At 46.4% G+C, this 288,358-nt stretch overlaps 1 protein-coding gene across 1 annotated transcript; it reads right to left on the reverse strand.

Moving 5' to 3' along the window:
• Positions 1–68,552: 68,552 nt before the first annotated feature.
• On the reverse strand, positions 68,553–179,713 carry TMUB2 (transmembrane and ubiquitin like domain containing 2). Its single transcript, XM_086923923.1, has 3 exons — positions 179,527–179,713; positions 105,647–106,246; positions 68,553–72,585 (listed from the first exon to the last, which is right to left on the reverse strand). The coding sequence occupies exons 2-3, from the start codon at positions 106,219–106,221 to the stop codon at positions 72,231–72,233; spliced, it is 930 nt and encodes a 309-aa protein (XP_086780049.1). The 5' UTR covers positions 106,222–106,246; positions 179,527–179,713; the 3' UTR covers positions 68,553–72,230.
• Between the last annotated feature and the right edge of the window lie 108,645 nt (positions 179,714–288,358).

The raw sequence follows: 288,358 nt of genomic DNA on the forward strand, positions 1-288,358 counted from the left end.
CAGACACATGCCACTTCAGATGAAATAAAGAAATGGACTGAACAAGGAGGGGTCCAGACTGACCAAGGTTGGATGACTAAGGGCAGAGCAACATGGTTTCTTCCTGATTCAATGGTACAAGTGATCATAAACACAGCACATAGTCCAGCACACTTGGGAGAGAAGGCAATGATAGACAGCTTACAGAATATCTGGTTTAACAAGCACCTGCGTGCAGCAGCGAAACAAAAAGTAAGAACATGCATGATCTGTTGTCAGTACAATCCAGGTAAAGGCATCCCGGTGGAACAAGGCGGATTTCATCCTCCTGACCACCCTTTTGAGGTCCTCCAGATGGATTATATCCAAATGGACAGATGTGGAGGTTACAAGTATATCCTGGTAGTTGTGTGTGCACTAACTAGATGGACAGAAGCGTATCCAGTCCCAGATTATACTGCTGTGACAACGGCCAGGCAATTGGTGCGCAAATTCTTTCCTAGATACGGATTGCCCCGTGTCGTTTACTCAGACAATGGTCAGCCTTTTTCTTCTGAATTAATTAAACAAGTGTCTCTTCTGTTAGGATATAACTGGAAGTTCCATTGTGTGCGACACCCTGAAGCAGCAGGCCTTGTAGAAAGACATAATCAGACAATAAAGACGAAACTAGCAAAGATCTGTGCAGAAAAAGGCGTGGATTGGATGGTAGCCTTGCCGGTTGCCATCTTTTACATGCGTATGGTAGCTCATTCCAGAACAGGCCTTTTTCTGCACAGATCTTTGCTAGTTTTGTCTTTATTACCAAGAGGGGTAGACAGCTGACACAAGAACGTATTCAGTTAATTTCTAACCTTTCACAGCCCAAGACACAAAAGGAAGTGCGGGCCTTCATTGGCCTCACTTCATACTGCAGGCAGTGGATTCCCCAGTATGCCTATCTAGCCAAACCACTCATACAGTTGACAACACAGGAGGCAGCGTCTTCGACTGTCCTCCCTTGGACACAAGAACACACCTTGGCATTTGAGGAATTAAAAAGAGCCTTATGTCAAGCGCCAGTTTTAGCGACTCCTAGTTACAGCAAACCCTTTATGCTTTTCGTAACTGAACGAGGATGGAACAGCATTATCTGTCCTCACACAAGATCAAGCAGGAAAACACAAGCCTTGTGCTTATTTTTCTAGTACACTGGACCCAGTGGCCCAGGCTCTGCCTGCGTGCCTGAAATCGGTTGCGGCAACAGCCCTAGCCATAAGACAAAGTGACTCAATAGTGCTGGGACACCCCCTGACAGTACAGGTACCGCATGCAGTGGAAGTTCTCTTGAACAGGACACAGACACAATACTTGACCGTAGCGAGACTGACAGGATATGAACTGACGTTATTTCAACCACACATAGAGATCAGACGATGTAACATACTAAATCCTGCTACACTTTTGCCCTCAAGTACAGTAGACACCGCACCACATGACTGTGCGGATATAATGAATATAGTGACGAAACCAAGACAAGACCTGACAGATGTTGCACTCCCAGACCCTGACCTAACACTCTATGTAGATGGATCATGCATGAGGACGAGGGCGGGAGAATTAGTGGCAGCATATGCCGTGACCACTGCTACTGAAGTCATAGAGACACAAAGAATAGACATACTGTCAGCACAAGCAGCAGAGCTTATCGCTCTGACACAAGCCTGCATAAGAGCTAAGCACTTGAAAGTGAACATTTATACAGATTCACAATATGCTTTTGGCGTAGTTCATGATTTTGGAGTACTATGGAGGGAGAGAGCTTTCTTGACCTCTCATGGGGCCAAAATTCACCACCTCGAGGAATGATACTGCTTATGATATTCGGCTGCTGTCTCTGTCTACAGTGTGGCCCGGCCATTTGCGGCCTGTGTGCGACTGCCTGTGTTCCACATCAACGTATACAAAGGATCAAAGATGAACAAATGATGCTGTATGAACAAATATACGGTCTCATGAAAATAGATGTGTCCTGAAGGGTACCGTAGGGGACAAGGAGGGAATGAGAAAAAAAGAAATTTTACATGGCCAATATGTCCCCTTCGTGTACCCCAACGTTTAGTGTACGTGCATGTCACCCATGCATTTTCCCTTTATGGCCGCAATAATGATGCCTCTGCATTTACGTCCCACATCACGAAGTCTCCCATAAAAGAAACGTTAATTTTGCACTGAGGCCCATGTGGCCCATGTGTTTGCATTGTGCACTTTTAATATATCGTGAAGAACCCATTTCTCCATTTTGTGGCTCAGCCAGTCCCCGAATTGAGGTTTCATGCCTCCAGACACTCTGAGGGCTGCAGCTACGTATCCCTACCCTCGCATACTTTTGGCTAAGCCGAGAGGGGCCCAGCACGGGTTGCCAAGACAGTATTGTGCACAACAGTTATCTGCTTGCTCTACAGAATCACATTCCTGCCTGGTGAAGGAGGTAAACAGAACCCGTCTGCAGAGATAGGGCCTAGCCTTTCTGTCTCCGTTTAAGTGATTTGCAGAGCTCGCGTCCGTAGAAAGCTCAAGGCCCCCACACAATGAACGAAGAAATAGATCCCCACACTGGCTCTTGGTGATGAGCGACCTTTGCTTCAGATAATACATCCCCGGACTTAAGATATCAGATAATACCAGACGTGCTGGTCGCCCTGACACTGAAGGCCTCCCTACCAGACCGAAAGTCAGCTTCCCCCAGTTACACGTCAGTTGCACGTCATGATCATGTTGCGCACACAAGTAGGGCAAAGTTCTAGCTGGCCATGCAACCCCCCTCCATGTATCCACCCACCTATGACTCACCTATGACTCCTCAAGTGAACGCCCACATGTACGCCCTCATGCACGCCCACATGTTCTTATCTCTCTTTCTCTTGCTCTGCCTGGAGCGCTCCTCCCTATGTGCGAAATTGAATGTATAAATATTGTACTCTGTGAATACAAGTTTAGAAGACCCTTCCTGAACCTTAGTGGTGATGGAACCGATTCTTCCCTAACTCGAGTTATTGAAATAAAGCCCTTTTGAATCGGACATCACGGACTCTGCCTCTCACTTTATGCATGACCCTTTGTTTATTTATAGAAATTATGACAGGGTAATACTTTATTTACCACACCCTCCCTCGCAATCCATCGGCACCGAGGCCCTTTCCCCTTGTGCTCCTCCTTCCTATTTCTCCCTGCTGCTCTCCTCTGGCTCGTGCACCTGCCCTATTTATCAGCCTTCCACTCTTCCTCCACCGCATTTCCCTTTTCTTCTGTGCTTCTAGGTCGTTGTTTGTCCTGTTCGTGTCTCTTACTCCCTTTTCCTGTAGTTCCTCTGTTCCCTTTACTCAGTGATGCTCTCCCTCCAAATAACCCTGCTCCGTTGTCTTCTCTCTTACTTCCCTACCTCTTCCACCCTATCCCATTGCCAGGTCCCCCACCCAGCGCCTGTCCCTAGCAGTCTTTCTTCTCTCCTCTCTCGCTGTATGTCCCCTCCCTCTTCTTGCCTCCTCTCTCTATGTTCCCTCTCCCTTTCAGTCTTTCTGCTTGCCTCCTCTCTCTGTATGTTCCCTCTTTGTTGCATCCTCTCTCTCTCTGTATGTTCCCGCTCCCTCTTTGTTGCCTCCTCTCTCTCTGTATATTCCCTCTCTCTCTTTTTTTGCCTCCTCTCTCTGTCTTTCTCTGTATGTTCCCACTCCCTCTGTCTTTCTTGTTGCCTCCTCTCTCTCTGTTTCCCTCTCCCTCTTTCTTCTTGCCTCCTCTCACTCTGTTCCCTCTCCCTCTGTCTTTCTTCTTGCCTCCTCTCTCTCTCTGTTTGTCCCCTCTCCCTCTTCTTGCCTCCTCACTCTATATGTTTCCTCTCCCTCTCAGTCTTTCTTCTTGCCTCCTCTCTCTCTTTCTTGCCCCCCTCTCTCTCTCTCTGTTTGTTCCCTCTCTCTCCTCTGCTGGCTCAGCAGTCGCCTCTTCTCGCCCTGCTCCTCCACACCCCCCTCCCAGTTCCTACTCATCCCACGTTCTCTTGCCATCTCAGCTCCTTCACCCCTCTCTCGCCGCTTGCCCCCTCTTGCTCCCGCTCTCTCTTCTATCCCTCTCTTCCCTTTCTCTATCTCCCTTCCATCTCCCTGGCATCCCTCCTTTCTCTCACCAGGTGTTGCATCTCATGTATTTAATTGCCAGTGGCAGCTGGATGCTGAGCTCCGTTCAGCTGGCGCTGGGCTTGCTTAATTCTCCCCCCCCCCCCCCCCACCCACCAGCACAAACAGTAATACATTCGTACTGTATACACCGACACATGGGCGCACACACAGGGCTGACACTCAACGCACATGTCCCCATCTGTGAAGCTGTACAGCTCTTGCCTCCAGCTCCGCACCCGGACACAGCAGGAAGAGGGAATAGTGCAAAGACAGAGGAGGAAAAGCAGAGAGAGAACTGAAAATGGAGATGCCATGGAAAAGCAAAGCCTTTGGAGAGAGGGAAGGGGATGTACAAGGAGGATAGTGATGGGTGAAGGCAAGAGGGTAGCAGTGAGAATGGGCGAAGAATAGAGGGTAGGAAGGAAAGGAGTAGAGGGAAAGGAGGAAAGGGATACTAAAGAGGGCTAGGAGAAGCGAGGGCAAGGAAAAAATAAGAAACATCATAGCTGTAACTCTACATTTGTCTAAGATATATCCTCCTCCACCCCTCATGAATCGCTACAAGATTGGTGGTGATAATTTGAGGGATTGAAGGACATCCTTTTTGCTGTGACCCAGAGGCAATGTACCCTTTGAGAAAGAGACTGCGGAAATGTTTTAGGAAATGTGAACATCGCCCAAATCACTTCCATGTTTTGGGCTACAGAACCACTCCGTCAATTGCAGATCAATTTATGACTGTTCTGATATATGGTGCCAGGATGCTATGAACGTTTAAAAATGCAATAGGTCTCGCCTTTTATTAAGTTAAAGCCATTTTGTTTGCTATACAATACCACTAGCAAAGCAAATGGCTTTAATTTAATCAAAGGCGTGATCTATTGCATTTTCAATGCTTTTCTTTGAAAACACATGGGCCTCTCTTCGTAACTCTTATTCTTTGAAGGGATCCTTTCTTAGATGTTCTTGCTGCTGATGTTTACAAATTATTATTGTTACTGTTGGATGAAAAGGCTTGAGTCTTCGAGCGAAGACATTCTTCACAACAGAGCGCATCCAGTTGTCGTCTGTGATGTTTTGCCACTCTTCCATGTGCTTGGATATGCTACCCCCTAACAATGATGGTGAAGAGGGGTAGTGATGGCTTATTGGCTTTTTCCAGCTGTAGCAGAAGATAGTGCCCTCTTTCCCCTTGTAGGGCTTCACTGTCTATACAAGATGTTTCCTGGTACCAGTATTCCTTTTTAGGTCGAGCCTAGCGCACCTGAAACAATGCATTCCCCTTGTCCCTATGTTTTCTCAGTCTCCACGGGTTTCCCACACACCTCCAGTCTATTCACACACCTCTTCCTGCCCATGTGACGTGCACTGGGCGGTACTGGCCGGTGTGAAGTACAGAGTGGGTGGACTGATCTCTAGTGAAAGGGTAAGTTCCCAAAAGCCCAGTTGCTCCTGCCCGCAGAAGCAGTGTCTTTCACAAATCAATGAAATTCCAGATGGGAATGACTGCTCCAGGCCAGCCAGGATTTCAGAGGATCGACAGGTCACTAAATTCTGGAGAATGAACGACGAAAAACAGCACCACATTCACAGATAAGTATGCATTAAAGGCAGTAAATGCTTTTATGTGAGAATAAACGGGCAACTGACTGACTCTGCCCCAGCCCCTCCTTACAATGCAAGTGGCATCCACAGTGGCTTATCTTCTACAAAACTCATCCAGTACCATTCCAGTGGACAAGCATCGAAGCCAGGACCGCGGTATCCTGGCAGAGAACACATCTACTCCTCCCTCTGGCTGGTTCTAAGATTTCTAAGATTGCAAAAGGTAAGTATAGAAAGAATCTGCCCATGTCCATACCCGCATCACCCACCCTGCTCCTCACTCGCACCATCCTTCTTACCCAACCATCCTTTCACATGCCACATGCTTGCCTATCCGTGCCCATAACCCCTCCCCCCTCTGACCTAATGTCATTATTACTGTCGGTACTTACATCTACTGCAGTCCCTTAGCACCTCCCTTCCTCTCTACACATTACCACTATGGCTCTCTTCACTCTACCCCCTCACCCAGGACCATCTCACTTTGGTCGTCCTCCCGCCCCCCTCCTGCACACATTTAAATCTCCCGACACCCTTGGAGAGAAGCCCGCATCCTGCTCGGCTCCGAGCTGGCATGCGGCCTTAAGCTAATATGAGACATGTACTAAAAGTTAAACTTTTACTTTTAACTCAGGAAAACCAAAAGAGCTTCCCTGGGATGTGCTGTGTTTTGAAACATCTTGGCCCTTACGCCTGGCATGCACAAATAACTGGGCCCCACAGATAGTACGCTGACGGCACTATTGTAATGTGGGCTGGGCCTTGTTATTCACACTGCTAAGTAAGCATAGGCTTATTAGAAGTTTAAACGCCATTTTTCCTCTTTGCTACTTTTGCACACAACACTGCATATAACTGTTGTTGTAAGTTAGGCTGCGTGAAATGCTTCACATGAGAATGGCTTGTTTTCGGCATCCCTAGACTTACATTGTTACTCACTGAGTGCTAAAGCCTCCAAGGTTATCATAACAAGGTAGCTGTTGTTCGAGCTGATTGGCTCACGTTCTAGCCATAACATATATGCAGCTGCAAGCCAACGTGATTCTGGCGCCTTTTATATCACACTGTAAGCATAATTTCAGGCACTTGGAAGAAGCCCGTTTTTCTAGAGAGACAGAGAGCTTTTGCAGATCCTGATGTGATTCACACCTGCTGATCTTGGAGGTATGGGGTCCCCCAAACAAGCCTCAGAGACCGTCTATATTTTATAAAACATAGTTCCTAGCGAGGGAGGGTGATATACTAGGCGCTAAAGTTCCTATTTTCACCATCATTGTAATATGATTTCTCCTTTTGTGTTTTATGGAACTGTAACAATGCTGATCATATTATTCCTAATCATATGTCTGCTTATGTTAGCAAAGATACTGCATCTTAGAGCACGTCGTTAAAATACATATTTTAACCTTTCTGTATCTCTGTTTACTCCTGTTGTGGACTGGTATGAGAGTATAACGAAAGAGTGTTCTTGCTTCCCACCATTCCTGAGTATAACCTAAGTCGCATGTGCTGGGTTGTCTAATCATTGGTTGCTTTGCTATAGGCTGAAGAGCTAATGTGACGCTGGTTAGGGTTTCCAGGCACTAAGGTGAGTTTTTTGGTACACCTCAATTCACTGAGGTCCTGGGTCTCTGTGTACAGTTCTGTGTAGGAGCATGATCCCTGGGACATGGCGCACCTAACGTTGTGGACTTATTTTGAGACTCTCGAGTAGTGCTTATATCAGTCCAAGACCCGCTCACTATTGTTTCCAGTTGACAGTGGTGACGGATAAACCTACCTATAGTTAAATAGGTCTTTTCAAGCTTGATAATTTAAAAACGATTTTCTATTGGATTACTACCCAGTAGTGCTATTTTCTTTGCATTGTTATTTATTCTTCCTGTGTCATAATGGCGCCCGTAGATGTCCCGCAGCATAGTAGGATGGCGGTCCGCAATCATTTGCAAGGCTATAACGTCGCCTTGGAAGGCATGGCAGTCCTTTTTAGGTCTCGCAGAGAGACCTATTGCAGTCAAACCACAAAGCTGACTTCACGATGCGGATTTGTAGAAGTGCACGTGCTCGTGAACGCGCTTCCATCCCCCTGCCTTGCTCTTCAAAGGCTCCCCTTACCATTTGCTCCTACCTTCCCGCCCACTGCTTCATACTTCACGGCCGCCAGGCCGTGACCCGCATTTCTGCCCAGCCCCCCTCCCAGCGCTGTGCTGATTTTCTTTTAGACAAACTCTGCCATTCTGGCGCAATCTGTCAACCCCCACCCCCTCCACCCTGACCCCCATACTCGATCTACAAGTTGCTTCACGCTCGCTCAAAATTAATTACCCTGTCCCAGAAAGTATTGCTGGTCACGGACCACTGTTTTCTACCACAGTCTCATCCGACCTACAACAGCAGCACTATCGCTATGGTAGGTTAAAATACAAATCTTTCTAAGTCATGTTTCTGGCCTCCGCTCAGGCATGAATCGTGATTCTTTTCTGCTGCAATGAGGAGGCCGTAGCGTATAGTACAGTACATACAAATATATCTAAAAATGAAATAGTAAAAACAACAGTGCAACCGTCATGATAAAAATAAATATCTTTACTACGGCCCCTCCCTTAACTCTAGCACAACTGGCAATACAGGGGGCATCATAGTGCTCAAAAGCGGCACCTCTAAATACGCAGATCATGATGGCAAAAGTTAAAACCTAGCTCGGGTCACCCCTCTCCAACTTCAGTCTGCAGTGGCAGCTGGGACACGCACACAAGCTGCCAACGCTTGATATGTCTGTTTCATAGACTGAGTAGCTCCCCCTCCGCTTTTCACAACTGGCCTCCAGTTATGCCTGGCAGCCTCACCTTAATTGCCAAATATGGCGACCAGCAACATTTGCTTTGAACATTTGGCCCGAGAATCATGAAACATTTAATTCTGCTGCAATGGGAAGGCCGCAGCGCAGCAACAGATATAATACGGACATTTGCTCCTGCCTCCCCGCCCACTGCTTCACACTTCACGGCCGCTAGGCCGTGACTCGCATTTCTGCCCAGCCCCCCTCCCAGCGCTGCCAATACAGTAAGCGGACTCGTACCAGGTTCGCGGATTTCCTTTTAGATAAACTCTGCCATTCTGGCGCAATCTGTCAACCCTCACCCCCTCCACTCTGACCCCCATACTCGATCTACAAGTTACTTCACGCTCGCTCAAAATTAATTACCCTGTCCCAGAAAGTATTGCTGGTCACGGACCACTGTTTTCTACCACAGTCACATCCGACCTACAACAGCAGCACTATCGCTATGCTAGGTTAAAATACAAATCTTTCTAAGTCATGTTTCTGGCCTCAGCTCAGGCATGAATCGTGATTCTTTTCTGCCGCAACGAGGAGGCCGTAGCGTAGAGTACAGTACATACAAATATATCTAAAAATGAAATAGTAAAAACAACAGTGCACACGTCATGATAAAAATAAATATCTTTACTACAGCCCCTCCCTTAACTCTAGCACAACTGGCAATACATGGGGCATCATAGTGCTCAAAAGCGGCACCTCTAAATACGCAGATCATGATGGCAAAAGTTAAATCCTAGCTTCAGTGGCAGCTGGGACACGCACACAAGCTGCCAACGCTTGATATGTCTGTTTCAAAGACTGAGTAGCTCCCCCTCCGCTTTTCGCAACTGGCCTCCAGTTATGCCTGGCAGCCTAACCTTAATTGCCAAATATGGCGACCAGCAACATTTGCTTTGAACATTTGGCCCGAGAATCATGAAACATTTCATTCTGCTGCAATGGGAAGGCCGCAGCGCTGCCACAGATATAATACGGACATGGCTGCCCAGTGCTTCCATGTTACTTGTGACACCTTTCTCCAGTCCTTACTTTTTACCTAACTGCACTTTCCATGCGGCACCTCCATTTTTGAATGGGAAAAGCAAAACTAAAAGTTCCAGAATGAAAAGTGCTGTATGTACAAAACAAAAAAAAACACAGGTCGGGCTAAAGGTGTTGTGCGTGACAGGCTGCCACTGTGGAGGTTTGCAGAATATGACATGCTTTTCCTAAACAAACATATTCCGGAGTCAGTGGGCTGTAACGCATTAAAGGAGATCACTCTATTGCTTGTTTATTTTCCTTTCTCTTTCCCTAATGTCTTAATTCTCTCTTCATTCTCTCGTGTACCTCCCTTTACTGCTCTCCTTTGCTCCTGTCCCTAGATCCTTATTCTCACTCTCCAGTTCTCTTTTTGCCTATCTCTCACTGTTCCTCTTTCTCCCTTCCCTTTCTCCCCGTCTCCTTTCTTTTGTTGTTTTCACTTCCTTGCATTGCTTTCTTCCCCGCTCTCCAAGCTTCTTTTGCAGTCTTTCTTTCTGCTGCTTCATGCCTCTTTCTGCATTGATGTCAAGTGCTCCCTGACAGGTGAGACACATGCAGACAGTCCTATTTTCTTTCACCCAATAGAACATGTGTTTAAAGGCCTATTCCTGCAGGGGAAAATACAAAACTACAGAGTGCTATAATGAGTCTGAAGGTGTCAGATAGCACTCCTTTGTTTTGTGAGTTATTATACAATTTACAAGCATGCCTAATACAGATGTTAGTTGTGTTTTTATAGCGCCATCAGTGGATATATGGCACTAGGCAGGTCTATTGTATGCCCCTCTTTTGTTGAAATAATGCTCGAGTTTAGTTTGATTTACATTGAAGCATGTCTTTCTGAAAGATTGCGCACACTATTGCAGTGCCAGAATAAAATGTATCAATTATGGAGCTTTACCGCTCACATCTTCTCTACTCCTACCCCCTAACCCCCCCTCCAAGAGAGCCTCCCTTCAGATACAACCCCGTTGCGTATTGCGAGTGCCTATCTCGTTCTTTGACCTGGATTTTTTTTAAAGGCGTTGACCATCTGCCAAGAGCCTTCATTTCATGTCAACACTGAGTCCGTCTGCCCTTCTTGCTTTATTATGGAAGTAATCCTTCCTGTTCCTCTGATTATTATACTGTATCTAACTATGGAATCCTACCATTTATCAACCCCACACACACACACACACACACACACACACCCACAACCACACACACACAACCACACACACAACCACACACAACCCAAAACACAACACACACAACCCTAAACACAGCACACACAACCACACACAAACACAACCACACACACACAACCACACACACACACAACCCCACACACACAACCCCAAACACAACACACACAACCACAATCACACACACAACCACACACACACACACAACCACACACACACAACCACACACACACACACACAACCCCACAAACACAACCCCACACACACACAACCACACACACAACCACAACTGCACACAGAACCACAACCACACACAATCATCTATCTATCTATCTATCTATCTATCTCACTCTATCTATCTATCTGTCTATCACCCTTACTCTATCTATCTATCGCCCCTCACTCTAACAATGTATCTATCTATCGCACTCACTCTATCGCTATCTATCTATCTATCTATCTATCTGTCTATCTGTCTGTCTGTCTGTGTCTGTCTGTCTGTCTGTCTATCTATCTATCTATCTATCTATCTATCTACCTATCACCCTCATTCTATTTTGCGCTGTATCTATCTATCTATCTATCTATCTATCTATCTATCTATCTATCTATCTATCTATCGCCCTCACTTTATCTATCGCCCTCACTCTATCTATCTATCGCCCTCACTCTATCTATCTATCGCCCTCACTCTATCTATCTATCACCCTCCCTCTATCTATCTATCACCCTCACTCTATCTATCTATTGCACCACCACAGAATCACTCAGGGGCACCACAACATCACTATGCGCTACCACAGCATTACTGAACGCCACAGCATCACTCGTCGCCACCACAACATCAGTCAGCGCCACCACAGCACAGCATCAATCTGTGCTACCATTCAACAAGAACTGGTTCAAATATGTTCTCTCAATGTTTCAAGCTTTATTATAAATGTCACAAAAAGATGTTAATATTTCACTTCTGTTCTTGGATTTTCGTCACAATAAAATACACTGAACATAATCTAGACAAAAGTTAAAGCTATTGCCATTATAAATTACAATAACTTTTATTTAAGTATTAATTATTTAAAAAAATTAAAAGCCATTGTTATTTGTAATATCAATACATCTAAGTCACGTAAATACAACACATATTGCATTACAAATGCTATAGTTTTCTCATTTGCGAAAGTAAAAACTATTGGCATTGTAAATGACAAAGCTATTAATTTTGATATTTTCAAAAACAACACATGAATAAAATATTTGTCATTTACAATACCAATAGCTCAAACTTTCCTAATGCGAGACCTATTGCATTGCAAATGCTTGTTTGTTATAAGTGCTGACGCAGCTTACCCGTATGAGCTTTTCTACTCATGGGTTACATTTCCTGCGGTCAATGCAGATACCAATATGTTTCATACTTACACTCCCACTGCAGTGCCTGCGGAGTATACTCCTTATAGGACACAGGAGGTTCCGATTTCTGCTTGGCAGCACTGTGTTTGGTTTGATGGCGCCCGTCCCCACCCTCTAATAGCAATTAGATTGGGTCCTTTGTCCATTTCAGGCGCTTCTTGGCCTGTTTTGGCTGGATTTACCTCACACCTGCGTGCAGGGGAATGTCCCTTACTTGAATTGAGGCCCCTTTATACCTCTGTAGTAGCGCTTATTAGGGCTTTGGTTCATTACATTTCCCGCAACATGCCAGGCGGGGGCCCTGGTGTTGTGACGCATCCAGTTGGGCCGAACGGGTTGAAGCTTAGTCCCGCTTTTGTTAATGTGGTTATGGGCAAGCGTCCCCAGGATAAGGATTAAATGCCTTTTTGGCTTGCCGAGAAATTTGACCAACTGGAGGCAGTATTTCCTAATACGACTCCTGTGGAGAAGCACAGGATTCCTACAATTAGTTTTCAGAAAGACTTAGTACCTGAAGTGACTGACTGTACCACATGGGGTATGATTTTTGCAGCAGTCTATACAAGATGCTTCGGCACCCCGTCAATGTCTGTCCTACCCTAGGTCATTAAGCGTATTCAAGATGAGCACGGACCGGAGGCGGCTGTTGAATTGGGAATGAGACTCAGGAGTGTTAGACGTAGTTTCTGATCTCGTCCTTGCTAACGTTAAGGGAGATGCAGTAAGCTTCCAGGTGTTTAATGCTTTATGCGAAGTCCCTGATGCAGAGAAACCCCGCCAGTTACCGAGAATTATCATGGCGGCTTTTAGAACCGTTGACCGTAATAGTTTAGGTGTTAAGCCTTTTGCCAAGGCAGCGCAAAAGCAAACACAGGCGGCGAAGTCTGACAAAGATGATCGCCCCTCAGGTCCAAAACAGACTTGGACTAAAGATAAAAAACAGGGGAAAAAGCAACTAAAACCGGAGTCCTGTTCCGCCTCGCCAATACCTGTGTCTACTGAGCGCACTTATGAATTGAGCGACCGTGCTACGATTAAGTCACCTGATCGCTTTCAGGTTCCTGAACAACGTTCTCCTCACTCTTTGCAGGATTAATCGTTGTCACCCACCGGTGGAGGAGACGGCGGCCGGGGGAGGGGTGCGAAGCAAGACCCACCCCCAAGACTGACGGTAAAGGCAAGCAGGATGACTCTTCACGTCAGAGTCCCCAGTTTCAGAAGAAGAAAGTTGCTGCTGTAACAGCGAGATATGCCACAGATAGTGAGACCGCAGCTTCAGAATCTGACATGGGCGCTGACGCTGTTGGACAGCACGGCGGAGATTACCATAGTGGGAGAGGCCCTGCGTCCACTACTGAAGGTGACTGCGATTTGTTGTAGTTGAGACAGCCGACACTAGAGTGGCTCCCCCTGAAAGACTTTTTGAGATTGTCCTTTTAATTGAAGAGGACATACAACTTACCATAAAAGGGGTATTTTGGGAAAATCTAACTACTACCTGTGACATTTTGTTGGCGGAGGTCGACTGGCCCCCACCTTTTATTTTAGCAGATCCTCAAGGGGAGGAGGTAATCCTCTCTAGTTTCACGCACACAGTGCCGAAGGAGCAGGCCATGCCTTTTGCAGAAGATTGGGCTAAGATGCTTGCGCCGGCTTTCTACCGTACTCACTGTGGGTGGGACAAATTTTCCCCCAGACCTGAGATTCCCTTACGATCTATGACACAGCCTCAACCCCAATATCCCATGCAGCGTGAAGCGAAAGCTCCCGTGGCTGAGATCCTTGAACAATTGGAATATCAAGGTGTAACTGAAACGTGTGTGTCTCAGATGAATAACCCTCTTTTTACTGTGATTAAGCCTGATGGCTCGTACCATTTGGTATTGGATTACCGCCACCTGAACTCCCACTGTCGTACGTGTGCGGTACAGAACACTCACAGTTCTGCTCTTGTGGATAGTCTTGTACGCAAAAGGTTTAAAACCACACTTGACATATCCAATGGCTTCTTTGTCCACAATTTGTTCCCTATTAGTAGTCAATGGACAGCTTTTACCAGTGGTGGCAAACATCGCTAATTTCGACGTTTAGCTATGGGCTATAAAAACAGTCCAGGCATCTTTGCCGCCCGCATAGTCTCTCTTTAGAGTGGCTCGACGCAGATGCATGTTCACATGTGGATGACATTTATCTCACAGACGACTAATTATGGCTGCATCTGTGTCATGTAGACCACTTTATTTGCCGTTTTGCGGACTTTGGCTATAAATTCAACTTTGCGAAATCTCACATTGCAGAGTACAACGTGTTGTTCCTACTCTATGAGCTCAACAGTGAGGTTTGGCTCCTCACTTCCTGGAGAAATGCGCACAGCTGCGCGCTCCTACAACACTTAAAAAACTACAATCTTTACTGGGCTTTTTGAATTTCGGGCGTACTTACATTCCCGATTATGCCCAGCGTATCAAGCCTCTTTACGCTTTGGTACAACCTACTTTCTTCAAATCGTGCTGGCTGCCTGAACATTCAGCCATATTGCAATCTTTGCAGGCTGATCTTCTAGAATCTAAATTCTTGTTGACTCATGATAACCGCACCAACCTGGTGATAAGAATCATACCAGGGGCGGTGGGTTTCAAGTAACTGACTTTTAATTAGGGTGACACAGTCCCTATCACTTACAAGTCACACTTGTACACTTCGGCTGAGTTGCGACTTTCCACTGTGGAAAAAGTTTTGACAGCAGTGCAAATAGCGATTCTTAAGGAACGTGCACTGTCGCAGGGAAAACGCATTTTGGTTGTTACTCCGTATCCTGCCTTGGAGGCAGTGACGAAAGCCAGTGTACCAAATTCAAAGGCTTTTCACCCACGGTGGATACAATGGGCCACGTCCTTGACATCTCCTGATGTCACGTTCATTTTTGGTTCCTCTCTGCAGACTCAGGAGTTTTTGCAGTATGAATTTGTTCATCCCGCTCCTCTGACCATGCGGCCATTAGAGAATTTCCATTGTATCATTTACTCTGACGGTTCAACGCAGGCGGCTACCGGTTCAAAGCACGCATATTCTTCGGCCTGCGCAATAGTGGTTGGTACTATGGTGGATGGTGAATTCAAGTCCGATGTCGTGCATACACAAACATTAGGGGACTGTACCGCCCAATTGGCAGAGCTTTGTGCTCTGATGCTTGCATTGGAGTACACAGATCCCAGTGTGACTACTCTTATCGTAAGTGACTCTTACTACTGTGTTCGATCATACAATGACAATTTATCCTTTTGGACTCAAAATGACTATCGTGACTCCAAAGGTCTCACAATAAAACATAAAATGATCTGGGTTCGAGTGGCTGAGCTTAAAGAGAAGCTGCTGCTTGTCTTTGTAATTCATACTCTGGGTCACCAGCGTGTTGGAGTTCACGCTGTTGGCAAGTCTTGCCAATGAAGCGGCCAAGACAGCAGTTGCAGCATATTCAGTAGCAACAGTTACACGTTCCAAAAGTAAGATTGAGGATGACATCTTGGCAGCTATTGCCGCAACAGAGATGGGAAGTAATTACCCTAGAGGTTTCCCTTCCAGATACTCTTATCATTTAAGTCCTGATAAAGTTCCTTATGTGAGAATTAACAACGTTGGTGACAGGTTGATTCCCAACGCGGACCACAGGCAGACTTTGATTACAGCGGCTCACAAGGGAGTTGCCTCAGCACATGCCGCGTGTCTGCTAACTCCTGGGCGAAAGAGAGCAAACCATCATTTTCAGGAAATGTGACCATGGACAACCAAAATTATGAGTGTTGGATGAGAGCAATAGGGGAAAGGATTAAATCTCGGGGGACAAAGCCTAAATCTAGACAAGGGAAAATATCTGCTCCTTGGTTTACAACCCTACTAAAAGAAACTCTAGGAGAAGTGAGAGGATTAGAGCGGAAATGGCACCGACACTATAATAGCAATGATCAAGAGGCCTATAAAATAGCCAGGAGGGCCTACCATGCATCTATTAAACGTACTAAAATGACTTATTATACCAATCGGATTGAAACTACAAAAAACAAGCAAAAGGAAATTTTTCAAATAGTTAATAACTTTAGGAATGCTAAAATACTAGCTCAAGAAATCCCGCCATCACAGACCCTTTGCAATGAAATAGCAACTTTCTTTGAGCAGAAAATAACCAACCTTACACGAGATTTCCCTCAGGTCATCCTGGAAGATTTAGAAACATCATGTAATGCTCTAAATAAAAAGCCCCATTCATTAGGTTGGGAAACCTTTGCCCCGATTAGTCTGGAGGAATCTCTTCAGGCCATATCCACTATTAAGTCAGGATCACCATTTGATCTATGCCCCCCGCATTGCTAAAAGCCATAAAAGAGGAGGTCAACCTGTGATCAATTTAATTCTTAATTCATCTTTTCAATCAGGGGAAATTCCAGCATGCTGGAAAGTCGCAGCTGTCAGACCCCTGCAGAAAAAAGCTTTGCGTGATCCTGCGGTTCTATCCAACTTACGGCCTATTTCGCTCCTTCCAGCCGTATGCAAATTAGCAGAAGCCTGCGTCAATAAGCAGCTAATGGCGTATGTGGAAGAGAATAATATTCTTCATCCTAACCAAGCTGGGTTCAGAGCCCACCACTCTACAGAATCTGCATTACTGTCCACTACAGAGACCATAAGAGCTGCACTGGATCAGGGCAAAAGGGCAGTCCTGATCCTATTGGATCTATCTGCAGCGTCTGACACGGTGTCCCATGCTATTCTATCACATCGCCTGACAAGTGCAGGCATAATGGGCACCGTGTTAAAGTGGTTTAAAAACTTTCTGGTGCAACAACGGCAGGTCACCATGCTGGGCCAGTTCTGTTCTGTTGAGAATGTGGTTCGGTCAGGAGTACCCCAGGGCTCTAGTTTGAGCCCTACTTTATTTAACCTATATATGGTCCCCCTGATTGAACTCATCTCCTCCTTCAACAACAGCACTATAGTGTATGCAGATGACACCCAATTAGACTTAGTTCTAGATGAAGATTCGGTAGATGCAGAAAGGACCCTGAAAGAGTGTCTAACTGCAACCTTCACTTGGATGAAGAATAACCATCTTAAATGTAATTCTGCCAAAACGGAAATCTTACCGTTTGGTCAAAACAATTTTTTTTCCCCCTCAGACGTGCGGCCAAAAGAGGAACAAGCCCTGCCCAACACTATCGTGGCAGCACGTAATTTAGGAGTTAAATTTGACGAGACCCTATCCTTCACACAGCAGGTAAGGGAAGTTGCGGGCTCATGTTTTAACATCATAAAGGGCCTCAGGAAATATTTTGATCTCCTGCCCTTATCAGCCAGACACATGGTCGCAGTGGCCTTGATCACATCTAGACTGCATTATTGTAACAGTCTCTATGCAGGGGCAAATAGATCTGCCCTGCATAGACTGCAGATGGTCCAGCACGCGGCAGCAAGACTGGTTCTCAGATGGCCAAGGAAATCTTCGGCCTCTGCGTTGGGTGCGCTTCATTGGCTTCCCATACAGAAGCGCATCCTGTTCAAGGTCATCGATTGCCTTTAGGGCATTTCATAAATATGGTCCACTGTACCTATATAAACACTTTAATCGATATCATCCTACCCGAGAACTCAGATCGGCTACTGCTAACCTAATGATTGTCCCAAAATTTAAACTGGCCACAAAAGGAGAAAAATCCTTGGCAGTTATTGGTGCAAAGGCATGGTATAAACTGCCCCACCAACTTCGTATTATTACGCCTGAATAGAAGTTCAGGAAATCCCTTAAAACATGGATTTATAGTTTGGCGGACTCTATATGCAAAACATTGGTATACCCCTTGTTATCTGCTGACAACAGTAAACTAGAGCATCTTTGCCTTTGAGTCGAAGCGCCAAGATGCTCCTTGGAGTGGTAGTGCGCTATACAAATCGTTTTCACTTCACTTCACTGCTACTGTTTCTCTCCTACAACATACTGGTGTCGCGGATTGTACTAACAGACGCGTGATTATGTCCTTCATTGTGACATTTGCTAGCAGATAAAACCTTCTACTGCTGCACACCCGCCCCAGACACAGTTGTACATATCTAATAAACCACTTGCGTGTGTTTATTTAGATCACTGTGGTCCTTTCTCCTCTGATACTGCGTAAAAGTACATCTTAATTGCAGTTGATTCACACGCTTTGTGTGGTTGTACCCGCAACGGAGTGCTGATTCTCGAACTGTCGAAAGGGATTTGCGTGTCATTGTGGGAATTTTTGCTTGTGGTACCTTCCATTCGGACCAGGGTCCAGCGTTTGCCTCTAAGGCATACAAGGATGCCATGCGTTCATTGTGGGTCCAAGTCAAATTTTCGTCTCCATATTGGCCTGAGTGCAATAGTGTTGTGGAGCGGATAAACCGGGACTTAAAGCAATCCTTGACAGCAAGGGTATTAGGTACAGGCCGGAACTGGCTCACCCACCTCAATAGCGTTCAGCTTGCACTTAATAATCTCCCTAGAAGGTCTCTGGGTGGGCGGGCCCCATACTAAATGCTCTTTGGCATCAAAATGTTTGTTCGGGACCTTGAGGGTCTAGACATGGCGGCGTCGGCCGCAACCTTTGACGTGGATGTACATTCTAATGTTTTACAGAACCTACAAAAGACCAGAGACAGTCTTGCAAAGGAACATTTGCCCTCCACATCTGATGCTGCGTTGCAGATTCCGGTAGTTGGCTGGCTACCCCGAGTTGAACTGGTCCGAGAAAAGGTCGCAAACAAGAAGGAGTTTGGTCCCTCATATCGTGCTCCAGTTCCTGTGTTTGGCGTGCAGGGTACAAGAAAAATCATTTTACCTCCACTTCCTGGCCGAAAGGAAAACAGGTACAGCTCTATTGACAATGTCAAACTACACAGAGTGGCCGATTCTTCTTAGTATGACACCTGCGGTCCCTTGTCCGGGTATGATGCAAAACTCTGTTTTGGCACCGACACCTGCTGCCGGACCTGATGTTGCCATCGAGATGACTACAGTTACAAATCCTGGTGATCCTCTTGATGTTACGGAGTACATTTATCCCACAGACGTATCTATGCCCGATTTAAAGACTTGTGTGGCTAATCAATCACGTTTTTCATTTGACACTAACTCTACCACATCAAAGTCCCCTTCAAAAGTTTTGATTTTTGCTGTTTGGTTTAAAATACATTTTTTAATTCCCCCCTGGACATTTGGCTGGTGCTTTTAAAAAATGTTTTATTCATGTCCATTGGATATGTGGTGTATTTTTTCCGTTTTGTGAATGGACACTATGTTAAAGAAAGAACTACAATTAGACTAATTGATGGAACTTTGGCACCCCACTCCTCATCGCACAGAATGAAGAGGGACCAGACTTTTGTGAATATCACTGCTTGGCCTGTCTTAGATGGGATAGTATGGGAAGCTGTAAAATTTTAAATCCACGGACCCACAGAGGTTATTAATGTCCCTAATGTATTTTGTGTTTCAATGGGGGATGTGGGTAAAAAAAATATTCGCTCTGATGATTGAGACGTCCAAGCCATAGAGGCTCTGTTTTCTGATTTGAAATATTATGCTGCCTTTGATACGGAAGATTTGTACTTAGATTCTGCTAATTATGCTGATTTGTACTGTTACCAACACTATGACAATCACTTTCTGCACAAAGCAAACACATTTAGAAATGTGGTTAATTACACACAATGGGAACATTGTCCCGCTCCTGTTGAAGGCAGCTCCAAAACTCTTTTGAAAAAGTTTTCTTACTTTACTGATTTTAATCAATCATATCCTGATGCGTTTTATTTTAAGATGACTGAGAAATCCTCTTCCAAGGTTAGACTCACCCACACAAAACTATTGTATTCAAAGTCCTTTATCGAGCAATTGGCTGTAGGGGGCTATGAGCTGTGGAGAGATACTATTGATCTTAAATCAGTTTGAGGTTCTGAAAGTTGGCAAGTGCAAGGCACTGAGGCTTTGCATCGTGCATGTCTCATCCCGAACGATATGTTGTTTCTGAACTCGACTATTTCACAAACCACCTGCTTTGGATTGGCTACATCTAAAAATTAAGTGCTCCCTCTATTCCTGATTTGGGAGAATACTTCAATTGGAATAATCAGACCAGTAGGTCCCTTAGTGATTTACAGACTCTGTTACATAATTCACCCTTTAACATTTCCAGTTTGGATCCCAAAGGCTGGCTAATATGGCAAAAAAGTGCAGATTCATGCCAGCATCGTTTTCTGGGTTTGATCCCTCGTTATATAATATAGTTTAAAGGGTACACAAGCTCCAGCAATTACACCGACTTTCACGTTACTAGCAAACAATAGTTATTTATTATTAAACAATGAAGATTGCTGTGGTATGCTGGCAGGAATTCTGTACATTGTGACTGTTGCCCAACGTGTAGTCTGTTGTAAGAATGTACTGTTTCCTCCTCCACATGGGAAGCTCGATGTATCCATCTGGCCTTCTATTCCGACCTTGAAAGCAGAGTTCAACAAGATGAGTCGAATAAGAGCGCTTTTGTCTCAAAAGGAAGTCGCCCTTACATCTGCTCGTGAAACATTTGTCCTTCACGTGGCTAATACTCGTACTGAGGTACACACTTTATTAAACACAGATCTCCCCCTGCATTTTGGGGCATTGATTCACACAATCTTTAATACCTCTTTGACTGAAGGCTTGGCACACTTTTTTAAAGTAGTAAGTTCTGGCCTTGTCACTTCATTCCAGACTATATTTGGTGTCATGCTGGCATTTTTTCATTCAATTTTTTTCAGCGTCTTTGGCGGTTTACCGCTAATTCTTGCCTTACCTGCGGCGTACCGCTGTTAATTTGCTTTCTGGAAAATTGTAGCACATTCTGTGCCCCACGATGGTCTGCCCTGGCTGCTCCTGCTTTGTAATCGGATGCTTGAATACTATGGATCGCTACCTCTGGCGACTCTGAGTGTGGCATATGGTCTATCTTTCCGGTTTTCATATCTTACATGCATGCAGCCAGTTTTCCACTGCCTGGTGTAGTGTAGTTCCTATATTCCCAATAGGCTCTGTGCATTGGAATAATATATCCTATAGATTAGGAGTAGGACTGAGGTCAACTAGGTCTCTATCGAATATACTAAACTTAATTGTGTGTGTGCCAGCTAACTCAGAGGTCACTAGAAACTTTCTCAAATACACAAAAAAAGATTATTTCCTGACAACCGCATAAACATGACAACTTTGTTTCCCAAGTATAAGAATATATCTCTCAGAGTTGCAGAAACAATAGATAAGTATTTCACTCAGTCAATCGTGCATGCTTCGTTTCAACAGAGTTGCAGAGAAATAGAGAGGCAGGCGTTTTCAATAAAAGGGTTTATTGAACAGACTTCTTTCTCATGCAAGAGAAGTGAACTGCTACAATCGTTATACAGACTGCAAAGTATAATGTGTACAGCGAGAATAGTATTATAAAATAATAATTTAAGAGCATTGTATGGTTTCCAAGTTATATAAAAATACATACATAAATAGCATAGAGTAAAATACTAGACTGGTGCTTCTAAAATACGCATACCCCAATGTACCTAACCTAAGTCTAGTACAAGGGAAGAAGTATTGTGTAGCATAGGTTTAGTTTTTGCCAAGAATCTACCGAAGATTTCTCTAGGTTCTAATCCGCTCCATACCTTGTTAGAATGAAGGAGGGCAGGTATCTCTGTCTCGGGACTTGATTTCTCAACACCCCGCAAGGGACACCGAAAACACTGGAGCTGGATTCTCGGCAGGAGAAAGGCAGCTTCCTGATCAGTCCGTCAGCTGGAGAGTCGGCTTCCTTCAGCACTTGCTGTAGCGAGCTGCGTCTGGCAAGTAGGTCTTCTAACTGTTCCGAACCACCGGATCTTGCTAGAGCAAATGAAGGTATATTTATACCTTGAAGGTGTTTAGGAATGCCATAGTTTGATGTAAAGTTGGGCATGTGAACTTCAGGAAAGAACCCCTAGGACCTAGTTGTTCTTTGTAAAGTAACTGAGTTTTTGAACAAATCAATATTCAAGCAAGGAAAAGTTCCCTAACTGCTTTAGCTGGTTTTCCAAGAAATCGTTGTGACATTTGGTACAGGTGGAAGTAGCCATGCCTGTATTTGGGTAGCATTGGCTATGCCTAAATAAGGGCTTGATTTCTATGCCTATATAAGGGTAATGTGAATTGTACCTATATAAGGGCATGAATCGGGAAAATTTACTCGGAGCTTAAAACGCCACACAACACCCATCCACTTTCTTATGTACGACATTACTAAGTTCTAAACACATAAAAACATATCTAAACATGATGTGTTAAAAACCCACCCAAAGTACATAAAAATGCATTGGTACTGGTTGTACACGAAAAGCATATGTGCATTTAAAGCAATGTTTCATTCAAAGCATATAGATGACATTTGAAAATGCTATCCGAATGAATCATGAAAATACATTTATGAAATGGCTCCTAATTACAGAAGAAAAAGTCAAGACCATTCCATAGTAGATTATATAAACTGTTTGAATGTGGACAAAGTCAAATATTGTCTCTTGGTAGTTTTCAAAGAATTCTATTTCTCTATGAATAGTTCTACTTTAAGCAGATTACTTTGTGCCAAAAAACTAAAAAATACAAATTTGGAAAAACAAAAGTTTGATCATAGAAAAAATAGAGTTCCAAAGTTAGAAACTTGTTTTGAAAAAATGAAGGTCGAATTCAGAGTCTCTCAGGACACTGTGTGCCAAATCAAAAGTCAGTGTTATTGAGGAGCCAAGCTAGCGACCGAGATGGCCGCAAAGACGCTCGGCTCCGTGAGCCCTCTCACCCCGCGCATACATCCTGGCAACTATCCTGAGCCGTAACGGCATATTTAAGTAGGCGAAGGAAAACTTTCACTGACCGTTTGCTCCTGAGGCTTCTACGTGCGGCAGGCCCGAAGAAATGTCCCCGACTGTTTTGCGGCCCTCACGGAGCTGGGACCAGGGTGTCGAGTGAGAAGAGCAGCCGGCCGCGACTGTGACAACAGCGGCCATTGGTGGAGGTGAGGAGTCGGCCGGAGGGCACCGGAGATTTGATGGGCCGATGGCGACAGTGACGAACCAGTCCATCTAGCGGAGTGCCTCGTGGGGATGCGTGGCAAAGCAGGGTCGAGGGGAATGCACGATATTTGGCCCCCTTTCCAGTGTTGTTTCCGGGCATAACTAAGGACTTCCCCCGGAATCGGCGGGCGGCTCCCGGGGAGCGGCAGAGATTTTGTTTAGCCCTTTAGTGGCTCTTCCCTGGTAAGCCTGCCTTGACTTTCTGGGTCCTCGCTGTGAATCCTGTTGCGCCCTGGTGTGGGGCCCGGTCCCGAGGTGAGGTGAAGAGGGACGAGGCCGAATCAGCTAAGATGGCGGCTGGCACCCTCTTACGCAGACCACATCTGGGTAGAAAAGCTGCCGTGCGGGAGAGTTCAGGGGTCTGGCGGCACGAGAAAGAGCCCACGTCCAAAGATATATTGGCTGCTCTAACGACCCTGCATGCGACCCTGATCCGTAACGTCCGGGATCTGGGAAGAAGGATGGCCGCCATTGTCGCCCCGCTGTTCCACACGGGCACAGTTCGATCTCAAGGAAGTGCCGACGTGCCCGCCTCTATGTCAGTGAAGAGTGCTCCAGCTACGCCTAGGTTCGTGGAGACGCTGGAAGAACCGGTTCATGAGATCGCCTTGGACAGATCTGTAGTACATGTGAGTGACTCGTCGGGGCACATATCTAATCAGCGCTGGGGAAACAACACCGATCTATGTTTTGGGCTGCCCCTGCGACGTCTCGGCGATTGCCGGATGGTGTGACTCTCTCTCCCTGGATGGTGAGACTGTGTTCGGACTTGAGGATGTTTTCGGGGTCGAAACAGACGGATTTCCGCCATACATATTCGGCTGGGTTTTGGTTGCTGCAGTCCCATGGAGTAATAACACGGCCCGGTCCGCCCGGATCACTTGGACCCTCCACGCCGCTCTGTATGCCGATTGATAAGTGGACGTATGTTGGTACTACTGATAGAAAAGGCCAGGGGTGATACCGTCTAGGATCCAGTGGACTTATTGTTGGCTGACGGTGATTTGGGGGACACTCGGCGGGGATTTTATTGACGGTGCTATTGGTGATTAATGTTTTCCATGGCTATTCTGATTTTGCTTTCAGGATGTTTACTGGGCGCGGGGGTGGGGGTGGGGGGGGCCGGGTGGCAAGATCGAGGGCCCTTCTCCAAATTTTTTTTTCTTTCTTCTCTTTTTCTATATTTCAGGTCTTTTATTTAGGGCGACAGGCACGCTGCTGGGGGGTGGGGGTAGACCGTGGCCTTCTGCAGGGGTGCAGGGTAGGGGGGTAGGGGGGTGGGGTTTGTTAATTTGTCCGTTATTTGTTTCTATGGCCCTTTTGTCTTTCTTCCTTTTTGATGTCGTCGTTTTTCATGTTTCCTACAGTATGTTTCGTTTTGAGGGGTGGGGTGCAGCTTTGCTACGGAACGGGTTTGTGTTTACATTTATCCTGACTCGTATACCTTACCCCCAATACTTCAACTGTATTTGCACTATTTGCGGATTTCCTGATTTATGCTTGTTATTGTAGGACCATGTATGACCGTATGGCATTGATTCTTAGTTTTTCTGTATTGTAAAATGAACCTTCATGAATCCTGAATTTCAGCCAGTACGCTTGAATACAAGTCATATCCTGGACACTTGTTAGACCCTGGTTTTCGGGCTGCTATATTTTCCCACATTGATTTGCTGTACTTACGGCTTGACTAGCGGCCGGCCGGGGTGGTTGTAGGCCCATGCTTGTATTTGCTTGAAGTAATAATAAAGGTTCCCCAAAAATAAAAAAAATAAAAAAGTCAGTGTTATTGTTTGGAGAAAACATCAAATCTTCTAAGTCTGAAAAGAATGTGTCTACCATTGTAGATGAAAGTTGGATTACCTCATTAAGAAGATTAATCGCACATAGATATAAACATCGCCGTCAGCGTTGGTTGCATTAGCAATGTTCGAATTGGAAGGTACCTGTGTGCCGCTTTCCTCTCGTACCTCACGTCTGCATTTTGCGCCTGTGAGTTCTCAATGAATGCCGTCATCAGAATTGGTAGCCGCTGGGGACAACACAATGCATGATGAGCCGTCACTGGTCCAAGCAAAGTATCAACATCCGTTGGCATGACTGATGGGAGTGTGAGACAGATGTCTAACACGCATTCTTATCCACATAGCAGGCATCGTAGAACAGGTAAGATGCAATCTTGTCCAACTGGTCTGAATGACATAAACCATGTGGTATTCCAATTCTCTTAAACGAGTTAATCCCACAATTTGGACTATGCGATTACGACGCTTCCTCGCCAGTAGAGAATTTTCCGAGGTGATCTGGGTGTCTGCTGTGGATTGGCTTGCCATATCGAAGCAGTAGGAGCAAAAATAGTATCCCTGCAGCGAGTCCCACAATGAGAGGTTGTCCGCCAAACACAGAGTGTAAGAAGTTTGGAAATATTCCTAGGACTGCTTCAAAGGGTGCTAACAGTCCCAAAAAAATTGTCTTAAATACATGTACAATACCACTTGTATCAGACATGTTTAAGATACGACCTAACATTTCTGAGAAATGTACAGGGCAATTTGTAGTTAACTGGTGTATATCTCTGCAGACGTTCTTGCGACTTGCTGATCATAGGTCTCTTTGGCCGAGGTCAATGGCAGTTTTCTGTAAAAGAATGCCTTTCATTCTGCTTAAAGTATCAATTCGCATAGAAGAGATGTTCAGTGAAGGCCATAACGGCGACTCGCGGTCTGTCTTAGTTTTTGAAAACAATACTTGCATACAGCAAGTGACCCTGGCTGACACAGTTACAAGATAGGCTAAACCTGGCAACATGCCACAGCAGCTGTGATCATTCAACATAATGTAACTTTCATTAGAAAGTTGCCTAAAAAATTGGATCAATCACTGCAGCTGGTGAACCTTGCAGGTGGCAGGATAAACTGTTAGAGGAACAATCGCAGGCCCTGTGTAAATTAATACCCTGACAAACGAGAGAGACGCTTAGTGCGTTTTCACAATTATTACCACTAAGAAACACTTCTTTCCCCCTACTCCAACATCTGTGTGTGTGTAAGGTAATTCCCAGGATGTCTTGATGCATTCTTCACCCAACCTTTCATATAGGCCTGCTGGTATACGTTTTAAGCAATACTGAAAATGGAAAATTGTAACAGGCAGAGTGATTGTGCCGTGTATTATCCATTCAATGGCTGGTTTTTCAGCGACTGTAAATGGCAATCTTTCTAGTTTTTCAATGCTCAGGACCGTATAGTCTGCTCCTCTCTATGCCAGTTTGATCTGTTTATCAGTGAGATTTAATTCTGAAACAGTGACATGGTGTTGATTGAACGCCAAGGCACATAGCCTGAACTAAGGTTTGTAACGTCCAGACTATTAGCATTATAGAACGTAATTGCGACTGACCATGTTCCAACATGACCAAGTCCTGTTCCATTATGTCTATTGCAGACGATACTATGTTGTCCAAAGAATATATCCTGGATGACAGTCGTTAACCCATTGTCAACTACAGAGAGAGATTTCTCTAAATAAAAACAATCAATTTCTCGTATTTGTTCTGCAATCTCTGCTTGCATAATCTTCCATGCTTCATTATATAGAGCATAGATACCGGCGTATAAAAAACGTTTATGACGCGGTTTAGTAGATTCTTGTAAGAAGTCCCTCAGGTCGGTGCCATCTTTAAGTAAAGATAAGTGTTGGTTTACTTCCTTTAGTGTAGATTCGTGTAGCCATTCAAGGCAAACTTTCCCTACACTGTATGTAGTCACTATTCTTGGATGCTGTCTCTGAACATATCTTGGATCTGGCCAAGTGAATGTGAACTCTTGTGTCTTTTTCAGGAATCTATCTTGACAGTTGTTTGTGTCTGTTGGCCAGATTAACAATTTTTTCCAATCTGGATCTGTTCTGTTGTGAAGCAAAATAGTATGTACGTCGACCACCCCCCTCTGAAGTGTTATTACTATCAGGTGTAGGGATGGACGGTTTGTTTAACTCCTTGATCTTGGCTAACCCAAGACAAGATGTCTGTTGGACAGTGTCATTCGGAAACATTATTTGCTCGGGATGATGCAGTCTCTAAATAAATCTTCTTAATCCTGCACCTGCCAGTCTTTTGTGCCCCAGACAGTTTTTGTCTCAATGTTGTCTTTCCAGAAGTCGAAACCTAACGAAGACAGCTGAGCATAAAAGGCCGCAAAATACATTTGCTTGGTATTTGTCAACATACTTTTTATTCCTCTCCTATAACATTTTTAAAGTAAAATGATTGTGGATTTGAAATATTAAAACCTGAAAAGTATGGAAATTTGCCATAAAATGCCTTTTAGCTACCCTTTGGTGGCATAGGACAATGTTCCCATTGGTTATAAGTTAATACTTTTCTAGGATTTGCGGATTCATGCAAGAAATGGTGACCATAGTGATTATAACAATACATTTGTTCATAATCTGATGAACCCTCTAAGTATTCATGATTAGTAAATTTTGCAGACATTTCTAAGTCTGACATCATATCATCAGAACGCTGCTGCACGTTTTGTCCTGGATCTTCCCAGGTCTTCCTCTGCCACTGCTGCGAGGAGAGACCTTCACTGGCTGCCTATCCAGCACAGAATTTATTTTAAAATTCTGTGTCTGACCTACAGAGCTCTCGAGGACGGACCTAAAGGCGCTATCAGCTCCCTGCTTACTCGCTATCACCCTCCAAGGTGTTTGCGCTCCTCGGGACAACTCCAACTCGCCGTCCCTCGCTTTAAGCTCACCAGATGGGGAGCTAGGGCCTTCTCCGTCGTTGCCCCACAGCTTTGGAACATCCTGCCGATGGAGATGAAGACGCTACCTTCTCTGGTGCTGTTTAAAAAGGCCCTAAAAACATGGTGCTTCTCTAGAGCCTATACAGGTTGAGCTGCAGAGTTCTTTGTTATGAGCTGGATTTGGAATTAGGCGCCTTGATGCCCACTGGGCTAAGTTTGCGCACGATAAGATCCCTTTATTATTATTATTATTATTATTATTATTATTATTAACAGTCTCGAAGTCCCAATGATCAGAAAAGGTACTAGATGAAACAAAGTCATTCAAGGAAATCTTGAACTGGTGTGGAATCTTCAACAGCTCGCCGGACCAAGAATGTCATATTCAGTTCTGTCCCACGCTATAATACCAGGTATAGGAACGCCTGTGATGTTCACTGATGACAAGTTTCTTTGTTCACAATGAGATGATTTGTGTGGCTTGAGGAGTAAGTTGAAGTTCTTACTTGCTGTGTCCTTTTTAACATATCTTCCATTTATGAGCATTCCCAAAGTAAATACAGGAGTCAACCAAAGTAGAAGAAAAAGTACACCCAACACAATCCAAAGTTCAATCCATGGTGAAACCAGATAAGTCTGTTCCAGTTGATGAAAAAGTTTTGTTGCTTGTTCTTTAAAAGTTCTTTTTTACTGGCGTCATTTCAGGTTCACTGGGATCCTTGGAAAACGTATCAAAGTTAATGAAATAGCCAGAGGCAGTTCTGTCAATTGTAGGGATTACTTTAGGATTCGTTGAAATCACTGGAACCACTTGATCACTTGTTACATTTGTATAGTCAGATGCTATTTCATTGTAGACAGGCGTTTCTTGACAAACTGTTATTTGGGTCTCAAGAGGTACAAGTTCCATGGCTTTGTTGCATAGTCCTTCTTTTCGCACTGCAGATTCTTCAAAGGTGATGAGTCTCTCAGTTTGAACCTCTAGGATAGTAGCCAGATTTGGGCGTCTGCTACATCTTTGGAGCCCACTTGGCCTACTGCTTATGATCGGCCACATGTTGTGGTTTTACCAGGTCGATGGACACAAACCTGTTCTCCTTTTTACCAGCAAGGGGTGGCAGTAATACTGTTCTTGATCCGTGGATTACTATGACAGGTACTGGTTGTCTGTAAGAAGGCCCAAATTCCTTCTTGTCCGCGATCTTTTCTCTGACTAGATCCCCAATCTTTGGAATCCAGACAGTTCTTGCTGGGATGGATGGTTGTTCTTCAGTGGTCGTTGGCTTCAGGAACACGTTACTTTGGCTTTACCCTACTTTATTTAAGTCCTGTAAAACAGCCAAATGGTCTTTGATATCAAAGGGTTTTTGTTCTACCACTGAAGTATGACAATCGATATCCGAAAAAATCATTCTTGTTCCAAAAAGGATTTCATATGGAGCGATACCCCCTCGAGAACTTCTTGGCAGATTAAGACTGCGTTGAACACTTATTAGATGTTTGACCCACCCGTCACCTGAGCCTAATACCCTAGCTGTTATAGATTGCTTTATGTCCCGTTTTTTACTCTCCACTACCGAATTTCCCTCAGGATGGAATGGACTAGAGTACCGCAATGCAACGCCCAATTTGGCCATGGCTTCCTTGTAAGCTTGTGAGCTAAACGCAGGACCCTGGTCAGAATGTAGCGTGCCGACTGCGTATGTGCCAATAAAGACTCACAAATCTTTTATAACAGTTAGAGCGTCAGCCGAGCGCTGAGGCCACATCCAAATAAATCTTGAACACGAATCCACTGCGACCATGATATATTTATAGGTACCATCCCTCTGTAAGGGACCGCAGTGGTCCAGGTAAAAGCAAGCTAATGGTTTGTCTGAGATTAACAGGGGCGGCTGCGCAGGACGTTTCACTGTAGACACTTTAATCTTTTGGCAGATTTCACATTCCAAAACATAGTTTCTGGTCTGTTTCCTCATGCACGACCACCAGTATCTCTGTTTTAATAATGACACTGTGGTGGAAACACCTGCGTGTGCAGAAGCGAGCCCTTCATGTGCTGCTAAGATTAGTCCTAATCTATGTTCCATGTTTGGAATTTCTCTATTCCCCACTCTAGGGATTCGAGCAAATGGAACATTATTCGCATCAGTTATGTATGAGTATTTGAGTGGAAAGCCTTTTGGTAATGTTTTACCAGTTGCTTGAAGCAGTGACAGCTTGCATTATTTCGCTGTCTATTTTCGTTTTTGAATGAGTGATTGCAGCTACGGAAGCCGTTTGCACAGCTGCCTTTGCGGTTTTATCAGCCAATGAATTCCCTGCAACGTGAACGCCATCACGTTGATGACTCAGTGTATGTATCACGTGAGCCTTTTGTAGTTCTTATCGTAACTGAACTACTTGTTCCCATAGCAAGTTATGCTTGATTGTGCCACCTTTTGCATCTTTATAACCGTTTTGAATCCAGTTTTGCAAGTATTCATTGTAAGATTAAACACAATAATACGAATAGCACACTATGAGTGTGGGGAATTTGCGATCAGTATTTTCAAGCGCCATCTTGAATGCTTGTAGTTCAGCTCGCTGAGCTGTACAAGCTCCTAGAGATTGCGTTTTAGTGACCATAGGTTGGAATTTGCCATCTCGCCAGCGACCTTTAACAATCGTGCATGCAGCACTATAAGCTTGTTTACCCTCCGTAGTGGGTTGGGCTGATCTATCAGTATAAATTATACATTCATACTGCTCTAGAGGCAGAATCTCAGTACGCAGAGGACATTCTTGTTCATATTGTAGAAATGCTTGTGTTTTCAAATAAGGGTAAAAAACGTATTCAACGTCTGTTGCAGCAAGAGAATTAACACATTGTATCCATCTTGGATGTAAAGCTTTAGCATTCGGAATGCTCGCTTTTGCCACTGACTCTAAGGCAGGTACAGGAGTAACAACCATTATGCGCTTACCCTGTGCGAGGGCTCTATCTTTTGCTACTGCAGTTTGAACCGCTGTCAGAATTTTTTCTGTTGAAGTGAATTTCATTTCTGCTTGTGTGTACAAGTGTGATTTGTAAGCAATTGGTACTTTTTCTCCTTCATTAAAGGTTAAGTATGTGAATCCGCATTGTCCTGGAATGATTCGGATCACTGAGTTGCGTACGATTAAGTGTGTTTGCAAATATTTTGTTGCTAACATGTCTGTTTGCAATGAACGCAAAATTTCTGTGTCTTTTTGAGTCCAATTAACTGTTTTAAAAGTAGGTTTGATTAATTCGTAGAGAGGATTAACCCTTTCTGCATAGTTTAGAATGTAAGTTCTTCTGAAATTCAGGAAACCTAGAATCAACTGTAAGTTTTTCAGAGTTTTTGGAGGTTGGAGCAGCGCACATTTCTTTAGAAAGTTTGCTGCCAGGCTTTTGCCTTCACTTGATAACTCGTATCCTAGAAAAAGGATGTTGAGGTGGGCAATTCTCGATTTCTTGATATTGAATTTGTACCCTTCAGAGGCGAAGCCCAATATTATGGTATTCACCCTGTTCAAGTGCCTATCCAAGTCATCGTCTGTTAGCTAGATGTCATCTACATATGACAGTGCCTCATCATCATAGGTTTGTAGTAACTCTGTTACTCTGGCTGAAAATAACCCTGGACTATTCTTGAAACCCTGGGGGAGACGACAGAATTGACGCTGTGTCCCCATAATTGAGAAAGCGGTCAAATACCTACTTTCATGTGCAATGTTTTGACAGAAGAAATTAGAAATATCTAATGTGGTTTTATATTTTTTACGCACGTTATTCATTAGTGCTGCACTGTGTGCATTTTGTACTGCAAAAAGTTTTGCAACAAGAGTTTAGAGGTCTGTAATCCAAAACTAGACGATATGTATTGTCTGGTTTGAAGACAGGAAACAAAGGATTGTTCATGGACGAGGTGCATGCTTCAATCACCCCTTGGTATTCAAGTTGATCGAATATCTCCCTGACTTGTTTTTTAGCTTCTTGCTTAACTGGGTACTGCCTGGATTTCATGGTGAGGAGAATCCTCATCCCATCCTACATGATTTTTATATAATGCAGGAGCCTGGGCCACTGCCCATTTCCTGGCATAGGTATATTTTAAATGAATGTGGTTGGAGAAAGCTGGCATAATGATGTCTTCGCCATGTGGGTACTCCCTGACAAATTCAGGTGGCCAGTCTTGTTCAGCTAGAAGAATGTCATAACCCTGAGAGAGAAAATCCCAAAAGAGTGCTCTTATTTTTCTAGTTATGTCTCCCTCCATCCGGAGTGTTACTTCATATAACTTATGTGGGACACTAACCCTGGTATCTGCAGTTTCAACTTGGATGTACTCTTTCAAGTCCACTGTCTCCAGATGATCCTTAAAGTTCTTGTGAGCTATGGTGACTTCTTCTGTGCTATCCAACATCGTTTGAGCCCATTCCCCGTTCTTGAGTTGTGCCCTCAAGATCCTCGGCATGTCTGATTTTTAGACCTGCTACCTTCTTTTTGGTGAATTGAGGTTTATTATTTTTTGGAACGTGTTGATCGTCTTTGGACTTCACGTGTTCTTCCGTTTGTTCTGACCGTCCTCTTCTTTCGAATTTCTGTGAGGAAGTCTGAAAGGTACGAGAGGAACATGTATCAGTATTTTGATATCTATCAGGTTTTCTCAAATTATCCCTATTCCTGAGGCTATACCTCCTTTCAGAGGGCTCCTTTTGAGGAGACCTACCTCGGGATTGAGTATGCTTCTCTTTCGAAGTTTGTATAGTGTTCTCCCACTTCTTTTTAGGATAAGTAGGAGTGTTTTTTATTAAAGACCTTTTCAGGACTTTCTGACAGTTGAGATTTAACTGGTTTCCCACCCAATCTGTCTCTACCTAATTCTTCATAGGAGTTTTCAATTATTCTGGCCTGTTCATGTGGTTGCTCAGTTACATCAAATTCTCTTTGCTTTTGGCAGATCGCCACGGATGCTGCTTCACCTTTAATATTAGCTAATATTATTGTTGAGACCTGTTTGAAATATTTCAGTAAGTTCATACCCAGATTTAAAGCAGGCTCTGCCCCGTATTCATTTTGAATCTGTTTTAGGATGTCTGGTATTACCGCCATAGACGGACCACCATGTGTTTTGGTGTAGATTGCAGCAAAGACTGTACCCCAAGTGTCGCAGTCCTCCAGATGTGGTGCTATCCCCATAGGTAAAGATTGTTAGAATTCTGTGTTTCTCATGAGGGGTAGTATCAGGGAATACTGCCTCGATTTGAGTCATTATTTGAGCTATCCAGAATAGAATTTGTTCCTGTTTTGCGGGTAATTTACCAACAACTGAATGTAGAGTATGTGGTGTAATTTTATTGTATTCCCCTGGTAAGGGGTGTGTTGTGGAATCCTTATTGCCGTTTGGACAGTAAAGGTGCTCATGGCATATTGAACTAATTGTCTGTAAATTTTGATTAGTTCTTTTAATTGAACTAATAGTTCTTCAATGGCAGGATGTGGTGTATAACTGGCTAATATCGGCCATGTTGCTCCTGGTCTACCTAGTGGACGAGACTGGTAATGGGATGTATATGTTTTAGGGCACCTTTAAACCAGAGCACATGCTCTTGGTATGTTAGTGGAATTTCAATATCCTCGAAAGGAATGTATTCCTCAGGTGGTTCATCTTCTTTGTAGAAGTGAAACACTTTTGTTCCTGGATTTGCTTCAGGGAAGACTATCCATGAATAGAATACCTCTGTCTTTTGATATTCATGTGACTATCACAAAAACTACCCTACCGCCCCTAGATGATAGTCCATTTCTTATAAGTTTTATAGTGATGGCTTTCCTTAAAGTTTCTGGAATGCTTATAGCATCCTCGTCGTTCTCTTGGAAACCTGTAAAGTTTAAACTTGTACGGTGTTGTCGCCTGTAGCTCCAACGGTTGCGGTGTTGTCGCCCTTATTCGACATTGTTTAATGAAAAATTGCAGAGAAAGTTTCAAGGAAAAAAAGATAAGGTGCACAATATTTTGGAACACTGTATCCTTCAACGTTGGAAAACCAAAAAGTAATACATAGGATTTTCAGCTATGGTGGATATTATCCCTTTACCCACTCCAGACGTCTATTGGAGTATAACGGAAAAAGAGGTCTCTGAGAAAAGCACAACTGAGTTACTTAAGTATCTAGCGTTAAATTAGTACCTTACCAAACGGTGGGTACCATATAGTGTAGTTCCTATATTTCCAATAGGCTCTGCGCATTGGAATAATATATCCTACAGATTAGACGTAGGACTGAGGTCAACTAGGTCTCTATCGAATATACTAAACTTAATTGTGTGTGTGCCAGCAAACTCAGAGGTCACTAGAAACTTTCTCGAATACACAAGAAGGGATTAGTTTCTGACAACCGCATAAACATGACATCTTTGTTTCCCCAAGAATAAGAATATATCTCTCAGAGTAGAGGAAACAATAGATAAGTATTTCACTCAGTCAATCGTGCATGCTTCGTTTCAACAGAGTTGCAGAGAAATAGATAGGCAGGCGTTTTCAATCAAAGGGTTTATTGAACAGTCTTCTTTCTCATGCAAGAGAAGTGAACTGCTACAATCGTTATGCAGACTGCAAAGTATAATGCGTACAGCGAGAATAGTATTATAAAATAATAATTTAAGAGCATTGTCTGGTTTCCAAGCCATATAAAAATACATACATAAATAACAGACTAAAATACTCAACTGGTGCTTCTAAAAAACGTCTACCCCAATGTACCTAACCTAAGTCTAGTACGAGGGAAGAAGCAAGTATTGTGTAGCATAGGTTTAGTTTTTGCCAAGAATCAACCAAAGGTTTCTCTAGGTTCTAATCAGCTCCATACGTTGGTAGAATGAAGGAGGTCTGGCATCTCTGTCTCAGGACTCGATTTCCCAACACCCCGCAAGGGGAGCCGGAAACACTGGAGCTGGATTCTCGGCAGGAGAAAGGGAGCTTCCTGAACAGTGCGTCAGCTGGAGAGTCGGCTTCTTTCGGCACTTGATGTAGCGAGCTGCGTCAGGGAAGTTGGTCTTCGAACTGCTCCGAACCACCGGATCTTGCTAGAGCAAGTGAAGGTATATTTATACCTTGAAGGTGTTTAGGAATGCCATAGTTTTACGTAAAGTCGGGCATATGAAAGTCAGGAATGAACCTCTAGTCTAGGGACTAGTTTTTCTTTGTAAAGTAACTGAGTTCTTGGACAAATCAATATTTAAGCAAAGGGAAGTTCCCCAACTGCTTAAACTGGTTTTCCGGGAAATCCTTGTGACGTTTGGTACGGGTGGAAGTAGCCATGCCTGTATTTGGGTATCATGGGCTATGCCTAAATAAGGGCTTGATTTCTTTGCCTATATAAGGGCAATGTGAATTCTACCTATATAAGGGCATGAATCAGAAAATTCACTCGGAGCTTAAAACGCCACACAATACTGGATTGCAGATTTGAATGGGCTCTGGATTTGCATCACTGCAACACGGTGTCTCCTAGCCCGGATTATGATCTACTAATGAGTCCCTTAGTTGCTCATGAACTAGATTGTTCTGGAGTCGGGATTTTGGTATGCGGAGCGGGTCATGGGGTCCTGGGCAATTGGAACATATGGACTGCAGCCCATGACTTTCTGGCACGCAGTTATCTCGAAGAACACCAGAGTTGTCCTCTGATGGTGCTAGAGGCTCCGGCTGTTGAGGAACATGGGTGTTCTTTTCCATTGTTAAATTGGATGGCTGAAATGTTCACTGACGAAAACAACGACTGCCTGTTGGAGGCGGTTGCAACGTACTGTGCCTATTCACATTTGGATTGAAGTTGCAGCTTTTTTAAGCTTCATAGACACGTATTGGTATGATGACCTATTTTCCCTTCAATTTTTAACTTTCATAAACTCTACAAGTTATATGTGTTTTGACAATGTACATCCCTGTTGCGTTTTAGAAAAATGTTTTTGATTACTAATTCGGATTTTACTCCCAATTATCCAGTTTGGCAAACTTTTGAACTGGGTTCTGTCTCATTCGAACTTGAACTCTGCGTTCTAAAAATTGCCCCCGTTATTGTGCGTTCTCCGATCAATGAAGGGTGTAGTGTGGGCTGCTAAGTTAGCATAGGCTTATTAGAAGTTTAAACACCATTTTTCCTCTTTGCTGCTTTTGCACACGACACTGCATATAACTGTTGTTGTAAGCTAGGCTGCGTGAAATGCTTCACATGAGAATGGCTTGTTTTCAGCATCCCTAGACGTACATCGTGACTCTAGTCTGCACACTGAGTGCTAAAGCCTCCAAGGTTATCATAACAAGGTAGCTATTGCTCGAGCTGATTGGCTCACATTCTAGCCATAACATATATGCAGCTGCAAGCCAACGTGATTCTGGCGCCTTTAATATCACACTGGAAGCATGATTTCAGGCACTTGGAAGAAGCCAGTTTTTCCAGAGAGACAAAGAGCTTTTGCAGATTCTGATATGATTCACACCTGCTGATCTTGGAGGTAAGGGGACCCCCCAAACAATCTTAAGAGACCTTCTACATTTTATAAAACCTAGTTCCTAGCTAGGGAGGGTGATATACTAGGCGTTATAGTACCCATTTTCACCATCATTGTAATATGATTTCTCCTTTTGTGTTTCATGGAATTGTAACAATGCTCATCATATTATTTCTAATCATATGTCTGCTTATGTTAGCAAAGATACTGTATCTTGGAGTACGTCGTTAAGATAAATATTTTAATCTTTCTGTGTCTCTGTTTACTCCTGTTGTGGACTGGTATGAGAGTATAATGAAAGAGTGTTCTTGCTTCCCACCATTCCTGAGTATAACCGAAGTCGAATGTTCTGGGTTGTCTAATCATTGGTTGCTTTGCCTTAGGACGAAGAGCTAATGTGACACTGATACTAGCTGGTTAGGGTTTCTAGGCAATAAGGTGAGTTTTTTGGTACACCACAATTCACGGAGGTCCTGGGACTCTGTGCAGTTCTGTGTAGGAGCAGAATCCCTGTGACACTATGTGTTTAATCCTTTCTCACAACCCCTCTCCCCCCGTGCAAGGGCACTCAAAATATTCTAACTTCTCAACAGCCCTGCTCCCACCTCACCTCAGTGTCTGCCTGCCTTGCCATTCTACGAGAGATCTCCCCAGCCCGATGAAATTCCACCCTAGCCCGACTAATCACCGCAGTTCTGATTGGTAGCATGCAGCACCGCCATCACAGGGAACGACAGGCTGCTGCCAAGGCCCCTCCGCTTTGGACTGCAGTGTTCGCAGACGGATACAACTGAGACCTCACACAGCTCCGTTATTGTACATGGATGGGTAATGGATGCTTAGGTGGATAAACTTGTGAACATGCTGGTGCAGGGGTGGTTAAATAAATGCACAAATGATTAAATAAGTGATTAACAGGATGGTTTAATGAATACATGGGTGTTGGTGCACGGACAGATACCTGGATTGTTCAAAGGATGCACACGGGTCTACCTAAGTGTCTCAATAGTCAGCTGCAATCGCCCCTCCCCCCCTCCAAAAGATATCAGACTAGACACCGATTCCAAAGCAGCAGTGCAGACAGGTAAACCTGTAGACAGTGTTGTTGTTGTCTGGAGGGCTGGGCGAGGGGCGATCCTATGTCAGGCCTGCCTTACAGAGGCACCAGCCAGTCACCTCTTGCCAAACACTTATAAGGTCCCAAAGGCAAGACCTATTGGCTATGCCAATGCTTGTTTGCTGTAGGAGTCCTGCTCCTGACTGGACTGATGTACACACTGTTGGTATCTTCTGTCAGAGTGCCTCAAGTAAGTATTGAGAAAACTCCATGGGTTTTTCAAGATTTGCAGACGTTTCACAGCGGGACAAACACTGACACACTCTTGATGCCGGTGTTTGCCCTGTGGTGATTCCGTTTTTTTTTCCTTTACAGAGGGGTTGTTTCACCTTGTGCCCCCTCTGTTACCCCACTGACTCTCCACTCCGCCCACAGGCATTTTGGTACCTACAATTGCATCGCTGCAGTTCACACAGCAAAATGTCAGTTGGTATATTTAACGATGGGCCATAGTCCGCATACCGTTTTTCATGATTTTCTACCTTTTGCGGTATTTGTTTCAGTCTTCATCTTGTGTATTTTCGCATCTACGTGGAAAGCAAACAGTGCAAACCCAATCATGGACAGTCTTTGACAATAATCTTATGCTACAAGATTAGCTTATTATTTGATTTGAAACTATCTTCTCTTAAATGACCACTTCCAATAAATAATTTCTTTCCTGACTAGAAAGATGATCTGCGAACCGGTTTAATATGCCCCATAGCAACTGAATGCACCCACCTAGCAGTGCTATTGAGCTAGCTGCTTTGATGTTCGGCACATCTTTTCACCTAATCATTTATTCTATGACCTTCCTTGTCAGTGGCGGAAGTAGCAGACCGCATGTGACAAGACCGGCCCGCCCTGAGAAAAATGTTTTGAGTAAGTCCAGGGTCATGTGGGGCAACTAGTAACTATGAAAGTTCTCACACAAAGTCTTCAGAGGTGGCACAACTCCAAATTGTGTTCTGCTGAGTGTCGGCTCATTCACCATTTGGGTACCGGTGCATGCATGTGAGCCACCTAAAATTGCTGACACAAATAAAACCAAACGTTTTAAAAGTGAAGGGGATAATGGGGTTGAGTTGGGGTGTCAGCTTGAGTACAGGTGCATAAAAACACATGCTTTAACAGTCTCCAAACAACTAGACCGGGAGTCTCTTTTTCATTGCTGTCAAAATGACCAGTTCCAGAGAGTATCACCTCTCACAAATGCATGCTTTTTCTGGTGGTAGGTATTTAATAACAAGCCTTTGTGTCACTGCCTTGGCAATAGGGCAAGAGAGGATAACCAATATCTGCACCATTGGTTCAGACAGGTCTGTCATGAGTGGCCTTACTGGTACACTAAGTTCAGTATTTTGAAGATCACCAAGGATCTCATCTTAGGTATTTCAAATGATACACAGAGTTTTGTACCTCCACTTACTAGAAGGTCGTGACAGGTGACTATACCACAGACAAAATCCTTGTGCAAAACATGAGAGAAGATGATGACCTGAAGTCTCATTCCGAACAGGGCTGATACGTGTCCTGGTCTTGTCTGTTTATGAGCAATGAAATCATTTTGGAATTATGGACGTTTGTAGCTTTCTCATACTGTCCCATTGATGAGGAAGTAGGATGTGATGTCTTGTTTGTGAAGAAGTATGAGGCATTATAAATGGGACAGGGTGCACTAATGCTGACTGTGTGTCACTAGCACCACCTGTAAAGCAAACTTAGGGGTGGTTACCAGAATCATTCCCCATGCTGACCCTTCTGGAACTATATACGGAATATCATGTGGAGCTGCTTGTAGGTCACAAAGCAGCGATGCTGCATTAACTTGTTGAATAACAGTCGATGAGTGTACAGTATACCTAGAGTCCCCTCTCTTTGTTGGTGGACTCAATTTGGAAAGGCTTGCTTGGTATATCACATTGGGTCATAAGAAGACCGAACTTCTCTGTCACAAGAATATTTTCCAAAAGGATCTTCCGTTTTTGAGGCAGGAACAATGACCAGTTACTCAACAACATGGGTCTTGACTTGGATGCAGATCTGGGACACAATGTCATACATTACAACACTGAACAATTCAAGGTATGGATCTCAACAAGCATTTTGTGCTTAAACATCAATCTTTTGCCATTAATATGGTGTGATGTTGAATATTTGGACTGTGATACTCAGTAACACTGCATTCTTCTCAACGTCTAGAACCTCACTGACAACCCTCTTGATTGCAAGCATCTTCACACAAGTATTCATGGTGGGGATTATGATGGCTTATTGGCATCTATTTTCTCAATGACGTATGAGAACATCATTTGCTACTAAACGTATGATCTTTCTTTTTCAAAAGCCATTTGAGAGGATTTGGTGGCACCAGGAAGAGTGCTGAGTTGGATGTAGTATTACTCTAGACTATTCTAGCAGTTGAGAGGGATAAGTTGCAGTCTCAGACAGCAGCGTGGAGTGCTTCCTACCTCCAAACTGGATTCCCTCACTATCCTTTGGGGCACGTTTAGACCTTTATAATGGGCATTACTTGACACCATAACTATCCAACTGGAATAGGATACAGAGATCCTGTGGGTCCAGCTCCGACATGTTCTGCCACATCTATTTTTCAAAAAGGAAAAAAGCTGCCAAGTATCAGGCAAAGCCCAGTGTTCATAAATTCTCAGAGGAGTGTGGAAAGATGAACTGGAATTCAGCTGTCTGGAGCTGTGTTATAGGAGACAGCTAAGCCAGCTGGTGCCTTATTGGGACACTGCATTTTTTTTCTTTTTATCATTATGATGGCTATGTAGGCTTATCCAACCATTTATCTTTCAATTTTCTGTTTAGAAGAACAAGGGGCAGATGTATTAAAGCAATTTTTAGTCGCAAACGCTATTTGCAAAAAAGCAGCGTTTGCGACTAAAAATTAGCTAAACGGTATGTATGAAGGAAATTGTATAGCAAAATTAAGGAATCGCAAAATTTAGGATTCCTTAATTTTGCGTAAGCATTTAAGGAATCGCAAATTGCGATTCCTTAAATGCTATGCTTCAAGCATTCAATTATTGCGATTTCTCCTTAAGAAATCGCAAATTACCACCAACTTCAAGTTGGTGGTAATTTGCGATTTCTTTCACAAATGCACTTTTTGGCATTTGTGAAGGTGCCATATGGTGCACATACATCCCCTTAGGGCATGTATGTGTGCCATATGCGTGCACATTTAAATTTCAGGGGTGCATCAGGGTGTCCTTATGACACCCTTGAAATTATTTTCAATTTGAGATTCTCAAATTGAGAATCGCAAATTGAGAATAACTTCACATTCATTCCTATGGGCCTCCTGCCCCTTAGAAATGAATGGGAAATTATTCCTTAATTGTGATAGCAATTTGCTAATTGCAATTAAGGAATTTTAAGAAATCGCAAAAAAATTGTGATTTTTTTATATACATACTGTTGGACTTGGCCTTTTTTGCAGGGTCATCCCTGAAATTTTTACCTTCCTCCTATATTTTTTCTGACCTGTTAGCTATTTTATGACTCTGGGAATTTTACCACTGCTGATCAGTGCTAAAGTGCATATGCTCTTCCTACTGTAAATGAATGTATTAATTAGTGATTCCATGATTGACTGGTTTACTGTCAGACCCTAGTACAGTGCACTGAGTATGCCGAGGGCAAGTGATCCAAATGCTGCTAGTGGGCTTGCTGCACTGGTTGTGCCACCCACAGAAGCAGCCTTGTAAAATGTGTCTAAGGTCTGCCATTGCAGAACCTGTGTGCAGTCTAGTACTGTCATGCTGACTGGGCAAGTGCACCCACTTGCCAGTCCCTAAACCTTCCCTTGACTTCATATTAATAATACAGATGCTTGTAGAGCGCGAACAGCTACCTCAGGTGAGGTGTCCCGGCGCTAGTGAGTCCTGCAGAAAAAGCGAATAGTCAGGAGGAAGATCAGGATTATTGCACAAAGAGCCAAGTTTTTAAGAGCTTCCTAAAGCTAGCTTCCGTCGTGGCAGATTGGATGGCTGGGGGCAAGGTATTCCAAAGTTTCGCCGTACCGGCCGAAAAGGACCTGCCTCTAAGTCTAGCTTTCCTCACGCGTGGGACAGTTAGCTTGAGCAATGAGTTTGAGCGCAGCTCTCGATTTTGGTTGTAGCGGGGAAGTCGAAGTTTTAGATAATTGGTACACATGCCTTTTAGCGCTCTGAAAGCCAAGGTAAGCACCTTGAACTTAATTCGGCTTGCCACTGGCAACTAATGTAGCTCGTGCAGATGCGGAGAGATATGCTGCCTGAAAGGGACATTTTTTAATCAATCTCGCAGCCGCGTTCTGCACGATTTGTAAGCGTTGCACCGCATATTTGGGCAGACCAAGAAAGAGGCCATTTGAATAATCAAGTCGGGATGTGATTGTTGCGTGAACAATCGTTTTTCGACATTCGACTGGTAGCAGGGGCAGAAATTTACGCAAATTTCTGAGTTTGTGCAGGCAGCCAGCAGTGAGCTGTTGTATATGCGGCAGGAAGGACAGATTCTCATCCCATCTTACTCCTAGATTTTTTGCATGGGTTCCGGGAGATGGGGCAGGGCCCATTTCCGTTGGCCACCATAGGTCCGGCGGGGGGTGTTTGTGATTTCCAAAGAATAACACCTCTGTTTTACTCGCATTAATTTTGAGTTTATTAGTGTTCATCCATTTGGCCACATCTCGAAGACAGCCCCTGATTTTACTGAAAGCTGCCTCTGACGTGTCTGTATAGGAGAAGACCAATTGAGTGTCATCCGCATATGATATTGCTTTGACCCCCCATTTAGCAATCAAGGTGAAAAGCGGGGCCAGATAGACATTGAACAGCAGAGGGCTGAGTGCCGACCCCTGCGGGACACCACACCAGAGGCCTTTAGGTCCAGAAGAAAAGGGGCCCAGGGCCACTTTCTGGGACCGATCTGAGAGGTAGGAGTGTAGCCATTTGAGTGCTTTGTCTCCCAGGCCGATGTCCTTAAGCCGAATCAACAGTCTGCTATGATCCACTGTATCAAAGGCAGCGGATAGATCCAGGAGCACCAGCATAGCTGATGTCCCTGAATCTAAAGACCACCTGATTGACTCGGCCACCTCAATAAGGGCCGTCTCGGTGCTAAACGATTTACAAAAAGGGGGGGGTGGTGATGAACAGAGTGTCTGAGTTAAATAGACCACTCTTACCCAGTCCAAAGATCAGGGCTTGATCCATCACCGTTATTTATCTCACTGCCCCATCCCAGCTCAGAACCTGGCTATATGCAAATCAGTCTGTCCCTGGCCCAGTGCATCATGGGAACAGGGCAGACTAAACTACCAAGCCAATTCTTCACCAGAAAGGAGACAAGCTACCGGGCCTTCTTCGGCCCGGCTTGCTTGAATCCTGATGGAGCAGTGAGAAAGGGACTCATGTCTGAGTATACCCTGCCACACCTATAGTGGCCAAAAACTATTTACAAAAAGGGGGTGGTGATGAACAGAGTGTCTGAGTTAAACAGACCACTCGTACCCAGTCCAAAGATCAGGGCTTGATCCATCACCGTTATTTATCTCACTGCCCCATCCCAGCTCAGAACCTGGCTATATGCAAATCAGTCTGTCCCTGGCCCAGTGCATCATGGGAACAGGGCAGACTAAACTACCAAGCCAATTCTTCACCAGAAAGGAGACAAGCTACCGGGCCTTCTTCGGCCCGGCTTGCTTGAATCCTGATGGAGCAGTGAGAAAGGGACTCATGTCTGAGTATACCCTGCCACACCTATAGTGGCCAAAACCGATTTACAAAAAGGGGGTGGTGATGAACAGAGTGTCTGAGTTAAACAGACCACTCTTACCCAGTCCAAAGATCAGGGCTTGATCCATCACCGTTATTTATTTTACTGCCCCATCCCAGCTCAGAACCTGGCTATATGCAAATCAGTCTGTCCCTGGCCCAGTGCATCATGGGAACAGGGCAGACTAAACTACCAAGCCAATTCTTCACCAGAAAGGAGATATGCTACCGGGCCTTCTTCGGCCTGGCTTGTTTGAATCCTGATGGAGCAGTGAGAAAGGGACTCATGTCTGAGTATACCCTGCCACATCTATAGTGGCCAAAAACGATTTACAAAAAGGGGGTGGTGATGAACAGAGTGTCTGAGTTAAACAGACCACTCTTACCCAGTCCAAAGATCAGGGCTTGATCCATCACCGTTATTTATCTCACTGCCCCATCCCAGCTCAGAACCTGGCTATATGCAAATCAGTCTGTCCCTGGCCCAGTGCATCATGGGAACAGGGCAGACTAAACTACCAAGCAAATTCTTCACCAGAAAGGAGACAAGCTACCGGGCCTTCTTCGGCCCGGCTTGCTTGAATCCTGATGGAGCAGTGAGAAAGGGACTCATGTCTGAGTATACCCTGCCACACCTATAGTGGCCAAAAACGATTTACAAAAAGGGGGTGGTGATGAACAGAGTGTCTGAGTTAAACAGACCACTCTTACCCAGTCCAAAGATCAGGGCTTGATCCATCACCGTTATTTATCTCACTGCCCCATCCCAGCTCAGAACCTGGCTATATGCAAATCAGTCTGTCCCTGGCCCAGTGCATCATGGGAACAGGGCAGACTAAACTACCAAGCCAATTCTCAGAGGGTATTCTCAGATGTGAGACCCTTGCTCATTGCACCATCAGGATTCAAGCAAACCGGGCCGAAGACGGCTGTAATGCCAGAAACCGGTCCCCGGGAGCTTGTTTCCTTCCCAGTGTAAGAATTGGCTTTTGTAGTTTGGTTTGCCCTGTTCCCATCATGCACTGGGACAGGAACAGACTAATTTGCATACAGCCAGGTTCTGAAACTGGGATGGTGCAGTGAGCTAAAAAACGGTGTTGGATCTAGCCCTGATCTCTTGACTGGGTGAGAGCTTTCTGCTTAATTCAGAGACTCTGTCCCTCACCACCCCTTGTTGTAAATATTTTTGTCCACCCTAAGCGTGGAAGGGTATTCTCAGATGTGAGACCCTTGCTCATTGCACCATCAGGATTCAAGCAAACCGGGCCGAAGACGGCTGTAATGCCAGAAAGCGGTCCCCGGGAGCTTGTTTCCTTCCCAGTGTAAGAATTGGCTTTTGTAGTTTGGTTTGCCCTGTTCCCATCATGCACTGGGACAGGAACAGACTAATTTGCATACAGCCAGGTTCTGAAACTGGGATGGTGCAGTGAGCTAAAAAACGGTGTTGGATCTAGCCCTGATCTCTTGACTGGGTGAGAGCTTTCTGCTTAATTCAGAGACTCTGTCCCTCACCACCCCTTGTTGTAAATATGTCTCGGTGCTAAAGCCGGCCCTAAAGCCAGACTGAGTTTCATGTAGGGCATTGCTTTCTTCAATAAAGCTGTTAAGCTGCCGTTGAATCAGTTTTTCTAGCATTTTAGTCACCCCTATGGTAGGCCCACTGGCAGGGTGCATTGTAAGTATAAGGTAGGACAAGCCCTGATGTGTGCGGCATGTCCTAATAGTGAATACAGACATTTTCATTTTTCACTATTGCAAGGCTACCTGTTCCCCATAGGATAGAATTTGCTGCTGGATTGTTACATGTTTATAATCCTAGCAGACCCAGATAACATGGTACAAATTCGAGTTTAGTATGCCTGGACTCAGAATAATATAATACATCTTTTAGTGAAGTTTATTTTAATATTCTGTGTTTGCAAATACCACTTTTAGAAAGTAGGTATTTGCTTGCCTAACCATTTGAGCCTGCCTCTGGGAGGTTGTGTATTCTTTGTCTGGGTTTGTGTGTGACAGGGCTGGGCGATTCCAGGAGACAGGCTGGGGCAGCCCGGTGGTGAATAGAGAGATCTGCATCTAGATGGGAGGGAGGGGTTGCACCTAGGACCTGAATAGGACTGTGCCTGCACCCCACAGTGCTGGCTCCACCCCCTGTGGTGCGCCTGATGTCTCTGCCCTGCACACTGAAAGAAGAGAAGGAAACTGTCAACAAAGTGCTCCAGGACTGTACTTGCCTTCCATAATGCTGACTCCACCTCCTTTGGGGGGGTCTGATGCTCCTGCCCTGCACTGCGAAAGGAAAGGAGAAGTCTGGTAAACAGAGTGCTTCAGAACTGGCTTGAACTGGGCACTGGCCCCTCTCCTCTCAGAGAATAAAGGATTTTGGGGTATAAGTATTGGGACCCTGAGCCCATGAAATTAGATCACTCCTGGAACTGACAAGAAGAAACCTCTGCTGTGGAGAAGGAACCTGAAGAAACTGAGGAGACTATTCCCAAGCTCAAGTGCTGCTTGGGGGATTGGCCTGCAGTGGTTGCCTGGCTGCTTAGAGAGGAGAAAGGCCTTTGTGGATTTTACCTTTGCTTTTCAAGATCTCCAAGGGCATGGAAGAAAGCTTGCCCCCTGACCGAAGTCCCCAGACCAATGGACTTCACCAGCCTTTGTGAATTGCTACTGTTCCAGTGGCTACAGAGGCAGGGAGCGGTGACCTACTCTCACGACCGGCCCAGTGTCCTGTTGGCACTGCACTGAGCAACACCCGCCTCGAACAACACAAGTTCTATGCACACCGACTCTTTCTCGACACCGTCAACGAGCCATAGCCTGCACCGCGACTGGAAGGACACCGCAACGTGCAACGCCTCACTACACCGAATCGAACTGGCCTGACCGCCCGACTCGCACCGCTGCCCGGACTGACCGACGCCAGCTCCCGAACTCCGGCTCGAATGCCGCACCGTAAAGCTGGAAGCACCGCAACGAGCAACGTCCGCCCCGAACAACGCAAGCTCTGAGCTCACCGACGCGGTCAACAAGCGGTAGCCTGCACCGCTACGGAAGGGACACCGTGACCTGCAACGCTTTCTTTTCCTGCACCGCGACGATCACCGGAACCGGCTCACACATCTGTGCCGGCCGCCCCAAGGAAAAGGATCTGTGTTTGAGTCTGTCGACATTTGAGTGGGCCCGGACCGCCGCGGTCTGCTGGATTTGTTTGACTCTGTTCTTTCAGCACGCCGTAGCCGGACAAGGCTACCGACTCGCACAGAACTTTGATTTACCCCTTTTTAACCAGAACTCTTGAAATTTAATAGTACTGTGGATTCTTTTTGTCGTTCATTAGTCTTGTGATAATTCTATATAAAGTATACTTAATTTTGATCTAAAACCTTGTGTGGTGTCCATTTGTAGAGTTGTCACTGGGTTGATGTATGTGGTCACAAATGCTTAACTTACACTGCCTCTGAACTAGCCTGGACTGCTCGCGCCACGCTGCTTAGAGGGTGGGCAGGGGTTATTTTAAGAGGGTAATTCCCTTGCCCTGACAAGATGAGAGGGTCCCTGCTTGTCACAAGAACCTACCTGTGCCAACCAGAGACCCCCAGTTCTAACACATACCATTTTGCAATTCTCAAATAGTGATTCTCAAAAAATCGTTCTTTGAGAATCGCAAATAGGTATTTTGATAAATCTGCCCCCAAGTTACTTACCTTTGGTAACTCCTTATCTGATAGAAATGGTATCAAGCAGCATATTCCTTACCTTTAATTTCCCAGATGTCCAACTGGAGCCAAAGTTTTTTGTGAGCAGTACCACCTGCGCGCCGGTATGTGGCGTCATTCGGCTCCGCATGTGACATCCGCTGAACTTCTATAGGTGCAACCTAGGTACGCTGAAGTCAGTTTCTTTTCACAACTTTCAAGCCAGAAGCACGGAGCCATGAAGAACACAGACCACTAGTGTGGAAAAGTAGGGTCCCGAAAAGAATCAGCCTTGTTCCTAGAAATCCGCTTGCAGGATAGGGGGGAGGAGGATTGGGGGTTTGTATCTGCGGCTATAGTCTCTACCAGAAAATGGTTACTGAAGGTAAGTAACTTGTTCATTAGATAGAGACTTCTAGCTTCAGATTCCTTACCTTTGAATAGATACCCAAGCAACATCATCCCAGGGGTGGGTCTGCAGACCAATTTCAAACAAGGAAGTCTTGCACAACTGAATGGGCAATGTGCCCATCCCTATTGACCTGGCTGCCTAGACACAGTTTGGCGAACGTGTGCAGGGAAGCCCACGTTGCTGCCTGGCAGATGTCCAGGACCGAAACTCCGCGAGCTAACAATTTAGCGCTGGTGGAATGAGCTTGCAAATCCTCTGGAGATTGCTTCTTAGCCAGTGCATAGCAGATTTTAATGCTGAGCACAACCAATCTGGAGACTGTCAGCTTCTCCACAGCCTGACCTTCTTGTTTGCACCAAAATACCCCACAAACAGTTGGTCATCTTCCCGGAACTCTCGAGTGCGGTCAAAGTCAAAAATCAATGATCTTTTTGGGTCTAGACGGTGGAGTTGCTCCTCTTCTTCAGAGAGATGTGGAGGAGCCTAAAAAGTAGGCAGTGTGATGGATTGGCCTACATGAAATGGAGTAAGCCCTTTCGGAATAAAGGAGGCTCTTGAGCGAGCACCAGTTTATCAAGAAAGATTGAGAGGTAAGGCGGCTTAGATGACAGGGCCTGCAGCTCATTCACTCTTCGTGCAGATTTAATAGCCACAAGGAAGGCTGTTTTCATCATAGGAAGACTGTGGGGACAGTTATGGAGAGTTTTGAAAGGAGCACACATCAAGAAGGCTAAGACCAGATTAAGGTCTCATGGAGGCATGATAAACTGTGAAGGAGGGGAAGATGAACAAGGCCTTTTAAAAAACCGCCCAAGAAAACTGTTTGAGCTAATCAGAACACAAGCCAAGGAACAACCCCAACCTCTAAGTACTTTATGCGAAGCTCCCTCCTGTGAAGACTTCGCCGCTTTCTTTACCCAAAAAACTGACAACATAATGAGTGATCTCCGCACTGACGCAAACCTCTTCGTCACACCCAATTGCATATCACCCTCCGAACTAAAAAACAATGCTACATGGTCCTCCTTCGACACCTACTCCGAAGAAGAAATAGGCAAACTGCTCAGCACCTTGAAACCCTCCAATCACCTCACGGATCCCCTCCCTGCTAATGCTGTCAAAGATTTCACCCCATTGCTCCTACCACTCTGGACTAAAATTATCAACAGCTCGCTCCAACAAGGAACCTTCCCAGACTCCCTCAAAGTTGGACAAGTCACACCTTTACTAAAGAAACCTACCGCCGACCCATCCGACCTGAACAACTACCGCCCCATTACCAATATTCCCACCCTCGCCAAACTACTGGAAAAATGCGCACAATTGCAACTGACTAAACACATTGATCAGTTTGATCTCCTCAACCCACATCAATCAGGATTCCGAACAGGACACAGTACGGAAACTGCTATGAACCACATAATTGACGACGCCCTTCAAATCCTAGATCAAAATGATACCTGCCTCCTCATCCTTCGTGATCTCTCTTCAGCATTCGACACTGTTAAACATGACAATCTACTCAATCTCTTGAACTCAAGAATGGGTATATCTGGGACTGTTCTCAAGTGGTTCTCCTCCTTTCTGCATAACAGGACGCAGAAATTCAAGAGTAACAACCTGATGTCCTCGCCAATACCTGTTTCGTTAGGCGTCCCCCAAGGATCTTCCCTATCACCAACTCTGTTCAACCTAGTTATGGAGCCTCTCACCACCTTACTACAAGCATCCAATGTACTCTTTCACATGTACGCAGATGACACCCAACTATATCTCAAATTACAATCCCCCAATGACATTTCACTCCTGAACTCAACGATCAGAAACACCCAATCATGGCTTGCCAATAATCATCTCAAACTCAATGCTCAGAAAACAGAGTTCCTCCTGATCTCACCTCCCGTGAAGATCTCTACCACTCAAACTTGGCTTAAACAGCTAACTGCACTCAATGTCCAGCCCACCTTAGTGGATTCAGCAAAATCTCTAGGCATAACTCTCGACTCCAATCTCAACATGCAGCAACATATCAGCAAGGCTACTAAAGGAGCGAACTTCCAAATCAACACCCTGAGGAAACTTAAACCCTTCCTGCCAGCCAAAGACTTCCAAACTGCAGTACAAGCACTAGTAATCCCGCGAATTGAATACCGCAGCATCGCCCTCTGCGGTCTCCCGCTAACGACTACTGCACCCTTAAGAGCTTCTCTAAACGCTGCAGCGAGACTCATCACGGGGTCAAAAAAACACTCACATATCTCCCCTGACTTGAAATCCTTGAACTGGCTGCCGTTTGAAGCCAGAATACATCTGAAAATAGCCTGCATGACACACAAGGCTGTACACCTGAGCTCCCCTGGATACCTCACTCAGAAGCTGTCTATCTCGGGCGGCTCTAGAAACACTAGAGGCTCAAACAATCTTCTGCTAAAACCTCGAAGATTCCGGAAGGAAAATCCTATAAACGCTCTTTCTCAGGAATGGCACCCAGGATCTGGAACTCACTCCCTCCTGAAACCAGGCTCATCTCCTCCTTCACACTTTTTAAGAAAGAAGTAAAAGCTATCCTCATGGCCAAATACACTTGACCTATTAATGTTGAGCTGTAAAGATTCTGCACCGATTTTTATTATTCTGTTCGATTCCTATGACTATGTGTTTTACCTGTACTATTGGCTTACCTGACTATCTGTGCACACATTTATCTGTAATATTTGCTTTATTGTTGTATCGCTGCTACTTTACTCCTTAATGACCTGTTTTTCATTCTCTTGTTGGTATCCCCTGCATTGTAAAGCGCTCTGATATCTGCAAATATCTTGTTCGCGCTATAGAAAACTTTCAAATAAAAAAATAAATAAATTATTTCCAATGGCAAGCATATACTGCCTTGGTGCAGGGATACCAAGATGACATTACAGACTTCGGGAGGAAAGTCGAAGGCTCCCAACTAATGTTCACAATCACCACAAAAGAAGCTGGAAACTGGACAGGTTCAGTTGGAGGACCCTCTCCTGCTGCTGTGACTGAAGATCCACTTAACAGGGCAGCCTGATCAGAGGATCGATGGCCATCCTCAATAGCTCAAGATTCCAGACTCTCCGTACCTAATTCGGAGCCACAAGGATGACTTGGGGCCCAGCCATTCTTGATCTTCTTGAGAACTCCGGGCAAGTATGGTATGGGCAGAAAGACGTGTAGGAGGCCTGTGGCCACTCAAGACGAAAAGCTGCTCCAAGCGAGAGCCACTTTGGGAACTCCAACAAGCAAAACTGCTGACATTGCACATTCTCAGAGGAGGTGAGCAGATCTAACCAAGGCTCTCCCAACTGTTGAAAGAGACCTTGTGCCACCTCTGGTTGGAGATGCCAATTGTGTTCCGCTAGGTATAAACAGCTGAGCTCATCTACTCTGGTGCTCAGAGAGCTCGCCAGGTGTTGAAACAGTAGGGATTTGCCCTGCTGTTCCAGCCATGTCCATAGACACAGGGCCTCCTGACAAAGGGTCCACAACTTCACCCTGCCCTGTTTGTTGCAGTACCACATGGAGGTGGGGTTGTCTGTGAACACCTGTAATAGCCTTCCCTTGATGGAGGGTAGGAAGGCTTTTAATGCCAGTTGGATTGCACAGAGCTCCAGCAGGTTGATGGCTTCACCTAGTTCCCCTCACCAGTCCATGTTGGAGTTTTCTTTATAGGGCTGATATTCTTCAGGCCCCTCCCATTCCTCCAGAGTTCTAACCCTATGGAATTTTAGTTAAGCTTCGATCTAGGAGGCAAGGCCCCCATCGGAGCTGGATAAAGTGTTGGGGATCAGAATGAGGATTGGCGGCGCCGGAGCACCGGCAGTGGAACGGGCACCAGAAAGGTCAAAATGGCACAACCGGCACCGGTCCGGATTCAAGATCCTTGTGGAGCCGGGCCAGAGCCACTGGTGCAGAACAAGATCGGGTCCCTTCTGACCCCTCAGGGCCTGCAGGTGTGCGGTGGTATCGGGGTGCCCAAATATCAGGCACCTAGTCTCATAAAACTCTAAGATGGGTGGGGGTTACTCAGGCGCCCAAAAAATTAGGAAGGCGCAAAGTCGGCCCAGGAGCAGGCTCTACAGCTGACCCAGGCCTCGAATGACGATGCTCCATGAAAGGAGGCCGACAAACGAGAAGTCGGAGACCTCTTTGACTTCTTCTTATAGGATTTACTTGAGCGTCTTGAGGAATTGGAACAGGACGAAGACCTCAGACTACGCCACTGCTTCTGGGACCTTCCCTCAACTGGGACCGCAAGTGTTGCAGCGTCAGCTGTCGACCCTCCAAGAGTTGAGGGGTTGCTCCCGCAAGCCCTTAGGATTCATGGCGCGGCAGTCAGAGCACAACTTCAGGTTGTGGTCGCACTAGAGACACCACAGCATACAAGCTGCAGATTCGTCACCGACATCAGTTGGTGACAGGCTCCACAGGGCTTGAAGCCGGTATTCTTGGAGGGCATTCCCACAACATCAGGAGGACAAAAGATTTGACAAAAAGTAAAAATTCTCCATTCAAACAGTGACTAAGGAGTAGCTCTTCTCTAGATCAGCACTGGCTTGCGCGGAATGAAAAGAATTAACATCAGCGCACTACTGGAGCGCAGGGGTACTGCTCATGAAAAATCTTCAGAATCCAATCTGATGGCTAGAAAATTTAAAGGTAAGGAATCTGCGGCTAGAAGTCGCGATCAGATATAGAACATGTTCAGAGCTTGAAGGATATATAACTGCCGGACAAGCGCAAACCTTTCCTTAATTTCCTCTGATGAAGAGATGTTCTCGAAACGCGTAAGGAGCAGGAGAGGCTGCTGATTGCACGGACTGCTGCTTCTTGCCATACCAATTATTAAAGGCTGGTAACCTTCTCTCCGACTCGTGTGAGGCTCATTGGGCTACCATGTGTTTGAATATATATATATATATATATATATATATATATATACACAATTAAAAAACCATAGGTTATAGGTATATAGTTCGGGATTAGCATTTACAAAACCTTATTTTACTCACACAAAACCATTGAAATTCGCATATATAGTTAGTTGCACTAACTATATATCGCGCACCCGCAATCCACTGCTGATGATGTCACATATTACATCATTCATGACATGGTCAGTGACATCACTGATGACACCTCAAATGACATCACTGACAACATCACAGATGACATCATTCATGTGTTAATACGATGAACCTCTACAGACTCTGATATAACCTTAGATACACTCAGTGAAAACAGACACTCACAGATTGTCACTCATCCATGGAGTTACTCATACACCTAGACAGTCATGCAAAGAATCAATCACACCTCCATTTCCTCAACTATACAGTTATACACACCTTACTTATTGAAACATATTCTAACACATATTTACTCTCTTATACAATCACTGATACAAGTTTTCAATGATCCATGCAGCCACTCACACATTCACTGGCTCTTAAACACAGTAATTTATATATGTCAACTCTCACATGTACTGTGTTTTACATATGTACTTACTTTGACATGTAGCATTGAGATATCCATTCACTCACCAATACACTCATGCACACAGTCAACCACCCATACAGCTGTTTCCACATGCAGTTTTGAACGCATACATCTAGTGAATCAACTGTTCACACATCTATGCACAGAGTCACACACCTCCCAGCCACCCCCACACACACACTCACTCTCCCATACAAATACTTGGGCAACCAATCAATAACCCATATAGTTACTCATATAGCTACTGATCAACACATGCAGCAGTTTTGCAGAACAACAGATATAATAATGCACAAATTAAGACAGTTTAATCACTAACACATGCACTCAGTGAGACACATTTAATCACTCTCTCATACAATCAGTCATGCATCTACTAAATCCTTCATCCACACATTTATACATCCACTCATTCTTCAATATGTAAGACATATTTTAACTTTACAGAAACATACAGTCACTGGATGTTGTCATCAGTGATGTCATTTGAGTTGTCATCAGTGATGTCAACAGTGATGTCACTGACCATGTCATGAATGATGTAATATGTGACATCATCAGCAGTGGATTGCGGGTGCGCGATATATAGTTAGTGCAACTAACTATATATGCGAATTTCAATGGTTTTGTGCGAGTATAATAAGGTTTTGTAAATGCTAATCCCTAACTATATATGGTCTATAACCTATGGTTTTTTAATTGAATTTTCAAGGTTTTGTAAATGCTAATTCCTAACTATATATGGTCTATAACCTATGGTTTTTTCAGTGAATTTCAATGGTTTTTTAATAGCAACTATCAAAATCTGTAAAATGTATTATTCTTTTAAATGAAAAATATATTTTATATGTTTTTAATAAAAAAATGTATGCATCTGCCAAACCCTGACCTGTTAATAGTGCACTGTGGTGGAAATGATTTGGGCACTATGACTGGGGTTGGTCTGGAAATGCTTTTAAAGAACACCTTTCATCAATTGATGACACTTTTTCCCCAAACTGCCTTGGTATTTATTTTTTTTATTTTTGATATTTAATAAAGCGCGAACAATTGCCCGCAGGCGTCTCGGCGCTGTACTGTTGCAAACATCTCCTATGCTAGGCTTCATGCTCTTAGAAGTTAAACAACCAGGTTTTCAGTTGCTTTCTGAATGAGAAGAGGTTTGGGCTAGATCTGATGGATTGGGGGAGAGTATTCCATAATTTCGGGGCAGCAACCAGAAAACGTCGATCTCCCCAAGTGACCAATTTAGTACGGGGTACCACCAGATCGTTCAGTTTAGCTGAACGGAGAGGTCGGGAAGGATTGTATGGAGTGAGGTGGTCTCTCAGGAATTGAGGGGCTTGTTGGTGCAGCGATTTATAAACTATGCACAAGGTCTTAAATTTAATTCTGTTCTTGATGATGAGCCAATGATAACTTCCTAAGGTGTAAGCTATGGGTTTGAATCTAGGAATTCCTGAGAGAAGTCTGGCAGCTGCGTTCTGTACTGTCTGCATTTTCTTGATGACCCTGATTTGAGCATTGGCTAACAAGCCATTGCAGTAATCTAACGCAGACAGGACTAGCGCGCTTACCAGTGTCTTGCCTGCGCTCTTTGGGAGAAAAGGAAGGACCTTTTTTACCAGTCGTAGTTTGTAAAAAGCCGTGGCGGCTGTCTGGTTAGCATGCGCCATGAAATTCAGGTTGTTATCAAAGATAACACCTAAGTTCCTCACCTTGGGGGTTGGTTTAGGCAAGGCTCCAAAGGATGGTGGCCACCAAACTGAGGACCAATTGGGACTAAGATGGCCAAAGATAACCACCTCAGTTTTTTTGGAGTTCAATTTTAAACAGTTTGCCGACATCCATTGTCCGATGGCCAGCATACCCGTTTTAAAACTCTCCGCTACAGTTTCTCCATCATTTTTGATGGTTAGAATCAGCTGAGTGTCATCCGCATATGAGGTAAGGTTCATCCCATGGGCTTTAATGGGTTTAGCAAGGTCCAACACATAGATGTTAAATAGTGTCGGACTTAGGGATGAACCTTGAGGTACCCCACATGGCAAGGACAACTCTGCTGATTCGAATGGTCCTAGCGTCACTGCTTGTGATCTATCCGTCAGGAATGATGCCAGTAGATCTTTGGCTAGGCCCAGCACGCCCATCTTTTCAACACGGTCGACCAGGATCTGATGGTCGACCGTGTCGAAAGCTGCCGATAGATCTAAAAGCACCAGCAGTGCTGAGCCTCCTTGATCTCAGATTACTCTAATGTCATCCGCAGCCTTGATTAGAGCCGTTTCTGTTCCATGAAACTTGCGAAACCTAAATTGGGTTTCGTCGAGAAGATGGTATTGCTCGATAAAAGCTGCAAGTTGGATGTTCATGACCTTTTCTGCCACTTTGGCCAGAAAAGGGAGGTTGGCAATAGGTCTGTAATTTTTTAGCTCTGTTTTATCTAGGCCAGATTTTTTCAGAAGGGGCTTCAGTAGGGTTTTTTTTAAAGGGCTCGGGTAGGTTCCTGTACAGAACATCAGGTTGCAAATTTGAGTTATAACTGGAATCAAGGTGTCCATTATTGGACGTAGGGTTTTCAAGGGGCATGGTATATTCCAATATATGCCAAAGACAGAAATGGAACTGGTCCAACCAATTTTGTCCACAATTTGAGAAAGCACGGAAACATGTGAATAAATCTTTTTCTGCTTACATGAGAGACTTTAGAATGGGTTCAATATACAACAATAACTTGCATTACAACATGCAAGACATCTACAGAGGAGATGGTGTGCACTTCTCAGATGAGGGGAATAGAATATTCCTCCTGAATTTAAAACTGTGCATTGGAACCTACTTGTAGGTACCTAAATCAGCCACAGAACCCAATAGCTCTTTTCAGAGCTACCCTACCTCTGATCATTCTAAACGTTAATCTTTTTCTAACTTTTTTCACTATTTTTCATCAAAGTACGCTCCCCGGTTCGCTTACCGGTGCACGTACCGGGCGCTCCCCTGCGAAATTTTTCAATTCTTTTTTTTTTTGCCTATAAGAGCGTCCTAAGCCCCCCTCAGAAAACCTAGAGGGTCACAAAGTGTCTACCGTGCCCCCTTCTACCCATTCCGAACATTGTTTCCCCTCCATCTTGTGTCTCAATTCTACCGATACACAAAAAGGAGGACTCCCGTAACGCTGCCGGTTCGCGTACCGGTGCGCGCACCGGTGAGCGCTCGCTAAAAAAAGGTGGGAAAGTAATTTACAGAAAAACCACTGGAGACACTTTCATCAAATATAGAATAGGCCCTACTATATAGCAGTCCCTACCATTTACCCAAATTTGATGGAATTCCATTGAGAAAATTATGCTGTAGGACTGACTAAATATCCTGAGGTAAATTACATGACAGAAACACATATGAAGTGTTAGAATTGAAAACATATTAAAATGTTACTTTCATTTTCTACTATTATTTCATGACATTTGATTGGTTATGTACCTGAATATATATAAAGAAAAAGAGAGAAACACAGCCATTTTGACTACTACTTCCTGAAGTACATTTCAAGAGCATTTTGACTGTGAACTTTAACTTCTTTTTCAAAGGTAAGATATAATTTTGAAAATTTGAAAGGAGAACTATGTTATGCACTTTAAATTAAATAAGGAAAACGTTTTCAGATAGTTACATACTGTCCCTCTATAAGAGTTAGTCATTGAGAAAGACTTAATTATTTAAATTATTGATTGAGTTAGGCTTCTGTGGTATAATTATGAATTTACTTAAGCTTCATCACAGGCACTTTTTAATAGTTTTACTTCCTGCCTGAAACCATGCACTGCCCAAAGATTACTTCACTGTTAAAAACTCACAAGCACCTGTGTGAACTTAAACCCAACAGTGCCCTATCTCCAATGATATATTTTTTTAATGCAATTTACAGCAAGAAAATGGAAGCACAGCAGAAAGAAAATAATATTTCCTTTCAAATTAAGATTGAAAACAATCCAAAGGAAGAAAATGAAGAAATTGACTTTTTGGATGACACATTAGACGAAGAATTAATTAAATGTGCTGAAGAATGTGAATGTGATTCTTGGAATGAAAAGGAGGACATTCCTGATGATTTAATGCTACAAATTCTCTTAGATTATGAAAAATCAGAACAATAAATGTAAATTTTAAAAGTTAAAATTGTTTGAGACGTTATTCTTTTTAATATGAAAATTATAAAATAGTACCCAAAAAGATAAAATATAAACTGAGACTTAAAATATACTGTGCAACTTTTTTTGTGTTACATAGTAAGTTTGCTCATAGTTACTTCCTTTCTCCCACTATATTATCTCCAATGTGTATTTAACATCTCTTTATCATCTCCTGCCTCCATGTTCTTTCTGCTTTCCTCACAGACTATGCTATGAATTCCATATACCACAATAACTTCTGAAACAACATGCAAGATATCTCCAAAGAAAACGGTGTATATTTATTTTTAGACTCTGCATTGGTACCTACATGTTGGTACTTAAATAAAAATTAAAAAAAAAAAATACAACAAAAAGAACAATCAATAAACATACAATATTTAAACATTCTTTCATTCTTTTTTCCGTATATTACGCTCCCCGGACCGCTTCCCGGTGCGCGTACCGGGCGCTCCCCCCGCAAAAAAAACGATAATAAAATTATTTTTTTTTGCCCCGCGGGGCCCTTTTAAAGCCCCCTCATCAAACCTAGGGGGTCAGGGAGGATGTACTCTGCCCCCTTATGCTCATTTCCCACTTTGTTTTTTCCACCTCTTGTGTCTCGATCCTACCGAGACACAAGATGGCGGCCGCTCCGGACTGTTTAGAATGTTGACAGTCACCGGGGAGCCAATCCGCTTCTCCTCGCGAAGTTCCGTTACGCGTCTGGTACGCGAACCGGGGCGCTAACCGGGACGCTGTCACAGATATATCTGTTTTTTCAAATGTTAATTTCTCAAAATCCACTTGAGCACATATATTGAGACATAGCAAAGGCACGTCGGGCAAACCAAATCTACAATTTTGCCAAGTTTTGTATAAATCCATTCAGCCGTTCGAGCTAAAAGTGATTCCAACCGCCCTATGGAAAAATGAATGGGAAAAACGCGTTTTGGGACCCCCCTGTTTTCTCGGCCCCCCCTTGACGAAACCCCCCCAAATTTTCAGGGGCTGCTCAGAAACAAAATGTACAATTTTCCTGAAAACTTCAGCCAATTCCGTACACAAACGCCAAAGTTATTCGACATAGAATTTTCAGAAATTCCATAGGAAAAAAATCCTAACTATATATACCTACTGGCGACCGCCAGTAGGTAATATATATATATATACACACACACACATACATATATTAGTCGGCGTTCACGAATAACAGCAAAGATCCTATGAGGGATAAAAGAGGATCTTGCACATCCATTCAACCCAGCCAAGATATTTCATATAGGTGACTTTAAACAAGCTCACAACTGTACACATAACATTAAAAAACACTTGCAACAGCACACACAGGACGAGACCCCCATATGAGAGCAGAAATCTGATATCACTGTGCACACAACAGATCAACAGTAGCCCGAATACTGGTCTTCCATGATATTCCATACAGTTAGGTATCCCTAAGCTCATAGTAGTAACAACCATAAGAACAAAAATACAATCATAACCCCCAACAGAACCCATTACTTTGTAACATAAAATTGCAATTGCAGAGATTTGGGAAATCCAATCTCAGGTCTGGATTGGGTGAGTGCATCAGGCCTGGTGCGTACCATGTCTTTTAATAACAAATACAAGCTACTACACTTTAATTTTCTGCAACGTACCTATCTCACTCCCTACTGCATAAATAAAATAGATCTCACTACAGAAGCGAAGTGTGAGTGTTGTGGTGAGATAGAGGCCACTTTCTTACACCTAAATTTAGGAATGCGTAAAGGTCCAGGCTTATTGGGGACAAGTAGTGCTACGCATTGAGATGCCCGCCGGATTAGAATACACTTGATGTCACTTAGCCTGCTTGTTGGGAGTGGTGGCACGACCCAAGAGGCAAGAAATCCCATCAGAGGTCACCTAAACATGTAACTTCTTCCTGTTTCTGCACTCACCGCGTCACTTTTAAAACGTGTTCATTTAACAATTCTGTTATTTGTGGAAACAGCTTTAAGGGCGGGATACATGTACGGTTATGCTGTTTTTTCTTTTTTTTTTTAAAGTTTAGAGGTTTATCCAGCTTCTGGCGCTTATTATCAGACAGTCTTCATGCAATAATCTAGTTGTACGGAGACTATTCAGCATGTGCAAGGTGATTAGCCCTTGCATCTGTAAACTCTACCTAGATCAGCACTTTAAAAAATTCCTTAAACTCACTTTTATAACTAGGTTTTATCATTGTGCTTTTATTTGTGTCAACAGTTTTGGAGTGGGGCACTTTACTTTATATGGGAACTTGCAAACCGGTGAAACATCGTTTTGTGTTAGCTCTTTAGTGGCTGATCCCAAGTTCTGTGGTTCCATTTAGAACTTGTGTTTGGTATGAGGAACACGGCAAGGGTGTATTTAATGCGATACCCTGACCCAACCCGTTGACTTTCCTCACTTAAAAATGTTTGTTCTATTGGTGCCAATGGTTTTGGGGTTGGGGCACGAGTACACTCATACTCAACTGGTGAATGAGTCCACACACTCGGCAGGATACAGTTTGGACTTACGGAAGCTCTAAAGACTTTGTGTTATAACTTTCACATTTACCAGTCACCAACATGACCGTGGTCTTCTCCTGAACTTACTCGAAACATTTTCTCAGGGTGGACAGTATTCTCACATCAGACTGCATACATTTGCCAATATTAACGCAAAAAAACAGAATGCCATTTTGTTTACCTCGCTTTGTGTCCTGCAAGGTAACAACGTTAAAGTGAACAATGATAATTTTAATTTGTGGCTCCTCACAACCCTCAACACTATTGCTTCTTTGCAAGTGGTTACATTTTATGGAAAATCTCTGGAACAACATGGTGTGATAGCTATCTACCATTGGCAAAAGAGTAGCATACAACTACCCTAGAGTCTAAAAAAGTGGAATAAACATTGGATCATCGTATGATTATAGGAGGAGTCAAGTTTACTTATGTGGTCTTCTGCTGGTCTTTCATCAAATTAACTTTACATGCAGTGCTGAATCATATTCTTTTTAGTTTTGAAATAGGCAACAAAAAAAACAACTTTGTCTTATGTATGGGGATGGTTTTGTGCACACGTATAAGGCCTTATATAATCCTCTCATTACCTGTGAATACTAAGATAATTGGCGGCTGATTGCTAGCGCCTCTGCCACCAGATTGTGAGTTATTTGTTGTGTCGTGTCAGGCCTTTGCCGGCAGTATCTGTCATGATATTAGCAGGGAACGAAAAGATGGGAGAGTGGAATTATTAGAGGACTTATTCTCTACACAGACTAAAAATATGGTAAGAAATGAGACGGCGCAAAAGAAAACAGTAGGATTAAAAGGAAAATCCATTAAACGGGAGAGGTTGAAGAAAAAAGAGCTACCTAAATGATCGGATGGTGCCATACTAGGGAAATACATTGAAAAAAGAGGATTCCAAGGGTTATGAGAATTTTAATTTATCTGAACTTTAAGGATTTAGATTGTGATCTTCTTGAGGAATGGGAGACTGGTCTCCATTTTACATTGTGCACCATGATAAAGATTTAATCAAGAACAGTGACAGAAAAAATTTAAAGAGATAATTAAATTGGAAAGAAAAATGAATTAAATGAATCTCCAGGAAGTCACAGTTAAAAACGATGAGATTCGTAAAATAGAAATCGCTAACCATCAGGAGCTAGGAAGTACAACAACATTAATGTACAAAAAGGACCTGAAATACATGAGAAGATTAAGAAGTTGAGTGTATCCTGTAGCAGTACTTCAGTTTTGCCACTAGATTAAGGGGAAGGCACTTGCTCAGAGGGACAGGAAAGGAATACTTCAACTTTTTTGGAAGCGCTCTAACAAAACAGGATAGGGAATCGAATGGAGAAGGAAGTAAAAAAATACAAAAGGACCAGAAGAGGGGGCAGGAAACATAAGATAGGGTACTGGCAAGGCAAACAGCCAAGAGAGGACAACAAAAACAGATCTAGGATCAGAGTAGGTCTTGGATGATAAATTATGAAGGGCCTAACAAAGTGAGGAACCTTAATCGTTTTTCAAAATCTCTAGATGATGGTAAAATGGGGGTCTTGAGTGAAGGGGTTACCTTTTGCCCACTATGTCATGCAATTTTGTGGCTGTACAAATTGGCCTGTTTTTGAAATTCTTTAGCAAACAAATGATTTCTCAGTCTTAGGAAGACTCTAGTATAATAAATCGGTATATACCATTCCAAATTTTAAAGACATCTAACCCTAATATCATTGGCAGACAACAGGGGTTTGGCTCATTTAGATAGACTTAAGGAAGATTTAAATATCTATGAAGACACTATCATTCATTGTGGCTTAATGCCACGTTTAAAATTCTTGCTGCCAGGCCCAACAGATTATGCAATAGAAGAATTCATGAATAGGGTAACATTTAATCAGTAGTTTGGTAGATTAAGTTGATGCTTCTGAAAGGCACACCTTTAATAATAATCTGAAGAAAAGGGAGAAGACAGCATTATAACACAATTGTTATTCGAGAAGCAGACATGGGTGGCAATGTTGTCATCATGGATAAGGTAGACTATCATGGGGAGATCTTGAGACAGTTGTAAGATAAACAATTCTATGAATAACTGAAGGGGAATCCCTTGCCACAGATAACAAAATATTTCAATGTCAAGCTGAATAAATGGAATAAATGTGGATTTTGTCTGATTTATAGTTAAGCTTTCTAAAGAATGAATACCCTAGAAGTCAAATATATATATATATATATATATATATATATATATATATATATATATATATATATATATACACGTATTTCTCATCTCATATGCACTTCCCATAAGCCAGGATAAGGACGAAGCAGACCCAAATTGCTGGTGCGGTTCCAGCTGGTGCTGTTATTTTATTTTACTTTGTGCCCTGCACCAACCACCATTATGTATATATATATAATTTTATTTGCCAAAGGTGGAGGGATTTTCACCTGGGAGACCCAACAGCTCTGGCACTGGATCACCAACAGAGAATATCGCACAATATGTGGACAGTTTTTTGCAACCTGTAGAATGTAATCTCCCGTCATATGTACAGGATACTAAAGACATTGTGTGCAAATTGGAAGATTTCCAATGGGATGATAATTGTATGCGATTTGTCACACTGGATGTCACCAGCCTATACACTTGTATCCAACTTGAATGTGGTATGGGCCATTCACGTATCTCTACAAATGGATTGCACGTCACTATGAGCATAGAAATGTTACTGGAGATGGCAAGAATTGTTTTAACAAATAATGTGTTCTTACATGATGACACTTAGTAATACAAAAAAAAAAGGCATGGGCTTCAGGTTTGCTCCCTCGTTCGCAAAGATTTTGAGGGTCAGTTTGAGAGGGAACATGTCTGGGGATGGGAAGCAACTCTGGGCTGCAATATATATTGTTTTGGACTAGATATATAAATGATATCCTGGTCATATGGAATGGGTCAGAAGATGACCTAATACAAAGCTACCATTATTGCAATCCTATACGGTGGGGGCAAGGCTCAACTATACCTTCTTAGAGAGGATACGAAAAATGAAGAAGAATTTTTAGGATAGGGTTTACAGACTGCAAAGAAAGGACACATGAATAAACGGAAACAAACAAAAGCATGTAAAAGAAATTGACACACAGAATGCAGTCATTATGTATTAAATTCCCAAAGTGGTAATATCCTTATTATTATTAAGAGACATTGGCACCTCCTTATGGATACTACGATGCTTCCAGAGCACATCCCCCAGAAGACAAAATGTATCTACAAGTGTGGAACAACTATAAAAAACAAACTCTGTCCCATTTATGTAAACCCTAATGCATCAATGTCAATGTGGGTAAATGGATACATGAAAGACCGATAAGCTTTTTCACCTGTGACATATGCAATATGCGTCAATATGGAAAAAACAGGTTACAGAAATTTAGTTATAACAGTAAGAAGAAATATACACTAAACAGCTTCATTAACTGTAACACTATTTATACAGTATATGTAGTTGGGTGTCACTGCAATAGGATTTATGTAGGGAGTAGTATATGCCTAATGAAGATTAGAATACAAGAACATGTTCGAGCCATCAGAAACAAAAACACTGTTTATATGTATGTATGTATGTATGTATGTTTTGGCATTTATATAGCGCACTACTTACCCGTAGGGTCCCAAGGCGCTTCGACCGCTGCGAAACCCTTCCTGGCTTCCCTGAGAGATGGTCCCTTAATGGGTATCTCCAGGGTGAGACCAGGCATCCCCGGCGGTCTGGTGGGGCCGTTAGTGAAGATGAGGCAAGCTAATGCCCAGAGTTGCCGAGTGTGATCGCTGATCAGAGTGGGCACCGAGGCGAGAGAATTATCGAGTCCGCTGACCCTGGTCCAGAAACCTGCCGCGCCGGGAATCGAACCCTGGTCCCGGCCCGTCCTCTGCTCTCGGGTCTGCCGCCTCTAACCAGTGAGCCACACTACTTCACTGTAGCATTGCACTAAGGAAGCTAATGTGGGCATGAAAGACATGGTTCCATGGTTTGGACCATGTTAGGCAACATGAAAGGAGAGGTAATAAACAGTTTTTCAAAGCAACTAGAGAGGAATTTGGTGGACACATGTAAATAGGATGACACATATGCACTCACATCGTACAATCGAGTAATGTTTTCCAAATAAGTGAGGAAAAATGGTGCTCCCCGCTAGATGTCTTACCAGTGCCTACCAAACTTATCAGTGCAATTGGGGGGTCAAGCATCTAGGAAGAGGTACTTTTTGTGTGGCATAGACAAGATGTTTTTGGGCAATGGGAGTTTTTTAAAGCTTGTTGTTAACTGTTGAGAGACTATGTTTGATGGAAAATCATACTCAACCTTTACACAAAGATGTATACGTGGAACTGTATGGTTTGGCAAACTCTTTGTGGTGCCCCATATTTAAGGTTATTCTACCAAACTACAATATGACATTTTGGTTGAGTGTATATGTTAAACAAAAAGTAATAATTTTGTTTAAAGGATGTACGTTGGGCGGTTACTATTATTTGAAGGTAGTTCTGCAAGTCCAAGATGGCACGTACTGTCATGAGAGGTTAATAGTCCGTTGTCGCTCTAAATTCAAGAAACGTGACCCCGTTGGACCCTACTTAAGGAGCATCCAAAATGGCGCATGTAGTGAATGACAGTAATCCAATATGCATTGACTGTGCTCCACCTCATGGGTAGGCATAACATTGCAAGATCATTATTTCACTTAGTGTAAAGTTTGCTGAGCCGCACAAAGTCGTTACACTGTCTCTAGAGAACATTTGGAAAGATATTAACCGTTTTATTATTGTTGGCTTGCTGTGCTGGTTTCAGTAGGTACTATGTTGTTTAGTGCTGGTTTATCATGCTACACAAAGTTGGTATACGGTCCTACAAAAACATTTTGAAATATATTGCCTGCTTGATTACTATTGGTTTTCGGTACAGTTTAAGATGGACACATGTTTTTTTTAAAGATGCTTGGAACAATATAACCCGCTTTACCTCGTTGCGGTATGTCAAGACTGCAGGTTAATTACTCTTGATGTGATTTGAAGATTAAGAGCTGGATTGCATTGGTTTTATGAAGTGAAGCACTAATGCAATTAATGGTTATTGGAACATGCCTACCAATTAAAATTCTGTGAGAAAGTGCTGTCTCTTTCTTGCACGGTATGCCCCCACTTTTTGCTGAATTGCTGATGTGCTTTGACTGAGTGCCCCCTGGGCTCCTGCCAATCAGGTACCCAAGGGGCCTGTGTTCCATCCCTAAAACTGCATTGAAGCTTAAAACCCAATTGGCATCTCTGGCCACAGTCAGCCCCTGGTAAATGGTACCCTAGGTACTGTGACCAGAGACGGCCGTAAGGGCTGCAGCACTTATTGTACCACCCTTAGAGGCCCTGTGCACTGACACAAACACACTGCCTTGGAGGCTGCGTGTCTTGGTCCAGAATTAAACAAAGAGTCGACATGTCACACATCCCTGTGTGCCATGCCCACAGAACACTGCCCTGGCATACATCAGTCACCCCTCTAGCTGGGTGCCCTATGCCAGAGAAATTCGACCAACTCCCAGTGACCTGACTGAGTGGTTGCCGATGCTGCCACCACCAGACATGTTTCTGGACCCCTAGGTCGAGAGCTTGCCGCTCTCGGGGTCCTGAAACAATGCACATCCTGGGACGAGGTGCCAAGCCTCCTCCCCCCAGGCTGAACAGGGTTCACGAAGGAGAAGCTTCAAAGGCATACCGCCTTTGTGAGCTTCTCCAGAATTTAGTATTTAGGGGAACCCTGAACCTTCCTTCCTCAGATCCCGATTCCAAAACTACAAGAAGAACAAGAAGAAAGAAGACCTGCCACACAGCTGCTAACAAGAGGACAACACCAACTGACTTGGCCCCAGCCATACCGGCCTGTCGACCCTCAAACCTGCTCCTGCTAAACCCCGGCGTCTCCTGTGGTCAGCAACCTCAAAGACCCCGGAGGACCTACCTGCCTTGCTGAACCCAAGACTGGGACTCCCACGAGCAGTGGTTCTGCTCAAACAACTACAGCTCTTGGTGCCAGCCAGGAACTGCGAATCCAGCACACTTTGCACCCGTCGAGCCCGGCCTGTGCCAGAGTGAATAAAGACCACAAGGACTTCCCCCCGGCGACTGTGACCAAGAATCCAGCACCCAAGGACTCCCCTCGACGCTCCGGACGACTCCTGCAGCCTCAACACCAGGGACCCAACCAACGGCAACCAGCAGTGGGTAAGATTTCGCGACGCCTAAAGACACCCCTGCACCCGGCACCCCACGGCCCCCTGTGCCCAACTCTTGGGTGTCTACCCAACCTACAGCTCCCCAACTTACCCCTCGAAGTGGTGGTCGCACCTGAAGAATCACCGTCCCCGAGCTTGCAGCCTTTTTTCGTCACGCAGCTTTCCCATTGAAATCCATTGGGCGCCTGACGGCCCAAAAGCACCCTGCATCCAGCCGCCCCAGTGTTGCTGGGAGTGCACCTAATACTCTGTTCGACTTCCCCACTTGCCCTGAGGAAGTAACCAGGAGCTCCACTCCCACAGCCGTGTGGCCTGCCTGCTAGCAGCCACCAACCGAAGGCCCCCTACCCGCCATAGGCTAACATTGGGCCTACTCTCTCTGTACCCGGCTGCCCCGTGCCGCTGAGGGTGTAACTACAGTACCAACCTGAACCTGGGAGACCCCCGAGTCTTACCCCAGATCCTTAACTCTGCCAGTCAAGTACTTACCTGAAAGCCGATAACTTACATTTTTTTTCCATAGGGTAACATTGACTGTCGAGTGTTGAAACTTTGAAATATTCACTAAAAATCATCCAGTCAACAAAAAAGAAATTACTCACCTGTTATCATGAGAGATCCCAGTGCGAGATCGTAGTACCCAGCACTGACCAGAAAAAGTGATAACTGTGGTTTCTAATAACCTGATTTGTCCCCATAGGATAACATTGCCTGGTCTTCACCAAAAATTCTTCAGTGTCGATTTATGCAACATACAAATATTCCTTTAAAAATCACCTGTTTAACAAAAACGATTTCCTTCAACTGTTTTCAGGAGATGCACCAGGGCTGAAACCAGGACCCAGCCCGGAGTAAGAAAAACGTTTTTAAAGTAAATTATATTGCAGTTTGCTTAAAATTCCCATTGAGCTTAATGTTATCATTGTGTTAAGTGTGTGTTGCATATTGCAACAACTGTCTCTATTGCACCCAAAAGTCTATTGCTCATTGAAAGTATTCAACTGTGGCATCTCTTTCTGAGAAAGTATTTTTATACCAACCTGTGGTTCTAAAATAAAATAACAAGTATATTTTTTTATACACATCAATTGGCCTGGAGTTCAGTTCTTGAGTGTGTGAGACCATTTGCTGACTCTGTGTGTACATCAAATGCTTTACACTGTCCTCTGATACTGCCTTACTGCTCGACCAAGCTATCACTTTGGAGAGTAAGGTTATATCTAACTTTAGCCTCTGCCAAACCTCTGGAGACTGCTGGACTCTGTGCACACTGTACCCTACTTTGGTGCAGTCTATACAGAGCCACTTTCTTACAGATGCAACCTATTATAGTACACTGTTTGGTTGGACTTTTTACAGATGTTATATTTGGCATAAGTTATATCATTTGGAGAAGTTTGTGATGTTTATGGGGATGAACTTCATGGTTCGAGGACTTCAATTTACAGACATATATTGGGATGAAAATAAATATATCCTGAGCAGGTGAATGTCCTTATTAAATCAGTACAAAATAGACGATATTCTTTTCATTTAATCTTCAGTATTCCAAACTTGGTCCTAGCCAACACGTGTTTCGTCTTTCTTGGTGTCAACCATAGACTTCGTCAGGGTTAGAATGTTATAAAATAAGTAACCATTACTTCAAGTTCAAACAAAGTTTGAAATCACAATACATATTCAGAATCAACCAAATTCAAAACTAACACCCTAATAAAAGTTGGTGTAGCTAAGCACAAGATGGAAGTAATCCAAATAAAACCAAACACACAAATACATATAAATAAAGGAATAAGGTGACCTTATTCCTTTATTTATATGTATTTGTGTGAAGTCTATGGTTGACACCAAGAAAGACGAAACACGTGTTGGCTAGGACCAAGGTTGGAATACTGAAGATTAAATAAAAAATGAAAAGAATATTGTCTATTTTGTACTGATTTAATAAGGACATTCACCTGTACGGATTTAAGCTCAGGATATTTGTTTTTGTTTAGAAGGTAGAGATCCTTTTCCCTACTGGCTGGTTAATGGTGGATGACCATTACTTTATCCTTTGAGCTATCTTTCTTGGAGTGCTATTTACTATTCTTCAACTCGGCGCAATTTTCACCCAGTCATCCGGTCATTATCATATTGTATATATTGGGATGAAATGGTAGTACTCATTCATATCCCTTGTGTTCATCATATAGTATTATATACATATATAGGTATTATGTTTGTGCACGTCTCTTAGTTGTATTACATATTATTTGTATATTGTTTTTAGGAGTACATTTGACTGTCAGCCTAGAAATTAACATTTGGCAATGACCTATGTTTCTGAGCGAACCTGAATTGCACTGGATACATGAGGTACCATTTTAGTTTCGAAAAACTGAGATTTGTTTAATTCTTTTTAAAAAATGGGATTACTGTTTCTTCTTTAACACTTTATTGACGGTGGTTCCAATGAAATATGGTGCGTTTCATAATTGTAAGAGCTCAATGGTAGATGATCTGTGATAACAAAGTTAATAAACATTACTTAGGTGGAGGACATCTGTACACTTTTTTGAATATTACATGCAGTCTGTATATAATAGGCATTATCTGGGCATTAGGCCTAAAAGGTCTATTTTTTTTTAAAGAGTTTTTTAAGTGCTTATGTGAATTGTTTGTCATGATTTTTGTAACCCTGAAGAAATTCTTATGAACGAAGAGCATTGGCTACTACAAATGAATTGGATCAGGTTTTAATGAATGTGAAGAAGCTTATGGATTAAAGACTATTTTTTTTACTTTACATTGGATCATCATGTGATTATAAGAGGACTCTCAAGTTTACTTATGTGGTCTTCTGCTGGTCTTACTTCAAATTTGGATTTTGGTTTACTTCACATGGAGTGCTGCACCGTATTCTTGGTAGTTCTGAAATAGGTAAAAACACACTTTTTTTGTTTTATGCACGGGGACGGTTGTGGTAGGTCCTTGGTTTCGTGAACTCTTATATGACGTTATAAAATCCTCACATTACCTGTGATTACTAAGACAATGTGATGTTGACAGCTAGTGCCAATGCCACAAGATTGTGAGTTATAAATGGTTATAGATCCTCATATGGGTTGCACTTCCCTTTCAGTCTTTTTCCTGACCAAATTCTGGCTACTTATCAATCCTTACCCCCTCATGCTAACATGTTTCTCCTTCCTCAAGTTCCGGCATGCTCCATCTGAGGCCTTGTTGTTCCTAGGCACAACCACCATCAAAATAGTTTTTAATTTCTATACATCATTATCACACAGACCAGTTTGACCATGAGACTTGGTCGGTCTCTCTAGATGATCCACCCCCACTTACGTTTTTTACCTGCTAGTGCTTTCTGTGTCACTTGTCCATCATGACCTGCTCAACTGGACTTTTATTACTGGCCTTTTACCCCCTTTCTTACTGAAAGCAGGCGCCTATCGTCTTGCTCATCCAAAAGCTTTCATTGAAAATGCCCATGCCAAGTAATTACAGGCCAATATAAGGATGCATTTTCCTGTTAAACTGAAATAAGTGAATTCTCAGCTATCTAACCTAATTGTGAATAATTCTCCTTGCCCCGATTCAAGGGGGATTCAGGGCATTTCATGACAAGGAAGTAGCACTGGTAGCAGTGCAAAATAAGTTATGCATTATTCTTGATCAGAGGGGTGTACCTGCCCTGATATTCTAAAAACCATCAGTGGCTTTTGATACTATGTGCCATGGCATATTACTGAAGAGCTGTGGACTAGATCAACTCCTTTTTAACAGATCATGTTCCATTCTGTTTAATCTCTATGTGGATCCTCTTGCAGAGATCATTTCATATTTCCTGCATAAGCTATGCATATGACACTCAACTAAGTCTTAGACTCGATGAAAATACTTGTTTGGCCAGCAACAAATTTCCAATCGGGCTTTGGAGCAGTGACCAACTGGATGTCCTAAAGAAGTCTTAAAATAAATTCGTGAAAAACTGAGGTAATGTTTCTTGGTAGCCACCCGCAGTTTGGTTCTGAGGCTGATGGCTGGACACCATGGGTCACGGTCTCTCCCCCTCTACACAGTCAGGAATCTAGGGCTTGCATTCAATGCTGAGTAATCCTTTACACTAACAGACAAGGTTTCTGCTGCTTGCTTTATGCAAACTCAAACTCTTGAGGAATATTGCACATTTTCTTTCAGAGGACAGCCCTTATCCGATTCTCCAAGCAGCAGCTGGTGCATGCAAAGACTACGTTAATGCATGATATTTGCCTTCAAGCACCATCTCCCAGTACCAACTGGTGCAGAATGCTGCAGCTAGACTACTTCTTACACTGCCCACTCATGCTTCAGTTTCCGGCCATGCGGCGGGCCTTACATTGTCTCCCAAATCACAAATATGTCCTAGTCAAAAGCCTCCACATTTTGTTTTTAAAGCTCTCTATCACAGCATTTACTTTTTAATCAAACACATTCTGAGGGTACACGCTGGACAGAACCTTATGCTCGCTGGCACACGTTTTCTGAAATTCTGAAATCTCGTCTGGGTGTTAGGGATTTTCTTATCAAGTGCCTTTCTAATTATTTGAAATTTTGGAAAAAAGATGAAGCTTTTTTTTAGGTTCTAAGAAAGTGCTAAGTGCTGATTGTTATGTATAATATGCTTATGGCGCTAGGACGCCTTTTGGCATTTGCACACTTTATAATAATTATAAATACATTTTTTTAAAACACATGATCATGCAGCATATTCACTGGGCTGAATAAGCCCACAGTTTGGTTTTCACTTGCTTGCTACAAAATTACATTAGAAAACCTAGTTTCACAGAGCTATGTTATAGCTATTTCCATTTTAATCTCAAGCTCTTTATAAACCGAGAACCTGGCTCATTGTTTAAAAAACTCTACACCAAAACACAAAAATGAAATTCCTTTGCATACCATGCCAAACCTTGATCCTTAGAAGAGTTCAGTTTTTCGGTTTTCTTTCAGTTTCACATGCCTACTAGTATTTAGGACACATACAACTGCAAGTTTAGAAGACTTATCATGTTTCAAAACAAAGCATCTTTTGCATCAAACACGAGCTTGCATGCCACCCATCCTACATCTCCTCCCGCAACCTCAGTGAGGTCCACACTCTTCAAGTAAAGAGCAGATCAAAGTAGGAATTACTTCTTTTCCAGCCTCTATCCAAATACGCTGAAGTGCCCTATTACAAAGTTGTCCAGTTGTGGCTCATCAAAGCTTGGCAGAGGGATGGACACACTCTGAAGTGTACTGTTGTACTAGTGTGTATGCACACAGCATGGGGGTGACAAAACACGGGAGAGCATGCACACAAAGACTTGGACAAATACTCTTGTAAGAGCTGGAGGCCAAGTCAGAACTGCAGCAATAACAAGGAAGTGCCGGGTCGCTGTCTCTATATCACAGGTCGAAGTGTCCAGACTCTGCTAGTGGAATTTACATTTTTGTATACATATGATGGTGAGAATAAACTTCACGATTGATTCATGGCAACTAGTATAATATTGTGTACTGCAAGTAGCAGAACATCTTCAGTCCTGCTCCCCTGTCCAGTGCTCAAGGCAGTTTTCATTCCGTCTCTGTGATCCACAAATATATGAGTAAAATTATTTAGCGCACACACAGCAAAAAAACATAAAAAGCGAAGTGAGGAGCACCTAAGCGCTGCAGGAGAACGAAGTCACCAAAGATTTGGCAATGGTAAAGGACAATGTTATGTTAATCAACTATACCAGAAGATTTTCAGAAAGTGGGAGGTGTGGCACAGTCAGATTTGTTAAAATAAATTATGTCCACGTTTGAGAAGGAGAACTGGACATACTGTCAACATCAGGAGAAGGGTTCACAGGCAGCGATGTGTTAAGCAATGCTACTTTTCATTCTTACTCAGATTAGATTCTATGCATGGACTAGGTGCAACATACTACACCCACCTAATGGTTGTGCGCCAGAAGCCCATTGGCCAATGCTACTCATCAGCCATCGGCAATACCGTTGGAATTTAATAGCAATTCCAGACTGTCCAGCAGATAAAAAGGAGGAAACGGCCTATCCCCTCATTCTGTTCCTGCTTATCGGCCATACATCCCAAATACAAGGAAGCTGAAGAAAACTGTGACACCCACAAGAGAGACTGTAGCTGGGGCAGTGAAAAACTGACGGTAGTTGATGCGGAAGTACCAGATCACAGCTAGCATTGCCACAAAAATCGGGAGCATCAAGTTGCCCAAGTTGAGTGTGACCCCTGCTGGTTCCGTGACCACAGCGGCATTGTCAAGGCTTGAAACAGTGCTGGCAGGTGAGACATGGCAGTGGATCACACAGTTGTCAGTGACGTTGAGGGACTGCAGGGTTCGTGTCTGGTCCTGCAGTAGCTGCCCCTGGTATATGAGCTTCAGCTGGTTCTCTTGGCCAGGAAATGATTTGCTTTTGAGAAAAAAGAGAAAATAATTATTCTCCTAGTGCAGGCAGAGCAGTGTGATCTATTCTTAGAAGCGAAATTCTTAGAAAACATATCTTACAGAAACACGTAGTGAATGTTATGGGTAAAATGGTAATGTTCTTCCCTAGTTCGAGCCCTCAGCCCACACATTTACTTGTAGCAAATAGTATGCAAGCAAAGTTACCAACGTTTCTTATCCCAGCACCCAGGCAAACAAGGCAACCACTGCTCCAGCCACCAGAGTACAAGAAAAGCTATCACTGTTTTGACCCACCTGCACATATAGTGCAACTACCCTCCTCCAGTGCACATATAAGGGAGGCTATACTGCTCTCCATCCAATACATACATAGGTGATGCTACGACTAGACTGGTATTCCAGTACTCATGCATGTAAAGCTACCAATAGTTCTACATAGATGTACATACAGGTCAGGCTACCATTGGCCTTACCCAGATCAAATACAGGTGTGGCTACCAGTGCCTCTACCTTCTGCTCTACCCAAATGAATATACAAGCAAAGAACTGGCCACACTCCAGCACAAGCAGGTGAGGCTATTACTCTCCTACTCCAAACCCATACAAGTGAAGCTACCACTACCCACAGCACATACTTGTGCATACACAACCTGACACCTCTAGGTGCCAGATTACTTCTGCCCCACTGCCTCATCTTCAAAGTGGATTCACACAATGCTGCTACTATTTGCACCGCAAAACCTATACAGGTGATGCCATCATTGCCCATACATTTAGCCTGTACAGACTGGACCACTGTCAATGTCCCAGCAAAAGAGACAACAGCTCTCTATCTTCTTATACTCGTCTCCCTCCATCTTCACTAGTTTAGTTACATGAAAATGAGGTTGCCGCTGTCTCTAACTAACAGCACATCCCAGTAAGGGTAACACTGCCATAAACCACCTGAACATGATAGTTAACTCCTCCCCAGCGAGTATCGTATTAGCCAGCCGTTCTTTTCACTTTCCATTTCCTTCCAGTGCACATGTAGGTTAAACGGAGTAGCCGTGCGCTTAATAAATACCTGTTAACATAACATAACTTAACATAACTGCATCTACCAAAGGTGTACAGACATTTTAAGGTGTTTAAACATATGAAGCGCAAACTATTTAACTTGCCTCTCCGCTACTGAGGGCTTGCAGATTAAGCTAGCTCTTCCCAATATGGTTATTCAGGTTACACAATCATTACTGAAGGTGAACAAACAGGTTAAGCTGATCCCACCCATACAGCTTAGGGTATCTGTACCTGCAATAGCAGCAGTGCCCGTAACACTAAGTTAATATTAGTAATAGCCATCCCAACACGGATTGATTTATCACTCAAATACCAACTTTAGATATATTTTGGAAATGCAGCAATTTTTCTCCAAAAAGCAGTTAATCAATCTGCCATTCATATAATTTTAACCAAGGAAAAGCTTCAAATGTATTTCAGTGTCCTACACATAGGACAGCTACTTACAGGTAACTGGAGAGCTAACAGTAGCTCAGAAGCTACTCGTTGGAGAAGCCTGGTGTAGACCATCATAACTGGTGCGACTGTCACAGCTTCAAATGCATATACTCATGGGATAAAGAGGTTAAGCTGCCCGTATTCGTGTTGTACACAAACGCCTGATTATTGCTACTGCTGTGGTAGATAGAGAAACAGCACTTCATCTACTTCAGATACAGATGTAACCAGGTGCTTGGGGGTGGTGAGCAAAACGGGGTAACCTCTCCCCTTAGAGACCTCAAAATCTGGGTCTCTAGGGGAAAACGCTCAGTTTCACATGTGAAGCCACTTCCACTAATTGAGAACTCTTTACTCATAGACGAAAATAATCGGTGGAATTGGCTCCATAGTGCACTATCAACAAAAACAAAGGATAACCCCAAATTGTTTCACCATCTTTAACACCGCATTAAAAATAATTTCCTGGAATGCGGCTGGATTCCACAGCAGCCCAGAGAAACTTGCTTTTTTATCTTCTCTGGGTGCGGATGTATTGTGCATTCAGGAAACATGGTGCATTGATATGCTAACACCATTAAAAGATTTTTATGTCCTGGAAGTACCAGCTGCGCCCTCTAAGAAAGGGCATGCCAGGGGGGGGATTGCCTGCTTACTGTCAAACAAATTGCAATGGAGATTCTCCCATTATATTGATCCTAGTAGACTTTTCCACACAATAACCCTAGAAAATCTGTTCCATAATGATAAAAAATATCCTATGGTAATTTTTAATGTGTATATACCCCCTGAGGAGTGTTTTAATGCTAGTCTGCAGCAGGTTTTCCGTCATATTGAACAGATAAAAAACTCCCCATCTTCCCCTGTAATTTTGCTTGTAGGTGATCTGAATAGCAAAATTTCTAATGCTAGTCTAAAACTCTTCAGGAATAAAGTTAAGGAAGAGGTACACTTTATTCCCCAGACGCTTTTTCCTGAGAACCTGGTGACAAATAAAAGAGGGAAGATTTTGTTAAAAGAACTAGAGACAGGGGATGGTATTATTTTAAATGGAAGATTCCCTTCTGACGTCCCCGCTAATTATACTCATAAATCCCCATTTGGGTCATCTATTTTGGACTATGCTATTGCAGACTATGGCCTGTTTCCCCATATTCAGGACCTTAAGATTATCCCTACGTCACTCAGCGATCATAGTATATTGTTTTTAACAATGTCTTTAAATCCTTTGAATACGGTGTCTTGGTCGCTTAATGGCAACGAGGCTACCTTCCATGTTTCTACAGGAAGGTGCTTCTGGAACTCTGCCGCCACTAATGGGGTGCAGGACCTTTTGGCCGATACCCTAATGGTAATAAACGAGTGGAATGGCAGCGAATTAGTTTATTTTGAAGAATTCATGCGAAAGATTTTATTGTACGCAAAAAAAACTGTTCCCCCTAGGAAAGGAGAGGTAGTTCCCAATGTATTGCGTACTCTGAATAGGGAATTAAATAAACTAGTTCGCGAACAGTACTTAGAAAGAGGCCTGGAACGTGGGAAAGAAATTGCCAGGTTAAAAAGAAAGAGAAGCAGACTCAAGCTAAAAATTAAAAAGGAAAGGGAGGATGAAGTTTGGATTAAATTGAGGGAATCTGCTGTACATGGTAATATTAAAGACTTTTGGGCAATAATTGGGAAGGGATGTGGTACGCGCCATTGCCCTATCCCCATTCCTATTCCAGAAGAGGTATGGTCCTCTCATATCCGAGAGCTCTATGCAGGGAACGGGACTTCAGGTACTGATAACTTCATATATGCTGCCCCTGAAGACCTGGTATTCCATCCCTCAGAGAAAGAAATCGAGACGGCAATAATAAATATGCGGTCTTCTGGGGCCATGGGACCGGACGAGCTCCCTATGACGGTCCTCAAACAAGATCCCTTAAGTTGGAGCAAAATTTTGTACCCTTTGTTTAAGGCGTGCCATCTCTCCAAAATTGTTCCCGCTTCCTGGAGAGGAAGTATTTTGGTCCCCATCTTTAAGAAGGGTACAAGGGACAGCCCTAGTAATTACCGCTTGATTGCACTCCTCGACTCTATCGGAAAGGTCTTTGCGAAATGCCTCCTTAGTTCTCTTTCCGATTGGGTCGAGGACGGCAATATTCTGCCGTTTTAACAGACCGGTTTCCGAAGGGAGCATGGTACGTTAGATAATCTTACTGCCCTTCAGGTGATCACAGATAAATATGTCCAGGTGAGAGGAGGAGTGATATATGCCGCCTTTATTGATTTCTCCACAGCTTTCGACAAAGTAGATCGTGGAACGCTGTGGAGAAAACTGGCGACGCTTGGTGTCCCTATCCCCCTGTTGGAACTGGTTCGGCTCTGCATACCGAGACTTGGTGCAGGGTCTTAATGGGGGCGAAAGGGGGCTTTCGGCCAAAATACCATCTCGGAATGGCCTTAAACAAGGCTGCTTATTGGCTCCCCTTTTGTTCTCCTTATATACGGTTGATCTCCCTGCTGCCGTGTCTGCCAGTGAGGGGATTGCCCCGATGATAGGAGGGACTCCAATATCCTGCCTGATGTATGCCGATGATGTTCTTATCCTTGACTTGACTCCAATCGGTCTTGCAAATCGGCTACAGGCTCTCCAGGCCTTTGCTAGCGATCATTACATGAAGATTAATATTACCAAAAGTAAAGTGATGTGTATAGCTGGTAAGAAGAAGTGCCGCTCTACAAATTACGGTTGGGCTATCGGGGGGCATAGATTGGAGGTCGTAACCTCCTATACTTTTTTGGGAAAAATATTCTCGGCCAATATGAGTGAGAAACTCCATATAGAGCACTGCTCCCGCAAAGCTCTTGCCCATGGCAATGGGTTAAAGTCCCTATACCAGGCAACGGGGAAAAGGCACTTTTCTAGCCTTCTAGAAGTTTTTAGAGCAAAAATCCCCGCTACTATCTTGTATGGTATTGAATTAATAGAGGTGAAAAACTGGGACTTTTGCCACAAGATTGAGGGGAAACTCTTAAGATCCCTCTCGACCCTAAACAATGCTTGCCCACTAGCCGCTTGTAGGCTTGACTTTGGACTCAGGAGTTCCTGGGTTCAGGGTCTATGTGCCCTAATAAGATGGGTGGCTAGTTTGGCTAGAGCGAGAGATGGTACCCTGCGAGTTCTCCTCAAAAATGAGCTATTGGGCAATTTTAAAGAGTTCTCTAAACTCGTAAGCAACTTTAGAAGGGCTGTAAAGATTCTTAAACTTGATGAAAGTGTTCTTTTCTCCTACTCTCCCACGCAGTTAAAACATGTCCTTAAGGAGGCTTCGTGGGAGTTTTGCTTCCTTTCTGATAAAAAGTCAGTTGGTGACAAAAGAAACGTGGAACCTCTCATCTCTTCCTACAGGTTGAAGCAGCCACAACCCTATGCCCTATGGAATCTACCGCATGGGATACGTAGATTTTGGTTTTTGCTACGATATGATTTAATTCCACTAAATCTACTGTTATCCAAATGGCATGGCACTCCGGCTTTGTGCAATTTATGTAAACTGAACAACCAGGACTGTATGCATGTATTATTGATTTGTCCTATGCTACGTAATTTGCGCAATCGTTGGCTAAAAGTAATTTGTCTCCGCCTTAGCATTGTCACTTTAAATGATTTTCTTCATGCACTTTATTGCCCTCCAAACTAAATGTTCTGTTCCTACATTTTTAACTTTTTTAAAGGATTTTTACCTATTTATTAATACAACTGGAGATATGTTGTCTGTCCGGCCTTGCTTGATTGTTTTGCTGATGTATATCGATTGCGGATTGAATTTTGTTCTCCAAACTTTTTATCTTTTGTGTATTTGATGTTGTGTATTGTATATGTTTATGTGGCCCTCTTTGAGAGCCAAAACATAATAAATAAATTTGAAATTAGTACTTCAGATACAGGATAATAACTCTGTAACAGCTCTCCAGATGACAGCATTCAAGTATGTGTGTGTTGTATAAATATATATGTACTTTTACAGAGCTACACATCTCCGTAGTAACGATCAACACAACACTCCATAGGGATACCTATTTTAACTTAATTAACAACATTGTGCCTAGCCCTTAGACCAATTAGAAACAAATTGTGGTTTACACATTCATAAGGCTAGCTTTAACCCTGTCGAATTTGGCACAAATTGGTAAGAGGGTAAACATTACAGGGTGGGTTTGAAAATAGGTACACTTTGTCAGTCAGTCAAATATTCTTTATTTCGGCGTAAGCCATAAAAGAAGCAGCAAGAATATGACATTTGTCAGATATTTAAAAAAGTTAAAACCCAAAAGATTTTATTATTTACAAAAGTGACAATAAATAATTTAAAAATCATTCAATTTTTACCATTTTTGTCCTTGCCCACCACATACAACACAATAACCTGGAAACCGCAAATACAATGTGCAAGTCCGTATTCGTTTTTAAAAGTCTATAGACTTTTTTCCTTGCAGTGCCCAGAGCCCAAGTTCTTAAACAAGTTAATGAGCTCCTTCTGACGTAGTTTGCCGTATCCTCGGCAGAAAAAGAGCACATGCAGGTCAGTCTCCTCCTTGGATGTACAAGCAGTGTATGCATTGAGCGGGAGACAGCCATAGCGAAACTGTAGATAACGTTTCCTGGCCAGGGTTGGATAAATAACATCAAGTACATTCTCCAGCATATATGTACATTTCACATCTAGGAATATAGATAGCCTGGAGCCAGCCCTAGCTGGGATTGAGATACAAATTGTCCATTTGAACATCCCAGTATCTCCTTATCAAGATCTTCCTAGTAATGGTTACCCAGGCTACTCTGGGATTCTCACACAAATCACAAAATCCTAGAGCAATCAAACAGTTTTTAACATACATAAGCCATGGAAACTTACTATTCCCCGAAATGCTAAGTATCTCCTCTAGCTCACTTCTATATACAGCAAGTTATGGGGTCGCCCATATCCTTCGCCAAAAAAGAAGTGGCCTGCATCCTACAACCTGGGTGATTGGTCTTACTCCTAGCTCCATGCGAAGGGGGAACAGAGGGGTGCTTACCGGGAGACCAACTATTTGTCTGAGAAATGTATTTTCGGTGATCAGCATTGGATTTATATTGGAGTGTCCCGACATCTCAGCACCGTACAGTGTCGCACTTCTCACCTGTGTTTTATAAATTTCTAAGACAGGGTTCATGGGTTTATGATGGGTATCCCTGAAGACTTTGGCCAGACCCCCGAGATTTGGGTTAGTTTAAGGTTTGCCTTTGTGACCTGGGGCTCCCCAGGATATTTTTTCATTTAGGGTAACCCCCAGGTACTCAAATTCGCTAACCCTCTCTAGTGGTGAGCCATTCAGGTGGGGGCCGGGATAAAGCGTTTTCTTGGGGTTGAAAACCATATATTTAGTTTTCTGTAGGTTTATTTCCAACCCCCTATTCTTACAAAAGAGTGAAAATCCATCCATTATTCTCTCTAGCCCCATAGAGGACTTAGACAGGAGTAGCGTGTCGTCAGCGAATATCAACGCTGGCACACAGCCCCGAGCCAGCTTCGGGGCATCGATGTTCTTGCATTGGCTCAGGGAGTGTACCAGACCGTTGATGTAGATGCAAAATAAGGTTGGGGCCAAAACGCACTTCTGTCGAACTCCCCTATTTACCGAGATTGGAGCAGTGAGGGTCCCCCCCTTTCCCATACCTAATTTTGGCATAATTCCCTGTATGGAGCCAAATAATATTCTCTAGGAGATATGGAGGTATCCCCAACTCTCTCAACACTCTCCACAAAGTCTCCCTGGGAACCAGGTCAAAGGCACTTTACAGGTCAACAAAGACCAGATAAAGGCTCCCCCCCTTCCGATACTACTGATTTCCAATAAAGGAGTTGGAGCCTAAATATCTGGTCCATAGTCAAAGTTTTTGTTTTGAACCCAGCCTGTAGATGGGACATTATTTTTTTGTCATACAGCCAGGTCCCGACTTGATCAAGAATGATCCTTGCAAAGGCCTTTTGAGATATATCTATTAGACTGATTGGTCTATAGTTAGAGGGTTGAAAAGGACAGCCCTTCTTAAATACTGGGATTACCTCAGCCCCCAGCCACGATTTAGGCAAGTTCATCCATTTTAGGATGGCATTAAAAATCAGCCACAGGTAGGGGGCCCAAATTTTAGGCTCTTTACTATATAACTCTCCTGTGACATTGTCAAGCCCTGTGGCTTTACCTATATGATTTTTTTTAATTACAATTTCTACTTCAGCCAGGGAGATTTGTGGGGAATCAAAATCTGCGGTAAGCACTGTGGAAGGAGGTAGCTACTGTGGCACCGTCGTCTGCTGTTGGAGAATACAAGGCTTGGTAGTGGGAGACCCAACTCTCTGCCGCTATGTTCACCTCCAGGGGGGTCCGACCCTCGCTACTACCACTCACAACAATGTTCCAAAATGTTCTAGGATCCTTGGATTCCAGGGCTGTTTTTAACATATACCATGTGTCTATTTCCCAGACAACCTTGGCAGAAGCAATGCTTTTCTTATAACTGGCCCTAGCCGTTTTGATGTCGCTCTGGGATTTATGTTTAATAGCCTCTAGAAGAGTTTTCTTTGCCCGTTTACAGCTGCTTTTAAACCACGATCCCTTTTGTTGGCTCCTTTTGACCTGCAGGCAGGGTCTATAAAATGCTTCTCTTAGTTTACAGCAGGTGGAATAATTAATGACCTCTAATTTGCTGTAGGTTTCAGGTAAGGCCCCGTTGTCCACCAGATCTGACAGAGTCATTAAGTCAGGAATGATACTTTCATAGAGTAGAGCCAAATTCACTTGACAGTTTTCCATCTGCGCCCACTTGACCTTTCTTTTGTTATTTGAGAGGAATAGCCCATCCCTGGCACACTGATCTAAATCGCTTGGTCCCGTTTTTGAGGGGAACTCTAGAGTTGCTATCAGGGCGTTACGATCGCTATCATGCCTAGGTAAGATGGTAAATTCGGTAACGAAAGACCAACCTCTGGTTTCTATTAAAACGTAGTCCAATATTGACTCGTGGCCCACCCTGTTGAAGGTGTATTTACCAGGCGAGTCGGAACTAAATCGACCATTACAGTCGCATAATGAATGTTTCAGGGCCAAAGACTTGGTTTGGAGCGCCAGAGAAGACCAGGCCCTAATCGGGGTTGAGTTTAACTCGGGAATGACCCTTACCTCATCTTCTTCTCTACCACAGGAGTCATCAAAATCTTTTAGGGGTTCATATTGGCAATTCAAGTCACCACCCAAAAGGATCAGACCGTCTTTTGAGTCGCTCGACATTACTATATCTAGATGGTCTATTGTTGGTGACTCCTTCCAGTTTTTCACGGGCCTAGAATACACATTGATCAATTTTATTTTGTGATCTTTGTTAAAGGACAGGATAAGGCCCAAAATGTCAGGCCCAGTTTCTTCTATTTGTGAGACAGTACATCCTAGATGGGTCCCAATCCAAATAATTAGTCCTTCCGATGGTCTTCCCTGCCCTTTCGAAATGGCTATTTTGTAAAAGGATGCAAATCCCGGACGGGTGTATTCCTCAACAGCCCAGGTTTCTTGGAACATGCAAATATCACAGGAGTCTACCAGTGTTTCCCAGTCCGGGCAGTTCGATTTATTTTTGATGCCTGCAATGTTCCATGTAAGAAACTTCAGTTTTAGACTGAGTTTTGATAAGGAAGAGGAGAAATTAGGGGTCCCTTCCATAGCAACCTCGTTTGAAGCCATCAAGGAGGCAAACAGGGGAGGACAGGTGGAGTTGTCTAAAGGTGATTCTACCTTGTTGGTGGACCCATTTCCTCTATTGTGCAAATGCCCATTTCCAGCCTGCAACTTGGCCAAAGTCAAATTTGGAGACAAAGAAACAGTAGGTGGATCTCGTACAGAACATGGATAAGCATCATTGGGACTATGATCAGATTCCACTTTCTCGTGATGTGAAATATCAGGTCGATTCTGTTCACTAACTGTCCCCTCTAATTCCCTGCCCGCTTGAGTCTTCAACAGTCAGTCTACTTTATTTAAATGCCTAAATCTATTTTGTAAAGGTAGAGTAAACTGGAAGGGGTTTTGGTAACAAAACTTCGGTCATCCTTGTGGGGCGCACTCGGTGCCAATCACTTGTACCAATACCCTGATCCTCACCCCTTGTACTAACATTATTAGGCACATTTTTTGATTTGGAACCAATTGACCACATCGCGAAAAAGTCAATGGCACAGAGTAACCAACCACAAATTTCTACTAGCCAACTTTTTCTTTAGAAAGTCTGTGGACAAGCCTCTTTTAATGTTCCATTGGCCACAAATCGGTCCAATGACCCACTTGTGTCCCACAGTTCCATCTTGGCCACCTTCCATCATTTAGATATCACCACTGTCATTGCACTTTTGGATGCCACAAAGTCAGACTCTGCTAGATTCCTTTCCACTGATGATCGTGAGAACAGTAAGCCCCATGCTGGCCTCAGATCTGGTTAACCTGCCCAATTCCCCAATATTTAGGGGCATTATTCCTCTGACCTGGAGACATTCAATTGGTGTTGCCCTGCCAAAAAAACCAACTAACTTTGATGCTACAGACTGTGCAAATTATCGCCCAATATCTCTACTGCTGAACTGTGCAAAGATATTGGGAAAATATATCAATCATCAATTATCAGCATTTCTGGAGGCATGCAATATGCTGTACACTTTCCAGTCAGGTTTCCGTGAGGGTTTTAGTACAGAAACCGTGCTGCTAGGCGTTACTGTACACCATAGGCGAGTTCTGGATTGTTGAGGGATGCCACAACTCATCTTGCTGGATTTAAGCACTGGATTCAATACAGTTTCCCATCTCATTCTTTTACGAAGACTAGCAGATTGTGGCATCCAGGACATTCCTCTCTCATGGGTTTGCTCCTTCTTGCAAAACTGAACGTTATAGGTGATTTTGAAGCTTTACGAGTTCTCTGATTTTAAGCTGCCATATGGGGTACCCCAGGGTTCGTCTTTGAGCCCTACACTGTTTAAGTGTTATGTTTGTCCTCTGTCCGATATTTTAGAGGTACATTGCTTGCTTGACTCTGTTCTCATATGCTGATGGCACACAGATTATTATGTTTCTCTGTCTCAGGACGGTGTGAGTCCACCCAACCTTAGCCCAAGCCTGGTGGAAGTCGCAGGATGGATAAGGAACAACTACATAAAATGTTATTGAAACAAGACTGAGGTTTTAGTGGTTAGCAATCAGCCTCAATTCTGGGGCCCACACTGGTGGCCAGGTGGGACAAGGCCAACAACAACAGCAACAATACTAGTCATCCTTTTCTTCTGGCATTGTTAGCAAACCTCATTACTTCACCTTCCAACCAAATGTTAAGACCAGTCAGTGGCAGAATTAAACACTGCCTGCATTACTGGCGCTCCACATCGCTTAAAGGGCCCTTCATTATTCAAGCTGGTTCCAATCTTCCATTTTTGGATACACCTCCTTGTATTTCTTCTGTTTATTCTCCAGTGGATCACGGCTCAATTCTTAATAAGAAGTAATGATGTTACTCACCACATGTGCAATCCAGAGAGCGAGGAATGGGGTGCTAGTCCTATTATTTTTTATCCTAAAGGAGGAAGGGGGTCTAAGACCAAATCTATAACTCAGACTCTTGAATTAATTCCTCAAGAAGATGTTCAAAATAACAATGCTTGTTCAGGCTCTTGGGCTCATCTTAAAGCAGTGCCTGCAGACCGCAATGTGATGGTAACGAGTCAGGCAGAAAAGGCACGTACAGAGGTCATTCTACATCATCTGATATCTCGCCATGACAGTGGAAGCAGTACTTGGAAGAGCCTATGCGTCTAGTGAAGACAAAAGAGCACATTTTTCAAACCTGCATCCAAGTTTTCATCAAAAAAGCAAGAAAAGATGCAAAAAAATTCAACACTTTTTGTGAAAAAGGGATGCCTTAAAAAGGTAAATAGGTGTGTAAAACGTGATAGGGTTTTCAATTCCACAGCCTGGGAGAGGGGTTGGCCTAAGTCGACATCGGAGCTGAGGAATCAGGTTCGAGTCTCGGCAGGGACGCACAACAAATCTGTGATTCTGGGCAAATCACTTAATCCCCGTGCCTACCAAAAATTAATGTGTCCTCATTTAACTAGTGCTCGTGCAAAGCGCTCTCATGCCCAATACTTTCGTGTCAAGTTTGCGCTAAATAAAACTCCGTAAAACAAAATCTAAACACAAATCTATCGTTAGATGCGTTTATTCTGGAGTAAAAGTATAAGTTAGAAATTCTTTGTTTACATAAAAATACTTTTAATGTTTCTAAGGTCCTTTCTGACAGCTTCCTAAGGGTATGAATCCAATGCTTGAGGACACTTAGTAAGAAGTGTTAGAAGTGTTAACTGTTAGAAGAAAACATGTGGGTGAAATGAAAATGGACCACAAAAGATTGTGAATTAGGGGTTATGAATTAGGTAGGTTAGTATTGCATAGTATCCTTTAAAGAAAGACACATGCACATGGACTATAAACGTAAATTGCTGTGCCAGACCCTAACTCACACACACCAAGATATGAAGAAATAGAAAGAGAAGTAAACAAGGAAGGGAGGAAGAGCGAAGGAGAAGGAAAAATTGAATCCGAGGAAAAGGAATGAAACATGAAAATCTACAATGCAATTCTAGTACTTCTAATTCTTGCTCTCTCTCAGAACGATTAGATGAAACTTCTCCAACAGATGCTATTTAGTAAAAGGAAACAGGGTGAGCAGCATACCCCCGTACAATGGTCTGTCATAACCTGCCCCTGCCCTGTCCTCGCGTTTTTATGCCATCTCTGGGTGGACCTGGACTGGGTCTCTTGGGAGAAGGAGTGCAAGAACTTAAATACCAAATCACAATGAAATTAATTTTTCCTCATTTTTTGTTCTATTCTCTCTTTGCTTACCAACAGGTCTGTGCTGGATTCTACAGCTATAGAAATGCTTGGTGGAGGCAGTAAATGCCAGACCAGATGCAATGAAAACAGCAAGGGCATATCAATCGCCCCCGCGGTGCGGACGGGGGGTGGGCCTGAGCTCAAAGAGCATGGCACTGTGTACGGGCGCCAAGCCCCTGGCCTGACTGCTCCTGACTGGGTATGGAGCATGGGGGTGGGAGGCTCCATGCACTTTGTAGTGGGAGCCCCTCAAGTTTTGGTACGCCACTGGCAAACAGGTTGCATCGATGGAAAGGGTAATTACCTTTAACCTCAGTTTTCTATCATGAGGAACTACCCTATGGGTCTAATCATTGAATAAGTCCCGCCACTTATGACAGTCAGAGAACATATACTATGCAAAATATTTTTTTTATGAAAAGCCACCTTTAAATGTAAATGAAATTTAGAAGTCTATCTGTGGGCAATATCAGACAAATTTCATTTGATCTTTCATTTAAAAATGTTTTTAATTCTGAATGCCACTCGACTAAACCTAGCTATTCTTTTTTTTTTAATGTAGAGAATATATGGGGAGGGAGCTGGATTGGTTACCGCTATGTAAAGCTGCAAATGAAACATTACTTCTTTAAGAGAAAAATCGCCTGTATCTCAGAAAACTCTGGACTGCAGTTAGTTTCAGTTTAATTACAAGTACCCTTTTCATCCCCATCCTGGGATATTCACTGATAGTCAAACATGAAACAGACTAGCAAGTTCATGCCCAGTAACAATGTGTTGAAAATGGCCCTTTTTACAGGGTTATCCCAAACTTTTTTCTTCTTCCTCCAATTATTTCCTGACCTGTTTGTGTTGGTTTTAAGACCTGGGCACTTTACCACTGCCAATCAGTGCTAAAGTGCATATACTCCATGTGTAAATTGTGTTATGGATTGGTGTTTCCATGATTGGATATTTGATTTACTTCTTAGTCCCTAGTAAAGTGCCCTGAGTGTGCCAGGGCCTGTAAATCAAATGCTACTAGTGGGCACCTGCAGCACTGATTGTGATACCCATGCGAGTAGCCCTGAAAAAGTAACTCAGACCTGCCATTGCAGACTCTGCGCGCAGTTTGTAACGGCCATGTCGACTTGGCCAGTGCACACACTTGCCAGTCCCTACCCTCCCCATTTCTTACATGTCAGGCACCCCTGAGGTAGGCCCAAGGTACCCCTAGGGACCGGGTGCAGTGTATGTGAAAGATAGGACATGCACTGTGTGTGTGGCATGTCCGGATAGTGAATTACGGCCAATTTCGTTTTTCGCTATTTTAAGGCTACCTATTCCCCACAGGACAAAATGGGGAGTTTGTTTATAACATCTTATAAACATAACTGGCCCGGGGAATTAGGGAGTAAAGTAAAGTTTAGTATGCCTGAACTTAGAATCTAAATGTACTTCTTTTAGTGAAGGTTATTTTTACATTCTGTGTTTGAAAATACCACTTTTAGAAAGTAGGTAATTTCTTGCTCAGTCATCCCGTGTGCCTCTGCTGGAATGTGGATTCCCTTGTAGGGTGGGGAGCCGGAGTGGCTCCAGATAGTCTAAGTGGGTCAGAAAAGGGTTGAATAGACCTGGGCTGCAATTGGGGAAGGGGGGGGGGGGGGGAGATTTCCTTGCACCTCGAGGGGCCTGGTCAGCCTCTGACAATGCCGTCAACACCTCCTGCCAGGAAGTCACAACAGAGAAGGCAGAACTGGTTCTGGCTGGGCACAGACACGCTCTGCCTAAGAGATCAAATAATTTTGGGATATAAATACTGGGGCCCAGATCCCTGAACTTTAGAAATCTTTTGGATAAAGAAGAGTGCCAAGAAGAAGAGCTGGAGAAGCTGTGAGGAGGAACTACCACTTTGCTGTGTTGGCCTGCAGTGGCTGCTTCTGTCTTGGGCAGTGAAAGGACTCGACTGAACTTTCTGCAATCTACTTTTGTGAGTTTCTCCAAGGGCTTGAGGTAGAGCTTGCCCCCCGTCTAAGAAGTCTCAGGAAGAGTACAGACTTCAAGCTCTTCTGCCCTCAGCACTGGGAACTGTGTGTTTTGTGCTGCAACAGACGAAAAGCAACCGGACGACGTCCACGCTGCCACTCACGCCACCGCTCCAGACTCCGTGAGGGCACCGCAGAGGACACCGCCGCAACGTGACCCTGGTCTCACCTACGACACCTGCTGATGCCGCCACTGAGCCGCTGTTCGCACCTCGACCTGTTGGCACTTCACTCCGCGCTGCCTCGCTTCACGACTACGCAGCGGTATCCCTGATGACGACGCTCCACGCCGACAAGATGCACTGCCCTCATCCTGCACCGCAGCCTTGGCCTGCCCGCGCCATCGACTCCAGTCTGTCAGCCGATGACTGCGCTTCAGCAAAGACAAAGCTGCTGCTTGTACTGCGACCAGCCAGCGCCGCGACGAGCACCGCATTCACTTCGCAACGTGACTCTGGTCTAACCACGCGACTATCCGACGCCACCACCTAGTCGCTGCTCCCAGTGCGACCTGAGGGCACCGCACGTCGCACCGCAGCACCCGACACCTGCAGACCCCAGCACTCCTCACTTCAACAGAGAGGAATTCGATCAGCAATGCGTGCGACTTTAGGGGCCCGACGACTCCAGCACCGACCTGCGGAACAGACGCCTGCGGCTGCTGTGCTTTCGAAGATCAACGAGAGGTCGCTGATGCCCTGCATTTCTAAAAGGCACTGTTTTCTTCCCGACGCCGTAGCTGGCCCGCAACGCTGTGGTCAGCCAGAACTGTTTGGATTGGTTTGTTCACGATGTTGTGATAGCCCTGGACGGAGCTATCAACATCAAGGAACTATTTTTCGTTTTTGGTCCGGTCTTAAGTATATAAAAATATTGGATATTTTTCTAAACTAAACTAGTGTGGTGTCTTTTGTAGTGCTTGCACAGTATTACTGTGTTGGTTACTGTTGGTTATGTGCAAATGCTTTACACACTGACTCCGAGATAAGCCTGACTCCTCGTGCAAAGATACCAAGGGGGTGAGCAGGGGTTATTTTAAGAGTGTAACTCCCTTATCCTGACGAGAGTGGTGGTCTCTGCCTGGCTTTGGCTTTGTGGAGTTGTGTGGCTCACTGGTTAGAGGCGGCGGACCCGTAAGCTGAGAACGGCCCGGGACCAGGGTTCAATTCCCGACGCGGCAGGGTCGTGGACCAGGGTCAAAACGGACTCGATAATTCTCGCCTCGGTGCCTACTTTAACCAGGGAACACACTCGGCAACTCTGGGCATTAAGCTTGCCTCATCTCTACAACGGCCCCCCACAGACGCCGGGGATGCCTGGTTTCACCTTGGAGATACCCAGAAAGGGACCATCTCACAGGGAAAACCAGGAAGGGTTCCCCAGCGGTCTTCAGCGCCAGGATACTCCATGGAGTCGCAGTGCGCTTCACAAGTACACCCACATTTACATTTACATGCCCTAGCCTACCAAAAATCCTATTTCTAACACAGTGGCACTGTGAATAGTAATACATAAAGCAAGAAAGGGCATAAAATATACTAGCTGACAAGACGTAGCTCATTGGGGTGCATGCTTTAGAGCAGGGGTACTCAAAGTATGTCCCGCGGGCCAGTGGCGGCTCGCTGAGCTTGAGACACATCGCACCTCTGTTTTAACTTCAGCAAACACCTTGGGGAGCAGCAGTGCTTAATCAGAGAGACTGCTCTGTGGGGGCCGGGCGATTCCAGCCACAGTCAAGAGTGGAGCTGCAGGGGCGCTAAGAGGTGAACAAAGCCTCATTAACAAACAAATGGTTGTTTAAAGACCTGTGAAGTACTGGGGTGCCAGGAGGCTAGGCTGACACACAGGGGAGAGGGGGATGGGTGTGGGGGGGGGGGGGAGGTAAGGACAGCAGGAACTGAGACCCGGGTGAGGTGGGAGGGCAGAGCAGGGAGTGAGAGCCCGGGTGAGGGAGGTGGGAGGGCAGCAGGAAGAGAGAGCCAGGTGAGGTGGGAGGGCAGAGCAGGGAGTGAGAGCCCTGTGAGGTGTGAGGGCAGAGCAGGGAGTGAGAGCCCGGTGAGGTGGGAAGGCAGAGCAGGGAGTGAGAGCCCGGTGAGGTGGGAAGGCAGAGCAGGGAGTGAGAGCCCGGTGAGGTGGGAGGGCAGAGCAGGGAGTGAGAGCCCCTGGTGAGGGAGGTGGGAGGGCAGAGCATGGAGTGAGAGCCCGGGTGTGGGAGGTGGGAGGGGAGCAGTGAGTGAGAGCCCGGTGAGGTGGGAGGGCAGCAGGGAGTGAGAGCCCAGTGAGGTGGGAGGGCAGCAGGGAGTGAGAGCAGGGTGAGGGGACGGAGGGCAGCAGGGAGTGAGAGCCGGGTGAGGTGACGGAGGACAGCAGGGAGTGAGAGCCGAGTGAGGTGACAGAGGGCAGCAGGGAGTGAGAGCCCGGTGAGGTGGGAGGGCAGCAGGGAGTGAGAGCCCGGGTGTGGGAGGGCAGCAGTGAGTGAGAGCCCGGTGAAGTGGGAGGGCAGCAGGGAGTGAGAGCCAGGCGAGGTGACAGAGGGCAACAGGGAGTGAGAGCCAGGTGAGGTGGGAGGGCAGCAGGGAGTGAGAGCCAGGTGAGGTGGGAGGGCAGCAGTGAGTGAGAGCCAGGTGAGGTGACAGAGGGCAGCAGGGAGTGAGAGCCCGGGTGTTGGAGGTGGGAGGGCAGCATTGAGTGAGAGCCCGGTGAGGTGGGAGGGCAGCAGGGAGTGAGAGCCAGGTGAGGTGGGAGGGCAGCAGGGAGTGAGAGCCCGGTGAGGTGGGAGAGCAGCAGTGAGTGAGAGTCGGGTAAGGGCAGCAGGGAGTGAGAGCCTGGTGAGGTGACTGAGGGCAGAGCAGGGAGTGAGAGCCGGGTGAGGTGACAGGGCAGAGCAGGGAGTGAGAGCCAGGTGAGGTGGGAGGGAAGCAGGGAGTGAGAGCCTGGTGAGGTGAGACAGAGATAGAGACAGATAAAGACATATAGAGACAGATAGAGGCAGAGACAGATAGAGACAGAGACAGATAGAGACAGAGACAGATAGAGGCAGAGACAGATAGAGACAGGGACAGACGGAGCTAGATAGGGTCAGAGACAGTGACAGACAGAGACAGATAGAGGCAGAGACAGACAGCGATAGAGACAGACAGCGATAGAGACAGACAGCGATAGAGACAGACAGCGATAGAGACAGACAGCGATAGAGACAGACAGCGATAGAGACAGACAGCGATAGAGACAGACAGCGATAGAGACAGACAGCGATAGAGACAGACAGCGATAGAGACAGACAGCGATAGAGACAGACAGCGATAGAGACAGACAGCGATAGAGACAGACAGCGATAGAGACAGGTTGTTGGTGCCTGATTGTGCCGGCATCGCTTGCCCATTTCTTCGCATTTGTTGAGGCTGTGCCCCAATCTCGTCCTGCTTCGCTTTTTGGCTTGCTGCCATTTTGTTGTTTGTTATTGTGCCTCCCAGCCCGGCTCTCCACCCCGCTCCCGCCTCCCAGCTGCTCCTCCCTCGCTCCGCCCCCTCCACTCTCCACTTACGACAGATGCGTTGGCGCGCAGCGTTTACGCGCCGAAGGTGCGCCAAAGGTAAGCCCGTCTACTCCCGTCCGCGCATGGACCGCGCCCAGCGCCAGACCCCCTGGCCCCTGCCAAATCCACTCCACCCGCATATCGTACGACGCCGCAACCCTCTCAGCACTTAACCCCGGCCGACTCTCACACTGCAACCAAGCCACCCCAGGAAAAACCCATGGACCCTTCACCTGCCACTCCTGCAAGTTCGACTGCATCAGGATCCACACCAAATCCACGGACTCCAAACAGAACTCCAACACTAACCACCTGAAGTGCATCCTGCTCAACACCCGCTCGGTCCACAGACAGGCCATTGAACTTTGGAACCTACTCAACACCACATCGCCGCACGTCGCCTTTCTTACAGAAACCTGGAAGAACGCCTCTTCAGCGCCCGACATCGCCATAGCCATCCCGGACGGCTACAAGATCATCCGAAAGGACCGCATCAACCAAACAGGAGGAGGAATCGCCATCACTCATAAGAACACCATCCGCATCACGACCAGTTCCGATGACAACCTCACAATTTACACACATTTACATTACATACATTTACAACTTCCACCTGGAAAAGAACAACGACAGCAACACCACCACCCTTTTAGACAACCTCGCCAATCTCGGACTCAAACAACTTGTTGACGCCCCACCCACTCTGCCGGACACACGCTCGACCCAATCTTCACCTCCAGCAAGCACATCTCCTTTAATCACACCACAGCTCTCCATTGGACGGACCACAGCTGCGTTCACTTCAACTACAAAAAGACTACAACCCACAACCACCCATAACCAATTCCCCGGAGAAACTGGAACAAAATTACCACCGACCAGCTCTTCACATCGCTTCACCAAAACCCTCCTGCAAAATCATCGGACCCAAACCAAGCAGCCATCAACCTCACACAATGGATCTCCCACAGCGCTGACGAATTAGCACCCCTGAAAAACCATCAAATCAAACTAGGCAGCAAAAAATCCCCCTGGTTCGATGATGACCTTAAGAAATCCAAGAAGATCTGTCGCACCCTCGAGAAAACCTGGCGAAAAAACCCAACCACTGACAACCTGACCACCTTCAAGAACGCCACCCGCACACACCACCAACTGATCCGATCCACCAAGAAATCATCATTCAAGGATCGACTCGACAACAACGCCCACAACAGCAAAGAACTATTCAACATCGTCAAAGAGTTTACCAACCCCACCGCCGACACCAACGACATCACTCCATCCCAAGACCTCTGCGACTCTCTAGCCTCGTTCTTCCACAACAAAATCGCTGACATACATAACAGCTTTGGAGACCAGCCCACCCCACCCACCTCCGAACTAAAACCCCCCTCCAACAACCTTTACGCCTGGAACCCAATCACCACTGAAGACACCATCCGCCTGATGAACACCATTCACTCAGGATCGCCAACCGACCCATGTCCCCACCACATTTTCAACAAAGCAGACTCCATTATCGAACCCCATCTTCGAGACGTCATCAACTGCTCCCTCAACTCTGCCACCTTCCCGGAAAGCTGGAAACACGCCGAACTCAGCGCCCTCTTGAAGAAACCTACAGCAGACCCCACTGAACTTGAGAACTACAGCCCCATCTCGCTCCTCCCATTCCCTGCCAAAGTCATTGAGAAAGCCGTCAACAGTCAACTAGCCGCCTTCCTTGAATCCAACAAATCCCTCGACCCTTCACAGTCCGGCTTCCGAGCCAAACACAGCACCGAGACCGCTCTCATCGCAACAACAGACGACATTCGAACTCTACTGGACAACAGAGAAACTGCTGCCCTCGTCCTACTCGACCTCTCCGCAGCGTTTCTACACAGTCTGTCATAACACCATCATACAACGCCTCAGCAACGTCGGAATACAAGGAAAAGCATTGGACTGGATAATCTCGTTCCTCGCCGGAAGAACCCAGAGAGTCCGCCTCCCCCCTTTCAGATCAGAGGCCACCGAAGTCATCTGCGGCGTACCCCAAGGATCTTCTCTCAGTCCCACCCTCTTCAACGTATACATGAGTCCCCTCACATCCATTGCACGCCAACACAACCTCAACATTATCTCCTACGCAGACAACACTCAGCTGATCCTATCCCTCACCAAAGACCCAAACACCGCCAAAACCAACCTACACGAAGGAATGAAAGAAGTTGCCCAACGGATGAAGAACAGCTGTTTAAAACTAAACTCAGACAAAACGGAAGTCCTCATCTTAGGATCATCCCCCTCCGCCTGGGACGACTCATGGTGGCCACCGGCCTTGGGAACCGCACCCATACCAACGGACCACGCACGTAACCTGGGCTTCATCCTGGACTCCTCCCTCTCGATGACCAGACAAGTCAACGCCGTCTCATCATCATGCTTCAACATCCTACGTATGCTCAACAAAATCTTCCGTTGGATCCCCACCGAAACAAGAAAGACGGTCACCCATGCACTGATCACAAGCCGACTAGACTACGGAAACACCCTTTACGCCGGAACCACAGCCAAACTACAGAAAAAACTCCGACGCATCCAAAACGCCTCAGCCAGACTCATCCTAGATATTCCCCGCCAAGCTCACATTTCCGCTCACCTAAAAGACCTCCACTGGCTCCCCGTCAACAAGAGAATAACGTTCCGCCTCCGCACCCACGCACACAAAGCCCTCTACGACCTAGGACCCAAATACCTCAACACGCGCCTGTCCTTCTACACCCCCACCCGCCAACTTCGATCGTCAAATCAAGCCCTCGCCGCAATTCCACGCATCCAAAGATCCACCATGGGAGGAAGATCCTTCTCCTACTTAGCGGCCAAGACCTGGAATTCCCTCCCCACCCACCTCCGCATCACACAGAACCACCTCTCCTTCAGAAAACAACTAAAAACCTGGATATTTGATAAGTAAAGCTCCCCCCTCCCTCAAGCGCCTTGAGACCGACCCTCTGGGTGAGTAGTGCGCTATACAAATTTAAACTTGACTTGACTTGATGGAGGGAGACAGAGGGGGGAGGGAGGGAGACAGAGGGAGACAGAGGGAGGGAGGGAGGGAAACAGAGGGAGGGAGGGAGACCAAGGGAGGCAGAGGGATAGAGGGAGACCGAGGGAGGCAGAGGGATAGAGGGAGACCGAGGGAGGCAGAGGGATAGAGGGAGACCGAGGGAGGCAGAGGGATAGAGGGAGACAGAGGGATAGAGGGAGACCGAGGGAGGCAGAGGGATAGAGGGAGACCGAGGGAGGCAGAGGGATAGAGGGAGACCGAGGGAGGCAGAGGGATAGAGGGAGGCAGAGGGATAGAGGGAGGCAGACAGAGGGAGACAGACAGAGGGAGGGAGACAGACAGAGGGAGGGAGGGAGACAGACAGAGGGAGGGAGGGAGACAGAGGGAGACAGACAGAGGGAGGGAGGGAGACAGAGGGAGACAGACAGACAGAGGGAGACAGACAGACAGAGGGAGACAGACAGACAGAGGGAGACAGACAGACAGAGGGAGACAGACAGACAGAGGGAGACAGACAGACAGAGGGAGGGAGACAGACAGAGGGAGACAGACAGACAGAGGGAGACAGACAGACAGAGGGAGACAGACAGACAGAGGGAGGGAGACAGACAGACAGAGGGAGGGAGACCGACAGACAGAGGGAGGGAGGGAGACAGACAGAGGGATAGAGGGAGACAGACAGAGGGAGGGAGGGAGACAGACAGAGGGATAGAGGGAGACAGACAGAGGGAGGGAGACAGATAGAGGGAGGGAGACAGACAGAGGGAGGGAGACAGACAGAGGGAGGGAGACAGAGGGCAGACAGAGGGAGGGAGACAGATGGAGATGGACAGTGGGACACAGATAGAGGGAGCAGAGATAGGGAAGGAAAGAGAGGGAGGGAGACAGAGAGAAAGAGAGGTAAGACAGAGAGAGACAGAGAGAAAGAGGTAAGACGGAGAGAGACAGAGGGAGAGAGAGAGAGAGAAAGAGAGGTAAGACAGAGAGAGACAGAGAGAAAGAGGTAAGACAGAGAGAGACAGAGGGAGAGAGAGAGAGAGTAAGAGAGAGGGAGAGAGAGAAGGAGGGAGAGAGGGAGAGACAGAGAGAGGGAGAGGGAGAGGGAGAGACAGAGACAGAGAGAGAGAGAGAGGTGTGTATGCTCGTCTGTTGGCTCAGTGGATGAACGAGTCAGCTGCAGGGGCCTGTGTTCAACTTCATGGTCACAGTTTTTTTCTTTCTAGCCCCTTCCCCCTCCCCCACTGACCCCGCCTCCACCGGTGCGGCCCTCGGCCATAAACCACAATGTAAATTTGGCCCCCGAGAGAAAGTTTGTGAGTACCCATGCTAGTAATGTCTAGAAACAGTGCGCTAGATTTCCAGGTGGTTGGTGTGTGTAGGTCTGAAATCTGAACATCAGTAGCCACAGGGCCAATTTTTCCTTTTATGCAGTGACCCTCAGGTCTCCAAGGAAGAGGTTTGGTGGGTTTTTGGTATCACACAGAATTATAGATGAAACAAGGAAAGTGGGTGGCGGCTCAAGAAGATGGTGCAGGGCAATGCAGCAAACAAGAACGGGGTAGTGACAGAAGCAAGCCTTGGTGGTCAGCGCAACAAGCAGGCACTAAGAGGATGTATGACGAGCAAAAGCAGAGGGCGACTAAAGGATCAAACATGGAGGAAGATAGAGCAATAATAAGAATTATTTGAAAAGCAGGCTCTGCGAGGCAGTCACAAAGCAGGCTCCGAGGGCCAGCCCGACCAGCAAGTACAGACAGTGTGAGATGCAAACCCAAGTGGGAATTGTAAAAAGCAGGCCCTTGTGGTCAGCGTGAGAAGTAGGCATTGGTGGGCAGCATGAGAAGCGGGTATGTAAGCAGCAGAAACAGATGGGCAGCTCAAGTACCAATTGCTGAGAGAGGAGAGGGGGAGAAATTTGAAAAGAAGCAGGCTCTTAGGGGCAGCACGACAAGCAGGCTCTGAGGGAGGACAGGGGCACGGAAAACAGGGCATACAAGGGCTGGGCTACAAGCAGAGAGAGCAGCTCAAAAACAGGCACAGGGCAGATGAAAAGCAGGCACAGGACTCCAGAGAGGCCGGCAGTAGAGCAACACTGGATCAGGGATGAACACAGCACAAAAGGCAAGTATGGGCAGCCCAAGAAGCACGTATTGGGTAAGATAAAATGTAGGCAGATATGGAACACCAAGCGTAAAACACTTGCAGATGGCATAGATGCTGGCTTCAACAACCGAAAGGAAATGTTTGATATCAAAGTTTTCATCACACCTCCTGCCGCTTCTAGGAACATCAGCCCCTTGAAAGACCGTTGCAACTAACTCTCGAATTTCTTCTGTAACAAAATCACCTCCATAAATGGTGACTTCAACCCTTAACTGGAAACCGTCACTGTTGCAACTCAGCATCCCATCACACCCGAAACCGCGGCTACAATGAAGACCATCCCCTCAGGGCGCCGTATGCCCTTTACCTTCACCACGCGTTAACCAAAAGACTGCTACCGATCATCGAAGTACTCCCATCTTTAACGCTTCCATCGACTCCACCACATTCCTGGACACCTGGAAACATGCCACTGTCATTCCCCTGCACAGGAAACCATTTGCTAATTCAGCCACGCTCTCAAACTACAGACTTCTCTCCCTCCTATTATAGCTGGCAACGGTCAAAGAAAAACGAATCGACCGATGCCCCAGCAACCACCAGCTTCTTGACACCACACAGTCCAGATTCAGGCCCAATCACAGTACAAAGACAACACACAATACCAGCACAGACAAAATCTGTATGATTTTTGACAGAGGAGACATGGCAGCCCTCATTCTACTGGGCCTTTCTGCGGCATCTGACAGTCTCACACCCCATCCTCATCAGGCACCTGCAAGGGACTGGCATCCAAAGACCCATTCTCCGTTAAATCTGCTCTTTCTTAACATGAAGCTGAAGACCTGGCTATTAAATTAGTCTTCTTACATGACCATCAAGACTGCCTGTATTCAGGCCTTGCCTCACCACACAACTACACTCATCTACTCAGCATCTGGACACCCTAAGCAGTGCTCTACAAACCCACTTTACATTTCAGCACTTAACAGATAGAATACAGGCTGTATGCCTATCATCTTACTCCACGGAAGCCCACAAACTCATCTGCGAGTGCCTCAATGTTCATCTCTCAGCCCCACCTTCTTCAACGCCTACATGATCCCTCTGGCCAACGTCATCAGGACACAAGACATCAATATTTTGTCCTACGCTGATGACACGCAACTCATACTCTTCCTCTTGGACAAGAGACCCCAACACAAGAAACAAGTTCAACATCCGCATGAACATAGTCGCTAACTGGATGAAAGCCAACTGTCTTAAGCTCAACACCAACAAGAAGGAAGTAGTGATCTTCTGCAAGAGCACCTCACCTACAATTGGTGGCCGGCCAAACTCTGACTTTCATCAACACCCACTACCCACTCAAGGAACTTTGGAATCATCAACGACAGTAAACAAGACGTGACTGCACAAGTCAACGCCATCACTGTATCTTGTTTCTACATTTTGAAGATGTTGAGAAAAATCTTCACATGGTTCCCACGGAACACTAGAAAAACCGCCACTCACTCCTTAGTCACCAGCAAGTTGGACTACAGGATCACCCTCTACGCTGGGATCACCAAACAACTCCTCAGAAGACTACAAATCATCCAGACTTCAGCAGTCAGATGTATTCTCAATCTCCTACTCAGAACTCATACAACACCACACCTCGGGCAGCTCCACTGGCTCCCGAAACACAAATGTATTATTTTCAAACTATTAATACACACATTCAAGGCACTACAAAACGTAGGCCCCGTCTACCTGAACAGTCACATCTCCATCCACCAGCCACCCAGACACCTCCGCAAGTCTCCAACTCACACACACCCCATGCATACATTGAATCAGATAAGAAGGATGGGCGTTCTCTTACATCGCTCCTAAAGTGTGGAACGACCTCCCACTCCACATAAGAGCCTCTTCCTCTTTTCTTGAATTCCACAAGAAGCTAAAGACCTTGCTTTCAATTAAAGAACCTGCCATAGGCAGGGCTATGCACACCCACACCTACTCAGTGCAAGGATACCCCGCAGATGATAGTGTGCTTTACAAATACACATAACATAACAGGCATGGGGCAGTACAAGAAGCAAGCCCAGGGAGAACCACGAGAAACAAACGTCGAGCAGCAGGAAAAGCCGGTACAGGATGCAGCCTGAGAAGGAGTTCAAGGAGGCTGCCCGAGAAGAAGGTACGGTAGGCAGTCCGAGAAGAAGGTAAAGGATGCAGTTTGAGAAGCAGGTATGGGAAGCATCCCAAGATGCACGCATAGGGAGCAGACTGAGTAGGAGGTACGGGGAGAAGCAGAGAAGCAGGGACGGTAGACAGCTCGAGAAGGAGATAAAGGATGCAGTTTGAGAAGCAAGTATGGGGAGCAACCCAAGATGCACGCACAAGGAGCAGACAGAGTAGGAGGTATGGGGAGCAGCTTGAGAAGCAGATATGGGGGGGGGACAGCCTGGTAAGCAGCGCAGAAAGCAGGTCTTGGTAGGCAGAACCAGAAGCAGACACTTGGAGGCAGTACTTGAAGCCAAAATTGAAGGGCAGCTCAAGGAGAGAGCTGCTTGGGTTCTCTATAAGCACACACTGAAAGACAACATGAGGAGAAGGCACTGAGCAGCGAGGAGCAAGCCCTAGAAGATGGTGTCAGGAAATTGCACTAGTAAGTAGGATGAGGATCTGGCATTAGGGAAACGTTTGATGAGCAAGCATTAGGGGCGAGTGTAAGGACAAGGCACTGGGAAGGAGAATGAAAGGATCTGGCAGTTATAGGTGTATGGGGAAGAGAAAGGAAAGATACTTGTGGTCAAAAAGATGAGTGAGAATTAGTGAGAAATGTAGAAGTTCGCATGGGCTGGGAGTGTGAGAAGGTATGGGTAAATAGAGTGAGAAGCAGACATAGGTAGGCCCTACAACAAACAAGACTATGGTGAACAGAATAAAGAGTGGAAACTGGTAAGTAATATGAAGGGTTGTGTTGGACCCGGCCTCGTGGCGTGGTCCTCGCTGATCTCCGCAGCCCCAGATCTACGGGTGGAACTGGTTCCCGTCCACCCAGAACTGTACAGGACACTCCTACACTGGACCTGAGACGATCCCCAGACCGCGTGCCTGCAACCCGTGCACGTGACCATCCGACTCCATGTTTTGGCCACCACCGCCGGCCGCCTTCTTTCCTTTCGGCAGCCCGGGCCGCTCCTGACTGCCGCTAAGCCTGCGCGTCCGGCGCGCCCAGCTCCCCCCGGGGGCTGAACGACTCCCCAAGTACCCGAAACCAAGACTTCCATCACACCTCCGGCCCCCTTCCGAGGAACTGGTTTCCCTCACACCTCTGAACTATCCCTGGGGGATGGTTTCGATGGCACCTTGGGCCTTCTAGTGAGCTGGCTCCAGGCCCTGATGGGCGTCTGGGATTCCATGGGCGCATGGTCCAAAGCATCAAAGAACCAACCGCCCAGACAATCAGGCGCCTGGCCCTCGGACCTCCGGCCTCCTGCCTCTGAGGGTCCGGACATCAAAGAACTCCAGTACTATAAGACAGCCTGCCTTCCATCCAGTCGGCAGTTGTATCTTGGACAAGAAAGCCCTGCTGATCGGATCGCGGCTGACTTCGAGGAGAAACAGACTCTGACCCACCGAGCCCTGCTGACGCCGTCGCGGCTCATCCTAGAACCAACGGAACTGAACCATCGGGGCCCTGCTGACGCTGTCGCGGCTCCCTCTTGAAGCACATGACTGGAACATCGGAGCCCTGCTGACGCTGTCGCGGCCCCTTCTACTTACGAGTACGACGGTGTACTCCCATCCAAGCCCTGCTGACCTCGTCGCGGCTTGACGAACTCTCTGGTCCGGCTGGACCATCGATGCTACCCTCACGAACAGCTTGAACCAGAAGTGAGTAGGACAGCAAGTCCCATCGCCAGCCCCCGTACCCCCCGGTTCGAGGATTGAGAACTGTGCGCCGGGTACGTGGCGTGCCAGCTGACCTCCTGAGACTGTCCCGCTTCCCCGACCCCTTTGTTACGAGACTGTCGCGATCCCTCGATCGCTGTGTATCGCTCTTTATTTTTGACCTTGATAAAGTCTTTTCTTGATAAAGAATCACGGTGTGGTGTCCGCTCATAAGTGTGGTGTGTCGACAGTGTGTACGATCAGTCCTCCCCGGTGGGGACTCCCCCTTCGATAAGACTCGGCAGTAATTGTGGGAGAGGAGGTTCCAGGGGGTTAGGAGAGTCTACTCGACCCCTGGGGTCACCGCCTTCCAACAGGTTGGTACTAGTAGTAGTCAGAGTACTGATACACAGGGTATGAAGCTAAGACTGTTGGACACAGCAAAAGACTAGCTTTGGTTTACAGCGCAAGAGCGAATACTGATTGGCAGTATGAACACCTGGCAGTTAAGAGAAGGGGACAAGCTGATAATGTTGGTCAGCCTGAAAAGAGGGCACTAGAGGCAAAGCAACGAGGAGATGGTAATAGTGTGATGAGCCGTACTAAGAGTACAATGCGAGGAGCAACAATGAGGAAGCAGCGCAAGGAGCAAAAACTAGGGAGCATCACAAGAAGAAAGCATTGGGGGGGGGGCAAACTGGGGCTCAGGGCACCTAAAAAAAAAAAAGAGGTGATGCAATTAGTGCGATTAAGACGAGCACAAGGAACAGGAAAGAGCACATGAAAGAGGCCAAGGCCAAAGACGATGAAACAGAGGGCACTGTGAGAAGCACACACTGAGGAGCAGTTCAAGAAACAGAGCAAATACTGAAGGGCAAAGTAACAAGAAGACAAAGAGGACAGTGCCAGAAGCAGGCTTGGGGGGCAGCAACAGAAGCAGGATTAGAATGGAAGTCACATAAGCAGGCTTAGAGGGGCAGCCTCAGGAGCCAACTCGGAGGGGCAGCCTCAGAAGCAGGCTCGGAGGGGCAGCCTCAGAAGCAGGCTCGGAGGGGCAGCCTCAGAAGCAGGCTCGGAGGGGCAGCCTCAGAAGCAGGCTCGGAGGGGAAGCCTCAGAAGCAGGCTCGGAGGGGAAGCCTCAGAAGCAGGCTCGGAGGGGAAGCCTCAGAAGCAGGCTCGGAGGGGCAGCCTCAGAAGCAGGCTCGGAGGGGCAGCCTCAGAAGCAGGCTCGGAGGGGCAGCCTCAGAAGCAGGCTCGGAGGGGCAGCCTCAGAACAAGGCTCAGAGGGGCAGCCTCAGAACAAGGCTCAGAGGGGCAGCCTCAGAACAAGGCTCAGAGGGGCAGCCTCAGAAGCAGGCTCGGAGGGGCAGCCTCAGAAGCAGGCTCAGAGGGGCAGCCTCAGAAGCAGGCTCAGAGGGGCAGCCTCAGAAGCAGGCTCAGAGGGGCAGCCTCAGAAGCAGGCTCAGAGGGGCAGCCTCAGAAGCAGGCTCAGAGGGGCAGCCTCAGAAGCAGGCTCAGAGGGGCAGCCTCAGAAGCAGGCTCAGAGGGGCAGCCTCAGAAGCAGGCTCAGAGGGGCAGCCTCAGAAGCAGGCTCAGAGGGGCAGCCTCAGAAGCAGGCTCAGAGGGGCAGCCTCAGAAGCAGGCTCAGAGGGGCAGCCTCAGAAGCAGGCTCAGAGGGGCAGCCTCAGAAGCAGGCTCAGAGGGGCAGCCTCAGAAGCAGGCTCAGAGGGGCAGCCTCAGAAGCAGGCTCAGAGGGGCAGCCTCAGAAGCAGGCTCAGAGGGGCAGCCTCAGGAGCAGGCTCAGAGGGGCAGCCACAGAAGCAGGCTCAGAGGGGCAGCCACAGGAGCAGGCTCAGAGGGGCAGCCTCAGGAGCAGGCTCAGAGGGGCAGCCTCAGGAGCAGGCTCAGAGGGGCAGCCTCAGGAGCAGGCTCAGAGGGGCAGCCACAGAAGCAGGCTCAGAGGGGCAGCCACAGAAGCAGGCTCAGAGGGGCAGCCACAGAAGCAGGCTCAGAGGGGCAGCCACAGAAGCAGGCTCAGAGGGGCAGTCACAGAAGCTGGCTCAGAGGGGCAGCCACAGAAGATGTGCACACCTAAATAGTGTATTGAGCCAGCACTGCCAGCAGCACCAGGATCTGCCAATTGGGGTGGGGGTAGTGTGCAGGTGGGGTAGATAACTGGCAGTTACTGGTTCTCAAAAGACAAATGGAGAATTAGTGAGCAATGTGATAATATGGCACTTTCAGGTAATGGGAGCATCTCCCATTGGTGGGCAACATGAGTAACTGGCAGTGGGAGGAGCGGAGTGAAGAGCAGCAGTCAGTAGACGAGACGGTGGGCGATATTAGCACTACAGGGCTGTATAGAAGAAGTACTGCGGGTGAAAGGATCAAGAATTCATTCTGGGTGGCGAAGTAGGAAGCTAGATGAGGGTGGAAGTGTGATACACTACCGCTGGTGGACAGAGTGAGAAGCAGCAGTAGATCGTCACTGTACGAATCCGGTGTGCAATGGAAAGGAGTCAGCACTGCTAGATAGTGGTAAGCAGAGCTCAAGGACTGGAGCCTGAGAAGGTCTGTTCAGCCCCCCTTCTTGATTGTCCAAAAGATGAAAAAAAAAGTGACTCTTCTTAGTAGCCACAGTGCCTACCTCCACAGAATAGTATATGGGAAGTGCCACTTGTCACTTTTGAAGGGCCCCAGTTAGAAGGAAAATCCCATAAAAGAAAAACAACTCTCTGACAATCTTGTAGCTCATGACAGACGACGACGATTCAGGTTAAAGAAATAAGAAAGGTACCAAATTCCTCCGGCGATCAGGAACAAAATAGGAGCCAAGCAAGAAATACAGACGAAGAATTACAGAAGAAGATCAAATTGATGAATGCAAAAAACTAAGACAAAAATAGTAGTAAGGGGTGAAAACCACGTTGAAAAATAAGGGAACTAATGCATCTTTCTCTCATGACATCTCCAACAACTATGACTAACCAAGAACTGACATCACAGGAAAGACTGACCTTTATCTTAGAATGTAAATCTTGTATAATGTTCTATGATCAAATCTACCATCTTGGGAAGGGCTGGTTATAGGTCTTGTCCAGGACCCTTTTCAAAATGTCATGTGGCTCCTGTGATCGAATAAGCCCAAGTTGTACATCTGCCATTCTACGTCGGATTCAAGGACCACATGGCCGTCATTCATTCTTAGCGCTCCGGCGACTCGTGCAATACTTTTCCAGGTGACCGCAAGTGCAGTGACGCCAGAGTGGTCTGGGCAGCAAAAGCACTCACAAGCCACTTACCGTGATGTTCCTGAAACATACAGGTATGCAGCACCAGCAGCATTCCTTCATTTCTTGTACGCATGCAACTTTCAGTGATCAGCATCAGCGTGGACCTTCTGGATTAAGTTGCACACCTCATGCATTGCAGTGATGTGGCTAATCCGGACTGGCTGGGGCCTGCAAGCTGCGGTCTGGTAGTAGATGGACATAAAGCGTATCTTGCACAGTCCTGGCAGCAGATGACAGAATGGGCACGACTAGCTGGAGAGTGGAGATGTCAGCATTAGAACCCCAGAATGAAATACTGACATTCTGAGTACGCTGGTCTTATTTGGAGAGTGTCCGTTAATTCAGCCTCATGTCTATCATCTGTAACTGATCTAATCATAAATCATTTTGACCCTGCAGTCCTTATAATATTCCGGTGTCAATAGCTGGATGCAATAGTTGCACGTTCTTCTCTCATTGACCTTGCCAGAAGTAAGAGCAACTTCTTACTGTAGCCACTGTGTTGGTTAATATTTAACCCCTTCGCCGCGGGGCTAATTCCCCCGTGGTGCGGGGGGAGGGGGGCCGCGCACGGCGCCGCTGTGCTGATGACAAGCCCAGGCTCGTCATGCAGCACGGTGCTCGTGTGCTCATGACGAGCCTGGGCTCGTCATGTTCCCGCCCGCGCAATGGAACGCTCAGCACAGCGGGGGAATTAGCCCCGCGTGTGAGCGTTCCACGGCTCATGACGAGCCCAGGCTCGTCATGAGCACACGAGCACCGTGCTGCATGACGAGCCTGGGCTCGTCACCAGCACTGAAGGGGTTAAGAATATCACATACAAACAAATGGTATGTAATTGAACAGTCACCAATTACAGGAAAAAGCCATGTTACACACAAAAAAAAACCTACAGGTAGACAGAATATTCAAAGTAGAGGATCAGATCAAGCAGTAGAAGAATTCTAGGAGAAGGGACTGAAGAAAGGATTTCAGGAGATGGAGCTAGATTAAAAGAAATGAAGCTGTATTCCAGGGGATGAAACAGGAAAACCCGGGAAACAAAGAGCAAAGATCCACAAGACGAAACCCACCACCACAGTAAGTAGGCTGTTTGCAACACATAGTACTGAGTTCCACCTAATTATATATAGGGCTCCTGGTTTTATGGTATTTTTTTTTTTTGCCATTTCTGTCTGTATTTATCCATATTTATTTTTTGCTAATTTTTTCTGTATTTATCCATATTTAGTTTGGGTTTTGTGGAAAAATCCAGTTGAAATTGGTATATTTGCACATTTATTTGACAGAGAAATATTCACTCATGCTTGAATGCCTGTCAGGTTTCAGTGCTGTGAACACCCGCAGAAGATAAATCAGTGCACTTATATGAAAATATGCAAATTTCACTATCAATCTTGTGCATATCTACCGCTGTTAAAGCCTCTTTACTAAAATTCCTTTCTGTTTTAACCCCCTTATCTATCAATCCACACATCTTTTGGCCTGGCAGTCATGGCAGACGGTATTCAAAATTACTCAAAAAGCAACTCAATTTCAGTTTTTATCCACATTTAGAAATAAATACAGGCAAAAATGGAATGCTTTCTGTCTATATTTATATGTGAAAATCAGTAAAAACGGAAAATAAGGAGCCTTAATTATATAGCACGAAACAGGAAGCAAGTGAATGAGGAAGCAGGAAATGACAGTCAGGAAGCAGTGCTGCCATGATCGATTAGGATGTTACAATATTACAGACTGCGGAAGTGACCATGATGGGGAAGAACCACATGTTGCACTTGTTTCTTCCTAGAAAGTTTTAATAGGGGCCATCTTGTGAAAGAAGGATTTTAACCAGACATGGGTTGAAAAGGAACGTCAGAGAAATTGGTCTAGAGGGACGAGAACAGCTAATGTGGTGTTTATCACATTAGAGGTGGAAAAATGTACTGTGTCAATAATGGTTTCCAGATAGAGTACATTGTGCATGCTTGTATAAACATAGGAGTCTGCCTCCTGAAATGTGGCAAGAACAGGGAGACTGCTGCAATCCCAAGCCCATGTCCAGAATGCAATCTACATTGGTTGTGCGGCATAACACCCTCACACTGCTAAGCCATTAGGGGGTAAACCCGTCGAATTAGGAGTGGACCAATGAGCAGTGGACACCATTAAAGGGTTCTAATTAAGAGACAGTAAGAAGAAACGGTCTTCTTTTAACAGTTTTTACACCATTTTGTCATGTTTTGTTGGTCACAGTACAATCGTGAACACCTGAGCATTCCATTATATAAGAGTATTTATCTTTATGAGAAAATTAGAATATAGATTTGTCTCATACAACAGTCCATATTTTTTTACTCTAATGAATTTAGTTAGAAAACAAATTACGCAGATTTAATCCTCTGTGCATACAATACTGGATGTTGTGTTAATCTGAAGTTAGTTCTGATGAACCAATATTTTTGAGATATGTATACCCTCAATTTGCACTACACAACAGTACGAGAAGTGTTTTCGGAGCAGGAAGGAGGAAAGGCAAGACAATGTGATGCAATTTGTTACTTCCTTCTTTAATGACCACTTTACTTGCAATGCCAATGGAATACTTCGCCTATAGACGTGGTGCTTAAGTTAAATAAACATTCGAGGTTCCTGAGCTAAGCGCAAGAAAACAATCTGTAGTGGCTAAAACAAATCAGAACACACAGTCAAGAATGTCGTCTTACCTTTTGAGAGAAGCTACAGTGTCGTCAGGCCTCACCAAAGCAATCTCTTCTGTGTCATTCAAGAATTTGAGGCGTACTTTAATAAGACCAGATTCCAAGGCTACAGAATTTGTTTCTAGAGGAACATCAGTATTTTCCTGGAGTTCTTGATGAATTCGGTTTTCCGCTACAGGCTCAGAGGAGGGTCTTTTGGGCACTGCTTGGATATTTAGAAAGCTGTCAAGACAGGAATCTGAGCCACCGTCAGTGTCTCTGTGCTCCTCAGGGTGTCCCCTGCTCAAAGGGTCCACGGCTGAGTCACCATCCCCTTCGTCCTCAGCTTTCTCTTCAGGCAAGTCCACTGCTCGTGGGGGTTCTGTGGGTTCCTGAACAACAGCATTTCCCACGTGGCTCAGGCCCATCATGGAGTCTCCACGTCCAACAGCAATGATAGTTCCCAGAAACTGGTCGCTTCCATCTGCAACATAGGTGGAAAGCCATGCCAGGATTATAGCCAGAAGGATTACCAGCAGGCCAGCAACCACCGTCACCTCGTCTCCCAAGCCCTCAATGAAGGTGGTATCGGTGGCTTCCATGTCTCCTCTCAGTATGGACGTTAAACTGAAAAACAGCAACCAAAAGAAACTGCATCATGCCAATATTTAATATACTATAAAACACGTGAAAATTAGTGCCATAAAGTGCTGTCAGAATGCGGACCAAGACAAGATGCAGTGTATGCGGACTGAGTATTCATGCAGCTTCCTTCATATGTGCTGAAATTAGTTTTAATCTTAACTTAAAAACTAGTAATTTATAAAGAAAACCCTAGAAATATTCACAATTGATTATGGGTATAAATATGAAAGAGTATGGTTTTCCATGGTAGTGATCACTTTCAACTACGATGGACTTGGTATCGTACTCTGGTACAAGGCGAATTCTGTGCAAGCTTAAAGAGTAGGGTTCAAATAGTATCATGAATGGCAGGAGAAGGACTACAATTCAAATATAGGAAATGATTGTTTTTCACTTGAACAGAAGAACACTGCAGAGTGATAGATGGAGGCAGTGTGACCAGTACAGGGCTAAAGGGAATAGTGACAAAAATAATGGATGACATTTAAAATTTGGAGACATACCTGGAAGAAGGCTACCATTTTTCGACCATGATAAGTCTGCAACAAAGGACGCATTAATGCTCTACCATCAGCCTGGATTCCCTTCCCCCCACACCCGTTCAAACGGACCGTTTTGACTGGGATCTAGATACAGAGACCTACCAGCGTCTGGAGTACCCCCATCCATCTGCCCCCCACCGACCCTCCTCGAAGCCTTGCCCAGAAGCCCCTCCGCCATGAACAGTCACAAAGAATATGCAAGAAACCCCCTGTTAGCCCACATCCCCCGTTTACACCTATCGGAGGAAGCCAGACCCATCCAATGCATGAGCTCCCTCATGTAGTAGGATCTGTGCAATAAGCGCAACTGCACTAGTTGAACGTGCGCTCTGGTGGCCACCTTCCTGGGCGATCGATTTGCTTCCCCCATTCCTCATCCAACATCTACCTCCCAGGCCTCACATGGCTTCACAAGGGATCAGGGGCGTTGATGATCAGTTTACTATAAGTAATGGAGATCGCACTCTAGCGCAGCAGTTCTGTCAACAACCTATCCTCCAGAGATGAGGCATCCTCCAGTGGCATGTTCTGTTCCATTTGAGCCATCAGGGCATGTCTCAGCTGATGATAGTGGAGGAAGTCACCAAGTGCCATGCCATACTCTTCTCACTGTGTCTCGCAGGAGACTAACTTCTCCCCTTCCATACATCTCCTAGATCAGAGATACAAATTAATTCCCACCTAGAAAACCTCTTAAGCCACCTTACCTACCCACAATATAACAGTCCCTGAGCAGTGTCATCGACATGGGTCTCGCTTGCTAGCTGAGGGATCTAGTAGCCGTTGTATCAAAAAGGGGGAAAGCACGGGGTTAGGACAGTTGTTAACGGGGTCCAATGTATATGTCCTAGACAGACTAACCAACAAAAATTAATACAGAGTTCCCCGGGCAAAGTCAGCCAAATGACTGGCATTAGCCTCTCTCATCGAATCAGGCAGAAAGGGTGAATGTTGTGAACCCTTTTCGGAATTTGTAGGGATACCTCACACAGCTCACCGGTTGGACTACATTTGTAATCCCACCCGGTGATCGTCCAGCGTCATCATCGGTATCCTGCCCCTGCGACAGACTGGCGGTGCAATGCCTGTCGGGCAACAAAAGATGTTGCACTTTGGCGGGGATCTTCTATTCCTTCGCCAAAGGGTGTGTGGGTGTAAGGGGCCTAAAAAAGAAGGGGTTTGTGGTTGTGCAAAAGTGAGCGTGGGTGAGATTAAAAAAAGTCAGTAGAGTCCAAAAAGATAGACTTTTAATGGTATGGCTCACTGCTTTATTAAAATAATAAGGGGTATAGAGGCGGAACAAGCAAGGTAGTCGAGCCTCATTCAACCCTTAGTGAGTCAATGGTCAACATGTTTCTCGCCAAGAAGGCAATTCGTCAGGACCAAAAAATGTGAATAGTGCTCATATAATTGCAGGGGATCCCTCAGTGATCAGGGGGATCCGGTATACGACCTGGTGTGTGTCGTATGGCAATCCTTCGTCAGGGCCCTTCCCAGAACTGAATGGGAGAGAGGAAGAGAAGGGTGTCATCAGAAGATTCTTTGTGTATCCCTCGGTGGAACTTACATGCACCTTTAGCATGCTAGTGTGGTGTAGCGAGGTGTCGATGGGTCTCTAGAGGCCCCATCGTGAAGAGATATGAGAGTGAGAGAGAGGCAGAAAGCCATTGTGAAGAACGTGGAAAACTCGCGTTCTGTGATTGTTACAAGTATACAGTGGGTGGGCATGCCTGTGGTCTACCCTAGAAAATAGCATGCACAATAGTATCAGACACATTTAGCTGGCACTTTTCATGCGATAAAAATCTTGTGATATCAAAGGCTGTCACTAAGCCAATAGCCTGTATGGTTGCAAGCAGTATTTAAGACAACATTCGTGGGGAGAAAAACAATATATAGACACATCCTTGAACAATTCAAAGATAAACACTAGATGGCGTCAGTGTGTTGCAGGAGACTAACCTTAACGTGAACCATAAAACATGCCAGGATATTATGGTGTTAATGAACCCAGTTATGACCTTACCCGTATTCTTTACTCGGGAAGCTCCCTCGCGCTGACCTGGTGGGGCCAGAACTTGGTGTAAAACACCTAAAAGGAGCAAGTATTGCCGCCGGGTTAGGGGCTGGGCGGTCAGCGCGTCTTGCCGATTTCTCGCTTAGAGCTCGGTCCCTGCCGCGGCGATCAGAAAGGAACGCACGCGGAGGGAGTAACACGGAGCATTTCGCCTTACCTGGTAGTTCTTGGCAGAGGGCGTCTAGGCACCTACCCCTCCCACTACGGACGATACCGCAGGACAGCCGGTGGAGCTGCAACGTCCGAAGACTCTGTTTAAGACCGAGGAGTGCGGCCATTACAGTGGGCGTGTTCAGGGCGTGTTGCTAGGCAACGGAACGCCGTGGGTGAACATCGAAGATTCCCTCGCTGTATGGCGAGGAGGGACGGAATGCTGAGTGCCATCTTGGAAGGGGGTAGTGATGTAGACATGCTGTCGATATTACTGGGGAGATCGTAGGGTGTGCATTTACAGATCCCTCTGAGTTGATGACAGAGACAGGGGTAATTCAAGTTCCTGGTTCGAAAAGTTATGGCATATACAGGACAAAGTGGTCCCAGCATTTCAGCTATCTGGTGAGCATTGTCCAGGGCACCGCATCATTCAGACCATTTTCGTCGGTGTGTAGACGGTGCACCCATCTCTGCTCCAGTCTAAAAAGGGCTTGTTGGTTCATTCCCGGCTGGCATTCTAAGACAGTCCACTGTATGTCTTCAGTGGTGTGTTTGTATTCTTTACAGTGGTCGTAGAGCCTGGTGTGTGTTTTGGTACATCGGATATTGCTATTGTGTTCCATTATGCGTTGTTTGACAGGACGCATCGTCATCCCGATGTACAGCATTTTGCAAGGGCACACCAAGATATATATACATCTCGAGCTGTTACAGTTGGTGTGTTTGTTTATAGTCCAAATAAAATCCCCTGGGAGTTCAATCGTTTTACCTTGGATAGTTTGGGGGCATACTACACAGGAACCACATCTGTAGTGTCCAGTGACAGGGGGAAGATCCCATAAAGTCCTGACTGGTCGGGTTTGTGATTTCTTTGGGCGGGTATGGATCAGTGTATCCTTTAGGTTGGCGGTCCTCTTGAAAGCAAACCGTGGTCGTGCCAGTTCCATCCCTGCAGAGTTCAAGATACCCCAATGTGTGGTCACAGCTTTTTTGATGAATGACGAATGCCTGGTATAGGAGGTGACACAGGTGATAGTGTCATCTGGTTCTTTAGAACTCCGAAAAGGGTTCACAACATTCACCCTTTCTGCCTGATTCGATGAGAGAGGCTAATGCCAGTCATTTGGCTGACTTTGCCCGGGGAACTCTGTATTATTTTTGTTGGTTAGGATCTAGTAGCCGCCCACCATACCGATGTCACAACCCTAGCTAGAGGTGGAAAGGACCTGTAGTGCTCTTCGATAGTCCATGGAATCTAATGCTCTGCGATCTGTCCTAATCGAGGACTCCTCCTGAGGGGCAAAGGCCACTAATTGATAAGTACCAATTGGGAAGCCCAGAAGTATTTCTTCACATCATGCCCCCATCAAACCACCCCCTCGCGAGTTTAGGGAGTGCTATCCTAGCCAACCCCCATCCCATTAGAGCTGACAAACTGTCTGGTTAACCTTTCCAAAGAGCTTGGGCGGAACCCAATACAGCAAATTTTGGAGTGCGCAGAAAGGTTTCATCAGGGTCATAATTTTATACATATACGTCCTACCGAGGAGCGACAGTGGGAGCCTCTGCCAATGCTGCACATTGGCTCAAAATCAGTCTAGCACAGAGTGTAGATAGGCCGAGATTAAAAGATCAGGCCGCCTGGCAACATTAAGGCTGAGATATTTAAAGCCCACATCTTCCACTACCAGTCCCTTTGGGAGGTGCCAGCTCACAGCCCACACACATAAGGGGTAGAGGAGCGATTTCCTCCAGTTGATCCGGAAGCCAGAGTAAGTGCCATAAAGATGAAAGATATGGAGGAGCCGGGGGAGGGTATATTCAGGACTAATCACGTACAGGAGAACATCGGCATAGATGAAAATTCTATCCTCCCATCTCCCTCCCCAGTTAGCCCAATTACAAGTTTGTCAGCCAACACCCAGCACGCCATGGCCTCTAGCGCCAGGGTGAACAACATCAGCAACAGTGGGCACCCCTGTCTGGTGCTCGGGTGGAGCACGAATGGCCTGGGCCACACTCCATTACCTCTAATATGCACCAGCGGCTAACTATACAGCAAGCTTGACCTATCCAAACTAGTTAGGGCCAAATCCCATTCTTTCCAGGACGTGCCACAGAAAGTGCCATTCTAAAGTGTGAAACACCTTGGCTGCATCTAGGGACAGCACTGCCTCCGGCTCAGTCTTTGCCTTAGTGCCCTCAATGCAAGCATTTGTTGCCGCAGATTTAGTTGCGTCCCTCTCTTAGGCATAAAGCCTGATTGATCAGGATGCACCAGTATCTGTATGAATTTTACAAGGATTTTGCACTCCATATTCAGGAGTGAGATCGACCTGTAGAAGGCACAATCTCTATGGGGCCAGCCTTCCTTGTGGATCAGTATGATAGAAGCCAGTTGTTAGTCACGGAGAAGGTTACCCTGCCGCTTAGCAGCCCAAAACATGATGCACAGATGCGCCCAGTTCGCTCTCCATTTTCCTAAATAGCTCTGCTGGTACGCCGTTTGGGCCTTAGGCTTTCCTGGTCCGAATCTCTCTGGTGGCTAGTACAACCACTACCTTGTAAATATCTACCTCCATATCGCGTTGCGCCACCACCGTAAGCTCCTTTATCCTGAGAACACAAAAAAACCTCCCCAATATCCATAACAGACCTCATGGTGGACTTACTATAGAGGGAATAGTATAGGCTGCAAATCTGTCCGCAATCTTTCCATTACCCCAGAGTACCTCTCCCGTAACCATCCGCAGTTCATGGACCCAGCTCCTCTCCCTCATACCCAACCAAGCTAGTAGGCATCCCGCCTTATTGCCCACTTCATATACTTTCCCTGGGTGGCCAAAACAATGCTGTAGGCTTAGTTCTCTGCCCCGTCTCTATATTCCTGGGGCTTAAGCCAAAGCCTATGCTCCAGCGTAAGGGGAGCCCCCTATTAGTCTCTAGGTTCAGTATTTCTTACTCCAGTCTGTCAGCTCACTCCCTTTTTCCCCTGCTATCAATGACCCCAAAGTTTCCATCCGCAACTAGTCCCCGAGGCCAGACCCCATGATTCCACCCAGAGTGGCGCATGGTCCGTGATGCTGCACGTCATAATCCTGGCATCACGGAAACCAGTCAGGGATGCACATGTGGTGAGGAAGTAATCTCTTCTTGTAGAGGTGTGATGTGACACAGAGTGGTAAGTTAAGTTATTCTTCACAGGGTTAAGAGCCCTGCCAGACATACCCCAGACCCATGGCATTCAGAAAACCTCACACACCTCACATAGTGGGCCCCTGACCCCACATCAAAATCTCAGGGTCATGATGGCCTAGGCTCTGCATAACAATCCCTCTCTTAATCTTACTCCGCAGGCAGCTGACATTCCAACACACGAAATGTAGGGCGTCACCTGCACATTTAGGGGGGCACGCTCGAAGAAGCACTGAAAAGAAAGTCTGCTTAGTCCCGAGCCATCCAACCCCCACATAGTCCTGCAGCGAATTCAGTGTTGTAAGACACAAACGTGAAAATGACATGGTAACTCTAACCCCCCCAACCCAACTACCCCCCTCCAAGATAGACTTCAAACAGCCCGCCAGCCCCAATGCGCAGGGTGCCTGTTACCCAAACAAGAGTGTACACCTCAGGCTAACAAGAGTTCCTTCTCAAGGCCAGTTGGAACTCCACAACAATTATCCCCTTTGACAGCGATAACTGCAGTGCCTGGACCCGTCCCCCCCACCCTGGTGAATATCAAACCTAATTAGTACTTACAGAGGTCAGCATGTGTCTGTACTATGGCCTAGCCAGGCATCATATCAAACAGCACGAAGTTCACAGTCAGGGACACCCAGAAATGTCATGTGCCCCTATCCAAGAAGGGAGGGGTGTGAGGGAAAAAGAGCCCTCCTCAGTCCTGTTCCCTTCCGCGATTACATCAGCATCTTCCCTTTGGTCCACAGCTGCCTCTCCACCTGTGCCAGGGAGTCTCTCACTGCAAATCTACCACCCTCCGGCTGGGCACCCATCGGCAAGCCCTCTCCTCCAGTGCGTCCTTGTACCTCTGGACCCAGATCAGTCGGGTGTCGTTCCCTCCTGGTATTCCCAGCTTGTCACCTCACCACCGATCACCAGCCATCGAGGCAGTCCCACGCCTCCTGAGGGGTTTGAAAAGTACAGGATTTGCCCTCATGTAGCACCCTGAGGAGCGCAGGGAACAGCTTTTTCCCACTCACGATTTTCTCTATAACTCCGAGAAATTCCGCCTCTGTTGCTGGACCTTAAGGGTTAAGGTGTGTCATTGCATATTCTAACTAAAGTGTTTCCCCGGTACGTGAGGCCTAAAAAAAAAATCACATCCCTGTCCTCGGCGGCAAGACAGGCGTCCTGTGAGCCTGTTCCACTGAGAAGAAGTTTAATAGCCACTTGGGCTTGAGTGTATGAAGTCCTCTAGGAACAACTCAAAGCTAGGCCCCTCCACCCCCTTAGGGACTCCCACCACGTGGATGTTTTTTGCATCTGTCCTGAACTGCTGCGCTGCTCTACTTCTGTAGTTGGTCCACCTTGGCTTTAAAGGATTTCAACTCCTCTGTAAGTTGGACCAGAGTGTTTTTGCCCTACGAGGTCCGCTCATTGACTTTTCTCAAATCAGCCTGGAGCAGGGGGACCTCTGAAGCAACAGTATCTATTTAGGACTCCATAGGCTCCAACGTCACCCAGGTTGCCTTGGATGCCGGTGTTGTGTTGCTTATTTATTATTACTGTTCCTTTAATCCTTCACATTCTACTCATGTCACTTCTGAATGTGGAATGTTACATATGTCATGTACTTGCATTGCTGTGTAAGTGTCAGTTATTCTTGGATACTGAACTTGCTGGATTACTTCTGATATGCTCTTCGTTTGATTAAAGCATCTATTATAATTTACTTGGATTTCCTCTTCATTTCACTGGCGACGGGATTCGAAGAGCAGAACCTACGTGGAATACCTCATTTAAATCAATTTTATTGATTTACTTCATCTTTGTTGGAAGGACTTTAAGAAGGACTTAAAGGAACTCTTTGGACTTGTATCTACATTGGAGATTATTCCTGATAAGTATTATCATCTTTTTTGGATTATCCTTGCGTGTTGAGCATAATTATTTCTTATTAATTTGAGGCGAAAAGTGAATGGTGCTTTAAACAACTAATTGGCATTAACTTCATCGTTTCCTTCATAATTTGACAATATACTATTAATTGGGAATTGAAGAAAGAAGCGATTTACCGTTTATTTTTGCCAAATAGCGTTGTTTGAAAGAACTGTTGTTTTTCAAGAAGCGTTGTCGTTACTTCAGCGCGTGTGACAATTTGCACCACAGCTCGCTCGAAGGCTCGCACCATTTCCAAAGGTGAACAACTCCTCTTCGTTCCATTCCTTCTTCCTCAGTGACGTTTACCCTACGTTGCGTGACAACTACGTCGTTCCGCCTTGGATTCTGGGTAATCACGTCTGACGTCACACGTTGCAGCGGCCATTTTGATAAAACTTGAAGTCAGATCGCGGACTTCTCCGTTTCACCTTGCAGACTTCTCACGAAGGGAACAAGCGTCTTTTGTTGTCACGGCGGATTACCTTAACGGTGATTCGCACACTTTCCTTGATACATCGCAAAGAAGATTACTTTCACGACGGATTACTTCACGGCGGATTACCATTAACGGTGATTCGCACACCTTCCTTGACACATCGTAAGAAGATTGCAACGGCGAGTTACCATTAACGGTGATTCGCACACCTTCTAATGACCTTATCAGAAATCAACAACGGTGACTCGCACACCTTTATTATTCCTGATATATTTATTACATTATAGGTGTATGAATTTTTAGCGAGTTTAATAACACTGTTGTGATATTAATTGTGATATTTGTGATATTAATAGAAGTATTAATCCAGCATTTTCTTACTTAATTTTTTTAAATTATTGTAGCTTTAGGTTTTAATCCAGAATGACTCAACCCAACTACAATATTAGTCCTCCTCAAGCATTTTGGGTTTCTGGTAATGAACCACCACTTAAGTGGTTGGAATGGAAACCCTATTTTTGTAATTACATTGATGCATTAGATGAGGATGGAAAAATGTCTCATGCTCAGAAAAAGAGACTTCTTCTTCATTCTTTAGGTCCTGTTGGACTAAAAGTTTATGAAACTATGACTAAACCATCCTTTCCTGGTGATTTAAATGTTTATATGTTAGCACTTTTACATTTAGACACTTATTTTGCTCCTAAGGTGTGTATTGGCGTAACGAGGTACACATTTTTCTCTAGAAAACAGACTAAAGAAGAAAATATTGATCATTTTTTAGCTGATCTGAAGAAATTGTCTTTGGATTGCAAATTTGGTGTTCTACAAGAAGAGTTAATTAGAGACCAAATCGTTATGCATTCATACAATACCTCCATACAGGATAGGTTATGGATAAATGGGGACTCTCCTCTTGATGATATTCTTGCCATTGCACGCAAGGCAGAAATGTCTGGCAGATGCGCCAATGTGATAAAAAATGATAATAGTGCAATGACTAACGAGGTAGTTTGCAAAATTAATGCTACTGATAAAAAAAGGTTTAACTATAGTTCTAGGCAGTCTTTTAATTCTAACAACAAGACTTCCTCAACTAAACATCCTCAGTCCTCCTCAAATTTTAAACTTAAATGTTACAGATGTAACAGTTTAGACCATTTGGCTGACTTCAAAGGATGTCCTGGGTTGAAAGCCAAGTGTTCTAGTTGTGGTTTGAAAGGTCATTTAACGAAAGCATGCAATAGGAAAAAGAGAAGTAAAGTAAATTTCGTGAATGACATTGATGAGGAAGAGAATTTTGAAAATGATGTTGAGGATAATCTAGTGATGAATGTTCACGATAAGTTAGTTTTAAGAATAAGAGATGAAGATATGGTTAACAAACCTATTTGCACAATGAGTATTGGTGGTGTAGTTGTAAAAATTTATGCCGATTCGGGCTCACCTTACACCATTGTTAATGAAGAAATGTGGAAATCTTCATTTATCCAACATGTTGGAGAGAGATTATTACCATCAGATATCCACCCTGAAGGTTATTTGGGAGACCCTATCTCCATCTTGGGTTTTCGTTGGTTTGTTTTCAGGTTCAAGGACAGGGAGTGTAGAGGGAAACTATACATCTCGAAGAAAGGACCACCTGTTTTAGGGTGGTTCGACCAAAAACAACTCCACATTATCTTGGATCCTAATAGTAAAGAACAAGTCCTAGTAGTTGACGATTGTTCTATTGTAACGAATAGCATTTTGAAGGAATTTCCAACAGTTTTTAGTAAAACTTTGGGGAATTTAATTGGTTTTGAACATAAAATCATAATAAAGGATGATGCTTGTCCTAAGGTGCACAGGTGTAGAAATGTGCCTATTTTAGTGAGAGATGAGGTCAGTAAAGAATTGGACAAACTTGTCTCTACTGACATCATAGAACCTATTGAAGCGAGTGAATGGGTTTCGCCAATTGTCGTCGCAAGACGTAGCAATGGCAAAATCAGGTTGTGTGTAGACCTAAGATATTTAAACAACAACATTGTGGTTGACAAATTCCCACTTCCCAAGATCAATGAGATGGTCTCTAGTATTGGAAATGCTCAATGGTTCTCTACCATAGATCTGTCATCTGCATACCACCAGATTTCCCTTTGCCCTGATTCAATGAAGTTCACGTCTTTTGTGACACCTTTTGGTTGCTTCCGTTATAAACGCATGCCGTTTGGCTTAGCCTCAGCGGCTGCTGTTTTTCAACGGCTTATGTACCAATTATTCAAGGGAGAAAAGGGTGTCAGATTTTTTCAGGACGATATTCTAGTTTTCGGAGATGATGAAAATGAGCATTTATCAAGGTTACATAAAGTTTTGAATATCCTTGAAAGTAAAGGCCTCACTGTTGAACATTCCAAATGTAAATTTGCTCAGAAAAGTGTAACTTATCTAGGCCATATCATTGACGCTGAGGGAGTTAAACCCAAACCCTCTTTGGTTTCAGCAATCTCCGAGGCTCCTGTTCCTACAAGTAAAGATGACATCAAGTCATTCTTAGGAATGGCTGAGTTTTGCTCTAAGTATGTTCCTAATTTTGCAAGTGTTTCTTACAATATTCGGCAACTTTTAAAAAAGGGTGTGAAGTTTGAATGGTCAAAGTCTTGTGATGAAGATTTCATGAATATTAAGAACGCTATTGCCCAGACCACTGCCTTGCACAGTTTTGATCCTTCTTTAGAAAATGTAATTACTACAGATGCAAGTAACAAAGGTTTGGGAGCTGTGTTGGTGCAGATTGATGAGAAGGGGAAGGAAAATGTTATAGCCTATGCATCAAGATCTCTTTCTCCTTGTGAAGAAAAGTACCCTATTATAGAAAGGGACGCTTTGGCTTGTGCCTGGGCTCTTGATCATTTTAAGTCTTTTGTGTGGGGTAAAATGTGTTTGTTACGTAGTGACCATAAACCATTAGTAAAGATTTTGACTACTGAAGGGGTTATTAATGCTTCTGCTCGTTTAGCTAGGATTTCCATGAGATTACAGAATTTCATTTACAAGATTGTTTACGTTCCTGGCAAAAGCAATGTTCTTGCGGATTTTCTGTCAAGGATGCCCGTGATGTTGGAAGAGGTAGACAATAATGATTGGAATGAATTACAAATAGCATATGTTCATGATGAAGGTCTTTCAGCATTCAGCAGAGAAGAGTGGAATAATGAGTATTTATCTGATGAATGTTTACAAAGGGTGATTTCCTACACAATTGAGGGTTGGCCAGATAAGAAAGATCTTTTGGATGATATTTTCAGACCTTTTTGGGACGTCAGGTCTGAACTTTCTGTTTCCCAGGAGACTTTATTGAGGGGTGAAAAAATCGTTCCCCCTAGTGGTTTACGTGAGGGCATTATTGAACTTTGCCATGAAGGTCATCCTGGTATTGTGAGATCCAAATCTTTAGTAAAAAACTTATTCTGGTGGCCTGGTTGTGATTCTCAGATAGAAAAGATTGTTAGGGATTGCGTCATTTGTGCCTCTGCAGATAAAACCTTACGTACTTTTCGTCCTCCTATGTTGGAGTGTTCCCCCCCTGATTCATCTTGGGAATCTGTTGCTGTGGATATTATGGGTCCCATTCAAGATCAAGATGGTTCTCATCGTTACCTAATAGTCATCATTGATCTGTTTTCAAAATGGCCGGTTGTTAAGATAGTAGAGAGAGCAGATACTGATTCCGTTTTGAGTTTCTTGGATGAAACTTTTGTTACTGAAGGCATTCCTTCTTGCATTCTCACTGATAATGGTGTTCAGTTCTTGTCTGTTAAAGCGAAAAGATATTTTAGTAAACTTGGTATTAGGCATAGAACTACATCTCTCTATAATCCAGGTGGAAATGGAGTTGTAGAACGCTTTAACAGGGTTTTGAAAAATACTATTCAACTTTCTAGTAGCAATAATTTGGATTGGCCAACTCAGGTTGGGAAAGTTGTTTGGAATTATCGTATTACTGTAAATGATTCTACTGGTATTTCTCCATTTGTCTTAATGAAAGGTAGGAACCCACGTTCTAAAAGTATTCCTACTTGGCTATTCTCTGGAGAAATTGAACCCTACTCTAAGGATCTTGTTAAGGCACGATTGGTACAGGTACACGACAAAAGTAAAAAATATCATGATTGGAAGCATGGATCTAAAGAAGTTAGGATAAATGTTGGTGATTGGATTAGAATAAAAAAACCTTATAAGGTACAGAAAGGTGAATCTACCTTTTCTGAACCTTTTCAAGTAATGGAAATTTTAAAGAATTCTGTTAAACTTAGCAATGGAAAAGTTTGGAACTTAGGTAGAGTTGCCAGATGTAATCCTTGTAGTTCTTCTAGTCCTAACACTTCTTGGAAACCAGAAGATTTAGATGTTGAAAGTTCTGATGTCAATGATAATTCATTTGACAATTCTTGTGCGAATCCTGGTACGAGTTGTATGCCTGATTCAAATGTTAATTCAAATGTAAATATTTCTGAAAATAGTGATCTAGGGTCTTCTAACAACATCTCTGAAGTTTCTGTTTTCACTCCTGAGGACAAGGTTCAACCTACTAGTGGAGATTCTTCCCTCCGCCATTCCTCAAGGAAGAAGGTGGTGCCTTTGTGGCTTAAAGATTATATCACTAATAATAGTTAACAATAGTTAGTATTTCACAACCATTAGCAGTAGTTCCTCCTAATTCCTTTTTTTAGTTTTTCTTTCTTTTTTCTTTCTTTTTTATTATTAGATAGGGGGATGTGTTGTGTTGCTTATTTATTATTACTGTTCCTTTAATCCTTCACATTCTACTCATGTCACTTCTGAATGTGGAATGTTACATATGTCATGTACTTGCATTGCTGTGTAAGTGTCAGTTATTCTTGGATACTGAACTTGCTGGATTACTTCTGATATGCTCTTCGTTTGATTAAAGCATCTATTATAATTTACTTGGATTTCCTCTTCATTTCAGCCGGTCATACTGTCACTGAATGATCAATAATAATCACACTCTATTTTGATTTGCTCTGCTCCCTTCATCACACCTAGCTCGTCAAAAAATATGTATTATACCTCTTTCAGAAACATCCCTGAGCTCCTCCCTATCAGAGAGGGGGTGTAGCCTGCACCATGACTAGGCTTCACGGAGCAAGGAGGTTACCCTATGATGGAGCAAGGACGTTACCCTATGATGAAGCATGTCGTTGTAGACCCAGGTGTTTCTTTTTGTGGTGAATATAGTCTTATTAGGGAAGTCAACCCCTGTGGGTCTTAAAATGTCCTCTGTCATTGATTATCTTTTTGACATTCTGCCCAAATGGGTTTTGCCTTGGGCACAGTGCTGAATTAACTGTCACTGCTGTGCCGTCTCTAACCGCTCTGTGGCTATGATTTTATTAGATGTTTCAGCAGCTTTTGATACCATCTGTCACCAAACCCTCTTAGACAGACTGTCGAAACTGGACTTGAAAGGTAGCTTTGTCATGGGTTGCTCACTTTCCATCAAGGATTTCAGATCTCCACCCTCTTATATTCTATCTGTCAGATCTTGCCTGTTTGACGTCTCACAAGGCTCCATTCGTTTGTCACTACTGTTTAAGCTATAAATGGTGCCACAAGCTTGATTGATTAAACCTTTTGGGTTTGAATTATTCCTTTATGCAGACCCAGATCATTGTTAAAATAAGGGGTGACCCTTGCAATCTGGCAGAAAAAAATGACAAGGTTTTCTTTTAAATTTGCAACAATGGATGAGTTTAAACCATCTAAAACGTAATGGTGACAAATCAGAATTCCTCTGTCCTTTAAAACCATAATTACTGTGGGAGCTTCCTTTTTGACCACAGGACGTGGGCCATCACCTATGCCTACATTCATTTTTTTTTTATTTTTATAAATCTTTTTATTATTTTGAAACACAAAAAAGACATAAAAAGGGGCCAATGCATATATTAAGCATTCCACATTCCGAGTTAAAATAAGACTCGACAATTCTGCAGCAATTAACTGAGCATATATCCCCATTCAAATTTGATGCTGTAATGCTAAGCCTTTCAATCAACCCATGGTCGCTCCTGGGTTCAGGCTCTTAATTCCTAGGTAATGCCCCCTTCATGGTCCCTCACAGTAATTATCAACTCCCATCCCCCCACCCCTGCCGCTGGCGTTGTGTGTAGATAACAAGTGTTGCAAAGATACTACCTTCGTGTGTAATGTATTAATGGGTCATCGTATGCTCTATACTAAGACTCCTCATAACCTCCTATGCTTCGGGGACCCCCCACTGCGCTAATTCCTCCCAGTCCGGATGGAGCCACTCGTGCTTGTTCCTCCCCCGCCGAGGACACTGAATTCGAATTAACCTCCATGTCCAGCATCCGGAGTTCTACCACCAGGGCCGCTTCTAGCGCTTTATCCCTATGGGACCTATGCGCCTGCTGCATTCTGATGGAACTCTCACTTCTCGCCCACTGAAGTAACGCTGCCTTCCAACTAACATAGCTAGGGCCAACCGCTGCCTTCCAATGCAACGTTATTTCCCTCTTGGCTAAGATAAGGCCTAAATCCATAAACCTACTAGTTATCTTATTTTTACTAGTATGTGGGAACCAGTGTAACAAGCACGCCCCCTTGTCCAGATCAATCTGCCGCTCAGTCACCCTACAGAGCGCCCCGATCACCCCCTCCCAGTATGTGCCTAGCCAAGGACAATCCCATAACATGTGGTTTAGATCTGCTCCCTCAGTCCGACATCGGGGGCATATTGCTGTATCAATTCGGAAATATAGATTAATTTTAGCTGGTGTGAGGTATTCCTATGTAACACAAAGAATTGAATCGAACCTAGCATTCCTAGTACCCTTCCACATCCTTCGAAGTATCTGTGACCAGGCCGCTTCCGGGATATCCTTCTCTAGGTCCGCTGCCCATTGCTCCCACAATCTTCGTAGTGGGGTAAGTCCATCCCCTAACATTCGTTTATACAGACAGGTAATCGCCTAATACGTGCCTGCTGTCATCACCACATACTGACATGCTCCGCTTATTGGGGGTTCAGAAAGGCCAGCCCCCCAATGTTTTTGCAGAGCAGCACTCAAGGCCGTGTGCATCAGGAAGTGGACCCGCGGAAGGCCAAAAGTTTCCTGCAACGCGCTGTATGGTAACAGTGCGCCGTCTGCATACAGGTCGCCCACCATCTGCAGGCCCAGCTCCTCCCACTCCGCCAGACCGGACCAATCGCCCCCATGCGGCAGCACTGTGCACATACCTATGCCTACATTCATTAAAAACATTTGATAACAGATTCCTCTTTGACCATCACTGACCATATCTCATTTGAAAGTCCAGCTTATTTCAATTTCATTCTTTAAAATGGAGTCTGATCCTTTTTCTTTCCGTCATAAGGTAGGTTCTTCATGCATTTGCCTGTTTAGACAACTGTAACTCCACTTAACTTTATCTTGCATCCTATCACATTCAAAATTTGCAACAGATTCAAATTATGCAGCAAGACTGGTCCTGGGTATTTGGCCCCCAAGATCATATTTCTACAGCTCTTTTATCGCTTCAGTGGTGGTCAATAGAAGAAAATAATTTTTAAACCGTTTTGCCTGGTCCATAAAGCTATTTGTAGACCTTTAGCCCACCAGTTTCGATGGTACGAGCATAGAGTTACTTATATCGAAGGACACATTTCTGTGAGCATTCCTAAATTCAAAATGCAAATCTATCGGTGATAGGGAATTTTTTATTGCTCGAAATGGAACCAGTTGCCTCCCACATTTGCCATATATGGAATTTTAGGAATTCGCTAAAGATTTAGCTTTTTGCATCTAGCTGCTAGTTATGTGGCAATATCTCCCTCTATTTTGCACTCGTTTACTCTATGCTAACAAGTTTTGGCTTAAGCTTGATTTCTTCCAAGAACCAGGAAACCCATCCCCAGATAAAGGTTGCACTATACAAGAACACCTAACCTAATGTCATCCATTGGGGTACAGGCTTTGTAACATACTAGACTTGGAGCTAAAAGACATTCACCAACTTTCACTGCCATTCAAAATGTGTTAACGGCTTTGGAGCTTGTGCAGCATTCAAAGGTGGCAGTTAATTAACCTGTCTGGGAAAAATTACTCATTGTGAGAAATAAGCAGCTATGCTGCAGTACAGCGGGACATGGGGTAAGATGTCAGGCTTTAGCAGCGGTAAGACCAACCTGTACTTTTGAAGGCTGCCTATATAAAGGGATGTTGACAAATTCAAGAAGCCTCTTTTTTGTTTTTTTCAAATGTAGCCTAGCAAACAGAATGTTTATCTTTCTAACATACAATAATTATACATCTATCCCCCGTCATATACTAGATACAATACAAGACAATTAGCATTGAAACTCTTCAATACGATTCTTTGCATCAAAACTAAAATATTAAACTACCTCTGATCTCAATGAAAAACATTTAAAGTTCTTCAACAGTCATTATTCCTACCAGTTGTAAAACACAACACGGTCTCATTAGGGGAACATACTTTACGTCTCTTACAACGCAAGTCGTAACCACGACTTGCGCTGGAGGGCGCTCAAGGACAAGGAATAGTTAATTTACTATTCCAACACCTTCCCTACTAGCCACAGGGACTGGTGTTGGAATAGTAAATTAAACTATTCCTAAGTCCGCACCCTACAGCGCAAGTCGTGGTAACGACTTGCGTTGTAAAACACGCGTTGTAACGGTACGCGTGGTAATAGCCTGCGTCGTACCGTCATACATCCGTCTCATTACATACGGCCTTGGATAAGAAAACACCAAAACCAGTGCTTAAGTTGTGCCTTTGGTTATAGATGATGTTTTTTCCATCATCAAAGTTTGACCCTGTCCAAAAGAGAGAAGGACAGAAAAGGTGGAAGAGAAATAAAGGATAAGAAAAATGCAAGGATAAGAAGGCCACTGGTGTATATTTTCAGGTTGACAATACTGCTGTTATTTTATTCATAGATTTAGGACCAAGTAGTCACCCAATCACAAAGTATCCAGCACCTGGATTTTACTTGTCACCCCTTTGTTTTTGAGTTACTATTCCCTCCACACTGCAAGGATTTCATGAGTGAGAGGATGATATATATATATCCAGCTCACAAGTTCATGGCAAGACCGGAGGCTAGCATTATGGATAACCTTTTATTCCAGCACTCCTTGCAGCACTTAGTATTACATCATCAAACCAAACTTATAGAATGTCCAAAACACAATATAACCCTGAACACAGCAGCCATCTTCCTCTTTTATTTTGCTGCTCCTTGCAGATAAGTATACTTGTATTTTTCTCATATATTAATTTTATTTAAAAGAAAGATTTAAGTCGTTTGAATGTTTTTGATGAGTTTAAAGTGTTGAGGTGAGCTTTTAAATAGTTGATTGAGGATTGAGAGTGAGGAGTTTTGGGAACTTTGATGTTTTGTACGTTGTTAACCCAATTTTCAGGTTTGATGTAGTTGTTAGGGCAAGTTGGATTTGCAGTGTAAAGTTAGGTCGATTTAAAAAAAAAAAAAAAAAATTAAGAAAAGAAAAGACGTTTTCATAGAGCGGTCCGTTACTTTTAAACGAACTCGCGAGGGTACTTACTCGTCTCTTGGTGGCTTGAGAACTTTTCGCGTCGGAGCCCGCGAGGCAGGGGAGACATACCGAGTTGTGGGAAGTGAAGACGGTGTGGTTACGTCATCGCGTATGCGTGCGTGATGACGTTTGGCGGCCATCTTAAATGAGGACTAGTGCTCGTGAGAACGTTTTTTGTGATGCGATCGAGTTGACAGTTATAACTGTCATTTGAGAAGGATTTTGCGCAATTGAAGGATCGCAGAAAGGAGGATTTTATTGAGGAAGATAGTAATTTGGTAATTTGAACCGGATTATGGAGGTTAATGTAGAGGCACAAGGAGATGGGTCAGGGGAGCCTGATTTGAGAAGGATAGTTCAGGAGAAAATAAAGAATTCAATGAAAGATGTTCTAAAGAGTGTATTAAAAAGGAAAAGGAGAGTTATAAATGATGAAGAGGAGGAATTTTGGTCGGTTAATGAAGAAGAGAGTAGTGAGGTTTTAAAAAAAGGGAAGAGAGTAAAGAAGCTTAAGAATATTGATATTGATGTAAGGTTTATTAAAGGAGTTGGTGGTTCAAGCGCCACAAGAGATGGAGGTGTCCAGAGCGGCACAAAAGAGGGTGTCCCTTGCGGCACAAAAGATATTGAGGAATCTTCTGAGGAGATTTCGGATGAAGGAAGTGAGAATGAAGAGGATGAGTTCATTCTTGAAAAGTATGATGACGACGGATGAGACATGGACAGTGATAAATTAGAAAAAGATAGGAAGGAAAAGGGCTAAGTGAAAGATCCTCAGGGTGAGGAGATGTTTAGCCCGGATTTGATTAGACATTCAAGGAGTGGTGACTGGTGGCCTCTGCCTCATGTTGCAGAGTTCATTAAACAATGGATAAATGTTAAATGTTAAATGTCGTATACTTGTAAAGCGCACAGCTGCCCCAGCAAAGGGGCGTCCCGGCGCTGTATACCGCTGGGGAACCCATCCTGGCTTTCCCTGTGAGATGGTCCCTCCTGGGCATCTCCAAGGTGAAGACAAGCATCCCGGCGCTGATGGGGCCGTTAGTAGAGATTAAGCAAGCTATTGCCCAGAGTTGCTGAGTGGGACCCATGGTTGGAGTAGGCACCGAGGCGAGAATTATCGAGTCCGCTGACCATGGCCCAAGACCCTGCCGCGTCGGGAATCGAACCCTGGTCCCGGGCCGACCTCTGCTTCCGGGTCTGCCGCCTCTAACCAGTGAGCCACACCACCCCACTATACGGAGACCTTTGGAGAAAGAGGCAAGGGCAGTCATGAAAGCTGAGTGTTCAAGGCCTGTGGTGGATGGTAAGGCATGTTTAACTCCTGAATTGGACCCTGATCTTATTAGTTTTCTTTTTAAGTTGGGTCGAGATCCTAGGAAAGGAATTGAGAAGGCTCTGAAACAGTGTGAAGGCAGGTTGTTAGACATACTAGGGCCTTTAGCAAGAATTCTCGATATGGCGGAGGAAGCCAAGATGAAGAAGGTTGCGGTTGATTTCTGAGAGAAGAAAAGGAGTACTTATGAGAATTAGCCCGAAGTTGGCTGATTTTTCAAAGAAGGAACCCACGGATGACCCAAAAGGATATCTATTTAGTGAAGGGTTAGTGAAAGGAGTTGGCAAATATGTTGCTACTTTTACAAGTTTGGACAAGTCTCAGTCCAACCTAAAAAGTGTCTTCAACAGAGCTATTTTTGACAGGGCTGGGGGAAGAGCCCGTTTCCCTGGCCGAGGATTTTGGAGGGCCCAGTATCATTCAGGTGGAAGAGCTGCGTTCAGAGGCTTCCAGTCTGCAACAGGATTTTTCCCGCAAAAAGGAAGAGGATCTGGAAGAGGGCAGCAGCCAAGGGGAAGAGCCCAGTTTACACAAAGTTCATTTAGTAAGTATGAAGACGAGTTTTGGTTCTTTTCCAGACAAGGTAGGGGGAAGGTTGAGATTTTTCGAAGAGAAGTGGAAAATGATAGCAAGAGACAATTGGGTTTTAGAAGCTGTGAGAGGATATGTTTAGAGTTGGTGGATCTTCCGGTTCAATTAAGAGAGCCGAATCAATTGGGGTTCAATGGGGAATTAAAAGAGATTGTAGGCATGGAAGTTTTGGAAATGTTGAAGAAGGGAGCAATCGAAGAGGTTTCAGAGGAGTACAAAGGATTTGTAAGTACGATATTTTTGGTGGAGAAGAAAGGAAAGGGTTGGAGGCCTGTAATAAATTAAAAGGAGTATGAATCAATTCGTGGTTTACAGGCTTTTCAAGATGGAAGGAATCCATCTGTTAAGAGATATTTTGCAGGAAAAGGATTGGATAGTGAAGTTAGATCTGAAGGATGCTTATTTCACGATTCCAATTGCGAAGGAGAGTCGCAGATATCTTCAGTTCAGGTGGTTGGGTCGGTTGTACCAATTTTCGTCTCTCCCTTTTGGTCTGGCATCTGCTCCATGGTGCTTCACGAAGGTTTTAAGACCAGTGGCGAAGTTTTTGAGGGAGAAAGGTGTTCGGATGATTATGTATCTAGATGATTTTCTTTTAATGTCTCAGAGTCAGGAGGAGTTGAGGATTCAACTATCATTTTGTATGGATCTTTTAGAAAATCTCGGTTTTCTAGTAAACAAAGAGAAGTCTGTTTTAGTTCCGACTCAATGTTTGGAGTTTTTGGGTTTCAATGTAAATACAGTAGAAACGAGTTTAAGTTTACCGGAAAAGAAGGTGCAAAAGATAAAGTCAGAAGTGAGATGTGCTTTGAGAAAGGATTTTGTGAACTTGAGGGCTTTAGCGAGAGTGATAGGTTTATTTTCTTCTTCCATTCATGCAGTTTTCCCGGGTCCACTTCATTACAGAGCCTTACAACGGATGAAGGCAGATGCTCTCAGGAAGGAATTGTAGTATGGAGATCAGGTTGTAATTTCAAAAGAGGCTCGGGAGGAGTTGGTTTGGTGGTTGGATAATTTGGAAGTGTGGAACGGTCGTGCAATTTTTGGAATTTGCACGGATTTTGTTTTGGAAACAGATGCGAGCCTTTTTGGTGTGGGAGCATGCTTAAAGGATCAAGAGACTGGAGGAAGGTGGTCTCAGGAGGAGAGATTGATGCATATAAATGGTTTAGAGATGAAAGCAGGGCTTTATGCTCGGAAGAGTTTTGGAAAGAATTTGAAGAATTTCAATGTGTTGTTGAAAATGGACAATGTTTCAGCTGTCCGTTATATAAATCGATCGGGTGGAAGGAGGTCAAAGAATCTGTCTCAGTTGGCCAAGGAGATTTGGAATTTTTGTTTGGAGGAGAAAATAGGTTTAAAGGCAGAATATTTCCCAGGCAAGAGCAATGTTGTAGCGGATTGGAATTCAAGATTTTGAAGCGATTACAGCGACTGGAAGCTGAATGTTCAGGTTTTCAGGAGAATAGTGAAGGAGTGGGGTCCGTTGGAGGTGGATCTGTTTGCGTCGAGGTTGACTTTTCAGCTGGATCGGATCTACAGTTGGAGGCCGGATCCATTGGCAGAGGAAGTGGATGCATTTCAGCAGAATTGGAAGAAGGATCGGTGTTACGCTTTTCCTCCATTTGTAATGATACAGAGAGTATTGTTGATGGTGAGGAAACAGGAGTGCAAGCTGGTGTTGGTGACGCCGTTCTGGGCTGGTCCGGTTTGGTTTCCATGTCTTTTGGAATTAGCGGTAGAGGAGCCTATGTCAATCCCAGGCTCGGAGGATGTGTTAATAGGAGAAGGAGGAATGTATCATCCTTTGGTTATGGAAGGGGCGTTGCGCCTTCTTGTTTGGAAGATATCAGGAGAGAAGGGCAGTTCGGAGAGCTTTCGGAGCAGGCTCAGGATTTGCTCAATGAGTCATGGGCTCCAGGAACCAGGAAAATATATTTGGGAGCATGAAGGAAGTGGTCTTGTTGGTGCTTGGAAAGGGGTTTGGATCCCGTGGAGGCATCTGCCATAGAGTTTGCTAATTTCTTGTCTGTTTTGTTTGGTAAAGATTTAAGTTATAGGACAATTAGTTGTTATAAGTCTGCTATTGCAGCAGGTCATAGTTTGGTTGGAGGTTGTTCGATTGGTAGGGAACCTTTGGTTTGGAGGGTTTTGAAAGGAATTAAGTTGAGAAGACCTCCTAAACCTAGATATAATGGTATGTGGGATGTTAATAAGATTTTATCTTTGTTTGAGAGTTGGCCAGCTAATAAGTATTTGATTCTTAAGCAGTTGTCGGAAAAATTAGCAAGACTTTTGTGTCTCATTTCTTTTAGAAGAGTTTCTGATGTTAAGGCTTTAGATATTCATAATAGATGTTTTACTCCTGATGGGGTTCTTTTTAGTGTAACTAAGAGAACTAAATGCATGTTGAGTGCAATTTTTTATCCAAGATTTTTGGATCATCCTAAACTGTGTGTGGCCATGTGTTTAAAGGAGTATGAGTCAAGAATGAGTGAGTTTAGGAGGGATGGAGATGAGCAGTTACTAATTTCTTTTGTTAAGCCTTTTAGGCCAGATTCTTCAGCTACAATTGCTAGATGGGTGAGATTTTGTATGTTTGAAGCAGGTGTGAATTTGGATGAGTTTGGTGCTCATTCAGTAAGAGGTGCTATGGCAAGTAAAGCCTTCTTGTCTGGTGGTCGATTGGAGGAGATCTTGCGTGCAGCTGATTGGTCACGTGCGGATGTTTTTGCAAAGTTTTATTTGAAACCTTTGGGGCATGTGTCGTCTGTGGTTTTATCACAGCTTTGAACATGCATAATGCTAGCCTCCGGTCTTGCCATGTAATGTAGATTCTCCAAGTTTGTGATGAGAGAAGGAATTTTTTGGAGAAGATCGGCGTGAAGTTGGAGTTTTGTTTTTCTTCAGGAGCAGCGTAAAGGAGGAAGATGGCTGTTGTGTTTAGGGTTATATTGTGTTTTGGACATTCTATATTCTAGAAGTTTTGTTTGATGATGTAATACTTCTAAGTGCTGCAAGGAGTGGTGGAATAAAAGATTATGCATAATGCTAGCCTCCGTGTCTTTAATGAAATCCAGATTCTCTCATCACAAACTCGGAGAATCTACATTTCTATATCCCATAAGGAAATGAACGGCACTCACAGGGCTTTGTTTTTCGGCAGTAGTTTATTCAAACAGACATGTTTCGGATAAGGTTTCCTTCGTCAGTGTTGTTAACACTGACGAACGATACCTTATCCGAAACGCGTCTGTTCGAATAAACTACTGCCAAAAAACAATGCCGTTCATTTCCTTATGGGATATAGGAATTGTGAGCTGGATGTTGGTTGCGGGACGCCACCGCAAATTCGGCACCCGACCACAAAGTGCCCCGCTTCTGGCGTACGAAAGGAGCAGGAGATATATATATATATATATATATATCACTCCACTCCGCGTGCATAGAACTTGCGCTTCAAACACGGACCCAAAATTCCAGATTGCTTAGATGTTTCTTGCTATGCCGCCGTAACGTTTCGGCTCCGACGAGCCTTGATCACATGATATAGATATATATATATATATATATATATATATATATATATATATATATATCTATGGGGAGGGACATAGCAAGCAACACAACGTGGGACCGGCAACATCAGGAACAGGGCAAGCATCATAACATGGGAGGTGCAGGGCAAGCCAGAAAAGGGCTATCAATCAATCAGGGCTTATATAGCGTGTCTAATCACCTGTGAGGGTATCCATTCGCGGAGAACCCTTCTGCTATGGAAAGGATGAGTTGTACAGACAGGTCTTGAATCCTTTCCTGAATACGAGCAGAGAGAATGAAGTCGGAGGTGAAGGGGTAGGTCGTTCCAGGAATTTGCAGTGAGGGAGGAGATGGAGCATACTCCAATGTTGCTTTGGCGGAAGCAGGTGGTGAGACCATGGGCGAGGGAGGCGGGGTGCAGGTGTCTGGATGGTTGGTGGAAGTTCAAGCAGAAGTTGATGTATTCTGGTCCTTGGTTATGCAGGGCTTTGTAGGTGGGGATCAGCACTGTGAAATGACATATCTTCTGAATGGGGAGAAACTGGAGCTTCTTGAGGCAAGAGGATGGTATGGGTCTGCTTTGGGAGGTCGAGGATGAGTCTAGCCACTGAATTATGTATGGACTGCAGTCTCTTCAGGAGGTCTGAGGAGATTCCTATGTAGAGTGAGTTACCATAGACCGGCCGGCTGGTGACAAAGCCTTGATGGGAGTTTCATCTGGTCTTGACGGGGAGCCATTTGAAGATCTTACAGAGCATACGAAGAGTGAGAAAGCAGGCAGAGGAGCCTGCCTTTATCTGGCTTTTCATGGTGAGCTTGCTGCTCAGGAAAATGCCATGGTTGTGTGCATGGTCCGTTGGAGTGGGTGAGAGTACTAGTTCGGAAGCCCACCAGGAGTCGTTCTACAGGGAGGTGTTGTTCCTGAAGCTCAGCACTTTTGTTTTGTCTGTGCTGAGTTTTAGTTTGTTGTTTTTCATCCAGTCGGCAATGCTTGTTATGCATCTGTGGAAGTTGGCCATCATGGTGGAGAGGTATTTGAATAGAGAGAGAACGAGCTGAATGTTGTTGGTGAAGGATATGATGTTCGGTTCTGGCGATGTTGGCCACAGAGAACATGTGGGTGTGGAACAGTGCGGGACGTGCAGCTGGACAGGGGAAGGGCAAGCAACAATGCAGGAAGGAGTGGAAGGAACAAGGCAAGCAACAAGGAAGGGGGTGCATGCAACAACATGGGATGGAGGCTTGCGGAGAGATGACCTGAAAACACAAGCATTCTTATAAAATACAGCAACTAAAAGAACAAAGCATATCCGAAAGCGCAAGCAGTGAAAAGACACTGAGCAAGGAAGCAGTATTTGGGCCATGCTCCAGGGGCATGGGGTAAACAACAAACACACAAATTGGAAGTGAAGGGCTGGTCAAAGAGAACCAAGCAAATGAGTGACGATGAAGCCAACCAGTGGTATGCAATGGGTGGGCAATAAGCCCCCTTTTAGTAAACAAAATGTCTCGCAAGCAAAAGTGCATGAGCAGTCTCAGGAGAGACCTAAAATACAAAGGGTCCGATTATAGACCAAACCCTATGACCAATCATCATTGTGCAGCCGCACGCAGTGGGTTTGCTGCCTGCAGTGAGTTGAGCGACGGGCCAAACCAACACTGGGCGCTGTTGAAAGCCATGGCCACTGGACGTTGGATGGAGCACCTGGGTAGGCCATTGGTCAAATCCCTGCTACCCTTGTATTTTTCAGAGAAAAGTATATATGTGTGTATTCTACACTTCCTCAAAGACTGATATAAAAAGTTTACAATGAAAAAATGATTTAATCCATACTAATATAATAAAGAGAGAGCCCAAACCTTTGAGGCGGGTAATCTCAGGAACCACAGCACCAATCACAACACCCGATACAGCGTTGGAAAGGGCTGTTGCAGCAGAAGGACATAGGCTTTGCAGACGCCCACCATATAAATTTAAAAGGTAAAAGAACTGTGCCAGCAAAGTAGTCCCTTGTGGGCGTGTCTGCGTTGTGCTGTAGGCGTGTGCTGGGGGCGTGACAAACGCTGTGGGCGTGTGGTACGTTCCGCCCTTCATTCCAGGTCTCATATTGTGAGCTAATCCCACCCTGCTCCCTTTAAATACCCCTGCATCCCATAATCATAACCCACCCTTACTCCTTAAAATACCCCAACACCCTTACACACTAACCCATCTTAACCCTATAAATATACCCTGTACCCCAAACCTAAACCCTAAAACAAGGGTGTGGAATTTATTAAAATATCTACTTGTCCATGGGGCAGGTTGCTTTGTAATTCTACTTGTCCTGTAACAAAATCCACTTGTCCCTTTGGTGCCATGTAGTGCGGCGACAAATTATGGCAGCAATTTCATTATATGAGCTCTTATACAGCCTCTCTGGCTATGCCAGGGCTCATACCATAGTAGTGTTTGAATACTAGCAATCCCTTTATATTGCCACGATTCTGCAGATCTACATATTGGGACTGAAGGTAGTGGTAAGCAATAGTTCCAGGGTTGGAATGCCAGTTTGAGTCTGTGCAAACCTACTAACTTGCATGTTTTAAGGGTTTTCAACAACTCTTCTCTAATCTTTTCCCATACTGAGAAATGTTGGAAATTTACCCTTGATAATGGCAGACGTAAACCTTCTTCCAGAGTTGGGAAAAAAGTGGTTGGAGGAAAAATGAACTTGCAAACACTCAGGTTTGCAAGTTCAGGCATGAGCAAATGTACACATGCATATTTGCTCATGCTAAAATGCAGTTGACAAATATTTTCTAGGTGTTCAATTTCTTGCCCTACATCTGTAAATTCTTGTGAATTCACGAAAGCCATATAGCTGCATTTAATGCAAGGACATATACCAAGGTTGCACTTTTGAGACTTTATTTATTAATTGGGCCCCTAATTTGGTCTGGCGTTCACCATGACCTTTTGGGTTTATTAAAATTGTCTTTCTCTCTCTCTGTATCAGCTGGCTTCATTGTGAGTGACAGCATTCTGCTCTTTCACAAGGAGCATATCGGCACACAAAGTAGTTTTGTTCAGTGCCAATAACTAATGTGGCAGTGTGTGCTTTTTTTAAGACCAATTGTTTTTTAGCTTTTGCCAATATTTGTATAATGGAGAGAGCCAGGCAGCTCCCACACCAACAAGGTTTTGCAAAAACAATGCCCGAAACAAGTCACACACTGCTTTATAAGAAACTGGAATGCCCTTCACATGGGCACCTCCTAAAAATAATGGCAGCACAATTGCTCCCAACCTTATCCTACGGATTGGAAATATGGCACAGCCAAGAAATCAACATCTAAAACAAACTACAGATCTAAGTTTATAAAGCGATCTTTAAACTCTTTAAAGGTTTATCGCCAGCACAAATACGTTTGGAATTTGATCTCCAGAACCAAGAATATCAAAGGAAAGCAATTTTTGCAAAACTATGCTGGACATTTAGAGCATCGGAAATGGGAACGCTGAACAACTTATGCTGGACGGAAATAAAGACACAATACGAACAAAGAAACCCAAACACTCGGGGCGACTATCTGCGTATTGCCCTGGATGAATTAGAGATCGAAGAAGCCTGGAACAGTAACTTGGTTAGAACATCATTCAATAAAGTGTGTAACACCAGGGCTAAGGCAATATCCTTGGTGGAAGATAAAAGGAGATTGGCCAAACGCCGTCATGCATGGGTGGTAATAAATTCATATATAAGCCTAAAACCACAACCCTACCTAGCAGCCCACTTCAGCCGATCACTAAAAAGGAGGTTCATGGCATATAGATTAGGCGATTACTGCTCGAAGGACTTGGTCCCCACTTGGAAAAGTAAACAGCAAACAAGGACATGTCGTTTATGTGGGTACCATACAGAAACTTTATGCCACCTAATGTGCGTCTGTGAATCCGTAAAACAAGAAAGAAGGAAATTGTTGAAAACAGCCTTAAATGACTTAAATATCTGTACTTGCAGACATGCGGTAACAAGTTGGATGGGCGCCTCATCAAACATTTTAATATGCTGGGGGGTAAAATTTATGACACTAGTAGAAAACTTACGAAAGCGGAAAAAGATTAAATGCTTGGGGTTAGAAAGGGATTTTTACAGAAATTGTAAATATTTTAAAGAAGACTGAGAATATGTTTTTCTTTTAATTCTGTACGTTACAAATTGCGCTTTTATGTTATGCTTTATAGTTGTGACAAACTAAATAAAGTTACCTTTGACCTTGAAGTCGCACACTGCCAAAACAAAAAAGCTGACCACCAATTTCAGACCTACTGACTTTGCCAGTGTTTGTTTATTTTTGTTTCCCATAATCTTATTGAAACTGGTTACATTGATTTTCCAATATGGATATTTTTGGGAAATACTAGCATGCATCAACACATTTTACTAAATTATGCTGCAAAGAAATGGTATCTGAAATTTTACAGCAGTTTAGCAAAATGTTTTTTTTTCCCTTTAATTTTTTTTAGGAACATTTTATATCGAAAGAAAAAAAATCAGTAGTAGTTTTCAATCTTCTGCAAATATTTGCATCTAATTAGAGAGCATTCTTGGAGCATTATGCATAGCCTCATATTGCTAAACTTTAAAACTGTGTGTACACATTTTTATACTGGAACCACTGTCAGTAGTGCTGTCAGAATTTATATTCAGTTTGAGCACTCACCCTAATAATAAAGGCTTTTAATTAATGAACCATGAATACTAATTTGAACAGCATTAACATATGCACACAAATAATAACTTGACAGCAGGCAGTGCCCTTCGCTGACCCTTAATGTGGTACTGCAAACTGGCAGCCAAAAGGTTTGTGCTGCAGGGGTTGGGCCTACTTGTCCCAAGGACAAAATACACATTAAAACTTGTTGCCCTTGACCCTAAACAATATGTCCTGGGCGTCGGGCTATAGAAATTCCACATCCCTGCTAAAAATACCCCTGTACCCCAAAACCCAAACCTAGCCCTGAACCCTATAAATACCCCTGTACCTTCAAACCTACCCCTGAACCCTGAAAATACCACTGTACCCCAAAACCCAAACCTACCCCAAAACCCAAACCTACCCCTGAACCCCAAAACCCTAACCTAGCCCTGAACCCTTAATATACCCCTGTACCCCAAAGCCCAAACCTACCCCTGAACTCAATTTCAATTTCAAAATGGTTTATTCGGTATGTATGAATACAACCATATAGCAACAAACATAAAAATAAATACAACATACATTTGTGTCAGTTTTAGTTCGCCAAATGCCTTCATTACTCGAATATGATATACATTTAACAACACATGTCCAGAAATCTTTAAAGGGCTTTTTAGTACATTTGTCTACTGGTGTGTGTGCAAGTTAGCAGTATAAAGTGCAAAATTAACTATACCATCCTTACAAATGTACAGTTTACATTGAAGCATACTTCTACTAGTACATGTGCAAAGTAGCAAGATAAGGTGCAAAGTGGCTATACCGTTCTTTGAGTACAATGTATAAAAGCAGCACATGTCCGGCATCACAGTCATTATCATTTTTAAGGTGCCTATTTAATGCATGTGTCTGGTAGAAAAATGTGCAAACTAGCATAATAAAGTGCAAGGTAACTGTACCATCCTTCCTAAGGTGCGATATACATTTAGCAGCACATATCCGGTCGCTCTGAGAATGTTTCTCACTGCATTCTACTAACAGAACGTGTGCAAATTCGCAGTATAAAGTGCTAAAAGTGATATAAGTGGTAGAGGTACTCAATTTCTACACATGTGTAAAGGTTGACTATGCTAAACATTTGATCAAGTACTAAACTGTCATTAAAATGCATCATTGGTTGAGTTCATACAATAATTGATTTCCGTGCAAAAATACATTTTAAAATATAAGTAGCCACATGGAAACATACATCTGGGGTCTCTAAATTAAACATCAGTTGCATCGCTGTTTTTGTACTACGCGTATTATATTTTAAAAAGATGGGTTTCAGATAAAATTTCCTAAAAGAAGTATAAAAGTTACAAAATAGCAAAAAGAGACAACTACTCTGTTTTGATTTACCATCACATGGGCAAAAACATGTACCGGGTTTCTTAATTATAGGGAATGCCACTAGGTGATGCACAATTCCCAACCTTAAACGGGTTAGTACAAAACGGTGGGAACTGGTACTAACAACAGTAAGGTAAGTTTGAAAGCCTTCATTGATGTTATATTCCAGATAAAGATTAAACGTACTTTGTTTTACATATCTTTCCATTCTAATCCCATCTGTATATTTAAGAAATGAAACTTTGAGCTCCCGCTTTGACAACACTAACCCCGATATTAAATCTTTAAAGATGTTAAGACCATACAGTGTTTTATACCAGTGTTGTATGTGGCATAACCAGGGGATATTTGAGCGGCGATCGAGTTTTAAACAATCCGTAATTACATCCCGAGTAAATTTTGTCTCTTCCTTTGCCCAGATTGAGCGCCATAGGGACAAGGGGCGTAAAGCAATTAGATCATTAACATAATTTATGCCAAGTTCCCTATGTACTATCTCAATTGAGGCTGTAGCCGGGGCACAAAGTAGTCGTTTTAAAAACACGTTCTCCTCGCCCTGAATCAAGTTAGCACTCTGGGCATTATATCCCCATATCCCGGCCCCGTATATGGCTGATGTTATACATCTTGAGTTATATATTGACATCTCATGAATTCTGCGACCCCCTAGTTTAGCAGCAAATCTAAAAACACAGCTTGTATTCCTAGCCATTTTAAAATGGACACTATCTTGTTCATTGGCTCATCTCCCATCTCCTGAAAAAGTGATGCCTAGGTAACAAAAGCTCCTAACGGATTCTAATCTCTCCCCATCTAAAAAAAAGGACCTGCATTTTCTTGGTTTCCTGCCACGTGTCATTGTGAAGGTCTTTCCTTTATTAATTTTCAACTTCCTACTTTCAATAAATATGTGGAACCGATCAATCAGTTGTTGCAATCCATTTTGGGTCCTGGAGAGAAGAACAGCGTCATCCGCATATAAGAGGATTGGAATTGGGTTACCATTAATGAAAGGCGCATCTGCATTAGTTTGTCTTAAAATTTGGTCTACTTGATTTATAAAAAGGGAAAACAGGAGTGGGGCAAGTACACATCCTTGTCGGATACCTCTCTTAATTTTAAAAAAGGGGGTGCACTCTCCATCTGTTCCAAATCTGACTTTGCTGGACAGGTTGTCGTACAGCCTGGCAAGGAGATGGATGATTTCAGTAGGGGCACCCATTGCCAGCAAGATAGGCCAGAGCAGTGCGGGTTCCACCAGATCGAATGCTGAACTCAGGTCGGCAAAGCACAAGAATAGATTACCGTTTTTAGCTTTAGTGTACTTGCTGACTATTAGTTCCAGGTTCACGCACTGCTCCATTGTTCCCATCCCCTTACGGAACCCATACTGCACTGGGGATAAGATGTCATTTTCCTCAACCCAGGCTTCCAATCTCACTAATAGGACACGACTAAGGATTTTAACTGTCGAGTCCAGGAGTGAGATGGGACGATAATTTCATGCTTCAGACCTGGAGCCTTTTTTATAGAGCGGCACAATGATTGACTGTCCCCACGTTGTTGGTAGCCTATCTTCTACGGCCGCGTTAAAATAACGTGTCAATATTGGTGCCCATAGAGTCATTTCATGTTTATAAAAGTCCATGGGTACCCCGTCAAGCCCAGGGGCTTTGCCACCCTTACTATTTTTGATTGCCTCTGTGACTTCATTTAAGGTCAAAGATAACTGCATTTTCTGTCATTTAGGACATGGTAATGTATCAACAATTAAAATAGACCCATCTGGATTAAAATCAGAGTTAAAAATCCCAGTAAAACGGGCAATGCATGGGTGGCAACTGACATGCGAACCAATTTCAGGGATATTATCATTCTCTAAAAAAGGGACTATTTACAATTTCCCAGAATAATTTGTGGTCTTTTGTTTCTGTAGCCATATCTAATTTCAGCCATGCTTCTTTTTGCAACTCTTTTTTTCTGGATGCTAAGGCAGTCTTGTAGTTAAGTCGCTCTTCTCCAATTTTATCTTTATCTCTCGGCTTAACATCGAGAGCTATTTTTAGCTTTTTTAGTGACTGGGCACAGTGCTTGTCAAACCACACAGCTTTATTTTTCTTCGGCTTTCTATTTCTTGCTACCAAGGAATTCTCAATAGTATTAGTTATTTGCAAAAAGTTAGAAAGTAAAGTGGACGGGATCACGTTAGGTGCTAAGCAATAGCCTACCTCTCTACTGCATTTGTGGATTATATCCACCATTAATTTGTTGGAGTCTATTTTGATCCAGTTGATTCTCATGCCATTCGGTCTCTCAGCCGTAATCCCTTGGATGGGTCTGCCATACACATTTGTTTTTGGGCCCCAACCCATTAATTCCATTGACATGCTATTGTGATCACTCACTGGCTGTTCTGTTACCGAGACATTAGAATAGACAGAACCATTGGAGACCAAGATATGATCGATGTTTGAGTTGGCATCTCTCCCTCTAAAGGTTGGGCACTTCTCATTATTTTTATTCTTTGTACATTCTAGTAATTCCAGATCTAATTTAGCTACCAGATTGTTCAATGCACTTCCGTAGCTATTGTGGGGGAAGTGATTAAAGATAGTGCTATCACCAACAGGGTACTCCTCTCGATGTCCACAGATCCCCTTCTGAGCGTGCCTACATGCTTTCATATTGAAATCTCCTGCCCAGAGTATTACGGGGCGTTTACTTGATAACGCAAGTATTTCTTCTATTGCCCATTCTACGTCCAATACAATCATACCCCGGTTAGGCCCAACAATGTTATTATAAAAATTCACAATAACTAAATCCCTACATTTGCTATGTACCAGGCGCAAAACCGATGCATACTGACCCACCTCCACATATCCACCAGTACTGAATTCCGTTAAGTTAGTGGATACCAAAGTCAATAAACCGCCCTTTGCTCTGCCTGCCTGAGATGCTACTGCATTCACACTATAGGAGGTGTATCCTTCGACTTGTATTTGTGCTCTATGCCACGTCTCTTGCAGACATATTATGTCGTAACCCTGTATGATGAAATTATACCAGAACGGAGAAGTTAATTTAGCAGCAATTCCCGCTATGTTCCAAGTAGTGACCTTTAAAAAGTCAACAGGGTTGCCTTGTACAACATCAGAATGGTGAATCAATGGCGGTGTTTCTAGACTCACATTCTGGTTTATATCTGTAAGGGTGGTTACATTTGGCATAATTATATCGTTATTTTTACATTGTACAATATTAGTCGTATTTAACACAGTTACATCTTCTACCCTTGTTTTTCCCCCTGGTCCCTGTTCAAATGTGGCTATTCCACCAGATACAGTAGTTTCAGAATGTGGAACCATAGATGATACCTTCAGTCAGTCGTTCTCCTCTAGTGAGTTAAACACCTGAAATCTATTGCAGACCGGGATTGTGAAATTGTCATATACATTGTACAATGGTGCTGGTACAGAGGGTACATTGGGATAGTTGAGGTGTACAGCCCTTGGGTGCTGAAAAGTCTGTGTTGTGACTTGTCTTCCTGGCTGGTTCCTATAGAAATAGTCAAGGGGGAACAACGTGGTGTTATATTCGTGATTAGATGGTATCGGTGCATTCAGAATCGAGTCTCTTGCCCATTCAGTAGCCCTGTAGTTTATAACTATACAGTCCCCATTTATCTCCTTTTTACTTGGTCCCACTCATCCTACTCTCTGCGTGGAAATAATCTGATTTGCCCCTCGTGTTGGGAATCTACAGTTTTTCACGAGCCAGTACAGGGTTTGTTTTTCAGGGTTTCCTGGTTTTCAAATTGGGTAGGCTTCAGTTTGGGGACATTAGCAAGGATAGCTACATATGGTCTACATTCCGGTGGAAGGTTAATCGTAGCAGAGATGATATTATTAATGTGGCGCCTAGGTGCTGGCAGATTCTTGTTGTTATAAATGGGGCCACCTGTCTCCCTTTGTCCCACATCGACTTTCTGACCCGTTGTTATATTTGGGGCGATGGTGGGTAGCTTTTTCATTCCACTTGTGTTTGCTACCGGGGTAGCATCCGTAGTGGAGATGCTAGGGACTCTAGTTGAATTGCTTGGCGTGTTTTTGCTCGGTCTCCCAGTTGGTGCATTAATTATAGGTGCCTTGACTTGCGTGCCCAGATGTTCTAATATATCTAAGTTGGCTATGCCCAGTTTTTCCAAATTCTCAATTTTTTTATTTAGGGATTCTAACATTTCAGTCACAGGCGTAATGTAGGATTTTATCATATTCTCTAAATGTTGCGCCAGTCCCTCTGTATTAATTGGGGTTCGTTTTTCCTTTGAGCGTTTATTTCCGCTGTGTTGCAGTGCCTCTCCCCCCTTTCATGGTCTGATGATGTTTGGGTTACTTTCTTTCTTTTGCATCTATATCTCTTGCCCAGCTTATTAACAACCAACAATTTCCTACTGTGAGCGGATTTCAATTTGGGCCGGTTAGACCCATGGTCGCTCGCACTACTTAACAGACTGGTGTTAGTGGAGTCTGCAATAGGGATTATGTCATTGATGTCACAGCCATCCATCTCCCCTGTATCGTTAGGCACATCATTCACTATTGGGGGTTGGGGTATTTCACTTGTTAGCAGGTTGGGTGTTAATGATAACCTACTCTCCCTAGCCGCAAACACAGTGGGTTCTAAAGGTTGCGGTGCATTAACCTGATTCGACTCATTCCCTGGCAGACCTGCGTAAGATTGTAATAAAATCGAGTCATGTGATAATGTTGTTACATTTGTGATATTCGCAAGTGGGTTTACTGCTTGTGGCGATTGAGTTATTAGGCACATGCTAGGTGGTAAGGATAGTCGTCTCTCGGTATTTTCAATTGCATTCACAACAACCCCAATTGTTTGCTGCAACATTCTGTCAATTGCGGTTAGAGTAGGTAGTGGGGTAGGCGCCAATGTTAATTTCCTGGTTGCAGATCGTGTATGCATAGGGGTCTTTTTGGCCGTAGCCCTGCTTTTGGCCTCCATCAAAGCTATAGCTGGCCACAACCGGTTAGACTCGAGTGTGGGAGGTGGTTACCTTTGTTGGTATGATGACAAAGCCAAGGGAGGTGCCCAGCTTAGTCTCTTTCGGTCTCTGAGGGCCTCAGAGGGCCCGCCCTTTGCCCGGGCTTCGCCCGGCGCGTCCTCGCGGGACGAGGGTGCACTCGTTGATTTATGCGCCTCCTAGCGCTGGCTGATGACGGGGGTGGGCGGGGTCCCAGGTCCAAGGCTGCTGGGGGTTGAAGTCCTGACCGGCGGAGCCAAGCCCGGCCAGTCAGGAAGTCGATTGCTGTCCTCCTCGCAGCTCGGCGGAGCAAAGCCCGGCCGCCACCCACAGACAAGGGATCTCCGGTACGCCTCAGCGGAGCTCAGGTCAAGTCAGCTCGGCCGGCGTAGGTTACCCCCAAGGTGAGACACCCCTGAACTATAAAAATAACCCCGTACCCCAAAACCCAAACCTAGCCCTGAACCCTAAAAATAACCCTGTACCCCAAAACCCCTACCTATCCCTAAACCCTAAAACTACCCCTGTACCCCATAACCCAAAACTATATCTGAACCCTTAAAATACCCAAACCCCCCAAAACATATACCCCAGTACCCCAAAACATAAACCCCTATACCCATACTTACCTTATCCAAACATTTTTTTAAAAACATGCTTTTACCATTCATGCATTTACAACGAATTTCGTTGTAAATGTATGCGTGGTAAAAGCATATAAAATGTAATGCCGTGCGTTATAATGGCATTGCGGAGTCATGGTACTCTCGTAATGAAAGTATGCGGAGTGATGGTATGCGGAAAGAAAGTTGCGGAATAATGGGTGTTTACCCTCCCCCGGTAAGTACATTGGTGGCATGCCACATCTCCAGCAACATACTCATATTTTTTCACCACCCATTTGAAAAATGCACAGGTCTCTCTCATTGATGGCCAGCACCGACATACACTTTCAGACACACCTCCCGCCACAAGTTCTAGAATTGCGAACTTTAGAGCTGGGGAGCTACGTTCGAATCTCGGCATTAGCTCAGCATCCTGTGATTCCAGGCAAATCGCTTTGTCTCCCCGTGCCTACCACAAATGAATGCCCTTCTCCTGTAATGTAAATTGTGCTCATGCCATGTTGTCGAGTTCGCAATATATAATATTGCAAGGAAAAATAAAGTAGGGAAACTCGAGTTCACACACTACTGAACGCGCACTTTTAAGTGCATCAGCAGTGCACTGTGAATCGGAGAGTTTCACAGGCATGTCACAGATAAGAAATGCTATCAAAACGAAATCCTACAAAACAATATACTACTGGCCGGCAGCAATTCATACCCGGACAACGTCGGGACGGGCAGCAAGTATATTTTAAATGTAGCGTTAACCCTAATGCTGCAGTAACATATGTCGGACACCGCACTCTTTAATTTAATTGAGAACACAAGAAGTATATGAAAAATGATCCCGGTTCTGCAAGACATTAGTTCAAATAAAAGGCTAGTGTTCGACTGCCGCTCAAGGACGTCATAGTGTGTTGAGAGCAGACATCTTTGGGGAGAAAACAATGAACTTTTGGGTTTAAATGGCAGGACCGATTTTTCTAAAACTAAAACCTTAAACGTGTCTAAATTCTACAAATGGAGAAGACCTGCGTGTCTTGCATTAGAATCCAACTTGTGAACACACTTCTCTCACAGAAAAATGATCCAAGCTTCAGACCAGTATGCCAGAGAACTGATTCGTGAACACACTAAATTAATCCAGTTACACAAGCTCTGTAAAATAGGAGGAACATTCTTTACTGAAATCCGAAACGTTCTCAGCTGCCGGAAGTTTCTGCTCGCTGCAGGGACGGGTTGGCATGAGCCGAAGCCAACCGGGCCATGAATTAAAACAGGGAGGCCTTTTGGTGGTATCTGGTATGTGTGTCTACAGCGATCGTGCAACCGACAGCAAGATCCTCCCAAGGGCTCGCACTGCAAAGCCGACACCCGCTGGGGAAATGGCTAACCGGTTCAGAGCTGGTCACGCCGAGTGTACATTCCTTATCAGAACGTGATAGGCGCGCGAAAGGATGGCAGTGTGGAAACAAAGCAACTGAAATGCCTGTCTTTTTTCCAGTTTTATATAGCCGAACTCAACCCTGAGGTTTTTGCGCGCTTTACATGTGTACCAGTTACAGGCCACATTCATTGTTTTGTTTATTTCTTGGCACGGGGAGATAGGTGATTCGCCCAGAATCAGACGACGTAAACCGACGCCGAAACTTGAACCTGGTGGCTGGTGCCCAAGCACCAAAGTCGCCAGCTCTGGCCGTTCCGCATCCATTACTCTTGAAGAACCATACATGTAACCTCTTCGACAGAATCTTTGCCACACAGCCGCACTTCCTAATAATTAAGTGTATTTGGACAGAAACGGCTACTGCAACACAGAACGTTGAAGTTAAATGGTAAGGACACCAGGAAGGCTGAATGACAATCATGATTCTAATATCACAAATATTTGAATTTCATTATCAGAATAACGTGTTCGAGAACTGCAAAACCTGCTAGGGAAAAAAGCTGTTCCATTCAATCTGCTGCTCTCCAAAGCTTAGGTAATGCATTTTTACTCCCAAGGTATCCAAGGCTTAGGTTATGCATTTTACTCCCAATGTATTACTTATACTTTCTATAAGAAAGAGTCAAACCCTTTGAGGTATTGCCCACCTTTCAAATGTTAAACACGCTTTAGCAAAACTAATAGTGTGGTCTCTGAAATTCTATGGCCTTTGAAATTCTATAAAAAAGTGTTCTCAAATTCATAAACAAAGAGAAAAAAACACAGGCCGGGCAACTGAACCCAATGCTTCCCATACAAAAAGCAGTGAACAAGGGTACACTCAGAACAAGGATGTCTCACCCACACAACACTTCACTTTACCAAAACACACGCATCCAACACAGATTGGTTATGCCTTAAATAGCTGTCATGGGGGCACAAGTGCACCTCATACTAGTACAACCTACTACAGAACACTTTAGACAAACTCTATACGTATGCGGTGCAGACATGCGATAGAGTTGGGCGTCGCTCACACTGATGCCAACCCCACTTTCCACTAAGTAATACATATGGACTTCCAACACAACATATTAGAACACCTCACAAAGATCCTAAAAATGCAGAGGCATACCCCTCAGGCGAAAACCAGCACACCCACAACAGCATTCAACCATACTGTCAACGCTCATCATGATACAAGAGTGCATGTCTAAACTGAAAACAGACTCCCAACACAGCCCAGATAACCCAACAGATACTTCCAGTAAACATACCGTAGTTAGACACACGCAAACCTGCTAGGCAGGGTGCAAACCAAAGGCCACAATTAGCAAGTTAGGATCTTGGTGAGACCTACCTCAGGCTACATTCCGCTAATATATCTAATTATTAACAACACATCAAATATTTTCACTGAGCCTGCCGCTTACATTAGCTCACAATTACCACAATTCAGTCTGCAACAGAATGCTCAAACAAGTGCAAAAAGCTACTGAAATAGATTGGTGCTTAGATGAGATCCTGTAGAAAATATGCCCTGCAAAGTGATCAGGTAAAGTTAGCCTCCCTAACTACCACCCGGTTCAGGGGCCAGAGACTAAATATAACACACTCTGCACCTCATGCACACTATGCCCTCATTCTGTGTCTGGGCGAGGGCTCATGCACACGTGAGGGCCTCCAGCACTCACACTCTGCCCTAGTTCGGTGTCTGAGAGAGGGCCAATCAGTAGCCCTGCAGACCGCCAATCTTGACTGGCTTAAGAAAGTGTAGCCTTTGACAACCCTGCTATGACCTCCAGACCTGCCTCCTTGACCCTGGACTAAACTGTCGAACTAGACTTGTTCAAGCCTAACTTCTCCACTTGAGACTCCAGAATATTCCGCACGTTCTGCTCCAAAGTAGAACATGATAAACATATGGCTACCAACAGGCCCCACCCCATGAGGGTCCCAAAAGCCAGATCTGGTCCCCTTACTGTAATCTGAATATTAAAACGACATGTTCTGCTATTATGTGAACGTTCAGAGTATGTGTCCCACACTTTACATGCTGGGACATGAAGTTTTAATGTTCACATTACAATGCAGGAGATGGTACAAGTCTCAGCATGCAAACAACAGACCTGGCTTTTGTGACACTTGTGACATGGTTAATGTTGGCAGCCATGCATTTACTGAGTGTGTTTGTATGTGTGTATAAACTGTTCGTAATTTTCAGTTTTAGGTGGGCCTGTGGGTTTTATTAGCGGCCCCCTGCGTGTCCCATAGTAATCATGTGGGTAATGCTACTGACAGGGTGCCAGAGTGACAGATAAGATGCAAACAACAGTGGTCCATAATACAACAAGCATTTGCAATGCAATGGCCTTGGCTTTGTTAAAGTTAGAGCTAATGGCATTGCAAATGGCATTTTTTTCATTTTTCATTAAAAAAAAAACATAAATAAATGGTATTGTCATTAACAATGGCAATAGGTGAGCATTACAGAGTAGTAGAGAGTATTAGCGGACACAGAGCCACACACATAGAAAGTCCCCCACATACACATATAGCCACACACACACAGCCCCCCCAAACACACACACAGAGCCACACACACAGAGCCACACACACACACACACACACACACACAGCGAGCCACACACACACACAGCGAGCCACACACACACACAGCGAGCCACACACACACACAGCGAGCCACACACACAGCGAGCCACACACACAGCGAGCCACACACACACACATAGAGCCACACACAGAGCCCCCCACACACACACAGAGCCCCCCCACACACACATAGCCAACACACACAGAGCCCAAGACACACAGAGCCCAACACACAGACACACAGAGCCCAACACACAGACACACAGAGCCCAACACACACAGAGCCCAACACACACAGAGCCCAACACACACAGAGCCCAACACACACAGAGCCAGACACACAGACACACAGAGCCCAACACACACAGAGCCAGATACACAGACACACAGAGCCCAACACACACAGAGCCCAACAGACAGAGCCCAACACACAGAGCCCAACACACAGAGCCCGACACACAGAGCCCAACACACACAGACACACAGAGCCCAACAGACACACAGAGCGACACACAGACAGAGCCACACACACACACACACATAGCCCCTCACACACACACAGAGCCACACACACACAGAGCCACACACACACAGAGCCACACACACACAGAGCCACACACACACACACAGAGCCACACACACACACAGAGCCACACACACACACAGAGCCACACACACACACAGAGCCACACACACACACACAGAGCCACACACACACACACAGAGCCACACACACACACACAGAGCCACACACACACACACAGAGCCACACACACACACACAGAGCCACACACACACAGAGCCACACACACACACACAGAGCCGCACACAGACAGAGCCACGCACACAGACAGAGCCACGCACACAGACAGAGCCACGCACACAGACAGAGCCACGCACACAGACAGAGCCACGCACACAGACAGAGCCACGCACACACAGACAGAGCCACGCACACACAGACAGAGCCACGCACACACAGACAGAGCCACGCACACACAGACAGAGCCACACACACACAACCACACACACAGAGCCACACACACAGAGCCACACACACAGACAGAGCTCCAAAGTGTGGCAATCGGGAGGATTTATCTAAAGTTAGCGGCAACAGAAGCATGAGGACAGAGTAGGCATAAGGTATATTGCTGTGGGACAGGTAAGTAGCTGCTTACCCGGAGGATAGTGGGCACAGCCAGTTCTTCATGAAAAGAGAAGCATAACGCTGAACACAGATATGCGGCATCGAAAGGGTGTCCAATGCAAATATGCTTTGGTGCTAAAACTAAAATAGACATGGCAAGAAATAAAAATAAATAAATAAATAAACAAAACGAAAACACAACCAGAAAAGAAGTGGCCAATAGTCAGAGTAGCTAAAGCGGTTTATCAATGGAGTTATGACAACGCCTAAAGTGACATGAGAATATTTTGGGGTTCAAAAGGAATACTTGCCAAAAGGAAAGAAATCCTAAGCAGTGTAGGGTTGACAAAAGGTGAGGATCAACAGTATGAACAACAGAAATAGACGAGGCATCAGCGGCACCAAAGCAGCATGATGACAAGGATATGGGCTGCCACGGTATACAAAAAGAGAATGATAGTAGGAGACCCGTACAGTGCGAAAGGAATATACGTGCAGACAATTAAACAAATCGGCACACCAATAGTGCCAAAGTAGGAGATTGAGAGGGCTTTAAAGATAATAAAAACACGGCTGCGACGAGGGGTGTTACTTTGAGCAGAGGATCAGGCGGTGGAAAAAACCATCCGGGCAGGGTAACTGCGTGCTCACAGCCGAGATGCAAGGCACTGTAAGGGTCGGGAACAGAGTTTAAAAATGTAGCGCTGGGCGTAAACCAGATGAATAAGAAGATGGACTATAGAGGAGCTCCTCCTCTTAGATTAACTAACAAAATAAACAGAGCACAGCAAGAAGGGAAACAAAGTGGGCAAAAATGGGCGCCATCATAAAATGGTGTAGAAAACTACATATGCAGTGGTCGAGGCCAATACCCCATAACATAAACCGGGGATGAAAATAAAAACGCATGAACAGCGCCGGTTACCTTGGAATCTGCGGGGCAGACAAGGCTTTCAGGCGGTCTCAGTCAGCTTTTCTTTCGGGACGCTCCCCGGCCTCGGGCAGCAGCTCCGCTTCGTGGATGAGCGAGGGGGAGCCCTCAGAGGCTGGGACCAATCCCAGCGCGGCCCCACGATGACATGGTGGGAGTCCCTGCAGTCGGGACCAAATCCCAGCGCGGCAGGCCGATGACACTGCCGCAATCCCTGGGGGCAGGAGCCAACCACATCCTGCACAGCGATGATGTAAGCCCCGTCCTTTTCAGACTGGGATGCGTCTTTTTTGTTGAGTGACGGATGACATCACGGAGAGAAAACTACAAAAAACAAGCCCCTCAATCCGAAACGGACGGGGCTTAAAGGGACAGGCAGAGCTCTTCTCCAATGGCTGGCCGCCGTTTAGGAAGTCAGCCAATGGAGAAGAGCTGGCTCGTTTACCTCCCTACTCTCTGACATAATTTTTCGCCCAGCGAGACTGCGCAAGCGCAGCCTACGCAGGCCGAGACCTAAAAACTGTGAACTTCCGACAGAATGCTCGTTGGCTATAGTATCCGATTTGGAGGCTTACAATGGTGCTGTTGATTACAAGGCTAGTGACACAGGAAAAGAACCTGTGTTTCTCCACTGTCGGGTACCCGTGGGTAATGAGAAGAATATACCTCAGAGGCCCTCATTTACTGTCAACTGGTTTTCGTCAGATACTCCTTATTGGCAATTCAACAAGCACTGGCAAATCCAATAGGTCTGGTGTAGGATTTCAGCCTTTTAGCTTTGTCAATGCTTGTTTTGTTAAATCATGATTTTTGCAAAACTATATTGTTAGGAACGCTGCCAAACACCCAAAAACTGTTTACAAGCAAAAATATTTTTGGGTATCAAAAAACACACATTCTCATGGCAGTCCTTTGCACTTAAGGAAACTTATTTATGTATGGATGTGCTCCTTGTAAAAGGGCTGAATGCCGTCTCTCAGAATCAAGTCAGCTGATGGCTGAAATGTACGGACCCACTACCTTACTCCAAGCTGTATACTGTGGCAGGCGGAAGAAAATGTGAATGGCACAATAATATACCAATGGATGAAGAGTGCTGGCTGAAAGCCCCTTTAAGTATAGTATACGTACAATGTTAGTAAAATCAAAAGGTTTTGGTTAACAACCTCATGGAAAAATACAAACATATCTTTCCAGCAAAGAGTAGGCTCAGAAAAGATATACCATGTGTTGTCCCCACTGAGGTCGTCAATTTTCTGAAGGCACTGAGTGTTTGCCATTGGTCCAACACTGCCTGGTATATATTACTACTTCACAAAGGACAGAAAGACCTGGTATATTTGAGATTGAAGAAAGGTTTGCTTGAGAGTAGCAATTTATGTATGTGTGTTTATAGGCCAAACTGTAAGGGCCATTAGAACATTTGAATGCTGAGAGCTCCATTGAAGACATTGGAGTTGCTCTGGGCTTATAAAGGCTGGTACAAGCCTTCTGCTCCAACAATCCAATATTTGTCTTTATGTTTCTCCTTTCCTAATTTAGAATATTCTATCCTTAGTTTGTTGAATGTTCTAATAGCTTTATAGCCCTTCTGCCTCGGGCTATACTGGTTGTTAAAGACCCTCTCCTTCATTATAAGACTTAGCCTAAGGCTCGGGCCTATATAACTCAGTTTCAGGGCCTTTGAAAACGGCACAGCACTTGACGGCAGGCTATAAGGCTAAATTAGATCAGGAAATTAAAGGAAAACGGCAGCAAGTCTTTATAAATGGCAGGTTGACTTCAAAACGCTTCTGGAATGTGGACAACTAGAACATCTAGAAACCAAGCACTTGGGTTTATTACAGATATTACTTTTTTTTTTTAAAGGTGCATGTAGTTTTGTTTGTTCAGTTTGGGAGTAATATCTGCTGCGTAGGGGGTATAAAGTGTCGGCAGTAGTGTAATGATGTACTGGAAGAAGATGCAAAATAAAGACCTGTGAGGCTATTCACTAGGTTATATTTGTAAACAGCACATGGTGCAGAAGGTGTAGAATGTGGATAGTGGTGTTGAGTATCTGGTTTTGGGTGTAGCTGAAGCGTTTTTTTGCCGGATGGCACTTAGGAGCTCAGAATCAGAATGTAACTAAAACCAGTGATGTAACAGAAAGCTCCTGCCAAGAGCTGTATTTTTAGAACTAGTCTAAATCATAGTATGCTTCACAACTGGCAGTTTTCGAGCAAGATTTTTTTTAAGCTTTGTATCATCTACACCAAAAAAAGCTCTTGCTCCCTCTCGGGATATTTAAAACACAGCAATACTAACTGACATTGTGGGCCAGATGTCCTCAATGGTACACAGAATCAGTTTGCTTTATTTAAACCTATATTGGCTCGCTGGGTAATAAAAGCTGGCGTTAACACGATATCCCCCCCTCCTCCCTCCCCCCCCCCCCGGAGGAAGTCAATGCAAAGTATAAAGTGCTAATGGAAAAGTTATTCTTTTTACTGACTTCCAGCAGCATGATGGCTGCCAGATTTTGCATTTTTTGAAGTTTTGTAAAGTTGTATTTAGGCAGACAAAGAGAGATACTGCTGATCTAGTCTAAAGGCAGAGCCACAAATAGACTTACAAATGTGATTTGATGAGAGAACGCCAAATAGGGCAGAAGTCTTGGCCTCAGCCTGAAATGCAAAAATAAATCCACGCTTTAGGACTGCTGTCATCTGTGGACATAGTGATAACTTATGTACTATTAGGAAAGCAAGACAGCATATCAGCATCACGAGTGTGGGACAAGTTGCTATTGCTCTGGCGAACATTCACACAACCTGCAGCACATTGTTTTAGATAGATTCAATATCAGCATGTTTCGACTAACTGAATAGACTATGGCGGACATGCTGTTCACCTTAAACAAGATCAGTCTCCATCAGGTCTCCTTACGAATGGAGGACAAAGTGGGCATCATCTGAACATGCATACAGTTCTAAACCACTGCTCCTTATGATGTAAATCGTGAGTCTCCTACATATGTTGAAAAACAGTTGGATCTCGATGGACCCAAGGTACCTAATACCTCTTCCATTATCTGGATTCGAGGGAATTGGCTATGACTTGGACTTCTCTAGTGACAGACAAGTTTACCCATTGCAGATCCTACCCATCATCCCTATATGATGCAGCTCCTGACAGAATGGGGTGGTCCATATTGCTACAAAGGCAGCTTGGAGCATCCCACTCTGCCAGAACACAAATATCATCCAATACCGACTACCTTCGCCTCTCTATTGGGGCAAAAACCCAGTGCAAATCAGAAAATATGACATTGCCCTCTATAAATCATTGACCTTTTCCAGGGACGGCCGTTGTGGTATCGGCCTGAAATTAAATAGGTCATCTACTTCCAACATAGCATGTTGCAACTTAGTATGTTGGCAGGCACAAATCCAAATTAAATGGGCGAGTTTGCATTTTCCCGCAGGAGGTGACTTAACGGGCTGCTTTACTGCTCTAACTGTGAATGTACATATAGCCAGCAACACCACCACACCAGAACTTTGTGTCATTGCCCCTAAATGATACCCATGTTTAGAAATTAGGTTTATGTTATGAAAAGTATAGGATCGCCTCAAAGTGGTCTATTCACATCATTTGTAGAGGACGAGTGGGTTGGTTGAAAGGCCTGATGTTCAGATATGTATGGAAATGCAAATGATCAGAAATTGCAGGTAAGTTGTTCCTGGTCCAGGACATCTATAATGTAAAGAGGCAGCCACACATAGCGGTATGGGAGAGAACTGCAACAAAACTGGCACTCAACAAAGTGTTCGCTGGGACCTATAAGGAACCAGTTTATGTTTCAAATAAAGGACACCCATTTCATTTACTGCACGGTCGGCTCTATACATAGGGCCATGAATTGAAAGTGTTTAGAAACACGGAGACAATATAATTCTTTTAATAGGGGGGATATGAACTCTATGTAGCGTTTTATATAGCAGGATCAAGAGTTAGCATAGTTTTACTTAGAGAGCACTATCAAATGACTACCAGGGAGTGCGTAGTTGGGATAATCAAGGTAGACTTTTTAATATCAACATTTTATAGGGCACCAGAGTCATAACAGTGTCAAAGAATACCCTAAAATTAGGGACTATAGTGGATTTGGGGACCAGTCCCAATTTGAATAGTTACATCTGTCAGTGTTACCGGCAGCGCTTCCTACTAGCGTACTCGGTTTTAAATTGATTGAGTTTCAAACTCTATGGCTCAAACATCTAACGGTTCTAACCAGTGTAATCTTACAATTACCAAAATTTGAACTGCTGTTATATTGGGAGTCAAGCAAATACAGTAGCAGAATCATTTGTGTATCATGAACACAGTTCATAAACTTAATGCTGAGTGAACGGATTAGCTTAACCAGAGGTTGCATTTATGTGTTAAAGAATATAGGCGACTCATATCTAATATGTACTAGAATTGAGTGGAGAAAGAGAAACAAATAGAGAGCTATTGAAATGAAATAAATAAAGCCAGTCTAGAGCAGTGGCATCTGTCTCTCAAGCTCTTGGCATGAAAAGCAGGTGTCACAATTGATGGTGCTGAAGGACACAGAGACTTTCAGCAAGACTAAGCATCCCCCGCCACGTCCCACACACCATCTCCGTTAATTCGTTTTTTCCAGCTAATATGCTAATCATGGAAAGATTCAAAAATCAGTAGCGTCTTCTTTGAGTAGCTTGTACAAGTGCCCTATATTTTTTTTATTTTTTTTAGATCACATGATTAAGCATAAACCTGTAACCATATGCCAGATTAGTTCTGTTCCCTGCATAGATATTGGCTGAGTAGAATTCTAATTACACAAGGGAAATTCCTGTGTTTCATAAAATGCGAAATGTGTGACATTTCTTGAAATTATACATTAAGAGATTTTGATCATTTACTTTTTTTACCCAAGTTGCATCACACATTAAAAAGTCTCACAAGATACAAGCAGGAGGCCGGTTCATTAAGAAAATGTCTCACAAAGAGATATTTTCTACTTGAACCAGTAGCCTGCTGGTATGCCACAAGATTTTTTTTTAAAACAGGAGATAGCGTTAAAGCACAGTGTAATAGGAAATTTAAATACATTTTTTTTTCAAAAGTATGCATTGTTTCCCCACTGCTAGTCTAGCTAGCATAGCGATAGCAGTGGGCCTGGCCTAGACAGAGATACATGCATAATACATGTGTGGGTGTCCAACAGGGCTTGGACGTGAGATAATCTAACTCTGAAGGAGATTTAAAAAATACGATGGGGCCTGGGCAAAAAGGCAGAGTGGCTCTTTACCCTCCACACTCTAAGACAGACAGGTACAAAGAGTCATATTTTACATATGCCATTGTACTGCTGCACCTCGCTCCTGTTTAAAGGGAGAAGAGTGTCAGTGTGCATGTGCTAAGTAAAAAGGTCTACATTTCTAGGCTTAGCTTGTCAGAGATAGAGTGCAGACTCTGATTTGAACTTCTCATAGGAGGCAGCAGCATGCAATTAATATAATAAAAGCAACTCGAGATTATTTCAAAAGGAGCAATACAGTACAAAATACAGAGCAGAGAACAAGCATAAATGGAGTAAAAGGTGCATCCCTGTGGCAGGTCAGTCATACAAAAAATTAGGAATCAGGCGAGCTTATATTGTAAGACCAAGGCCCACATGCATCAATCTCGGCTTTTGCGACTTCTAAATTGCGATAAAAAGCGAATCGCAATTTAGAATTCGCAAAAGCCTATGCATGATTATTTTTTAAATATTTATGCAATTCGGTAGAAATCGCAATTTCTACCGAATCGCATAAAAAATGCAATTTTGAAATTGCGAAATCGCAATTCCCATTCATTCCTATGGGCCAAAAGGCCCATCGGAATGAATGGGAATTGCGAATTCGCAATTTCAAAATCGCAAATCCTGATTGCATTTCAAGGGTGGTGAGGGGGGTTCAAAGGAACCCCCCCTGCACCCCTGAAATGTATTTTTCGCATCATGTTGCAAACACACATGTCCTAAGGACATGTGTGTCCGTAACATGAATGCTTTTAAAATGCGTTAAAAGTGTTAATTACACTTTTTGCAAATTTACCGAGTAGTTTAACTACTCGGTAAACTGGTCCCTCTAATTGCGAATTCGCAATTTCAAAAGTATTCATGCATTGCTTTTAGGAAATCGCAAATTTGCGATTTCCTAAAAGCAATCGCATTTTTGGAAATCGCAAAAATGTTGCGATTTCAAAAAATGCTTGATGCATTCCAAAAAGCATTTTTGGAATCGCAAACGGCCGATTTTAAGGAATCGCACCGTTTGCGACTCCAAAAATGCTTGATGCATGTGGGCCAAAGTGTCTAGCAGCAAAAAGTATCTAATTCAATGTATGCGGCTTTACTGCCTAAAGAGTGAGTCCTAGTGTTGTGCACAGGTTTACTAAAATAAAGAAGTTCCTCATTCCTGGTCCCCTGCTGCTACTTAATCAGCCTCCGGCCATTTTGCCCCCAACTGACTTGCTGTTTTGCCTGCTAGACCCATTCTAGTACTTCTCTACTGAGTATTTAGCATTTTTTTGTTTTTTGTCGCCATATATTGTTTCTTTTCCTTGTTTAGTGCCGGATTGAGCTCTCGCCGCTCTTCTGCCGGTTTTATCCCACCATTTCCCACTGTTTCCTGCGCCCCCCTCACAGAATATACTCAATGTAGACCGCAGCATGAACCCATTGAGCATGTCCTAATTCCTGCTTCCCCTGCTGCTGCTCATTCGGCCTCCGGTCCTTTTGCCCCTAACTGCCTAGGTGTTCTGCCTGCTAGACCCATCCCGGCTTAGTATTTAGCATTTCTTTTTTGTTTTTGGTTGCCATATAATGTTTCTTTTCCCTGTTTTGCACCAGTTCGTGCTCTCGCCGGTTTCTCAACCGTTCCCTCCCGATTACAACCTGCCCCCCCCCAAGGCATACTTAATGGAAGATGCAGTGCAGCGGACGTGGGCAGCTGAAGTCCACATCTGGATAGCGCCCAGGGCCAGAAATCCTGTCTCTTCCACCCAGCACAGCTACACCACTGCAGACCTCCGAGCATTTGATCCCGAACTCATCAACAATTGCTACCTAATATCTCCACACATCACCGGCGGACTATTCTCCTGCCAGCACTGCCTCTTCACCTGTAACACCGTAGTGACCAACAACCCCAAAGACACCGCAAACACAACCACGTCCTCCACGTTGACCAAGATCACCACAGAACAACTCCAGTACATTCAACTCAACGCACAATAGCTCGGCAAACATGCCACGGAGATCTGGGACACAATCTCACCCCTCACCCCGGACGTCATCTTCACAGAGGCCTGGCTGAACCCCGCTGCACTGGACACTGCTAACCCCAATGGCTACAAGATAATACACCGGGAACGAATCAACAAGGAGGTGGAATTGCCATCATTTACAAGGACAACATCCACTGCACGACTTTCTCAGAGAACTCGACCCCGATAATGGAGCTTCTCAACTTCCAACTCCACACAGACAGAAAAAGCACCATTAGAGGTAATCTCGCCTCCAAACCCTGAGGACCATACCCCAGGTTCTGCAACGCCATCCCTGACCTCAATGCTCCGATTGCAATTGACTCAGAGCATTACATTTTCCTAGGAAATCTAACTTTCACCTCGATGACTCCAGAAACATCAACACAACCGACCTCCTGGAAAACATGATCATCGGCCTCAAGCAACTTATCACAGACTACCCACATAGCAGGACACACGCTTGACCCCCATCCTCACATCCAGCAGCAACAGAGTCAATTACACCCACGTCTCAAAACGTACCTGGATCGACCACTACCGCATCCACTTCACCATATCAGGACCTACCAACATTGCCACCAATCCCCTCAGGTCCAAACACAGAAACTGGAAATTTATTAGAAGACCAGTGGAACAACACTCAATTCCCACCGTTCTTGGCAGCACACCAGCACACCAGCTCCTGGGGCCCTGACGCTGTGGTCTCGCCGCCTGACTCCATCGCGGCGGCTGGAGACTACAGCTCCCAGAGGGCTGAGCGACTACTTCCGGCCACTTCCTGCCGTAGCGCGCCCGGAGGCGCTATTAAACCAGGGCAGCTCCTCGGTGGAGCGGGGACCGTTCTTGGCAGCACACCAGCACACCAGCCAAGGGAGACTCACCGCCACTTCGCTCCTGGGGCCCTGACGCTGTGGTCTCGCCGCCTGACTCCATCGCGGCGGCTGGAGACTACAGCTCCCAGAGGGCTGAGCGACTACTTCCGGCCACTTCCTGCATTAGACCCGGAGGCGTTATTAAACCAGGGCAGCTCCTCGGTGGAGCGGGGACCGTTCTTGGCAGCACACCAGCACACCAGCCAAGGGAGACTCCCCTGCTGGACGCCACTTCGCTCCTGGGGCCCTGACGCTGTGGTCTCGCCGCCTGACTCCATCGCGGCGGCTGGAGACTACAGCTCCCAGAGGGCTGAGCAACTACTTCTGGCCACTTCCTGCCGTAGCGCGCCCGGAGGCGCTATTAAACCAGGGCAGATCCTCCGAGTCGCGGACGGCGCCGGGCGAAGCCCGGGCAAAGGGAGGGCCTTTTGAGGCCCTCAGAGGTCATCAGTGGTCGGGCGGGCCACCCATCTAACGTCCTTCTCTAAAGGTGAGCTTTTCAGCTGTTATAATGGGCAAACGTAATGCTACAAGCAACACCACAGATCTAGTCACCCAGGACGCTGAAACCTCTGCATCTCTTATAACGTCTTTTGAGACACTAATAGACACTGCTTTTAATGAGATTGCCGAAACTGAGAGGAGGCTCTCCATGGGCTCACTCACCACTAATCAATTTAGCACAACAGCTAGCTCAAATGATAACATGCATATATTCCCTGAAGTTATTGTGGTAAAGTCACAGTCTGCTGTCAGTTTGCCCATTGTCCTTGAAGATGGAAACACTACCATTAATACAGTCCCAGTCGCAGTTCCAGATCCTGTCTTATCTTTGCCAACCACTGAGTGTATTGAGACCACCGAGAATACAGGAGCCAAGCGAAAAAGGGGCCCAGTAAAATCTACACATAATAAAAGGAAGCAGCCCCCCAGGAGTACTAATCAACCAACACCACAAAGTATGTGGACCAGGGGGAAGAAACAAAAACAACATACAGTATCCTTGCCGGACCAACCTCATCTGGGTGATGCCATTGTTATAAATGATGGTATAAATTTTACTACTATTTCCACTCAGACAGAATCCCCCAAGGAAAATAGTTCCCACTCTAAATCAAAGGGGAATCTTATTGAAACCATCGCGGATACAATTTTTAAACAATTAGAAGGTCAAATGATCAGACAATTTAATAATATTTTTAAGAGACTTGACAGACTGGAAAACCTAATCAAAAATGATGATGCTAAGAGAAAAGGCACGGTGTGCCTGGATAAGATAAGAGGTGAACGTTTGCTAAAAGACCTGGAATCTACCACCCGTGCCCTCACTAGTGGTGACCGTACAAAAAACTGTAATTCGCCCACAACAAATGGGGTTAAAGAATCACAGGTTGCCACCAGTCCGCCCACGACTATAACATCTGTGGCGGACGCAAGTACAAGGAAAGGCAATTCCCCTGTTTCTTCAAGTACATCATCCACCCCTCTGTCTTCCTCGCCCTCCACTGTTGCCAGTGCCCCTAAGAACAATCATAAATGTAATTCTGCCATAGGCATGTCCAAGCAGAAGGTTCCCTCAAACTCCAGCCAGAACAAGACCCCACATGAGGACAACAGGCCTTTCAAACATCAAGGCCCTGCTTTACATCTCCCACCTGAGGCATGTCCCTATGTCTTGGTTCTGGCAGGTATTCCACCTCTTAGGGAAGGGCAAGGAGAATCGTGGGTTCAATTGCACAATAAATGTATCGACTGGTTAACTAAGCATAAGGGGGTCGGCTACGACATTTCCAAAAAAATTATATCTACACGCCGAGTAACCTGGGTCGGTCCTCTTTTTAAAAACATTAATGGGGACTGCATTATAGTCAATTTCAGGAACCCTGGCACTGTAAAATTTCTGTTAAACAAGAATTTTGTCCAACACGGCCCATCTACTGTGGTGACCCCTTTACCGCTAAGTTACTTCTATCGACCCCCACACAGAATGATGCAGCCACCTCCTGTATTTCCACTGCAAAACAGGTTCTCAACACTTCGCGACCTGAGCACTTTGGACTGATTGTCATCCACTGTTGAGGAACCAGTCTCTGTGTCCCCGGGTTTTGACCATACAGTGGAAACATCATCTGAGGCACCCCTGTCATTACCCGACACCTTTCTGTTTGAAACACCACCATGTGATCAACAGGTGAATAAAACAACAGTACTCACCCAAGTAACTAATCAGGACCTTTGCCTGAGGCCCGATAAAAACTTGTTACTCCTTAGTTGGAACATTGCCGGCCTGAAGGCAAAGATGGAAATCAAATCTTGGAAAGACTGGGTTAACTGTCATGATGTGTTAATGTTTTAAGAAACTTGGTGCACGGATGACCTGTTATTTGAGGGGTACAGTTGTCATAATAGGACTGTTTTGGCCCCCCCTCTAGGCCGTCCGAGCAGGGGCCTCTCGATTTGGGTCAAAATATCTGCCGAAGCCAAAGTTGATACACTTCAAACTAACTGTCCAAGCTTTATGGCATTGACATACACTAAGAGGACAAGGCTACGTTTGATTAATTTCTACAATAACGATTTTTTGTCCCAACCTAATCGTAATTTTATCCTTTTGTTTGATTTTATCGATGAAATTATGGATGGACAGAAATACGGGAAATTTGATGGTTTCTGTTTAGGAGGGGACTTCAATGCACATATACACTTTAGAAACCCCCCCTGTAGAAGAGGTACAGAACTGTTGAATCTCCTTGCAACTAGAGAACTTGTAAATTGCATGGAGCATGCTGGCACCGAAATAAGCGCTGCCCCGTTTCCCACTTTTATTGGTCATGGGAGCGCTACTACGATTGATTATGTATTTGTTTCACCTTCCATTGCTAATGTTTTAATTAAAGCTGAGGTGTGCAAAGTATATAGCGACCACTATCCTATTGTAATCCACCTACAACTTCCTGGGGGCAAGTGTTCACAAAATGAAATAGGTGTAAGAAACTTGGAAGTTTCAACGGATAATCTGAGGGTAATTTGGAGGGGCGTGGATAACAGGGGAGTCCTGGCAAAGGTTATTAAAAAACACCCAGCTTTGATTGACAATTGTCTTACCTTTGATGATCGTGGGGGTAATGTAATTAAATCATTTAGTGAACTCTGCTCCGCAATAAAAAGTGAGATTTCTAGACCGGCTTCCAGGAAATTTGAGGAAACACCTAGATGGTTCGATGCCTCTTGCTCCAGAGCAAATAGGAAGCCAAGGGCTGCACTTAAATCTGAACCCAGGGATATTCCCCAAATAAGGCTACTCAGAGCAGAGTATAAATCTACCCTACGTACTAGAACTAATGAATTGGTTAAAACCCACTGAGAATCCCTTGCACGCACGGCCGACCTAAAAGATACCACTGGGTTTTGGAAGGAGGTAAAGAACCTAAGATCCTTAGGTTCGAATTTAACAGCAATTAACTGTAATATCACCGGATCCGCGTGGGTTGATCATTTTGCTAAAATTTACGTTGCATTTGACAACCCCGCAGTAACCTCCCCCCCTTTAAGCCGCTTGAACATCTCTGTGTCTGAGGTCGAGGATGCCATCACTGAAAGTGCAGGCAACAAAGCGCCTGGTCCAGATGGGCTCTCGATTGATCAATTAAAGTGTGAACTTAACTTTTGGGCCCCACTGTTATGTAACATCTTCAATAACCTAACAAATGAATCCATCCCCGAAACATGGTCGTGTAGTACTATTGTACCTATTTTTAAAAAAGGCGACAGGTTGGATCCCGGGTACTACCGCCCTATATCGTTAATCGATAATACCTTGAAAGTCCTGGGCAGGGTTATCTTTAAAAGGATAAGAACCTGGGCAGATGAGAGTAAAATTCTACACCCTAGCCAGCTTGGTTTTCGCAGCAATGTGGGCACGGTGGAACAATGTTTGAACTTGAGTTTGATTATGGCAAAATATAACACTGCTAAAAAATCCCCCCTATATTTTGGTTTCATGGACTTAAGTTCTGCATTTGATTTGGTGAACCGTTCTCGTTTATGGTCCACCCTTCTTAATTATGGTTTGGATGATTATTTGGTCCACTTTTTAGCCTTTTTACATAGTGACTTAAGAGCACGTGTGCGCATTAACCAATCTGGCGAAGTTTCCAATGACATCAGCATTGGCACGGGGGGTCAGACAGGGGTGTGTGCTGGCCCCCCTGCTTTTTATTCTTTATATTAACGATTTGAGCTGCTCGCTGAGTACTCTAACAAAAGATGTACCTTACGTGAATGGGGTCCCCATACCCACCCTCCTTTACGCTGATGATGTGGTCCTAATGGGCCGCACACCAAAGGCACTCCGCACTTTAATTTCAGGTTTTGTCCGTTTCATGGCAGACCTAGGCTTGACCACAAATTTAAAAAAATCTCTCATTATGAGCTGTGGCCCCAAAAAGTATAAAATTGTTGAGATTAAATCAGGGACAAATGTTCTGAAAAGCACTTGCACTTTTCCCTATCTGGGGTTGCTATTTTCTAATACTGGTTCGTGGCAACCACATGTTTTTTACGCAAGGAACAAGTTGGGTAAAGCGATAAATTGTGTCACTTCTCTACGACAACCCAACCATGCTGATGTGATTACACCACTAGTAAAGATCTACCAAACCCAATGCATCCCAACTAGTACCTATGGCGCTAAGGTTTGGGGTTATAAAAACTGTATCCATATCCAGACCGAAGAAAACAGGTTTTGTCGGAAGGTGCTGGGTGGGGTTATTTGTTCCCCACACTATATATGCCACAGTGAATTAAACATCTCATATATAGAAGATTTTGTTAGATCTAGACCAGTACTCTTCTGGCTAAAGATATGGATTAACCCGGCTGCCACTTTGACCCGTGATATAATCTTGGACTGTTTAAAATGTGACAGGGCACACTGTATTCCGTGGTTAAAAGCTGTAAAAGAATGCCTTGATAGCATAGGACATGGTTATTTGTTTACTTCACCCAGTTTAATAAACCGTTCACACAAGACTATTATTCAAAGGGCATTATACCATCTGTATAGAGAGGAGCGGGAAAGGAAGAACCTGTCAAAGTGTACCGTTACAAAATACATGGGTTATTCTGAACCCCGAATCAGTCACCCAGGCCCTCCACAGAGGTACTTACGTTTACACCTTGGCAGATGGAACAGGAGCCTACTGTTTCGCTTTCGAGATGGGAGCATAGTAAATTTATTAAACTTTCCCCTGGGTTACAACAAACATCTGGAAACTTTGTATTGCCCATGTAATCCAAATATGAAACAGAGTCTCATGCACTTTTTGTTTTTCTGCGATTTTTATAAATTGTTTTCCGCTCATTATTTAATGCCCTATTGTCGGAAATGTAAGTTGACCAATTTCAGAATAGCACGGAGGACCTTTTTACTACTGGGCACAGATGAAGTAATATTCAGAGTGAGCTGTTTTCTTAAAGCTGCTGTTCGATCACGAGCCACTTTACATATTGATGTATAACATCCGCACATTGCACTTTTTATGCACTTTATAGCTCTTTCTGCACATTTTGCATTTTTGCACATTATCGATGAGGATTCATTAATGTCGCTGCTATTTTTCATTTGTTTTTAAAAAACTTTTAATTGTATATAATGCTGTTTTTAACAAAGAGGGACATTTTACGTGTTATTGTGGAAATGATTGACTGAATTATGTTTTATGCCAGCTGTCACATTATCGTACTGTATTGTTTGAAATTGCAATTGCATGTACTTTTATGGATGTTTTTATTCCGAATAAAGATCTTTTTGACTTTGACTTGACTCAATTCCCACCTCCCAAGCACAACATCCAACCCTTTCCCACTGGATAACAGAATGTGCCAACAGAATCTCCCCGGCCATACCAGCCAAATACAAAGGGCCTGCCAGAACAGCCAGCTGGTTCACCGTGGAGCTGAAATCAACCAAACAACTGCAGGAAACTTGAATGGAAGTGGTGCACCAGCAAAGAGACAGAAGACCACACTACCTTCAAGTCAACACTAAACCAGTACCACCGCCTCCTGAAAGAAACAAAGAACACCACCCTAGCAGACCGCATAGAAGCCAGCACAAACCGCAGCAAGGAGCTCATCGCCACTATGAAGGAGGTCTCCAACACTGCAGCGCAGGGAATTAAATCACCCCCTCCAAAGAGCTGTGTGACAACCTAACAGACTTTTCCCACTACAACATCTCAATCATCTTTGAAATCTTTGAACCCCAACTGTCACCGCAGGCAGCATCATTCTGCTGACACCCATGAACACAAACCTTGAACACCTGCTCACCGACTGTGACCCTCTCACAACAAAGCCACTATCTCCATAATGAACTCCGTGCACTCAGTAGCACCCAGGCACCCCCTGTCCCTACCACATCTTTAATCTTGGAAGCAAACCTATTGCGACAAGCTCAAGAAAACCCTGAACGCCTCCATCACCTCTGACTGCTTACCTGAGGCCTGGACACAAGCTAAAGAGAGGCCCCTCCCGGAGAAACCTTCCGCCGACCCACCAGACTCAAAGAAATTCTGGCCCATCTCCCAGCTCTTCTTTTCAGAGAAGGTTCTCAAGAAGACAATCAACCAGCAACTCACCCAACACTTGTAACACAATAACCTCCTATCTCTCTGAAACCGGATTCTGAGCCAACCACAGCACTGAGACAGCTCTAATCGCTGTCACGGATGACATCATAGCCCTCTAGGACCATGGCGAAACAGCAGCCTTCATCTTCCTGGACCGCTTGTGACACCTTCTCCCACAACACCTCAATCAACAGATTCCACCAAATCGGAAATCACGGAGATGCCCTCAAATGGATTGCCTTACATCTCACTGGAAAACCCTGAGAATTTGTCTCTCACTATTCACCTCGGAACACAAGAAGATAATCTGCAGCGTACTTCAAGGATCGTCCCTCAGCCCCACCCTCTTCAACATCTCCAATGCTGACGATAACCAGCTCATCCTCTCAGTGTCAAAACTGTCTACCACTAGAGCCAACTTCCACAGATGCATGATGAACATTGCCGAATGGATGAAGAACAACTGTCTGAAGCGCAACACGGACAGGACAGAAGTACTTATCTTTGGTAACAACATCTCGCCATGGAAAAATACTTGGTGGCCTGCTGAACTAGGCCCTTCCCCAGCCCGACTGACCACGCTTACATCCTCAACATTTTAAAAGGCTTACAATCACAAACCAGAAGATATCAAGTGGATGGTCTTAGAAAAGAGAAAACCAAATGTGAGAGGTGGGTCCATTTGAAAATCGCTCAATTACAAGGAGTTTAGATGGATACACTCTCTTAATACAGTACAGGAAGGGCTGAATGAAAGAGAGGAGACAGCAAAGCAAATGGGGCGACTGTAGCGTTCATCTGATTATACTATACAGATACTGAGGGTTATACATCTCTATGTCAGCATCCAATTTGATCTGAACTTAACTGTTTGTTTATAGTTAGAAATGTCAGCAACCAAAATGTTCTGATTTCCCATGATGAGTATGAACTTAACTGTTTGTCTAGATTTAGAAATGAAGATACAATTCACCACTGAAATCGAAATATGTGTTCATAACTGTGACAGCATAGTATGTGACATTAATGTTGATATATTATCCAATGTGTGTATAATTGTCCAGGAAGCACTTTTTAGGTCGAAGGCCTAAAAGGCTGCGCTTGCGCAGTCTTAGGCATGAGATTTAATGATTCTTAGTAGCGCAGAAGGTCCCGCCTCCCTGCCCTCTCTCTCCTTCATTGGCTGGCTTCCTAAACGGAGGCCAGCCATTGGAGGAGAGATGCGTCACTTCAAACAAGCCCCGTCTTTTTCGGATTTGGGGGCGTGATTTTTTGCATTCTTTAGCCCTGTGACGTCGTCCGTCACTCAGGACAGCAAAACCACGCCCCCAAATCCTCAAAATCCGGAAGCTTGTGTCCGCCATTTTCTATCCTTCGCAGTGAAGGTAAGACCGTGTTTGTTTCCCTCCGTGCCTTCTTTCCCCTGTCTGTTTCCCGCCCCCCTCCCGCTCTCCGTGTATTTTCGCAGTCCGTGTGTGTTTGTGCCTTCTTCCCCCTGTCTGTTTCCCGCCCCCCTCCCGCTCTCCGTGTATTTTCGCTGTCCGTGTGTGTTTGTGCCTTCTTCCCCCTGTCTGTTTCCCGCTCTCCGCTCTTTCTTCTTTCAATGGGTTTGGGGGTGGGTGGCTGCGGCTGGCCCCCTGGCGCCTCCCGGGGGGACGATGACGAAGAGTACTATGGGCCGGGGTCGCCGGCCCTGCAGAGAGGTGACTGTCCCAACTGTTTCCTGAATACAGCCCTCTTAATTGTGATCATCTTGCCAGTATTCACAAGTGTGCCGTCAGCAGGGCCCTGAGACACAGCAACTCACGGATCTTCCAAATATCTCCTGCACACAATCTTGCACCCAGAATTTGTTGGAGATGGATTCCCGGCAGCGTGTCAAGAGTGAGAGAGAGGGAGAGATGACGGGTACCTGGGGTCGGTTAGTTCCCTCCCCTGCTTTGTTGCATGTGACCCCAGCGGTGCGGTTTACTCGTCTGTCCGATCACTGACATGGAAATAAAACAAGAACAAGACATCTCTGCTCTGAATGCAAATTCAAACTGCTGATGCCCCGAACAGCAAAATCAAGAGCGGACAAGCCCGTCGCTCTGTCCTCCACGGTACATGGCTGTCCCGCAGAGCACAGCATCTGCTAAGGTAACTCCGTGGGCTAATGCTTTGCTGAGGTCGGCTAGTGACGTCAAAAGACAGGCATTTCACTCTTACGAGGCTGATAGAATGAGTATGGGGTCGGTTAGTTCCCTCCCCTGCTTTGTTGCATGTGACCCCAGCGGTGCGGTTTACTCGTCTGTCCGATCACTGACATGGAAATAAAACAAGAAAAATAACCGGGCACCTTGCGAGTTCCGATTTCACCACACTCCACCTACCCATCATGTTTGTCAGCCCCTCCCACGGCCTGCCAGGAAAGCCCTCCCCCCAGCAGCTGGGGCTCTCTTATCCAACATGGCGGCGCGGTTCCCAACTGGAACCCAATCTGTAGTGAGGCGGGGCTGGAAAAAAGGCGACCATATGGGCCCATGTATATCACTAGTCTGTGTGACAACTGCTGGGCCAGCACCTGGTACCGCCACGCCTGCCTCTGATAGTGCCCACCACTGGCTTCTGCCTTGTGTGAACAAAGAGCATTATTAGCCAGCCTGATGTCTGAAGGATGACAGGCTGAGTCAGTGCCGCAGGGATTTGAAATCTGACAAGCTGGTTAGGGTGAGATCTCTGAACCTGGCACTCAGCTCACTGAGCTATGTCAAAAGAATCTCTGAGTGCTCTAATTCTGCGGGTGCCACACACATTTATATCAATTACAGGTGAGATGTATCACAGTTAGAGAGCGACCGGCGGCAGATGAGCAATCAGCTGTGCACCGGATGGACGCCAGCCCGTGGGGCCCACCTCCCCATGTTTGCCTCCGTGTCCCAGAAGAGACTCACTGAACCTTATGCATGGCCCGTGCACCAACCCCAGAGTAGAACTCGAGTTCACGATTAACAGCGGCGGGGCATACGCCAACATCTGCTAAGGTAGTTCCGTGTGCTAATGCTTTGCTGAGGTCTGCTAGTGACGTCAAAAGACAGGCAAACGCGGCATTTCACTCTTCCGAGGCTGATTATTTTTCGTTGACGTCAAAAGACAGGCAAACGCAGCATTTCACTCTTCCGAGGCTGATTATTTTTCGTTGACGTCAAAAGACAGGCAAACGCGGCATTTCACTCTTCCGAGGCTGATAGAATGAGTCTGGGGTCGATTAGTTCCCTCCCCTGCCTTGTTGCATGTGACCCCAGCGGTGCAGTTTACTCGTCTGTCCGATCACTGACATGGAAATAAAACAAGAAAAATAACCGGGCACCTTGCGAGTTCCGATTTCACCACACTCCACCTACCCATCATGTTTGTCAGCCCCTCCCCCGGCCTGCTGTAGGCACGACCACAGGCCTCGGCAACACCTTCTTAAGTGTAATCTACGTTACCGACCTTGCAAGCATGGGAGGCTGAGCAGCGCGCCCGGCATGGGACCCCTGCTAGAACCAGCGGGTCACAAACTCATCGCGGGAGTGGATGCCCAACTGCTGGCAGCTCAGACACTATAACTCGCGGAGTCACCCAAACGCACACACGTGCATATAAACGTATACCGACACGGAAATGCACAAACGCGGATCTGAATTATGTGCACAAGCACTAAACAGTTCTCCCTGGCACGGCCATGTCTGACACAGAGCCTATGCCCAGGGCACGCCGACTCTCGCCTGCTGCCCGGGCTGTCCTCGCAAGACCGCAAACTGCTACTAGTACCCAGAGGCACAACCAGTGGTAAACTCTACTGGGAGCACAGCCGAATCCATTGATGGAAAAGGTGCTGCTAAGCCAAGTTGCCAGGAACGGGTTAATTTGCCTATGCAACTTAATTAAACAGGCTTCTGCAAACTAAACTGGAGAGGTCTGTGTTGTGGCGGTTTTCTAGGCACGTGGGCATCCACTTTTGGTGTTAACCATGCTTGTTTCTGGGCAGTGTTTTGTATTAACATGTTATCCAGAGGCAGTGAAACAGCAGCCAGGCTCGGAGTTGTGGGATACCAACACGACTGCTGATCACTGCCCCTGGCACACAACAGCAACCGCTGCTTCAACCGACATCTTCCAGGAAAGCCCATGCAAATAAGCTGTGCAATATATGCTAAAACACCCCGCATGACATTAGCACGCCTTCAGGTTCAGCGTGCAGGCAAACATGCCGGCACAGGCCTGGGAGACGGACCCGAAGTGTATAAAGCTTATCACATCACCGGACAGAGTAATGTTTCACCCTCTGAGAGCAGGCAGGCCCCGAATCACAGTCAGTCCACAACTCTGCGGCGGCAGCGAGCAGTCGGAGTGTAGACTCCAGGCAAACGCGTGCTCGGAGGGGGCACTGGCTGGCAGAGTGCCCTGTGACAGATCTGCGGTACTGTGCCTGCCTGGCAGCGCTCTATGCTCGCCCCGGTTCATCTGTACGGTCAGGTACTGCCTCCCCTACCGTAATCTCCCTAGTTCGACATGCTGGGGCACAACGACTCACCACCCACAGCTCAGACTGCGCCCAGGAAAATACTCAAAGAGAAATCGGAGGAAAATTCGAACATTCTCCCTGTGGCCCTGCTTCAACCTTCTCTCCAGCAGCGCACACCGCGAAGCCTTTCAGAAACACTGGCTAACCATATAAAGCAGCGCTCTTTCTACGTTTTTTGTGTATGGAATAGCATCGGTGCCGCGTCAAACCATATTTGTAAACTTTAAAAACACACACAAACTTGGGAATTCAGTTTGCGTCAACCGTTCCTCTTCTAAAGTCAATTAGAGAGGAAATGCACACACGCATGCGCGAATCTCGCCGGCAAGATGTCACCACCGCCTGATCATGCCTTCCCAGTGAAGAATGAGAACAGTCCATGTTAAAGCAGTGTCTCAGCTGGGTACGGTTCTGTGCAGTTCAAGCAGACGCATTGTGAATATTGGGTAGTGTTCTTGGATTGCTCCAGCAATCTTCCTAGGGTTTACATTTCAGAAATGCACATACTGATGTGCAGTTCAGTTCAACACTCAGGTTTGATCTCCTTTTATGTGGTTATATGTCGCTATATCGCGACTCACTGTCTCGGAGGCACTACATTATTCAACATGACATTATGTCTGGTTGGGAGACCCCAGATTCCCATTTTTTACAATGTTATTTAGACTGCTCTCATCTTTTTTTAATACCGTGTTTTCGATATACACTTTTACAAACAGTGCCTCCTCTACAGTGACCCATGGCACCGTGAGCGGATCCTATGCAGGTGGGTGAGTGTTATGTGCATTTTGTAATGCAGCTGTACCCGATCCATTCAGGTCTAGGACCCCAGAAGCCTGTCGGCAGCTGATCGATACAACTGGAATGTTCAGATCACAGGTTGGTTGGTTGCTCAGCCCAGATCAACAACTGTCCCTCAAGTAACCGAGTGCCCTGTTGAGATCCGGCCGTGGCTCAAATGCGAAGGCTCTCTATGGGCAGCCGATAATGATAGCTGGTGTTCCAATAACCAATACCCAGTACCACACATACCAGAGGGAGTAAACTAATATACACATACTGCTAGGCGCTGCTCATCCCTTGGATGGGCCCCTGATCATCAATGCCCGCTGAGGTAGTTGCAGATGACTAATTATTTTAGAGATAACATTGTTGGTTTCATTGCATTACTCTTATCTGACCTCAGCAAGCCAGCATACACATCGAGATGCAATCTGTAATACACATATACAAGCATTCCCTTGCGGGCCAGAAGGAAGGAAGGCTTCTGGGACCCCGGGACCCCTGCTGGAGGCAGCTCTCCCTCCAATAACCTTTGACAAGCCCCAACTCTTGGGAAGTGTCCACTCCCTGGGTGAGATCTAGGCCCGAGCAGACAGTCCCTACAGGCTAGCGCCTAAGAATATAAGAACAGTAACACCTTACCATCATGGGGTTTCATAGGAAATTCTCAGACAAAAGGGCCTTACATGCTGTGCTTCGAGGGCCTCCAGCATGGATGTAATTTGCATTTGTGCGTCTGTGTGTGTCTCTGTGTGTGTGTGTCTCTGTCTGTGTATGTCTGTCTGTGTGTGGCGCTGTCTGTGTGTGGCGCCGTCTGTGTGTGGCGCCGTCTGTGTGTGGCGCCGTCTGTGTGTGGCGCCGTCTGTGTGTGGCGCCGTCTGTGTGTGGCGCCGTCTGTGTGTGGCGCCGTCTGTGTGTGGCGCCGTCTGTGTGTGGCGCCGTCTGTGTGTGGCGCCGTCTGTGTGTGGCGCCGTCTGTGTGTGGCGCCGTCTGTGTGTGGCGCCGTCTGTGTGTGGCGCCGTCTGTGTGTGGCGCCGTCTGTGTGTGGCGCCGTCTGTGTGTGGCGCCGTCTGTGTGTGGCGCCGTCTGTGTGTGGCGCCGTCTGTGTGTGGCGCCGTCTGTGTGTGGCGCCGTCTGTGTGTGGCGCCGTCTGTGTGTGGCGCCGTCTGTGTGTGGCGCTGTCTGTGTGTGGCGCTGTCTGTGTGGCGCTGTCTGTGTGGCGCTGTCTGTGTGGCTCTCTGTGTGTGGATGTGTGTGTGTGTGTGGCTCTGTGTGGATAGATTTTTGGTAGGTGGCTCTGTGTGGATGGCTCTGTCTGTGTGAGGGTGGCTGTGTAGGTGGCTCTATGTGAATGACTGTGTGGGTGGCTCTTTATGTGTGTGTGGGTGGCTTTGTGCGTGTGGCTCTGTGTGGGTGTAAATGCAATAGGTCATGCATTTGCTTGCGAGCGAGCGATTAAGCTATTGACATTGTAAATGACAATGCCATTTATTTAAGGATTAAACTATTGGCATTGTAAATGACAATGCCATTTATTTATGATTAAAAAAAAATCATGAGCAATGCCAATAGCTCTATCTTTAATAATGCCGAGACCATTGCATTGTAAATGCTTGTTTACAATGTTATCTCTTTGGTCTCAAATGTTTTTAGAATGGCACGTTTTGGCACATAAGCATTTATCCTTCAAATCTTTCATACCCTAGCCCTGTGGCATCCTAATTTTGGAATAATCACTATTTCTGAATACTGTTGAAACAATGCCATTAGTGCACCATAATGTAACCTGGCCAACAAGAATGTTGAGCTGTTTTAATAACGGTGACACTCTTGCATATATTTCTATAATCCATCTGGCACTCAGCATTGTGGCTATGTGGATTGAACTGTGAGTCTCGGAAGGGTTAAATTCTGGCTCCAAGTGGCAGTCTCTTTTCTAATAAATTTAAACATGGACGCAATGTTGAAAACTACACTTGAGGCTCCCTAGCGTAACCAAGCATCGAGGAAGGTCGAGTCGCTTCGATGACTAGGACGATTAAATTCTGGCCCCAAGTGGCAGTCTCTTTTTTAATGAATTCAAACATGGACGCATTGTCGAAAACTACACTTGAGGCCTGGCAACGAGGCACGGCTTGTTCGTCTGTACGTCCTCGAGGAAGGAAATACGACTTGAAACGGGCAACCACCTCCCTAAATACTTTGGTGACAAACAGACGGAGTGTGTCCAGAGGTGACGGCATTTTAGAGCATAATTAGTCCAAAACAAGGTGAGACTCGGTGCCTTATACTAAACTTTTAACAAGTACCTTAATTTTACTGCAAACCGCGCTTGACCGCGCGTACTTTATTAAGATTCAGTTCGAATGCCATAATGACGATTCGTTCCAATTCTTCTTTTCCAGAATGCCTTAATCAGTTTGGCTTTCTTTTGGGAATAAGGAGCACCCCAACGATTTTGGTGCGACAAGGTCCGGTTAAATAGTAAAATAGGATATGAAGTGACCCTGACTTGTCGCGGGCAACAAGGTCTTTTTAATATATGACCCTCTGTGAAATTCTCTTCAATATCAGGGTGAGTCGTGATCTTGTGTTGTTGAATAGAGTTGTTTAGTAACTTATACAACACTTTAGTTCGTTTATTTTAGTAGTTTAGTTGAAACTCATATTCCCCTCATTTAAATTAACAGCTACGAATTTCAGAGAAGCCGGACAGCTCAGTTTGAAGGGTGATTGATTCGAACACCCACCACAGATTCGAACACATACCAGGTTCTTATACAAGAAGGACCTCCAGGTGAGTGCAGTAATAACTAAGTGCTCTCTCGTCTTTAAATTAATGTAACTTTTTATAAATTTCACGCAAATCCCATCCTGATGGTATATCCTTTTGACCAACAGGTGCAAAATTCTCACTACCCCACCTTCCATTGTCCTGAAGAAGACCCGCCTCAGACCTATAATCAAGGCGTCCCAGGGTCGAAACGTCGACAATAACGTAACCATTGGAGCAGTATAGAACATTCAGTTACTAGGGCCAAGTGAGATGGCACACTGATTGTATTACGACTAAATGTTGATACTGTCCTATAGTAGTGTTCACGACCAATACCCACAACTCTCCCCTTTCACTCACTTGTATATAATTCACTGTCTCACGATTGCACTATATGTCACAATGTATGCACTTTATTTATTTATATGCGCCGATTGTTACTGAGTAATTTGCAATATATGATCAACTTACTTGCATTTAAAATAATGTACTCTTGAATGAAATTAATTCATAGATTAAAAAGATATTGTTACTTTTTGCTCTTTGGCACAGGATTTGCTATTTTTATGTTCTCATTTGATGATCATTTAAAGCAATTGATGATTGATTAAGAAATATTCAAAGCAATTGATGATTGATTAAGAAATAACTGTTTAAAATGAATATGTATCTGAAGTAATCAATATATACCCGACAGAACCATTGTATTTACTAAACTGTTTTGCCCAGGTTCTGAGGGATACTGGGTTACCCCATAGTGATTTATGATATCACGCCCACAACCTCAGCTTTCTGTCCAAGATGATGCTATCCATGAAGAAACAGGTAAACGCTGTCTCATCTGCCTGCTTCCTCACCCTATGCATGCACCAAAAGATCAACAGGTAGCTCCCAGTCAACACCAGAAGGACTGCCACAAAGGCCCTCATCGCCAGAAGGCTACAGAAACACGCTCTACATAAGAATCACTGCATGCCTTTCAAAGAGACTACAGACCATACAAAACTCAGCAGTCAAACTCATCCTCAACTTCCCCAGACAAACCCACATCACGCCTCACCTCAAGAAACTACACTAGCTAACGATCCAAAAGAGATGCCATTTCAAGATGTTGACCCATGCATACAAAGCCCTGCACAACGAGGGACCAGCGTACATCAACAAATGCATGACCTCCCACTAACCAACTAGACACCTACGACCCTCTTCCTCGCAGACATTCCCGAATCCACTGAGGCAATTGCGGAGGATGCTCCTTCTCACACCTGGCGGTTAAAGCTTGGAACAACCTTCCCTTGCACCTCAGGACCTCCCCAATGCTCCAGCAATTCAGGAAAGGACTCAAAACTTGGCTGTTGGAATGAACAGACCACCATGAAGCAGAAAGAAACCCCAGTGCCTCGAGACCCTTTCAGGTGATTTGCAGCGCTTTACAAATCCTGATTGATTAAAAGCAGATTCTAAACTTTAATCGGCACAAATGTCTTGTCTGATCTCATCATTCTTTTCTCAAAAGAAATCTGGATAACCAACACACAAATAATATACTCCAAGATTCGGTCATTGAGGTTTAAAGGTCATTAACTGGTTACAAAACTCCATACAAAACATTAGTAGATGAATAAAGTGGTTAATAAAATCCTTTTTTAGGTCTCGCGACCTATCGATTTGCGCAAGCGCATCGTGCGGAGCGAGAATTCAAGTGGCGAAAACATCTTCAAACCAAAGGGCTTTCAGCCGCGCGGTTTTCATGCAGTTCGCGTGTACATGCACGCGCATCGCATGCAAGCCCATCCCAGCCTCTCGCATTCCCAGGCTCTCCCGCCCACATCCGGCATCAGGCTTCTCCTCCCCTAGCAGCACTCCTCCCACACCAGCAACTCCCCCTCCCACACCAGCACCTCCCCTCTCTCTCACCGCAAACACAGCCTTGCCCTCTCCCACACCAGCACCTCCCCCCTCCCACACCAGCACCTCCCCTCTCTCTCCACACAATCACAGCCTTTCCCTAGCAGCACTCCTCCCACACCAGCACCTCCCCCCTCCCACACCAGCACCTCCCCTCTCTCTCTAAACCTTGATCCAGCACCTCCCCCCTCCCACACCAGCACCTCCCCTCTCTCTCCACGCAATCACAGCCTTTCCCTAGCAGCACTCCTCCCACACCAGCACCTCCCCCCTCCCACACCAGCCCCTCCCCTCTCTCTCCAAACCTTGATCCAATCTAGTAAATTCCCATGCTGTCCTCCTCCTATCCGCTTCCCTGGGTTAATTAAAGTGCCCTCGTTAACTTCCTCTCCTCTTGACTCCTCGGTGTAGTTGGCTGCGCTTCGACTCCTCCCCTCAAAACTGCTGTTTTGACCACAGCGCCCACCTCAGCCCGCAGTAAACGGATCCCCGAAACAGAACGCACCTCGATCCAATCTAGTAAGTTCCCGTGCTGTCCTCCTCCTATCCGCTTCCCTGGGTTAATTGAAGTGCCCTTGTTTACTTCCTCTCCCCTTGTCTCCTCGTTGCAGTTGGACGCGCTTCGACGCCTCCCTTCAAAACTGCTGTTTTGACCACAGCATCTGCCCACTTGGACCCACTTTATCCTAGGGGCTCCCTTCCGGTGTATATTGAGTAAGTGTCAACATTGCCCAGCCACTCCTACAGTGCTTTCCACTGTCAGCACTACCCAAATTCTCACTCTGTTCCTTTTCCACACAGTTGGATCTCTACAGCCTTCCGCTTAAGACCACCTCGCCTCTGCCACGATTAGTTTGCTGCCAGTAACTTTTTCCGCCTCTCAGCGCCTCCAGACAGCTTTTAGTTTGAGGTCACCAAAGGAGCCCACGGAGCTTCAAAGTGAGCGCTCTCACCTTCCGGATTGGTGTTGAGCCCTCCCCCACCCTCCGAGCACGAATGCAACGTTTCCCTCAACCCACCCTTCCCCGTGCATAGAGTGCGCAGCCATCCATGTCCTTACCAGAAGAGGGGAAACTTTTAAGCCCTTTCTGTGGCATCATTGACCAGCTCGCAACACGCACTCATTAGGCTGGACAGGACGCTTTGAAATCAAACTTTTTTAGATGAATATTTATTTTATTGATAAAGTACCCTGAGCAAAGTTGTATTTTCTATCTATCACTCTATTACTGCATTTGCAGCTTTTATCTCTCCTCCTCTGCGAGCTTTCCAATCGTTCCTGCCCCCCCTCCCCCATTTAATTTGTTTCCTGTCTCTTCATTGCTTGCCCGTCCCCAAACCCTATGCCTTGCTACGGTTTTCAGACTGCCGATTCTGCTGTGAAACCACTGTTTTGCCCTGCCTGTGTTTATGCTGCATGAGTTGTTTCTAACCCTGCAACAACCTTAATTGCTGGGGGTTATATACAAGGGTATGGTCGGTGCTTAGGGGCTACATGTCTGTGGCCAGCTCACCATGATTAAAAAAATAAATATTCATTAAAAGGGAAATCACCCACGCAAGCCCACTATCACCCACGCAACACCACACTCACCCACGCAACGCCACTCACCCAAGCAACCCCACTCATCCACGCAACCCCACTCATCCACGCAACGCCACTCACCCACGCAACGCCACTCACCCACGCAACGCCACTCACCCACGCAACGCCACTCACCCACGCAACGCCACTCACCCACGCAACGCCACTCACACACGCAACGCCACTCACACACGCAACGCCAATCACACACGCAACGCCACTCACACATGCAACACCCCTCACGTTGCCAATAGGTCTCGCAGTAGGAAAGTTGGAACCATTACAATTGCAAATAACAATGCCTTTTATTTTTTTTTCATTTTAAAAACATAAAGGGCTTTGTCATTTACAAAACCAATAGCTCCAACTTTCCTACTGCGAGACCTATTGGCAACGCCAGTGCTTGTTGTTAATTTGAAGCTTGCATTCATGTGGACATGTTCTATATTGTTATTTGTCAAATTAATTATATGTATAATCCTAAAGACCTCTTACCCGACTTTCCAATTCCAAAATATATTTAGTGGAGCGTTTCAGAGATGTACACTTGTTGTTTACTTCCATCTTTAGCTTCAGAGATGCTAGAATGTTGGGTGGGGGCTAGGTGTGCAGTTGTTGGTGGTAGTTTTGGAGTGTATGTATAGTACCGGATGTTTAGGCAGTGCAGACTGTAGTGCTAGGTGTATGTGCTGCTATAGATGGCTATGCAGGGTACCAGTAGGTGAACTACCTTTACAACGAAACTTTTACAACGCAAACCATTACAACGCATTGAGCTTGGGGGCGTCTAGGATAGGGAATAAGTTTAATTTACTATCCAACACCTTCCCTAGTGTCCACGGGGACTGGTATTGGAATAGTAAATTAAACTTTTCACTATCCAGCACCCCAAAGCGATATGCGTTGTAATGGATTGCGATGTAAAAACTGCGTTGTAAAGGCAGGCGTTGTAATAGCCTGCGTTGTAACGTCATACATCCGTACCAGTAATATAGGGTGTGGGTGATGGGGGAGAGCATAACCTGACATGCAGTTGAGCAGACACGAACTATAGGCTGCATAAACCCACGCACTACCTGCCAATCAGATACCGTAATCCCTAAATTAACACCAATGTGTGCACTCCTATACAAAAGTCAACCAGGGAATCTGTCAATCCAGTCTTGGACCGTGGCAATCTCCGAGTTATAACTAGAGTGGGATACAAAATCAGGTTTGTGGCTTTTTAACAAGATCTTCTCTGTACAAGTTTGGTTATTCAAAGTGTAGCAGGATTTTAAAATGTAATTCTTTTTTAAAAGTTTTGGGCTGCCAATAATATTTACACATTTATAAATGTGTAAATGCAATTAATTTGGCCTAGCTTAAATCTTTACAAAGGACCATGGGTCAGCATTACACCTATAATTTCTATAATTCAATGGATACCAAAAATAAATCAAAGTAGTTCAGCATTTCAGGGTGTATGGCTGACCATGCCATAGCAACGCACAGCATGGCCAGCATCATCACCAATATGCCAAGCCACCACAGTGCCAGGAATAGGAGCAATAGCACAACAAATGCCACATTATGCATGAATAAACATTAATATGTCAGGATCAAGACACCCTTACTACCACGAATGCCAAAAAAGACAACCATATTATGAAGTCACAGTTATGTCACAAACCATGCCAAGAAATGCCATTATGCACCAAGGTTATTCACCATTATGCCACCGGTTGGCCCCATAATGCCAGCAGTAGCCCCCGTATGCAAATTTGAGGCCAGGTGGCCCACATGCACGAATCAGGTGTTCACGAAGGAGGGATACTACCAAACCTGAGGGACACCACATCATGCACATGTAGAAACTCACATCAAAGCAACAAGCCCCTCAATGCCACTCCTTCAGTGATCCTGCAGCTCTGTCACACCTGTTACTGCCCTTCACAGTAGCCACATTGTGACTTCCTGTAGTGCAGGCCATGTACTACCAATGTTACCAAGAGTGAGAGTAAGGGAGCGATCTTACAAGGTAAATGAGGCCTTTGTCACGTACGGGATCAAGGAGTTGGGCCACTCAAACCCGTCCCCCAATGAAATTCGGAAAGCTGGGGCCACTATTTACTCGAAGCTGTGGCTGACGGATGCCTGACCCTTACATGGCCGCCAGTGGTGACTCTTTCCCAGAGCTGAACTTTTTCTTACATAAACCTACCAGGACTGTGCCTGACCTCAAGATGGCGTCTGGATTTCATTTGGACCATGGTCTTTCACTCACCCCCCCCGGCGCTATTCTGACAACCTCTGAGTACACCTGATCACTATCCTGACAGCGGAGTCTGAGCATTATGTCTGACTCCCGGTGGAGCTGCTCTGTGCAGCTATTAAGGGGATGGACCTGGATTCATCCCCTTGACCGTCACCTACCCAGCCGGACTTTGAGGGCAGTTTCTCCCTGTCTCACCCATTCCCCCTCATCGCACTTCTGTAACTGTGCTTTTTCCTCATCTCATATCTACCTATTTATCTGGCCGATGACTATTCTGACAGCGGAGTCTGAGCATTATGTCCGACGCCCGGTGAAGCTGCTCTGTTCAGCTATTGAGATCGGCCTTGGTTCACCCCCTTGACCATCACCTGCCCAGCCGGACTTTGGGCACAGTTTCCTCTCCGTCTCCCTGTCTTGCCATTCCCCCCTCATGGTTTTCAGTAACTCTGCTTTTTCCTTGTCTCCTATCTATCTAGCTATCTGACTGATGCCCGATGGAGCTACCGTGAGAGCTACAGGGATGACTGGCTGTGGATTCCCTCCTCGGCCGTCACCTACCTATCCGGTCATTGGGCAGACTTTCCCTTCATATTTATTTATTTATTTATTTATAACACTTGTAGAGCGCGAACGAAGGCCCTTGGGCATCTCGGCGCTAGAATATCTGCTATGTACAGCCTAGGAGGGGAAGGGGATCACTGATTAAAAAGCCAGGTTTTAAGCTGCTTTCGAAAAGACCACAGAGACGAGCTGGTTTTACTGGCCAAAGGTAGGGTATTCCAGAGTTTGGGGGCTGACACGAGGAATCATCTGTCACCCCATGACACTAGTTTGGTACGGGGTACCACTAACTCGTGTAAATTATGAGATCGCAGGGGTGTAAGGGGACGGTAAGGAGTAAGATTTTTAGTGAGAAAGGCTGGTCCCTGGTTATGCAAAGCTTTGTACACAATGCAAAGAGTTTTACATTTTATTCTATTCCTGATAGAAAGCCAATGGAGTTCTCTGATGGTTCCTGACACTGAATGAAATTTGGGAACACCTCCCAAAAGCCTGGCAGCTGCATTTTGGATGGCTTGCATTTTATTGAGAACTTTTTCTTGTGTGTCCAGGAATAGGGCATTGCAATAGTCCAAGGTGGATAGAACCAGGGACGTAATCAAAGTTTTGCCTGCTGAGGTCGGAAGGAAGGGGAGAATTTTTTTTATAAGTCGTAGCTTATAAAAAGCAGAGGAGGCAATCTGATTAGCATGTGGGAGGAAGGTAAGGCGGTCGTCAAAAATGACTCCCAGATTCCTCACCCTGCTTACAGGTATGGGGGGAGGACCTAAAGACAGTGGCCACCAGCGGGACGACCATTCAGGGGTCAGGTTTCCGAAGATAACTACTTCGGACTTATCAGAATTCAATTTCAGGCAATTGGAAGCCATCCAATTCCCTATGGCTTGCATACCCAGATTGAATTCTTCAGCAATTTTTTGGCCATCATTCCTGATGGCAAGGACCAGCTGGGTGTCGTCAGCGTAGGATGTAAGGCTCATCCCATGAGTACGAATGATGTTAGCAAAGTTCGACACGTATATATTAAAAAGTGTCGGACTCCGGGATGAGCTTTGGGGTACTCCACATGGCAGTGATAAGGTGGCAGATTGGAAGGGTCCTATGGTGACCACCTGAGTTCTTTCTGCCAAGAAGGAGGCCAGGAGAGTCTTGGCCTTTTGCTGAACGCCAATGCCTTCGACACGGTCGATCAAGATGGTATGATCGGCCGTGTCGAATGCTGCTGACAGGTCCAGCAGTATAAATACTGCTGTTCCCCCTGCATCCCGGATAGCCCTAATATCCTCCGCAGCCTTGATCAGGCCCGTCTCCGTCCCATGATATTGACGAAAGCCAAACTGGGACTCATCCAATAAGTGATGGTCCTCTATAAAGGCTGAAAGTTGAGAATTCAAAGCCTTTTCAGCAATCTTTGCCAAGACTGGGAGGTTAGCAATGGGCTGATAGCTCTTAAGTTCATCCATGTCGAGATTTGATTTTTTAAGCAAAGGTCTTATTAGGGTTTTTTTCAAAGTAAGTGGATAAATACTTGTTGTAATCATAGTGTCTCTTACCTCCACCCCCTCTTCCTTCTCACTCCCCCTCTCCGCTCTATTTGGTCTCTCCCTCTTTAAGGTGCCTCATATTTGATGTAACGTGTAATTGTTATCATTGTTGTAACATTGGTGATCCTTATGTAAAGTGCTCTGATACCTACGGGTCTAGCCAGTGCTATATAAATAAATAAATAAAAGCCATCTCCTTTACAGGCTGGTCAGTATGTACGGGGACAAAGGTTGGCCTTTGGGGATGACAGCAAAAATATATGATAGCACAAGTTATTGTACTTCCACATCTGAGACAGTCCTTAGTGTTTCCTTGATAACCGGTATGGTTGGTGGGTTCCTGTATCAGCTGCTCGCTCATCACATGCGCATACACTAGACTCTTTCCTCCTGTGTCCCTCCTTTGACTCATCCCAAACATCATCTAACTAATACGATCTCCCAAATAACACTATCTAGACGCTTTCCACCTCTCCCCTCCATCCTATTCGATCAAACTAAAAGACTCACATGTCCAGTGTTCAAATTAACAACTTGTTCTTCCCTACACTAATCCACCACTAATCCTTTGAGTTCCGAAGTAGAGTGTTACTCGCCGAAAAGCGCTTCAACGCCTCGACAGGGGTAGTAAGTGTAATATAAATAAAAGTACAATACATCATTACAATGCACTTGAAAGGATTTGCATCGGAGTGTAATCATGTCCAAATGTAAAACAGAGGGGCTGAAAGGTGACAGGACAGTCTCGTGGAATGAACGAGGAGCAGGGTGAAAGCACATGGGGTTAAATAATAGAGTGAAGTGGGGTTAAATAATAGGGTGAAGAGAGATTAAATCACGGGACAAGAGGTAGGCTGACACGAACAGCCTCGAAGAACACACCTGAAGTTGTAGGAGCCCGGGGAAAGAGAGGTGATCATGAGCTACATTGCACAGAGGCAGCTTCTACGGTTTCATCAGAAGAAGGAAATGATGGTAATCCCGGAAGCTAATTTATGGGTAGCAAATAAAAACCCCTGGAAATAAATCAGGAGCAGAGTCTGGAATTAAATCAGGAACTGTCACGGAGCATCGCAGCTGTCACAACTGAATCAGAGGGGAGTACATTTTCCTGGCCAAAATCCCCCATGGCTAACTTGTACTCTCTATCACGGGGCTCTGCCCTTCGGATTGGTCTCTCCGCTCTCTGGGACAAGCTCGGGGATTCGTCCTTACCTTTGGTCCCGGCTTCACGCTACAGCACTCTCTGGTCCCTCCATGGCTACCCTTCTCGGAACAGCCCGGACATTCAACAGCAACACAGCGCAGTCAGACGTCATCGAAAAGAGGAGGCACTTCCGAGGAACGTCACTTGTGATAGCCGTTGCCATCTGCAGAGAGCGCCCCTGCGAAAGGCTGCGGCAGAGAAGAAGGACGAGCACAGATCAAGAACCAGACGCAAATGTTGGTGTCGTGGATTTCTGCTATATTTGATAAGCAGTCTAAGTAATATACTGGACAATATGTGTAAATAATACTATCATCATGAAGTTATTACAACATTACATTTTTGTATTAGAAAGCATTTCGCGTGGTATCCGATACATCATCAATACATATTCTTATACACATTTTGTTGCAGATTACAACACATGTTTTATTCAAAACACTGAAGCATACTTGATATTTTCGTTTCCATGTGCCCCAATCCCATGGTCAACTCGAAAATTATTCCATTACAAGATGGCCGTCCGATTCATTAGTACACGCTATCTTTCACTAGCCACTAATACGGAAGGGCCACTTCCGGGTTTTTCGAAGGGGGTCGACTCGTACTGTATGCAAGTCAGGACATCAAAACAACGGATATTTACATTATATAGTTTACTATGGGTTAGGCTTTGCCGTTTATTTTTTTTATATATCGTGCAAACTCGACCCGAAGGTATTGGAGAGCTTTACATTTGCACCCCTTACATTACACAAGGACCCATTCGTTTTAGATCGAAGTCAACCTGGTTTGATAAAAATATCTTGGGTACATTCAATAGGCTGACCTAGGAATGCATTCTGCCCATTAGTTTTGTTTTTATTTTATTTATTGCGATTTTATATAGCGCGAACTTTACCCAAAGGTGTCAGAGCGCTTTACAAAAGGACTAGTTAGATTACATAAGGACTTCAGAGTACATGAGTTACATTAAAGTTACAAACAGAAAAGCTCAAAATTCACAAAAGAATGGTAGTAAGTACAAAAGTCTACTACAGATACTAGTGGTTAGAGTTACAGATATATAAAGATGCAAAATCATTCAAGATCACATTTTAAGAAGTGATTAGGGTTGGACAATTATATATTACATATTTACAGAGCATGAACTTCTTGCTGTCTTTCAGCTAGGTCTTCAGGTGCTGTTGCACTCATCGGCGATGGTCTTCAGCCTGGAGGGATCCCCGAGGTGGTGTTGGCCGTAGGGGTAGAAGTCCGGGTGGTGGTAGCCGTAAGTTATTGTTACTGTTATCAGCTTTTGATTTGATTGGGAGTCAAGGGTGGGAGGCTCCTTCTTAGAACTCTTTTGCGTCAGTTTCAGGTTCTTAGAGCTCCCCCTTGTATCATGTATCCCATGATCAGACAATGTCAGTGGAGTAGGCCTCCCTCGTGAGGTTTTCTGGGAGCAAATTAGGGTGATTGGTGAGGCTGGCTGGGTATATAAATTGGCAGTAGCTATGCATGGAGTCTGGCAAATGTGAGAAGAGACCAAATTTGTTCAGGGTCACAAATTGACCCACTGATATACCACCAGTGCCCCACTGATGTACCTCATAGGTCGAAAAATGCATGCAATATTACTTTATGGAAGACAAGTACAGCTAATCTGGGATAATTCTAGAAAAAGCATTTACACATGCAATAGGTCTAGCATTAATTACGTTTGAGCTATTTGCATTGCTAAATATTGCAACACCAATTGCAACAAAAGTCTGTTAATTGTAGGCCACAAAAGTGTGTATTTATTTTTGTAGCAATGGTGGCATGCTGCGCTTTAGATGAATATGTTTAAAAGTAAAGTGTGCCATACTGCGATTGCTACAATAGTTAATTGTGGATGCGTTAACTATTGATGTGTGCACTGATGGCTGGTGGTGTGTGTGCCTGTGGAAATTGTGCACTGATGGCTGGGGGTGTGTGTGCCTGGTGGAAGCGTGCACTGACGTCTGGTGGTGTGTGTGCCTGGTGGAAGCGTGCACTGACGGGTGGTGGTGTTTGTGCCTGGTTAAAGCGTGCACTGACGGCTTGTGGTGTGTGTGTGCCTGGTGAAAGCGCACACTGACGGCTGGTGGTGTGTGTGTGCCTGGTGAAAGCGTGCGCTGGCGGCTGGTGGTGTGTGCCTGGTGGAAGCGTGCACTGACGGCTGGTGGTGTTTATGCCTGGTGAAAGCGTGCACTGACGGTGTGATTGTGTGTGTGATTGGGGTTTTGTGGTTGTATGTGTGGTTGTGGTTTTGTAGTTGTGTGTGTGGTTGTGATTGTGTGTGTGTTGTGTGTGTGTGGTTGTGTGTGTTGGGTTTCTGGTTGTGTGCGGTGTGTGTGTGGTTTGGTGTGGTTGTTTGTGTGGTTGTGTGTGTGGTTGTGTGGCTGGGTGTGGTTGTGTGTGTGTGGGTGGTAGTGTATGTGGTTGTGTGTGTATGTGTGTGTGGTGTGTGTGTGTGGTTGTGTGTGTGGTTGGGTGGTTGTGTGTGTGGATGCCCAACAGAAATTTTCAGCTATACCTCCAATTTTGCTTAAGCATTCTTCCAACTTTGGTGTTCCAATTTCATAAGAAGGGCCTTCAAAGGGGATTTGGGTGGATATGTTTCCCAACCAGGCATGATTTGGGGAGAGGGGCAGGTTGTGCAAATGTAATGCTGAAAAATCCAGAGAGGACCGCACTAAGAATACACAAAGGAGACCACAATGTGTGGGAGACACACATGAAGTCACACACCCACCGGTCCTTTCAAACACAAAAACCCACACACCTGGCATTCAGTGCTGGCATTATTTGTACTGGTTGCAAACAAGACGAAGGCAAAGGCACACAGTAACGGGGCATGAGCAGAGCTCAGCGTGTGCACAGATTAAAAAATTCACCCTCAACCTCGTTGCTTCCGTCTTGCCCCCTCGCATATGCCTCCGGCACATAGACGACCCTTCGGAGCTGAGGATATGAAGCAAGGAGTCAGGAGCGGTGGCGGACGTTCAGAAGACCTTGCAGTCGGCATTATTCGCACATGTATGCAGACTACGAACTGCACATTCCAATCAACAGCCAGCACCCGAAAGCCAGAGGTATTATACCCTGTGGAATGTCACAGGGGCGGAACGTGCATTTTGGTTAATCAACAGCTGCCAAGGCTAAAGATTTTACTGCATAATGCCCTCTGGGCCTGGTAGAGGTTGAAACAGTGCGTCCACGGACTGTGTTTTATGCAGGTTACAGCGTCAGCAGAGCTGGACAGGACAACTCCTGTGGGATGGGACCGCGCTGACTCGCCTGTGGGAGAACAGGCGTCCTAAACATTAATTACAACAGAGGAAAGAACCATTCCAAGTGACTCATTTCATGAACGGCACCCTTTTTTCTGAAAGGCAGAGCTCCTCACCCCCAGACAGGACTAGGCACGTCAGGTGTCCATGTGTCAAACCTGGAGACAGGAGCTGACCCGAGGGCATCGACAGCAAATCCTGAAGGGAGTGAGGGCTCCAAAACCCCTGGCAGCAAGCGCTAGCGTTATTAGGGCCATAGATGGCGAGAGGGCCGGGGTTTTTGAGATGAGTAAATACCGAACACGGAGAATAAACCTAGCACAAAAGTAACACATTTCCAGGATTAAGCCCAGAAATGGTAATGCTCCTCTCCCGCAAGACCCGGGTACTGTAATGAACACTGAGGTTTAGAACAGTCCAAAAGCACAACAATAATACAATACCGCCCCCCACTGGATAAACGAGAAGACCACGCCACTCGTTTACAGATTATATAAACATTTTTATTAGAAGCGAACATTAGAACAAAAATGACTACTCCGGAGAGTGCACTGCCACGTTCCTAATGGAAGAAAGGGCTACCAAGCCCAAATCCTTAGAGAACAGGTAACCCAGACAGAAAAAGGCTAGTGGTAAAAGTCATAACATACTAGTCCCTTTTGCACTCGTTTGTGAACATGAAACACACTGTGCAGGCTCAGCTGACTGCTTTCAAAACAGTGGAACAAAGAAGGTTTTGGATCCTACGTCTACCCAGCCCGGATCTCAACAACAGAGTAAACAGAACATGATGGCTGGATAGGGAAAATACATATCGTTAGTAACAGCAACGCAGTCAATATGTACTACGTAACCACAGTCTTATGTACCAAAACAAATTTATTTTCTTTTTATCTGGTTTTTCAAAGTTTCAAAAACACACGGGCAAACCAAAGACTGTCACGACAGTGAATTCATGGGTACAATATCTACACATATACAAAAGTACAAATATACAGTATTTACAAAATGAATGAAGCACAACGAATAAGGACAAATAGAACTGACACACCAAAAACAATGAAGTAATTCAGTATTCAAAAATTAATTGCATTTATATACAGTGAAAAATTCGTGCGAGAAGCAAGGGTACAACCAGTCCATGGGAATGTGAAACCAAGGGACAGGCGGGGACAGATGGAATGGGACGCCTGCCTGCCTGACAAAACTGTGGTTCAATGTTTATATTGGGTTGCACAACTAGGATCCCAAGTGGTGGACAATGTCTTTTCCTAGATGCACCCTTTTGAGTAACCACAGGGTGGAAGTGTCGACGCGTTTCGAACTGGAGTATTAGAGGTTCTCTTCAGGACGGGGACTGGGAACAGTGAGTCTGCACGTGGCAAGGAGTATGCTGTGGTGTCGGTAATTCACAAAGGAAAAGTTGTTTCTGTGGTTAGCCGAGTGTAATTCTTGTTGATATGTTGCCCGCCGCGCGGTACAAACTCGAGAGGGGAAACGGCTCACATTATAACCGTATTGTTTTTGAGGCTTGGTAAGTAGCTTAAGCGGAATAGGGCGTCTGAGCACAGAGGCCAATTCGGAGCCGGCGGGCGGTGTCTCAATGAGCCGGGACTTGTTTCTATCTGATAGACTGTGTGTTTACCAGGCTGAGAGAGATTGAATCCTTCGAAACAAGTCCCGGCTCATTGAGACACCGCCCGCCGGCTCCGAATTGGCCTCTGTGCTCAGACGCCCTATTCCGCTTAAGCTACTTACCAAGCCTCAAAAACAATACGGTTATAATGTGAGCCGTTTCCCCTCTCGAGTTTGTACCGCGCGGCGGGCAACATATCAACAAGAATTACACTCGGCTAACCACAGAAACAACTTTTCCTTTGTGAATTACCGACACCACGGCATACTCCTTGCCACGTGCAGACTCACTGTTCCCAGTCCCCGTCCTGAAGAGAACCTCTAATACTCCGGTTCGAAACGCGTCGACACTTCCACCCTGTGGTTACTCAAAAGGGTGCATCTAGGAAAAGACATTGTCCACCACTTCGGATCCTAGTTGTGCAACCCAATATAAACATTGAACCACAGTTTTGTCAGGCAGGCAGGCGTCCCATTCCATCTGTCCCCGCCTGTCCCTTGGTTTCACATTCCCATGGACTGGTTGTACCCTTGCTTCTCGCACGAATTTTTCACTGTATATAAATGCAATTAATTTTTGAATACTGAATTACTTCATTGTTTTTGGTGTGTCAGTTCTATTTGTCCTTATTCGTTGTGCTTCATTCATTTTGTAAATACTGTATATTTGTACTTTTGTATATGTGTAGATATTGTACCCATGAATTCACTGTCGTGACAGTCTTTGGTTTGCCCGTGTGTTTTTGAAACTTTGAAAAACCAGATAAAAAGAAAATAAATTTGTTTTGGTACATAAGACTGTGGTTACGTAGTACATATTGACTGCGTTGCTGTTACTAACGATATGTATTTTCCCTATCCAGCCATCATGTTCTGTTTACTCTGCTTTCAAAACAAGCAGGAAGTGGGATAAGGGAGAGGGTGGCAAATGGTGAGCACTTTCGGTGCCGCTTTGATGTTCTCAGTGGCCGCGCGGCTCACTGAGAACATCATAGCAGCAGCGTAAGTGATCAGCAGGCGGACAAATGGTGCGCGCCCGGCGCACATGCACTGTACCCTATCCGCACTTTGGGAGCACTTTTGAAAACCCCTACTTAATATCTCGCCAAATAATCGCTGACGCGATTGTATAGCGAGACCTAAAAAGCAGTGGTTCAACGATGTCCATCTTAGGGTCAGGCGCAGTATTAATGGATCCCTATTTATTTATTTTATTTTCAAAGTTTTATATAGCGCGAACAAGATCCTTACGGATATCAGAGCGCTTTACAAACATATGAAATGAGGACAAAAAGAATACTGTTATAGAGCTTGAGGTGGGCAGGATAGCACATGGGGAAATGCACCTACCATACATCTGGTGTACAGTAGACAGGAAGAAGAATACTTGTGCTTAGGTTTGATCACCGCTCGATAGGTCTGTGCAAATAAGAGGATCCTTTCGTTAACGTAGTGTCCCCATGTCAGCCATTTTGAGGTCAGGCTGGCTCCAGCAGCCGACCATGAGGGATGAGATTACTTCAGAAGCACTGCTCAAAACACAATCACCCTTGCCGCTGAATCAGTGCTGAACAGCTTGTTGGGTTCACCGCATATCAGCTTAGCCAGGCATCGTCCCAGCAGGATCAATGAAATCTCTCTGGCGGTAGAATGGGCCGATTTTGAAATCTGGTGCGGCAAAGCTCACAGCCTAGGCAGTTATCTTTTTCTGGCAGTAGCCCCAGCCTTTGTGGTTTGTAACTCACATTTTCTGGCTTTTTATTTGCTGGCTTTATTTGTCGTAGGTTGTCCAGCTAGTGTTTGTTCCTCCCTTTGCCCAAGCCAAGTTTACTATATTCTTTTAGAGACTCGCTTTCTGTAAACAAGCATTTAAAACTTTTTTAGGTCGAGCCTGGGCAGTGCATGCGCTTCTCTACAAGGCATGCTGTATTTGAGTATGGACTTGAAGCCTCACCCACTCACTGCCCATACTTTTCATTGGCTTGTGTTATTGCCTTTTGTAAATAATGGCTTCTGATTCGTTAATAGCCGTGTTAATCCCTTCTTGGTACAGTCTTGTCTTCATTTGTAAACTTCCATGAGGCCTGGCCCTTTTACTACTGTTGTTACACAGTATGTTTATTTTAATTTGTAAGCACTATTTCTTTAACGAGTTTCTGGTACTGCAGGCACGGCATGCTTTCCTGCAACATTCAGCGCTCCATGCATGCTTTCACTTTAAAAGCAAACTGGCATCTCCTTACAGAAATCACAGGGCTCAGGGATACTATTGAATCCAGACCATCCATTACATATGGGAGGGGAATGTCGTTAAGGAATTCCCTTTGCCCTAGCTATGTTGTTACACCTAAGACGATACAAACCTGGCTACCCACAAAACATAAAGGATTCTACACCTGTGGGACGTGTAAGGTTTGCCCATGGGGAAGAAATAAAACCATGTCCTTCTGTTACAACTCATCTAAACAAATTCCCAGTTGGACATTTCCTCAATTGTAACACCACACATGTATTGTATGTCCTTGTTGTGAGAAGTTGGCCTGATATGTGATGTCCACTATTCTAGTGGGCACCCTGTATCAGTCCAAACAACCCTTATGGTGATGGTTGTAAAGTCAACCTTATAGACCAGCTATCCTAAAGGTAGCATTGACAAAGCAGTCTTAGGCTAAAACTTCAGAGGGCATGTAAAGCCAGCTGTTTTACCATATGTAACCTCTTGAATACCAAATGAAAGGACACCATACAGGATATATATAAAATATATATGTATTTATTTCTAGACAACCCCTCTGAGCTCTTTATGAGATCAGAGGCACAAGCACATAACAAGATACTTAACTATTATACTATAAGTTGCACAAAATACAGTAGAGCCCTAGGGGCATTTCAAAGTGGTATAAGAACCACGTCACGAACAAAGGATAGGCCTAGGGCCTAGGGAATCGCTGGGGCTACACTGTACTACCAAAGGATAGGAAGTAGGAGGCCCACGGGAGGCGTGTGCAGTGTCTTTACACACGCAAGTTACCATAGAGGTAGAATGGGAACAAAAGAATTGGAAACTAGTTCTTTTAGGTCACTTCCGGATGGACTAGGAGATAGCTACTTGAAAGTTAGACACTAGGATAGTCAATACCCACAGGAGCACTGAAGTACTTGCGTTACCTCACCCACAGGAATCGGGTGCATAGGTGTCAAAGTGTGTCAGGTTTCGCCGCTGAATCCTATGGAGCCTTGGAGAAAGATGCTGCAGGCGACCATGAGAGAAGTGTCCAGTTGGATCCAAGGGCGGATCGAGGATGAAGAGTACCTGAAAGCAGAGGGGACAGAGTCTGGGTCACTAGCCAGTGACCAGGAAGGAACCAGGCGATGTCGCAAATTAATCAGGTGAAGCTTGTCTCTGCAGCCACGTGGACCAGGAGTCAGGTACGGACTGTCCCACGAAGGCTCTCGCTGTCGGTGGTGTCAGCTTCCGGATTGGAGTCAACAAGCCTTGGCTAAGGCAACCCACGCAGGAATCGAAAATGGCTTCTTAATCAGACCAACATGGTCTGATGGGCTGCTCCTTTTCAGGGGAGCAAGGGCCAGTCTGGAGCAACCAGACCAGCGGTGGAAATTCAAAGGTTCGTCGTCACAGAGGCCACTAGCCAACGGGCAAGTGACCGGACAGACGCATCGAGCAGGAAAATGCAAAAGGGCCCCACGCAGCACTCGTGGAGTGTGGAGGGATGATCTTTGGTGCAGATGATGCTCGGGGCTGGGGCTTCTCAATCCCCAATGCACAACTTCGAGGGTGCGTCAGAAGTTGCACGGAAAGCAATTCGCTGGCTTTCCAAGATGGCCGGTCCCGCGTCACACGTCGCTTCCACGGGTCTCAGCTTTGCTGTGGCTGTGGATCGGGCTGAAGGAAGTCTGGAAGTCCGGGTCTTGTCAGGCTCTGTGTTTGGGCTCCGGCGGGAGCGACGACAAAGCAAACCGTTCATCGCTTGATGGTGCCTGCTTGTGCAGGGTCACTCCTTGACCACAAGGGAGATTCTTCAGTCTTTTATCTTCAAGTAGAACGTCAAAGGTCCAGAGTTTTGTGTCAAGTTTCAGTCAGGATAAATCTAAAGTCTTGGGACTCAGCTCCTACCTATATACCAAATCTAGGGGCTGGATTACCTGCTAGGTCCCTCCTGTGGGTGGGACCAGGGAAGGGGGTGGTTACATCCCTTTCCCTTTGTCCAGCTTCGCACCAGAGCTGGGGCTGGAGTGCCCCAGCACCAGTTTGAACTGGACTATGCATGGGACACCTTGTGTGCCCCAGACAGTGTCTCATTTCTTTCAGCCCTCCCTGCCCTAATACACAAGAGCCTGTCTGGGGTGGTGCTAGCACCTCTCAAGTCAGGAAACCTATTGTCCAAGCCTCTCTCGCTGGAAGGACTCCCAGCAGCAGGAGGTCAGACTTGTATCTGTGGCAGCAGCATCCATTTTGTGATGCTGAGGCTCTGGTTAACTTTAACCGGGATTAGTCGGAACAACATGTCTTCTCCCTCTAGAAGGGTGGAATGCTACCCCCGTCGCCAGAACTGGCAAGGGGGTAGTATTCCAAAGCGTATGACACCTTACACAAAATGTTTTGATAAAGCCAAACCAGAGTTAGCATTTAACCGCGAGGTTCATAATGCACTTAAGAGTATATGGTATGGCTATATCCTAAAACAGCTATAAGGACATGGTTCCGAAAGCTGCAGACAGGCTCAGCTCATGCTAGAGCCTCATCTCACATAAAACCAAGCACTCTGCTTCCAGGATTGTTAAGGCCTGCCATAGGAGTGACTTATAGGTGCATATGTGTCTAGATATTAGAAAGACCACCTCCTGAGGCGGAAGCCGGGAGCTGCACTTGCTCACTCTTGTAATTTTTAAAAACTTTATTGTCACAAATAACTTGTCGTTTTTAACTCACCAGTCAGTGTGAGCACTCTCTGACCACTGCTCTTCTCTGATTAGGCGCGCACAGCGGATCTTAGCGCTGCCTACTACAAACGCCTTTCCCGGCCACAAGACAGGCCACGCCCCTTTTTAGGCCACGCCCATCTTCGCCGTATATAAACACTCGCTGAATACAAGCGACGTGTTAGACAGACCACCTCCTGAGGCGGAAGCCGGGAGCTGCACTTGCTCACTCTTGTAATTTTTCAAAACTTTATTGTCACAAATAACTTGTCGTTTTTAACTCACCAGTCAGTGTGAGCACTCTCTGACCACTGCTCTTCTCTGATTAGGCGTGCACAGCGGATCTTAGCGCTGCCGCGCTGCCTACTACAAACGCCATTCCCGGCCACGAGACAGGCCATGCCCCTTTTTAGGCCACGCCCTCCCACCCTCCTCGTCCGGCATAAACATGTGTATTCACCGTAAGCGCAGCGGACGAGCGCAGCGGGAGCGCCGTTTGCACGCCGAAGGCGCGCCTAAGGCAAGCCCGTCTGCGCCCGTCCACGCCAGGACGGGACTTAGGGCACGGCACGCTGAACCTCTTATCACATACTCAGCCCAATCCCTCAGAGATTTACAATACTCTGCCTCCACGCCCTCTCCAACGGCCATTCGACGCATATCCGCTGTCAGCATTTTGCGCCCTGACCAACCCCATCTAGGCGGACGCTCACCCTCAGCCACGCCTATCAGGAACTCTACGCCGATCAGGGCATTATACCTAAACACCCGTTCGCTGGTGAAACACTCCGAGGACATTTTCATTTTACTATCTAACGCTAACCCAGACATGCTCCTGCTAACTGAGACTTGGCTAACTTCAGATTCCCTTCCAGACATACTGGCAGCCCTCCCCCCTGAATATTACATTCTTCACGCCGACCGCCCTGACGACCGGCCTGGGGGTGGGGTGGCAGCCATTATATCTAAACGCTTGACCTCTATCTCCTCCTACTCTCTTGTCCTACCTGAGGTGAAGAACTTACTCTTCAGTGTACAAACCGACACCGGCCCCCTTACCCTTCTCCTCCTATACCGGCCTCCCTACCCCATGCCTTCTTTTTCCTCCATTCTGATTGAACAACTGTCCACCCTGCTAACAGTGCACTCCGGCTTCGCTATCTTTGGCGATCTAAACTATTGGTTTAATGATACCAACGCCGGTCCCCATGCCACTGAGCTCTTTGAGACCCTTGGAAACCTCAACCTCACTCAACATGTCTCTCAACCCACCCATATCAAGGGACACATCCTGGACCAGATTTGGTCCTGTAACCTGGCCCTGTCCTCACCGGACATTCTTCCCTGTGTCTGGTCAGACCACCATTTGGTGGATACTACCATCACAGTCGCCGGCCAGATCCCCGCCGCCTAATGGCTGGGGGCCAGTCATGGAAATGGAATACATACGATGCCCAGGGCATCCTCACCGCCCTCGCCGACTCCCGCCCAGGCTTTCACCTCTCCAACGACATTGACGAACTAGAGCAAGACATAGGCTCTTGGTTAGAGTCGGCCAGCGACCAGTTCGCTCCCTTAGTTACTTTCCCTCGCACTAGGCACCGGAACTCCCACAGGTGGTTCTCGGACGATCTTAAGGCTCTTAAACTAAAAACGCGCCAGTCAGAACGCACCTGGAGACGTGACTACTCTGACTCATCCAGACAGTTCTACCTGGCCGCACGTAAAGACTATAAAACTGCCATTAGGTCAGCCAAAATGGATCACTTTTCGAATAGGATATTATCGGCAGCAGACAAATCCAAGGAGGTGTTCAGAGTCCTGAACGAGCTAACTACGGACGACAGAACGCTCCCAGCCCAGACCCCTACTCAGGATGCCTGTGACACTCTGAACTCTTTCTTTCTGGAAAAAGTCATAAAAATCAAAGAATCTATTCCCCCCCCTTCCCACTCTTCCCCCCCGGACCCTCCCTCTAATAACCCCCTGACCTTCTCCACCTTTCCCGCTTTGGATCCTACTTCCCTAGCGGAGCTCGCCACCTGTGTGAAATCTGGCTCCCCTAATGACTGCTGCCCACCCTCTGTCCTGCGGAGCATATGTCTTAATCTGCCAGATTGCATTCTACACCTACTCAACAGATCGCTCAGCAGTGGCAACTTCCCCACCTCTTTCAAGGAGGCCATCCTAGTTCCCCTCCTCAAAAAACCGGGTGCCGACCCTGCAGAGCCATCGAATTATCGCCCCATCTCACTCCTACCCTACTTTTCCAAAATCTTAGAGGCCCACGTCACCCGTTGTATGTCAAATTTTATTGAATCTTCCCGTCATCTTGAGCCTAATCAGGCTGGTTTCAGACCTGCCCACTCTACAGAGGCTGTCATTCTGGCAGTCCTCGACACACTTAGGAGCAATGCGGACGCTGGAAGTCCTCAAGCCCTCGTCCTCCTGGATTTGTCTGCCGCGTTCGACACGGTGGACCATAACATCCTTCTCCACCGTGTCGAGCAGGCAGGCATCCAGGGCTCTGCTCTTGAGTGGGTCAGGTCCTTCCTCACTGGAAGAACACAGGCGGTCCGCCTGGGCCCTTATACGGCCCAAAAATCCCCTACGTCCTGCGGAGTCCCCCAGGGATCTTCCCTTTCTCCGTTTTTATTTAACTTATATCTCCGCCCACTGATTCAATCTCTTCTCAAATGGGACATAACAGTCTATAATTATGCCGACGACTTACAGCTCATCTTCTCTCTTAACTCACCTTCGGCTAGTAATACGTTCCATGCAGTTATGATTCACATCCAACTCTGGATGGACCAGAATCAATTAAAATTGAATCCCGGTAAAACCGAGCTCCTTCTTCCTGGCCTTAGCCACGCCCACTGGGGCCCACAGTTCTGGCCCTCGGAGCTCGGCTCTCCTCCGACCCCAGCCAAAACAATAAAAAGTCTGGGCGTAATCCTCGACGTTGAACTCTCTCTCAAAGCCCAAGTTGGAGCGGTAATATCATCATGCATGTACCAACTCCGGAGGATTCGTAAAGTTCGTTCCTTCTCCCTCCCGCAGCACTCACTCAAACTGTAACCTCACTTGTGCTTTCTCGTCTTGATTTTTCCAAATCCATTTATCACGGTCTCCCACAATTTCTGTTAAATCATCTCCAAGTCGTCCAAAATCAGGCGGCCCGCCTGATCCATGGAACCCCCAGATGGCAATCTGCCAGGCCTCTGCTTCATAGCCTCCACTGGCTCCCAATAGACCAAAGGGCTGCCTTCAAGGTGGCGTGTCTCACCTTCAAAGCCCTTCACTGTCCCGGTCCTGGGTTCCTCAAATACCTCATCCGTCCCCACTGCCCCACACGCAACCTCCGATCAGCCCACCGTGACCTGTTAATCACCCCAAAAAACAAAACCAAGAAATTTGGCGGCTGCCGTTTCTCTCACCTAGCTCCTACCCTCTGGAACCTTCTTCCTCTCTCTATCAAATCCTCTTCTTCTCTCCTTACTTTTAGGAAAGTGTTAAAAACCCATCTCTTCCCCTCCCTCAGCTAGGCCCTTCTGCCTCCCGTGTTCCCTTCTCTCTCAATCTGTCTCTCAGCGCCAGGAAGCTTCGGCGTCAGTGCTCTTTACAAGTGGCACCTAACATAACATAACATAACATAGATATAAGGTGTTGAAAGGCGGTGACCCCAGGGGTCAAGAGGACTCTCCTAACCACCCGGAACCTCCTCTCCCACAATTACTGCCGAGTCTTATTGAGGGGGAGTCCCCGCCGGGGAGGACTGATCGTACACACTGTCGACACACCACACATATGAACGGACACCACACCGTGATTCTTTATCATAAAAGACTTTATCAAGATAAAAAGTAGGGAGCACTACACAGCGATCGAGGGATCGCGAAAGTCTCGTAACGAGGGAACGGGGAAGCGGGACAGTCTTAGGATGCCAGCTGACACACCACGCACCCTGCGCACAGTTCTCAATCCTTGAACTGGGGGGTACGGGGGCTAGCGATGGGACTTGCTGTCCTACTCACTTCTTGTTCAAGATGCTGGTGAAGGTAGCGTCAATGGTCCAGCCGGACCAGAGAGTTCGTCAAGCCGCGACGAGGTCAGCAGGGCTTGGTCAGGAGTACTCCGTCGTACTCGTGGCAGGGGGAGCCGCGACAGCGTCCGCAGGGCTCCGATGGTTCAGGTCTTGTTCTCGAGATGGAGCCGCGACAGCGTCAGCAGGGCTCCGATGGTTCAGTTCTTACTCTTCGAGAGGAAGCCGCGACAGCGTCAGGAGGGCTCCAATGGTTCAGTTCTTGCGCTTCGAGGGGGGGGGGGCGCGACAGCGTCAGCAGGGCTCCGATGGTTCCGTTCCGTAGATTCGAGGATGAGCCGCGACGACGTCAGCAGGGCTCAGTGGGTCAGAGTCTGTTCTCCTCAAGGTCAGCCGCGATCAGATCAGCAGGGCTTTCTTGTCCAAGATACAACTGCCGACTAGATGGAAGGCAGGCTGTCTTATAGTCGTCGAGCTCTTTGATGTCCGGACCCTCATAGGCAGAAGGCCGGAGGTCCGGGGGCCAGGCGCCTGGTTGTCTGGGCGGTTGGTTCTTTGATGCTTTGGACCATGCGCCCAGGGAATCCCAGACGCCCATCAGGGCCTGGAGCCAGCTCTCTAGGAGGCCCAAGGTGCAATCGAAACCAGCCCCCAGGGATAGTTCAGAGGTGTGAGGGGAACCAGTTCCTCGGAAGGGGGCCGGAGGTGTGATGGAAGTCTTGGTTTCGGGTACTTGGTGAGTCGTTCACCCCCCCGGGCGGATCTGGGCGCGCCGGACGCACAGGCTTAGCTGTAGCCAGGAGAGGCCAGGGGCTGCCGAAAGGAAAGAAGGCGGCCGGCCGGCCGGGGTGGCCAAACATGGAGTCTGATGGTCACGTGCACGGGTGCAGGCACGCGGTCTGGGGATCGTCTCAGGTCCGGAGTAAGAGTGTCCTGTACAGTTCTGGGTGGACGGGAATCAGTTCCACCCGTAGTTCTGGGGCGGCGGAGATCAGCGAGGACCACGCCACGAGGCCAGGTCCAACATAAGGTTAGATATAGGAATACTATATCTAAGCAAGGAGTGATTACACGACCTTGCCTCAGCTGAGTGATCAGCCAGTTGTGTCAGTTTGGAAGGCCAGCCAGGGGTGGCAAAAGATATGCTGCAGCCCCTGGTAGGCCTTGGATGCACCTATGCCCTGGGTACCTATAGTACACTGTACAGGGGCTCATAAGGTGACCCAATATCCAATTGGAGATGTACCTAAGGTGCTTGGAGTCCATTTTACAGAGAGAGCAGATAGCCTGGAGCCCTGATTAGCAGGATCCCAGACCAACTAAGTCAAAAACCAGCTAAACACTAGGCAAAAAATCTGGGGTAACCATAGTCAGGTATCCACCTTCCTACATTTGTTTGCTGATGTGGTATTGTTAATGTAGGCAATACTATCCACTGCCTTAACGTAAGGATTCAGGAAAATCGCAGGGCCATAAAAACAAGAGACAACAGGCATCCCATCACTAATCATTACTACAGTGGGCATCCTGATGACCTAGCCTTTTGGTTTCATGCAATAGATCATGTCCCTGTGCAAACTAGAGGAGGTAATAGGGAACATCTGCTTAAGCAGTCTGAGTCATAATGGATATGCCGATTGAGGGCTACCCTGTTGGGACATAACACTGATGGAGAAATGCATTTCTTTTTATAATAATGTTTGAGAATAAACAACCTTGTGAAACGGTCCAGTTTTGGATACCATTCTGTCACTGTATGCTTTAAAAGTCGATGAATCAGCTTTTATCTGTTTTAACTCCTTAAGACTGACAATTGTGAGACGTTTATTATTAGCTCCCATGATACAATTTGGGGCATGTTATACTATGATATTGTAAGGGGACAGCACATTCAATTGTAACACTATGTATGTGTTGATACTGGGTTCCTTTCCTTCTTCTACATTACCTAAACTATGTCTAATCACCGTTAGCAACTTCCAGGCTTTTCAGGGGGTTTGGCGTTGACATTATGTTTGTTTTAGTTCTTTCTGACCCAGCCAATGTACACCTACTAACCTGGTTTTAGGTGTCTTCCATTGCCATGGTTGCTGTTTTGAAAACAAACTGGTTTTAATTATTCACCTTAGTATGGGAATCGGTTTAACTAATTTGCTATATACACCACATACAATACTCAAATAGGAATAACATTGGATGTTTCCCCGTTTTTTCGATGGTAACACTGGACAGGTTAATTGGGAATCAGGCACTGGAAATCTCTTGATATTGAGTATTGCTCTACAAGCTTTCATGCAAATCTTAAACACTCTTTATGATATATGAGTACGGCTGCGGACGCCTTTCCAATATGGCGACTGTCAGAATGTGTCGGCTAGTGGTTCAACTTTGCAGAATATAGTGATCTATCAGTTATATATTTTGTGTGTTTCTTTAACACATATAGGGTAAGATATAACAATACGGAAACTGTGCACTACATCCAGGCCTTAAATTATTTAAAATAGGAGCTTTTTTGGTTATTTTTCCTTTCTTCAAATGCTATACCCGTCGCGGCTTACAAAGTGGCTCGTCTTATTAGAAAATTATTTCTAGATACCCTTTGATATCTGGTATGGTTTTACAAGCATTCACAGGAGTCTTATTTCGCACTCCATTACACATGATTGTGGGCAAGGACGCCTTTCCAATATGGCGCCTGTGTAAATGTGGCTGCTACTTGATATTAACATAGCTGGGACACCGGTTTGATGAGAGAACGATACGGAGCATGTGCGACTCAGCCCATTCCCCTATTTAACCCCGGATTGAGAATGGCACCGGTTTTCGAATACTTGGAGGAAGAAGTGCTTTTGCTGTCGTCGTGTCTTACTAAGGTGAGCGTATTCAGTGCCACTAACTCTGAACGTAAGCTTGTTGTCCTTGGGTTAACAGAAAAACATTTTGAATTACATTTTGGTATTGAGTGTAATATTGCCTGTGATATCGTGCGTGATGCCATTTGGTGCTTTACGGCTGGAAAACATGACAGTGCAAACCATATCTGTATGGACTTACTTTGGGTAACCGCAGATATAGGATTCTATGTCTTAACTTTGGTGCAGCTTGAGGGACATATCGCATGTGATAGTATGCACGCTGCCTCCCTATATTTTACTCTTGGGCTGAAATAGGTCAACTAACAAACTTTATTAGAGACAATGTGTGTTGGGTGACTATCCTGTTTGTAAATGAAAGTTTTTAAAGAAAAGATCAGGGTGACAAAGTTGCGTTTTATTTTTACAAAATGATCTGTGCTGCCTATGTGCATGTGAATTACACGCTTTGAGGCTGTATTGGAGTGGTTCAAAGCTGCATGTGTCTCTGTGTCTTGGTTGCCATAAGCAGGTATCTTGCCTCGGTTTTAGTTTATCTTAGTCAAAGCAACTTGGCTGACGTTTCTGGTGTACTTGAGCCATGTATATTACATATATGTGATATCTTGGGATGATATCTTTGTCTAGTTCGGTTACATTTACAGATTACTTGCGTCACTATATTGATGTCTAATTGAGATATGTCCCCTTTACAATAGGACACTGACCATCACAGAGGCTACCTGAATTGTGGGGTATTGAACGATATTGTTCAACTCCGAACTGCATTAAAATTGATGTCGAGGTAAGAGGATGCTTAGAGATTCTTTTATTTTGAGTCTGTGGAAGCATTGTCAAATAGATCATAATTATTTTTATTACTATCCATTTAGCTCAAATAGGAGACATGTTATTGTTGGTGTTTGTGTGCTTTTTGGAAAGGCTGGCTTAGAATCATGATTCTTGGACACCTGTCAATGAGACTGAAAACGAAATTTCGACTCTTTGGACTATAGACTATGTTATGGATCTTATGGTGGGAGAAGAAACTAATAAGTTCATATCTCCCCTTCCCAATAGGATTCGGGCCATCAACAAGATTACTAAGACTGTGGGTTATTGAATGGAATTGTGGAATATACCAATTCACTATAATAATAAAACTTTGAGGTAAGACTCCGACTTTAGATTGGTGTTAGGAATGTGGCCGGACATTTATAAGTCTGGGTATGTACTCATTGGATGGGCATTATCTAACATGCCCCATTCATTTTTAGGCTAATCTTCTATCATTCGCCTCACCCGATCTTAAGACATCTTCTATTTTATGCGCTTTAAGATGGTTCTGGTTCATTAATGCAGGCAGACCGTGCCTTGACCAAACCGAATAGATAAGGTGAGAACCTTGGTCTATTTATATGAATCTTTGAGTGTGGATTCTAAGCACAGTGCATGGTGACATAAGCGTATGCACGTATAATTGGTCCAATATACTATTGTCTTTGTTAGGTGATATTGTGTTACTCCTGAAAGTATGTAATTTCTACTCTGAATTCCTCTTTCACTTTTCAATCTCCCGAATTTGTTAACTTCTTCTCTCTGTGTGCCTCTCTGAATTGACTTTATACATGTGCATATATGCACAGCGTACCCCCAATGGGATTCAAAGTGTACATAACTGCTGTCTAATGAAGGTTGATGGTTTTGTGCATTTGTGTGGCAAGTTAAAATTAAAGCGACATATTTAAACGCTTAAATATTTATAATATTGTCTTGAACTTTATGATGTTGTTATAAATATTTAGTGTATAATCTCTAAGTTTTAGAGTCTTGTTTTTGTAACTCGTGTTGTCAGTTTATATATGCTGTGTGGATTCTTGACCTCTTTGCCATTCAGTTTAATGTTATTGTTTTTTAAGTTCTTGGAATTTGGTAATTGTAAATATCTATTTGTACACATTGTATGTATATTATTGTTTTTGTCTTGTGTTCAGTGTGATTTAAATGTCATTTTTGTATGTATGTTCTCTCAGCCCTGATGAAGTTCCAGCCGTGGAACGAAACGTGTTGGCTGATTTTCAACTCTAATTTTCCACGACAATAAAGAGATATATTTTTCGGATACACCTGGAGTTATTTGAGTTTGTTTTGGTGCACCTTCCCTTTGGTACAAAGTTCACTTTCAAAGCAGCAATGGACAATTGCTGCCGCTTCTTTGTAATTAAATAGGTCTCACATTTACTTGAGTTTTCAATATTGGCATTGTAAATTACAATAGCTTAAACTCTCACAAATGCGAGGCCTATTGCATTGCAAATATTTGTTTCGTCTCTCCTCACCCATCAACACTGCTCGCCGCTGTGCATTTATTTTTAATTTAAATTGCTTAGATCGATGCCGAGGCTCGAACACTGGTCCCCAGCTCCGGAGTCGGCAGCTCTAACCTCTGAACCATATAGTCTCCTCCTGCTTACTTTTAGTGAGTACCCCATACAAAGTCGAGTCATTACCGGCATTCGCGAGACATGCTAGGGATCTGGGGGGATGTTATCTCACACTGGGTTATTCTCTTTTTACAGCCTTGTTTTACTAGCATCTCACGTACCGGGTCAGAATGATAATGTCATCATGTGAATGTCATTTCTCAGCATCCATGACTATGTACATTTCTACACTATTTTTTCCCTGAAATGGAAAAACTTTCGGAAAAACAACTGTTTCATGTAGTCTTTAGCATTCATGTACAATCGCCAATACAGCCTGCAAGTGCCAGGAAGTGGGTAGTGGAAACCGAGCTGCGGCGCTGAAAGAAGGCTCAGCCCCCGCCCTTCCCCCTCGCACTAAGCTCTGAAACCTGTGGAGCAGATGAGGCAGAGGAGAGAGGCAGGCGGCAGCTGGAAGCACAAGAAGCATTTGCAATACAATAGGTCTCGCATTTACGAGACTTTGAGCTATTGGCATTGTTAAATGACAATGCCTTTGATTTATGTGTTGGTTTTTGAAAGAATAAATAAATAAAAAGCATAGTCATTTACAATGTAAATAGCTTACATTTTCGCTATTTTTTTTAAATAAATAGTTTTATATAGAGCAAACCAGACCCCAGACATCGGGTATCAGAGCGCTTTACATTAGCACCAGTTGCGTTACAGACTAACACATACATTTTTGTTGGGCACAGGGAGATTAAGTGATTTGTCCAGAATTTCTGGATGTTGAGCATTGTCCCTGAGACTCGAACCCGGTTCCCCAGCTTCGAGGTAAACCACTCTAGCCGTAAGGCTACATCCTCTCCCAAATGCGAGACCTATTGAATTGCAAATGCTTGTTTTATCTTAAAACATTTGCTGTACATTCAAAGACAGAGATCAAATGTCAAGCTGTCGTCCAGGGAGCTTGGTGTTTACTTTTCTTTCTCCTGACTACAAAGTGAGAGAATTTATGTGACAATGTTGTTGGGTACCTATGTAAGTGGAGAGGTTATAAGAAGTATTTTTTTCTAGCACACAACAAAAAAAATCAACTGAGCTAATTGTGAGAAGTTGGCCCGATATGCAACGTTCGCTATTCTAGCGACCGCTATGTATCGTTCCAACGACCCTTATGGTGTTTGGTTGTAAGTCAACCTATAGACCAGCTATCCTAGTAGCGTGGATACGAGCAGTCTAAGGCTAAAGACTCGAGAGGGCGTGTTAAGCCAGCTGTTTACCACACATGTACCCCTTGAACACCAAGTGAAAGGACACCACACAAGTGTTATGAAAATAAACAGGATATTTATTAAGAATCACAACAGCCCTGTACTCTTTATGAGGACAGGGTACTAAGCACAAACCAAATCTCTTAGGAAAATACTTCAAGTGCACAATTAACAAGTGTCCGAGGACACGGAAAGTTTAAGGTCTCGGGCGGACCCGATAAGGCAAGTCAGAAGCGAGGGACTCGGGACCCTAGAGTAAAGAGGCTATGCAAGCACCGAAATGCCGAGTTACCTAGCCACGAGGGCTGCGGCTGCACAAGTCTTACAGGCGTCGGGGTCTTCGCTGGCGAGCCAGGAGCCGGAAGAAAGGAGTTGCTGGCCGGCGACCAGTGATGAATAGTTCGTAGAGATCCAAGCCTGGATCGGAGATTGTTGATACCTGAAAGCAGAGGGGACCAAGTTCGTACTACTAGCCAGTAGTCAGAGGGTACCAGGAGGGCACCGGTTGGCCGTCACCTCGACCAGGTGAGTGGGCGACGCTAGGCTCTGCAGTCTCACGGACCAGGAGGCGTTGTCGGCGACCACGGCGGAGGTGCGAGCTGTCCCACGAAGGATGATGCTGTCGGCGCCGCTGGGCCCAGGATGGGGCCACAAGCCTCGGCAGATCTCAGGGCCACGTGGTGGGCCTAAGATGGCGTCTTGAGTGGACCAGGAGGGTCCGGGGTGCTTCTCGCAAAGATGGAAGCAAGGGCCAGTCTGGAGCAACCAGACCAGCAGTGTTGATTGTCGGATGTCGTCACAGAAGGGCAGAAGCCAGCGGCTAGTGACCAGACAACGTGCTGAGCAGCGAGCAGAAGGGCCCCACGCAGATCGTGGAGATGCTGGGGGACTGCACTTCGGTGCTGGAGCGGCTCAGGGTCGGGGCTTCTCGGACCCCAGAGCACTCACCAGGGAATGGCTTCGAAGGTCGTGCTGGTTAAGAGCGTGCAGGTTCTGATGATGGCCGTCCCTCGAGGTCTCGTCGCACCCACAGATCACAGCTGAGCTGATGACGTGGGTAGAGGTCCGAGGTGCCAGGGAAGCCGGTTCTCGTCGAGCTGGGCCGTCGGATCCTTGAGGAAGGACTTGCAGCAAACCGCAGGGTTCTTAGGTGGTGCCCGCTGATGCAGGGTGACTACTCCTTAGTCACAAGGGAGAAATCTTGAGAAGAGTCTTGAGTGTCCTTTCGTAGAAAGTAGTTCTTGATTCAAAGATGATCTAATTTGGAAGGGTCCCCGCTCCGGCCTTTATTCTAAAGAAAGGGGTGGGTACATGACTAGGTCCTGCCCTAAGGGTGGGACCAGGAAGGGGGGTAGGTACACCCCTCTCCCCTGCCGGACTTTCCCCAGGCCAGGGCTGGCGCCCCTGGAACTGGTTCTGACCGGCAGATGCGTAGTGAGCACCGGGGTGCCACTCCGCAGTCACCTTCTCGCAAAAGCCCTACCTACCCAGAATACACAAACCCTGTCTGGGACGGTGCGAACACCGCCCTTGACAGGAAACCCTTTGTCCAAGCGCTCCTCGCTGGAAGGACTCCCAGCAGCAGGAGGTCAGACTCGTGTCTGTGGTGGCAGCATCCATTTTGTGGAGCTGAGGCTTTAGTTAACTTTAACCGGGGTTCACAGTTACGTACATGTCGTGTCCCTCTAGAAGGGCGGAATGCTAACCTCGTCGCCAGAGTTGGTGAGAGGGCAGCATCCCGATTCGTATGACACCTTACTCGACATGCCTGGATAACGCGACACCGAAGTTACCGATATGGTACGCGTTATCATGGAACAGCCATTGGGTCTTGGGTCCGCAAGCTGCGACCGGCTCGGCTCGGGCCAGAACCTAGTTCACACGAGCCCACGCACTCTGCCTTCAGGATTGTCAAGGCCTGCCATAGGAGTGACTGATAGGAACTCGGGTGTCCATTGTATGGTTAGATATAGAGCTACTATACCTAAAGCAAAGGGTGATTACACGACTTTGCCCCAGCTGTCATGCAGCCAGTTGTGTCAAAATTAGGAGGCCAGCCAGGGGTGGCATAATACATGCTGCAGCCCCTGGCGGCCCTGGGTACACCTATGCCCTGCGTTACGGGGTCTGATAAGGTGGCCCAGTACCAATTGGTAAATGCACCTAGGGTACATCTCGTAATTTAGAAAGAGAACAGCCAGGCTGTGGGTCTGATTGGCAGGCCCACAGCCAGAGAAAGTCGTAAACCAGTGAAACAAAAGCAAAAAATCTGGGTGATCATAGGATTGCAGACCCTACTCTCCTACATGACCCCCCCCCAAACGTCGGAACAATAAGCTAACCTTGACCAGGTGAGTCTTCTTGTTCTAAGTGGAAATATCTGGAGAGCCCATCGGCATTGCCATGATCAGTACCAGGTCTATGTTCCACTGTAAAGTCCATCCCCTGTAGGGAAATGGACCACCTTAGCAGTTTGGGGTTTTCACCCTTCATCTGATTTAGCCACAAGAGGGGCTTATGGTCGGTCTGAATCTTGAAGTGAGTGCCAAACAAGTATGGCCTCAGCTTCTTCAGGGCCCAAACCACAGCAAAGGCCTCCCTCTCAATAGCTGACCAATTCTTCTCTCTAGGGGTCAGCCTTCTGCTTATAAAAGCAATGGGCTGGTCTTGACCATCAAAATTCAGTTGAGAAAGAACAGCTCCCACACCCAACTCAGAAGCATCTGTTTGGACAATGAATGGTTTGGAGTAGTCCGGACTCTTGAGGATAGGCGCCGTGCACATGGCCTGCTTTAGGTCATCGAATGCTTTTTGACAGCTCGCTGTCCACTGAACCTTTTTTGGCATTTTCTTACTTGTCAGTTCGTTTAATGGTGTCACGATGGAACCATAGTTCCTGACAAACTTCCTATAGTAACCAGTCAGGCCCAAGAAAGCTCGAACCTGAGTCTGGGTGGTTGGAGGAGCCCAGTCCCTGATTGACTGTATCTTGCTCTCCAGTGGCTGAACCTGGCCTCCACCTACAAGGTGGCCCAGGTATACAACCTGTGTCTGCCCTATCTGGCACTTGGTGGCCTTGATAGTGAGGCCTGCTGCTTGCAGGGCCTCTAACGCTTTCCGCAGGTGGACCAGGTGATCCTCCCAGGTGGAGCTAAAGACAGCGATATCGTCAAGATACGCCGCACAGAAGTCATCCAGCCCAGTAAGGACTTGATTCACCAACCTTTGGAAGGTGGCAGGTGCATTTTTCAGACCAAAGGGCATCACCACGAACTGATAATGCCCACCAGGGGTTGAAAATGCGGTTTTAGGCTTGGCGTCCTCAGCTAACCTGATTTGCCAATACCCAGCGGTCAGGTCAAACGTACTTAAGTAGTTGGCCGAAGCCAATCTATCGATAAGCTCGTCTGCCCTTGGTATTGGGTGGGCGTCAGTCTTAGTGACTGCATTGAGACCCCTGTAGTCTACGCAAAACCTCATCTCTCTCTTACCACCCTGGGTGTGAGGTTTCGGCACTAGAACTACGGGACTAGCCCAAGGGCTATCCGAGGGTTCAATGACTCCCAGCTCCAACATTTTCTGCACTTCACTCTTGATGCAGTCTCTAACGTGATCAGGCTGCCGGTAGATTTTACTCTTAACGGGCAAGCTGTCACCAGTGTCAACCTCATGGGTGCACCAATCGGTCTGACTGGGTGTTAGAGAAAACATATGTCTGAACGACTGAAGAACCTGTTTACAGTCGCTCTGTTGATGTTCGGAGAGGCTGCCACAAAAGACAACACCATCTACCGATCCATCGTCAGGATTCTGAGTGAGCAGGTCGGGGAGAGGGTCACTCTCTTCTTCCTGTCCCTCATCTAGGGCCATGAGCAAACTCATGTCCTTCCTGTCGACATATGCCTTGAGCCTGTTGACATGAAGCACCCTGTGGGGGCTCCGGGGAGTTCCCAGGTCGACCAGGTAGGTGACCTCTCCCTTTTTCTCCAGGATGGTGTAGGGCCCGGACCATTTGTCCTTGAGTGCTGCTGGGGCCACCGGCTCCAACACCCACACCTTCTGTCCGGGCTGGTAAACAGTCAAGACAGCATTTTGGTCATGCCAAGCTTTTTGGAGTTCTTGGCTGGCCTTAAGGTTTTCAGATGCCTTCTCCATGTATTCAGCCATCCGCGAGCGGAGGCCAAGCACATAGTCCACTATGTTGGCTGCAGGCTTTTTGAGAGGTCTCTCCCATCCTTCCTTCACCAAACACAGGGGTCCTCTTACAGGATGCCCGTACAAAAGTTCAAAAGGGCTGTAGCCAACCCCCTTCTGTGGGACTTCTCTGTAGGCGAACAAGAGGCAGGGGATCAGGACGTCCCATCTACGCCGAAGCTTTTCAGGTAGTCCATGAATCATCCCTTTAAGGGTCCTGTTGAATCTCTCAACAAGCCCATTGCATTGTGGATGATAGGGTGTAGTGAACTTGTAGTTGACACCACATTCCTTCCACATAGCAGTTAAGTAGCTCAACATAAAGTTTGCACCTCTGTCGGAGACGACCTCCTTAGGGAAGCCCACTCTGGAGAATACTCCAACTAGGGCTCTTGCCACAACAGGTGCTGTAGTGGTCCTAAGGGGAATAGCTTCAGGATACCTGGTGGCATGATCCACTACCACCAGTATAAACTTGTGCCCTGATGCTGTCGGTGGTTCCATGGGACCGACGATGTCGATCCCCACCCGTTCAAAGGGCACCCCCACCACAGGCATTGGTATAAGGGGGGCCTTTGTCGTGCCACCTGACTTACCACTGGCTTGGCAAGTGACACAGGAGCGGCAAAACTCCTTGGTATCTTCGTTCATATGAGGCCAGTGAAAGTGTGAGACAAGCCTGTCCCACGTTTTCGTCTGGCCTAAGTGACCTGCTAAGGGAATCTCGTGGGCCAAGGTAAGTAGGAAACCACGCTGAGACAAGGGTACAACCAGCCTCCTGGTCATGCCAGGCTTGGGGTCTCTTGACTCAGTGTACAGGAGTCCATCTTCCCAGTATACCTTGTGGGTACCTGTGGCGTTCCCAGCAGCCTCAGCAGCAGGCTGCTGTCTGAGGGGTTCAAGAGAAGGGCAGTCTAACTGGTCCTTCCCCAGGTCTTCCCTTGAGGGTCCCCCTGAACCCAAGAATTCAACTTGATCAAGTTCGAACTCCCTAGGCTCAGTTTCCCTCAATTCCTGTAGGTCAGCCTCCTCTGAGACTTGATCCACGACCTGGGGCAAGGGGGAAGGCGCAGCCTTAACCCTACTGCTCTTTTTCTTGGGAGGTGTCTGGTCCGTTGTTCCAGGATCCAGCACCTGTTCAGTGGGGCATTTCCTGACCTGTGACCTGGTCACAGCGAACACATGTGCTGGCAAACCTAACATTTCCATGTGAGTCCGGTGCTCCACTTCTGACCATTGTGATGACTCCAAATCATTGCCCAACAAACAATCCACTGGGAGGTCTGGACTAACTACAACCTTCTTTTGGCCAGTTACCCCTCCCCAGGAGAAAGCTACAATTGCCATACTGTGATTGGTAGTGACATTGCTTGCATTGGTCACCAGGAATTCTGTACCTGGCATGATCTGTCCAGGGTCCACAAAGTTAGGCGTCACCATGGTGACGCTGGCACAAGTGTCCCTATAGGCCTGAGCCATCTTTCCATTTATGAAAGGCGTCTGTCTGTATTTGCCCAAGGTATTGGGACTTATGTCAGGGGACACGTCCGCGTCCCCTGTACTGACAAGGACAGCCTGAGTGAGTGTGCCAACTAAGTTGTCACGCCCCTCAGAACCCAGGGTTAACCCTACTAAACCCTTGGGAGGCGCACTACCACTGCTGACTGTACTAGGGGGCACAGGTGCCTTAGGGGCTGCAGTGGCAGGAGTCTGCCCTCCTCCTTTCTTGGTGCACTCACTAAACCAGTGAGATTTACTTTTACAGTACTGGCACCATCTTTTGGATTGGCCTTCTTTCTTCTTTTGGGGAGCCTGACCCCCACCCTCTTTGGGTTGTTGGGGACCTGTCGAAGACTTCTGGTCATTTTGTTCCCCCTTAGAATCTTTACCTTTCTGGTCTGCTTTCTTCTGACCACCTTGATTCTGGCCCTGGTTCTGTTTAACTCTCGTACGAACCCATCTGTCTGCCTTCTTTCCCAATTCTTGGGGAGAGGTCAGATCCGAGTCGACAAGATGCTGATGCAACAACTGGTTCTGACAATTGTTTAAAATTTGTTCTCTCATCATCAAATTATACAATCCTTCGTAATCAGTAACCTTACTGCCCAGCAACCAGCCCTCAAAAGCCTTAGTGGCACAATCGACAAAATCAGACCAATCTTGAGACTGCGTTTTCTGGGTATCCCTGAAAAGCACCCTGTACTGCTCAGTGGTTAGGCCGAACCCTTCAACGAGTGTATTTTTCAAGACTTGGTAATTGTTCGCATCCTCCACCCTTGTGGTGAGGAGCTTGTCTCTTCCTTTTCCTTCAAAGGAGAGCCACAAGATAGCTGCCCACTGACTCTGGGGTACACCTTGCACAGTGCAGGCCCTCTCCAAAGCAGTAATCCATTTGTGGATGTCGTCCCCTTGTTTAAAGGGGGGCACTATCTTACCAAGGTGTTTCGTATCAAAACTCCTTTCCCTATTGCTAGGTATAATGCTGCCACCAGTGGGGACCGCCCCACTTAACTGTTGCTCTCTAGCAAAGGCAAGCCTCTCTTTGGCCAGGGCAAGTTCTTCCCTTTCGATCCTCAGATTAGCTGCCCTTTCCTTAGCTTCATACACTCTCCGCTGAGGGGACGTCATCCCTCTTTGCGAAGAGTTGCGAGAGCCATTGGTTTGAAGGGATCTGCCAGAGCCTCTTGACAGAGATCTGGCTCGTCCATTCCCAATGTTAAGCTGACCTGATAGTGGCCCCTGGAGTCCCCCAGTACCACTGTCATGTTTGCTTAAGTTGGACCTGCTTAGTCTAACGACTTCTACCTGTCCCTTATCTGCCTCATCCCCAGAGGGATCCTCATCCTCATCCTCCTCCACATCTTCGTTCTCAGTTGCGAGGTGGATGAGGTCAGGATCATCTCTGGTTCCCTCGAGGGGAGGCATGTCTCCTTCTGGATTAGAAGGGCTAAGAAGCTTCTCAGCCTTTCTGGCATCATAAGTCTCTAGGAGACCAATCAGAAAGGAGGTGGTGGGGTTAGCCCCTTGCTTAATCTTCCTAGAGGTACATACTTGTCGTAACTCATGGAAGTTAAGCGCAGCATATCTTGAAGGGATGACCTGTGGAGGGTCAACTGACACAAGGGGAGACTCAGAGTTTCCTCCTTTGTCCGACATACTGTTTCTAGTGTGGTGTAAGTGATGCACCTACCTACACTATGGGTTTACCTACTGTTCCCTTGCTAAGAGTTGCAGCCAAGGTGTGCTAAGCCTTGGGGAGCTGCAACAGCTGGTTCAGTAGAACTCAGAGTATTTTAAGCTTTAGTTATATGTACTAATAGTACTTATGTGATCTTTCAACAAGATATTCTTAGGATACGTGTGGTAAAACAACAGCAAGCTCAAATCCCAACCGCTGCTCACCAATGTGAGAAGTTGGCCCGATATGCAACGTTCGCTATTCTAGCGACCGCTATGTATCGTTCCAACGACCCTTATGGTGTTTGGTTGTAAGTCAACCTATAGACCAGCTATCCTAGTAGCGTGGATACGAGCAGTCTAAGGCTAAAGACTCGAGAGGGCGTGTTAAGCCAGCTGTTTACCACACATGTACCCCTTGAACACCAAGTGAAAGGACACCACACAAGTGTTATGAAAATAAACAGGATATTTATTAAGAATCACAACAGCCCTGTACTCTTTATGAGGACAGGGTACTAAGCACAAACCAAATCTCTTAGGAAAATACTTCAAGTGCACAATTAACAAGTGTCCGAGGACACGGAAAGTTTAAGGTCTCGGGCGGACCCGATAAGGCAAGTCAGAAGCGAGGGACTCGGGACCCTAGAGTAAAGAGGCTATGCAGGCACCGAAATGCCGAGTTACCTAGCCACGAGGGCTGCGGCTGCACAAGTCTTACAGGCGTCGGGGTCTTCGCTGGCGAGCCAGGAGCCGGAAGAAAGGAGTTGCTGGCCGGCGACCAGTGATGAATAGTTCGTAGAGATCCAAGCCTGGATCGGAGATTGTTGATACCTGAAAGCAGAGGGGACCAAGTTCGTACTACTAGCCAGTAGTCAGAGGGTACCAGGAGGGCACCGGTTGGCCGTCACCTCGACCAGGTGAGTGGGCGACGCTAGGCTCTGCAGTCTCACGGACCAGGAGGCGTTGTCGGCGACCACGGCGGAGGTGCGAGCTGTCCCACGAAGGATGATGCTGTCGGCGTCGCTGGGCCCAGGATGGGGCCACAAGCCTCGGCAGATCTCAGGGCCACGTGGTGGGCCTAAGATGGCGTCTTGAGTGGACCAGGAGGGTCCGGGGTGCTTCTCGCAAAGATGGAAGCAAGGGCCAGTCTGGAGCAACCAGACCAGCAGTGTTGATTGTCGGATGTCGTCACAGAAGGGCACAAGCCAGCGGCTAGTGACCAGACAACGTGCTGAGCAGCGAGCAGAAGGGCCCCACGCAGATCGTGGAGATGCTGGGGGACTGCACTTCGGTACTGGAGCGGCCCAGGGTCGGGGCTTCTCGGACCCCAGAGCACTCACCAGGGAATGGCTTCGAAGGTCGTGCTGGTTAAGAGCGTGCAGGTTCTGATGATGGCCGGTCCCTCGAGGTCTCGTCGCACCCACAGATCACAGCTGAGCTGATGACGTGGGTAGAGGTCAGAGGTGCCAGGGAAGCCGGTTCTCGTCGAGCTGGGCCGTCGGATCCTTGAGGAAGGACTTGCAGCAAACCGCAGGGTTCTTAGGTGGTGCCCGCTGATGCAGGGTGACTACTCCTTAGTCACAAGGGAGAAATCTTGAGAAGAGTCTTGAGTGTCCTTTCGTAGAAAGTAGTTCTTGATTCAAAGATGATCTAATTTGGAAGGGTCCCCGCTCCGGCCTTTATTCTAAAGAAAGGGGTGGGTACATGACTAGGTCCTGCCCTAAGGGTGGGACCAGGAAGGGGGGTAGGTACACCCCTCTCCCCTGCCGGACTTTCCCCAGGCCAGGGCTGGCGCCCCTGGAACTGGTTCTGACCGGCAGATGCGTAGTGAGCACCGGGGTGCCACTCCGCAGTCACCTTCTCGCAAAAGCCCTACCTACCCAGAATACACAAACCCTGTCTGGGACGGTGCGAACACCGCCCTTGACAGGAAACCCTTTGTCCAAGCGCTCCTCGCTGGAAGGACTCCCAGCAGCAGGAGGTCAGACTCGTGTCTGTGGTGGCAGCATCCATTTTGTGGAGCTGAGGCTTTAGTTAACTTTAACCGGGGTTCACAGTTACGTACATGTCGTGTCCCTCTAGAAGGGCGGAATGCTAACCTCGTCGCCAGAGTTGGTGAGAGGGCAGCATCCCGATTCGTATGACACCTTACTCGACATGCCTGGATAACGCGACACCGAAGTTACCGATATGGTACGCGTTATCATGGAACAGCCATTGGGTCTTGGGTCCGCAAGCTGCGACCGGCTCGGCTCGGGCCAGAACCTAGTTCACACGAGCCCACGCACTCTGCCTTCAGGATTGTCAAGGCCTGCCATAGGAGTGACTGATAGGAACTCGGGTGTCCATTGTATGGTTAGATATAGAGCTACTATACCTAAAGCAAAGGGTGATTACACGACTTTGCCCCAGCTGTCATGCAGCCAGTTGTGTCAAAATTAGGAGGCCAGCCAGGGGTGGCATAATACATGCTGCAGCCCCTGGCGGCCCTGGGTACACCTATGCCCTGCGTTACGGGGTCTGATAAGGTGGCCCAGTACCAATTGGTAAATGCACCTAGGGTACATCTCGTAATTTAGAAAGAGAACAGCCAGGCTGTGGGTCTGATTGGCAGGCCCACAGCCAGAGAAAGTCGTAAACCAGTGAAACAAAAGCAAAAAATCTGGGTGATCATAGGATTGCAGACCCTACTCTCCTACACTAATGTTTCAGAATATATCAGAATTAATACAAATGAAGCACGTTTCTTAAAATTATGAAGTGTGGTGGAAACAAATATATGAATACAATCAATAACACTTCAATACACAAGGTGATGACATTTGTACACATTATCATTTGTGTGCAGTAAAACTGTATTTCGGTGCAAACATAATGGTCATTTCAACAGAAAATGTGTTGCCTGTAATGGCAGTGCACCACCACACCATGCATACTCCACACTGCGCCACTCCATTACTATATATGCCCTTCCACTCTATGCCACTCCATTCTACGACATTCCACTCAACTCTATGACATGCCACTCCACTGTACGCGACTCCACTCTAAGACACTCTACGACATGCCACGCCACTTCAATGTATGCCACCCTCTCCAACACACCACTTTACTCTACGTCCCTCCACTCCACTCTACCCCACTCCAATCCACCCCAATGTACCCCACTCCACTACAATCTACTACACTCCAATCTACCCCTCTACAATCTATCCCACTCCACTCTAATCTACCCCAATCCTCTCCAATATGATTCAATCTACCCCACTCCACTCTACCTCAGTCTACCCCACTCCACTCTACTCCTCTCCAAAGTTCCCCGCTCCACTCAAACTAACCCAATCAACCCCACCCCATGCCTCCCTAATCTACCACACTCCACTCAAATATACCCCACCCTGCTTCAATCCAATCAGTCTACCCCACTCTTCTATAGCTCACTCCACTCCAATCTACCCCAGTCCAACCCACTCCAACCTACCTCACTCCACTTCACTCTACCCAGTCCAATTTACTCCATCCATTCCAATTTACCCTACTCCACTCCAAACTCCACGACAATCTATCCAATTGCTCTCTATTCTAATCCACTCAATCTACCCCACTGCACTCAAACCTACACTCTACCCAAGTCTACCCCACTCGAATCCAATCTAACCCACTGCAATGTACCCCACCTCAACTCTACCCCACTCCACTCCAAACCACTCCACTCCAGAAATTGCTCTTCATTATACCTCACTACGATCTACACTCCATTTCAATCTACCCAACTTTTATCCATCCAATCTACCCCACTGCACCCTAATCTACCCCACTCAACTCTACAGCACTCCACTTCTTCCTAATTTATCTCACTCCACTGCAATCCTGAGTTCACTCTAATCTATTCAACTCTACTCCAACCCCTTCACTCCAATCTACCCCACTCCACTCTACCCTAATCTACCACATTCCTTTCCATTTTACCCAATCAACCCACTCCACTTCACTCCAATCTACCACATGTACCCAAATATACGCCACTCCAGTCTAATATACCCGACTCCACCCACTCCGATCTACCTACCCCTCCACCCTAAACTACCCTACTCTAATTTAACCCACTCCAATCTACCCATCTCTACTCCAATCTACCCCAATCCACTGCACTCAATTCTTCCCCAATCTACCCCACTCCATTCTAATCCACCCCAATATATCCCACTCCACACTACCTAATCTACTCCACTTCAGTCGACCCACTCCAATCTAGTCCACTCCACTCCAATCTACCCAACTCCACTCTACCCAACTCCACTCTAATCTACCCCACTCCACTCCAACCTACTCCACTTCACCCCAATCTACCCTAATTCAATCTACCTCACTCCAGTCTACCACAATCTACCCTGCTCCAATCTACCACAATCTACCATACTCCAATCCACCCAATCTTATCCTTCCTCCAGAAGCGTACGGTTTTCTTGCATTCCTGTCGTAGAGCTTTAAGCTCTGGAGTGTACCAGGGGGCAGGGGTGACTCGTTTGGAATGCTTGAGAGTGTTCGTTTTGGGGAGGAGTTGATCTAGTGAGGATGTGATCCAACGATTAAGCTGATCATCAGCGACGATAGGGTCCCCGGAGAGCGTCGGTATAGAATTAGCAAGGGTGTTGGCCCATTCCTCTGGGACAAGTTTGTGCCAGCGTCGATCGGTGATTCGAATTTTGGAGGGTTGTGGGGGGGCTGTGAGTAGATGGCAAGAGAAAGGGATTAGGAAATGATCTGTCCAAGGGAGAGGAAGAGAGGGATCAGTAATAATGTCCGAGATGTTGGTAAGAACGGGATCCAGAAGATGTCCCTTGTCGTGGGTGGGTCCCTTATTGACCAGCCGAATGTTAAATGACCACAGGTCATGCAGCAGATCGAGTGCTATGGGGTCTGTTGGATCTTCGAGGTGGAGATTAAGGTCGCCAACCAGAAGGAAGTTGGGGGCGGAGGAAGCTAGTTGTGCCACCGTCTCCGTAAGGGAGTTGGTGAATTTTCCTGGTAGGCCCGGAGGTCGATATATCAGCAGACCCGTGATGGAGTGAGCTGGGGAAGTTTGGAGAGTGAAGCGGCAGCTTTCGCAGTTGTCGATGTTAGCATTACTGGTTCTGCAGATGAGGCGTTCTTTATGAATTATTGCCAGTCCACCCCCTCTCCCTTTGGGTCTGTGCAGGGTTTGGATCAGGTAGGCCGGAGGGAGAGAGTTGACAATGTCGGAGTCAGAAGTAGTCGAGAGCCAGGTTTCTGTAAGAAACAGTACATCCAGGCTGTGATCTAATATCAGTAAATTGGTTTCGTGCGCATGCTTGGGGAGGGAACGGCAATTAAGAAGGCCCATCAGTAGCTCTGGCCTGACCGGGGTATTAGTGCCTGGATTACAGTGTGCGCAGTTGATGTAAGGTTTGCCTTCTGCTTGAGTGTAGGGACATTCCGGCTTTTTTTGCAGGTGGAGAGCCTGGAGCGTATCACTTGTATATACCAGGCGCTTGGGTGGCGAAACCGGCAGAGTTCCTGGGCCTGGGTCCGGCTGGGCCCGGACGGGCCCAGACGGGCTTGCCTTAGGCGCGCCTTCGGCGCGCAAACGGCGCTCCCGCTGCGCTCGTCCGCTGCGCTTGCGTGGGACACACATTTGTGGTGAGAGGAGGTGGGCGTGGCCTATCGGGTGGGCGTGGCCTCGCGTTCCCGGCGATGGCGTCCGAGTGAAGTTTCCCCTTCCCACAGCGCTAGTTCCGCTGATTATGGGTGCCTGCTTGGCGGTAGAGTGATGGCAGTAGCTAGGGGTAGGTGCAGGATTTTAAAAAACAAGTTATCACAGTTCAACAATTTTTTTAAAAAACGAGTGTGAAATGGCACCTCCGGTTTCCGCCTCAGAGGTTAGACTAATCCAATGTAACGCGCTCTAGGTCAGCGCTTACATATGATTGGGGGTGGGCGTGGCCTATCGGGTGGGCGTGGCCTCGCGTTCCCGGCGATGGCGTCCGAGTGAAGTTTTCCCTTCCCACAGCGCTAGTTCCGCTGATTATGGGTGCCTGCTTGGCGGTAGAGTGATGGCAGTAGCTAGGGGTAGGTGCAGGATTTTAAAAAACAAGTTATCACAGTTCAACAATTTTTTTAAAAAACGAGCGTGAAATGGCACCTCCGGCTTCCGCCTCAGAGGTTAGACTAATCCAATGTAATGCGCTCTAGGTCAGCGCTTACATATGATTGGGGGTGGGCGTGGCCTATCGGGTGGGCGTGGCCTCGCGTTCCCGGCGATGGCGTCCGAGTGAAGTTTCCCCTTCCCACAGCGCTAGTTCCGCTGATTATGGGTGCCTGCTTGGCGGTAGAGTGATGGCAGTAGCTAGGGGTAGGTGCAGGATTTTAAAAAACAAGTTATCACAGTTCAACAATTTTTTTAAAAAACGAGTGTGAAATGGCACCTCCGGCTTCCGCCTCAGAGGTTAGACTAATCCAATGTAACGCGCTCTAGGTCAGCGCTTACATATGATTGGGGGTGGGCGTGGCCTATCTGGTGGGCGTGGCCCCGCGTTCCCGGCGATGGCGTACGAGTGAAGTTTCCCCTTCCCACAGCGCTAGTTCCGCTGATTATGGGTGCCTGCTTGGCGGTAGAGTGATGGCAGTAGCTAGGGGTAGGTGCAGGATTTTAAAAAACAAGTTATCACAGTTCAACAATTTTTTTAAAAAACGAGCCTGAAATGGCACCTCAGGCTATATTCCCTATTCCAGTCTACCATGCTAATCTACCAGACTCCCCCACACCAATCTACCCCAATCCATCCCACTCCATTCTACCCCAATCCACTCTACGTCATTCTATGCCAATCTAACCCATTTTACTCTAACCCAAATTAGCCCACTTCAATCGAACCCACCCCCCCTTCCACTCCAATAGCTTTTAGCCATGGTGAACAACAGCCACACTGGTGTACTTATTGGCTAAAACCCATTGCCAAAGCCAATAGCTCTCGCATAGATGAGACCTATTGGCTTGTTTTTAGGTCTCGCCTAGGCAGCACGCATGTATTGCTCTAGGAGGGCCTTTAGCCATCGGTCTTCACTTTTCAGATTTCAGAAGCTTTATTGGTTTTTCAGACACAAAATAAATAAAAGAAACAGGACAGATGGGTGGAAGTACAGGATTCCATCAATGCATCATGGATAAAGATATATGCCTAGTTTTACAAGTATTAGAGTGCTGTTGGTTAAATAAATTATCTAACCGATCTGACGGAGATACAAATATTGCATGGTGAGCTAAGCATATGGTCAATGTCACCTTGTGGCGGCATCCACCTTGCTGGAGCGAGCAGCGGCGCACCACAAGCACGAGTGTAGTACTTGAAAAGTGAAGACTGATTGTTGTTTAATGTGGATTTCCCTTTGACTCACTGCCATCTAGTGGTCACTGTTGAGAACTCTGGAGCAGGGCCCACGTGCCACATTGGCGCCTTTTGTCTCCATTCTCTACTAGATGCACAAGTTACTTACCTTTGGTAACAATATATCTGTAAGAAACAGTAGTTAGTATTAGATTCCTTACCTTAGAATATCCCCAGGCGTCAGACTGGATCCGGAAAATTTTGCGTAGCAGTACCCCTGCGCGTCAGTAGGCATCGTCTGTGGCTCCGCGTCCGTCGTCGGCATCGTTGGTGCCGAGATGACGTCGTCGGAGTACTTAGACGCCGCCCTCGCTCGCTGAAGTCAGTTCTTATACACAGCTTTTCCGCGCCAGAAACGCAGAGCCATGATAAAAACCATCACTGGTGCCATGAAAATTAGGTCCCTGAAAGGGGATGACCTTAACCCTAGATATCGGTTCGCAGAAGGGGAAGGATGGGTGGGGCGGTAAGGAATCTAATACTAACTACTGTTTCTTACAGATATATCGTTACCGAAGCTAAGTAATTTGTGCATCTGAAAGAAACAGGTTAGTATTAGATTCCTTACCTTAGAATAGATACCCCAGCAATACCAACCCCGGTGGTGGGTCTGCGAACCAATGATCACACCAGAAAGTCCTGGAGAACGGAACGTCCTGCAAGGGGATTCCCGACCCAGGGCAGTAGTAGCCGCCGTGGTCCAAGTGAAATGGGCACGTAGCCCCACAGGAGGCTCCTTTTTAGCCAGAGAGTAACAAGCCTTGATTCACAAGATGACCCATCGAGAAATGGTCCTTTTGTGCACCGCCCGTCCCTTCTTAGCGCCCACGTAACCAACAAAGAGTTGGTCATCCACCCGGAACTGGCATGTGCGATCCAGATAATATGAGAGCGCAGGTTTTGGGTCCAGACGGTAGAGCCTCTCTTCCTCTTTCGAGGGATGCGGAGGCGGAAAGAAGGTGGTCAAGGTGATGGACTGCCCGATGTGGAAGGCTATGACTACCTTGGGCAGGAAAGAGGGTCGCGTCCGCAACACAACTTTGTCCGGATGGACAGAAAAGAAAGGAAGTTGAGAAGAAACAGCCCGGAGCTCACTCACTCTCCTGGCAGAGGTGATGGCAACCAGGAATGCAGTCTTAAGAGTAAGGAGACGAAGAGGACAGTTATGAAGTGGTTCGAAGGGAGAGCACATCAGATAAGTCAGAACAAGGTTCAAGTCCCACTGAGGCATCTCGAAAGGAACAGGAGGAAACATATGAGTGATGCCCTTCAAAAACCTATTTACAACTGGGGACTTGAACAAAGAGGGCTGATCAGGGAGCCTTAAGAAGGCGGAAATGGCAGAGAGGTAGCCCTTTTGAGTGCCCAGAGCCCTGCCCTGCCCTGCTGGGCAAGAGAAAGGAGAAAGAGGAGAACCTCTGAAAGAGGGGCAGAAAGGGGATCCACAGCCTTTGCTTTGCACCATGCCACAAATTTGTTCCATCAGCAGGCATATAACGATTTTGTGGAGGGACGCCTGGCTGCCAGAATCACATTACAGACTTCAGGAGGAAAGTCAAATGGTCTCAACTGCTGCCACTCAATCTCCATGTATGTAAGTGGAGAATGGACAGGTTTGGGTGGAGGACCGTCCCCTGCTGCTGCGACAGAAGGTCCTCCTGAAGAGGCAGACGAATCGGGGGATCGACTGACATGCTGAGTAGCTCGGATACCAGTATCTTCGTGCTCACTCCGAAGCCACAAGGATGACTTGGGCCCGGTCGCGCCTGATCTTCTTCAGCACTCTGGGCAGAAGTGGTATAGGCGGAAAGGCGTACAACAGACCGCAACTCCACTCGCGACGAAAAGCGTCTCCGAGCGAGCGCCGCCTTGGAAATTCCAACACGCAGAACTGATGACATTGCGCGTTCTCTTCTGTGGCGAATAGATCTAACCAAGGCTCTCCCCACTGCTGAAAGAGGCTTTGCGCCACGTCCGAGTTCAGACGCCATTCGTGATCCATCATGCACCGACGGCTGAGTTCGTCCTCCCTGGCATTCAGGGAACCTGCCAGGTGTTGAACCACCAGGGTCACGCCCTGATGTACCAGCCACTGTCAGAGGCGCAGACCCTCCTGGCAAAGGGTCCACGACCCCACCCCGGCCTGTTTGTTGCAGTACTACATGGCGATGGTGTTGTCCGTGAACACCTGAACTACACTCCCTCGGACAGAGGGGAGGAATGCCTTCAGTGCAAGCCGGATTGCCCGCAGCTCCAGAAGGTTGATGTGGAGCCGGGACTCCGCCGGGACTCCGCCGGAGACCAGAGGCCTCTGATCTCCGCCTCTCCCATGTGCCCCCCCCAGCCCTGGAGGGACGGGTCTGTCACAACTACGTGCTCCGGTTGGGGTAGGGAGAGGGATCTGCTGCTGACCCAATCGCGGTCCGTGAGCCACCGCTGCAACTGTCTTGCAGTGCCCTCCGAGATCAAGACATGGTCGGACAAGTTGCCCTGATGCTGGGCCCACTGCAGAACCCGCATCCGCCACCTGGTGTGATGCACCAGAAGGATGCAGGAGGCCATGAGCCCCAGAAGCAGCGTCAACCTGACCGAGACTCGGGATATCGGCTGAAAGATCGGTATCAGAGCCTGAATATCCCGAACCCGCTGTTTGGGAGGATAAACCCGAAACTGCGCAGAGTCTAGAACCGCTCCGATGAAGAGGAGCTTCTGAGTTGGACACAGGTGTGACTTCGGCACATTGATGGAGAACTCCAGCAGGTGCAGGAGGTCGGCCGTAGTCTGGAGGTGGCTGACGACTGTCTGGGGCGAGCCCACCTTCAACAACCAGTTGTCGAGGTAGGGGAAGACTGAAACCCCTAACCTGTGCAGATGAGCTGCGACCACCGCCATCACTTTAGTAAACACCCGTGGGGCGCTTGTAAGGCCGAAGGGGAGCACGGTAAACTGAAAGTGCTCGTGGCCTACCGCGAACCGCAGGTAGCGCCGGTGGGCCGGCAGGACGGGGATGTGAAAATATGCGTCCTGCAAGTCCATAGCTACCATCCAGTCTCCCGGGTCCAGGGCAGCTAAGACCTGAGCCAAAGTCTGCATCTTGAGCTTCTCCTTCCGGAGGAAGCCGTTGACGTTCCTTAGGTCCAAGATAAGGCGTAGGCCCCCTTTGCCCTTCTTGGGAACCAGAAAGTAGTGGGAGTAACAACCACGTCCTACTTCTAGTCCAGAAACGCGCTCGAAGTGATCCCCCGACATTCGGTGGTACTGCGGTAGCATGGCTGGAGGGGTCGCCTCGAAGGGGAGGGAGTAGCCCCTACGGACGATCAGTCAGTCAGTCAGTCAAACAAAACTTTATTTGATTTGTTAAAACCTTAAAAGTACATTCCACATTCCGTGATAAGAGAAAGGACAACAGCAAAACATGGTAATATTCAACAGAAAAAAGAGCAGCAGCATAACAAGATAATATTAAAACCACAATTACACCTCAAGATACTTAAAAATTAACTTCTCTTGTTCCTTTTAAAACGGAGTATTATAACATTTATTTGTTAAAATCGCTAAAATTTCCTATATATACCTTCTTCAGAATGCAGTTTTTACTACTATTGTCCCTTAGTATCTCTACCTTTATTCAGGGATAAGGGCTACACTATACATGTTCTTCTGCACATTTGAGGAACCACCTAACTTTATTCATATATTTCCCCAACGCGCAGGCTATATCTAAAGTCTCCATTTCCACCAAAAGAGTGGCAGCTTGCATTCTGTGCGTAATCTTATATTTTTTAAAAATCGGACATAAAAACTCCTTTCGAAAGTCTAAAAATCTCGTACAATCTAATAAAATATGTGACATATCACAGGTGGTTCCTAAAGTGCAAGTGCATTTCCCATTACTTCCTATTATTAAATTTCGAACCCCGTTATTTGCATAGCATGGGTTTATGCCAATTCGCATTTTCAGGACTTCTCGCCTCAGACTATGGCTGGGTAACCGGTCCACGTAAGGGAAGTGTTGACTGCTCTCCCAAGCCACTTTCATGTGTGCTACCGAGGTCTTTTGAGCAAGGTATTCCCGGTCATAACTACGGGACATATTGACCCCCTGAGTCTTTAATTCTTTTTTCCCAAATATTATGGGGTCTTGCGGCAAACATACCTTCAAATCTAGCACCCCATAAGCCTTGCTTATTGAGGCTCTTACCTCTTTTGCCCAGGGGAGCTCACTATTGATAATTTCCTCCTTAGCCCATTGGGAGATTTTAGCAATTTCCCCTACTCCCAACCGCTGCCAGAAGCGTACAAGGCTCATACAAACTGTAATAGCCCAGGAGGTTATTCCCAGCTCCAGTCGTGCTGCCTGCACCATAGAGGATTTTGGCAGAGCGAATAAGCTTTTTAATATATTTCCCTCTTCACTATCCCAGGAGGTCTTGCCACTGAGATAAATAACCTCGGCTCCATACAAAAATTGTGGGGGGGACCATTGCTTGATAAGCTTTTAAGACCGGTCTATCTGACCTTTCACCATAGGTGTTATTAAAGCTTTTTAGGCCTTTGACCGATGCCAGTGCCCTTATTTTTAATGCTTGCAGGTGTGTATGCCATTTCAGGTTACCTGAGAACCACATTCCCAAATATCTATAGTTGGTCACCCTCTCAAGCAAGGTTGTGCCAAGATACCACGAGAACTTCACTTTCCTTCTCCCAAAACATACTATTTTGGTTTTATCCATATTTACCACTAGTTTTTTACTCGTACAGTAATCTTTAAACCTATTGAGTTTTCTCTGGAGGCCTATCTCCGTTTGATCCATTATTACTAGGTCATCGGCATAAAGGAGGCACGATATGTGCCTTCCTCCCAACTTCGGGTTCGCCCCTCTGACATCTCTTAATACTTGGGGTAGGTCAGCTAAAAACAGGGCGAACAGCAGGGGGGCTAGAACGCACCCCTGTCTTAAGCCGTTTCCAATAGGGATTCTCCTGGTCAGTCCTCCATCCGTGTCCAATATTATCTGTGCCCAATTTTCTGTATGTAATGCTTGGACAAGGGCCAGCAGGTCATCCTGTAGTTCATACCCTGTTAATATTGACCACAGCTGATCCCTGTCCACAAGATCAAAGGCTGCACGGAAGTCAACGAAACAGCAGAATAGATTACTCCTCTGATCAATTGACTTCCGTGCGATGGACCACAGAGCAAAACAATGGCAACAACATGGCGCAACAACAGCAGACCCCACCGAACTCAAAAACTACCGCCCCATCTCGCTTCTTCCATTCCCGGCCAAAGTCATCGAGAAAGCCGTCAACAACCAGGTCGCCGCCTTCCTCGAAACCAACAAATCCCTCGACCCCTCACAATCTGGCTTCCGAGCCAAACACAGCACTGAGACCGCCCTCATCGCAGCAACAGACGACATTCGAACTCTACTGGACAATGGAGACACAGTCGCCCTCATCCTCCTTGACCTCTCTGCAGCATTCGACACAGTCTGCCACAGCACCCTTTTACAACGCCTCAATAACATCGGAATCCAAGGAAAAGCACTTGATTGGATCACCTCGTTCCTCACCGGAAGAACCCAAAGAGTCCGCCTCCCACCATTCAAATCCGAGGCCTCTGAAGTCATCTGCGGCGTACCTCAAGGATCCTCACTCAGTCCCACCCTCTTCAACGTATACATGAGCCCCCTCGCAGCCATCGCCCGCCAACACAACCTCAACATCATCTCTTAAGCGAATGACACTCAACTGATCCTTTCTCTCACCAAGGACCCCAGCACCGCCAAAACTAACTTACACGAAGGAATGAAAGAAGTCGCCGAATGGATGAAACAAAGCCGTCTGAAACTGAACTCAGACAAAACAGAAGTCCTCATCTTAGGTACATCCCCCTCTGCATGGGACGACTCCTGGTGGCCGGAAGCCCTCGGAAAAGCACCCATCCCGACAGACCACGCACGGAACCTTGGCGTCATCCTGGATTCTTCACTCTCAATGAACAGACAAGTCAGCGCCGTATCCTCTTCCTGCTTTAACATTCTTCGCATGCTCAGAAAAACATTTCGCTGGATCCCCTCCGAAACAAGGAAACAGTCACCCACGCTCTAGTCACGAGCCGACTGGACTACGGAAACACCCTCTACGCAGGTACCACCGCTAAACTCCAGAAGAAACTACAACGAATCCAAAATGCCTCAGCCAGGTTGATATTAGACATCCCACGCAACGAACACATCTCTGGTCACCTTAAAGACCTCCACTGGCTTCCCGTCAATAAGAGGATCACTTTCCGACTGCTTACCCACGCACACAAATCACTCTACGACATCGGACCAGATTGCCTCAACTCTCGACTGTCCTTCTACACCCCCCCGCCAACTTCGCTCTTCCAGCCAAGCCTTCGCCACTGTACCTCGCATCAACAAGACCACCATGGGAGGCAGATCCTTTTCATACCTGGCTGCTAAAACATGGAACTCACTCCCCGCCTACCTTCGCCTCACCCAGAACCACCTAGCGTTCAGAAAGCAGCTTAAAACGTGGATATTCGACAAATAATCCCCCTCCCCTTCCTAAGCGCCTTGAAACCCTCTGGGTATGTAGTGCGCTATACAAATTTTATGACTTGACTTGACTTGACTCAATCGTTGAGTGGCCTTCTTTGAACCCCCCCTGCTCTGGGGGTATTATCTGTTTGTCTTCCACCCACTCCTTTAGAATCCCTAGGATTACCTTAGAAAAAACCTTTTCGCCTATATCCAAGAGGTTTATTAAGCGGTAATTTTTAGGGGTGTTTACATCACCTTTTTTATGGATTGGCCTAACAATAGCCCCTTTCCAATTTGCAGGGAATTCACCTGAATTTAGGATCCATAAAAACATATTTGAAAGGAACTCTGCCCACCATTCTATGTTTGTTTTTATTATGACAGCTGGCAGGTTGTCAGGGCCGGCTGCCCGTGTTAGGTTTAGTCTAGATATTATGGTTCTAATTTGATCTGGGAGAAAATGGGTTTTTAATTCTTCACTTATTCCTGGCCAGGCATTTACCATTATTCCCTCCCTCATTGGCCATTTCCCGTAAATTTCTTCTAGATAGGCCAGCCACTTGTCCTCTGGTACTGCGCACTGCATGGTCCCTTGTGCTTTCCCCATACAGTCCTGTATTAGCCTCCAAAAGCCTTTCACATTTTTGTCTTCAATTGTCACGAGTAAATTATCCCAACATTTGTCCTTAAAACACCTTTTTTTATCTCTAATAACTGACTTATATTTTAGCTTCATTTTTTTGAGATCTGATACCACTTCCTCACTATAGTTACCTCTGAGTCGTCTTTCTTGTTTCCTAATACCGGCCTTTAATTTCCGGCATTCGGCATCAAACCAGTGTTTGTTATTATTAGGGTATAATGTCGCATTATTTACTGGTTTTTGGTTATTGCACTTTAACTTAATCCGGAGGCATTCCACCAATTGCCTTATTATGCCCTCGTACCAGGCTATACTTCCTTCTGGTACAAGGTTACCCAAATTCACAGTTAGCTGATATGCACTTAGTTTCTGTATATATTCCTCGGTGATTCGTGTTGTTAACCGCTTGGGGTATTCTACATCTACTGATAACACTTTTTGTCTTTCCGGGTGGCTATTTACCTGAAGTTCAACCTGCAGTGGATAGTGATCACTACCCTCCACCCCCAAAATTTCGAACTGTTTGATAAGGTGGAAATGCCAGGCCTGTATGAATACATAGTCTATGGGGCACATTTGTTGCCCTACCTTAAAGGTACGCTTCGCAGGCCTGTCTGCTTCCTTTCTACCGTTGGTACATACAAATCCCATAACCCCCAACAGTTGCCCGAGCTTATCATCTTTACTTGAGGTTTCACAGCTGGGGAATTGTGCCTGCTCTATTTTATATTATAAGAAGAAAGAAGACCCGGTCACTCGTTTGATGGTTCTGCTCAATTTTTATTTAGGGCAGAATCTTGCACTCAGGTATTTAATCCTTCTGTGCAATCTATATGTTTTTTTTGAATATTGAAGAAAAGTAAGTGCAATGATTTTTACAAATGCTGTGACTGTCCGAAGAGTTACTTACTGTCCTGCACATGGACACATGTATTTACATATATTTACAAACACGATTTACACATCACTTGGAAAAACACAAAAAAACAGAATTTGTACATTTAAATAATATATACAAAACAAACATTTGAGAAAATTTGAGATTGACAGTACCCTGTCCATATACTTTTTGTCAGGCCACTAAAACCGAATATCTTTACTTTTTCTTGTGGCCTGATAGCGCAAGAGGCTGTTAGTGTGATCAATGTTTTATATATTTATCAAAACATGAAAAGAGCCTTATGCGCCAAAGAACATTCGGACTTAAGACGAATGAAGGTCAAGAGCCTGTAAGCCGACGCGTTTCTGAGCCTGTCTACGTACTTGGCAGGCTCGTCTTCAGGGCTTTGGGGCTGGGTACCTGTGTAAGTACAAATATAGGGCATAATGAGTTTTTGACCCTCTTTGATGCGTCACCAAAAACTGTTCAACTGGCGTTATTATTACCTTTTTGTTGTGCAGTCTCTATTATCAGATCTTCCGATCGATTTCTTTTAGTGGGGACTCTGTAACTTCTAAAATGGAAACAATAACATGGTATGTTCCCAGGCTCTTATTTTTCAACTAGTGATTTCTACTCGATCTTTTTTTTAGCACTCACGTGTTTAACAGCCAGGATGTTTTCCAGCAGGTTGTTGGTCTCCGATATGAGCGGTAGTTACTGCTGGCGCTACAAAGTCAACAGGGACGTTTTTAGTAATCAAACACTATCCAGTTTATCGTTACGAGCATTTATGCGCTGTGATACTAACAGCCGATCATTAGGCACTTACTTTTTAGCGGGCGCGGAGCGCCGTATTTCTTTTTTGTGGAGACGCCACCTCTCGGTGCTCTTTAACACTCGGCGCTGTAAGTTTAAGCGAATGTAATGTTATAGTACTAAATTTTCAATATTGTAGGCATTCATTTTCACAACACAAAGGATGAGACACCTACTTGTACGATGTAAGCGTTGGGTCTATGTCCGAGGGGGCGTTGCTCAACTTCTAGATTGTTTGGGTCGATGCAGTTAACGCTGTAATCTATTAATAAAGCGAAGATTTAGAGTTGCGTTTTAGCAAGTGTTAAACTAATAGGTGTTTGGCGCATATGCTCGTTTTACCTGTCGATGAGTCGCTAGACACTGCTGTTTGCTCCAGAGTTCCTCAGGTAGGGGAAAGGCTGAAAAAAACGCGAGGGTTGGGAGTTTTTTTATATCACCCAGTGCTTCTGGGACATGTAGTCCTGAAGTTTCAAGATTGATTTTTTTAGGGGGTGGTCTGTACCACCTGCGGCCCAGTTATTAATTTTGGCTTTCTGTGTGTTCATTCAGTCCATCATTCACGCAGTCGTATTTCAGAATCAGATATGCCTCCCTTTTTGCTAACATTGTTTCTACACTACCCCCTCTTGCAGGGACTTGGATCTTTGATAATACTGACCACTTTAATTCTTTCTCAGTGTGGCCTAAGTCAATACAATGTTGGACCATTGGGGCATTTAGAACTTTTTGTTTAATCCTGGATCTGTGTTGGGTTAGTCTTTGTGACACTGTTTGTGTGGTTTTCCCTATGTAGAGTTTGTCACAAGGGCAGATGATTACATAAACCACATTTTTGCTCTTGCAGTTTGTGAATTCCACGTGGGTCCATTTCACACTGTGGTGTTCAAATGTGGTGCCTTCAATGGTATTTGTGCACGAGATGCAATTACCACACTTGTGGTGTCCTTTGACCGGATCTAATTTCCATAAAGTGGGTAAATCGCTTTTTGGTCTCTGAGTGCCCAAATCGGCCCGAATTATTTGTTCCCCTATACTTTTACTCTTTTTAAGGGCAAATAAGGGTTTTGGAAATGGTATATTCAGGTTTGATAACAAGTGCCAATTTTTCAATACTATGGCCTTGAATTTGTTGGTTAATGGTCCATACGTGGTTACACAAACTAGCTGTTCTAACGGTTTCTTGTCCTTCTTTGTTAACAACGCTTCCCTTGGTGTAAACCATGCGCGTTTAGTGGCATGTTTTAGCATCTTTCTAGGATACCCCCGTTTGGACAGTTGGTCACATAGCGTTTCAGCATGTATCATATAGTCCTCTTTCCTTGAACAATTACGTCTGATTCGTAATAGTTGACTGTACGGTAGGTTTGCTTTCAGACTTTTCGGGTGAAAGCTATCGTAGTGTAGAATTGAGTTTTTGTCAGTTTGTTTGCGGTGAAGGGTGGTGGCTAATTCTCCTTCCTGATGGAATACTTCCACATCAAGAAAAGTTAAGCGGGTGTTACTGCTAGTCATGCTGAACTTTATATCAGGGTGTCTATTGTTCAGCCACTCATAGAACTCTTTTAACTTTTCCTCAGTTCCTCTCCACTGACACCAGATGTCATCAATATAGCGATACCATCTTAAGATGTGTATGCCATAAGGGTTTTGATGGTAGATGAAACGCTCTTCATACAATGCCATGAAGAGCACCGCCATCTCTGGGGCATAAGGACACCCCATGGCGGTGCCCTTCACCTGCATGTAGAAGGTGTCCATGAATCTAAAGTAGTTACGCTTAAGTGCCAGGCTTGCCAATTCAATGATGAAATGAGTTGGAACTCTGTGTGGTCTAGGCCGGGTTTCAAGAAAAAATTCAATAGCTTCTAATCCCTCTTCCTGGGGGATTTGTGTGTACAAGGAGTTAACGTCAAAAGTGACCATTAGCTCAACTTTGTCATCAAATGGTGTAGTTTCTATTTTTGTGATGAAGTCGGTCGTATCTTTTATATATGATTTGACATCACCCATGAATGGTTTTAGGAATACGTCAACGTATTTGGCTAATGGTTCCAATATCGAATCACACCCGGAGACAATTGGTCTTCCGGGTGGATTCGATAGATTTTTATGAACTTTAGGTAAGAAATAAATTACCGGAGTTCGAGGGTTTCGTTTGCTCAAATATTCGTATTCCTTCGGACCTACAATTCCATCGTCAAATCCCTGTTTTAGTCTTGCTTGAATTTCATTTTGGATTGAGACAGTTGGGTCCTCTGTAAGCTTCCTGTACCATTCTGTGTTGCCTATCTGACTGTTAGCTTCATCAATGTATTTTTCTTTTTGCCACAGAACTAGGGCGCCCCCCTTGTCGGCCGGCTTGACCACTATAGTTGTGTCATTACTGAGTTGTCTGATGGCTGATTGTTGTTCTTTTGTTATATTCTTCCTACAGTAGTTTTTTTGTTTTCCTAACTGCGTGAGTGATGACTGAACGACCTGTTCGAATGCCAAGATTTGTTTCGGTATCATTTGGGATGTGGGAGTGAAAGTAGACTTATTAGACAAATTGGAAGGTTCTGGAATACGGTTATTTTCTTTGTCATGAAAGAAAGCCTTTAATCGTACCTTTCTGAACAGATCTTGGGCTTCAAATTTTTGTTTGACTATGTCTGTATTAACAGTGGGGACAAATTTGATGCCAAGTTCTAAGACTGCTCGTTCATGCGTGGTTAATATTTTAGGTGAGAGATTAATTATAGAAGACTCTTCTATTGTTTGAAGTAATTTTTGTTTCGGGTTCTCATATCCCATGTTTGTTGTTGGGGTTTGAACCTGACTCTGCCCCTCCCTTCTCCTTTCTCTAAAAAAGGATTTTGGCGTTTAGATGTGCCTTCTCTTGGATCAGATTCCCCTGAAAGAAGGGGAATCTGAAACAAAAATTACTTCAAACAATAGAAGAGTCTTCTATAATTAATCTCTCACCTAAAATATTAACCACGCATGAACGAGCAGTCTTAGAACTTGGCATCAAATTTGTCCCCACTGTTAATACAGACATAGTCAAACTAAAATTTGAAGCCCAAGATCTGTTCAGAAAGGTACGATTAAAGGCTTTCTTTCATGACAAAGAAAATAACCGTATTCCAGAACCTTCCAATTTGTCTAATAAGTCTACTTTCACTCCCACATCCCAAATGATACCGAAACAAATCTTGGCATTCGAACAGGTCGTTCAGTCATCACTCACGCAGTTAGGAAAACAAAAAAACTACTGTAGGAAGAATATAACAAAAGAACAACAATCAGCCATCAGACAACTCAGTAATGACACAACTATAGTGGTCAAGCCGGCCGACAAGGGGGGCGCCCTAGTTCTGTGGCAAAAAGAAAAATACATTGATGAAGCTAACAGTCAGATAGGCAACACAGAATGGTACAGGAAGCTTACAGAGGACCCAACTGTCTCAATCCAAAATGAAATTCAAGCAAGACTAAAACAGGGATTTGACGATGGAATTGTAGGTCCGAAGGAATACGAATATTTGAGCAAACGAAACCCTCGAACTCCGGTAATTTATTTCTTACCTAAAGTTCATAAAAATCTATCGAATCCACCCGGAAGACCAATTGTCTCCGGGTGTGATTCGATATTGGAACCATTAGCCAAATACGTTGACGTATTCCTAAAACCATTCATGGGTGATGTCAAATCATATATAAAAGATACGACCGACTTCATCACAAAAATAGAAACTACACCATTTGATGACAAAGTTGAGCTAATGGTCACTTTTGACGTTAACTCCTTGTACACACAAATCCCCCAGGAAGAGGGATTAGAAGCTATTGAATTTTTTCTTGAAACCCGGCCTAGACCACACAGAGTTCCAACTCATTTCATCATTGAATTGGCAAGCCTGGCACTTAAGCGTAACTACTTTAGATTCATGGACACCTTCTACATGCAGGTGAAGGGCACCGCCATGGGGTGTCCTTATGCCCCAGAGATGGCGGTGCTCTTCATGGCATTGTATGAAGAGCGTTTCATCTACCATCAAAACCCTTATGGCATACACATCTTAAGATGGTATCGCTATATTGATGACATCTGGTGTCAGTGGAGAGGAACTGAGGAAAAGTTAAAAGAGTTCTATGAGTGGCTGAACAATAGACACCCTGATATAAAGTTCAGCATGACTAGCAGTAACACCCGCTTAACTTTTCTTGATGTGGAAGTATTCCATCAGGAAGGAGAATTAGCCACCACCCTTCACCGCAAACAAACTGACAAAAACTCAATTCTACACTACGATAGCTTTCACCCGAAAAGTCTGAAAGCAAACCTACCGTACAGTCAACTATTACGAATCAGACGTAATTGTTCAAGGAAAGAGGACTATATGATACATGCTGAAACGCTATGTGACCAACTGTCCAAACGGGGGTATCCTAGAAAGATGCTAAAACATGCCACTAAACGCGCATGGTTTACACCAAGGGAAGCGTTGTTAACAAAGAAGGACAAGAAACCGTTAGAACAGCTAGTTTGTGTAACCACGTATGGACCATTAACCAACAAATTCAAGGCCATAGTATTGAAAAATTGGCACTTGTTATCAAACCTGAATATACCATTTCCAAAACCCTTATTTGCCCTTAAAAAGAGTAAAAGTATAGGGGAACAAATAATTCGGGCCGATTTGGGCACTCAGAGACCAAAAAGCGATTTACCCACTTTATGGAAATTAGATCCGGTCAAAGGACACCACAAGTGTGGTAATTGCATCTCGTGCACAAATACCATTGAAGGCACCACATTTGAACACCACAGTGTGAAATGGACCCACGTGGAATTCACAAACTGCAAGAGCAAAAATGTGGTTTATGTAATCATCTGCCCTTGTGACAAACTCTACATAGGGAAAACCACACAAACAGTGTCACAAAGACTAACCCAACACAGATCCAGGATTAAACAAAAAGTTCTAAATGCCCCAATGGTCCAACATTGTATTGACTTAGGCCACACTGAGAAAGAATTAAAGTGGTCAGTATTATCAAAGATCCAAGTCCCTGCAAGAGGGGGTAGTGTAGAAACAATGTTAGCAAAAAGGGAGGCATATCTGATTCTGAAATACGACTGCGTGAATGATGGACTGAATGAACACACAGAAAGCCAAAATTAATAACTGGGCCGCAGGTGGTACAGACCACCCCCTAAAAAAATCAATCTTGAAACTTCAGGACTACATGTCCCAGAAGCACTGGGTGATATAAAAAAACTCCCAACCCTCGCGTTTTTTTCAGCCTTTCCCCTACCTGAGGAACTCTGGAGCAAACAGCAGTGTCTAGCGACTCATCGACAGGTAAAACGAGCATATGCGCCAAACACCTATTAGTTTAACACTTGCTAAAACGCAACTCTAAATCTTCGCTTTATTAATAGATTACAGCGTTAACTGCATCGACCCAAACAATCTAGAAGTTGAGCAACGCCCCCTCGGACATAGACCCAACGCTTACATCGTACAAGTAGGTGTCTCATCCTTTGTGTTGTGAAAATGAATGCCTACAATATTGAAAATTTAGTACTATAACATTACATTCGCTTAAACTTACAGCGCCGAGTGTTAAAGAGCACCGAGAGGTGGCGTCTCCACAAAAAAGAAATACGGCGCTCCGCGCCCGCTAAAAAGTAAGTGCCTAATGATCGGCTGTTAGTATCACAGCGCATAAATGCTCGTAACGATAAACTGGATAGTGTTTGATTACTAAAAACGTCCCTGTTGACTTTGTAGCGCCAGCAGTAACTACCGCTCATATCGGAGACCAACAACCTGCTGGAAAACATCCTGGCTGTTAAACACGTGAGTGCTAAAAAAAAGATCGAGTAGAAATCACTAGTTGAAAAATAAGAGCCTGGGAACATACCATGTTATTGTTTCCATTTTAGAAGTTACAGAGTCCCCACTAAAAGAAATCGATCGGAAGATCTGATAATAGAGACTGCACAACAAAAAGGTAATAATAACGCCAGTTGAACAGTTTTTGGTGACGCATCAAAGAGGGTCAAAAACTCATTATGCCCTATATTTGTACTTACACAGGTACCCAGCCCCAAAGCCCTGAAGACGAGCCTGCCAAGTACGTAGACAGGCTCAGAAACGCGTCGGCTTACAGGCTCTTGACCTTCATTCGTCTTAAGTCCGAATGTTCTTTGGCGCATAAGGCTCTTTTCATGTTTTGATAAATATATAAAACATTGATCACACTAACAGCCTCTTGCGCTATCAGGCCACAAGAAAAAGTAAAAATATTCGGTTTTAGTGGCCTGACAAAAAGTATATGGACAGGGTACTGTCAATCTCAAATTTTCTCAAATGTTTGTTTTGTATATATTATTTAAATGTACAAATTCTGTTTTTTTGTGTTTTTCCAAGTGATGTGTAAATCGTGTTTGTAAATATATGTAAATACATGTGTCCATGTGCAGGACAGTAAGTAACTCTTCGGACAGTCACAGCATTTGTAAAAATCATTGCACTTACTTTTCTTCAATATTCAAAAAAAACATATAGATTGCACAGAAGGATTAAATACCTGAGTGCAAGATTCTGCCCTAAATAAAAATTGAGCAGAACCATCAAACGAGTGACCGGGTCTTCTTTCTTCTTATAATTACAATTGTCCTACCCGGCCACATCCTTTGGACATAACCCCCCTTGATAACTGCTCTATTTTATATGCATCCAACAAGTCCTTCAACCAAGAATCCATTGATTTAGGATTCAATTTATGGTTGAAGTCTCCCAATATTACGAGCACATCCTTTGGAAACCGGTTACACACCCCATCTAGGTCAGTTTTTAAGTGTTACAGTTTTTAAGACGATTTGCAGCACCCACTCTGGCGAACCCTGCCCCCCACTGGCGTCAAATGGGCCTGAAAGCTCGGACTAGGAAGGCTTTGAGGTGGATGCTGCGGGGGTAGATGTGGACTGGCCGCGTCGTTGTCCCCTGTTACCGCCGCGACGGCAACCACGTCTGCCACTGCGCTGAATGTTAGTCTGCGGCTCGTGGCTGGCAGGACGTCTGGGAGCACCCCTTGCCTGGCCACGAAAGGAGCGTTGTGCAGAAGATTGCTGGCGCGGGCCGACAGGCCCAAGGACTTGGCTGTAGCCCTGGAGTCCTTAAAGCGTTCCAGCGCATGATCTGCCTTGCCACCGAAGAGGTGGCTGCCATTGAACGGCATGTCCATAGGGTGTTTTGGACATCGGCCGAAAAGGTGGCGGACCTCAGCCAGGCGTGGCAGCGAACCGCCACAGACGTGGAAATCGCTCTTCCTAGCGAGTCCGTGGTATCCAGTCCACATCTTATAGAGTAACGCGCTGCGTCCCTTCCCTCCGCGAGGGCTTGAGCGAGTTTCGCTCGGGCTCCCTTCTGGCACTCAGGCAGCACGGCAGCAACCGTATCCCACAGAGAGTGGGTGTAACGGCCCAAGAGGCATGCGGTGTTGACCGACCGCAACCCCAAACTAAGGAAGGAGAACATCTTCTTTCCGAATTGTTCATACCTCTTGGATTCCCGATCTGGTGGTGCAGTCGGGAATGCAGATTGGGAAATAGAGGCCTGGATAACCAGTCTCTCGGGGATGGGGTGGGTGGACAACAAACTAGGGTCGCCCGGGGCTGGGCGGTGGCGCCTAGCGACGTTCCTATCTACAGGGGGATCTGTAGTGGGCCTGGACCAACTACCCAACAGGACGTCTGTGAGAGCCTCATTAAACGGCAGTAGAGGCTCTGGGGAGCTTACCTACGGTTTAAGGACCTCCTTGAGGATGTTAGACCTCACCGTTGCGACGGGGAGCTCAAGAGCCAGGGCCTTGGCTGCCCTCATCAGTACCACACTATAAGCATCCCCCTCCTCCGTAGCCACGGTAGGAGGGGAGACAAAACCAGTGTCTGGGGAGGTATCCAGGCCACTGGCTTCCCTTAGTTCCTGTGTCCAGTCCTGATATGACTGGCACTCACGTGCCAGGGGGTCCTCAGACCCCCCAATCTCCCTTGTCGTCCATGTCCTGAAATTCAGAGATAAAGGATGGACCCAGATCCTCGAAGAATTCCTCTTCGGCCGGCGCCGAATGTGGCGTAGAGCGACGCCGCTCTGATGCCGGATCCAGACCGAGGGGTGGACCAGGGACGGCGTCCTGCGGGGATGACCCCGGGGATGACACCCTAGGGGCTGACGCCGGCGGGGTCGTTAGGTCGACCAGCGGCGATATGGAACCAGGTCCATTGGGGCCTTGCGGCGCCTGGACCGAAGTCGCCGACGGCGCCGGGGCCGAAGCACCCGGCCCGCTTGGGCACGCAGTCTGGGCCGCTTGGCCCGAGGGCGCCGCGGAACCCGACGGAGGAGAGAGCGACCTCATGGCCATGAGGAAGGCTTCGATCTCCTCCGGCGTCCCGTGCTGCCCAGGGACCTGCGGGTATGGAGCAGGCCCTGATGCCTGCGGGTCAGGCGGAGCCGCGTGGGCGGTGTCACCCGAACCCCCGGCTGCATCAGGCGATCGTCGGGGGGAGTCAGAAGAGTGATGTCGCCTCCTTGACTTCTTGTGCCTCTTACCTGAGGAATTGGAGCCCGACGAGTGGTGTCGACTCGCCGAGCTGTGATGACTCCGGCCCCGCAACAGGTCCCTCGACCTCCTTCCGGACTGGGACATCCAACGGCGCGGGGCCCACTGCTGGAGCTCGAGGCGCTTACGGGACTGCTCCCGCCTAGCCTTCGACATCAAGCCCGACAGTCGGGGCACGACTTGTCCTCGTGGTCGGGCCCCAGGCAATGTAGGCACCGGCGATGGGGGTCGGTAACCAACATCAGTCGGTTGCAGTCCGCACAGGGCTTGAACCCGGGCCTCCCTACCGGCACTGATGGGAGTCGTACGACTCAAAACTGATCCAAAAGGATCGAAAAAGCTTAGTCAAAAAGTGACTAAAGGGTACCTGCACTTGCTGGCGCGGAAAAAAGAAGTACTGACGTCAGCGCGCGAGGGCGGCATCTAAGTACTCCAACGACATCATCCCAGTGCCAACGACGCCGACAACGGATGCAGAGCCGCAGACGACGCCTATAGACGCGCAGGGGTACTGCTCCACAAAATGTTCCGGATCCAGTCTGATGCCTGGGGATACTCTAAGGTAAGGAATCTAATACTAACCTGTTTCTTTCAGATTTGCCACTCACATCTTGGTTTCTCGCTGTCTTCAGACACACTCCTGGTTTACATTGTCTATCTGCGCCACTTCCCTCGTTCTTCATTTGTTTCTTTTTCTTTCTGGTTCACATTTCCTTTCTACCCTTCCTTATTTTCTTTCTTCCCTGCATCGCTCAACACCTTCCTGACTTATTTTGTTCTTTGCTCCCATTTGTCCATGTCTATTGTTTTTCTTCTTATATAGTTTTTATTATTTTCCTTCCTTTCATTGTCAACCTCTCATAAGTTCTGTCCTTCCTCAGTTTCTTTTTTTCTAACTTACACTTCCTTTCATCTCCTGCGTCTCTCTCGTGCGTTCTTACGTTATTCATTTTGTATTGTTCCCCCTCCTTGTTCTGTCTTTTTTATTGATTATTCGCGGTCCTCCTCACATCATAAGTCTTCCTCGCTTTACTGTGTTACTTACGTCATTACTTCTATACCCTTCTATACCCTTTTTATCCCCTTAATCCATTATCACCCCATCTTCTACCGGTGGGGTAGTATGGGGGCCATAAAACCTGATGCAACCAAGTTCCTCCCACTCTGTTTGTGGTAAAATAAAATACAGCCATAGCTATGCATATTTAAATAGAGCGGACATTACAAACCGGTTAGTGCCGTTTCATTGAGCCCGGTACAACTGCATCTGCTGAGGTACTGCTAGCCCGTGCCCCCCATTTGATCTCCTCCTTTACGTATACCCTTCCGTTTCCCTTCCCTGGGATACACTGTTTTCCTAGCTGTGTCCGAAACGCGCTCCCTCGCTGCCCCGGGGATCACCGACCTTCTCCCACCACCCACTCGCTCGTCTGACCATGTTGGCCCCCCCAGCAACTCCCTCCTTGTCTCCTGCTATTTGCACACAAGAGAAGCAGGACTCGTCATTGTGAGCAAACAGCACACTGCTGCTCTTCGCACAGCGCATGAGATCATCTTCCAGAGAAGAAATAAAAGCCACAGCTGCCTCCCTGCGCAGTTCACTGGAACTGCTCCTCTTCCAAGAAATTCAGATAAGAAGTGGGCGGGCCATCCCTCTGTCACTCCGAAGTCCAACCAATCCGCAGGAGAGCTTGTTAATCTGCAGTGACAGCTGTAGATGGCTTGGCAGGGTACCAGGGGAAGTGGTTTTACAACCAGCTGTTAGATGAAGGGGGAGGGATGGGATGCCTGGCACTTCAGCGGCACCAATATAATGCTAATTCCTCGAGGCTTTCAACTACATAATTTGGCAGATACTACTGCCAATTTTTGGGTGGAAAGATGAGGCATTTAGCCTGCAGTGCAGCTAGATATATAACAAAAGACACACATGTTACTGAAAAGCAAATTTGACATGATGATTATTGGTGTCATATCCATAAATAAATATTCGTAACATAAAAAAATTGTCTAGTGTGCATGAAACGAAACCTTGGGAAAAAAGAAAGTTTCTGACACTCTTCTGTCTTGTCGGTACCTTCCAAAATCGCAGAGACTACTGAAAGATGAATCTCATTTCAGGTCTTAAAACAAGCATTGGCATAGCCAATAGGTCTCGCCTCTGGGATCTTATAAGTGTTTAGCCATGCAACAGTTGATGTGGTTGCACCAAGGATATTGTGCTGCATAACTAAATACTTATAAGGTCCCAAAGGCGAGACCTATTGGCTATGCCAATGCTTGTTATTTGTAGGCAAGAGGAGATAAAGGGGCTGATTTATATCTTGGAGGATGGGTTACTCCGCCACAACGATTACAGATATCGCGTCCGCGATATATAAATCCCATAGGATATAATGGGATTTATACTTCGGAAGAGGGGATATCCGTCACTGTTGTGATGGAGTAACTGGTCCGCCAAGATATAAATCAGGCCCTAAGTGCGTTGCGTAGAATCAAAGGATGTTGAGCAGACACCGAGACAGGAACTTGGTTCCCCAGTTCCAAAGTCTGCCGCATGCTCCCCCAAGATAGGAGAACATATCTTGTTTGTTTGAGGGTTCTGCATTAGTGTGAATAAGGTAGTTACTTCCCGTCGACCAAGTACATTTACACATATACAAGATAAGCATCATCTCCGCTACAGAATTTTCTTCTATTTCTAATGTCTTGGGAAAACATTAGAACTTTGAGATCACTGGAACTGTCTGACTCTAAACTTCGTCAGGTGAAGTACCAAGATGGCTAGAGGCCAAAACTTCGAAACATAATTCATTACCTGTACGTTCATTTTTTTGCAGTATTATGTGGCACAGACTCGACTCGGAGGTACTGGAGTGCTTTACATGAGTACTAGGCATATTACACAAAGTTATATTCATGATTTTATCACAGGGAGATTAAGCACTTTGGCTGGGATCACAGGGTGTTGAGCTGATGCCAAGATTCTAACCCGGTTCCAAAGTTGGCAGCTCTGGCCGTAACACCACATCCTCACCCCATTACTACAGCCCTGCCACGTTTCTCGGGTCAATGATTATTGTTATAAAACAAGCATTGGCAAAGCCAATAAGTTTCGCCTCTGCAAGATCTATTGGCTTTGTTAATGTTTAAGCCACGTTGTTCAGCAGTGCAGCTACTGTGTAGCATGTCTGAAACTTAAAACAGACATTGGCATAGTCAATGAGCTTGGCGCTGGGCTTCAGCCTTTCGGCAATTCTTGTTTTGTCATGGTTTTGTAAAACATTATTGTTCAGGAAGCTGCCCCAAGGCATAAATCAATTAAAAAAAATTACAAAGGCAACAATGCTTTGGGTCTCAAACACCACATATTGCCATAGTACTCCCTGGCACTGAAGGGATATACTTTTTGTGGTAATGTGATCATTCATGGCATAATTCAAAGTAGAACCAATGGCTGGTGTGGGTTGGATGAATGTGTGAATGGGTAGAAGAAATATGTGAATGATTCAACCAGAGACAAATAGAAGATGTGTGGATGAAAACCCCTATAAGTAATTATGTTATATACTTAGCTGTAAAACAATGAACAGTTCTTGGCTAACACAAACATAAAAGAAAGCAAATTGTTGTGAAGAAAGAAAGGAAACTGAAAAAAGAAAGAAAGAAAATGAAAGAAGGAACAAAAGAAAAAAGAAAGAAGATGGGAAAGAATGAAAGCAAAAGAAACAAGCATTTGCAATGCAATAGGTCTCGCATTAGGAAAGTTTGAGCTATTGGTATTGTAAATGACAATTTTTCTATTTATGTGTTGGTTTTGAAAACAGCGAAATTAATAGCTTTGTCATTTGCAATGCCAATAGTTATTACTTTCGCAAATGTGACACCTATAGCATTTGTAATGCAATATGTGTTGTATTTACTTGACTTGGATGTATTGATATTACAAATAACAATGGCTTTTAATTTTTTTAAATAATTAATACTTAAATAAAAGTTATTGTAATTTATAATGGCAATAGCTTAAACTTTTGTAAATAACTTTTGTGAAGATTATGTTCAGTGTATTTTATCGTGACAAAAATCCAAGAACAGAAGTGAAATATTAACATCTTTTTGTGACATTTGTAATAAAGCTTGAAACATTGAGACAACATATTTGAACCAGTTGTTGTTGAATAGTTGCACAGATTGATGCTGTGGTGGCGCTGAGTGATGTTGTGGTGGTGCTGAGTGATGCTGTGGTGATGCGATAGATAGAGTGAGTGCGATAGATAGAGTGAGGGCGATAGGTAGATAGAGGGAGGGTGATAGATAGAGGGAGGGCGATAGATAAATAGAGTGAGGGCGATAGATAGACATATAGATAGAGTGAGGGTGATAGAGTGAGTGTGATAGATAAATATATAGATAGATGGATGGATGGATGGATAAATAGATAGATAGTTGTGTGTGTGGTTGTGTGTGTGGATGTGATTGTGGGTGTGATTGTGTGTGGGGTTGTGTGTGGTTGTGTTTGTTGTGTGTGTGGTTATGTGTGTTGTGTTTGGGGTTGTGTGTGTGGTTGTGGGGCTGTGTGTGTGGTTGAGTGTGGTTGTGTGTGCTTGTGGTTGTTTGTGTGTGTGTGTGTGTGTGTGTAGTTGTGTGTAGTTGTGTATGTGTGTGGGGGGTTGTGTGAAATATTTATAATTCAAATGCGTGTTATCCGATAGCAAACATCACCTTAAATCAAAATGTAAAATACATGTTTAAATTATTGAGTTGTATTAACCAGTGACAATCGTAACTCTAAAATGTGATATTCTTATTTGCATTCAGATTTGACGTAGTACCATATTTGCATGCAGTGGCTCGAGAGAAGTTTTTAGTAAAAGATGCTCCGAGTAAAAAAAAAAAGAAGCCTAACCTAGTAAATAAGCGCCTTCCTCCACCATCCGTTTGGCTTAAAGAGCTGACAAAACCTTTCCAAACTCAAAGCACAATTAGTCATTAGGGTCTACTTTTTCAGCGCTGTTAAGCAATTTGTAAGCTATTCCTTTTAATAGGGTTAGGCATTACTTAACCGACACAGATGTCCTGGAAATTGAAACCTCTAGTTATGAAGCCGCCACCTTGTTCATTACCTACCTTGATAGTCAAATCATCTAGGAAAAACCTGTGTTTAATGGCCAGCCGATGAATAATCAATGGCTCACTTTTCATCTGAGAGTGAAGACGAGAATAATCTAATACCGCGTCCCCTGGTAAAAATGGACGGCCTTGGGTTCCGCTTCTCTTCAGCGTTGATTTATAACCCGGCAGAAGGATAATGTAAACAGATAATCAATGAGTCCCATCATTGTTGATAATAACCCTCAACCGGCCTCTCCCTCCGCCTCGAAAGCCTTCCCTTTAGGCTTTTAGCTCCGTCCAGATAATCCTTCCCCCTTTCCCTGCCTGCTGCTCTTACCGCGGCTATCCGCCCAGTCCGGCAGACTCAGAAGTAATTTTATACGCAGCAGAGAGCGGCAGGCATTGATTTTTCACTCAGCACTCAGTTGCCATCTGAATATTTATCAATTTTACAGCCTCATAAAGGGGAAGAGTCAAAATTTCAAATCAATTCAAAAGAGCTTCAAAGACTACAGAGCTTGTGCGTGAGAATAGAGGTCAAAGCTGCCGGCGACCCCCGGAGATGATGTCAGACATTACCGCGCTGAATGGCTGACATCAGAGGCACTCAGTGTGATCGGAGTGCTTCTAATGCAAATCATATTTATGCTGACTGCTGTAGACCAGCCATTAATATTTAAAACAATACCGGACATGCCGACAGGTCCGCACTGAAGCAGGCGCAGCCGTCCTCACAGTTTCACACCGATAAAGTCCGCCCGCCTCTTCACTTGTTCGAGCCTCTCCCTTCGCTTTCTGCTGCTCGGGCACCTCCAGACAGAAGCCCTTCGCCCCTCGAGTACTCAGCAGGCGCCCTGGTGCCTGCAGCGGTAAAAGTGCAGTGAGGCGCGCCAGCCCTGCGTTTGAACGAGTGCCACCCTACAGCCGATGATGAATGAGAGGGCGGGGGCTGCCTGCGCATGCGCGCCACTCTGCAGTTTCGTTTCCTTTGGACCAGCGCGAGCCCGGAGACGAGAAGTGCCGCGTGAAGTCCCGGGTCCCAGGAGGGGGCCCGGGTGAAGACCAGCGGGGAGACTGTGGGGAAAGCTCCGCTTCTTTGTAGAGGAGCTCGAATGTTCTGCGGGGCACCCTTGGCAGATGGTGCGAGCCCGAGTCCGACTCCGGTGAAGTAAGGAGGAGGGAGGAGGGAGGGAGGGAGGGGGGTGGGGGGGGGCTGTGTGCCTGTATGCCGGTGTGTGTGTGCATGCGCGCGCCTGTGTGTGTGTGTGTGTTTGTGCGTGCATGCAGAGGGGTGGGGGCTGGCTGTGTCTGTGTGAGCAGGGGCTGTGAGTTACTGTGCGCAAGCGCGCTCGCTCCTGCGGTGAAATCCGACACTGGGAAAGCTCGTGACACTTTGGTGTCCACTTTCCCAAATACGGATAGCATTAGTTGTCGAGCTGACAGCATTCATGCTCCGCATGAATGCTAACGTCAGCTCGACCTAAAAAACTAGAAAGAATTAAAGAAGAAAGAAAGAATAAAAGAAAGGAAAAGCAATAGAAACACTGAAAGACGAAAAATGAAAAGGAAGGAAAGAAAGAAGTCAAAAGATAAAGAAAGCAGGAAAGAAAGAAAGAAGCAAAGAAGAAACAAAAGAAGGTAGGAGGGGGGAGGAGCTACGACAGCAAGCAAGATGGCCGCATAGTCTCCCGGCTCCGCTGACCTCCGTCTTACGCTCCAAGATCCTGTCACTTATCCTGATTTCCTGCCCCGGATCCGTGTGTGAACTAATCTGCACTCTGATGGTGTGATCCCATCTGCAGCCTGGTGTTGTGTTGGAGGTGAGGAGACGAGTGACGCACGGTGCTGTGTTGCAGGGGTCCCTGACCCGGAGGCCCGGCACTTGCATCGCCGGCGCATCTTGGGTTGGAGTCTCGTCGCGCACTAATGCATGCTGACGGTTGGTCCCTCACGGCTCAGTCCTGCTCCGGCTGATCTTACCCCGGAGAAGGCGCCTCTCCGTGGGGATCATTATGCCTGAAGAAATATGGAACCGGGCGGAGCAGGCCCAAAGTGGCCCGTCATTGCGGTTGGTGCTGGCGGCCCTAGAGGCACTTCAGGCGACTGTGGCAGCTCAGACCTGCGGCCTGTTGTCGGCGGCAGATGGACTTAAAGGACTGAGACCGGATCCTGACTCGATGCCCGAGACCCGGCAGCCAGCAAGCCTTTTGATCGACGCCCCAGTGGCGCAATTAGACCCGGTGCTGGAAGCTGTGCCTGCCCCTACAGAAGTGGATCTACTTGAATGGGCTGTGATCGGTGACTTAACTAATTTTTTGGAATCCCCGGTTTTGCAGCTGTCGGAACATTCAACTGCTGTCCCTATCCTGGAACCTTTTAATTGGTACTGTGAACTGTTTTGGATTGTGTCGAACCCCCTCCCCAGTCGATATATCAAGATGGCAGATGTGATAATTCCTGGCTTCGGAGACGGGGAGGGACATCGTCGGTACCAGCTGCTTACTTAGGGATCTACTGTTCTTTTTTCATCTACTGAACTATGTTCCGACCACTTCTGTGTATCTTTTGACATTTTGATGATGGGGCTTTATTCGTCTGAGGGACTCGGCGAATTCGATCGACGGGGCCAAGACTGAGACTGTTGTTTGGGTTGTTCATTGTGGTTTTATCGGTAACAGGACTGCTTCATTAGCTTATCGGAGTCCGGGGCAGGGTTGGTGGTTCCCCCCGGGATGTTTTCTCAGTTTGGACTATTCAGATGTGACAGTTTCGGGGGGACCCCTTTGTTAAGGCGGGGGGGAGAGACCGGGAGCACGTAGAAGATAGCCCTCCTCCATTTCCTCTCTTTGGGTGGGGTTTAATTTCTTTCTGTCTTTCTCTGGGTCTTTCTATATTTCGGGTCTCAGTTCTTGGGTGACAGGCACGCTGCTAGGGGGGTAGGCCGTAGTCATCTGCAGGGGTGCAGGGTGGGGGGTTGGGGGATGGGTGTTTTGTTTTTCGTTTTATTTCTATGGCCTTTTTTCTTCTCATCTTTCTTTGCCCTTTTCCTTTCTTCCTTTCCGGGTCAGTGTAATGGGTTCATTTTTATGGTCATCTCTGCTGCTTCATATGTGCCTTAATTCTCGCGATCTTTCAGTGCTACTGGGCGGACATTCAGCTGGCGCGAACTGTATTTGTACGCTCGCTTAATCCTGAATAGTATGTTTTAACGCCGCTGACTTACACGAAGATGATTTAACTGTGGACATATTGCTATTTCGCCCCCCCCCCCCTTTTTTTCGCAACTTGAGATATTGTATGGCACCTGATCCTTCTATCTTATATTATAAAATGGAACCTTTTTATCCTGTTACCAACTTGATATGTTTTACAACCAGTACGTATGGTGAAGGTGGCGAATCTGCTCCCCGGGATGCTGAGTCTGGGTTTTGATTGTTTTATTGTGTTGCAACTGCTTAGTGGCCGGCCCTGGGGGTTGTAGGCCCGTGTTTGTACTTGGTTGAAATGTCAAATAAAGGTTTTCCAGAAAAAAAAAAAAGAAGGTAGGAAAGAAAGAGAGAGAAAAAACGTAGGAAGAAAGGAAAAAAGTGTTACAAGTGCTGCAAATCAAACATAATAAAGGACTGTTTTCTCCCTGTGAATGTTTATTAAAGAGCCATTGGTTAAACTTGAGTCCATAATCAATGTGTTCTGAAGTATAGTGTGCTTATAAACTCATATTGTATAATGTTGACACTTTTTGTTTGTGTATTGCATGAGTAGTAAAATGAGGATAACTTAATACAGAACAGTTTCAAATGGATGCAATTAGTCAGATAAACACAGGATGCTCCAAAGGAAACTTCAAACAGCATTGGCAGGAGACAGGAACTGAGAAAGCTGGAATGTGCCCTGTGCTAGAATGCAAACTGCTATCACATTGGCTCTAAACACAAAGGCAGCACTACAGTCATTATAAAGTAAAACCAAAAACACTGGCACTGAAGGGAATACCTTATGTGTGGAGGTGCTCATTGTGAGAGAGCAAAATTCAGTCACTCAAAGTCAAGTTAACTAGGGGTTCAGTAGACTGACCCATTGCCCCATTCTGTTTGTTGGATTGGGCGGAAGCAAAATATGAATGACACAAGAACAGACTAATGAATGAACAGAGATGGCTGAAAGTCCCTTTATGTAAGTTTATTATACATATAATTCTGGTAAAATCAGAACGCCTTGGCTAATGTCGGACCCCAAAAACGCAGTTACCGCTGGTCGCGTCATAGTGCTTTTTTTAGGTCTCGCCTACGCATTGCGCATGTGTTGCATAGGAGGGCCTTCAGCCATCGCTCTGCACATTTTCAAGCACAAACTCGTGCTTGTGGTGGCATCCACCTTGCGGGAGCGAGCAGCGGCGCGCCACAAGCACGAGTGCAGTGCTTGAAAAGTGAAGCCTGCGCACGCACGCACCACTCCCGGGCTTGTTTTCCTTAGGCAGCGTACTTCTCATTGGCGCAATACGTCGCTGTAGTGCCCGTAGCGGTTGTTCTCGCTCTCCTCCACTCTCCCTGCTCCACTCTCTCCTGCTCCTTTCACTCTCTAGTCTGTCTGCCTTCCTGTCTATCTGTCTAATCCCCTCTGTTGTTTTCTCTCTGTTCCTCTTTATCAGCCTTCTTCCTTCTCCCTATATTACCTTCAATATTGTACATTCTCTCTATGGGCTTTTGTCTGTTCCCATCCCTCTCCCCCTTCTCTCAACACGTCTTTCTCTGTCTTTTTGCTTCTCTTGTCCCCCTCTTTCTATCCCTCTCTTACCCAAAGTATCTTTCCTCGGTTCATTCTCTCTTTCAGTATCATTTTATATCACTCACTCCCTATCTCTTTCACTAAGATGTTTCTCCCTCAAGCTCCATTTTACCGGTGTATGTTGGTCTCACTCACTCCTCTTCTCCATGTGCGGTCTCATTCCCCTCTCTCTCGAACTCTTCTTATCTTTCCTCGTCTTCTTTGCTCGTTCTTGCTCCACGTCTTCCTGCCATCCTATATACTTGTATTTCTCTTCACCTTTCTCCCATTCACACTCCTTCTCGACACTTCCTCACTTCCAATTCCCATCCATGTACTTTCTCCTTTTCTCGCCTACTTTCCCTTCTGCATGGTTCCCGCTCTTTTCTCATTTCCCATTCCCTCCCCCACCCTGCTTTCCGCTTTGGCTGGCAAGTTCCGGAACAAGTGGGGAATGGAAATTGCAAGCGTGAAAACAAGTGAGACTTTGCGGCTTGTTCCTGTGGTGTGAGATCCATGAATAAAAAACACCTTATAAAATCCTAAAACGAGGGAGACATACCCCAAAAGAGCAGGCCTTTTCACTATACTACACCCACCACCACACACCCCTTCATCCCTACTCCCCCCCAACACCTTGGCCTCCACCATCACCTTCCCTTTTATGTCGCTCTTTGACCATCTGTGACTTTTCAGTAAATTAGGATTTCCTTGTCACCCAACCCGAATCCTCTCGCCCCAGAACAGGATACCACACAGATGTGCCCAGCCGAGGCAGGGGATTAAGACATGGCATAAAGTATTCCTTGGGGAAATAGCTTGGAAGGCACTTGGCGCTTGTTCCAGGCCCTGTGTACTTATTGTTTGCGTGTTCATGGTGTATATATATCTGACCTGCCCGGAGCCTGGTGCACCAAATGATATATATTTCCTCCTGTCCCCGAGGGGCCTCCAGCATCCTGTGGAGAGGAGGGCCCCCGCGCCGCGCGTGCATTGCTCTGACTGAAAAACAATAAGGTTACAGAGGCAGTTACTCAGTTTTACGGGCCCTCGGATGTTTAATATCAAGCCTCTGAAGTTTATAAAATAGAGCTGGCACTCTGTCACTCTGTCACTCTGCCCCATTTTTGCTCCTTGTTCGAGACGCTGGCCCAGAGCCTCGGCTCTCCCTTACTGGGTGCACCCTCCGCCGCCATGGTCCCCGCCTACTCGTGTTCCTCTGGAGCTTGAGATGATGCAGGGCTACTTCACCCCGACCATTACTCGTTTGTGATGTCACTCCTTGGATCGGGAGATCAGTGTCTGATGTGTTGTCTTGTGATGTGCTATCTTTCTTTTAAAGTATTCGTGAAGGGGGGGCGTGTCCAAGATGGTGGCGGGAGCAGACATGTTGCTCCCGAGCTCCCGCCGACGGCCTGATTTAGCACTGGCCTAGAGCCTGTTTTAGCTTCCTGTCGGTTCTTGTCTGGGGTCGGAGAGGTCCCGGCAACGTCCAGAGTGAAGATTGTGCTTGTGGGAGCAATCAGTGGAAGACAGCAGCGAGGGCAACAAGGCCGAGCGGTGACGCCTGGAGCTGTTGAGGCTGCGGGGCGGACCCGGGACGGGTCCCCGATCTGCTCGGAGAGCTCAGCGACTCCCGGACTGACCTCGACAAACCGGCCCGGGCGAGAGGGTGCGGAAGGAGAGAGGCCGCTACAGTATAGGACCGGTGGGGTCCGGCCTGCGTGTTGCCTAGGCGGTGCCATTGTTGTTGGGCCTGCGCGGCGGCGGTTGTGGGCCCGCCGGCGGAGGTTGCCGCTGGGCGGCTGGAAAAAGAGCGCGGCGGCCCCGTGAGCCAGAGAAGAGACAGGCGAGAGTGAGGGAGCCTGTCGGAGGGTGTCGGGGCACGGAGGAGCTGCTGTGGAGAGTCACCGGAGGAGTGCGGCGTGTGCGGGCTACCCTTTTGGCGTCTGTGGGTCTGGACCCACGTGGAGGCAGCCACGGGCCCGCTGGTAGACTTTTGACTTTTGGTTGCTCCTGCTGAGTGGCAGCCAGAGGGAATACACGACGGGCGCTGTGGCTGAGGCGGATGAGAATCGGTGAGGCCTTAGGTTGGGTGCGGTGCCCCCCCCTTTCTGGGCCTACTCCTGTGCGACAGAGTACACCGCGAGGGCCCGGAGTGGACCAGGCTCAGAACTGCATCGGAGGGTCTGGGGTGCTGGGGGCCCCCATGGAGACGGCCCGCTGAGCAGTCGCCAGCGGGTCTCCAGAGTGCCGCCTAAGAGGACTGGAGCCTGGGACTCCAAGAGACATCAGGCAGTCAGGTAGGCCGGCTTTCTGGCCGGTGCAGGGACCGTTGGTGGGTCTTGCTGGAGCCACAGGGGAGGCTGGAAGGCTGGTTGTGTGACGTGGGCACCAGGCACTACAAGTCGCAAGGAGCCACCGCTTCAGTAAAGCCCGGAGGACTACCAGGGAGGGGAGCGGCCCGACCGAAATTTTGAGACAGAGACTCAGCAGCTTCAGGACTGGAAGGCCCCTGGTGGCCCTACTGATAGACGTTGGCCGAGGCCTGGTCCTGAGGATTGAGAGTGAGAGCGGATTGTGACAAAGCGGACTGGGGGTACGACGGAGCAGAGGTGGTGGCTATGACTTGCTTAGGGCCACGGAGGGAACGGAAGAGCTCGGTGCACCGGTGCTGGGAACAGCCTCCCTGGTGAAGGGGCCTGCTGGGCTCGTCGGTACACCTCTCGAAGATTGACCCTGAGGAGGTGGGAGCGCTGGTTGACTGGAGATAGAGGGGTTGTCATAGCTTGGGAGCTGCGGGTCTCGAGCCGAGCTGAGGTGGGGATTCTGGTGGCTCCCGGCTGCCCTAGAGTGCGAAGGTGCAGCCTTTGAAGCTAGGTTGGTTGCAGAAGCCCGAGTCAGGGCTCCTGGGTCTGCTAAAACAATTAGAATCATTGTGAAGGGAGTGCACCTAGACCACGATTTCAGCAGTGTCTGGGACGCGCAATGTCCACCTCCAGGGGGCGTGAGGACAAGACCTTGAAGGATCTGTTCGCTAAAGCGCAGACGAGTTCGCAACCCAACCCCATGGCTACTAATGTCACCCAGCCCACCTCTGAACAGGAGGAAGGGTCGGAACCCATCACCAAATTTTTCTGGAATCCTTGTTTAACACCCTGCGGGAGGATATCCACACCCTGTAACAGGAATTCACGGGGAGATCAAAGAGGTTTGCAGGGACTTGGATGGTATTGGGGAGCGAGTAGTGGACCTAGAAGGCAAAAGTGATAGGGAAGGACGCCGAAATAGCGGCACTGGAACAGGAAATCATACGGATCCATGACCAACAAGTTGATCTGCAAACTCACCTGGAGGACCTGGAGAACCGCTCCCGGCGCCACGTCAGGATCCGGGGAGTGAAATTAACCAATGACTAGAAGGACTTGTTCTGCTTCGGAGGGAACTTTTCAACCATGTTCTGGGGCGCCCTCTGGATGCAGAGCTTTGCTTGGATAGGGCACACCGGGTGGGACCCCCGCGATCTGCCTCGGCCCCACCCCTGGATATCTTAGTTTGTGTGTAGGACTACCGCACCAAAGAAGAGATCCTCCAAGAGGCCCGCCAGATGCACCCCCTCTCCTTTAGAGATCAATCTCCAGTCCTGTTCCAGGATCTGTCTGCCCTCAATCTGCAGAAGCGCCGAATCTTTAAACCTGTCACGTCCTTCCTGCAACAACGCAACATCACCTACAGTTAGGGTCACCCGTTCCGCCTAGTGTTTAAGTGGGACAATAAGCTCTATCAACTACGCTCCCTGTCAGAAGCCTGCCGTTTACTGGGCATTGACCCACCAGCTGTAGACAGTGATTTGACCAGCCAGGCCGGGGACCATGTTGATTCTAGGCCTCAATGGCGCCAACAGAGGCGACGCCTTCGAGTGAAAAAAACTCTTACAGCGGAGATTGTGGAGGGCCAACGTGCCGCAGTGGAAGCGGTCGCATCAGACTTAGCTTCATCCCCGCCTGGCTAACTTTTCTAACTCTCTATGGCCTGCAGTACGCTTGTTCTAGGCCTTGGGCCGTTGGTGGGAGAGGGATACCTTGGAAATTGACGAACTACCTGTTCTATTTCTATTGTATTACCAATCATCTGAGGATGAAGGACAATATGTTTGAGCGTATTTTTCTCCTAGTTTGGGTTTGGGGTGGGGTTGGTGTTGGGAGGGAGTGTAATGTTCTTTGTCCTTCGGGTGCTTACGATTCAGTCAGAGGCTAGAGGATGGTCCCCTGGGAGGAAGGGCACATGTTGGGCTCTTAGACCTGATTCCGTTCGCATGCTTCGCCAGATGCTCACATACGACATAGGGTAGATGCCGGTCACGGAGCTTAAGATACTCACACTTAATGTGAGAGGATTCAATAATCCGGTCAGGCGCAGGGCCGTACTGTTATGTTTAGAACAATCCCACACTGATATTTGCCTCTTCCTGGAGACCCATCTCTTACAACGGGACTGCCACCGCCTCCGATCTCGGAAGTTTCCCCTTCAATTTATTTCTTCTAGCCCAACGAAGACGGCAGGGGTTGCTATACTTGTGTCTCACAGATTCAAGGGTAAAGTCTTGCACAAAGCGGCAGAGATTAGGGGTAGTCTGTTGACTTATAAGTTTTCCTTGGGCACTACTATGTTTACTGTTGGTTCCATCTATTCGCTCAATGAAGGTCAGGAGAGGTTCTTTCACATTGCGCTCACAGAGGTCACTTCTACACCGGACCGTCACATAGTTCTGGGGGGAGACCCTAAACTTAGTTTTCGACAACATTTTGGATAGATTGTGTCAGCGCACCACCCAAGCTGGAGCCCTCTCTGCGGAGGGATTGTCTTGTTTAAGCGAGTTAGGTTTCAGGGACCTATGGCGCAGCTTCCATCCTCAGGAGAGGGAATACTCTTATTATTCTAATGCGCATAAAACATTTGCTCGTGTACATTATCTGCTTGCACTAGCTACTAAAGTGGAGATAGGAGTTGCCTCCCTTTCTGATCATTCCCGGTGACTGTGGTCCTTTCTCTCCCCTCGACTCAGCGTGCGCAGTGGACATGGTGCCTTAGGGAGACGTTACTGCACCGCAAGGAGGTGGTGGCACGAATTCAGCGCACTATCACAGACTATCTTTCCCACAACAGTAACACAGACACCACAGGGGAGAGTTTATAGCGATTTCTGCCGCAGATAATGCAGAAAGGCAGCACAAGCGAGATGACCTCACCCAGCAAGTCAGGGAGTTGGAGCGAATGCACCAAAGAACGGGAGCGCCTAGTGTGTGGAGGCAGCTGAAAGCAATTAGGCAGCAGTTAGTGACTCTCATTATATATAGGGTGGACTTTGCCGCTTTGCGGTTACGACATGCATATTATACCGGAGGGGATAGATGTGAGCGGTTATTAGCACACAAGTTGCGGGAAACTAGACAGCAGCAGACGGTGCAGGAGATCCTTAGAGGCAAGGGTCAACGCGTCACAGAAGATCATGACATTGCCGAAGCCTTCAGAGACTTTTATGCTGACCTCTATACCGGTGTCGCCTCTGACGTCCCGGAGGAAGAGGCATTTTTAGACTCTAGCCCCCTTCCAGCCCTTTTGCGAGACCAGGCAGATCATCTAAAGCGGGACATCCGACCCGAGGAAGTCATTGCTGCCATCTCCTGCCTCAAGGTGGCAAAGACCCCGGGCCTGATGGCTTTCCAGCGAGTTTTAATAAGACATTCTGCGTGCAGGTGGCCCGCTTCTTGTGCGCCTTTTTTTTTTTAAATTCTTTTTATTGTAAGACATAAAAAACCAACAGCAGGTGCCTTTCATCACGAAGTCAACGATAAAGTACAATCAGCATGACTGGACAGACGGGTAACCCCTCAGGAAACAAAGGTCACGGTGCGTGCTGGTGGGCAGCCCAAGAACACACAGAAGATTACAGGCAGTGCTACTAGCATCGTTATGAGTCCCACCACCCGAAACAACAGGATATTAGGAGACAGGATAATAACGAGTGGCAAGAAAGCTAAACATGTTTGAGCAGCAAGCAATCAATTAACACAACCGATACCCTATAACGAGCCGGCACATGGGGAAAAGCAAAGGAAATAACGCCACCCCCGAGGCCCGTCCACCCAACGTCTTGTATCATCCGTATAAAGGCACCCAATAACAAAAGAGGTACAAAAGATTGAACATACAAAACAAAAAGGGAGACATTACAACAAACCCGACCCCCCACCCTGCACCCCTGCATAAGGCTTCCGCCCAACCCCAACTAGCAGTGTGCCTGTCGCCCCAACGAACTGGGTACTAAAAGTAGAAGAAAGAGTGGGTGAGGAAATCGACATACAGGTTTCCGGACTCCCCTCCCCTCCACCAGAAACAAACGTCCCCCAACTATAACCAAAAGCAATCAGGATATTGAGTCAGAACAATCAGGGGAAGTTATAAACATTACCCAACCCTCTGCAAAATATTGGTAGCAAACCCCATGTCCATAGTATCCACAGTATCAGTCCCGTTTAGACAATCTCATCCTTGGCCCTTCCGATCTGCAATGCGGGCTCTCACAGGCGGCACCCCTCCTTCAGCAGGAGAGTCGGATAGAAAAAGGAGTTCAACAGAGTTCAGTTCAACGAAAGTCAAAAGTGGTAGGCCATCCGGAACTCCAGTCGCACTCAAGCACCCCCTCTCCGACACTGCATCCCGACGCTGTTTCCACTGAAAACATGATGAAACCACCAGGGAGGAAGAAAATGTCAGAACAATCCAAAAGTCAGAAAAAAGAGACTCCTGAAACGTAGAGCTGAGTGATTCCACCTCCATCGAACATAATATCAAATCCGGCATTGCGCACACGAGTCCAAGGGTATCTGCAGGTACTTTCTCGATGACCAAGGGCTCCAATACTGCATCCAACACGGGGCCATCATCCACTGACAAGGTGTGCACCGCGGGAGACCACTCTCGTGAAAAATCATGCAACGGATCAGAGTCCGGTCTCAGGCCCACAGTCCCAACTGCTCCAACGGACATTTTGTGGACAATGTCTTCCACATGCAAATGTAGAGCCCCGATGGCGGCCAAAACGGTCCTCAGCGACGGTTCGCATTCCGTCCGACCTATCTCCGTTCGTTCACTGGCAGGCAAGTTTTACGTCCCCAGAGTGACCGACTCTCCGAGGAAACTGTCAGGGTTCGGGCTCCCTTCGCGCCTACCTAGGCATATGAACTACGTTTCCCATGATCCTTCATTCCAGGAAGGTACATAGTGACATCTCGCGCAGAAGCAGATGCGCGTAATTCTGATTGATTCCCGTTGCCTTTGCTGGAGGTCCGTAGGTACGGGTCTCGTTTCTCTTCCTTTGTAACTTCCCGACTTGGGTCTTCGGAGGATTCCGGATTCCTTGTTGCAGCGGTGGTGAGTTGACGACGTGCTGCAGTCTCCTTTTTTCCTAACAACGGAACGTTGTGTGTCAACAGACCACACGTTACCGTTGTTCCATTTCCATTCTCCAGTTCTCGGGGCTCCGAGAGGTTCCAGCGTGGCTGCGCTTGTGAATATACCAGAACGCTGTGTGACGGCTGGCCATGCGTTTCTGGTGAGATCCTGGTGCATCCGGTGGCATACCTTTCCAGAAAATTGAACCCGGCTGAAAAGAACTATACAATCTCAGAAAAAGAACTCTTAGCAGTAAAGAGGGCATTCCAGGAATGGAGACAATACCTTTGGGGTGCTGAACACCCGGTGACGGTGTGTTCCGATCACCGGAATCTTCAATACATGCAAACAGCCAGGCATCTGTCTCAACGCCAGATGAGATAGACGCTGTTATTTGCCGAATTTAACTTTGTCATTACATTCAGACCAGGTAGTGAGAACAGAAAGGCTGACGCACTGTCCAGACAAGATGAAGGAGATTCCGCAATTGTTCCTGCAATGGAATCCATAATAGAACCCGCGAAGGTGGTTTGTGTACTTAGCGCAGAAACATTCTTGAGTAAGATACAGAAAGCCAAAACTCTTCCTCTTTGGGATTCATGGGCGGCAAAAGACAGTCATCGATCCATGAAACAGGGATTGCCTTTCGTTAACTCTCAGTTGTTATTGCCATCCATTGCCTTACAGCAAGAGGCATTTCGGTGGTGTCATGTGGCTCTTCTGGCCGGTCATCAGGGAGTGCTCAAGACAATACATTTGGTATAGAGACACTTCTGGTGGTTGACATTGAGAAAGGATGTTACCTTATGGGTAGCTCGTTGTGATGTTTGTGCACGTTCAAAGACCGACAGCGGAATGAAGAGAGGCAAACTGATACCTATGCCTACGCCCAGAAGACTCTGGCAACGATAAGTTTAGATTTTGTGACGGGTTTGCCGTCTGATCAGGGCAAGTCAGCGAATCTGGTAGTGGTGGACAGTCGAACCAAACTGGGACACTTCATCCCCTGTAGCAATCTACCTACGGCTGGTCAAACGGCACAACTGCTCCTCACGGAAGTGATCCGTTTACACGGTGTACCTGAGGTCATTGTTTCAGACAGGGGCCCCCAATTTGTCGCCAGATTCTGGAAATATTGGTGCACGGCATTACACATCAAGTCCTCTTTGTCTACAAGCTTTCAACCTCAGACTGATGGACAAACGGAGAGGTTAAACCAGACTCTTTTGGACAACCTCGCCAACCTCGGACTTAAACAACTTGTCACTACCCCCACCCACATCGCAGGTCACACACTCGACCCTATCTTCACCTCCAGCAAACATGTCTCCTTCAGCCACACCACAGCTCTCCTTTGGACTGACCACAGCTGCGTTCACTTTACCTACAACAAGCCCACATCCAACAACCACCCCCAACCCACTCTGCAAAGAAACTGGAACAAAATCACCATCGACCAGATCTCCTCATCGCTTCTTCAAAACCCCCCAGCCCACTCCTCAAACCCCGACCAAGCAGCCACCAACCTCACCCAATGGTTATCCAACAGCGCTGACATCCTAGCACCACTGAAAAAACGACAAATCAAACTAGGCAGCAAGAAGGCCTCCTGGTTCAACGATGATCTTAAGAAATCGAAGAAACTCTGTCGCTCCCTTGAGAAGGCCTGGAAAAAAGACCCAACCACCAGCACCAGGGACGCCTTCAAAAACGCCACCCGCATACACCACCAACTGATCCGGAATGCCAAGAAAGCCGCTTTCAAGGACCGACTAGATAACAACGCCCACAACAGCAAGGAATTATTCAACATCGTCAAGGAATTTACCAACCCCTCAGCCAACTCCAACGACATCACCCCCACTCAAGCCCTCTGCGACTCCCTAGCCTCATTCTTCCACAACAAAATTGCAGACATCCACAACAGCTTCGACAACTGACCCGAAGACCAACCCACCCAACCCCCTGCAGGACCCCCACCCCCCCTGAACATCCTCAATGACTGGAAGCCAATCTCCACCGAGGATACCATCCGTCTGATGAACTCTATCCACTCAGGATCCCCCACAGACCATTGCCCTCACCACATCTTTAACAAAGCAGACTCCATTATAGCACCGCACCTCCCAGACGTCATCAACTGCTCCCTCAACTCCGCAACCTTCCCGGAAAGCTGGAAACATGCCGAACTCAGCGCCCTCCTGAAGAAACCCACAGCTGACCCCACCGAACTCAAAAACTACCGCCCTATCTCACTCCTTCCATTCCCGGCCAAAGTCATCGAGAAAGCGGTCAACAATCAGCTCGCCGCATTCCTCGAAACCAACAAATCCCTCGACTCCTCACAATCCGGCTTCCGAGCCAAGCACAGCACCGAAACCGCCCTCATCGCAGCAACAGACGACATTCGAACTCTACTGGACAATGGAGACACAGTCGCCCTCATCCTCCTCGACCTCTCCGCAGCCTTCGACAAGGTCTGTCATAGCACCCTTTTACAACGCCTCAGAAACGTCGGAATCCAAGGAAAAGCACTGGAATGGATCACCTCGTTCCTCACCGGAAGAACCCAGAGAGTCCGCCTTCCACCATTCAAGTCAGAGGCCACTGAAGTCATCTGCGGCGTACCACAAGGATCTTCACTCAGCCCCACCCTCTTCAACGTATACATGAGCCCCCTCGCGGTCATCGCACGCCAACACAACCTCAACATCATCTCCTACGCCGACGATACTCAACTGATCCTATCACTCACCAGAGACCCGTACACTGCCAAAACCAACCTGCATGAAGGAATGAAAGAAGTAGCCGAATGGATGAAGCACAGCCGTCTGAAACTGAACTCAGACAAAACAGAAGTCCTCATCCTAGGCACCTCCCCCTCCGCCTGGGACGACTCTTGGTGGCCAGAGGCCCTTGGAAAAGCACCCATCCCGACGGACCACGCACGGAACCTGGGCGTCATCCTGGATTCCTCACTCTCGATGAACAGACAAGTCAACGCCGTTTCTTCATCTTGCTTCAACATTCTTCGCATGCTCTAAAAAACATTTAGCTGGATCCCCACCGAAACTAGAAAAACAGTCACCCATGCTCTGGTCACGAGCCGACTGGACTACGGAAACACCCTCTACGCCGGCTCCACCGCAAAACTCCAGAAAAAACTCCAACGCATCCAGAACGCTTCAGCCAGGCTCATATTAGACATCCCGCGTAAAGAACACATCTCTAGTCACCTGAAAGACCTCCACTGGCTCCCCGTCAATAAGAGGATTACTTTCCGGCTCCTAACCCACGCACACAAGGCACTCTACGAAATCGGACCCGAATTCCTTAACACACGACTGTCCTTCTACACCCCCTCCCGCCAGCTACGATCCTCCAACCAAGCCCTTGCCACTGTACCTCGCATCAACAAAACCACCATGGGAGGTAGATCCTTCTCCTACCTGGCAGCTAAAACCTGGAACTCACTTCCCACTCACCTTCGCCTTAATCAGAACCACCTAGCATTCAGAAAGCAACTTAAAACGTGGATATTTGACAAATAATTCCCCACCCTTCTTCAAGCGCCTTGAGACCCTCTGGGTATGTAGCGCGCTATATAAATTTATTGACTTGACTTGACTTGACTTGTTATGCCAACTCAGTACAGGACTCATGGGTGTCGTTGTTGTGGATGGCTGAATTGGCATACAACAACGCCTGGCATTGCTCTGCAGGGGTGTCTCCTTTTTATGCCACTTATGGGGTTGACGCCAACATTCTTCCTGTTAAGATCCCTGAGAGTGTGTCTGATCAGCCCTCTGTGTATAGCAGAGTGAGGAAGTTAGTCTCAGTACAGAAACAGCTTATCAAACACTTGAGCAAGGCTAAGGTTGAATATAAACGTTGGGCCGATGTTCATCGTAGGGATGGCCCTGACTATCAGGTGGGGGACAGGGTCTGACTCTCTACCAGGAACATAAGATTCAAACTGAGAAGTGTATTTCATCCTCGTTTCATTGGTCCGTATGTCATCATTAAGAAGGTTAACCCTGTGGCTTTCAAGTTGAAAATGCCTGGAAGTTTGCGAATCCACCCTGTTTTCCACAGCAGCCTTCTGAAACCTGCTTTATCAAGTGTCAGGAGGGCCGCTCCTCCGGTGCTGGTCGATGGTGGGGATGAATACGAGGTGAGATGCATTTGTGACTCTAAGTGGAGAGGGTATTCGGCTGAGGACGATACTTGGGAGCCGCATCACAACGTTCATGCTCCTGCAGCCGTACGTCGCTTTCATGCTCGGTTCCCGGCTAAGCCTGGCCCTAGGAGGCGCTAGGAGGAGGACCTACTGTCGGTTCGGGCTCTCTTCACGCCTATCTAGGCATATGAACTACGTTTCCCATGATCCTTCATTCCAGGAAGGTACATAGTGACATCCCGCGCAGAAGCGGTCGCGCATAATTCTGATTGATTCCCGTTGCCTTTGCTGGAGGTCCGTAGGTACGGGTCTCGTTTCTCTTCCTTTATAACTTCCCGACTTGGGTCTTCTGAGGATTCCGGATTCATTGTTGCAGCGGTGGTGAGTTGACGACGTGCTGCAGTCTCCTTTTTTCCTAACAACGGAACGTTGTGTGTCGACAGACCACACGTTACCGTTGTTTCATTTCCATTCTCCAGTTCTCGGGGCTCCGAAAGGTTCCAGCGCGGCTGCGCTTGTGAGTATACCGGAACACTGTGTGACGGCTGGCCAAGCGTTTCTGGTGAGATCCTGGTACATACGATAAGATTGCGGAACATAGTGGTTTCACTACATGTCACCGTGATATCCAGAGCTTCCTTCTATGTGCGGAGCGCAGTGTGTCTCAGGCCACGCGCTGCCGTTGATGATTGATCATTCTGCGTTTTGTAGTGGAGTAAGGTGTGTTGGCTAACCACTTGCTGCCGTGAACCCTTGCTTGTACTTTGTTTTACTTCTACAGCGGAGTATTGTGGTAACTGCTACATTCTGCCGTTTGTATTGTCTTCACATGGAAATACACTTTTTATTCCTTTTTCTTGAACCATCATCTGGATATGGCTTTATAATATTCCAGGTGTACGGAACTTTGTTTCAGTCCTAAGTATCGATTGGAGTACTTTACTACTTGCTGATTCTTCAGGAATATTGTGGGGAGTTCAGTTGGCTCTCCTATTGGAGTACTAAGATCCAATTCTTGTTTTCTTCGTCAACTCTGCTGGGCGGTTATTGACTCTGGGTTTCAGGTGTGTTTATGTGCCAGCAGGCGCTTCCCTCTTAGCGAGAATTGATAAGAGTAGTCATGTTGTTGCTATGCAATGTAAAACTGTGTATTTTGTTCTTATATCGTTTCAGAGCCTTTGTCCCAGCAGTCCCCTCCCCGTTCCTGATATCCCTCGCCTAATGGTTCCAATTCCCTGTGATATAAGATCAGGGAGCTGATAACATTGGGAGTTGGACCCCCATTAGCTACGACCGGATCCTGTGGAATGTAATCTTGACAGAAACAGGCAAGAACGGAGCAGACGGCCACGGAGGGCGGCTGATCATGCACCGCCACAGCAAGCGATCCTCCGCTACCTCGAGCGAGGACCCCAACCCTTCGAACCCAGGGAGGGCTCGCACCCGGTCTCCGGGACAAGGGGCTCCCGCCCACGGCCACAGCAGCCTCGCGGCACCACTCTTTCGATGTTAACCAGGCAGAGTGACCGCCATCAGAATCGGGCAATTTGACCTCCGCAGCGAGAGACCGGATCCCACCCAGGTCCCACGGACGATGTTGTTTAATTGCAACCCGGCTGGGCCAGTACTCGAGGCACCCGCTCACCAGCCGGGCTAGGCCGAGAATTACAACACGATGTAACTCCGTCGATAAGGTCGGTAAAACGCTCGGGAGTGCACCATCGGACTCAGCAACAGTTCCTACACATGGAGGTCGGGCTTAAAATCAGGATATCTGACAGGATAGTCCGGCGGGAGACGGAGGCCGGTGGAGCCGGGAGCCTAAGCAGCCATCTTGTTTGTGAGCGTAACTCCTCTCCCGTGCGCCTTTTTAATTCCTTCTCTGAGCTGGGAGCGATCCCGAGTGATCTCTTTGAGGCCTCCATCGCGGTCATACCGAAGCCGGGAAAGGACCGGTCGCAGTGCGGAGTGTACCGCCCTATATCTCTTCTCAATGTCGATCTCATATTATACTTCTAATCAAAAAAGGGGGGAAGGGGGATCACTTGTCCTGTATAACCTGGGTACAGTTCTAACTGGAATGACCCTTGGTAAAAGACCCTCATACACGTGTAGCAATGGTGGTATGGGCGGTATATGTTGGTTCTCCGCCTTCGTTTACACGTCTGTGCAGAATCATGGGGTCAGTTGGTATGCACCCTCCACCTGGAGGAGAACACCCTAGGTTAAAAACAGTAGTGATTAGTGATAGTGGGTGATGTGTAGGTGAATTTTTTTTAAAAACAATCCAATCATGCCAGGAAAAATACAATTTTATTGTCCGGGATTGAATTGTGGGTTGAGGATATGGCAGAATACGTTTTTAGAAATAATTAGGATTCATACATATTTCATCCTCTGGTGTTTAAACAATGGTCGACATGTTTCAGCCTTGTGTCGCCTAAAAAGGTCGGTTCGGCTTTCTTCAGGACCAGGTGAGTTCTGTGCAGAGAGCGACGTATGTCTACTCTTTAATGAAGGTCAAAATTGGACCTGTGGGTGAAAAAACATTTAATTTTCTAGGGTGGGGTCATAGGGACGTGTGCGTTACTTAAACAATATTCATAAAAAATGTTTATAAAGTGTTCATGAGTAAGACTTCGCTATGAGACTTCCTACTTAGAACGGGCACCAACCACATACTCATCCTTACAAACAATCAAAAAATGGGATATATTTTAAGAAGTCACAAAAAGTTCTTGAGTTGTATGATTAGTATACGCTTTCTGGAGTTCTCTTGGAACAAAAAACCTGCTTTCAGATAACCTCCACAGTGTTCTAATCGCATGGAGGAATTGCGTTCGTTATGAAGTGCATTCAGCTGTTACTTATATCATTAAACTGTTGCGTGCTTATCTAGGTTCCTGATCGATACTGTGACCTTATGCCCCTATTCGGCTATAAATCCATTTATTCCCTATATTGGCATAACCGTTCAAGTGCGATTTTCTGAAAAGTCATCTCTGGCCTCACACAAACAGAGCCACATTCCAGCATGACTCTCTGCTACTTCCTTTGCGACCAATTAGTGCAATGACAAAGCAGCAGTCACTATCTGATATTCCTAGATAACACTCCGAGTTCTTCAACAAGATAAAAACTTAGCAAACCTGGAAATCCCCGCTTGCTATGTTTTGATTAGTAATGGAACTCTAATGAGCAACTGATAACTGTCACTTCCTAGTGACATCTTTAATTGACGTCTTATGTCCAGCAAACTTGCGTCAAACCCGGCACCTGTCAGGTATAAATATTACCAACGTTGCCTTAAGCAATGGAGCGAACCTGTTGCTGATGCCAGCTGCCTGCATGACCCTGTGTTGGTAAAAACTAGCACTCTGTCGCTGCAGCCTGCTATCCTGTGGTGGTGAAGCTGCTGATTACCATTATCGCCGCTACAGCGCGAACTATGGTTCAGTACGCTTGAGGAGCCGTGCAGCCGTCCTCTGCGAAGACATCCAGCCCAGCTGCCCGCGGACGCTGTCACCCCTCCTTCCTCGACGCGCTGAGAGAAGCCGCTGCCTTTCTCGTGCAGAGAAATCCAGTCCCGGCGCTTCCAGTTTACCCTCGCGGGTGACTGGGATATCGAGAGAGACCCCTGAAGGAGATACCAATCCTCCATCATTCTATTCAGAGGTATGGTGTTGACTAAACCCTTAGACGAGAATTCTTGAAACAAACCTTGGCAAAACCAACTTAACTTAAGCTACTTACTTACTCCCCTTTTCACGTGTTAGGCTTAGGTCAGGCACACTGGGGTAGGCTTAGTTAGAAGCACCAGTTGAGTATGTTAGCCTAATGTATATATGACTGTATATATGTTTTATTACTTCTAAACCATTGTATGGCTAAGAAACCATATCAATGCTTTTACAGTTCTATTTCGCAATACTTATCTTACTGTACATACTCTTTATAATAACAATTATTGCAATTGTGGCAATACATTTCTCTTGTATGAGAAGAAAGACTGTTCAATAAATGTTAACCTTTTATTGATAAACGCCCGTCTCTCTATTCTCTACATACTGTGAAAGTAAACTGCACTAGACTGACTGAGTGAAATCTATGTCTATTGTTTCACACGACCCTAGAGATCGACTCTTGATCTGAGGAGCAAAGTTGTCATGTTGCACGGTTGTTGGAAAACTGAATCCCTTCTTGTCTGTGCCAAGGAAGCTGATCACTTCCTATGCAGAGAAGAAAGTTTCCAGTGACCTCTGAGCTAGTTGGTAACACAACCCAATTAAGTGCTCCCCGATGTTTAATAAGGGTTACCGCTTTTCCAGTGAATCTGAAACTTTTATCTTATCCCTCAAAAATGACTCCTATTGACGGGGCTCTATAAAGCTACTACTGCAAGCAATAATTACACAGGTTGCACATACCTCTCATGGGCTAAATTGTTAGCTTCTCAAACGGGCTCCAGGAGGTTAGAAGGAGGGGCGCTTCTATAAAGACAGAAGCAAACATTTAGTAAAGGGGCAGGCGAGTACTTATCTGTGTTAGTGTCCTGATCGTCTGGTCCACGCTCGCCATACCTCGTCGCTCACTTCTCCAGCATGCAGCTTGTGCTGTATCTTCCTCTCTCGGGCCCGGATGCGGAAGTAACCCGTGATCCCGGGTTAAATGCTAGTCTTAAGTATGGATAAGAACGAAAGACTATGGGAAAGCAGCGAATTCTTTGCTAAATGTTTACCAAATATTGAGAGTCACTAAAAGACTATTGTTAGGTATTGATCGAAAAATATATTAATATTAATACCTTCCTTCGGGAATCGTGAGTAACTCGTCCTGTGCAGAAGAGGGAATCATGTAAACAAAGGGACTGATATAGAAAAAAGACTCTCGTGTGTAGATACATTGCGTTGATGCATCTGTGTGAATGGAAATAATGTATAGGAGCACCTATGTGATAATAAGAAGGTCAATAATGAGAAGGTCGATTTATTGGACTTTACAGCATTGCTAGTTAGCTCAGTTTGATTAATATGTGTGCCTGGATGTAAAAAGGCTATTTCCTGGTGTATGATTTTGTCACCGGGTAGACAGGGATTATGGTGGAATATCTCATCTATTCAGGCTAAGCCATGGAATGTTGTCATTCAATCCCTGTTGGTCTGTTCCTAGACGGTGAACCCACCTCTGTTCTTTTTCGAACAGGATGCGTTCTGCATTATGGTCTTTTGTACTTAAAGTTTCTAGGATGACCCATCTGAGGTCTTCCACTGTATGTCCTTTCTCCAGATAGTGGTTGGCCATCTTTGTGGTTGCTTTCCTGCACTTCACATTACTTCTGTGTTCACAGATCCTTTGTCGTATCTTCCGGCATGTCATTCCAATATAGCTCATATTGCAAGGACATGTGATCATATAGATCACATGACTGGAGTTGCAGTTGGTATGGGTTTTAATATACCATTTCAGATCTGGTAGCAGTTGGATCATCTTCGTTGTTGTTGTTAAGTGACACACCGAACAGCTTCCACATGGGAAGTGACCTTGGACAGGTGGGAGGTCCCAAAGTCGTATTTGTTTCATTCCTTGCTCTGGTTGAGGTCTGGTGTGGACTAAGATATCCTTGAGGTTCTGGGTCCGCTTGTTGGAGAATCTAGGTTTGGGCCATGTAAGATTGGCCGAGGTTAGGATTCGCCAGTGTTTATTTATTATTTTCTTGACTTGGTTGGAAGCCGGACTATATGTTGTGACACAGGTCATAAGGTCTTGTTCCTGAGTTCTTGGATTAGTTTCTAGAAGGCTTTCACGATTCTGGTTCCTGGCTCTCTTTTTGCAATTCTTGATCACTCTCTTAGGGTAATCTCTTGCTGAAAGTTTAATACATAGATCATCTGCTTGGAGTTGGTATTCCTCAGTTTTACTGCAGTTTCTGCGTAAACGTAAAAACTGGCTATAGGGGAGGTTCTCCCGCAGTGAACGTGGATGATGGCTATTAAAGGACAGTAAACTGTTTTTTGCCGTCGGTTTGAAGAAAGTTTTTGTTTGTAATATGCCTTCTTCCACATAGATAGTAATGTCCAGAAAATCCAGACTTTCCTTGCTTGATGTGTACGTAAATTTTAGCCATTGGTCTTGAACATTTAGCCATCTATGAAACTGTATCAGACTGTCAGCACTTCCTTCCCAAATGAGGAGAATATCGTCTATGTAACGTTTCCAGAAACGAATTTGTTTCTGGAAGGGGTTACACTGGTTGTTGACAAACGTTTCTTCAAAATTGCTGACATATAGTCCGGCCACACTCGGGGCAAATGTACTGCCCATCGAGGTTCCGTGTCGTTGTTTATATAGGGTGGACTCAAATTGAAAATAATTCTCTGTTAATGCAAGTCTGCAACATTCATATTATACACAGGGATTTTGGCTGCCCGCTAAGGACCTTATATGATCCCATAACGCCAAACCTCCGATAATACTAAACGGGCCCTACATCTTATTGAGAAAGCGACGCGCACAGTTGGGGAATATATGATGCTGGCTATCGACGCCAAGAAGGCGTTCGACAGGGTCCATTGGCCCTATTTAGTGCAGGTGCTCGAGAAGGTGGGATTGGGACCGAAGTTTTGTACTTGTGTCCTGAACTGTTACAAATTCCCGGCGCCCACGGTACGGGTCAACGGCTATACATCCCATGGGTTTGCCATTGAGAGGGGTACGAGGCAGGGGTGCCCGCTGTCACCCCTCGTTTTCACCCTTTACATGGAGCCGCTGGAGCAGAAATTGAGGCTTAACCCAAGGGTTTCGGGGATCAAATTTGGGGGCTATGTCCACAGGATTAGCTTATATGTGGACCGTGTCCTGATCTCGTTGTCCCATCCGAAGGAAGCCCTGCCCGCCTGTCTTGAGGATCTGGAGTTATTTGGCCAGGTCTCCGGGTTCAAGGTCAACATGAGCAAGTCAGTGGTCCTTGACCTGTCTTTAGAGAAACCCACCCGAGATCTGTTGCAGAACTCGTTTCTTATCCAGTGGGCGACAGAGGCAGTTCCCTACTTGGGGGTTCAGTTAGCACCTTCCCTGCGGGATACAGTCACTCCCAACTACGCCCTGCTGAGAGCTAAGATTCAACGGGAGTTGGGGCGGTGGAAACACTACCCATTGTCGTGGTTGGGCAAAGTCGCTGCGATCAAGATGACTGTCCTCCCTCAGATCTTATATTTATTTTGCACTATCCTCCTATGACCCCCACTGGGCTGGATAAAGCAAACAAAGTCGGAGCTGGCTCAGTTCATATGGAATGGACGAAAACCGCGTCTAAAGCTACGGCTGGCGTGGCTCCCGCCGGAGAGAGGGGGAATTGGACTTCCAGATTTAGCGCTCTATTTTCAGGCGGCACAGTTACGCCTATTGGTGGAATTGAGTAGGTGGGAGTCTTAAAAGCACTGGCTATTCCAGGACCAGGCAGTGGCTGGTAGGCCCCTGCAGGAAATTCATTTCCTCCGCAAACAGCACAGACCCCCCAATCTCTACGCCTCCTATATAACAAGGGTTACATTAGTAGTCTGGGACCAGACGAATGTTGGCCATGAACTCACCACCTTCCCGTCTCCTAATACTCCCATAGTGGACAATCCTGATTTCACTCCGGTTGTGGATTCGGTGGCGTACGCGAGATAGAGGCCAGCGGGATGCCGGTGTCTCTTTCATATGTACACGACAGAGGGGGTTATTCCCTTCTCCCATTTTAAGCAGAATATGGGATGCCAGAAGGGGAGAGGTTTCGATTCCTGCAGGCTCGGCATTGGGCGCTAAGTGAGCAAGTGCGCTCTGTGGCTGATAGACGCCTTACACCTTTACGAATATTGGTTACTCACACGCACGACATATACAAAATTTATTTCAGATCTATACAAGATGCTACAGGTTAAATACACACACGTTTATAGCACTGGTAGGGCGCACTTGGAGAGGGAATTGGGCAGGACACTTAGTCATAAGGAGTGGGAGGGAATATATCACAGAGCGCGTCACTCTGCATACCACATGGGACTCACGGACACCCTTACCAAAATTGCGACTTACTGGTACTACACCCCCGAACGTCTCCACGAAATGGATCACAGAAGGGACGCACTGTGCTGGCGGGGCTGCGGGCAGGTGGGTACATTAGTGCATTTGCTTTGGGACTGCGCGCAACTCCATGGGTACTGGAAGCAGATTTTAGACGAGGTAGATGCGCACTTTGATACAGAGGTTCCCTGTCTCCCATCATATGTTCTCCTGGGGCTACCGAACGCCTTGATGTACCCACTGCGCTCCCGCAGAGGTCGCCTGATTGCGATAGCGTTGGGCTCGGAGATGCAAAACATTCTCACGCACTGCCGGACTGCGCAGGTCCCTACATTTCACGGGTGGCTCCATCGCCTCTGGCTAGTCCTTGGTATGGAAAAGCTTTCTTTGACAGCGGCTGGGGATGGAGCCAAATATGCAGAACTGTGGCAGCCCTTCCTATCCTTATTGGCCTCAGAATTCTGTGAGGTCACCTGTCCCCGATATCTTATATTATTTCGTTTCACAGAAGCGGAGTGTTGAGGGCCCGGCTGGATATGATGTGGGGGTGGGGGCAAATAGGCGAAGGACATTGAACAGGGGTGGAGGGTGGGTAGGGTAGAGAAGTGGTTTGGGTGGGGGGATTGGGGTAGATGTTCTTGTTTTTCTTTTTTCGATTTTCTTATTACTGGATTGCACGCATTAGCTCTCTTTACTAGTCTAAGCTTCTACTGGTACTGATGGTTTCATTTACCCCTTGACTCTTGGATTTTGTAATACCAATGATTGTAATCGTGATACCAGTACATGTATGATTACTTGTGTGGAAATCCTTCAATAAAAATGATTTAATACTAAAGTATTTATGAACTGAGACTTCGTTCATCCCCCCGCAAATTAATGACTTAGTATCTCCAGTGCTTGAAGTGGAAAAATAGTAGTGCAGGTACTCTGTAACAGGGTACCTTCTTGTTTATGAGAAGTGCCGGTACTCTCCAATTAAAAATATCAATTCACTCTTGAGAAGAGCAGGTACTTTCCCTCTCGAAATAAAATAGTGCTGGATTCAATGACAGCTTATTAACCATTTTAGTACTATTTTTATTTTTTTTATTTGTTTATTGGCATTTCAGAAATAAACAAGCACAAAGAAAAAAACAATGGGAGTGAATGATGACATTGAGGATACAGACTTTGTTCCGAAAGCAATATATGGATGCAAATGAAGATAAGCATATATATGCACACAAAAATAGTTCAGACCCACATTGCATATTACCGAAAGGTCCACCAAGCGCAGGCTATCGTCCACATTTGTCCCTGAACAGGTAAATACTGACCACCCCTCCGTGGGCCAAAAATACATCTACCTGACGATACCTTAGGGGTAGCTGCTCTGCTATATGTCATGAATGTCTCCAGTCGTATCCTCTACCCGTGTATGTGTATCGGCTTCCTCTTCCACCGGAGTGTCCCGTGAGTGCTTCTGATCTGCATACATTGACCAGAAATTCTTTGGTCTATTACGACGGGGCAATAGGTCACTAAATAGTTCAGTTTGTGTGCAGCAATATATCATCTCATTGTTCCATTGGGATAGAGTGGGGACCGGGCCTCGCATCCAGGAGAGCGGTATACACCTCTTGGCTAGTAGAAAGGCCATGTCAACCAGCAGTCTGTGTTCCGGCGCAGGGGTTTAGAATAACCCAGTATCACTAATAAAGGATCCGGTGTCAGCGTTAATTCCACAATCCTATTCACCTCCTCATATACTTTGCACCAAAAAGAAAAAATTCCCGGGCAAGACCATGCCACATGGAAAAAGTCCGACACCTGCGCCCTGCATCTTTCACAATTAGGGCTTTCCCATAGTCCATATCTATAGAGCCGTTCCGGGGTGCAATATACCCTATTTAGGTATTTGAAATGTATCAGCCTATGACGGCCGTTAAGGGAGATTCTCTTCGTACTAGAGCAGCAGTATTGCCATATCTCCTCCGGCAGGTTCGCATTTAGGTCACTCTGCCATGCCAAGCGAGGCTTAGCATAGTCTGACGTCCTCTCTGAGAGGGCGATGCGATACAAGTTGGTTATCAATTTAGCAGGAGTCTTAGCATTGATGATGTAAGCAAAAGCTGTAACCTCCGGGGGTTCCGCCATATCCTCCCCCAAAAGTTTTCTAAGCGCCCTCCTCACCCTATGGAACTGAAAGCGCCGTAGGAGCGGGTAGGTAATGCCCTCCGTCTCAATCTCTCCCAAAGTGCGTACGGTGCCATTTGAGAAGAGATCGCCCATAGTATGTATGCGCAATGTATCCATCACAGCTAGCACCCCCTTGTCTTTACAAAGGGGCCAGCCATGTACAACAGTCGATAGGGGCTTTCGGGGCATACAGCAGACTGCAAGCAAAGAGTCCAGGATACCCGTTCGTCGGTCCCGAAGTCGAGCGAGCAACGCAGGTAAAGGAACCGGGTCTGACACTATTGACTCTATGCCTATATGTGGGATGTCTACTGGGCCGTGCATCCAGTGATAAGCATGTGCACATTGCGCAGGGGCATTTAGACCGCCCGCCGCGTACGGGCGGATAAGAATTTTCCATGCCACTCTCGGCTGTTTACCAGCCCATGCCAGTCGGATCATTAACGAGTGTAGCTGCTGACAGAATAATTGTGACAGAACCATGGGGTTGTTACTAAATAAGAACAAAAAGCGTGGCAATACAATAATTTTCTTAAGAGAGATTGTGACAGTGGCAAAGTGATCCACTTTTCAATATCATCCTCCAGTTTGGAGACGGCCACCCCAGAACTACCTCCGAGTCCGTGTGTAAGCGGATCCCTAGATATCTCACCGCTTCAGTAGTCCACTGAATAGGATATTCTGGGTCAAACCTTTTCGTAGCCAGCGTAAGTGGGAACATAATGGATTTCCCCCAGTTCACATTGTGGAGAAGTGTGGCTCAATGGTTTGAGCGGCAGACCCTGATGCAGAGGTATGGCCCAGGGTTCAATTCCCGCCTTGGCGAGTCTTGGGCTCAATTTCCTCGGGCCTGATAATTCTCGCCTCGGTGCCTATTCTAATCATGGGTCCCACTCTGCAACTCTGGGCAATAGCTTGCTTAATCTCCACAACGGCCCCAACAGCGCTGGGATGCCTGGCTTCACCTTGGGGGTGCCCAGGAGTGGACATTTCACAGGGAAAAGCCAGGAAGGGTTCCACAGCGGTATGCGTTACATACCTAATTGGGTATTGGGTCACCTTTATGAGCCCCTGTATAGTGTGCCATAGGTACCCAGGGCATAGGTGCATCCAAGGCCTACCAGGGGCTGCAGCATGTATTATGCCACGCCTGGCTGGCCATCCAAACTGACACCGCAGGCTGAACACTCAGCTTGGGCAAGGTGGTGTAATCACCCCTTGCTTAGATATAATATTCCTATATCTACCCTTATATATAGACACATATATACCTATAAGTCACTCCTATGGCAGGCCTTGACAACCCTGAAGGCAGAGACTTGGTTTTATGTGAGATGGTGCTCTAGCATGAGCTGAGCCTGTCTGCAGCTTTCGGAACCATGTCCTTATAGCTGTTCTATGATATAGCCATACCATATACTCTTAAGGGCATTATAATCCTCGCGGTTAATGCTAACTTTGGTTTGGCTTTATCAAAACATGTTGTGTAAGGTGTGGAATACTTAACTGGCGGGGGTAGCATTCCACTCTTCTAGAGGGAGAAGACATGTAGTTACTGTTTTACCCGGTTAAAGTTAAACAGAGCCTCAGCATCACAAAATGGAGGCTGCTGCTACAGACATGAGTCTGACCTCCTGCTACTGGACGAAACTCCGGCAGGGGAGGCCTGGACAATAGGTTTCCTGTCAAGGGAGGTGCTGGCACCTCCCTAGACAGCCTGTAGTGGATTGGGGCAGGGTGGGTTCAATGGAAACTGCTGTTTCAAGACACTGCCTGGGGCACACAAGGTGCTCCATGCATAGCCCGGTTCAAACCAGTTGCTGGGGCACTCCAGCCCCAGCTCTGGCTAGAAACTGGACAAAGAGAAACAGGTGTAACCACCCCCTTCTCAGGTTCCACCCATAGGAGGGACCTAGCAGGTAATCCAGCCCCTTATATTAGTATAAAGTTAGGAGCTGTCTAGAGACATTAGATTATCCTGGAAGAAACTCTGAAACAAACTCTTGGACCTTTGACGTTCCATTTCAACTGGAAGGCTGAAGATATCTGCCTTGTGGTCAAGGAGTGACCACCCTGTGCAAACAGGCACCAACAGTAACTTCCCGGTTTGCTTTGTCGACGCTCCCGCCGGAACTCGAAGACTTAGCGACGCAGCCTCTGGACTTCCAGACTTCTCTGACTCCGACCCACATCCACAGCAAAGCTGAGACCCGTGGCGGACACGAGAGACGTGGGACCGGACCTCCTGCAGTACCTGCTTTTTGCTAACTGTGCAGCTTCTGAGCGTCCTCGAAGTTGTGCATTGGGGATTGAGAAGCCCCAACCCCGAGCAGTAAGTGCACCGAAGCTCAGCCCTCCCCGCTTCACGAGTGCCGCGTGGGGTCTGCGCCTGCATTTCTCCTCAACACGTCTTCGCGGTTGCTAGCCCGTTGGCTAGTGTCCCTCCTGAAGATATCCTTTTGAAACAACACTGCTTGCCTGGTTCCTCCGGGCTTGCTCCTGCTTTTCTGTAAAGGGGAAGCTCCCCAGACCTTGCTGGTCTGAACAGAAGCCGATCTTCCCTTCCTGCGTGGGTTGCCTTTGCCAAGGCTTGTTGGGTTCAATACGGATACCGACACCGCCAGCAGCTAGATCCTTCATGGGACAGTCCGTATCCAGCTCCTCGTCATCGTGGACGCCTCCTGGTCCACGTGGCTGCAGAGACAAGCTTCATCTCCTCACCTGATTACCTCTCGACATCGCCTGGTTCCCTCCTGGTCACTGGCTAGTGACCCAGACTGTGTCCTCTGCTTTCAGGTTCTTCACTGCTCTGATCCACCCTTGGATCCATCCGGACACTTTCCTCCTGGTCGCTTGCAGCAATTTCTTGCAGCTCTCCATAGGATTGATCGACGAAACCCGACATGAAAGAACACCTATGCACCCGGCTTCCCTGGGTGAGGTAACTCGAGTACTCCGGTGCTCCCGTGGGTAATAACTTTCCAAATGTACTAGTTTAACTGGGTTTTCCCGTAGTCCACCTGGAAGTGTCCGAAATCTACTACTTTGTAACTTTTACGTTCCCATTGAAAGTCTATGGCAAATATCGTGTGTGTTTAGACACTTGTCAGGTCCAGGAGTCCTCAGGATCATACGATGCTCTATGGGGTCCACCTCTCGACAGCCCCTGGGTCTGAATGGGAACAGACACACAGGAATGATCAAGCGAGGGATTTCAGGAGGGTTAGGAAAGGATCTGCAGGGAGGGGAAGCTGAAACGAGAACAAGGCACCATGAGACAAGCACAGACGTATATATATAACACACAACTAAGGAGCACCTCACGTACCCCCACCCTAATGTGAAGTGAAGGCGGTATACCTGGAGGGGAATAAAAGGTTGGCTTTGCCTGGCAATCAGAATAGTTGAACTTGTAGCTCAATCTAAAACACAAGAACCATATTGTCAGTTTTCTTCTTTTCATTTACTAGAACTAATAACCACTGTAGTGATACACATACCAAAGTAAATATCTAATATGGCTTCAACAGGGGTCAATATGGTAGGTAGCCAGCCAGGCGAAGCTCATTTGCCCCTGTTGCACAAAACAAAGAAATGAAGACAATAGTTATTGTCCAATGTCCTGGAATAGCAACGCCTGGTTTCCTCACCAGACATGTACCTGTTGCAGCTTAAGAGAGCAGCTATAACTGATCCTGGTCCATAAGTAATTATTCAGAAAAGGGGGTGGTGATGAACAGAGTGTCTGAATTAAGCGGACCACTCTTACCCAGTCCAAAGATCAGGGCTTGATCCATCACCGTTTTTTAGCTCACTGCACCATCCCAGCTCAGAACTTGGCTATATGCAAATTAGTCTGACCCTGGCCCAGTGCATCATGGGAACAGGGCAGACCAAACTACCAAGCCAATTCTTATACTGGGAAGGAAACAAGCTACCGGGGACCGGTTTCTGGCATTTCAGCCGTCTTCGGCCCGGCTTGCTTGAATCCTGATGGTGCAATGAGCTAGGGACTCACATCTGAGTATACCCTTCCACGCTTATGGTGGACAAAAATTATTCAGAAAAGGGGGTGGTGATGAACAGAGTGTCTGAATTAAGCAGACCACTCTTACCCAGTCCAAAGATCAGGGCTTGATCCATCACCGTTTTTTAGCTCACTGCACCATCCCAGCTCAGAACTTGGCTATATGCAAATTAGTCTGACCCTGACCCAGTGCATCATGGGAACAGGGCAGACCAAACTACCAAGCCAATTCTTATACTGGGAAGGAAACAAGCTACCGGGGACCGGTTTCTGGCATTTCAGCCGTCTTCGGCCCGGCTTGCTTGAATCCTGATGGTGCAATGAGCTAGGGACTCACATCTGAGTATACCCTTCCACGCTTATGGTGGACAAAAATTATTCAGAAAAGGGGGTGGTGATGAACAGAGTGTCTGAATTAAGCAGACCACTCTTACCCAGTCCAAAGATCAGGGCTTGATCCATCACCGTTTTTTAGCTCACTGCACCATCCCAGCTCAGAACTTGGCTATATGCAAATTAGTCTGACCCTGGCCCAGTGCATCATGGGAACAGGGCAGACCAAACTACCAAGCCAATTCTTATACTGGGAAGGAAACAAGCTACCGGGGACCAGTTTCTGGCATTTCAGCCGTCTTCGGCCCGGCTTGCTTGAATCCTGATGGTGCAATGAGCTAGGGACTCACATCTGAGTATACCCTTCCACGCTTGTGGTGGACAAAAATTATTCAGAAAAGGGGGTGGTGATGAACAGAGTGTCTGAATTAAGCAGACCACTCTTACCCAGTCCAAAGATCAGGGCTTGATCCATCACCGTTTTTTAGCTCACTGCACCATCCCAGCTCAGAACTTGGCTATATGCAAATTAGTCTGACCCTGGCCCAGTGCATCATGGGAACAGGGCAGACCAAACTACCAAGCCAATTCTTATACTGGGAAGGAAACAAGCTACCGGGGACCGGTTTCTGGCATTTCAGCCGTCTTCGGCCCGGCTTGCTTGAATCCTGATGGTGCAATGAGCTAGGGACTCACATCTGAGTATACCCTTCCACGCTTATGGTGGACAAAAATTAATCAGAAAAGGGGGTGGTGATGAACAGAGTGTCTGAATTAAGCAGACCACTCTTACCCAGTCCAAAGATCAGGGCTTGATCCATCACTGTTTTTTTAGCTCACTGCACCATCCCAGCTCAGAATTTGGCTATATGCAAATTAGTCTGACCCTGGCCCAGTGCATCATGGGAACAGGGCAGACCAAACTACCAAGCCAATTCTTATACTGGGAAGGAAACAAGCTACCGGGGACCGGTTTCTGGCATTTCAGCCGTCTTCGGCCCGGCTTGCTTGAATCCTGATGGTGCAATGAGCTACGGACTCACATCTGAGTATACCCTTCCACGCTTATGGTGGACAAAAATTATTCAGAAAAGGGGGTGGTGATGAACAGAGTGTCTGAATTAAGCAGACCACTCTTACCCAGTCCAAAGATCAGGGCTTGATCCATCACCGTTTTTTAGCTCACTGCACCATCCCAGCTCAGAACTTGGCTATATGCAAATTAGTCTGACCCTGGCCCAGTGCATCATGGGAACAGGGCAGACCAAACTACCAAGCCAATTCTTATACTGGGAAGGAATCAAGCTACCGGGGACCGGTTTCTGGCATTTCAGCCGTCTTCGGCCCGGCTTGCTTGAATCCTGATGGTGCAATGAGCTAGGGACTCACATCTGAGTATACCCTTCCACGCTTATGGTGGACAAAAATTATTCAGAAAAGGGGGTGGTGATGAACAGAGTGTCTGAATTAAGCAGACCACTCTTACCCAGTCCAAAGATCAGGGCTTGATCCATCACCGTTTTTTAGCTCACTGCACCATCCCAGCTCAGAACTTGGCTATATGCAAATTAGTCTGACCCTGGCCCAGTGCATCATGGGAACAGGGCAGACCAAACTACCAAGCCAATTCTTATACTGGGAAGGAAACAAGCTACCGGGGACCGGTTTCTGGCATTTCAGCCGTCTTCGGCCCGGCTTGCTTGAATCCTGATGGTGCAATGAGCTAGGGACTCACATCTGAGTATACCCTTCCACGCTTATGGTGGACAAAAATTATTCAGAAAAGGGGGTGGTGATGAACAGAGTGTCTGAATTAAGCAGACCACTCTTACCCAGTCCAAAGATCAGGGCTTGATCCATCACCGTTTTTTAGCTCACTGCACCATCCCAGCTCAGAACTTGGCTATATGCAAATTAGTCTGACCCTGGCCCAGTGCATCATGGGAACAGGGCAGACCAAACTACCAAGCCAATTCTTATACTGGGAAGGAAACAAGCTACCGGGGACCGGTTTCTGGCATTTCAGCCGTCTTCGGCCCGGCTTGCTTGAATCCTGATGGTGCAATGATGATGGTATCACCATGGTACACTCCCAAACTTAAAGAAATGAAAAAACACTGCAGGAAGCTAGAAAGGACCTGGAGGGCCTCTCGTAGCAGCTCAGCTAAAACAAACCATCACGATGCAAATTAGTCTGACCCTGGCCCAGTGCATCCTGGGAACAGGGCAGACCAAACTACCAAGCCAATTCTTATACTGGGAAGGAAACAAGCTACCGGGGACCGGTTTCTGGCATTTCAGCCGTCTTCGGCCCGGCTTGCTTGAATCCTGATGGTGCAATGATGATGGTATCACCATGGTACACTCCCAAACTTAAAGAAATGAAAAAACACTGCAGGAAGCTAGAAAGGACCTGGAGGGCCTCTCGTAGCAGCTCAGCTAAAACAAACCATCACGATGCCATAAGAGAATATAAAGCTGAAATTAACTCAACCAAGGCCCGCTTCTTTGAAGACAAAATTAACAATGCTCATAACTGTCCCAGAGAAATATTCCAAATTGCAAAATCTTTAATTGACACTCCATCCATCCCCCTGGACCCCAGTAAAGCACAATTCAGATGTAATAATCAAGCGGAATATTTTTACAAAAAAATACAATCAATTTCATCGGCATTTGTCGCTCCAGATCCAGCTGACCTTGAAGCAACCAAGCCACCTGGCATTACACCCTATAGACTAGTAGAGTTCTCCCCAGTAGGAGCGGACGCTCTGGAACATATCATGAAAAAAGTTAAATCTGGATCCCCAAGTGATCCTGCACCTCCATGCCATCTAATAAAGATTACAGACACAATACGGCCAGTTATTCTTAACATCCTTAATAATTCCCCTACGGCCTGGAAGTCCCTACGGCCTGGAAGAAAGCCCAAGTACGGGCTCTTCTGAAAAAACCCTCCTTGGATCCAGATAACATGGCCAATTACCGTCCAATATCCCTGCTCCCCTGGGTCAGCAAACTGCTCGAGAGACATATCAATATATCTCTCACTCAGTACCTAGAATCAAACAGTATACTTCATGATTCCCAGGCAGGATTCCGCCCCAAGTTGGGTACGGAAGCGGCCCTTCTGACAGTGACTGAGTTAGCCAGGAAACAGATGGACTTAGGCGGCACTACAGCAATTATTTTGCTTGATCTTAGTGCCGCCTTCGACACTGTAAATACCATCATCCTCATTCATCGGCTTAAGCAAATAGGAGTATCAGGAACAGCCATTCGTTGGCTACAATCCTTCCTAGAAAATCGCTCTTTTCGAGTAGTTGAGGGCACCACGCAATCCAGTACTTGGCCTCTCGATCAGGGTGTGCCTCAGGGCTCGTCCCTGAGCCCCACCCTTTTTAACATATATATGCTCCCCTTGGCAGACGTCGTCCACTCATTTGGCCTAGAATTAGTCACATACGCTGACGACACGCAATTGATCGTCTCCGTGAACCAAACTATCGCCTCCTCGTCTAATCTTGAGAAATGTTTAGTGGCAGTCAATAAATGGATGGCCAGCTCCCACCTAAAACTTAATGGGGGTTAAACGGAGCTTATGATTCTTGGAAACCCAAACATCCCCTGCCCACTATCTAACTGGCCCCCAAGCATGGGTACCCAGCCTCAGTCCAAACCCCAAATAAAGAGCCTGGGCATTTGGCTTGATGCCAATCTTAATTTCAACCACCAAGCAACGATCGTATCTGCCACCTGCTTTGGCCTGATGCGTATGCTCAGGAAAGTACTACCACTTCTCCCCCCACAAGCCCGCAGGATCATGGTGCAAGCAATTATTTTATCCCGGTTAGATTACGGGAATGCGTTGTATCTGGGGGCTCCGGCCACTACAACAAAGAAGCTCCAGGTCACGCAAAATGCAGCAGCCCGTCTCCTGCTGGGCCTTAACAGACGGGACTCAGGGACTGCTGCTCTAAAAAAAATTCATTGGCTACCCATCAAGGCTAGAACACTGTTTAAATCAATGTGCTTTATGCACAGGGCTATGTGGAAAGAAGCGCCAGCAATGATCTGCTCGCTGGCTACTCCATATGTTCCCCATAGGTCACTGCGCTCCAGCACAGCCTTTCTGGCCACTGAGAACAAAGTCAAACGTGCCAGATGGGGAGGACGTTCCTTCTCCTGGAACGCGGCCAAGGCATGGAACTCTCTGCCTGTCTCCCTGCGCGGTGAGCCTAATCTCCTAAAATTCTGGAAGGAATTAAAAACCCTTCTTTTCATGTAAATCTCACTACCTTCACTTGCCCCCCAGTTACACTCAGCGCTACGAGGCATCCGGGTTGTCTGCGCTTAATAAAATCCATTTAATAATAATAATAATAATAATAATAATAATGAGCTAGGGACTCACATCTGAGTATACCCTTCCACGCTTATGGTGGACAAAAATTATTCAGAAAAGGGGGTGGTGATCAACACAGTGTCTGAATTAAGCAGACCACTCTTACCCAGTCCAAAGATCAGGGCTTGATCCATCACCGTTTTTTAGCTCACTGCACCATCCCAGCTCAGAACTTGGCTCAGAATTTGGCTATATGCAAATTAGTCTGACCCTGGCCCAGTGCATCATGGGAACAGGGCAGACCAAACGTTTTTTCTCCAGAATCTTCAACCGACCCTGGATCGATCTAGGACCCCCGAATGCTTAGAAATGGTGACCCCCCTGATGTATGCCTTAAAGGCCTCCCACACAGTCTGGAACGAGTCCACAGTGCCCACGTTGGTGTAAAAAAACATCTCAATGGCCGTAGCTAACTCCTCCTTAAAGGAGTAATCTAGTAGGGAGTATGGGGGGAAGCGCCAAGTAAATGGCGGAATGCGCTTCGCTGGTGCAGAAACTGTCAGCAGTAAGGGCGAGTGGTCCGAGTATGTGCGTGGTAGTACCGTGCAAGCTTGAACTTTGTGAGTCAAATGGGCAGTGGCCAACCAGCAGTCGATCCTAGTGTGTATATTATATGGAACTGAGTAGTGCGTGTAGCCCCCCCAAAGTAGGATGTTGGTGCCTCCACACATCCCTCAAGTCTAGTCGTGTCATTGCCACCTCCAGCGCCATGGCGGAAGCCGAGGGACGACGTTCCGGGCCGTCCGACCCATCTATGCTGGGTTGTCTCGTTATATTAAAATCGCCCCCCAGAGTACATCGCATCCAGAGCGCACTGGAATCCTGTCCACCAAATCCGGTTAGAAGCCGGGGTGGTCAAAGTTAGGGCAATAGGTGTTCACTATGCTAAGCTCCATACCCCTCCCACAACATTTCGTAATCCTATATCTGCCTTCACTGTCCGTCTCCAGTGAGTTATCGTCAGCAACTTCTTAGGGTTGACCCACGTGAGAAACCCCCTGGCATGCGATGTAAATCCCGCCGCATGTATATTATCCATTAGGCCCCTATATCGCAAAATGTGGCTATCTGGATGCAAGTGTGTCTCTTGTAAGAGCGCGATATCAACACCCTGCCTCGAAACATATTGTAGGACCTTCCTACCCTTTCTATGGTCATTAAGACCACGGACATTCCATGTAATTAGTGTGAGTGTGTCCGACGTTTCCCCTGGCAGGGTCATCCTGCCTGCAACAGTTGAAGTATAGTTCTCAGCAAAGTGGTCTGAACGTGTGTCCTCATGTCATGCCTTACCAGTTCTGTGCCTAACAGCTCATGAAACACGTTTACAAACAGTAAACAATCCCCTCCCATCTCAAGCGGCGCAACACAGTGCCGCCCCACCCCTCTCCCAGCATCTCCCCGACGCCTGCCCAACCCCAACCAGGCTGCGATCACCCCCCACCCCAACATAACCACCCTCACTACCCATCTCATCCCCTCAACTTTGAGAACCATAAGATGCAAACAAAACCCAGTTCAAAGAAAGTGGAGTTCACGCTGGGATGTAGGTAACCAGCAGGAAAAACTCTATGAAGCTTAAGGCATGTGGCCGCCCACCCCTCCCCCGTCCCAGTACAGTGATATCAGGCATGAAACCGCAACCCACACCCAGGAGTTTGTACATCACAGGAATGCTGGGTGCTCTTACGAGAAATCTCTCATTCAGCAGAGGTAGCATTCTCAGTATCAGCCGAGCCCTCTTTCCATATGGGCCCACAATTACCGACCTCAGCAGAGTGTCTATAGACTGGCTACCTGCACATCCTAGGTATAACAATAAGCACTCCCGTCCTGTGACCCAGTTGATATCCCAATTACATATCTTGCCACAACCATCTCTACCAGACCCCACCTTTCCCCCGGCACCCAAAGCATCTACTGGACTATCCTGTAAAGTGTAAAAAGAGAAGCATAGAACATATCATAACACACATATCTCCGTGACATCTGTCCAGAAGAACCCAAACTAGCGTCCCCATAGACAAACTACACAGTTAATGCTGTTCGTCCAGAGGACCTCCTGTCTAGTCTGCCTGCTGCTCTCTGCTCGGGGAGGGCCGACCCTCTCTCAGCCAGTCTTTGAGGGCCTTCTGCAGAACGCTAGGGTCAGTGAAGATCATGGACTTCCCTTGCCTGTTGAACCGTAGCTTCGCGGGGTACAGCATCGCGTAATCTGCGCCCATCTCTCGGAGTTGGCGTTTCATTGGCACAAACTGCCTCCGAGCGTCCTGAACTTTAGCAGTGAAGTCCGGAAACAATGAAAGGACTGATCCCTCGTACTGTAACAGCTGCTTTTCTCTTGCGAGCCTCAACGCTACATCACGATCCCTGTAATTAAGCAACTTGGCAATGATAGGCCTCGGCGGGGCCCCGGGCTTTGGCCTCGGGCCAAGAGAGCAGTGGGCCCTCTCAACCACAAACATATCAGAGAAGGCCTCATCTCCAAGGAGTTTCTTCAGCAGGTTTTCAGCGAACACCTCCATGTTCCCGGTCTGTGTATTTTCCGGAAGGCCTGTGATGCGCAGATTACATCTCTGGGAGCGAGCTTCTAAGTCCTCCGTCTTATCTTCTATTACCTGCATCAGTCTGCTCAGTTGCTTATGTTCCGTGTCCAGAGAAGTCTGTGCCTCTTCCACCTCAGTGAGGCGGCTCTCCGACATGTCCAGCCGCTCCGCCTGTTTGTCGAGTCTCTCCGCCATGCGTTCCATCCAGTAGGTTAATGCGTCCATCTTGGTTCCCAATGTGGCAATCCCCCCCTGCAGACCCTTCTCCATGGCTATTAATAGGGCGCGGATGTCTTGTGGAGGTGGCTCCTCTGCGGTCTCCAGGTCCCCATGGTCTCCCCGCGATGCGCTCTCACCGACTTTGGTCCTCTTAGGGTCAAATGATAATTTGGACTGGGACCTGTCTGTTCACCCCATCCTAGCATCACTAAGTTTCCGTACGAGCACTGTAAATGCGGGGAAACACTAGAGTGGCAACTGCAAGGGTTGATATGCCCCCCCTCATGCAGCAGATACACCGTTGCAGAAGCGTCACGTAGGTTTCGGCTCAATCCACTCGTGTCCCGGCTCTCCAGTGTTCAGATACGCAATCATATGTGAGTCCAACCCAACAGGATTGTTGTGAGTACCTCAGTCCGGCAGCCTGATCGAGCTCCACCGCCAAAGCAATTATGATGGTGTCTGCGCCAGTTCCGTAGGCAGCCCCTCACCTGCAAGGCCAGGCGACCAGCTTCTCAGATCGTGGGGGAAATCGCCACTAACCCTCCACAGCGCCCGGAGTGCGAGGATGCACTGCCTGCTCTCTCAAGGGCAACCCCTTGAATGAATGAATGAAATAGGTATTTATAGAGCGCAGCGTTCACTCCAAGGAGCATCTTGGCGCTATGTGACAGAGACTGAGGGGAAGATAGGAGGGGAAGAGGGGAAAGTGCAGAAAAGGATGAATGCAGAAGTATCAGATTAGTGCTAAGATTTCCTGATCTGAGGTACTGAAAATCCAAGTTTTAATAGCTTTCTGAACATGGGCTCGTTGTTGGTGTGTCTTAGTTGGGTGGGCAGGTGATTCCAAGCTTTTGCTCCTAGTGTGGCTATAGTTTTTCCTCCTCGGGTTTTCAGTTTGAAGTGGGGGTTGGTGAGCAAGTTCTCATTGGAAGACCGCAGAGCCTCTGTTTTAACTCCCCGGGGAGTGTGTCCAAAACCGCCACTCCTGCAGTCAAAAATAATTGAAGGGGGGGAGGTGGTATCTCCGCTCCAGTGTCCTCCGTCCTCACCACAACCCAAAGCCCCGCATTCCGCCCAGGCAAATCCGCAGCTCGCAGCAGTCACGGGAAGGCAAGGAAGCCTGCGTACCACACTCGGGCCGGTTTCCAGCGCGGCCCCCTCCACAATGCGGCACTCTTTCTCACAGCGTTGGGGGGGCGGTCACGTCCCCAGAAGTAGACGCTGCCGCAGGCCGTGGCGGTGAGCACCGGAGAGCTGGCCTCACAAGTCCCTCGCAGCTGTGGTCCCCCAGACGTCTCCTCTCCGCACGCCACCCCCGGGCTACAGCCACGCTTCAGGCAACAGGGGTAAAAGCGATCCCTTCGCCTCCCGGCGGTCACAAAGGCGCCCCTCACCCGGGACAGCCTCCAGGGTAGCGGACCGTGCAGTGCATCCGCCCCACTGCGGCAGCGCCAGATGTCAGTCGTGGTCTGAGTTCACAGGCCTCACAGCTCTTTCCAGATGTAGCAGGGGCGCTCAAGGCTCGGGTCTGCGTCATCAGTGCTCTGCGGCAGTTCCGGTACACGAGCCTGCAGAGACGGGCATCCGTCCGGGCACTGTATTTCATGCAGGATAATTGAAGGATAGTAACTGGTACGGCGGAGCTCACGGCTCAAGTAGCCATCTTGGTTGCGAGCTAGCTCCGCCTCCCCAGTTTAATACTTAACTTCTCTATAACATAGCTTACAAACATTGGCAAAGCCACTAGATCTAGTCCCAAAGGTCCCAAAGGCTTGACCTATTGGCTATGCCAATGCTTGTTGTTTTTGCTTTCAGCCATGTTGCACAACATGGCTTAAAAAATCATTGATAAAGCCAAACAACCCTCCTTCATATGGGAGAGCTATTTTGGTTTTGCAGTGTTTTTTATTTTTGTTGCTCGGCAGGACCAGAGATACTTGTATGGTGATATAAAAGGCACAAGGCATGAAGAAGCTAAAAGCTCACTGTTGGACAGTCATGGCCGTTGCAGTGATGTCTAACTATGGTGACAAAAAAGGCACCAAGCATTAAGTGGTCAGCAGATGACTATAATATCAGAGCGAGCGAGGCCATTGGGTGGTGTAAACGGTACCAGACACTAAGAGGCCAGTAGATCACTGTTACACAGCCAGGGCTGCTGCAGTGATGTTTACTAGGATGATATAAATAAAAAGCACTAGGTATGAAGAGGCTAGTAGATTACTGTTGGACAGAAATGGCGGGACAATGATATCACATTATCTGACTAGGGTGATATAAAAGAGCCATGCATGAAGGGTCCAGCAGATCTACCTTTTGAAGTATAAGCTGTATCAGATTTAAGGAGGGCAGCAGATCACTGTTATACACACACGGCGAACACAGTGATGTCTGACTAGGGTGATCTAATGGCCAAGAGTACCAGACAAAAAGAAGCCAGATCACTGTTATACAGCCAGGGCTGGTGCGGTTATGTCATTGAAACATGCACCAATAAGCCACATTCTGCTGCACTTGTGGGCTATAATTCGCTGGGAGCATCAGTAGCCCTTCGGATGTTGGCAACACACCAATGCAGCCAGACGCCCTTGCGTCTACTAAGTCTGAATCTGATTGGATGTGACAATAGCTGGTATTATGCAGGGGTTGAATAGTGCGATTACAAATATAGCAGAGTCAACACAGCTCTTCATGCTTCCAGACTTGATATAGTTCATGGTGTGGTTTGTAAACGGCAAGCACCATATTGTGATCTGACAACATCTTGACAGAGTAAGGAAGGTGTTCAGTTGACAGCAATACACTCTGGATAATGTCCAGTGCTGCTAGTTCATACTGTTGGATTCTGTGTATTTTATGCATTTTTGTTCGAACTGTGGCTTAATGTACAGCACTGAGGGGCAGATGTATCAAGAATCCGTTTTGCAAATCTGTAATTACGAAATGCCCAGTGTGGGGGGGAACTCAGGGAACCCTTCCCTCATCGGCCGCACACGCCGCAAGGGGCCGACTTTGCTCCACACCGCCGGGGGAGGAGGGCGGCAGGCACGAGTGGTAGCGAAACCTACCAGGAGCCGGGAGGAAGCCCCGTGACCGCCCCTCGCCCGAGGAAAGCTGGACCCGGGCCCTGTTGGCCCTGCCTAACCCCTTGTGGGCCCACGAACATAAAGGTGAGCGGGTAAAGGCCTACCAACCCCCTGAACTGGGCCAGAACACTGTTCAAGCCTGTACGGACTGCTTTGGTAATAGAGTTAACCCCTCGTTAGGGGACCGTTCTTTGTAGTAAATGTAAATGTCAAGGTATTTGTAGAGCGCACTGCCACCAAGCGGTTTCCTGGCGCTATTACTCATACCGCTGTGGAACCCTTCCTGGCTTTCCCTGTAAAGTGTCCACTCCTGGGCACCCCCAGGGTGAAGCCAAGCATCCTAGCGCTGTTGGGGCCGGTGTGGAGGTTAAGCAAGCTATTGCCCAGAGTTGCAGCGTGGGGCCCATGATTAGAACAGGCACCGAGGCGAGAATTGTCAGGTCCGAGGAAATTTAGCCCAAGACCCGCTGAGGAAGGAATTGAACCCTGGTCCCGGGCCAGAACTCTGCATCAGGGTCTGTCGCTCTAACCATTGATTGTGGCTAAACTAGAAAAATTAATATTATATAAGAAACACAGCAGCATTCGGCCACCCCAGCGGGGACCCAGTGATGAAGCATGTCACCAACTAGTGGTGAGTGAGGGTCCTTCTTTAAAAGAGGAAGAATTTTCTTTTTCCTTTTTTTGATTCACTGTTTAGATAGGGCACATAATCACCATAAAATAACCATAAAATCTTGTGTTTCTTATAGAATATTCATTTTTCTAGTTTAGCCACTCCTTAGTTGTTTACAATATATTGTCAGGGCACAGGAGTGCTCGCTCACGCCCTTCCTCTCATGTTGTTAGCTCTAACCATTGAGCCACACTCCTCCACCTTATAGACTGCCTTTACGCAGGAGCTGGGCCCATATTGTGGATGTGTGAAATGGATTTACATGTGCCTACAATTAAATGTTGCTAATGAGTTAATGCTTAATTGATTACCCTGAATGATTTGCCAGCCCTGAATTTGATCTAGAAAAATGTATATTGATTTTAACAGACCAGCTGGTGTGGTGTCAATTACTGCGTGCTTTTCCTGTCTCAGTGGGAGTGTGTGCTGCACTGCTACTTTACACCTAAGCTTTCGGGTGCCTTCCTGCTCGCGCCAAGCTCCCCCGAGAAATTGGTGACCCCAGTTCTCACATTGGTGGCAGCGGTGGTATAAGGACCTGTGGTTGTGCAGCACCCTCCAACAATTCAGAGTGCGCCGCAATTGGACACCTGTTGTGTATGCAAGCTTACCAAATTACCCTCCACGGTCTAAAGTGAGTACGCAGATTCCTGTTTTGACCTGTTACCTACGTCCTAGTGTCTCTCCTTTAAATTGTCTGGGTCCCCACCTGTCAAGATGGAGTTTGAGCTGGCCAACCTTGAAGCGTATACAGTGGCGCAGCTGAGGGACTTCTGTCAGGGGATGGGGGTGTACATCAGGCGAAGAGCCAACGGAGAGGATTTTTTTTTTTTTTAGGTTCTTATAGAGCGCGTAGTCACCCTCGAGTATCCCAGCGCTGAAACCTCGGACTCCTAAAGGAAGGGGCAGGGAGAAGCTACAGAAGTATCAGGGGAAAAGGAGGGTTTTGAGGGATTTCCTGAATCGTAGGAGGTTTGGTTCAGCTCTGAGACTCGGGGGAGGATGTGTTTCTAGGAAGATGTTCCGGGGCAGGCTGTAGTGTGTCTAGGAGGAGTGCATCGCCAGATGAGTATGAGGACAGGAGGAAGGAGAGGCAATTGAGATGGGAGCTTGTTAAGATGGAGAAGGAGAGAGAGGAAAAGAGATTAGCAATGGAAGAGAAGAAGCTTGCGCACAAGCTTCACCTAAAAGAGTTGGAGCTGCGAGCACTGCAGATAGGTGCGCAAGGGAATACAAATGGTGGCAGCGTACCAGAGGTTCCACAGGAGCCTAAGTTCTATCTACCAAAGGAGGTGATAGCCAGTTACAGTGTGGGGATGACATTGACAAGTGGTTGGAGGCGTATGAGGTGTCCTTGGTAGCCCATGGGGTGCCTGAGAGCTACTAGGGGGGGTGGCCTGTACCGATACATACCTCCCGTAGTAAGGGACACACTCCTGACCTTAGAGAAAGTGGACCAAGTTAACTACCCTGCCATGAAGGAGGCGCTACTTAAAAAGTTTGGCCTCACCCCAGAAAGGTATCGCCAGAGGTTCCGCAGCAGCCATAGGCTGCACACACAGAACTGGGTGGATTTCTTTGACTATGCCCGGAATGCTTTAGATCAGTGGTTCCCAAACTTTTGACTTCCGAGGACCCCCATTGTGTCACCACTGGAAGCGGGGACCCCCAGCCTATTTGTATGTGTTAAATTTCAAATATTAAAACAGTAATTCGAAAAAAACACGTGTGCACACAAAACAAATACTCAAAGTCCTAAGGATTTTGGGGCCAGATGTACGACCATTTCATTTAGCGCTTCGCAATTGGCGACACATTGCGAGTGGCAAATTGGGAGTCGCTAAATGAAATGTACAACAGTGTGTTTAATATTGTTTGGAATTCCTTATGGGGTCGCAAATTGCAAGGCTCATTAATATTAATGAGCCTCTCGCAATTTGCGAGCCCATTGGGAATGCCAGCCCTCCCAGGGATGGTGGCCTGCTGGGCTCAGCAGACCACCATGTCTCGGACTGCTTTTAAATAAAGCATTTTCTTTTTAAATGCAGCCTTTTTTCCATGCATTTAAAAAAAAGAAAATGAAACGTTTTCATTTTATTTTTTAAGGGCAGGCAGTGGTCCCTTGGACCACTGCCTGCCCTTAAAAATAATTTAGCATGCATTTGCAAATGCATTACCATCTACTTGAAGTAGGTGGTAATTGCGAGTGTTTTGCGACCGCAATGGCAGTCGCAAAACATTTGTACATGGTTTTGAGACTTTCTATTTGGAAGGGAATGCCCCTTCCAAATAGCAAGTTGCAAAACCTATTTAGCGAGTCGCAAAACAATTGCGACTCACGAAATAGGCTATGTACGTGGCCTAATAGGTTTTTGCATGCGCAAACGGGTTCGCGAACCTGTTTGTGCATATACAAACGGATCGTACATCTGACCCTTAGTATTTTATATTGAAGGACTAGCCCCTCTGTCACATGTATTTCATTTGTTTTATCGCATCTCTCATACCATTGTAGTATGTCAGAGCACTTTACATCACACACATATAGAAACAAGGAATCATACATGTAAATCAGTGTATAGAAATGTTACATAAGGTAAAGGGGACTACAAGGTGTAGCATTCACATGTCATTCCTCAGCGCCGGGACACCTCCTCGTGAGGTAGCTGTTCGCGCTATACAAAATTCTGTATTATTATTATTATTATTCCTACTGGTAGGCATTTTTAAAGAGTGTTGGTCTGGAAAAGCACACACTCAGGATTCAGAACATAACACAGTGTCTAGCACTGACTTTAACATTAAAAATGTATTTCCACACAAATAAATCTTTTAGCAGCATCAGGATAATGAATGACTGGGAAAAAACATAAGTTACTAACTGGTACCATGCAGTTTGCAAGCAGCTCTTTGATGACAGTTTATAGGTCCCTCTGCTAGATTACGATTGTCACTTAACAAAACAAAAGAATCTCTGAGACAAATGCAGTAACCAGGGACCTATGCACATAAAATACTGCTTTTTAAAATGCATGTTACACGTTCTTTGCAGTAGGCACATTAACCTCTGTGCTACATTAGTTAAGTCTAAGCTGCCACTGAACAATACTCTCATCTCTCTCCAGCAGGAACATTAATCCCTGGCATTATCTTGACACTTGTATTGTTGCTCGAAAGCTGCTAATTATACAAGTAACTTTGCTGTGCTTTTAAAACTGAAGTCTAAGGACCCCCTGGGAATGTGTCACGGACCCCTGGGGGTCCGCGGACCCCAGTTTGGGAAACACTGCTTTAGATGGTTGGGTGCGTGGCAGCAAAGTGAGCAATTATGAAGGGCTGTACAACTTGTTTTTAAGAGAGCACCTTCTGGATAAATGTTTTCTGGAGCTGCGCCAACATCTGGTGGACCGCAAGCTGACCGACCCTTGTGAACTTGCGGAGGAGGCGAATACCTGGGTTAGCACTCGGGTGTCCCACAAGGGACCCGGGGGAGATGGCCCGGAAGGTGGACAGGGTATTCCCCAGAAGATAGAGGGGGGAGATAAAAGAAAGGAGTTCTCCAGAAGCCCACAAAATAGACAGCCTGGGAAAGGAGTAGGTTTCCCACCTCAATCTGGATCCCCAAAGCCCACTTACCCTGACAAGAGTCAACAGCCAAGAACTGTCCGGTGCTACGAGTGTGGGGAGGTTGGACACTACTAGGGGGATCCCCAGTGTCGCAAGATGTCCCCAGCCCCCACAGGTGGTAAGAGCCCCGGGGTGGCTAGTGTAGTGCTGGGGAAGGAGTTGCCTTTAGATAAGGGAGGGGAGTGGACAGGCCTGACCCTGGTCTAACTCGGGGACAGAGAGATGGTCCCAGTGACGCCCTTGCCGTCGAACACTGCCAAATACCGGCAGAGGGTGCAGGTTAACGGCCAGGAGGTGGAGGCTCTGAGGTACACAGGTGCCAGCATGACGACGATGTTGAGCCGGCTGGTGTCCGCAGCAAGTGATCCCTGACGTATTCCATCCAGCCGTACTGGCAGACGGCAGTCTGAGTCACTATCCGGTGGCTCAGGTTCCCTTTGAGTGGGGAGGAGTCAAGGGCCCATTGAGAGTTGCTGTAAGCCCTGCCTTGCCAGTTGAGTGTCTGCTCGGAAACGATCTGGAGTATACCGCCTGGAAGAAGTGGAGCTCCAAGCCCACACTGATATGCTAGGGTTACAAGGATGGACGCGCATGGTCACGAGGTCCATGGCTGCCCGGCAAGGAACTCAACCCGGGTTGGGCCCTGAGACTACGGCCCAACCCAATGCTGGTCAAGAAGAGGATGTTGTGGAGGACGTACCCCGTCTGATGGATGGGGAGCCCGCGGAGGTAACCCCAGAGTCTGCGGAGGTTGATGTTGTTCCCGTGGGGGACTTGCTGACCCTTGCCGAGTGGCGGGTGGAGGGAGGGCCTACCCGGGAGGAATTCTGTCGTGCGCAGAGAGAGTGCCCCATCCTTGAAGGAATGCGGCGGCAGGCAGAAGCACAAGTGACCAACCAAGAGACCAGCAATTACAATGTGTACTGGGAGGATGGCCTCCTCTACAGTAAAGCCTAAGGCTACGGTGCACGGGTCATCAAGGGCCTTAGTGGTCCCCCAATGCTACCGGGCCTTCCTACTGGAATTGGCACACAAGATACCACTAGCTGGACACCTGGGTCAGGACAAAACCTTTGCACGGTTGGTCCCACATTTCTATTGGCCCAGGATGCGAGTTGCCTCTGACACCTGTTGCAAGACCTGCAAGACTTGCCAGGTGAGTGGCAAGACAGGGACTAAAGTGAAGGTCCCTTTGGAATCGCTCCCGGTTGTCGGGACAACTTTTGAGTGGGTCGGTATTGACATTGTCGGGCCGATTGACCCTCCATCTTCTTCGGGACACCGGTTCATTTTGGTGTTGGTGGACCACGCCACCCGGTACCCAGAGGCCATACCGCTGAGAACCATCACTGCACCTGTGGTGGCGCGGGCTTTGATGGGGATTTCTACCCGAGTGGGAATCCCCAAGATCGTGGTGTCGGATAGGGGCATGAACTTCATGTCGGCCTACATACAGGCCATGTGGAAGGAGTGCGGAGTGACCTACCGGTTCTCCACTCCTTACCACCCCCGGACTAACGGGCTCGTAGAGCGCTTTAACAAGACCCTGAAGGGGATGATCCAGATCGTGCCAGAGGACTTGAGGCGGAAGTGGGACGTCCTCCTCCCTTGCCTGCTGTTTTCATACCGAGAGGTGCCGCAGAAGGGAGTCTGGTTCAGAGTTGGGTGCAGAGGGGCCCCCCGTTAGGGGGCCCCTCGGCCTTGTGAAGGAGGGGTGGGAGAAGACATCAAAGAAGCTTCCCTGTGATGTAGTCAGCTACATGCTGGCATTCCGCAGCCAGTTGGCCAAGCTGTGGAAGGAATCCCTAGACAACCTGGAGGCTAGTCAAGCTGTCATGAAGGAGTGGTACGACCGCAACGCTCGGACGGTGGAGTTGGATGCTGGACAGAAGGTGTAGGTCATGGAGCCTAGAGAGCTTAGTGCCCTCCAGGACCGGTGGACTTGACCATACGAAATTGTGGAGAGACGAGGCCAGACTACCTATGTCGTTGATCTGAAGACTCCCCGACAGCCCCATCGGGTGTTCCACATCAACCGCCTGAAGCCACACCATAAGCGATCCGAGCTTGCTCTCCTCATGGTGACGGATGGGAGTGAGAAGGAAGAGAGTGAGCCTCTTCCTGACCTTCTGGCGACCCAGGAGAAGGATGGATCGGTGGAGGGAGTGGTCCTCTCCCCGTCCTTGACCCCGGAGCAACAGAGGGACTGCCGCCAGATCTTGGAGCAGTATGCCTCGTTGTTCTCCCTCACGCCTGGAATGACGCATCTGTGTACCCATGACGTGCACACAGGGGACAGCCCACCCGTGAAAACCAAGTCTTACCGGCTGTCCGACAAGGTCAAGAGCAGCATCCAGGGTGAGGCCAAAATGTTGGAGCTGATCGAGCCTTCCAGCAGCCGATTGGCTAGTCCGGTAGTGTTGGTGCCGAAAGCGGCCCCACCAGGCACCACACCAGAACTTCGGTTCTGTGTGGATTATCATGGTCTGAACTCTGTGACCAAAACGGATGCTCACCCGATCCCTCAGGCGGATGAGCTGATTGACTGGCTGGGAGCAGCCCGGTATCTCGGTACCATCTATTTGACGTCAGGATACTAGCAGATTGCCATGGCGGACGGAGCGAAAGAGAAAACCGCTTTCTCCACCCCCGAGGGCCACTTTCAATTTTGGGTGATGCCCTTCAGGCTCAAGAATGCTCCGGCCACTTTCCAGCTGTGCTCTCTCAATTGAACAACGACGGCCAAGACCAACCTGTGGCCTTTATTTCCCGAAGGCTACTCCCCAGGGAACAACGGTGGAGTACAATCGAGCGAGAAGCCTTCACTGTGGTCTGGGCCCTGAAGAAGTTGAGGCCATACCTCTTTGGTTCTCACTTCCTCATTCAGACCGACCACTGACCTATTCGCTGGCTCATGCAAATGAGAGGCGAAAATCCAAAGTTGCTAAGAAGGTCCATTTCCCTACAGGGGGTGGACTTTCGGACGGAACATCGGCCCGGAGTTCACAACGCCAATGCTGATGGTCTCTCCAGGTTTTTCCGCCTTAGAGACGAGAACTCCCTAGAGGTTGGGTAGCTCTCCCCACTTTCGGCTGGGGGGGATGCATATTAGACCTGTCAGCCCTAGGGTGGTCTTTCCCTGTTTTTTCCACCACCTTTTTTGTTGGACCTAGGTCTCTGGGCACCTTACCACTGCTAATCAGTGCTAAGGTGCAGGTGCACTCTTCTACCAAAATGGCTGCCACAGGCCCCTGCTACTTGCGGAGTAGTCTTTATAGCAGCATACTAGTAGCCAGGAGCTGGCTGGGACATTAAGATACTGTAGCAATGCCAGCCCACCTTTTCTGCCCATAACTTAGACTGTGGAAGCTCCTGGAACCTTCCGTAATAGGGGAGGGGTCTCACTTTGCCGCCTTAGAGAATGGTCACCTGACCTAGGGATATTTAGGGAAAGGAGGGAAACCTTTTTGTCAGTTGGAGCATCACTGGACCTGGGGGAACCTCTGCAGGAGTCTTAGGCGGTAGGGCCTAGGGGAGGAACCTATACCACTGGAAGGGACTGGGCCTAGGCCCTGCCTTCTAAGTTGAGTAAGGGACTCTACCACACCCACTGATCTGGCCCAGCGTGGGGGGAACCCAGGGAACCACTTGCAGTGATCTAAGGGAACCAGCCTGACTCTAGCCACCAACTCAGCCCCCCCCCTCATTACCTATCCCCCAAGGAACTACCTGAGAAGGGCGCAGAAGCCATCAAGCGCCAAGAGAACACCTACTACCAAGAAGGACTGCTGGGGGTTGAACCAGGTATTAGCGCTGTATCAGCTACGCGCTCCCCTGCTCAACCTGTGCCCCCCTTTGCTGTCCTGCCACAGTGTGAAGCGCTGAGAAGCTAAGTACTGTTGCCTGATAAAGTTCTGTGAAGCCCCGAGCGCTGTACTCTCCAAGTACCTTCCTGCTGTGCCCCTTTGTAACACCATCTGGCCTCATCGCGCTGTGCCCTCAAAGCTCTTTGCCCCTCAGAGTGCTAATCGCGGCCGCGATTTCAACTTTCCCAATCGCCGCGGCAGCCCGGTACCTGGGGTTGGGCAATGCTGGGAGAAGCACTGCCGTTATCACCTCTGCGGCCCGAGGATTGCTGGCGCTGCCCCTTGTCATTTGGAAGCATTCTGGGCCTCGCCGTCACTGCCGCAGCCCGGCGCTTGCCTGGGGAGGCCCCCGCTGCTGTGTGTATCGTCGTGGCGGCCCCCGGAGTCAGGAGAGGGCCGCCGTAGGGCAGCCTTAGGACGCGCTAGGCCCCGAAGCTGCCACCACCATCACGTGATGGGGGGGTCATCACGGGACCCGCCTTCGCCAGCGCTGCACCCCGATTGGTTGCCTGGCCGAGCCCCTAGCAAGCGAGCCACGGGTTGGCTCTGGGGCCCTGCCCACGTCAGCACTGGCCCGCCATTGGCCGCAGGGACCACTCCCCTCTGCAGCCGCGTCTCGACTGGTCCCGTGGCCGCAGGAGCTGCCGGAAGGCCCGGGACCGGTCCCAGGGGCGTGCGCAGCTTGCCGGAGGGCAGGAGCCCTTCCCTCATCGGACGCACCCGCCGCAAGAGGCCCACTTTGCTCCACACTGCCAGGGGAGGAGGGCGGCAGGCACGAATGGTAGCGGGGCCTCATAGGAGCCGGGAGGAAGCCCCGTGACCGCCCCTCCCCCGAGGAAAGCTGGACCCGGGCCCTGTTGGCCCTGCTTAACCCCCTGTGGGCCCACAAACATAAAAGTGAGCGGGCAAGGCAAACCAACCCCCCGAACTGGGCCAGAACACTGTTCAAGCCTGTAAGGACTGCTTTGGTAATAGAGTAAACCCCTCGTTAGGGGTAAGCATGGGCGTAAAATCCGTTGCGGATTTTCGGCAAATTCGCAATCCGCGAACTCTCGCGAATTTGCAGAAAATTCGCAAATTCGCACGCAGCGGGATCCCGCGGGAGTTTGGCGACCGCGATTACGTCATCGCGGCTTAGCACCTTGCACAGCACGCATCGCGAGAGCTCGCAATTGCGAACACGTAGATGCGGCGGGCAGCAACAATCTCGCACTCGCGAAATTGCAAAATTTGCAATTCTGCACAAGAAATCCACCAGCAAGCAGCATAAACCTTCTGAAAATGATGATTTTTATCAGAATAACTCCTCAGGTTGACATTTGCCTGCACTTTTTTTTGCAAGGAGTCCATTTTGGGGGGTGGGGTGGGAGGAAGGAAGTGCCCCACAGTCTCCAACATCCTGTTCCTGTCCAGCAGGCTCCTCCCAGTGCTTTCTTCATGTGCTGGTCACTTTGATTTGGATCTTGACCTGGAAGGATTACTTTTTGTGGATGCTGCTGGATATTTGGATTTGAGGCCTTTTTGACTTT

The sequence above is a fragment of the Lissotriton vulgaris genome, chromosome 5 (genome assembly GCF_964263255.1).
Source record: "Lissotriton vulgaris chromosome 5, aLisVul1.2, whole genome shotgun sequence".
NCBI classification, from domain to species: domain Eukaryota; kingdom Metazoa; phylum Chordata; class Amphibia; order Caudata; family Salamandridae; genus Lissotriton; species Lissotriton vulgaris.

Excerpts from the sequence above, each read along its gene's own strand:
- TMUB2 (XM_086923923.1), bottom strand. The coding sequence starts at position 106,221 with ATGGAAGCCACCGATACCACCTTCATTGAGGGCTTGGGAGACGAGGTG. Across the intron at positions 72,586-105,646 it reads ACTGTAGCTTCTCTCAAAAG|CAAATCATTTCCTGGCCAAG; the intron begins GTAAGACGACAT and ends TTTTCTCAAAAG.